The 288,358-nt window shown below is 41.6% G+C and overlaps 1 long non-coding RNA gene across 1 annotated transcript; it reads right to left on the reverse strand.

The window, feature by feature from the left end:
• Positions 1-247: 247 nt before the first annotated feature.
• On the reverse strand, positions 248-213,406 carry LOC135972274 (uncharacterized). Its single transcript, XR_010588700.1, has 3 exons — positions 213,211-213,406; positions 158,161-158,286; positions 248-600 (listed from the first exon to the last, which is right to left on the reverse strand). It is a non-coding gene; the product is annotated as an uncharacterized LOC135972274 (long non-coding RNA).
• Between the last annotated feature and the right edge of the window lie 74,952 nt (positions 213,407-288,358).

Here is a 288,358-nt window from a genome sequence, read left to right on the forward strand (position 1 = left end):
AATAGCCTTTAGAGTATCACCAGACTTCACTGAACAGGAATTTAATGGTTGAAAAGGTCACTTTTAAAACAACTCATTATCTGAACAATTTTATAGAGTTGTCCCCAGACATAAATTCCCACAAAAGGAAACTGGCTCAGCAGAGTTTTAAAAAGCTAGTTCCCTCCATCTTCAGAGGCCAGTTCAGCTAGAGTGTCATGAATACGAGTTCGTGTGTTTCTAACGCATGGGGAGGCAGTAAACAGCAGCCCAGGAGCTGCTGAGGGGAAGGACTTCCACTGCTAGATCACTATGGTCCACTATGAGTGGCTTCCAGCTTATAAGTGACTCTGTCACATGCTCAGCTCACCTTTTCATTCTGCCTTTTTCAGCGGCAAGATTCTGAGAGCTGCTGTTGCCTCAGATTTGGTTCTTTCAGGATGCAAGGAACATGTCGTTTCTCACATGCAGTGTCCTCACCAATCAGCATGCTCCCTGATGACTGCTCTCTCGTTCCTTTTGACGTGCAATGATGTCGGAATGATGCCTTTTTGCTTGAGCTGCTTCTCTGGTCATTTAAGCTTAATGATGTTCCCAGACAGACCAAAGTGATTCTGGGCTCTGATTTGGAATGAGAAGTGAAGGTGGGGAATGGAACACATGAGATATAATCTACAAAGTATGAAGTTCAACTCTTGATATAAACTACATATAATTGAAATCAACATGGAACATTTTGGTTTTGACAAATCAGCATTTTTCTGATGGAAGAATGTTCTGCTGGAAATTTTTCAACCAGGTCTGAGACCAAAGTGATTATACACTTATGTAAATACACTTGTCTCTTCTATTCCTTTTCCCTCTCCCACATTTCTCTGTTTATTCCACTGTGGCATATTGTCTAAATCCTGGATTGAGAGAGCTCCCCGGGCAGGACTGTCTTTGTGTTTTTGGTGATTTGTTTGCATGAGGTTTGTTTATTTTAAAAGAGGGCTTAGTACAATAGTGCCCTGATCCGTGTTTGAGATTCCTAGATGCTACTCCAGTAAGAATACATTAGAACCATAGTGTTTAAACAGCTGAAACCCATTTGACTCTCCTTAGAATATAACCCCGAAACAAAAATTATAGTAATTTATTGAAGTCATTTTCCTCCTCACTAAGAATATTTTTCACTCCAATTTGTCTCACACAAAACTGTGTGCCATTTATGTTTTTTAATGCCAGATGAGATATTAGATAATTTTGTCTGACTCCCTGCATATCACAGGCCATCAGATATCACCAAGTTACCCCTTTACTGAGCCCAATGTCTTTAGTTATACTAAAGCATTTCAGTCCTCAGACTACATTGTTGTGTACCACAGGCAGAGAACAGGAGAGACTAATGTGTTGCCAATGCCCAAGTCATTCTTGTAATGGCAGGAAATTGATTAGGAGAGATCTCTCCAGGTGAGCCTACCATGGTGATCCATGCCCCATGCAGCAAAGAAAAAAAACAAAAACAAAACCCATGGTCCCTGCCAATCTGACATGGAGGAAAATTAATTGTGATCCCAAATCTGGCGTTCAGACAGACCCTGAGCATGTGAGCAAGACACTCCAGCTCAGCATCCAAGGGAATTCTCTTTGTCACATCAGAGCCCTAGTCTATCCCACCCAGTACCTCATCTCCCTCTGTAGCCAATCTCTTGCGCTTCAGAGGAAAGTGAAAAACAAAAACAAAACTCAGAATACATGTGAACAATTGTGCATCTGGGGGGGGGGGGGGAGATCCTTCCTGACCCCTGAAGGCAACTGGCTGAAGGCCAGTGAATGAGATTTGATAATAGTCATTGTCTTAATACCAGCATGCAAGTGTTATGACCATGTTGAGGGTAGTGCAGGCAAACCTTCCCCCATGGGCCATGAAGGAAGGGAATGAACAGGGGGATTGAAAGCATATCCGTCTAAAAGATTTCTAATCTTGTTTTAAAGACACCACACCATGATGGAGAATCCACCCTCTCCCCGCTAAGATGTGCCAATATTTAATTACCCTCACAGCTAGGAAATTGTATCTTATTTCAAAGTTAAATTTGTCTACCTTGAACTTCCAGCCACTGGATTTTGTTATGCCTTTGTCAATGTGACTAAAATACACATGGAAAAGATAAGTACCTATATGCAGTGATCAGAGCTCCTTAAGCTTTACATCGAGATTTATGATAGACTTTCCAGACTAGAGCTTGTGTCCCTTCCACAGAAATAACGTACTGTACTATTTTGTGTTCACATTATGGAGCTGACTGCAAGGAAAGGAACCAAGCTTATGGAGTTGATGGTGGCTTCAGTGTAAGGCTGGATACTTCTAGGTAAGGTTGGCTTGGAAAAGTTCAGGAAAAGTTCAATAAAAAACTAGTGCTGTAATACAGCACAAAATATGGTAATACATCCTTTGTTAGGTCATGATTGATCATGGTCATGACATTATGTTGTTTATTCAGTTAACAGAGGAGATCTATGCTGTAGCATTAACAATTATGAAGTTTTAGACAAAGATTTTCCAAAGTGACCAGCAGTGATTAAAAAAAAAAAGTTGCTTATAAACAAAGAATACACTTCAGATCTAAAAAATTCCTATGAAGATTAGGAGCAAAAAAAGAAAAGAAAAACAAATAAAAAAATACCCTTTTGTGTAAAGCATCCAAAAGCTGTTTAATTTTTTTTATAAACTACAGAACTATAGAAAATGCTTAACTCCGGTATTTTAAAATTGCTCTAAACACTGAATGTTCAAACTCCAAAATTGTTTTTAATGAAATCTCTGTTCCCACTCCACTACAAAAGATACTTTGTGATGACAATTGCCTACCTTTTCCATTTTAGATGCAAAATTGTTCTAGGTTATTCATTTTTGTTCAGTTTCCTGTACGCTAAAGTGAAGTTTATTGTGACTGAAAGCACAAAAAAAACCCAAAAAACACAACACTAAATTTCCTTATATACATATGCTCAATAGCATTCAAAACCACACAGGCCCAGATTTCTCTCCTTTGCCAAGATTCTACTCAACACAACAGAGGGGTGGGGTCTACATGGGAGCTGGATATAAGTCCCCAATTTCCAGGGTGGATCTGCACTACTCAGAGCCCCAGCATAAATGAGGGCAACCTGGGGAATGCTCTACTTTACACCATCAGGCTAAGATCTCTAAGGGATGCTGTCTGAACATAGTATATACTTCCGCAGCACTACCTCTCTGGCCCTGACATGCCCTCTACACTAGCTGAGAGTGGGATGATGACCCAAGAGCTGGATATGCCAACTGTGCACCAGCTGAGAGATCCCTCAATGTATCCTCTGTAACATGATAAGGTTTAATTGATCAATCCTGTCTACATTAATCCACAACAAATTAAGGGGACTTGATGACTGGAGAGATTAGCAAATTGTAATCACCTCCTTGTTTCCTGGCATTGGTCCATACTGGTCTTAGGTTTGAATTAAAGAAAATTAACAGCCAGAATTTCTCTAACATCTGTCTTGAATTATGATAGATGCTGCTAATTAATGTCAACGGTTTGCTTTAAAAAAAAACACTACCATCAACAGGCAGCATTTGGCTAATAAAATTAAGGGAAATAAGAGAAACTGAAAGGGCTATCAAAAAGACTAAGGGATGCTTTCAACAGAAATAATCAATCACCAAAAGTTAGACTAAAGTGGATGATATACTGAAAAGAGATGATCTATTCCAGAAAAGGTATGACTATAGATTTGAAAATTTAAATATTGCCATATACAACATGACCTTTGTACGTAACAACATAGGGACCGATAATCTGGTCTGGCAGGGCCGTGCTCTGAGCGAGAGCACTGAGGTGAGCGGCAGGGGTAGCTTTAGGCAAAGATGAGGCATTGCATGTGCTGAGCCTGCCCCCACTGGCAAACAGAAAAAAATCAGGGCTGCTTTAACTTACACTCAGCTGCCCACACGCCACATGTTGGGTATGGAGCAGAGGTATTGCCTAGAACTGCTACAAAAGCTCTATGCCACCTAAAGATTCTTCTTCATAATCACCACTCCTGTAACCGCACTGGTCGTTGGGGCACCATCACTGATGAGCAATCAACCAATTGTCTCCACCCCTAACAATTGTGTGTCAGGGCTTGAGTCTCCATGAAGTCCATTCCTGTCCACTCTTACGTTGTCAATCCATCTCTTCTTCTGTCTACTTCTTCTTCTCTTCCCCTGTACTGTCCCTGGGAGGATGATCTTGGATAGGCCGGATGATCTTGTTACATGGCCGTACCACTTCAGCTTGCGCTTCTTCATGGTCGTCAGGAGGTCTTCATATGACCCAGCACGTTGGGTGATAATGTTGTGGACCTCTTCATTAGTGACGTGGTTGAAGTAGGAGATGCCCAGGATTTTACGAACATATCTCATCTCTACTACCTGTATTTTCCATTCAAGTTCTGCCATAAGGGTCCATGTCTCACACACATACAGAAAAATGGAGATGATCAGTGCATGCAGCAGTGTCGGTTTGGCAGGGAGATGTTCTTGTTCCTCCAAATTGGCTTTAACTTTGCCATTGCTGCTATTGTTTGCACAGTTCTTCTCAGAATTTCTGCCTTCATCAGTGATGATTGCCCCCAAATACTTGAACTGTTTCACTGTCTCCAGCTCTTGTCCATAGAAAGTGATGTGAGCTGATCCCACCATGGTTGTTTGTCATCAGCTTAGTTTTCTCCGCACTGATTTCCATGCCGTATTTTGCGAAAGTTTCATTCAATAGTTTCACAAGGTTGGCAAGTTCATCTTCGCTGCCTGCCAGGCCATAAATGTCATTGGTGAACCGAAGATTTGAGATTCTTTCCCCCCCCCAATACTGACTGTGCATATGTGATCTTCTAGGGCATCAGTCATTATGTGCTCCAAGTAGATGTTGAATAGTGTGGGCGAAAGAAGGCAACCTTGCTGGACTCCAACAGTAGTGCGAAACCACTCTCCTATTGTGCCATTGATGAGAACGGCACTGCTGGCCTTGGCATACAGTTGTTTAATGGTAAGAATAAGCTTATGACCAAACACTGTACTTCTTCATGGTTGCCCTGGGGAGCTTTATGCCATACTCTGTCAAATGCCTTCTTGAAGTCAACAAAGACATGGTAGATAGCCTGCTGGTGTTGTAAGTACTTCTCACATAGAACACGAAGATTGAAAATCTGTTCTGTGGTACTTCTTCCAGCACAAAAGCCAGCCTGTTCTTCAGCAATGATATTGTCCACTTATAGCTTCAATTTGTTCAATATGACTTTCAACATCACTTTGCTGGGATGGCTGATTAAGCTTATGGTCCAGTAATTTTGACACGATTGCAGGTTGCCTTTCTTTGGCAGAGTGATGTTTAGTGACTGTGTCCATGTGGAGGGCCACTCACAGGTCTGCCAGATCTCGTTGAGTACATCTATTACTGTTTCTCCTCTGAATTTCATCAGTTTGGTTGGGATGTTGTCAATACCTGTAGCCTTTCCGTTCTTGAGTGATTTCACAGCTGTCTCCACTTCTTCACCCAGTATTGCAAAGTCATCCTCCTCTGCTGAATCTGGGCTCTCTAAGACACTAGGAGCTCCATTTGTCTGCAGGTTGCATAGATCAGAGCAGTAGTTTGTCCACCTGTTGATGGTGTTCCTTTCCACTGTAAGACTGTTCCCTTCTTTGCCTTGAATTGTGTTAGCTTTGGCCCATCTTTCCTTTGTCCGATCTTTTACAACGTGGAATGCTCGTTTGCTATTTTTATTATTGATACATTCTTCAATTTTAGAGCATTGTTTTTCAATCCATATCTCCTTGGCCACCTTCATTCTTTTCTTGATCTTTCTGTCAATTGCTCTGTATTTATCAGCTCCCTCAGTGCTGTTCTTGTCTCTCTTATGTTCTCTTCTAATGGCACACACTTGTATTATTTCATTTGTGACCCATAGTTTTGCCCTCTTATGATGTTTCCCAAGGATGTCCATTGCTGCCTCATTTATTACAGCATTGAAATTGTTGGTCATTGTTTCTACATCTCCTTCTAGAGCAAGCAGCAGGGTAAATTTTCCGCCGATCATTGCTTGGAATGACTCTGCAATGTTTTGGTCTCTGAGTCTTCCTAAGTCAAACTTAGTTCTGGTGAACTTTGGCCTGATGATTTTTCTTAGCCACAGCCAAAAATTTAGCATCACAAGGTTGTGATCACTTCCAATATCAGCACCGGGGAAGATCCTTGTTTTAGCTCTGTTAATCACAGAATGAAATCGGTTTTGCACCATGATGTAGTCAATCTGGTTGTGAAGTAGAACAATAGGTGCATGCCACATTGATTGTCTGGATGCTTTATATGCTCCTAATGTGTTTGCAAGAACCAGATTGTTATAGCTGGCAAACTCCAAAGGTCTCAATCCTCTCTCATTGGTTACCGCATTACAGAAAGGGCCACAATAATCTTGTCAATCTGCCTGTGTGTCAGTACCCACTTTAGCATTCCAATCTCCCTGTACAATCAGGATATCTTTCTTGAGTACCTTATCAATGATGTCTTGGAGCTAATTGTAAACATCTTCAATTTGCTCATCATCATAGTCTGTTGTGGGGGTGCAGACTTGTACCACTGTGATATTAAACGATACTGGCTTTAGACGGATGGAAATAAACCTGCCTACTGAATTCTTGAGATCTTTATGCACAAGAAATCCTATGCCGTTGACATGCTTGTCCTCTCCACTGTAATAGAGTACATGGCCTTCTTCTGTTAGTATCTCTCCAAAGTTCTTCCATCTGACCTCAGAGATTCCTAGGAGGTGCTAGGTGTATTGTTCCATTTCGTATGTGAGTTCTTTCAACTTCCCGATTTGTCTCAATGTCCTTCCACGAATCCTCTTTATTGCGGTTACATCAATAGTATACTTGTTGTGTCTGCCCTGGTGGGACATGGATGGCGTGGTCATTATTAACCCTGGCTGTGATCAATCTGGTATGGACATGATTGACTTACTCATCATATGGTGGGTCTTGGGCAAATTTCTAACCTGGCAGAGCCCATCCCTCTCCAGGCAGACCCTTTTAGTCGCCTCTTACAACATGCAGGAGGAGCAGTGGGCCTATTCTGTCCCTGGACCCACAGGAAAAAGATTCTTCTTACCCGAGGGCAATCTCAGAGGATCATCCTTCTGCTGGAATCATGTGTCTAGTTCTGGTGTTTGCAATTCAGAAGGCTGTTGAAAAATTGGTGAGAGTTCAGAGAAGAGCCATGAGAATGATTAAAAGGATTAGAAAATATATCTTATAGTGATAGACTCAAAGAGCTCAATCAATTTGGTTTAGCAAAGAGGATTAAGGGGAGAGCTGATCCCAGTCTATAAGTACCTACATGGGGAACAAATGTTTGATAATAGCCTCTTCAGTCTAGGATAGAAAGATATAACATGATCCAATGACTGAATGTTGAAATTAATCAAATTCAGACTGTAAATCAGGCCAATTTTTTTTGTCAGTGAGGGTAGTTAACCTCTGGAACAACATACCAAGTGTCATGGTGAATTCTCCATCACATCAAACCAAAATTGGATGATTCTTCTAAAAAGATGTGCTTTAGGAATTACTTTGGGGAAGTTCTGTGGCTAGGATTGCCAGGTGTCTGATTTTCGACTGGAACGTCTGGTCAAAAAGGGACCCTGGTGGCGCCGGTCAGCACCGCCGACTGGTCTGTTAAAAGTCCGGTAGGTGGTGCTGCAGGGCTAAGGCAGGCTAGTCCTTAGCTGTCCTGGCACCCGGAAGCGGTCAGCAGGTCTGGCTCCTAGGTGGGGGGAGGGGGCACAGGAGTCTATGCGCTGCTCTCGCCTGCAGGCACTACCTCCAAGCTCTCATTGGCCGGGCACCAAAAGGACACTTGCCTTTTTCTATGAGAGCTCAGATCCAGCTGTTGCCACTTGAGTGCCAATCCCTCAGCTACTACTCTTTCTCAGACACAGATGAAACAACCACTGCAAGACTGCAACAATAACAATGCACTGAAAATACCAAAGGGCAGACTAATAGGTGCATTAATTAATGGCTAGAAGGACAAGTAGCAGTAAATGAAATGGCCACAGTATGTATGTCCAGGTGTGTGAGAGATGTGTAGAAAAGCACCAATAAGGGCTTCAGTCCCTTTCTTGTCAGCAGTAACAAGCTGTGGATAATGAACTCAGCAATCTTAGTGGGGCAAACTGACCCCTACTCTCATCATATTTTAGAACTGGGTGTAGGGTGACCAGATAGTAAGTGTGACAGAATTGGTACAGGAGGTGGCAGGTGGGTAACAGGCGCCTATATAAGAAAAGCCCCAAATATCAGGACTGTCCCTATACATTTGGGACATCTGGTCACCCTAGCTAGCTGCCCGGAATTCAAACTATTGGCATAAATCATTTATTTAAGAAGAACAGGTGCCTTCTATTTGGCCTTGTAAAACAATAGTTTCATCAACACAACTCCCAGTCATCAGGCTAACACATCTCACCAAGGCACAGATGGGCCACCATGGGCCACCTTGTGCAGCAATATTTTTTAAGTCCATCCAGTTCTCCTAGGGCATAGGCAGGATCCCCAGGGTCAACACTGGGTCCTTAAAAAGATAAGTGCCAAAAGTGCATAGTAATGCACCAGGCACTTAAGTTGGGGAATGCACAGCACTGCAAGAGGGATTACAGGAAATCCTACTCGGAGGCTGCCCCCCATCGTGTCTGAATAAACTGTCACAAGGCAATAGCAGCAGGTTGGATGGGGGTCCTCTCCAGATTCTCATCAGTTCCTTGGAATGTAACATTGTGAGAGACAGGTTTATTTCTATACCCTGAGCAAGTCACAGTAGGGGATTAATTTTCATGTGGCACTTACTGGCACGAAAAATTCTCTCAGCACAACAGAATGGCATGGGCCATCCAATTGTTGCATTATCTCATCCAGAAAACCCATAGCTGCTGAGAGTTCGATAGGCTGCTTGTGAATAAAAGGCTTGAGATACGCCATTGTACAGATTCACTCGGGCAGCCTGATTGTGAAAAGATGGAGAAATGCTCCCTGCCAATCTCAACTGACTCACTCAGTAACTGAGGCACAGTTGAATTGAAGGACATGTGGGACAGCTAATATCTTTTTGGGCATTGCTGTAGCAGAGTTGAGCAAAAATTGGAATTTCTATCCTGTGATAAATTTCAATATTTCAACATTTTTTGACCCACATTTACTTTAAAAGTTGAAATATTAAGTATTTTGTGAAACAAAATATTCTGAAAAGTTTTGTATTTGGAAGTGCTCTGGGTGTCCTTCAATCTCTGACTGAAGGAAGTTCATACTGGATGATGGGGGATGGATCACTCAATAATTACCCTGTTCAATTCATTCTCTCAGAGACATCTGGCACCTCCCACTGTCAGAAGACAGGATACGGGCTAGATGGACCATTGGTCTGACCCAGTGTAGTGAGTTGGTGTGGCTCCCCTCCTGCCCAGCAGAGGGAGCACCCTTGCCGGCACCCGAGTGGGCGGAGCCACCGCCGCCTGTTCCCGTCCCCTGGAAGTCAAGGGGTGGGACAGGAAGTATAAAAGCCGGCCGCCGGAGCTCAGTCAGAGCCCAGCCGCCACAGGGGGCAGACGTGCCACCGGGAGCTCGCGGCCGGGAGACCTCTGAGACCCGAGACCGTTGCCCTAACTGGCCGGACCTGCCCCGAGCCCACTACGAGGAGCCCTCCCCGCACCCGGTATTGGGAGGATCCGTCGGGCCTGCCTCATGCCAACTACGAAGGCGAGGAGCCCCCAGAGCCCCTCCGCCCCTGCTATTATCCGGAGGAGCCGCCCGAGCCCCAATGGCCAGATTTCCCCGAGGAACTGCCAGACCTGCCCCCAAGCCCTGGACCAGAGGAACCGATGCTGCTGGACTGGCCCGAACCCGGCATCACCAACGAGGTAGGCCCTGAGGGGGAACACGGAAGTAGCCCGGGGGTAGCTGACCCCGGTCAGGCTGTAGAGACATGTGAGCCAATGTCAGTGTGTTTCGGTCAGGACACCCCACTGACCAGCAGCGACACGAGCCGCTGCTAGGGCCCCGGGCTGGGACGCAGTGGAGTGGATGGGCCTGCGTCCCCCCCTGCCACCCCACTCTTGGGTGGCAGGTTTCCTCTTCACCCAACGCTCAGGTGTAGGAACCTGGGCCTACCTAACTGATTAGTTGCTCAGCCCCTGCACCAAAGGGCCTGAGCTGTGACAGTTTGTTTGTTTGGTAGGCCCAGGCCCTAGATCAGGGCGGGGCACAAACTGTTGTGTTGTTGATCGGCCCCTGCACCAGAGGGCCTGAGCCCCTTAACTGACTGTTGCTCAGCCCTGCCTGAGGGCCTGAGCTCCCTGAACTGTGGGCCGCTCAGCCCTGCACCGAAGGGCCTGGGCATTGACTGTCTGTGCTTGTAGTGAGTCGGTGTGGCTCCCCTCCGCCCAGGAGGGTCGAGCCCGGGCACAAACCTACTACACTCAGTATGGCCATTCTTATGTTCTTATTTAAATAAAGAGCCAGATTCTTGAATGGCCCTAAATTTGATCCTTTACAAGGAAGCATATGTTTAATAATTATGTTAACTAAATACGTGAGATTCTCCCAAACAAGTAGTTTGAAGTCTGAGTGAAGTCTGAGTCAGAGTTGGGGACAATTTTTATGTTATCCTAGCTCGTTTGTGTGTCCTTAGTCTTCGATAAACTTTTCGTCCCTATAAATTTTTTTGGAACAAAAAATTAGTCCTTTATAGGTGACAAGATACGGTAGATTAATTAACACATGAAGATTGATAAGGAAGGACGTATGTGTAGCTCTTCCAGTAGTGCTGCTAGAGGTAGAATTGTGGACCTGCTATAATACTTGCTTTTACTTTAAAAAACCTATTGCAAAAGTAGATTAGCCAGGCCCACTGGGAGATAATTAATTAAAAACTGGATGTTTGCTGACTATGCATGGAAGACTTTGACTATAAAAAGGTAATAAATAAATATTGTAAAATAAATATGCTAGTCTATTGCACTGGTTTATTGTCACATTATGTTCTTATGCGGCTAACAGAGAAGTACAATGTAATATAATGAAGCTAACATTTGGGAGAGTACATCTCTTATTCCAGCATTCCTGACCTTAGTCCCAAGAGCAATTGAAAACACAGCAGCAGTGACAGGTTTGTTTTTTAAATGTTTCCATAATGGGCTTTATCTATATAGACTGTACCTCTGATTTGGAAAAATGTCTGAAAATTGGAGAGTAAATGAAAATGCCTTCAGGCAATGTAACCATTGTGAAATGTAAGTGATATATACAAAGGGTATTTACACACACACACACACACACACACACACACACACACACACACACACACACACAATATATACCTGGCATATGGGGCTGCAGTACCACTCAGGTTTGGTCCAACTGCCCCTCTGTCATGACAGTGGCTGGACCAAAACTGAGTGGCTCTGTGACCCTGTATGTAACACCTGGAGGAGAAAACCAGGCGCCATGAGACAGGAGCTACTGCTGAAGGGCAACTGTAGTGCAGATTTGCTCTCCACCCCACCCCAGCTCCTCCCCTCTGCACCTGACTAGGAGAAGGGGATGTTTTCCCTAGACCCGGGCTCAACGATGGGTTAATCTGGCCCCAAACGTGGCAACCCATTTAGAGTCTTATCAAGACGCATCATTTAGGAACACTTGTCCACTTAAATTATAAGATCTTAAATATCGGGGCTGCCTTTTACTATGTGTTTGTGGCATGACTAGCATGGTGGGGTTGAGGCCTCTAATCACTACTATAATACAAATAATAAATATGCTGAATATAAAAAATCATGGAGCAGGACCTCAAGGAGCAGGTCCTCAAGGAATCCATTTTGAAGTACTCAGAGAAGAGGAAGATGATCGGGAACAATTAGGGTGACCAGATAGCAAGTGTAAAAAATGGGGACAGGGGTGGACAGTAATAGGAGCCCATATAAAAAAAGCCCCAAATATCGGGACTGTCCTTATAAAATCGGGACATCTCATCACCCTAGGAAGAGCCAACATGGATTCACCAAGGGCAAATCATGCCTGTGCAACCTGATTGCCTTTTATGATGAGATAACTGGCTCTGTGGATATGGGGAAAGTGGTGGACGAGATATATCTTGACTTTAGCAAACCTTTTGATATGCAAAAAGAACAGGAGTACTTGTGGCACCTTAGAGACTAACAAATGTATTAGAGCATAAGCTTTTGTGGACTACAGCCCACTTCTTCGGATGCATATAGAGTGGAATAAATATTGAGGAGATATATATGTTCTCTCACAGTATTCTTGCTAACAAGTTAAGGAAGTATGGATTGGATGAATGGACTATAAAGGTGGATAAAAGCTGGCTAAATCGTCAGGCTAAATGGGTAGTGATCAATGGCTCGATGTCTAGTTGGCAGCCAGTATCAAGTAGAGTGTTCCAGGGGTCTGTCCTGGGGCTGGTTTTGTTCAACATCTTCATTAATGATCTGGATGATGGGATGGATTGCACCCTCAGCAAGTTCGCGGATGATACTAAACTGGGGGGAGAGGTAGATACACTGGAGGGTAGGGATAGGGTCCAGAGTGACCTAGACCAATTGGAGGATTGGACCAAAAGAAATCTGATGAGGTTCAACAAGGACAAGTGCAGAGAACTGCACTTAAGATGGAAGAATCACTGCTACAGGCTGGGGACTGACTGGCTAAGCGGCAGTTCTGCAGAAAAGGACCTGGAGATTAAAATGGATGAGAAGCTGAATACGAGTCAACAGTGTGCCCTTGTTGCCAAGAAGTCTAATGGCATATTGGGCTGCATTAGTAGGAGCATTGCCAGCAGATCGAGGGAAGTGATTATTCCCCTCTATTTGGCACTGGTGAGGCCACATCTGGAGTATTGAGTCCAGTATTGGGCCCCCCACTACAGAACAGATGTGGACAATTGTAGAGAGTCCAGGGGAGGGCAACGGAAATGATTAGGGGCCTGGGGCACATGACTTACGAGGAGAGGCTTAGGGAACTGGGCTTGTGTAGCCTGCAGAAGAGAAGAGTGAGGGGCGATTTGATAGCAGCCTTCAACTACCTGAAGGGGGGTTCCAAAGAGGATGGAGCAAGGCTGTTATGAGTGGTGGCAGATGAAGAACAAGGAGCAAGGTCTCAAATTGCAGTGGGGGAGGTCTAGCTTGGATATTAGGAAACACTATTTCACTAGGAAGGTGGAAAATCACTGGAATGAGTTACCTAGGGAGGTGGTGGAATCGCCATCCTTAGAGGTTTTTAAGGTTCGGCTTGACAAAGCCCTGGCCGGGATGACTTAGTAGGTGTTGGTCCTGCTTTGAACAGGGGGGTTGGACTAGATGACCTCTTGAGGTCTCTTCCCACCCTAATCTTCTATGATAACCGAGACCATGTGATATGATATATTTTGGTGAAGGTTAAATTTTCTATAGCATCCAATGGACAGGTAGAATTCAACAGAGAAAAATGGAGTATAATTATGGTTTAATTTATTTTAATTACGGTTGTTTGATTTCTTGTTAAAGTCATGCCAGGTTTTCATTTAATGACTCTTTTTTTTAAACAAACTTATTTTTCCTCGAGAGTTTTCTGCCTCTTTTGGCATATTGAGAGTAACTGCGAGTTTTGCATTTGGGTGATGATGGCCAGATTGACTAATCTGCATTTCCCCCTGAAAAATCAAGTATTTTATTTTAGGATTAGTCCTAACATGGGCCATATCATTTTGGGAATGGGGAAGGCTCGTCACATGTTCAATTTAAATGGAATGCACATACACACACACAATGGAACCACATACTCAAAGAACAGTTTGGGAATGAGGCCGAAGGAATATCTATTTAAGGACCCAGTTCTGGGAGGAGCTAAACTGCTCATGCTATAGCACTTTGGCTCCCATATAAGCCAATGGGAGTTAAGGGCACTCTGCACCTCTCAGAAGGGGAGCAACAACTTGCAGGATCGGGACCTAAATCAGTTATCCAATAAGCACATCAATGATAAAATATCAAAAGGTACAATTTTGTATATATATTAGAGCTACATATGGCTCTCAGACTCCAAGCATGCAAGCAGCTATGTACAAGAGCATCAAGAAAATCTTGTTATTAAAGAACTAAAATTGACAGCAGCAATAACAGTGAGAAAACAGAAGCAGCACAAGGTTTAAAGTGCCAGTTCTGTGGTATTGAAATTGATGGATGAGCCGACAGAATCCAGAACACCTACAAAGCGAAGGACATGAATCTCTGAAACACTACTGAGGGATGAGATATAAGGTCTCGTTGAGTGCCTCATTTACACAGACTCACCTTATGGTTGGAGACTATAACAGAGTTATATGGGAGCTCATACAACATGTGCGCTGCATTTTGAAGAGCAACCATTTTTCCAAGCCACCAAACCTGGAAGGTGAATTTGTTCAATTATTATTATTATCCACCAGCAAAAACAAATTCAGAGACTTTAACAAGAAAATATTTAAATGAAGAAGATAGAGCACTTGTAAACAAAAGTCTGGAGCACCTTCAAGGTAATATTGTATCTTGCTTAAGTTTTAATATCACCTGATGCGCTAGATCAGTGTTTCCCAATCTTTTCAGGTTGGTGATCTTTTATTCAAGGTAAAAAAAAAAAATCACAACTGCCTTACATTTAGTATAAAAGTGTAAAAAGTATCAGTGATAATAATGATAAACCAGCATGAATTAGAATCATAGAAATGGGATGGACCCCGAGATTCCAGTCCCCTGCACTCAAAGCAGGACTAAGTATTATCTAGACTTATTGGTGTGTGTGTGTGTGTTTCGAGAGATTGACAGAATACTTGACCTTGAAGGATAAGAGTGTGAAGGGAGTGGGGGAGTGATGCTTTAGACTGTCATAACATTTTCAATGCTTAACAACTACCCAGATTGCTTTTTGTGACATGCTCCCCCACGTTGTCATGACCTTCCAGTTGAGAAACACTGGTCTAGCTCCTGGGTCTCAAGTGGGGGAGTTATAGCCATCCTCCCAATCTGTTTTTCTGATGTAACATGAGATCATGTGTGGGAAAGAGCAGGACCAATGTAAAATAACTGAATTTATGGTATCGTTTTTGATTCTGTGGTTTGCAATCCAGCTTTAATTTGTGGAAATTTTACTTAACGCAGTCCCTTATAGTACTTTTGAAAGCTACAAGTGCTTATGCAGAAGTTGTGATGGCTGACAGTATTATCTCCCTGGAATACGATTGCTTCAACAAACTCTGATTCTGTCTCTCACATCACAGAATAAGACCGAGTAACCAAGCTTAATAAGATGCCAGTTCTATTCAGATTTACTTGGGCTACCTATCACATCCATGTGAGAGTCACTGAGGTAACCACTGGTGTTGAAACTGCTGTATATGTAATTGCTTTTAGAACACCTTTTAAACAGAGTAAAAATACTGCATTTTCCATTATATAAAATAGGAAACTAAGTCTGTAGTGCTTATTTTTAGGCCGCACTGTGTAGAAGGAGGAGAGGAGTCTCTTTAACAGTAAATTCACCTAGTTTAGGTCAAACTTCTGTTCTCATTTACATACATAAATACACAAAGTCCTGTTTAATTACATGGGAGCTATGCACACTTATCTGAGGACAAAAATGGACTATTGGAAACTCATCCTCCAACATCCTGACTGACCACTCTTAATGGGAAGCTAATGGGTTGAAAGTGATCAGGATATATCTGGAGTTACTAGAAAGAGAGTGACTAGGTAAATGAAATGATACAATGCTAATATGGGACTGACTATACTAATTCTTATATTTGGGCATGCCCAGTATTCCCTACATGTTTCTAGATGCTTTAATAGATTCAATCTGACCTAGATGCTGTTGTGGTTAATAAGAAGCACTGTCTCTTATCTTCCACCAACTAGTCTAATTTTTTGATTCTGAAGTTTTATATCCCAAGCATTAGAAATATTTGCCCATCAAAAATTGGTATTTCTAAAGACAAGTTTTAGATAGGAGGGCCAGGATTGTTTTTCACTGATGTGAGTTCCAGCATATGACTGTCTAGCTTTTGCAAAGTCTCAAAAAACAAGAGATCCTTGCAGTAAAAAGTAAGAAACTTTAGAAGGGTGACTATGACCATCATGAAACACAAGCCCACAAAATTTGCCTGTCTTAATCTCCCTAACAATGCTCCCAACTTGGGCTGTATCTATGCCAACCATTTGTTACTGTCTATTACAAGTGGAGGACAGACAAAAGATCATTTCTCATCCTGATCATTATTGTTCTGGCCTGCCTAGCAAACTGATGGTAGATGGCATAGGACATGTGAAAGACATTCAAACCAAGCACTTCTGTTTTGAACTCCTGATGCCCACAACTCCTCAAGCTTCCTGTATTCCCTCCTGCCAGATTTCATGTTGACTAGTCTGGCAGCAAGGCGACTGAGTTTTCCTCAACTTTCTCAAAACTGATATCATAGAATCATAGAAGATTAGGGAGGGAAGAGACCTCAGGAGGACATCTAGTCCCACCCCCTGCTCAAAGCATGACCAACACCAACTAAATCATCCCAGCCAGGGCTTTGTCAAGCTGGGCCTTAAAAACCTCTAAGGATGGAGATTCCACCACCTCCCTAGGTAACCCATTCCAGTGCTTCACCACCCTCCTAGTGAAATAGTGTTTCCTAATATCCAACCTAACCTCCCCCACTGCAACTTGTGAGACCTTGCTCCTTGTTCTATCATCTGCCACCACTGAGAACAGCCTTGCTCCATCCTCTTTGGAACCCCCCGCCCTCTTCAGGTAGTTGTGAAGGTTGCTATCAAATCGGCCCTCACTCTTCTCTTCTGCAGACTAAACAAGCCCAGTTCCCTCAGGCTCTCCTCGTAAGTCATGTGCCCCAGCCCCCTGATCATTTTTGTTTCCCTCCGCTGGACTCTCTCCAATTTGTCCACATCCTTTCTGTAGTGGGGGAGAGAGGGGGGCAAAACTGATGCAATACGCCAGATGTGGCTTCACCAGTGCGGAATAGAGGGGAATAATCACTTCCCTCGATCTGCTGGCAATGCTCCTACTAACGCAGCCCAATATGCCATTAGACTTCTTGGCAACAAGGGCACACTGCTGACTCATATCCAGCTTCTCATCCACTATAATCCCCAGGTCCTTTTCTGCAGATGTACACAGCCTCTTGCTGATGGATTTACTGATGTGTCTGTGGCTGGGCAAGAACAATAATAAACCCATCATTTATGCATTTGAGAGACTTTTCAATTGCCACTATAAAGTTTTTCAGTCTGATAATGTTAATGTAGTTTGATCCAAGATTAAGGCCAGTTTTTACTTGCAAGTTGCAGAGTATTTCAATATCTCTGGAACTGAAATCATGTAAGAAATGTTAAACAAGGTGGCAAGCTTTAAGATGTCCTCACATCACATTTTATAGAACAACAATCTATTAACAAGAGCTTCTTGAGGACAAAGTGAAAAAGCTCACCCATCATGTGAGCTGAAGAATGATCATGTATGTTTAATAAGAACATCTGCCTCTTATAAATAATTTTCATTCATCCAAAGCCCTTATAAAGGAGGCAAGAATTATTTCCATTTTACAGATGGGGAAAAAGAGGCACAGAGAGACATGAATTGACTCAGGTAAACCAGGAGGGCAGTGAAAGATCTAGGAATAGAACCAAGGTCTCGAGTCCCAGTCCACTGCTGTATCCATTAGGCAACACTGCTCCCTAGCGACACCATTACACCCGTGTATAAGGCTGCCCTTCTTGGAAAGAGTATCATGCTTTTTACAAATTACACAAGATTTTATCCTTCTAGAATGAAATTCATGGATATTTAGTTTTCCATGAATTCTGGAAAGCATATTTGTATCTGTGTCTATACCTTAGTAGACTCCCAGGGCCTATGGTATTAACCTCTATTGAGGTTTTCTTTTTAAAGGCAACACAGCAAGGTGAACTGAGGTGTTCAAGACCTTTTTCAAATCCATATTTTTAAATAAACCAATCAGTCTGTGCTTAAACAGATTTTATATGTGTGTGTGTTTAGAATAGTGTGTAAATCAAAGACAGTAATATTCAAGTTTGCAATTGTAAAAGGCTGTAACAAAGTGCTAGGAAGAGATCATCTTCCTCCTAAAAATCAAATAGAAATGCATACTGTAGTAGTAACAAGCAATCTAATGATAGTCTATTTTACTACAAAGCCTACTCTGTCTAGGCTAGAATGTTGTTATGCTGAAAGGTGCTAATTGCATCCAGCAAGCGGGTCTTATATCCGCAGTCACCTCATCACAGCCAATAAGCACTAAACATTCTCCTTCAAGCTCAACAGAAGGAACAATCAAGTTCCTTTTTATAGTAAAGACAACTAGCTGGGGCCTAAGATTTGCACCAAGGCACTAGGCTGCATGGCAGGTCAGAGTTATGCCTGTGGAGTGTGGGGTTTCCTTGTTGCAAACACAAGGGTTAAGATATCTCTTGCAGGCTGTGTGTGTGTTGGCAAAGAAAGCCAGGAGAAGGAGTTGAGAGTTTGACCCTGAGAGGAAATAGAGGGACAGACCTTCTTGGGCACAGAGCGTGCTGAAGTGCCCCTCTTAGGGATTTCTGAGCAGGGAAAGTACCTGCCGTTATTTGTCTGAACTGCATTCAGGAAAACAGGACTTTGTGTACATTTGTTGTAATTGAAGATTACACCAAGAATATACCTGCCTCTAATAACTGATTTGTCATCCTAATAGAAACAACTCTGCCAACCCCCTGAATACCGACTAGCCACTCAGGCCAAAGGGGAAACAATACTGAACTGTTGCTTGTCTTTCTGACAAAAATAACCAGCGGACTGCAGCCTACAGCTTGTAAGCTTTAATCTCCATCTTAAAACCAAATGTGTTGCAGGAGTAGTAGCAGAATAAATATTGAGATGAGTTTTATAAATAATGGGTTTCCGACGACACATTGTGCTAGCCGTTCCTGCTTCTTCACTTCTGAACTCTGCTTGGAGGATGCTGAACCACTATTAGTCAAAAAGGCACAATCCATATTTGGGCTTGTGGCTGTGTCTGAAATCTCCTCAGAGCTGTAACATGGCTTGCATTTAACTCTCAGTATACTTACAGTGCTCAGAAATCAGGGTAGTAGCCAGCTGTGAGAAAGAAGGGGTTATTCTGTATCATGGTTTTAGCTACTGTGGCATGGCTAATAACCTCCTGTCATCATCAAACAGAAAACTGAGGCACAAACAAGTTTTAAACTTTTGAAAAAAAAAAAAGAGAGTCCCAACAGTCAAACACCTAAATCCATATTGAGGTGCCTATCATGCAGTTGTATCCTGGCCACCCCCAACCAATACTAGAGGTACGCGGTGGGTGAGGTAATATTTTTTTTATTGGACCGACTTCTGTTGGTAAGAGAGAAACGCTTTTGCACTTGCACACAGCTCTTCAAAAGCTGGGCCAATAAAAGATATTACCTCACCTACCTGATCTCTCTAATATCCTGGGACAGACACTGCTACAATAACACTGCACCTACCAATCAATACTATCAGGAGATCAGAATAAATGTTTCTATCTTCTAGAGAAACATAATATGTCAGCAACTCAGCACTCATAGGCAACCTTCCAATAAACTCTATTGTGCATTCAGACCCAAGTCCTGCCCTCTTCCTGTGGCCATGGAGAACCCTGACTTAACAGAACCAGGGTGGAAAGATGCACAGGAACTGTGAATGATGTGGGTCCCTTGAACTCTAGTATGCAAAACTTTTGGAGGTTGGTCGGGGAAGACCCAGGGCAGGTAGATTCAGGATTATATACATCTAATGACCATTCTGCCCCAGGGAAGCAGAATATGTTGGCAGCAAGAGAGTACTGCAGAACCAAGCCTACATTAGCACCAACAAAGCCGCCTGGGATTACAGAAATCAGTAAACATGTATTAAAGAAAACAACTACACTTAAAGACAAATAGGCATCCATACAGCTTGAGTTCCGGCCTTCTATCTCTTGTTTACTAAGGACTACACCATCTGGAACTCTGTACATCACACAAACATCCAGTGGCTGAGTAATATTTTGGTATTAAACCTACCATTTTACACATTTCTGTTTTAATTCTGTGACACAAGGCAGTATTCATTCCTTCCCAGATCCTGTGGTGAACCCCAGCTCACAGTCCAGCAAATCAGGACTTTGTAAACATTTGTAGTCTTTTGGAACTCAGCAAACAACAGAAATCAAAAAATATTTTAATATACCTTGACAGTGTCCTTGTAAGCCTAAAGTAACTTAAAAGTGAATTCCTAGAACTTCACATTGCAGCAAGATCATAATTTCAATACATTTGTGTCATGTAGAAATTTGATTTAAAATGCTATATATAAATCAGACTGATTGATTTCAGTCCTCAGTTTTAACTTCTGCCCTGAATTTTATTGCAGAAATTTCACAGAAAATAGTCACGCTACCCACAGTGGTAAGATAATTATTGATATACCAGAGAACAAGGTAAATGATCATAGACACTGAATGATTATGCAGACTGTCAAGGACTCCAAAAGGATACTGTGAAGTAAATATAGGAGAAGAATCTCCTTACTGATTGGGTTTCCTGAGGCTATTTCTGAAAAGTTGCAGGCCTGGCTATATTTAGCCACAAGGATGAAATTAGAATGGAGATAATTAAATACAGAAAATATAGAAGATGGAGAGGTCATAGAGACTGGTTTCTACGGCATCTGATTTATGCTGTTTTGTATTAACATCAGAGTTTGATTTCGCTCTCCTTTCAATACATTGTATTAGGTTCTCTATTATTACTTATTTTCCTTTTTGTCTTCTATCCCTCGGATTTAATGGAGTGGCATATTGGTGGAGGAGCATGGCTCCAGTGGGATCTCCAGGCATGTACAATGGTTCCTGGAGCTTCAGGGAGTACAAGTCAAGAATGGTCACTGCACTACTATTGAAAAGGGTATAATTTCCAATCCCTTCAACACCTGGACAGCTCAAAAGTGGCCCTTCCAATCTCTCAAAGTTCTTTGCAAAAGCTTTTGCTGACCGCAGTATTAGCCCTGCTGAGTCTTTGAATTCCTCAGCAGATGGAAGCATTGAGGTGATTAAAGCAGATCAAAATAGAAAGGGGAGGCTCACCAATTCTGGTGGTTGCAGGTCATCCTGGGTGTATTAACATTATATGGTGAGGTGAAGTTGCCTCATCTTGTGTGATGAGATAGGGAAGAGAATGGGGAGATAGGGAAGAGAATGGGGAGAAGGGAGTAAATGTATCTGAAAAGAGTCCACATCCCCAAGCAGGCCCACAGGCATCTCAACAAGAGTGAGTGAGTGTGTATAGCAAGTCGCAGAGTGTGGAGTTGTGTAGAGGAAAAGCCCTTAAGCTCCCAACCATTCTATTTTATCCATTCCTGTTATTCTACACATCACACATGGATTCTTAATTCAAAGCATATCAGAACTTTGGATTAATTTACAAAGTAATATTGCTCACATTAATTGTTTTGTTTCACAATCACACTTTCTGTCTTCTTACTTTTGTCTAATATGACCCTTGGTCATAGCGAATCATACTTCACTCCACTTCAGTGGAGCCGGGTGTAGAGTAAGGTACTATACAACATGAGTGTGTCAGACTCTGGGTCTATCTTTGCCTGAGCGAGGATCAGTTCATATTATCCTTAACACTGAATAATATCTTTATGCAGGAATAGTCTCAGTGAAGTCAATGATGGAATACTGTTTAAACCATCATGAGGAAGAGTACATCTACACTGCAAAATGTGTGTGCTCTAAACTTGGGTTAGCTAACTTGAGAGAAATAGCAGTGAAGACATGACATGACAACTTTTGCCTCAGGCTCCGGCTCCAACTCCAGCTGTTAACCTGAGTTAACAGCAGAGTTGTTGTGTCTTCACTGCTATTTTAACCCGTTAAGAAAACTTTTTTTTTTCCAGTGTAGACATACCCTGAGTGTATCACTACTTGACCCATAGAATGTTAGCTGTTGAGGACAGGGACTGTGTGTGATAGGGTGTGCACCCCACATCAGCACTCATAGGGTTAACAAGGGCCTGAGAAGTCAATAAGGTCATCTAGTGTCACATGACAAGAGGAGGGCCAGGGGTGATTGAAAATGAAGCCCAGCTCGGGAAGGACTGGGCCAGCACTATAAAGCCAAGAAGCTGAGAACAGAAAGGGGCTGCAAGGAAAGAAACCTACGGTGTTTTCCTGAGAGGAGAGAGGTCATCATGAGCAAGGGAAAGTAAGCACTCTGGCTTACTGGATCCTGCAATGGAGAAAGGAATCTGACATGAGGCTACAAGGGATGTAATAGCCACAGGGTCCAGTGGCAAACACAGAATGAGAAGGAAAGATAGAGCAGCTTGGTAGGAAGGAGGCCAGGGAAACAGCAATGGGGACTGAGGACATGGATTACTGGTTATAGGGTCTCCTGGCCTAGAACCTGGTGTATTGGGTGGGCCTGGGTTCCCCTACCAGCCAATGACAAAGCACAGGTCCCAAGCTGGGGTTGAATACCACCAAGAGAAAGCATTTGGATATTTGACCTATTGGACTTTGTTACCGCAGAAGGAGTGGACTAAATGGTCACCTGGCCAGAGTGCCAAGTTACCAGATGAACGACTATAGCACAGTGAGCAACAAGCTGCAAGGGTGCACCAGACACAGTGACAGCTGCATTCCCAGATGCAAGGTGCACTAGCAGTGAGTGTTACAGTGCAACCCTATTACACTGTGTCTGTCTTAATTCTGTAGAGAACCGTGCGAAGTTATGGTGGTGGTGGTGCTATATACACACATACACACACATTTCTTATAAATGGTTATTTAAAAGCTATGTCAGTGTAACCTGCACAGAAGACAAATCGTTTTCGATAACTGCCTTTCTTGTCACATGCTTTGCACTTTATCTTATTAAAAGGAAGCAATTTTATTACCATTATCTGTTTTTGTGAATGTTTTATTTAGAAGACAGTAACTTGGTAGCACTGTTAAACAGAAAGGAGGGAGATTATGGAAAGAAAAGGGAGAAAAACAGATTGATATAAAGAGATGTTGTCTTTGACTGAATACACACCACATATCTAGCCATCTGTTTTTGGAAAGGAATATAGGATATATGAAAGGTAGTTCAGTTTGATCTAATTCCAAGTAACAGACTAGATTTGACTGTTAACTGAAGCCTGTTCCAGGGTTGGCACTGCCATCATGCTACAGACAGATTTATCGACACGCTGGATAATTATTCACAATTGGAATAGGGGCAGGAAAAAAAAACACAAAAGAATCCACAGAAATTTTATGTAAACAAAATCAAGCAGCAAATGCTCAAGAGTTAAAGAGGAAATGGCTACATAAATAAAATCATAGCTCTCTACCCCATTTATACAGCTGTGCAAGGAATAAGACAAGTTAGCACAATAAATGGTGCTGCTCATGGTGTGAGGCAAAATATGGTACAGTATTCTCCCACCATGTTATATGTAGATTACAAGACAGACTATGCAAATCAACCCTGGCTGTGGAAAGAGGACATGGATCACCATGAAAATTGCAAAACATGAATACAACCAAGATGCCAGCAACAGAGATATGCAAGTTGCTTCTGAGCAAATTTGCAAAAACAAGTATCATGTGTTGGGCTGGTGTGATGGGTTTCATCTCAGCTTATGGTGGCAGGTCTTTTTCTTGGACTTGATGCACTTGTCTGAGTAGCTGGATATGCACTTCTGCTCATGTGATGCAGACTTTAGTGTCTATGGACAAGATATGGACTTAAATTATGGCAATACTCAACAATGCCTATAGTAGGAGAAGGTTGCTTCCCATAGGAAGTTGCTTGACTCTTCTACTCAGTAAAAGTGCCAGATTGGACTTATATTTTTTGCTCTACAGGGATGGAAAAAGACAATGGCTGAGATTCTCTGTTGTATAAACAGGCTAGGAATACTTGCCAGAGTGTGAGAAAGATGCTACTGGCTGATATGAACAGCTCTACCTTATACTGGGGAATATCACAGCAGTCACCGTATAAATTGCAGCATTTCAGGATGTTTCCAAGTGACAGTGCTAGGCACAAAATAAGACACAAAATGAGATTTCAAAGCAAAACAAAAAAGAAATGTAAACCTTGTAACCCTATTATTTTTTTCTCTCCAGTCTTCAGGTTTTGGGCCCTTCATTTGAATTATTAAATAGAGACACTGTCCTGGTTTCGAAATCTGAAATGTTACTTTTGAACATTCAGCAGTATATTTTAAAACAAAGAAAAGGAAAATAAGCAGTTGTCAGTGTCAAAAGTCAGATGATTAAGCCTTGAAATATTTGGATGATTGTACTGCTCTACAGCCAAAATGCTTCTGAAATAAACGTAGTCAAACTTTACTAATTCTGGGTCACTAAGAACGAAAACGATGCTTAAAATTGTTGATTGGCTCTAGTTTTCAAGATGTGCTATTGGGTCAGTATATACGACCCTTGACTTGGGAATGGCGGAGGATAAGTGAGTTATAAAGGGAAGGGATCTCAATTTAAACCAGAAATGACTAAAATACATCTTTGACTGGATCTATGAATAAATCTATGACTGGGTTTGGACAGTACTTGCTTTTTAGGCAAAACAATGAATGATCCAATCTGAAGCTGGTATTGCGTCATACATGATATGAATTGCATCATGTTATTCCTAGAAGTCATGGATGATGCAATCATAACGAAGCTTACATCACTCTGCTGAACAAATTGCCCTATATCAGCTCTAGAAATCATACAGTGTCGTGCTCTCTTATTTGTCAGTGTTTGATTTTGCAAAGGGACACATTTCTGTTTAGCCAAAGTGAGCAGAGATGCCTCGTACTTGTGTGAACAGTGTAGATAACTTCTGCTATGTTTGTGGTGAAGTGACTTTTGCATCACAAAACCGCAGTATAGCCACTATGGTTAAGAAAGCCTATCACCTTTATTTTGGCTGCAAAATTGGAGATCAGGAGAAGAGGTGGGCCCCACACATATGCTGCAACACTTGTGCAACAAATCTTCGCCAGTGGTTGAACAGGAAAAGGAAATCTATGCCTTTTGCAGTGCCAATGATTTGGAGAGAGCCAACAGATCATACCAGCAATTGTTACTTCTGCATGGTGCCTCCAGTTGGGAAAGGGGTGTCAAAGAATTAAAATGGACTGTGCATTATCCAAACATTCCATCAGCTATACGCCCAGTACCCCACGGAGAAGGACTGCCGGTTCCTGATGCACCAGAATCATTCTCACTTGAGTCAGACGAGGAAGAGGAAGAGGATGCAACTTCTGGTCCTGAACCATCAATGTCACAGGACCCACATTTTCTCCCATCCTCCTCCTCTGAACCACACCTCATAACACAAGGTGAACTGAATGACCTTGTCAGGGATTTGGAACTACGCAAGAGTAAGGCAGAGCTGTTGGGCTCCAGACTACAGCAGTGGAATCTCCTGGCAGGTGATGTTAGGGTTTCCATGTTCCGTGATCGTCAAAAGGATCTTGTCCCATTCTTCTTCATGGAAGGTGATCTTGTAGCCTGCAACAACATCGATGGTGTGATGGCAGCCCTCAACATCGTTCACGATCCAGATGAGTGGAGACTGTTCATTGATTCATCGAAGACGAGTCTTAAAGCTGTTGTACTGCATAATGGCAATGTTTTGCCATCAATTCCAGTTGGTCATGCAGTCCATATGAAGGAAACCTATGACAACATGAAACAATTTTTGAGGTGCATAAACTATGACCAACATCAGTGGCAGCTTTGTGGCGATTTTACGGTTGTTGCTCTCTTGCTTGGTCTGCAGACTGGATATACAAAGTACTGCTGTTTTCTCTGCGAATGGGATAGTTGTGCAAGAGATTCCCACTACATCAAGAAAGATTGGCCACTCCGACAGTCACTGGAGCCTGGGAGGAAAAGTGTTCAGCATCCACCACTTGTTGAATCAAGGAAGATTTTGTTACCACCCTTACACATCAAGCTGGGTCTGATGAAGAACTATGTCAAGGCCATTGACAAAACACAAGCAGCTTTCAAGTACCTCCATGGAAAATTTCCAAGGTTAAGTGAAGCCAAGATAAAGGAAGGTGTCTTTGTTGGTCCTCAGATTTGTGAACTTCTTCGAGATGATGCATTTGACCATGGTGCCAAGGAAAAGACGGCGTGGAAAGGCTTCATGTTAGTGGCAATAAATTTTCTCGGAAACAACAAGGCAGACAACTACAGGTTGTTGGTGGAAAACCTCTTCAAGGTATACAAAAGCCTTGCTTGCAACATGTCAGTAAAGATACATTTTTTGCACCCTTATCTAGATTTTTTTCCACCGAACTGCGGAGCAGTGAGCGACGGGCACGGCGAGCGATTTCACCAGGACATTGCAACAATGGAGAAACGCTATCAGGGCAAATGGAGCCCATCAATGCTTGCAGACTATTGCTGGACAGTGACAAGAGATGCTCCATTTAAATGAATACAAGAGACAAGCCAAGAAGCGCCGAGTAGACACTGAATAGGACTAAACTATGTACATAATAGTTTTTTGCCTTTTGTTTCATAATAAATTTTATTTATATAACCCTTTTGCTGATTTTTAAAGTTTTACATAAACAGGACAGGTGAAATATTATCGTGTAAAGCAACCAGAAACACATGACAAGACCTAGGTTTACAATTTATGATTAAAAAACTCTACTATCTACGCAATATAGATAGACATAAAATGTAATAACTTAAATATCTTAGAAACAGTAGCCAGTTGTTTTAATTGTCATATTTGAATTCAGCACATCAAAATAGATAACAAATAGCACATTTTATCTCTGCAGCAGACGACTTCTCAAAAATTGTAGACCAGTGTTGCATAGATGCAAAAAACTATATTTGTTTTAAAGGCACAGTGTCTTTATCATGCAGATGCTTGTTGACATCTGGGTGCCTCGTTATTTCTTACTCCTTGCAAAGGTCTAACTCCTCTGTAGGGTGATACTCAAGCCTAGATTAACATGAGAAATGTTTTGTTTTAACTTGAATTTGTTTTTGTCCTTCTTTTCTAAACACTTGTCAGTCATTCTCTCTAACATTGGACAGACCTAGTAAAGCAGCAAAGAACTGTTTTGTATCTGTCTTTTGAGAGTAGAAGTTTGCCATCACTTTTTTTCAGAGACTTTCTTTGGGTGGGGTCAAAGGCAACACTTCAATTTCTGTTTAATAGCTGGAAATATGTCAAATATTTCAGTGAGTGAAGGTGAGTGAGGTAATACCTTTTGTTGGACCAACTGCAGTTCGGGAAAGAGACAAACCTCTCTGTGTAAGCTTGTCTTTTTCCAGCAGAAGTTGGTTCAATAAAATATATTACCTCATGCACCTTATCTCTATAATATCCTGGGACTAACATGGCTACCACAACACTGCAGACAGATATGTCAGTAGTGATTCAGATATCATGGTCCCAATTCTCAATAACACTGAGGCCGCCTTATAACTCCCTGGAAGGGTAAACAGCCCTTTATGTGGGAATAAATCATGTCTGCAATCTCTTTAAGGCCCCTTTCAACTGCTCGAGCGAGTAAAGGCCTCTTATTGCAAACAAGATTGAGGTCCTTTAAATATAGAAGTGCTTGCAGCCCTTTAATGTGACAACACAATTATTGCCTATCTTCATCAGCTTAACATTTGTGGACCCCCACAATTCTAATCCATCCAGGTTTCCCCCCTTTCCACAGACAGGGTCATTTCACGTTAAAGGGATTTTTAATGGCAAAATAAAATATTCACCAAAACGCTCAAACCTGCGTGCCTAAAGCTAAGCAGAAGTGGTTGACTTCCAGAGCTGCTGAATACCCACCGACCTCTCAAAAATCCGGCCACTTTCAATTTGGTGCCTAAATAAAGATTTAACTGCCTAACTTTAGGCACAGAAGTTGGAGCACGTTCAATGTTTTATTTTACCATTAAAAAAAACCTTTAACATGGAATGGCCCTATCTATGAAAGGGCGGGGGAGGGGGGAAGAGGGTGGGATCCTGGATGATCACCATGATTTCTCTAACATGTCAATTGATATGTAATAATGCAGTTTTAATTAAGAATGCTGTAGGGCACCATGAAATTCCCCTGGATTTTTTCTCATCAGTGCCATTCATTAGCACATTTTCATTGAATTAGAGCTTCTACCTTCTACTGCCTTTGCAAAAACGGTCACTGAAGGTCAGAATGTTTAGGTTCACACACAGCAGTGCCAGAGAAGTTGCTCTCCTCCCAACACAGCTACCAGTGTTTGGTTAAATTAGAACACTGTCACTGAGTTTATGGCCACAGAGAAAAAAGTCAGGCCCCAGGGTCAGATTTTCAAGAGAGCTCAGTTACTACGGTTCTCAAAGGGAATTACTAGATGCTGCACACTTCTGAAAATGTGTAGCATTTATTTTAAATTGAATGAATTCATAGTTCTATTGAACATTACAGTGAGTCCAGCTCCTATGGCTACAGTTAAATATAAAGAGGGTGGAGATTTGGAGGCTTTAGGAATACATGAAAAAAGAGGACAGTAACCACAAAACACAATTACAAGTAAAATAATCTTGTTTGTATTTTAAGTTACGCTCTCATACCCATTTACACATCCGGAGAGAGTTCATACACTGGTCAATATCCATACTCACATATCCGAACATTTTATAGAATTGGGTGGATTTCATGAGAGAGGGGTGGTTCCTGCTGGGATCGTCCCAATGAGGTCCTCCCACTTTAGCTTAATCATGGAACTTCTTTCATCCTGTTATGACTATGCCTATACCTTATGCATATGCATGAAGGTTTCAACCCTCCTTTCCTTATCTGTACTTCCACACCTTATGAATCTTGGGATGCTCTGTTTTTCATAGGTTGTTCTCTCAGTTCCCCTTATTCTCATTAGCATCTTATTAACATTTAAATCCACCTGTTTCCAAGGTAACCTGTGGTCAAAACAGAACTTTCTGTGACATTACAATCAGGTGTCTTGCACTCTAGATGGGTATATTACAACATATTTCCTGCATCACCACCTACTGGTCCATTTTTCCCAGTAATTTTGTGACTTTATTGGCATAGAGTTATTCTTAGATCACCCCCTTACATCAAGTATCCTTAAGCCTGAAGCCTAGTGAGGCTAAGATTAGAGGCCTGAGCCTGTAGGCTTTGCATTACAGCTTGGCTTTACTTATACCTAATACCCACTCATCACTCCTAAATACTTGTCAATCTTATGCACCTATCCTACTTATATTTATTCATCATACATTGATTATATATATATATATATATATATATATATATATATATATATATATATGACATAACACATGACTTCAACATGAGAATAACACATTTCAATGATAAAGTGAACTAACTGGCTACATTTCCCCCCTTGACGAGAGGAGCATTATGAAAAAAATAAGAACCCCATCACACACAGTTATACCTAGCAAACATTACAATTCAATACAAAATGTATATGTACGCTTAAACTTTAATTATCCTGTATTTATTAGGAACTAGTTGTTTCTTCAGATGTCAACTCAGGTGGTGGAGCTAACTCTTTAATGGACTGCTGATGATGCACAGGAACATATGGTCGTTCTGATACTTGATGTGGGTTTATACTATGCAAATCTTCATAAATACTCTCGTCTTTCTATTTCTGCTCTGAGTGCTGCTGGTGGATTAACTGTGGCTAACTGGTGAATGGAAATAGATTGGATTGAACAGGGTTGGTTCCTGGGCTTTTCTTGACTTCATCTTTCCTCCCATATAACAAAGTAAAAATAATGCTCACAGTGAGGATACTGTGGGAAAAAAATGATCCCTTCCAGCCAACTTCCGTCCCTCCGAGAGCGGTTGATACCACCATCTAGTAACTTATGCCATGTTTGTTCTGCTCGATTCATATCATTACTAATTTCAATTAAATACAACAATAAAAAGGGAAGAATTAGCCCAATTAACATTGACATTGCAAAGTTAGGCACTCCAAAATTAGGAAATGCCAGTGCAACTTTATTTCAGCTTCCATGTGCATATGCACTATGACACCGTTTTTAATTATATAATCACAAAATTTAAGGTTATGCTTTATTTTTCCCCACCTCCCCCTCTTCTCCTCCAGCCCCAGATATTTTTTATGAAAATTTATGTAATGTTTAGAAAGCCATTTTTCATCTAAAAACATTTATGAGAAAGCTTTGATCAACTCTACTGCAAAATAATCTCTATGGTATCCAGACCATTAGAAATAAAAGAACAAGCTCTTCTACCTCCTTCTTCACTAACAAAAGCCCAGTGACTTGTCTCCTATATATATTTCTATCTGCTAACTGATCATATTTTAGATCAAGGACAAACAACTCACCCTCTCCTTTTGGAAGAAGGACACGAACACAGACTCACCCTAGTCATTTGTATTTCAACTGAAACAAAATGGCAGCCTGCTCCTGAAGCACACAGAGAGATATCCCACATTTAACAGTATGGTATGCAGCAAACAGAATGACCTCTGTCTAGCTGAACAGCTACATGCATGTAACAATCTTAAAATTCATTTTACTAGCACTTGTAAATAGCCATTGAAGAGAAATATTCATGGTTATAACATAACCGTTGCAACTGTTCTACTGCTGACTTTACAATTCTTTCATTGCATTATTAACTACAGATTACTGAAGACATATTGCGCAGTGAATAGGCCATGAAGTTTTGTTTCATTTTTATACAACAGGGTTCACCCTGGGGTGCCACCTGGAACTGAGGTACACCTAAGCCCTCTGTCTCAGTAATTTGGGTTCTTTCTTGCACCTGACGTTGTGACAAGCTGGAAAGCCCTCCACGTTTGCGCTCACACCAACACCCACAGGCAGGGACAACACCCAGCTGTGTTCATGAATGCTCTGGCCAACCACTCATGAATCCACAATAGAGAGGCTACAGCCAAAATACTCCAAGCTCCCCAGCCTAAAACCACAGAGCTGTACAGTCTTGCCATAGTCAAAACCCAACCACTATGAATTTATTGCCCAGTCCGCCACTTCTACAAAGGAAAGTGGATGACCAACTCTTGATCATGAGCTGAGATTTATCCCCTTTGCACTTCAAATAACGCACAGTGTTTTGGGTAAAATATAAAATAGATTTATTAACTACAGAAGAATAGGTTTAAGTGATTATAAGTGAAAGCAAACAGATCAAAGTAGATTACCATAAGAAATAAAACAAACGCAAACTGAGCATATAATATTAGATAGGATCTGAATCTGACTAATGATGCAAGCAGTCCACCAAGTTTCCATACACAGGCTAGAAATCCCTTTAGCCTGGGATCAGCACTTCCCCTAGTTCTGTCTTTTTTCTTCGGTACTTTCAGGCGTGTTGCTGTAGGAAGAGTGAGGTCCAATCATGATGTCATTCCCCCCTTTTACATCTTCTTCCAACTTTCTGGAAAGCTCTTTTGCTGTGACCTGGGTCAAACAGTTCCCATTGTGTAGTGCTATCTCTGAGAGGTTTCTATTGTACGCAGTTCCTGGGGTAATCCTTGTGCTTGTGTATATTTCCTCAATAAGCCATTAACATTGTTTGGCCTTTCTATTGTTGTACCTGAAAGGCTGCTGGTGGGTGTTCTCAATCTCACAATGTTTCAGTAGCCCATACATAGCCAAACTCCATAACTTCAAATTCAATGATAGATATTAATGTGTAGCAGATCAAGACGTTAAGAACGATACTTCACAAGGCACACTTTGTACAAAACATATCCTAATTATAGGACAGTGGTGAATATGGGGGGTCACAAATAGTATCACTCAGAAGTGAGGCAAGGTACTATACAAAACACATGACATGGTTCCTCCCCTCAATAATTTACAAGCTTAGTGCATGTAACAGACAGCTACACTTGCATAGAATCCATTCAAGTCAACTAGGTTCTATGCAGGCACTGCAGTGATCTTCACGCACATGCTGTCAATAGTAGGACATGGGACTAAGGGATGGATCCTGCATGACTGAAGTCAGTTGTTGGCTTAAACGGGAGCAGGATCAAGTCCTAAGATTACAAATGACAGTTACTTTGACTGGAAATTCTTTGGAGCAGGGACTGTATTTTGATTCTGTGTTTGTACAGCACCTACCACAACTAGTCCATGACAGGAACTTCTACATGGTACCACAATACAAATAATAATAGTAATAAAAAAGAAGGGTGGCTGAGTGACTGATATTATCAAATATGTAAAACTGTTATATAATGTATCCACAATGTTTAAGAGATAAAGTAGTCATCTGCCCCTCAAACCATGCAGTTAGAGTTGGAAGGAAACCTCCTGTAATTAAACTGGATATACCTTACATGACAGCCAAGACTAACGTATACATCTTACCATGCACATGCAGTAAACAGAAAACTACATTTCATAAGACAGAACTGCAGATCTAGACATACAGGATAAATACAGTACAGTATGTTACTGAGAATTACTGATTCCTAGCATATCCTCCAGTGAAATCATAGATGAAAGTGAAGCAAATGATGAAATGTAGCTCTACTGATATTCTCTTCCTATGTACCAATACTGCTTTAAGCAATTTCTCAAATTTTACATGGATAAAATTTCATTTCAGCAGTGCACAAGAATATTTCACAAAGATCTACTACTGAGTTTCTTGAGATATGATTTATGTTTTTATTCTCCCTTTTATTCAGGAACAGAATTAACAGAAACAAAAAGATGCAGAACGAAACAAATATAGAAGTACACATCAATGCAACATACAAAAAGTGTGCTCCTGCTTTTGTCTTAACCCCTAGCTGTTATATGGTGCTTTTCATCTTTAGACCTCAAAGTGCTTTACTGTAAGGATCACTGCACACATTTTACAGATTGAGAAACTGAGGCACAGAGGTGACATGACTTGCAAAGTCACCCAGGATCACTCAGCAGGCTAATGGCAGAGCGAGGAACATACTCCAGGTCTTAGGACTACAAAGTCCAGTGCTCTTTCCACTATGCTATGCTGTCGCCCATAAATTGGTTATGCAAGTTACTAATGTTAGTTGTGTAGTATAATCTCTCTTTCCCTAGCTCTTTATTTACAGGCAAGTCCAATTGCCAAAATGGAAGTGGAATTTTGGCAATTGACAACTGAAGTATTTTCAGTAAACTAGAAAAAAGTTTTTTTGACTGCCAAACTAAAATAATTTTGGTTTCCAAAAAAGAAATGGTTTTGAAGTTTATAGTATACTGACAAAACCCCACGTTTTAAAGGAAACTGATTTTTTTGGTGAAAATTTCCATTACTCAAAAAGACTTTACAGCAGATTTTCAAGCAGCTCTACTCATTCATTTTTCTAATGTTCATGCTATTAAAGAAGACATTTTTAAAGTGGTCATAGCTTATGCAACCAACTGTTCTGAGTGTAGGTCTAAGCTAACTGGTTTTAAACCAATTTCTAACTAGTAGAGATTGGGATGAGACCTATGTGGGAGCATATTATCCCTGCTGTGGGAGTCTTACACCTTTCTTTGAATCATTTAGTACTACTCACTGACAGAGACAGGATCCTGGACTGGACAGACTTTGTGTCTGACCCAGGCAATTCCTATATTCAAAAATGGCTGTCCAACAGCTGTAGTGTGATTCAACCCTGGATTTAGGATAAACAAGGACATTCCTTTATGGGAATGCCTTGTAACGTCTGCTAGAATTTAATCAACTTTCTACAAGTTTTAACCATCTTGTAGGATTGAAGGGAGAATGATCCCTTTTATAAAATGGCTCAAAATTCCTGACTGGTGTTGATTAATACAGTGATGAGCAGTGATCTGCTTTTTCTGCTCAGTTGTTCATACTATTGTTACTTCATCCTCCTAAAACTGCATGCTCTGTTTCCCTGGTGCATCCACTTGTTGCATCCTGTTAATAATGAATCTGCATGTTTTAGAATATTGTTAACTACCCATTCACTATTCTTGGCTTCATGTGTGCTACATTTTACAAGATTTTTCCAGAAAGGTTGCTCAAGAGAGGATTATCTTTGAATAAATGCATGCAAGAGAGGATAGAATTCAGATCCTTGTTTTTAACAACCAAAAAGTGAAAGCTGAGTATTGGCCAGTTGTGGGCCCATTGTAAGCAATGGGCATTTTGCCATTGACTTCAATGGTATCGATGGGCTTTAGGTGAGAAGTATTATCTTGTGTCTCTTTCTTATATATTTTTATTTGAGTTAATTCATGCTATTACACACAACCTAGTCATTTAATATTTAAAAACATGTAACAGGCCCGATTCTGCTCTGTCTCACTACAATGAGAACAGAGTTTTCCTAAAATACATAAAAAATAGAATCAGTAAATGGACATTGCTTTTTGTCATTAGTTAAATATAAAATGCTAGGCAGAAGACCCCATGGATTTACTTTTGTATTGATATTGTATTGTTTACTGTGGTGACCAGGATCCAAATCCCTTTGACTTCCATCAGAAGTTTTACCTAAGAAAGACTGAGTAAAGGTGAATATAGACTCTAAGAATTTGTTCTAGGAGTATAGTCCATTTGTAGCACTCATTGATATCTTTAATCTTTCTAACTACAAATAAATATTAGGAAAAACCCAGCAGACACAAGAATCAAAGAGTGTACATGCGTGCATATACATACACAAACCTGAGGACTATCAATCCAGCTCCGGGCTCTCACACACAATGCTTAATTACTTGTATATACTTTAGAAAGAGATTTTCACACACAGACTAGGATTAGATGCAATTTCTCATAGAGACTTATATATGTTTATTCTTTAACATACATTATGCCACACGTCCTTGTAATTTTTAACCAGGAAAGTTAAAAAAGCAAACAGGATGTTAGGAACCATTAAAAAAGGGATAGAGAATAAGACAGAGAATATCTTATTGCCCTTATATAAATCCATGGTACGCCCACATCTTGAATACTGCATACAGCTGTGGTCTCCTCATCTCAAAAAAGCTATACTGGCATTAGAAAAGCTTCAGAGAAGGGCAACTAAAATGATTAGTGGTTTGGAACTGGTCCCATATGAAGAGAGATTAAAGAGTCTAGGACTTTTCAGCTTGGAAAAGAGGAGACTAAGGGTGGATATGATAGAGGTTTATAAAATCATGAGTGGTGTGGAGAAAGCGAATAAGGAAAAGTTATTTACTTGTTCCCATAATATAAGGACTAGGGGCCACCAAATGAAAATAATGGACACCAAGTTTAAAACAAATAAAAGGAAGTTCTTCTTCACACAGTGCACCTGTGGAAGTTCTTGCCTGAGGAGGCTGTGAAGGCTAGGACTATAACAGGGTTTAAAAGAGAACTAGATAAATTCATGGAGGTTAAGTCTATTAATGGCTATTAGCCAGGATGGGTAAGGAATGGTGTCCCTAGCCTCTGTTTGTCAGACGGTGGAGATGAATGGCAGGAGAGAGATCACTTGATTATTGCCTGTTAGGTTCACTCCCTCTGGGGCACCTGGCATTGGCCACTATCGACAGACAAGATACTGGGCTGGATGGACTTTAGTCTGACCCAGTAAGGCCATTCTTATGAGAGGATCTGTGATTTCTTTAAAAAAAAAAAATGTTAAGTCAAAGCTCCATCAGCTATGTATGCCTGCTAGACTAGACAGCATTGCAAGGAACATTCCTGTACTCATCAAGACATTACTAATTCTGTGGTTGGATTTTCGAAAGAACTCAAGCTCAATCCCCATTATTTTTGTTTAATCATTATGCAAGAGAAAAGATCTTCAAAAGCCGATAAAGGGAAAATGGAGCAAAGTATAAGCATGAGGCTGCTAGTGGAAGGTTAGTGGATTTACTTGCTCTTCTTTCTGTTGGCAAAATGCACAGACCTTTCTTTCCTTTTTTAAGGCAATGAAGGGAAGAAGTAAGGTGAATCCAGACATCCAATTTTCTTAGATTTACTGGGCATCTCTTTTTCTTAAATAAAGCATTTCTGGTAACTCAAACACAAGTTCAATCTTTCAACTCTAGTTTGAGTATGAGATGCAGGCACATAATACATTTATGTACACTGACAGCTGTAAAAAAATTGTCATTATGAACAGATGCTCCTATCAGACTTCATGGTAGAAAGATGACAGGTTTATTTTTTTTCCTTCTTCCTGGTAAAGCTGTTTTCACACATAAAATGAAAAGGAAAAAGAGAATATCACTCTGAGTTCTTGCTAAGAGGAACTAGGGATTGAAGACTGGCCTACATATATTCCATTGTTGGGATTTATTCCAGCTGAATAATAATGTCACTTTCCTCACTGGAACGCTATTTCTGTAATCTTGTTTTTGTATAAACAGTGGAAGGAAAATAAACTTTAGATGTCACTGTCTGTTGATAAACCTGATTTGTGTAGGAAAAAGTGGGAAAGGGTATGTGAAATGAATGGATGAACCCATTTCTAGCTAAAATTGGGGGTTCTTCCACAGCTTTCAAGCAAAGCAAGAGTGATTGTGGCATGCTCAGCAAGATTAGAGAGGCTACAAAAACAGAAAACCCAATAATAATGGGGGATTTCAACTATCGCCTTATTGGTTGGGAACAAGTCATCTCAGGACCAGATGCAAAAATAAAATTTATAGACACCATTAACAACTGTTTCTTGAGGCAGCTAATCCTGGAACCCACAAGGGGAAAGGCAAATCTTGATATAGTGCTAAGTTGTGCACAGGATCTGGTCCAAGAAGTGAATATAGTTGAAACACTTGGTAATAGCAACCACAATGTAATTAAATTTAAACATCCTTGGGAAAGGGGAGGGGAAATACCAAAGAAACCCACCACAGTATCATTTAACATCAAAAAGGGGAATTACACAAAAGTAAGGAGGCTAGTTAAGCAGAAATTAAAAGCAACAGTCACAAGAATGAAATGCCTGCAATCTGCATGGAAATGTCTTAAAAATGCCATAACAGAGGCTCAAATTATATGTATGCCAACAAATAAATAAAAGTAAACCAATAACAGAGAGAGAATCAAAAATATGCTGCCACCACTAAATGGAGTAAGAGAGGTGATTAGAGGCAAAAAGAAATTCTTTGGAAGTCAAATCCCACTGAGGAAAATAGAAAGGAACAAACTCAGGCAAGTCAAATATAAAAGAATAATTAGACAAACCAACAAAAAAATTGAGGAGCACAAAAGACACAAAAATTAAAAGTAATGTTTTAAAAGTATGTCAGAAGCAAAAAGCCTGCCAAACAATCTGGGGGGGCCACTGGACAATCAAGGTGCTAAAGGAGCACTAAAAGAAGACAAGGCCATTGCAGAGAAACTAAATTAATTCTTTGCATCAGTCTTCACTGAAGAACGTGTGTGTGGAGATTCCCACACCCGAGCAATTCATTTTAGGTTACAAATCTGAGGAATTGACCCAAACTGAGGTGTCAACAGAGGAGGTTTTGAAACACATTGATAAAAACAATAAATAAGAAGTCACCAGGACCAGATGGTATTCACCCAAGAGCTAAAGGAACTCAAATGTGAGACTGCAGAACTACTGACTGTGGTATGTAACCTATCATTTAAATCAGCTTCTGTACCAGCTGAGTGGTGGATAGCTAATATGATGCATTTTTTTAAAAAAAGGCTCCGTACACGATCCTGGCAATTACAGGCTGGTAAGACTCATGCTCATCTAGTCCTGATTTCCTGTACATCACAGGCCACAGAACGTCATCCACCAACTCCTGTAATAAGAACCATAACCTCTGTCTCAGTTACTAGAGTCCTTAAATCATGATTTAAAGACTTCAAGTTACAGAGAATCCACCATTTACATTAATTTAAACTTGTGACTCATGCTCCGTGCTGCAAAACATCTCAGAGTCTCTGCCTGAACCCAAAAATTGTGATCAGTTATACCCTGAGCATGTGGACAAGACCCACTAATCAGACACCCAGGAAAGAATTCTCTGTAGTAACACAGAGCTCTCCCCACCTAGTGTCCCATCACTGGTCATTGGAGCGATTTGCTGCTACCAGTCACAAATCAGCTACATGCAATTGTAGACAGTTTCATCACACCATCCCCTCCACAAACGTATCAAGCTCAGTCTTGAAGCCAGTTAGGCTTTTTGCCCTTAATGCTCCCCTTGGAAGGCTGTTTCAGAACTTTGGTCTATCAGTGGCTATTAGCCAAGATGGTCAGGCATGCAATCCCATGCTCTGGCTGTCCCTAACCCTCTGACTGTCATATACTGGGACTGGACAACAAGGGATGGATGGATCACTAGATAAATTGCCCTGTTCTGTTTATTCCCTTTGACACATCTAGCATTGGTCACGGTTGGAAGACAAGATGCTGAGCTAAATGGACCATTGTTCTGACCCAGTATGGCCATTCTTGCGTTCTTATGACTAAAGTGATATTGCCAATGATGTTGGATGAGCCTCTAAACCTTTAGAGCTGAGACTTCAGTTTGGCTAAACCTCCAAAATTAAAGTCAACTATCTAAAGCTATTAAGTCAGAAAAATTGGACTGGAATGTCATGTAAATGGTGCTCTTGAATTGCCTGGCACTTTCCATCCTAACAGATACCTGTAACAAATAATAATACCTGAAATAGAGCTGGGTGATTTTTTTTTAAATCAATCAATTAGTAAATTCAAAAAACAATGTAGTTTCAGATCAAGTTTTGATTGAATTTGGCAAATAGTTTCAGCCAATTGGAAACAAAAAGACATTTTCTAGTGAAACATTTTGACTTTGCTCCAAAACATTTAGTTTAGAAATTTATGTAGATTTTTTTTTTAAATTAAAAACACACCTACAAATATAACAAAACAAAAAACTAGAAAAAAAATTGTTTCTGGTCAAAATGAAGAGAGTGGCCAAATCAAAATCCATTAAACTGGAAAATCAATGATTCACGCAGCTCTACTTGGAAGTGCCAAAGTGTATGGAAAAACCTTATAGCTACCTGAACATTTCAGAAACTCAACCTTTTTGTCTTCTCCCCAATCTCCACTGCCCCTCCTACTTCATTTCTAGAAATGTGTAAAGGTTCAGAGTTGGGGGCGGGTGAGTAGAAAGTAGGAAAGAGATGCTTTTTGGAGGGGTGTGAAGGAGTGCAGGTGTTTTTTTTTCAATTTGCTTATAAATCAAATGTCAGACTAGGATTTTTAAAATTTTTTTTTAGAGAAACCATTTCACAATATAAACACCCATATATCGTCAGTAAGGACTGACAGCTTTGCTTGGCTTGTGACATATCTTTACATCTCAGCAAATGGCCTTCTCACTTTGTTCTATTACCCCTACCCCCCTTTTTTTCCTTCAACATCAGTGATTTAGAGAATGCTATTAGCTTCAATGGGAGTTGGATCAGGGCCTTAATAAATAACACCCAAGTATGAATACACATATATGCCCTGTTCCTAGGCTACCAAATTTTTCCCAACTAGTAATAATTGAGTTCCAACCAAAAATGTGCTGCTGTTTCTCTCGAACCATCCAACAGTTTTTATGTAATTTTACTCTTTTATAGAAGATATTATTTCTCCCAGTTTAGCAAATTTATCAATTCCAGAGGTTTTATTACACTTGGCAACAAGAAATAACTATACATAATAAAAATCTGAAAACACCATATCTTGAAGTGCATCAGGAACATGTAGAAACCTGTAATTGTAGCTCAGTGATTTGATTACATTGTGTTTATTCAATTACTTTAGCTTACTGTTATACTCCCACTCCAGCACATTGATAAGCATCACATAATTATAGCAATGCAAGCCATGCCACTGTTAGTTAATGGTCCTCCAGCATTACAATTATTTTGCCTTGTTGGGGCTTCTATAATGCACATAGATGAATGCAAAAATTCCTCTGTGTTGAAACTTGACATACATGCTAATGTCAGCCTAGCAGATATTTTTCTGCTTCAAAATTTAAAACAATCGGTTGAGAACCGGAAGCCCATTCAAGTCAATGGCAAGACCTTCATTAATTTCAGTGGACTTTGGCTCATGCTCTAAAGTAAGCCCAAGGTCTAAACTGGCTTCTAAGAGGAAAGATCCGAATGGAGGACCCCACTCCCTTTTCACTTCGGGGGCACTGCAGGAAGCCATCATGGTCCAAAAAACCAGGAGAGGCTAGCCAATGAAACCAGGGGATCCACTGATTCCACACATTTCTACAGCAGTCTCCACTGGCAGAGCTCTTCTGGAACCCGGCTGGATTTTAAAGCTGCCCACTCCTGGCATATGATTGTTTCTCTACAGTCTATCTTCAGCCCTAAGACATATGTGTGGAGTGCGGGGGGAGGATGTAATTTATCTCTCTCTCTGCCACTTCAATTCGTCTGGCCCTATACATACAGTGAAAGCTGCACTAAAAACCACCCGTCTCCAGTGACCACTGTAATGATGCAGAGCTGCTCTGTAATAAGTTATGAGTAGTGTGTGTGTCCTGGATGTTGACTGTACAACTATGTTGGTTTAGTCTGACGGAGGGGTTGTAAGATAAAGGTGCAGAAGTTAAACACCCCTCAGCAAATTTCAGGGTTGAGTGGTACCATGCATAAACCTTCAGCTCTGAGGATTCTGGCTTGACCTGCTGAACTAATGTTGAGAAGCAAGGTAAACGTGCAGGAACCAGGAGGAACGAAGGAACTCTCTCTGGGTAAAGATGTTGGGGAGTGATTTAAACTGCCACAGGCACCCCCTCAGCTGTGACACAGGCATGCCAAAGTCACCGTCACAGGATGGGCTTTAGGTGAGGTAGATGTGTGTAGACTGTGGTACTGAAAGTCCCCCCTCCCGCAACTGCTTTGTTCCTATTGTTACAATTAAAACAGTGCTTTGGTTTGAGAAGGCTGTTCAGTTGCTCTATTCACTACTGGTCACATATTCCCAAAGCGAAGAAACACAGGTATCAAGCCCAGTCAGACCTGCTGGGTAAGCAAAACGGATACATAGTGTACTGTAGCCTAGGGCCTGGTGTAAGATTAGGGGAATTGCGAAACTCCATCCCAGTAGAGGGAGAGGCCCAGGGCCTGACATGTGAGGAGTGTACTAAGAGAAAGCACACAGGGGACAGAGGGACAGTTAGGCCTTTAACCTTGCCAGCCACTTTAAAGGATCAGGTAATAGGCTGATACAAGCAGAGCTGGAACAATGATACACCCACCAGGAGAGAGACCCAACACAAAAGGGTGGATTTGCTTTGAGTAGGATTATCTTTGAATTTACCCCACTACAGAAGGACAGAAGAGACATCTGCCAGAAGAGCTAAGGCATGATAGCTGGATGACATCAGCGGGTGCCTGTCCCTTGAAGGCATCCTGTCCCATGACGTACTGGATTTGGCTTAGGGCGGGCATCATAGGGGCAGATGGCATGTTTGCAGGCTTCAAAGCTGTGCTTAACAGCATAATAATGTTTTAGGGGTTTTTTTAGTTAGTCCTTATGCCTATTCAGTGTCACTTAGGATTATCAGCTTGCAACAACTATCTTGTTACATCCAACTAAGTGGCTGAAAATGCCTCATAAGTTTAATGCATTAATAAGATGTAATTATAAATTATTTGTATAATTATATACAATTATAATTGCTTTATATTGCTTAATTCCCTTTTTCAGACACCGAACCTTAAACATCCAATACTTAATGAGCATGCATCACTATCGTCACTGACTCAGTGTTCTTAATATATCAAGGTTTGTTGGAGAATGAACACTGTAAGGCATATAGCAACTGTTGCTGTAGAATATATTGAATTCACTCTGGGCCTTTTCAAAATGCTGTGATACAAAATGTTGCATGGTCATTGAATTCTCGTTTGTCACAGACAATGTAACTGTTTAACTACTGGTCTACTTGTCAGTAGTAATGGGAATGGGAGGTTATTGTGAACTGTAAGGTCAAGAACAACTCCAGTCTGTTCAGCTTTTAAAAGTTATGAAACTCTTTCTATAAAGATTGCCCAAAAACACAGTACCTACAATCTGCTCCAAGCTATGAATGTTTCAAAAGGTTTTGCTAGAAGCTGCAGATTATGGCAATATTAGTCTGTGTAGATGAACCCTGAAATTGTACTATTTCTAGCTAGGGCAGCCGTGTCATTTAGACAGCTCTACTGTATATTGAGCCTTTTTAGGGCACCGTTCCAGATGGCTGCCTGTTTTTTGTTGATGCTCAGGTATTGCTGAAGACTGTCAATTCTCTGCTATGCCTGAAAGTAATAAACACAGCAGACAGGGCTTTTTTAAAAAAGTATTAAAACCTTCTTGTAGACTGGCTGAAGGATGGCAGCAATGCAATTGGGGCATTCTGCACTGAGACATTAAGCTTCATTTTGTCAAAGGGTCAATGGGTATATATTTTTCATTATGCAAGCTTTAATGAATCAATGACATCCCTATTTATTATTTAACTACCATTTTAAAAATGACCCTAGTGACTATTACTACTGAGTTTGTATATTTATAGTGAGTGAGCATCATTGCACAATTCCCCTTCTGTTTGTCTGTCTTTTTTTAATGTATATATTCACAGGCCTTGATTCTGCAATCAAATCAGCGCGGGTAGACCCTTGTGCCCACAAGTTCTTTTAATTTCAGTGGGGCTTATGTGGGTGCATGGATCTGCTGAGACTGCTCTGACTGCAGGATCATATACAAGAGCCACTTCCTTCAGTATTAACTTCCCAAGTCTGTCTGAATGCATTCATGATTTTTCTCCATTGATTCTGTTGTGGATGGTACCAAAACCCAGCATGTTGTAGATGTGAAATCCTGGCTTGATCCTGCAAGGTGCTGAGCAATTCCTAGAACAGCAGAGTACCTCAACTCCCTTTGACTTCATATGGTCTATACACAACCAAACCTGACATTCTCAATTCGTTGAATAAGTGAACTTCTCTGCTGACCTTAAAAAAAAACCCACACCTCTCCATGTCTTTTTTTCTGAGCCCAGACGTCCATTCACCACTGTGATGCTTCCCAAGGTTACTCAGGATTATGAAGCATCCTGCTAACACCTGCCCTTAGTGTGAGGAAGCCTTGTCTGTACCTGCCACGGGTTAGCTCCCTGACTGTCAGCCACAGGCAACAAGCCCTTCCCTGTCAGCCCACGCAGGTGCCACTGTCCTTCATGCAAGCTAGTAATAGGCACATCCCAACCCCTAAGTGTCCCCCCTCATCCACTGGGCACTCAGAGAATTATCAGAGCCTCTGTTCCCAAAGGAATAATAAACCAGAGCGTACTAGTTAGACCTTAGAACACAGATCTGCTTAACATGCAGCACTTAGATTTGTTTATAGAGAAAGCTCGGATAAATTTATTAGCAGATATTCAGATGATAGCAAACAGAAATATTGGCAACAAATGGTTACATATACAATTAAACCATAACCCATTCTAGAGCCTAAACTCAGCTAACAAGATGCCTCTTGTCTAATAAGGTATTGCTTACCCAAGAATCCTTCTCCTAGTGTTTTGCAAACAGGATGGCTGAGCCCCTCCTTTCAGGAGATCAAGCCCACTGGCAAATTGTCTCCTCCCGATTAAGGATGCCAGGGCATCCTTCTGCACCCCTGGATATATTAGGCCAGTCTTCTGTTCTCCACAGGGTTCCCCCTTCCCCCGCTATTTACCCCTTCCTATTAATTTTCCTTCTGATGTCCCCACAATCTCCTCATTGGCATTTGACTCAGTGTGCTAATAGACTTCTATTATAATGGTCAGCTAGGGAGATAAGTGTCTCCCACCTTCTGTTTGGAGTTGGTCTCAATGCAAGCTATCTCTCGGTGACCTGCCCTTAACTACAAGGCTTTAATGTAATTTCCTATATATATATATATATATATATATATATATATATATAGCCTTACATATTATGTGCACATACATTTCACAGCAATTATGATGACCTGTGTGACACAGGCTTTCAGTAGAGACCTTACAGGGCACTCTGGTGAACTAAAATGTGAACACCAGATCCAGGGGATCCCTGTAACCCTTGTGCATCCTTGTGCTGTCTATTAGCGGTCAACAAGAGGTCCTTGGCTCACACCTACTGTTCAGTGGATGATTCACTTCATTTCAACCATTGATATTACAGCCTGCAGAAGAACTGGCGATGAGGGCATGGTTGGCTTTCACCTTTGATGTCAATGCCATCACTCTGAACTGAGCAGTTTGAAGTGTAGTAGCAAAGGATAGACACGATACAAGGGACAGAGGCCAGGAAAGGGGTAAAAGCAGTACTCAAAGAGCGGAAGGAAAAAAAGAAATAAATAAAGGCTGGTGGCGAAGGAATAGAGTGACAACTGAGGAGAAATGAGAGGGTGGGCTCTAGGATCTTTCAGCAAACATGTAATGTTTATGTGAGATGATGGTAGGTTAGAAAATGTGATTGAGGGGAGAGATAGAGTAGCAATCATGGGAGAAGTGTTATAGAGCAAATGAGCAGTGATCATGCCTATCATGGAGCTGGCAACTGGCTAGTTTTTTCATGAATGTCTTTAAAAGATTTCGTTTCTAGTGAAAATTATCCACTGACAATGTTACCATTTTCTGCCCAGCTCTAGTAATTATAGAAGCATTCTAAGATGAACCCCGAATAGCAAAAGCATCAATGGTGCTTTGCGTCTGATCCTAGAGCATCAGGAAAGTGAGACCACATCTATGAAGTGTTTAAACCTAATACTTTTTTTATTTGTTCTGTTTTTCCCCCAACTTACCACTTTTTCAAGCTTGTCAGCAAAACATATTGTACCTGGACAGCTTTTCTATTATTCCTGCATATCTCCATTGACTTCATTCAGGCTGCATATGTGTATCTGAGGGCAAAACACATCCCACTGCATTCAGCCAAGTGTTAAATATCTAATAGAGACCTTTCTAGTCTCATAGAACTATCTTCTAGGCAATGGATTGAAAGTGGACTGTAAGTTTTGTCAGTGGAAGAGAAGTGAATGGAAGTTCTGGTAGTTTAAGGAGGACCTAGCAGTTAGAACAATTACATGATGTTTGATTTGAGTCTATTCAAATATCCCATTTGGGGGATATTATTTTTGTCTCAGCTTGACACTAACTGAAAAAAGACAGATGAAAGAAGTGTTCCAACCTAATCATACAAGAAAAAATGGAGTGTTGCTTTTAAAGGATAAAGAAAATTTAAGTTATTAAAATCCCTTCTCTATGAAAGGTACCTCACCTTTTAATATCTTGGATACCAATAACTTGCCCATTACTTAAAATCATTACAAGTGGATATAAAGTTATATTAAATTCCTCTTCAACACTGTGAAAGAACTGTTAGATGGACCTCTAATATTCCTCCAGTCCATTAGAAGTGACTGAAATGTTAGGATATACTTTTTCTAATAGACTAGGTTAGAGTCACCAAAAAGATCACAAGTATAGCTGGCATGACCATGGAACCCTTGCTAATGTGAAATGGCCTTCTTCATAAAAAGTAGTCCTACAGGAGTTGTTAGTCAAGAATTGATTCACGTGAGTAAAGATTGGGATTTAATTTGAATCATTGAGTAGATTCTTTTCCTACTATCTCAAGGCAGTATTTCTCACTGAAATAATAAATAATATTATTGGCTCAAGCCAATAGAGTTATGTTTTACCCTTAAAAGTATTATTTGTAATTGATTTTGGAATAGCTTGAGCTGCTTGATTTCTATGATTAGCCAAGCATTTCAACTCGTGCCATCCAAACGTCTCAACCAGAAAAAAATCTCAGAACAACATTCCTGATTAATAGCCAAATATCCATAAATGAATAAATGGAAGAATGAATTAATAAAACTTCTATGGATTTTGTCTTCTGATAAACTTGGAAATATTTTGGAAACTCTTCGGTTGCCTGAAACTAATTTTATTTCACTCCATATGCTTTAAATTAGATTATTTCTTAAGGCAGGGATTTTCAAAAGTGCTTAAGGGAGCTAGAGGGTTTAATCTGTTAAATCAGATTTAAAAAGATACCAACAAGACCAACTGCACATCACAAATTCACAACAAATCTCATCCCAACTGTGATTGGAACTGATATTTCCCTCTTCGGGGATAAGAGTATATGTATTATGCCTGCAACAAAAGAACTGAGAAAAGAAAGAATTGTCTGTGACAAGAAAAGAAAAACGCTGAATAATATGTAGGTTTGTTGAGAATGGATTAAATATTTATGACAGAATCAGTACATGGAAAAAAATAGTAGTGATTACCTTAGTAGGATGGCATAGCTTTTCTGTCACCAGCCATGTTTGATCTGCCTTCAGGCAATTTTAATAGTAATTTAAAAGTACAACGTACTCATCAGTTTATGGCAGGCACTCATTTTAAGACACTACATAAAATGATATGAAGCTCTTAAATCCTCAACCCCAAATACATTAGTGATTTCTGCTTAAGCATTTATAGTGGCATACTTCTCCAATTTGTAAAACATGGGGCTCAGACGTAAACAACTTATCCTGAGCCCCTTTTTACTGTGATGGGTTACTTTCCTATTTATCCTCTGGATACAGAAATATATGCCTCAGTTTATTAAGCAGTTTAATCATCATTGTACCTCTTTTCAAGCACCAGCTAAATTGCTGTAATATACAGATAGGCTGACATGTGGAAGTGATGCATCAAATCTTGCACTTTAGGAAACAGTTACAACAAAGCATTCACAAGGGGCCTATTAGAGTTTTTTTTATGAAAATGTATTACTTAACGTCATTCTTTTGACTGATGATGTCAGCAACCTACTTTAGGCCCATGTGGTATTCCCTTGATGGCAATGGCGCTTTTTGTGGGTGCAAGGTTCAAGCAAAGTGTATATGAATGCAGGATGCGAGCCTTAGTTATAAAAAAAAAAAAAAATCACTTGGTTCTTCCAAAAACAACAAGGAGTCTGGTGGCACCTTAAAGACTAACAGATTTATTTGGGCATAAGCTTCCATGGGTAAAAACCTCACTTCTTCAGATACATAGAATGAAAGTTACGGATGCAGGCATTATATACTGACACATGGAGAGCAGGGAGTTATGTAACTTTCACTCTACGCATCTGAAGAAGTGAGGTTTTTACCCACGAAAGCTTATGCCCAAATAAATCTGTTAGTCTTTAAGGTGCCACCAGACTCCTTGTTGTTTTTGTAGATACAGACTAACATGGCTACCCCCTGATACTTAGTTCTTCCAAGATACTTTGGAAGAGTGAAAAATAATATATTCCAGCTGTTTCCACACTTAGCGATACTCTTGGATTTACATGGATCTTTGATGACTACTGAATTTTCCACGGAATAACCAATAAATGTGTTGCTTGACAAACTCATTGATCATTTGCAGATCTATATTTTGGAGTGGAATAAGGTATGTGCTGAAAATCCAAGCCAATTCATGTTTCCACAAGGAAGCACTTTACTGATTCTAAAATAGAAATAGTTACATCCAGTATTGTTATCTCAGCCTCATTGCTTAAGATGCTTATGAAGATAACGTGATGACAGTAATTTAATCATAACAAATTCCAAAGCCAGTCACATATCAGAAGCCTAATAGAGCCATATTTGTTTTCCATAAGCTTTGCTCCTTTTTGTTCTTCATTTCATTCTCCCTCGCTTTTTGACTATTCTCAAACTATTCCATTAATGCAATCAAAATTACATTATATATAATAATCTTAGGAGGGACAATTATGGGAATGGAAATGAAAAAGCCCCAGAAAAGATGTGGATTACTAGAGAGAAGCTGTAAAGAGAGTAATTTTGGTGATCTATTTAACAGTATCAAAGTGTTTTTCCTCTCACTGAAAGCACTCTCTCTCTCTCTTTTTCTTTAACTCCCATAAATGCTTTTAAGACTTTCTTTGGAAAACCCGTCATTTTCAAAGTACCCTTAAGAGCATGTAATCCCTACATAATTTGAAAAAAAAAATTGCACTTTTCTAAAATAATGGCAATTTTCTAGGTAACTAGTTTATACAATAAGGAAATGCCTCAGACTTACTTTGAAAAGGGTAATGCAGTGCAGATGGACACCATATGCCATACTTTGGAGTATATTACCAGCAAAAATAGAAATACAGAAATTAATGTGCATTAGACAGTAAATCAATACTCTTATCAGGAAAAGAAGAAGAAAGCTTCCTAATATCTGAAGTCTGAATACAGTCAGGAAGAAAGTGCAATATCAGACCAAGGCTTTTAAGCCTTCCCAAAAAACAACTGTAGTAATTAGGGTGTCCTGGTGGTCTCAAAGATGACGTACAGTATGTGAAGACAACAACAACAACAAAAAAAGACCATGAGCTCCTGATGCAAAGCCCCCTGAAATGAATGGAAAGGCTCCCATTGTCTTCAATGTGCTTTGGATCAGGCCCAAATGAAATTTGAACCTGACCTACCACAAGAGCTGGCTGAATAGATTGAACTAAATGAATTGATTAATCCGTTCAATTTCTTTTTATGTTCATGAACCTGAGTAAATTGCAGTTCTCTCAAGATGTATTCACTATCCAAAATTAGTTACTGAACAATTGGTGAACATAATTCTTGGGCTGTAGGTGGTTTGTCAAAAAAGCATCTTGCAGATGGTTTAGGCCTACCAGTCCAGTTTCTGTCACTAGCAAAAGACGAATAATAGAAAAAAAGCAGTCCCAGAGAACGCCAAGGAAGATAGGAAACACAGCAAGAGGGAGAAAAATGGAAAGAAGGCAAGTTCTATGGATCTTCAAAAATGGACAATTGTTTCCATAGTGACTAGTACATCACACACCTATTTAGGTACATCACAACAGTGGATACCTTTTTTTGATTGGCTAGCCCATTACACTCACGGTTGACAAGTTGAATAATCCTTCTTGTCAAAAGCTTAAGTAGGTGTGCATGTGAATTTGGGAAAACATTCTAATTGATACTGACATACATTATTTCTCCCAGTAAACGCACTCAGACAGAGGACCAATATTTGCATCTGAAGCTTGATTCTTCATTACATTATTCCACTTACCCACCATTGTAATGCCACTGTAATAATATGAAACCTGGTGTAATAGGGTAAGGCATTAGAACCCAGGTGTGAGTACTAACTCTAGATTTGATAGCTTTTAAAGGTTTACATGCAAAAATGAAATTGGGGAGAGAAGATGTTGAGATGTACAAAATGTTGAGATGAAACCTTCAGGGCATAATTAGTGACGTGCCATCATCTCCTGATTGTTTCACTGGACGGATATGATGATACATGTGCCAAAATGCATAATATGCAGACCCCATACATGCAGGTGCAAACAAATATCATCTCTACATCAATACCTAATATGTACCAAAAGAGATTAAAGGGCAAATTAAACAACACTGCGTAGACCCACTAAGCATAACTAAAGCTACAGATCTGTAAAAAGTACAATACACATTCCTATGTACTCTAGGATAGATTGGATTTTTCAGAATTCTGTTATGGAGTCGGTGAATGGTACCATGAAGTGGCTCATTAGAATACTGTAAACATACTGCACATATTTTGAGTACCCAAACATCAATGCATTTGGGGAAAAAAAATCACGCTACATTTGACTTATTAAAGCAGAGGTGGGCAAACTACGGCCTGCACACTGAATTCGGCCCCTCGGGGCTTTGGATCTGGCCCGTGGGATTGCCCCCCAGGGCGCCATGGGCCTTGAGCCGCTCTCAAAAGCAGCCGGCACCATGTCCCTGCGGCCCCCGGGTGGCGGCGGCGGGGGAGAAGACAGACAATTCCATGCATTGCCCTTGCCTCCAGGCACCGCCCCCCGCAGCTCCCATTGGCTGGGAACTGGGAACTGCGGCCAATGGGAGCTTCGGGGGAGGTACCTGGAGACGTGGCAAGGACAGAGCACGCGGAGCCCTCCTTCCCTCCTCCCCCGGGGGCCGCAGCGCTTCCTGGAGCAGCGCGGGGCCGGGGACAGGGAAGGTATGCAGGGAGCCTGCCCTGGCCCCGGTGTGCGCTGCTGCCACCCTGGAGCCTCTTTATGTAAGCGGCGCAGGGCCAAAGCTCGCACCCATCCTACACCCCGCCCCCCAACTCCCTGCTCTAAGTCCCCTGCCTGCACCTCACACCCCTCCTGCACCCCAACTCCCTGCCCTCAGCCTCCTGCCACACCTCGCACCCCTCCTGTACCCCAACTCCCTGCCCCGAGCGCCCTGCTGCACCCCTGTGCATCCCAACCCCCTGCCCTGAGCCCCCTGCTGCACCCCGCACCCCCCCTGCACCCCTGCCCTGAGCCTCCTTCTGCACGCTGCACCCTTCCTGCACCCCAACCCCCTTCCCTGAGCCCCCTCATACACTCCACACCCCTCCTCTGCCCCAATCCCTTGCCCTGTGCCCCTTCCTGCACACCACACCCCACACTCCCTCCCACACCCCAACATACAATTTCCCCACCCAGATGTGGCCCTCAGCCCAAAAAGTTTGCCCACCCCTGTATTAAAGAAAGACTACTACTCACTATATTTCAGCAGTGCACAGGCTTCATGAAGCAGATGGATAACAAAATTATGGGAACTTAAAAATGGAAGTTTTAACATTTAAAAACTACCAAAACACTTTTCTGCTCAGGCTTTGGAAAGGTAAGGTAAGAAAAATGGAGGAAGATAATGTTACTGCTCTTGCTGAAGGAGTAAAATATTGTATAGGCTGCCAAGTAAGAGGGGCAACTTACAAGGCACATGGAGGCAAGTTTCTCAAACACACTAAAGGCCACATTTGAAAAGCTTCTGTGACCAAGATTTGGCCCCTACTTAGACATATCATGGTATTTTACCATGTGATAAAGACTGTGTGAAATCCTGGCAATACTGGGTATGTCTACACTTCAATTAGACACTCATGGCTGGCTAGTGCCATCTGACTCAGGCTCATGGGACACAGGCTAAGGGGTTGTTTAACTGTGGTGTAGACATTCAGGCTTGGACTGCAGCCTGAGCTCCGAGACCCTCTTACCTTGCAGAGTCTTAAGGCATGGCTCCAGCCCAAGCCCAAACAGCTACACCACAGTTAAGCAGCCCCTTAGCCCGAGATTTGCGAACCCGAGTCAGCTGGCATGGGCCAACCGTGGGTTTTTAATTGCAGTATAGGCTCACCAATGGAAGTAAATGGAAGTTTTGTTGTTGACTTCAACAGAACTAGGATTTCTCTCTTTACACCAAACTTTATTCTTTTTTATTTATTTAAATACTGACAGATACTCCTGCTAAAAGTCATAGAAAAAGCAACTTTGATTAAGAAAAATTGTGAAAACTTTGTTTAATAAACGTCAATGAGAGTTGGTAAAATATTATATTATATATATAAAAACAAATATTCTTTCACCGTAATTTCCAAAACAATTAGTGTTTCTTTCTATTAATGTTAATTTAGCTAAACTTCTTCATTATCATAATTGGGTATGTTCTAAATTGAAAAATTTCTGTTTCAAAATAGAAATATGTAATGAAATATAGCTCAGATGGCCAATCAAAACAGACAAAGCAAAAATGGAAAAGGAAAAATTACATGTAAAAAAAAATTTAGTTTCCATCAAAGTTTTGAAAAATTAAAGCACCTTAAAAAAAAAAGAAGAAGCATTTTTTGATTTTCAAATATTTAATTAAAAATTAGTATGGAGCTGGGCTGATCTGAGAATAGATCAGGAAGCAAAACCGTGACTCTGAACAATAACCATAATCTGCCTCCCAATTTACCACTGCTGCAGAGGGGACACACTGTACCAGCCCTATACACCTCTACCCTGTTATAACGCCATCCGATATAATATGAATTCGGATATAATATGGTAAAGCAGCGCTCCGGGGGGGAGGGGGCAGGGCTGCGCGCTCCGGTGGATCAAATCAAGTTCGATATAACGCGGTTTCACCTATAACGCGGTAAGATTTTTTGGCTCCTGAGGACAGTGTTATATTGAGGTAGAGGTGTACCTTGTGCAGCACATGTCCGCCAGCAAATTAGCACAGGTAGGGCCGGCTTTAGGCCGATTCGCCCGATTCCCCGGAATCAGGCCCCGTGCCTAAGAGGGTCCCACACCGGCGCCTAAGGGGGCCCCATGCCGGCGCCTTTTTAATTTTTACTCACCCGGCAGCGCTCCGGGTCTTTGGCGGCGGGCCCTTCACTCTCTTTATAAGGGATTTTAACTTATTTGAAGACTTATCAGGTTCCCCCTCAGTCTTCTTTTTTCCAAGACTAACCATGCCCAGTTTTTTAACCTTTCCTCAGAAGTCAGATTTTCCAAACATCTTGTATTTGTTGCTCTCCTCAGGACTCTCTCCAATTTGTCCACATCAGTCTTAAAGCAATTACCTCCCATGTCTTACATACAACAGTCCTTTTAATACACCACAGAACGATATCAATCTTTTTTGCCAGTGCATCAAATTGTTGGTTCAAATTCAGTTTGTGATTTACTATAACCCCAGAGATCCTTTCCTGCAGTCCTATTCCCTATTTTGTATCTGTGCATTTGATTTTTTCTTCTTTCCTAAGTGTAGTATTTTTCATTTGTCTTTCTTGGCACACACATTGCAGTGTGAAGTTTATATATCAGTCTTTTTTGATTCAGCTGATTCTTACGCCAACAGTTGGCTCAAGTTCTCCTAGGGAACTTGGGCCATTTTACACTTGAACTGTAAGGCCTCAGGTCCCCTTTGTTCCCCTTTTTAAAGATAGGCAGTACATATACTTTCTTCCAGTCCTCTGGGGCCTCACCCATCCTCCATGAGTTCTCAAAGGATATGTCTACACTGCAATTAGATACCCACAGCTGGCCAGCTGATTCAGGCTAGCAGGGCTCAGGCTAAGGGATTGTTTAATGGCAGTGTAGACATTCAGCTTCAGGCTGGGACCGGGATCTAAGACCCTGCAAGGTGGGAGAGTCCAAGAGCTCAGGTTGCAGCCCGATCCCCAACATCTTCACCACAATTAAACAGCCCCTTAGCCTGAGCCCTGCAAGCCCGACGCAGCTAGCATGGGCCAGCCACAGTTGTATAATTGAAGTGTAGACATACCCAAAGATAAATTGGTAATGGTGCTATTCTCTTCTACTCTTCCTTAACAATTTGACCATGTTTTCACTTTTTGATCTTCAGGTCACTAAAGAACTCCTGATGCAGTCATGTTAATCTCTTGCTATTCTTCTTGTCTTTTCTTTGCATTGGTATAGTTTACTATTGTGCCTTTAATATTGTCTCTGAGAGAATGCCAGCTGTCCCAAACTCCTTTCTCTCTTGAATTTTTTTCCCCATCGGAATTTACCTACCCATTCTGAATTTGTTAAAGTCAGCTTTCGTGAAGTCCTTTGTCCTTATTCTGCTGCTCTCACTCTTCTTCCCATAGAATCTTGAAATCTACCATTTTCATGATCACTTACCCACAAATGGTGTTCCACCTTCAGATTTGCTACCAATTCCTCCCTGTTAGTTAGAACCAAATCTAAAATGGCGGCCTCCAGGTTATTTCCTTCACCTTCTGAAATGGGAAGTTATCCAACACATTTCAAGACCATATTGGAGATTTTGGGTTTTGCCATATTATTGTCAATGGATGCCTGAGTAGTTAAGGTTCTATTTGTTTTGTAAAAAGGATGTGTTATTTGTCCTAGAAATGCCTCATCCACCTCCTCTTCATGATTTGGTGGTAGTAGACCTCTAACATGGCATCCCCCCCCCTATTTTTTTCACCTTTTATCTTTACCCAGAGACTTAACTGGTCTGCTACTCATCTCCTTCCGGAGCTCAGAACTTCACATCTTTCATTCAGAAATCAGCAATAAGCATTGGAGATAACAACATTAGTTAATAATAAATAATTTCATAGGAGGTAACAAGTTGCTATTAACATGTCTCACTAGAGTGTTCCCATGGAAACAAATGGATAGTAGTGAAACAGTCTAGGATACAGGCTCGACAGAAATTGCATGAGATCTTGTGATGGATATGAAATTCACACAGGTCACTACAATTTAATTTGCAATGTCACCAACCTATTCCTCACCTTCTATATTATTAACCATAGTAATGGGCTCATTCAAATCCCTCATTTTTTTAAAAACTTTCCAACACTGATCATCTCTCTCCACTCTCACTTATGCATCAGCTCATTTATTACTTGAATTGCTTTGTCTTATTTTGATCGGAGGGAAGCTAATCTCATCTTGTCATTTCACAAACCACTCTATACAATAAGAAAGTGCAACAGTAATCAGATCTCAGAAAATTTTGAGTCCTCGAGAATCTACTGGTTTATTTTACATTCGTTACAGCAGTCAGAGAGGGTCTGGGAAAATTCAGCCAAAAGATGAGACGGAAGACCCCCCATGCATACCAGTAAACTAACACACTGAAACATATTTCACAGCCATTGGCCTAAACCTAGGAATTATTTAATAGTAGCATTTGCTGTCATTTTTATCATAACCTCAGCAAAATGTTCACATTCCCAGAAGTGATGTTAAAGATGTAAAACAACATCCAATAACTGAAGGGTTACAATCAACAGGAGAAAAATGATGCACTAGTAACAGAATGTTGAAAGTTTCTAATGTGACTGTTCTCTTCCATAATGTCTTATTCCTCCCATTTTAGTACTACAGTAAAACTAGCCATTATAATATATTGGGATGAATAAAGTAACATCAGTTCAGCACTGAACAGCTGCCAACAGCCTTTATATGAGATAAGGGGATTTAGAGACTTCCTCCCTTTTACTATTTGTGTGTGATCACAGACATTCACATAATGCTATTATACACAGCTGGTGAAGGAAGCCTGCTGTAGTGGTCAAAACAGGTGGCTTGCATTAAGGATTCGTGGGTTCTACTCCTGGCTGTGCCACTCACTTGTGCATGACTTTGGATGAAATCACAAAGGGCCAGTTTGTGCTTGGGCCTGGTATATATGTCAAACCCCAAGTAAGTGCAAGAGGAATCCTCTGGTGGAGTAGAGAGGTTCCCAGACACCTGCTACTGTGCTGCTGTTGTAAGGGACATGTCCATAGAAAATCCTAGATGTGCTTTTCTGAAAGGGGAACCAGTCCTACACACAGCAGCTCCAGATTGGGAGAGCACAAAGGTGGCTACTATAAGGTGGGTGCATAACTGGCTGGATAACCGTACTCAGAGTTGTTATTAATGGTTCCCAATCCTGCTGGAAAGGCATAACGAGTGGGGTTCCGCAGGGGTCTGTTTTGGGACTGGCTCTGTTCAATATCTTCATTAACGACTTAGATATTGGCATAGAAAGTACGCTTATTAAGTTTGCGGATGATACCAAACTGGGAGGGATTGCAACTGCTTTGGAGGACAGGGTCATAATTCAAAATGATCTGGACAAATTGGAGAAATGGTCTGAGGTAAACAGGATGAAGTTTAACAAAGACAAATGCAAAGTGCTCCATTTAGGAAGAAAAAAATCAGTTTCACACATACAGAATGGGAAGAGACAGTCTAAGAAGGAGTACGGCAGAAAGGGATCTAGGAGTCATAGTGGAGCACAAGCTAAATATGAGTCAACAGTGTGATGCTGTTGCAAAAAAAGCAAACATGATTCTGGGATGTATTAACAGGTGTGTTGTGAGCAAGACATGAGAAGTCATTCTTCCGCTCTACTCTGGTTAGGCCTCAGCTGGAGTATTGTGTCCAGTTCTGGGCACCGCATTTCAAGAAAGATGTGGAGAAATTGGAGAGGGTCCAGAGAAGAGCAACAAGAATGATTAAAGGTCTTGAGAACATGACCTATGAAGGAAGGCTGAAAGAATTGGGTTTGTTTAGTTTGGAAAAGAGAAGACTGAGAGGGGACATGATAGCAGTTTTCGGGTATCTAAAAGGGTGTCATAAGGAGGAGGGAGAAAACTTGTTCACCTTAGCCTCTAAGGATAGAACAAGAAGCAATGGGCTTAAACTGCAGTAAGGGAGGTTTAGATTGGACATTAGGAAAAAGTTCTGTCAGGGTGGTTAAACACTGGAATAAATTGCCTAGAGAGGTTGTCGAATCTCCATCTCTGGAGATATTTAAGAGTAGGTTAGATAAATGTCTATCAGGGATGGTCTAGACAGTATTTGGTCCTGCCATGCGGGCAGGGAACTGGACTCGATGACCTCTCGAGGTCCCTTCCAGTCCTAGAATCTATGAATTCTATGCTACCTTTGCACACATTGCACTCCATCCAATCTGCCATGTATGCAGTTCAGCTGGACCCCAAGATCTAGCCAGGGATATCCAAATGTTGCAGGAAATTGAAGTTATGTCCAAGGCAGAAAGGGCTGTTGCAAACCGTCACCTATGAACTACTGGCAAAGAGACAGACCCTTTGAGCTACTATAATATGCAAGACTGGTTCAGATATTTTAACTTGGAAATTTTTGGTCCAGTCAGAAATCAAGAGTGGAGAGCAAGAAGAGACCCCCTAACCCCCCCCCCCCCCCCCCAAAAAGATGGTTGTAACAGGAATGCATCTGGATGAAACAAGAGGTACAGCATCTTGAATACTTGGGAAAGGAAAGAATCTATCAAGACTGAGTAAGGAAGACCCCACTAATCATTTTCCATGGTCAAGGAGAAGGAACCACGTGAAAGTCCCTTCTTGGTCTCAGACTACTACAGAAATGTTGACCCATGTTTTTTTCTTGACTATAGTCTCATTGATCAATCTTACCACTCCTTACGCAAGACTCCTGAACTTAAGGTAGCCTTTCAACATCTGAAACAATGTAGCCATTCACAGCCAGTCCAGTCCAGTCCAATGAGTGGGGTTCAGTGATTAAGGCACTTACAGAGGAGTTGTAACAACACCTATGTTCAAGTCCCTACTCCAACACAGATTTACTTTGTGACCTTAGGAAAGTCACTTAGGTCCAGATTTTCAAAATCATTTAGGTACCTGAAGATGCTAATAGGCACTTTGGAAAATCTCACTGAGTGCCCAACTCCTATTGATGTCAATAAGAGTTAGGCATCTAACCTTGTTAGGTGCTTCTGAAAATCCCATCTCCATCTTTATGTTCCAAAGGACCAGATTTTTTGAAGGTCTTTAGGAGCCTCATGAGACTTAAGATCCTAAGTGCCTTATCTACCTGTGAAAATGAGATATGCTTTTAAAAACTGGGTCCATAGGGCCTCTATTTTTGCAGTCCTGTCAGTTTGGCATACATTATTTACTGGAAAGGCAAAATACACAATCTGAATTCCTATCCCAGTTGTCTGGTGGACATGTACATTTTAAAAATATACTGAAAGTTTATTTGGATTTCATATTTAACAATAAAAAACATTTTGTATGTCCAATACGGCCAAGTTAGTGTTATCAATTCTGTGGCATTTTCTTATTTAAACCATGCAGTTTTAATAGTGCAGTAACATAGTTTTGTTCTGTTTTTCAAATTATTTTGAAAATTGAGTGCTTACTGTGTGATTCCATTTTCCTAAAAGAATTATGGTGTATGCACTTGGTTCTTTTTATAAAGATCACCTGGGGTTCAATTAGAATTTATCAATAAGATTTCTGTGAAATGACTGCAAGTTTCTTCAGCTGAATACAACATGATCAGTCATATTCTCCTATCAGTTTCACCTGTGTACCACCAAAATTACTCCCCTAGAGTCAAAAGAGTTACCTCCTGATATGCACTGGTACAACAAATAACAGAATTTGACTGAATGTGTTTGAAAGGGCCTTTTCCTGGATAACAACAGTGATTTGTAGACAACGATTTCTCCAGCTGATGAGGCAAAGTCAATTGAACCTTCCAGCAGCAGCACAAGCATGTACACTGGTGGATATTAGATTGGAAGCTGGTCCATTGTGTTTCATGGCTCTTAAAAGAATTGTTTAATATTTCTATAATCAGATAAGTCTGTCTTTCATCACATTGTTTCCCCCACCAATTATGCTAGGCTCAAAATCTCATATATCTACTTCTCCTCAGCTGTTCCGTGCGTTCTTTCAGGCCATACCCTATGTAAGCAAAACCCTCCTGACCTAGTCTTTAAAGCCACCACCACCGCCCCACACCCCACTTAAATCCTTCCTGATGACCCATTTCTTCCTTGTTGCCTACAAGAAAATAGTGACTAAGAGCCAGACTGTGGAGATCTTACTCGCGTGAACAGACACATTGACCCCCTTGACATGAATAAGTGCTCTGAAGGGTGAGTAAGAGAATCAGATGGTGGACCCCCATCATCCACTCAGGGCTAGATTCTGTCTGCCTTACTCACACTGATCAGTATATCAATCTCTACTTAGGATTTTTGGTTTCAACAGGATTACTCATGGAGTAAGGCATTAAAGTAAGGGCAACAACATTTGGCCCGCATTTTATTTGGGGCTAGCATTGACTTCAGACACAGCCCTGAGCCCAGCGAGAAGTGGAGGCTGAACCACTCCATGAATCATTGTGGTTCAGATGCCTCTGAGAGAGTCACTCACTCTCTTTACTCCCTGGAAGTAGCTATCCCTATACTCTACCACCAGCAAGTTATCCTCCTTTCCACCCACATTCAGCTGCACTGACCAGTCAATGGGAGAGGAGGAGCCAAGATCACGGCCACTGGCACTGGGGACAGAGTAAGCAGGAATATAGCTTAGTTTTATACATCCAGATCCAATGTCTGGGTAGCCCATACTGTGCGGTAAGAAGGGTTCCTACTTCCCATTACTCCCTTGCGCAGACACATTATCCAAACCACAGGCTAGTCCTTAACTTGCATTAACTACTCCCCAATGCTAAGGGAAGGTGTGAAATGTTAGGAGGGAGGGAGGTAAAAATAATAAAATAGAGGCTGTGGGAGATAAATGTGGGGGCTGAATAGCAGAGGAAGAATATGAATTTAATTAGTGAGCGCCAATGGAGTGTAAGGAAGTTTGGTATCTAAGTCCCATTGCAATTCAATCTCTTCAGTCCCTTTGAAGACTCCAGACCAGATCTTATATTTATCCATATGTCAAACTCTTTCAAGCTGTCTTTTTGTTGTGTGTTTGCACATCACCTAGCACAATGGACTCTGGGTCCATGACTGAGGCTCTTTGGCCCTATTTCACTACAAATAATAAGTAACTGAACGCGAGATCATTGTGATTTTGAATAATTTAACTATCATAGTATTTTAATGCAAATACATAATTTGGATTTAAAGTTATTTTTGCACTCAGTTAGCAATTGGATCTTTCTTGCTTTAGATTTTTTTTTAATATATAGAAGAACACCAAAATAAAAGGACTGCTCCCTAATACAACATGCAATAGTTGTGACTGGGAGACTAATAATGGCGGTCTTTGATTTTGCAGAGCAGAATGAAAAAAATATTAGATGTTTCATTCTTGTGCATGAAAACTTAGCTTATTCCCTTTTTTTGGACTGTGGATAGGGAGATTAATTATTCTTTTCCACATTTAAGCAGATGTTAGTATCATGCGTGCTAAATAAGTTTACACTTGTGTGATATCATAATTGGGATTTAGTGAGCTTTGAACTACCCATGCTTGAATTGAGTTCTGTGAGCTTCAAGCAAAGGTTTTGACAGCGCAAATGTTATAGTGGGGAAAATGTGAGAGAATTACAATATTAGGAGATCCCTGGAAAGATGATACCCTTTCTCTCTCCCCCAGAGCATACCGTGGGGATATACATTATCTCCTGTGTTATCAGCCAGGACGGGAGAATGGGTCACACCACTCTATACTGCAAGCTATTTTCTGTCTGCCACAGTGACTAATCACTCAGGAGTCTAGTGCACTAGCTAGCAATACCCAACAGTCTGGAATCAGCATGTTACAGCCAATCAGCATATCACAGTGGATGCTCACAAAATGAAAAAAAAACATGATACTCAATGGCACAGCAGCTGATGAATAATAATAAACAACAACAATAATAAAAACAAAAAGGCTCATGAGGGTTGGAATTTGCCTCCCCCAGCCCGTGCCTTGCCTCTGCTATACATGTTGTGCAGAGGGAAGGAGGCAAGACTGTGTTGCCATTTTGAAGATGAGACTTGTACTAGGATAGCAAGAATTCTCCCTCCTACCCTCTTGGCTGTCTTCTCAAATCTCCTTTGCCCCTTCGGCTTAATGAAAGTCAATAACAATTTATTTCATTTTAATAAAATGAATCCTAATTAAGGAAAACAAAATCAGTGGGCCAAAATCTGCACTGACGTACACTCCACGCAACTCTATTAAAAACAGGAGGCCATGCACATCAGTGCAACCTTTAGACCAATATTTTTCATGCATGCATCTTAGAACTGGAAAGGAAGCATACAAATCACAGCATAAAGTTATTCCACTTCCATAAAATAGTTTCAAAAACAATTTCTGTTTCTACATGTCATAGCCTAAAAGATCAGATGATAAAAATCTGATGATTGTCAGCTTCACTAAGTAATGTTTGATTAGTGAATAAAACAGCTACATTTGAGAGAGAGCGACAGAGCAAACACCTGACTATTTACTAGAGCTGAGTTAAATTCAAAATCTCTGTCCCACAGGCAATTCTGACCTTTCAAAATTTGTCTTCATACCAAATAGAGACAATAGTTGACATTTTTCATGGAATGGAGATTCTGGAAAGTTTCTATTTGGAAATATAGAAATGTTTTATTCTGCTATTGCAAAATTCCCTACATTCAAATGTTTCACTTCAGTTTATTAAACTGATCCAAACCACTTTGTTTTGAGTCCGTTTGGTAGTCAGCAGCATTTTCCCATAATGGTGCATTATCTTATAGGAGTTGTAGTTCTAGAGACAGATGGAAATGTTGATTTTTTTTTTCAGTCAGCTCTAATTGATATATGTTAGATGCCTTTAAAATGTAAACCTTTTTTAAAACAGTTACCACAGAGTTATCAAACATAATCATGTCATTTTAAGTATAAGGGAAACTAGTAATTCTCAGATACTGCTGTACAGTAACATTTTGAAAATGACAACATCTGAAATAGCAAACACTCACATATAATTATTCAATTAGTAGGAATGCAACAGAGAAAATGTTTGAGTGATTACTAGTTAACACAACCATATAGCATTTTTTTTCAAGTGATAAATGTATTGCTTCATTTGTTGACTCAAGTGCAAAGCCCAAATTAGTTACAGCTGAAGAGAACTTGTATGAAACATTTTAAAATATTACAGACCAATTCTGAGTATTATGTATTATAGTGCATCTAATCCAACCGCTTCTGTGTGCAGGTTTGGTTGTGACAGTAAGTTTAGGGGGCTTATTCAGTTTAATTTTGGAGAAAATGAATTTAAATTTGAATTTAATTTGAAATGAGCTAAAGTTAAATTGCTGGTTGAATAAATAATAATCTCCCCCTCCCCAATTTGGGGATCATTCACAAACTCATCTTGATTACTAAAAAAGAATTAGTCTTTTATAAATATTAAATTGTTTGGACAAAACATTTAGCTTATGTGTTGGTCACACACTCTTCATTTCCACTGTGCTATTCATTACTCACAAAGTGTGACTGGCCCTTGAAGTCACATGGTACTGTTTCTGCCCTAACTAGATGAAACTTTTTTAAAAAAAAAAAGGTAAACAACAAATGACAAGTGAGTGACATTATGCTCCATATTCTTTATGGAAATATGCTTATGATATGGATATGACATAACTGAGATGTACTTTATGTCAGGTGGCTCATGTAAGGTATCATTGGAAAGGTTGTGATTTACTGAATATGTTTATCCAATTTGTATGCATGTATCATTTCTATATCTGAAACTGGGAATATTGACCATGTCTCTGTATTTCAAATGTGCTACATTGGATGAGTCCAAGCAAGGTTATTGGCTTATTGAAGAAATGCACACAGGCATAAGGATTACCCCAGGAACTGTGTGCAATAGAAACCTCTCAGAGATGGCTCCACACAATGGAAATTGTTTGACCCAGATCACAGCAAAAAAGCTTTCCAGTAAGTGGGGGGGGGGGGAAATAAAAGGGACAATGACAACACGAGGGGTATTCACTCTCCCTACAACAACACAGCTGAAAACACCTGAGGAACAAAGACTGAACTGTAAGAAGTGATGATCCCAGTCTAAAATCTTTAGCCTGTGTATGAAAACCTGGGAAAGCCAAGGCAACCTGTGCCTTAAGAATCTGCCAGCCTGTTTATCACTCAGGATGAGAATTTGCTAATTTGTATCCTACCTTTCTAGTGTGTCAAGCTTAATTTATGGCTTTTATTTATTTACTAAGGTAATCCGCTTTGTTCTATTTGCTATCCCTTTAACAACTTAAAATCTATCTTTTGTAGTTAATAAACTTTTTTTATTATTAAACCCAGTTTATATAATGTCTAACTGGGGAGGAGGGTAAGAAGTTGTACACATCTCTCTTCACATTGAGGAAGAGGGTGGATTTTTATGAGCTTGTGCTGTGCAGATTCTTCTATACAGTGCAAGACAGTATTATATTGGGTTTACCTCCCAAAAGGGGTGGGCACGTGAGTGATGGGGGAGTTCTCTCACTCAGAACTAACTTCAGTCTGTGTCTGCAGCGGAGTGTGGCCCTATCTGTGTGTGCGCGTTGCAAGAGGCCAGAAAGCCTAATTCAGCAAAGCAGGGAGGGGGAGCCCAGGCTAGTTGAGCAGGAGAGGCTCAGTTAAACCCCAGTACATTAGGTGGCATCCCAGAAGCAGGATTGGGTGAGGGGGGTCCAACCCATCACAAAGTGATCAAAGAATAGTCTGATTTTTACACAAACATACCACTTCCTATGCAAACGTGTATTCATCAATCAGGAGATTCAGCCCTACTAGAGCACAAGACCTGTGTGGTATTTAAGTCCTCAAAATAGAGTAGTAGAACTCCAAATGGTGCATAGGCCTTGTATTAGCTTTCTGTATAGTGGTGAATTTCATTATCTATGGACACCTGTATTGGCATAGAATCATAGAAGATTAGGATTGGAAGAGACCTCAGGAGGTCATCTAGTCCAACTCCCTGCTCAAAGCAGGACCAACACCAACTAATTCATCCTAGGCAGGGCTTTGTCAAACGGGCCTTAAAAACCAATAAGGATGGAGATTCCACCACCTTCCAAGGTAACCCATTCCAGTGCTTCACCACCCTCCAAGTGAAATAGCGTTTCCTAATATCCAACCTAGACCTCTCCCACTGCAACTTGAGACCATTGCTCCTTGTTCTGTCATCTCACCTGTCACCACTGAGAACAGCCGAGCTCCATCCTCTTTGGAACCCCCTTTCAGGTAGTTAAAGGCTGCTATCAAATCCCCCCTCACTCTTCTCTTCTGCAGACTAAACAATCCCAGTTCTCTCAGCCTCTCCTTGTAGCTCATGTGCCCCAGCCCCCTGATCATCTTCGCTGCCCTCCGCTGGACTCTCTCCGATTTGTCCACATATTTTCTTTAGTGTGGGGCCAAACTGGATGCAATACTCCAGATGTGGCTCACCAGTGTCATCTGCAAACTTGCTGAAGGTGAAATCCATCCCACCATCCAGAGAATTAATGAAGATGTTGAACAAAACCGGCCCCAGGACCAACCCCTGGGGTACTCTGCTTGATACCGGCTGCCAACTAGACATTGAGCCGTTGATCACTAGCCATTGAGCCCGACAATCTAGCCAGCTTTCATCCAATCCATACTTTTTTAACTTGCTAGCAAGAATATTGTGGGAAACCGTATCAAAAGCTTTGCTAAAGTCAAGATATAGCATGTCCACTGCTTTCCCTATATCCACAGAGCCAGTTATCTCATCATAGAAATCAATAGGTTGGTAAGGCATAACTTGCCCTTGGTGAATCCATTTGACTGTTCCTGATCACCTTCCTCTCCTCCAAGTGCTTCAAAATGGTTTCCTTGTGGATGTGCTCCATGATTTTTCCACTGAGGTGAGGCTGACCGGTCTGTAGTTCCCCGGGTTCTCCTTCTTCCCTTTTTAAAAAATGGGCACTATATTTGCCTTTTTCCAATCGTCTGGGACCTTTTTCCCGGTCGCCATGAGTTTTCAAAGATAACGGCCAATGGCTCCGCAATCACATCAGCCAATTCTCTCGGCACCCTCGGATGCATTGGATCTGGACCCTTGGACTTGTGCATGTCCAGCTTTTCTAAATAGTCCTTAACCTTTTCTTTTACCACTGAGGACTACTCACCTCCTCCCTATACTGTGCTGCCCAAGACAGCAGTGTGGGAGCTGACCTTGTCCTCATATTCTGATATCTCTGCTAACTGTGCTATGGCAGTTGCACTACCTCCCACTTTCTTCTCTAACAACCTCACTTCTTGTTTCCTCATGCTCCTTTTTTGCTCTTCTACCTCTCACCCTTTCAAAATGGCCTCAGAAACCCTTCCAGAGTGAGAAACTCCTTTGAATATATGTTTACTCAAATATATATATTCTGAATAAAATTAGCACAAAATGTTCAAAAACATCAAATAAAGAAACTTGGCAGTTTTATTTATAAATATTTTGCTGTATTCTCCTAGCTCTAACCATCATGTTCTTCTGTGGAACCTCAACTACCAATCTTGTCTTTCACTTTCAGACCCAAATGCTGTTCTCAGCCTATATTCGAATGGAAGCTCTGGTACTTTCTATATCCCATACTGGGGACTGTGGCATCAGAAAAAAACAAGCATCCTAAGTTTTCCCTAGACAAATGTGGAGAAATTAAGGATTGTTCTTATAATGCAGGGGTAGGCAACCTATGGCACGCGTGCCAAAGGCGGCACGCGAGTTGATTTTCAGTGGCACTCACTGCGTCCTGGCCACCAGTCCAGGGGCTCTTATTTTAATTTAATTTTAAATGAAGCTTCTTAAACATTTTAAAAACCTTATTTACTTTACATACAACAATAATTTAGTTATATATTATAGATTTGTAAAAAGAGACCTTCTAAAAACATTAAAATGTATGACTGGCACGCAAAACCTTAAATTAGAGTGAATAAATGAAGACTCGGCACACCACTTCTGAGAGGTTGCCGACCCCTGCTATAATGGAATGATAAACTGTATTATACTGTTCAGCTACTAGATGGCACTGTGTGCAAAATACCTTATTTGAAAGAACCTCAGCCATACCTGGCAGAGCATTAAAGGATCTTGTCATGAACACATCTGGCGTGTACAAGCAAGCTCTGTAATTGGTCCATATCTGGTACAGAAGAAGATGATGTGGTGTCAGAAGTAAACTAAGAACAGAAACAGGAGGGAAACAGCAATAAAGGTTGCAGGATGTCATCAACATGCCACTGTTCAATGTCCTAGAGAACTTCAGCTTTGACAAACAAACATTCACAATGGACAGACTGGACGCATAGTTTTGCAAGGTTCTGAATTGCTATCAAGAGAAACTGGAAATTTAAAGGTATTTTCTATAATTTAGACTACGGGGAAGCAAATAGAGCATATCTTTAAATCCTTTGATTTTAATTAAGACAGTCAAAGATTACTATGAAAGGGTGTATGATATATTATTTATACCACAGAGAAATGTGGTTTATTAAAAAGCATGTCAAGAACCAGAGGAATTTGTTGAATGTTTAAGAGCCCCACATACTTTGGCTGAAAAGTGTGATTTTGGGAATGCAAAACATGAAAACACCAAGACAGGCTGGTTATTGGTTTAACAGATACAAACATTTCACAGTAGCTACAGCTGAAGAGATATTTAACCCTATACAGAGAGCTAACCACTCCTACAGAACAAAAAGAAGGAGCATCTCAACAACAACAACAACAACAAAAACCTTCCACAAACCTGAAACAAGCTTGGAAACTGGAAAACAGACACTTAAGTGTCAAGTCATTATCATTAAAACTAGGGCCGTTGATTAATCGCAGTTAACTCATGCAATTAACTCAAAAAAATTTACTCTGATTAAAAAAATTAATCATGATTAATCACACTGTTAAACAATAGAATACCAATTTATTAAATATTTTTTGGATGTTTTTCTACATTTAATATATCTATTTCAATTACAACACAGAACACAAAGTGTACAGTGCTCACTTTAAATTATTATTTTTATTACAAATATTTGCATTGTAAAAATGATAAAATAGTATTTTCAATTCATCTCATACAAGTACTGTAGTGTAATCTCTGTATCAAGAAAGCATAAACTGACAAATGTAGATTTTTTTGTTGCATAACTGCATTCCAAACCAAAACAATGTAAAACTTTAGAGCCTACAAGTCTACTCAGTCCTACTTCTTGGACAAACAAGTTTGTTTACATTTACGGGAGATACTGCTGCCCACTTCTTATTTACAATATCACCTGAAAGTGAGAACAGGCATTCGCATGGCACTTTTGTAGCCAGTGTTGCAAGGTATTTATGTGCCAGATATGCTCAACATTCATATGCCCCCGGATGCTTCGGCCACTATTCAAGAGGACATGCTTCCATGCTGATGATGCTCGTTAAAAAAATAATGTGTTAATTAAATTTGTGACTAAACGCCTTGGGGTAGAATTGTATGTCTCCTGTTCTGTTTTACCCACATTCTGCCATATATTTCATGTTATAGCCATCTTGGATGATGACCCAGCACGTTCGTTTTAAGAACACTTTCACATCAGATTTGGCAAAACGCAAAGAAGGTACCAAAGTGAGATTTCTAAGGATAGATACAGCACTCGACCCAAGATTTAAGAATCTGAAGTGCCTTCCAAAATCTGAAAGGGATGAGGTGTGGAGAATGCTTTCAGATGTCTTAAGAGAGCAACACTCCGATGTGGAAATTACAGAACCCAAACCACCAAAAAAGAAAATCAACCTTCTGCTAGTGGCATCTGACTCAGATGATGAAAATGAACATACGTCGGTCCGCTCTCCTTTGGATCGTTATTGAGCAGAGCCCGTCATCAGCATGGATACATGTATTCTGGAATGGTGGTTGAACCATGAAGGGACATAGGAATCTTTAGTGCATCTGGCATGTAAATATTTTGCGATGCTGGCTACAACAGTGCCATGCGAACACCTGTTCTCACTTTCAGGTGACATTGTAAACAACATATGGGCAGCATTATCTCTTACAAATTGTAACTTAACTTCTTTGAGCGATTGGCTGAAGTAGGACTGAGTGGACTTGTAGGTTCTAAAGTTTTACATTGTTTTATTTTTGAATGCAGTTATTTTTTGACCATAAATGTACATTTGTAAATTCAACTTTCATTATAAAGGGATTGCGCTACAGTACTTGTATTAGGTGGATTAAAATATACTATTTCTTTCGTTTTTTTACAGTACAAATATTTGTAATAAAAATAAATATAAAGTGAGCACTGTATGTTTTGTATACTGTGTTGTAATTGAAATCAATATATTCAAAAATGTATAAAACATCTAAAATATTTAAATAAATGGTATTCTATTATTAACAATGTGATTAATCATGTGATTAATTTTTTAAATCACTGACAGCCCTAATTAAAACCTTTGAGGCAAGGAGAAAGAACTCTCTAGCTAAGAGAGACAAATTCCAGCCTCCCTACATAAGGTGTGGATGCGTGTCCAGCCAGAGGCACATGGTGTATTACATGCATGGAATATGGACATTTTGCAGCTGTTTGCCACACCAAAGCAGTCAAGTAGTCGACTCATATTATAGACTATCAAGAGGCATTGTTTCTGCGATCTGTCACTTGTGATGACAGACCCTGCTTGGAGAATGAAACTGAATATACATGGCAAGACTACTGACTTTAAAATTTACTCAGAAGCTGATGTCACAGCTGATGTCATCTGAAAAGGGACTTATCACCTTCAACCCCTCCCAGAGCTGAAGTCACCTGAAACAGCTCTGACTAGCGCAGGTGGTATTCTGAACTGGATGGGCCAGTTCATCACAGAAACAATCTTACAAAGAAAAAAGCTATTCATTCAGAATGCATGTGATCAAAGGCCAACAGCATTCTCAGCTGCAGTGTGGCAGCCCGGATGGGCCTAGTGAGAAAGGTGGAAGAACTTGATGGAGGCTTTGATGATACTGGACTTTTGGGAAGAGTAAAAATAAACTTGAAACAATGCTCAACCATATAGGGTACAAACACTTCCACCAGACAGACTTGGGAAGAGACTATCTGCAGATTTATGTGAATTCAGAGGACATCATTACTTGGTGGCCATGGACTATTTTTCCAGATATATAGAAATAATGTACTTGAAAGACATAACATGTTGCAATGTTATTGAGAAACCCAAGTGCACTTTTGCTGACTTTACTATTCCATAATGACTACAATTCGCTAAAGCCCATGTTACCCACCAGTGAATCAAGAGGTTGAGAGAGCTGTACAGACAACCAAGAAAATCCTACAGCAGGAATATCCACTCCTTGATCTTCTGAGTTACAAATCAACACCAATAGTGACTACTAGATATAGTCCAACACAACTCCTGAGGGGAAGACAACTCAGAATTACTGTTCCAACTTTAGAAAAGAATCTATTTCCAAAGTAGCCAGACATGAAGAGAGTACCCAAAACATATAAGGCGGCTAAAAGAGCTTATGAACGCTTTTACAACAGATGCCACTAAGCAAACTGCCATGTCTAGAACCTGGTCACCATATTCATGTCAAACTGGATGGTACCAAAGAATGGACAACTCCAACTGTCATAAAAGGATAAGAATTCAGCACCCAAATCATATGTGATTGAGACCAACTGTTGAGAGTTCAGCAGGAACCATTGACTTCTACAGTTAGTTCTTCCGAAAGAACAATCAACAGAGCAAACTACAGATGGCAGATGCAGAACAAGATGACAACTCCAGAATTCCAGATTGATCACAGCCAGTCATTGCAACTAATGGACAGCCAGATGACCAACTTGTTATGCGTTTGGGTCGTGTAATTAGAAAAACAGAACACTTAATGGACTAATGTGTACTGAACTTCAAAGAGTGTAAATATCATAAATGGTAGGAACATAGAACTTAAAGGGAGGGAATGTAATGGAATGCTAAACTTTAATATACTGTCCATCTACATAACTGTTTGTAAAGTACCTTATTTAAATACAGCTCATCCAAAACTAGCAGAGCATTAAAGGATCTTATGATGAACATATACGGGTTTATATAAGCATGCTCTGTGGCCAGTCCATATCTGGTACAGGAACATGACAGTCCCTGTGATCTAGAAATGAGGTCAAGCTAGTTTGTCTTGTTTATGGATGTTATATACCACTTCTTTCTCCACTGACCAGAGATATTGAAAAAACCTCAGACACAAAAGGGCTGAAGAATAAAAGGTGGAATTATCATTCAAACCCATGACAAGATCATACTGAAAATATTTTTTTCAATAAGCACCTGAAACAATTAGTTACAATGCAGAAGTTCAGTGATTTGAAGAAAGTTTTAGTCTATCACTTTCCCTCTGTGCCCCAGATGCTAACCTCTTTCTCTGTATCCATTCTCTTTTTGTTGTTATTGTTGCAGCTTTCTTCTTTTGTGAATTTACATGCTAGATACTCAGTGAGGACTTAGGAAAGCTTATGTTTGCCTCTCGGGCAAAATACTGTGCAGTCTCCAGCTCAAAGTGCTGATGTTTTTCCAGCTACAGAATTAATTTCTGACACAGACTTAACAACTCTGGTATCTTTCTGATTTGACAGTCAACAAAATAAGGTGCCCAAACAAATAGCAAAAGCAAAATCTTTCAACATACTTAATCTTTTCTTCTTCTCACTGTGGGAGAGCGTCTCCCGCCGACATAGCACAGTATAGACACTGCTTTAAGTTGATGGAACTTATGTCGCTGAGGGTTGTGAGAGACTTTTTCATCTTACATGGACTTAAGCGGTAGTGTAGACAAGCCCTTAGAAACAGTTCACCTATCTCTCTGAGCTAGCACATTAACTAATGGGTGCAACCAACTAGTGGGTTCCTTAAACCCTTTTTCTGTCTTTAGTGCACACTGCTAAGGAGAATTACATCATAACTTCATCTCCTCTGGTTTCCTGATGTTTCAGCGTCAAGGTTTGATCCTGCTCAGTTATGCCATGAACTTCAATGGGAACAGGATCTGTTGGCTCCCAGGCGCTATTTTCAGGGGCAATTTTCACAGAGCACCATATCTATCATAGAACACTTTGTTGATTAGCAGGTGATGACTTTGCCCATCTATAATAATTATTTATTTATTTATTTATTTTTAATAAGTTCTTCAAGACAGGGACTTTCTCTTAGTGTGTGTATGCACAGCTCTTAGCAAAAGGGTCTGACTATGATTGGGACCTCCAAGTCCTACTGCAACATAATTAGAAGGGGAAAACAGTCAAGGGATTAAGAGTGGGGGCTTGGGAACATGGTCAGAACAAGGGTCAGGGAAGGTGATTGCACCCACAAAACACAGCCACTGCAATATGGGGCTAATGGAGACCAATCACTGTGAACAGTCAAACCAAACTGGAGAGACCTGTCTTCACAACAGCTCTACAGCTGCTGTACTGAGACCACTACATACTATGCTGTTCAATATAATCTCATTGTTCCTTCCTGTTTCATCTGTCTGCTTGTATCGATTGCTGTCTATTGTTCAGTACTTACATGGTCAGCAATCTGGGTCAGGGACTGTCCTTTTTGTTCTGTGTTTGTACAGAGCCTAGGATAGCAGGGGCCTAGACCATGACTGGCGTTCCAAAGTGCTACTACAATAAAAAATAAATACTAATACAACATTGTTGCTAACACTGTTTTTGAAACATACTGCAAACTGAGTGTTCATATAATCAATCTCCCACTGGTCAGTTGTGAATCTCTATTTAATTCAGATCTAAAAATTCTGAATTGCTGGCTGACAAAAGGTTGCATGAAGGTGCAGGCATGCAACCAGTGGAATTACTCAGATGTGTCAGAGGACTTCTGGATTGGGCTCAAAGCATGGAGTATTATTACTACTCACCGTATTTTTAAACACCAGTCTAGACAGTCATCGAGCATTTCACTGCAACAGTGTTTAACATTTTGGGCAGCTGATTAACATTTTAGTGCAAGCTCAGATGGCCTTTGTTGTTCCTGTTCTGTTACAGATTGCAAACAGCAGGGGAGGGGGAACACCTCACCCATAAATGAACAATTCATTTCTTGGCTGAAAATGTAAAGTGGTGTTCACATAGGAGAGAGGCCGTTAGTTCATATACCGCAAATGCATTCACAGCTGAGATAACATAGCAAAACGGAGTGGTGCTCGGGGGCTAAGTTTGCACATGACTGAACAAATCCAGCCCACCTGCATGCAGATTACGAGCTAAATGAGTGACCCACTTAAGCTGTCAGTCCTCAGTCTGTTCTTTTTATCACAGAGAGGTTCATGTCCCCATAAATTGATTTCAGCACTTTCATTATATATCCTGTTTTTTCAGGCGTTTCTCTTGTCCCCCGTAAATTTGTGCAATAGGCCACTCATGACTCAAGCTCTTAGGTGGCATTTATTAAAATGAACTAAGTTATGCGAATAAAAAATGATAGATCAACCTCAGAAATGGAATGATTTAGCTCACAAATTAAAAAAAATGTTTGGCTGTTTATTCCAACTTCTTTTTCTTTCAACACAAACCAGGAAGGTTACAAGTGCATACCGTATATACGTGATCATAAGCTGGTTCATTTATAAGCCGACCCTCCCAAGATGGATAAGTAAAAATGGAAAAATTTTATAACCCGTTCATAAGCCGACCCTATAATTCAGGGGTCAGCAAACTTTGGCTCCCGGGCCATCAGGATGAGCCATTGGGGGGCCGAGATGGTTTGTTTACCTCGAGCGTCCGCAGGCACGGAGGTAAACCTAAGTAAACAAAGTGTCCTGGCGTGCCAGCTGCTTACCCTGACGGGCCAGGACAGCAACTGGTGGGGAAATTTGTTTGGGGGGGAGAGAAGCTGGGAGTCAGGGGAGTAACCCCTGTGACCACCCCCCACATGACCCCACCCCTAGCCCGGGACCCCCACACTCTCCCCATCCCTTCCCACCTTATCTGGGGGAGTGTAGAGGAGCGGACTCACCCCTGCGGCACCTCCTGCTGGTCATCCAGGGAATTAGCTCACCAGCCTCTGGAGCGCCCTCTGCAGGCCGGTGATCCGCCTTGTCCTCTGACACCCATGTCCCTCCCAGAACCTGGTGCCCCTATTACTGGGATGCTGCTCCCCTGGCAGTACCCCACAGACCTGGGTCTCCCCTCTCTGGGGAACCCCCACCCACTATCCCCACCTTGCCTCAGCACTAGGCCACTGCCAGTCACCAACTAGCCCCCGCTCCCTGGGGCAGATTGCAGTATAGGCCACTCATCACTGGCAAGGGGGGTTTGGACCTGCTGCCTTGAACTAGCCCTGGGCTGCCCTCTGCAATCCCCAGTACCCCTTGGCCTTCTGCTAGGCCGCAGCCTGGGGCTATCCAGGCTGGAGCTCCCCAGCTCCTCAGCCTTTCCCCAGCCCTGCTCCACTACAGGTACCCTGTCTAGCTCCCTGCAGCCAGGCCCTTCTCCCTCGAGGGGAAGGGGGAGAGAGAGAGAGACTGGTGAGTGCCTGGCTCCCAGCCTTCTTATACAGGCTAGTTGTGGCCTGATTGGGGCATGGCCCAGCTGTGGCTACTTCCCCAATCAGCCCAGTAGCTTTTCCCTTTGCCCCAGCCCTCTGCCAGGGCTGTTTTAAACCCTTCCAGGCAGGAGCGGGGCAACCACCCTGCTACAGGGAGCCAGGGGAGGATGTCTCTGGCCTGGCTGCAGCCTGCTCTGGCAGGCCAGACTGGGTGGCGCAGCTGCAGCATGTTCCAGCGGGCTGGGCTGGGTGGCAGGGCCGCAGCGTGCTCCAGCGGGCCAGGTGGCGCGGCCACAGCCTGCTCTGGGGGGCGGGGCCGAGCGGCACGGTTGCAGCCTGCCAGCCCCAGAGCTGCAGCTGCTTCAGAGGCTGGGGGGAGAGCAGCGAGGCCCGAAGCAGAGAGACTCTGGCCCCTCCTCTTCCCTTCTGGCTCTGCTGCCTTTCCTTGTTCCCTCTGTTGGGGGGAGGGGCTGTGTCCCACCTCTCCCTCTGCTAGACACTACTGTCTTACACATAAATAACCCTGATATAGTTTGATTTGAATTTCAGATGCAAGTTCAGGCAGCGATTTTTATGTAAACCCATCACTAATTACAATTATTTTTAGAAAAATATTCAAGATTATATGTCAAGTAGTTTATTCACCTTTGGTGTTCATGAGTGGCTTATCCTGACCAAGATTATAAACTCTTTGGGGCAGAGACTGTATTAAGATAGGTTTGAATTAGAGGATGCATTTGTATTGGCACCACGGGGCCCAGATCCTGGCTGCAGCCTTTGGTCACTACTCCAATATAAATAAGAATAATCAGATGGGATAAAGTTAATGTTTTGAAAAGGTTAAATACAGGACACATGAAATATATTGTCAATCACCAGGGGGCACAATTACAAATAACTCTACAGGTTTTATTTAATTGACAGTGTAGGTAAACCTTGAAGTGTGTGTTGGTAGTTGTGTAGCAATTCTTCACAGAAGCTACTGTGTATCACAAGCAAAACTAGTTCCTTGCTATAATCTCATTGAATCAAGGTGCAGAAATGCTGCCTATAGGCTAAACTGATATGAGCTAATAAATAAACTGCATGGTGTCAGAAGTTCTAAAAGTGCAGAAGCCACCAAAGAAAGGAAAATTGACCAGGATTGTAGAGCAATGTCAATTTACAAAAGCTGAGAATCTATATCCATGTCCTCATATTTCATATGCTGCATCTTTGCCTGTCTTCAAACATTCTGTGCAGTTAGGCTGTGTAATTTTAGTGTATTCCTTTGTCTCCATACCTTAGAGATGACAAAAATATAAATCAAACCCCCATAAAAGAACAGGTTACCTTACAATAACCTTTTGCTAGAGGCATTAAGATGATTATAATCTTTACAAAGATAGCAATACATTTAGGTAGTAAGACTTAACATTATCAAAGGTTGTAAAATATCTGGGGCAGCAGGTTAGCTAACCCCAGAAGCTGCTATAAATGTTGAAGATGTTGTGTAAAAAGTGGATGTATTTGAGATTCAAATTGTCTAAGAGTTTGTTACAGTAAGCGTAATGTGGATCTTTAACCTTGGGTACAGAAAACCTAATTATCTCTTGCAAGAATAGGCTAAATATGAACAAACGCATTGTTCTTGAACTATAAGAGTATGCATTTAGAAAGTTAATCCTCTTACAAAGCAAGCTTAGTCACATTCCTACCTCTGTTGAGGTCTATCATAAGCAATTCATTTGTAATATGCACTTGTAAAGCAAATAATTTATTTCATTAAAATGGAGTTATACATGTATGTTAGAATAAATAGATAATCCTTATACATTGGATAGAATTTTTTTCTCAATGCATCAATAAAGGCCTATATACACTTATGTGTTCAATTATTTAACACAGAGACCCAACTTCTGCCCAAGATGTGCCAGTACAGCTCTTGCTGAACTGGGAGCTGGATGTGCATTGTGCTATTAACTTCTCTCTCAGTGCAGGAAGTGTTTGCAAAAGATCTCTTTATTCGGTGTTCAGTTCCAGCTGGCTGTTCGTAACAGAAGCTTCACAGTGCCCACTCCCTATCTAGGAAGCTCAGCCCTCAAAGACAGTTCCCAATAGGACATGCATATCTGATGGCCAAATTTGAACCACTGTAAGTAAAATACACACAATATATGTGCAGTAACAGACAAGGTAGGTGAGGTAATATCTTATTAGATCAACTTCTGTTGGTGAAAGAGGAGCTTTTGAGCTTACACGGAACTCTTCTTTAGATCTGGGAAACATACTCAGAGTGTCAATGCTAAATACAAAGTGGAACAGATTGCTTAGCATAAAGTATTTAACACATTTCAAGGGACCAGTCAAGGTGCAGTGGCACGTTAACACTCCTCCAAGTCAAGGGAAAGCAGCTAGGGAGGCTGTTAGTGGGTTACAGAGTGTTATAATAAGTCATCAATCCAGTATTTCTATTCAGTCCCTGATTTCTAGCGTCTACCGAAGGTATGAATTTAAGTTCCCAGGCTCATCTTTTGAAAGAGTTGCGCAAATTTCCTTTCAAGATGAGGACGATATAGAGTGATCACTTTTCACAAAGTGTTCACCCAAGGGTAATACAGTGTTTTGTCTTATTTTTCTGTGAGAGTTCATTCAAGAGCACAGTCATGGTCTGGGTTAACCCACATAGTTGTTGGGTTATTGAGTGCACTGGATGAGATACATCATATGTGTATTATCTGTTGTTCTGGCAGTCTTTGGTGCCACTTTGAGTTGGTGTGTCCTGGTCTGTGGGGAGCATGTGCAAATCATGGGACCAACCATGGGTACTAGGATGGCTCCCAAATATGCCAACCTCTTCATGGGCCACCTTGAAGAAGAATTTATGGACAAATGCACAAGAAAACTAATGATATACCCAAAATACATTGATATTTTCATACTCTGCACAGACAAGTTAAAAACGTCCTCAGATTTCAACCAGAGCTTCAACCACCAATACCCATCCATTAGACTCTCTGGAACACTCCCTCACCAGCATCAGTTTCCTGGACACAACAATCAGTTTCATCACTGGAACCCTACAGACAACTATATACAAGAAACCCACGGATCACCACACCTAATTCTTAGATCCAGTGACACCTGAAACACAGCAGTAAATCTCATCTAGAGCCAGGCACTCATCCCACAGAATATGCTCCAAAGAGAAAGTCCAAGATATACACCTTAACTCACTCAAACAAGGATACTCCACCAGAGAAGTCGATCACACCATGGAATGGGCCACACAAATACTCTAAGAGAACCTGCTTCAATATGGAAATAAACGTTCCTCTGGCCCCACACCCCTAGTGGTCACCTACCACCCCATGCTGGAACCCATATGGGGTTATCAATAAACAAAACCCATACTCAATGGGGACCCCATCCTGAAAGAAATGTTTCCTGAAGGCCCTTTTCTGGCCTTCAAACAGCTCCCCAAGCTTATCATGAGAAGCAAACTTTCCACAGACCAGGACACACTAACCCTGCCAGAAAAAGATGCAAAACCTGCAGACATATCTCCACAGGTACAATGATCAACAATCCCCACAACACACCTTTCAAGATAAATGGGTCCTACACATGCCTATCACAACGTGTGGTGAACCTCATGCAGTCCACTAAATGCCACAACAACTATAAGAGTGAAACCGGACAAATCACTACCCTCTCAAACGAACTCACACAAGAAAATGATAAAAGACAAAAAAAAAACCCACCCTGTCACCTGTGGGCGAACACTTTTCACAAAGCGATCACTCTATATCTGACCATTCATCCTCATCCTTAAAGGAAACCGTCACAACACTTTCAAAACATGAGCAGGGGAGCTTAAATTCATAACTTTGCTAGACAATAAAAATCATGGACTGAATAGAGACATAGACTGATGGCTTATTTTAACAGTTTGTAACCCATTAACAACCTCCATCCCCCAGCTGCTTGCCCCTCCTTTCCTTCCTATGACTGGAAGTGGGCTAATGGGCCACTTCACCTTGAAATGTATTAACTTCCTTATGCTAAACAATCTGTTCCACCTTGTATTTAGCAGTGACACTCTGAGTACGTTTCCCAGATCCCTGGTCCCTCCCCCTCACCCACTGCTCACTCCTTTCAGCACATCTGATGTCCAGAGGGCTTCTCTCCACCCCCTGGGTGATCAGCAAGGTAGGAGCTGGCATGGGGCTGTGGGAGGGAAGGAGAGAGCCTTGCGCGCTGGAGAGCGGAATCTCCTCTGAAAGCTGGGTGTGTGAGGGGGGCCCCTGGCCAGAGCTTCCATCATCGCCCCATGCAGATTAACATACAGGCCAGCAGGGCACGTCCCAGAGCCCTCCTGCCCCTGGCCATTATGGAACCCCCAGAAAAATGGGCACCCAAGCAGACAGCCCAAGCCGCAGGGTGGAAGAAGCCCCGAGCTCGCCTAGGTACCCTGGCAGAAGCCGCACCAGGCGGAGGGAGGGTTCTGGGGGTCCACGGGCGGAGATGGTGGCTGTGCCCCCTTGACACACTGGGGTCAGCGGCGTCAGCTGGGAACTGCTTTCAGTGGAGCCCCCGTCTTCCCCTCCCCATCCCTCAATATCCCCCCTTAGGTAACTTGCGTAGTGCCCCATAAATCCTAAGGACATCCCTGGCAATAACTTCATTAATATTAATTTATCAGAGCCACATTGGGTGTGGGGTACAGTTTCCCGTAAACTTAGCTCTTTCCTATCCCTTAGTCCTATCACTGCAAACCTCAAGTTCAAGCCGCAGAAGGGTTTACACATCTATGCTAAGATGGACAGGCACAGGAAGTCAGACGCTAATACCCTGATTCTGCAAACATGTGCTTAACCTTAGTTAGCCGAGTAATCCCACTGAAGTCAGTGAGCCTACACATCTTCTTAAAGTTAAGCACATATGTGTTTGCAGGCGTGAAACCTTACTCCAATGCCTACAAGTAGAGCGAGGTGAATGATGATTGTTTTGGTTCACTGGCAAGACTGAATAACTGAAGAAAATAGTTGCAGATCAAACAAAAAAAGGAAATATTTTGGTGAATAAAAAAATAAATATAATTTTGGGTTGAACTAAACAGTTTCATTGTTCCAAAACACTTCATTTAAAATAGTCAAAAATCAAAATGAGTTTTTAATTTTTTTAAAATAAAGTTAAAGGAAATTTTAAAACAAATAAAGTCATTTTCAACTCCCTTAACGCACAAAAATCAAAGTATTCCATTGAGAAAACAAGTTGGTTCAAATGTTGGGAATTTTATAGTTTTAAACCTAAGCAACTTGGCCATGTCAACACAAATTCGTAGTGTGTTTCAGTGTTGCCAAATCTGCATTACTCACTGAAAAGTGTTTAATGTGAAAAACTGCACCCAACTGTAGCTCCATAATTCTCATTTCAAGTATCTCAACATGCGCGCGCGAGCACACACACACACAATCAGGAAAAAAAAGTCTCTTTTGAAAGTGAGAGACAAAACCCCTCAGGCTTTACAAAGGAATCAACTATCTTTCTGAAAGAGAGAGAGAGAAAGAGGTCACTAAACAGACAGAGCAGGAAAAATGGCAGTTGATTTGAAAGAAGGAACCAGCCTCATCTATATACAGAATAGAAGAACATTATTTCAAGCTACTGCAACAATGGTCCCTCACCCAAGTAACACTTGAGAAATATATTTGGAAAAGCTCTAGATACAGCTCTAAGTGACTCCACTTCCGCTTTAAAAGTCAGCTAAATGGTTACTCATGATTTGCACATTTTCTTGACATAATTCAATAGAACCTTCAATTTTAGACAAGCGGATGCCAGAGCATCAATTTTAGTTTCATGACATGCTTTCAGTTGTTTATATTATGGAAAGAGGGTTTTCCATTAAATCTCTCCCCCCCCATGAGTTACCGCTTTCCAAAGAATCCTCCCCATCTGCACATCCATGCCCAACCCTGTGCTCACCATCATACACTCTAGTCTAGAATGACTCAGTGCAAAGGGATGTAATAGTTTGACACATCAGAGTCCGCTGCTCCCTTTCCAGATCTGCCCATGTCTGTCCTGACAATACTTTTTTTGTTGTTGTTGCTCCTGCTGCCTTTTAGAACTGCAGCTGAATGAAGAGAGAATGTCTCGGTTTAGACTACCATCTTTGAAGTGACAAGTGAGAACCTCTGGAGATGTAGGGAAGCAAACACAGTATAACCAATTTACCTCCCACTCCATGCCATGAGGTCCAAGGACTATGATTCTGATTTTATCTCCCATTCAAGACATGGTACCCCCACTGACCTAGTGACCCCTAGCACAATTTGCACACTCTGGGTCACATTCTGTCCTTGCTTATACAGGCAGCCCTTGGGCTTATGACACAATTGGTTCCTGAAAATTGAGTTGTAAGTTGAAACATCGTAACGCAGAACCGTAATCCACTCCATTGCAGGACTGAGTGTCAAAGTTAAAACCAATTGTCGTAAGTTGAATCAGGGTGTCAATTCAGAAAAGTCATAAATGCCATTCGTCGTAAGTCGTAAAGTTGAGTACTGCCTGTACCTATACTGTTGTGCAAGGGGCTATATTTCTAAATTGCCAAAGCAAATAAAAAGGTTTATACAGTTGTTTATAAAAATAAGCAAGTGTTGGAGAAAGAAGGAATTATTCCAGCTGGATGTGTTTAAGCTAAAGCTGTCCATATATTAACTCTCTGGATACATGTTTGGAGTTGGTTTTTCATTGTCCTGGCCCCAAAGAGATATCATGCCCAGACATAGTGAATCAGATGATATCACCCCCTGCATCAGGTTTGGCTAAATCACAACCACCACCTAAAATGTGAACCTCCTTTCCCATGTGCTATTTCTGGGGTCCTTTGTTCTCAGTTTTTACTCATTTTTATCAAACATTTCCCAGGTTTTACAAAGCCATTATTTGGTCTTTTTTAAAACAAACAAAAAACGATTTTCACATGAACTTTGGAAGTACTGGAACTTCCAGAGTGGGGAGCTGGGTCAGGAGTACCAACCCGAAAGGCTCAAGCATAGGTGTATGTAACTGTTAATTCCACACCCACCACATACACAATACATGGCAAATAACTATCTGCACTATTAGAAAGGCAACCCTGCATATCCATGCTATTAACATTCAAAGTAAATACAAGTTAGAGAACTACTTTTCAGGCAAAAATGGGTCTAAAAACCAGAACTGTATCCAGCTTCTTTTCAAAATAATTATTTTTAAAGTAAACAAAACAAACAGAAGAGAATTATATTTACCCTGATATTTACCCAAAAAAACCCTTAATTTTTGCACCAATTTTCACCCACTTTTATTTTTTGTGATAAATTCCTGGGAAATTTTAAACAAAATAAAAACTGAAAATGAAGGGCCTTAGCTATTTTTCTTCCTCCACCTCTAATATAGCCTCCTTTTTTATGCCTTCTGTCTAGCAATCATCTGGCTCAACTAGCCAAGATTACTTTGACTTTTGCATTGGTGTAAGTGACTGCACAAGGAGCAGGACAAAAGGGGGGGGGGGAAATCAAGCCCAATGTCTTAACATTGGCAGTAAAAGTTTGTCATGTTTTGGATTCGTAGACAAGTTCCTATCCTGTGCTCGTGATTTTCCCAGGAACTAGGTTGGAAGGAAGAAAGAAGCTGCATTTTCTGTCTGCACTAGTGCTTGCTCTCCCATTGCGCATACCTATCTTCTTTTGTTTTGAAAAGAGTAACCTGATTTTAACAGCAACTCAGGACAAAGCTAACTCTCATTCTCCCCTCCCTCAAAAACATTTAATAATATTTAACATTTTCAACCAAAGTTTCCCTCCCCCCGACAGAAGACCCTATACAAAGAAGAAATAAGAGAAATTGTTCAAATCAAAAGCTGAGTTAGCCTTCTACGTTTCAAATAATGTAAGTGGTTCTTCTTTTGCTGTATGTTTTATTAATTGGTTTTTTAAAATGGTATTGGTTACAGTGGCAGTAAGCTAGCAAAAAATCATATTCAAAACCTAGAACGACACTTAAATGTTTAAAGTTGTAGCAGTTAAACAAGGTTTTTAGAACACAGTTGGGGCCTAAGACTTGCCATCTCAGGAGCACAACAGGGTTAAGCTATTGAAATCAAGTCAGTAAACAGTTTATAAGCATATGTTTAGAGAGATTAGTGTCTCCTTAATTGTCAATGTCAATGGCTTGGCAGACTTATACAAGGCTCTTGTAGAATGATAGTACTTGTGAGATGACTAAGTATGATGGCAAAAAGGCTATGAATGATTTCTTTGGTCTTATAAATTATGTAGAGGAGACTGGCAACTGAGAAACAGAAGTTCCTAAAAAAGCAACAAACATTATTGCATGATACAACCGTCTTGTATTTGAAAGCAAAACAGGGGATTAAGGCTTACAAAATGCCAATCACTACTTACTTTGAAACCCTCACCCCCAGGGCTGACAGCTGGTATAACAGCTGCAACTGAATTCTTCCTAAACTGGTTTTTCATAGGGCATTGGTGTAAACCATGACACATTTGGATAGCAAAATAGAGATGGTTGAGAACTACGCACTCTCTTTCCCACTGTCTGTAAGAAAGACTGGGTAAAACACTTGATATGTAGGCCACTAGAAAAGATACGGGCTATCCAGGAGTTAATCTGACACAGCATTGCTTAATTTCAACAAGCTAAAAATCATTTCTCACACTGCATCTGTATTCTACATGTACATGTTGTGGTGGATGTGACATACCAGGATACAGTCCAGACCAGTGAGGGGCTGTGTCACCCCTGCTCTGCAATCTTGGGTACCTTACAATGCCATGGCGGTAGTACCTTCCACCTGGGCCACTCACAAACAGCCTTCCAGCATGCAAGTCTGTATATCTCGGCAGCCTGCCAGCTACACTTGGTTACACTCTGGCTCTCACCAGCCTTGGCTACTGCTGTAGGGTGACCACAAAACACTCAACTACCTGGATTTTTCCCAAAAATATATGTCTTGTACTGCCAGCTCTCTCTTGGACAGTCCAAATATATTATGTCCGTTATTCCTTTAAGGGAATAATATACACATGTCTTGCCACGCTAATAAATGGAGTTACCCAGACACTAACTTAAAACAAATTGGATTAGATGAAACAATAAAACAAGTTTATTAACTACAAAGAGAGATGTTAAGCGAGCACAAGAAATGATGCATAAAAGTCAGAAATGGTTACAAGACCAATAAAAAATAGAACACTTTCTAGTGCCTAGTTTAACAAGCTATATCAGATTCAATGACAAGTTTCTCACCACATGCTTCCAACAACATTAATGACCAAACTTTCAGGTCAGGAGCCCTCCCCCCCTCCTGCAGAGTCCAACAGCTGTTTCCCCTTGCCTTTACCTAGACCTGAATTTAGCCTTATTACTATTAACTATTCCTTACAGCAGCACCTAGGGACACCTTTTGAAACAGGCATTGTATAAAGAAAAAGCACAAAGAAATCCCATGTCCTAGGGAAGTCAATCTAAGATTTAGAAAGAACACAGCAGATGAACACACAAACAAATGTATGATTGGAATCATGGTGGATGGAAGACAAGATAACAGCAAAGACAATATGTGCATTTGCCAAGTTAGTAATCACAGTGATCTCAATAGTCACATGTGGCCAGAGTCTAATGAATGCTGGTTACCCATTTTATAGCGTTAATTGAATAATTTGCATATCGGGGACAGATTCTGCCTCAGATTGTCTCTCCGGGGAAGATATTTGTACAAATAAAATCTCTTGATACCAAGGACGGCTCTAGCTTTTTTGCCACCTCAAGCACGGCAGGCAGGCTGCCTTCGGCGGCATGCCTGCGGGAGGTCCGCCGGTCCCACGGCTTCGGCGTATCCGCCGCCGAATTGCCACCGAATCCGCGGGACCAGCGGACCTGCCGCAGGCAAGCCGCCAAAGGCGGCCTCACTGCCGCCTTCACAGGGACCAGCAGGGCACCCACCGCGACTTGCCGCCCCAGGCACGCGCTTGGAGCGCTGGGGCCTGGAGCCGCCGCTGCTTGATACTATAATTTGTTTTGTTTTAAAGTATAAGTGAGAGGTTTTTTCCCAGCAAATTGGGGGAAAAAAAAGATTTGGGAACAAACTTAACTCTTATTTAAAAGACTGTGGGCATTGACAAATTAAAACTGTACAATGAAGAATGATGTGTACTTCTTTGTGTAGTATAAATAAATAAGTAAATAATTATACATCTTTGCAAAGAATTCTGGCTTATTGAGAAAACTCTCAAACCTTCAACTCAGTGTATGATTACAGTAAAGAATATTGTGTATAAGCAAAGATGGATAGTGTGAATCACAAGATGTGGTGTTTACTATTATCTGGATAACAACTAAAAGCGTCCAAAATTGCGAGGTGGACTGATTAAGTAGTTCCAGGGAAATTGTGTATTGTAGTGATTGATTCAAGTGCTAAGGGGAAATCTTGCATCTTGGTAGAATGTTTAAAATTTGTAGAAAATTGGAGAATTCGTTAGCATTTTTATTAGGGCTGTCAAGTGATTAAAAAAAATTAATCACATGATTAATCATGCTCGTAAACAATAATAGAATACTATTTAAATATTTTTGGATGTTTTCTACATTTTCAAATATATTGATTTCAGTTACAACACAGAATACAAAGTGTACAGTGCTCACTTTATTTTTGATTACATATATTTGCACTGTAAAAAACAAAAGAAATATTTTTCAATTCCTCCCCATTACAAGTACTGTAGTGGAATCTCTATCATGAAAGTTGAAATTACATATGTACAAAAAATTGTCTGAGCCAATCAAATGTGTTCACATTTCTGGGAGATAATGCTGCCCGCTTCTTGTTTACAATGTCACTTGAAAGTGAGAACAGGCGTTCGCATGGCACTGTTGTAGCCGGCATCGCAAGATATTTATGTGCCAGATGCGCTAAAGATTCATATGTCTCTTCATGCTTCAACCACCGTTCCAGAGGACATGTCCATGCTGATGATGGGTTCTGCTTGATAACGACTGAACCAGCAGACGGTTGATTTTCTTTTTCGGTGGTTCAGGTTCTGTAGCTTTCACATCTGAGTGTGGCTCTTTTAAGACTTCTGAAAGCGTGCTCCACACCTCGTCCCTCTTAGATTTTGGAAGGTACTTCAGATTCTTAAACCTTGCTGTAGCTATCTTTAGAAATTTCACATTGGTAACTTCTTTGCATTTTGTCAAATCTGCAGGGAAAGTGTTCTTAAAATGAACAACATGTGCTGGGTCATCATCAAAGACTGCTATAACATGAAATATATGGCAGAATATGGGTAAAACAGAGAATGGGAGATTGAACTCCTGGGGGAGAATTGTATCACAAATTTAATTTACACATTTTTTTTTAAGGAGCATCATGAGCATGGAAGCATGTCCTCTGGAATGGTGGTCGAAGCATGCTAAACATTTGTATGCCACTTCATATCTGGCATGTAAATATCTTGCAATACTGGCTACAAAGGTGCCATGTGAATGCCTGTTCTCATTTTCAGGTGACATTGTAAACAAGAAGCAGGCAGCATTATCTCCTGCAAACGTGAACACACTTGTTTGTCTGAGCGATTAGCTGAACAAGAAGTCGGACTGAGTGGACTTGTAGGCTCTGAAGTTTTAAATTGTTTTGTTTTTGGTGCAGTTACATAACAGAAAAAAATCTACATTTGTAAGTTGCACTTTCAACATAAAGAGAATGCACTACAGTACTTGTATGAATTGAAAATATACTACTATTTATTATTTTTACAGTACAACTATTTGTAATAAAAATAATAAAATAAAGTGAGCACCGTACACTTGTATTCTGTGTTGTAATTGAAATCAATATATTTGAAAATGTAGAAAATCATCCAAAATATTTAATACATTTCAATTGGTATTCTACTGTTTAATAATGTGATTAAAGCTGCGATTATTTTTTTTAAACGCATGAGTTAACAGCAATTAATCGACAACCCTAATTTTTAATCAACATTGTACATAAAGTGTCTGTAAAATTACTGCAGACTTCCACATGCTTTTCTGTCTCCAAGAACTTCATATGAAAATTCAAACTTTTTGACTTCCTATTGACTTGAGTGCCCTTGAGATCAGGTCTTGAAGCCAGACCCTAATCACTGCAGTAGGCCACATAGACATTTAGCCCAGTTTCTGAGGACCGGTCTACACATTATTAGCAGTATAACTATGTTAGTTAGGGATGTGTGCTTTTGCTTGACATATTTTATCCTGCTAAACACCCTAGTACAGGGGTCGGCAACGTTTGGCGCGCGGCTCGCCAGGGTAAGCATCCTGGCGGGCCGGGCCAGTTTTATTTATCCGCTGACGCGGCAGGTTCGGCCGATCGCGGCCCCCACTGGCCGCGGTTCACCATTCTGGGCCAATGGGGGCGGCGAGAAGCCGCGGCCAGCACATCGCTCGCCCGCGCCGCTTTTCGCTGCCTTCATTGGCCCGGGACGGCGAACCGCGGCCAGTGGGGGCCATGATCGGCCGAACCTGCCGCGTCAGCAGGTAAATAAAACTGGCCCGGCCCGCCAGGGTGCTTACTCTGGCGAGCCACGTGCCGAACGTTGCCGACTCCTGCCCTAGTACAATTGCATGTACACTGGTATAAATGTGCCTTTATACCCGTATAGCTTATTTACGTTCCTGAAGCAGAAAAAGAAGCTCCTTTATACCACTATAACTGCATCCATACTAGAGGTAGGGCTACCACTTTAACTATGCTGGCATAGTTAAAACAGCAAATTATTTGCTCGTAGATAAGGCCTTAGATTCATTTTCTGTTTCCAAAGGGCCAGTTCCTGAGACTCTCTCAAGTTAAGAGGAGCAACTGGTGCTCATCACCTCTCATTTGTCCATAAGTCTTTTAGGGATGACCTGCCCTTGCAATGCACTGCACTGGAACTAGGTATACACATTGTTGGTTTTCACTATTTTTGTAATTGAGGACCTGGTCCTGCTCCCACGTACCTATTTAATTCCAGTGTTTAATTTGACTCCAGTGGAGCGATTCACACTGTGAAAAGCAAGCACATGAATAGGTCTCTGCAGGATCAGGACCTAAGGTAATGTGTTATTATGGACACTGGCATCTCTTAGCACAGTTAGTTTTAGTTTCTGGTATAACACGATTCAGTTGCAAAATAAGGGATCACCCCCAAGACACCACCAATAGAATTTGTAAAAAGTAACCTCATCAAGAGCCTAGAGCAAAGTACTCACCCTCTAACATTACAGCAGCTGGCAGTGGCAGATGTTTTTAGCAGCTTAGTGAAAGTAACAATAAAAGGGCTGTAGCTCAATTGAAAGCCTGTGCTTTCTTTCATTGGCTTAACTGCATGCAGATGTACTGAAGGGAAATCTTAAAATTTACAGCTAAAAATCAAAACACCAGATGGCCTCGTAATTGGATCTTCCCATTTTCCCAAAGCACACCAGCCCCTTTGACTGACGACATCAGGTGCTACAAATAGATAGATACATATCTGTAGTCAGTGCTGGTCCATGAGTGTGATACCCGAGTGAAAGCTCCCCAAATTGCTTGAAACATTGGAGACTGTCAAATATGATTGCAAGCTGACCTACATTTTGTCTAGGTAAATTTAGGAGAGCTATTGAACTGAATTATTTAAAGCAATTACAAAAAAAGGGGACTTTACACCTGTAAGTATTAATTCTGAGTTGATAAGCTTCAGATTGAAAATGTTGAAGAGAATGTGTGGTTTTGTACTTTTGCATGCCTTTAAGGAAAAGTTAGTTTAAAACAAAGGAAAGATTTACTTCTGAAGACCCTGTAAAAATGTTCCATCTGCTTGTAAACCATTCTTTAAAAAAAAAAAAATCCAAATATTTCCTTTTATCTTGCTTAAAATAATTTGTGCATCTCTTTTTATGTCTATTATTCAATAGTCCAGTAAAGTTATTGCAAATAACATTTGTTCCATGCTCAACTAAATACAAGAAAGCACAGCATGACTGAATTTCTATGGTAGATGTATATTAAACATATTGAGACAAATTCAACACAACTAATGTGAGCTAAACATTCTTACACTATCAAAGGCACATTCTCCCTTCTGGAGAGTTATCTGTCTGGCGTTCTCTTGTTGGGGAGCAGCTTTCATTTGTGCAGGGAAACCATAGGAGCTCTTCTGAAAGAAGCCAAAGAGGGATTATATATCCCCCTTTCCAACTCAGATATCCCACTTTTCAAGCATAAAATTGATCAGCACAGCCTAAATGAAGTATGATCCTGTTTGTGCCACTACAACCTCTGATCTACCAGCAGAGAGTGTCAGTTTGCAGAGGCCTTTATTTGAGCTTACCTGGACTAACCCACAAATAATTCTAGGGCACCAATTTTGAGCATCAGCAAGAATTGTAAATATAGCAGCTTTCTATTATAAAAATATTTTGTAGAACAGGCATTATAATGTCATTTCATTGACGGACATTTGCCTTTTAGCAATGTAAAAAAATAAAAATAAATAAGAATCTGGTCTTCCTGACAGCTCAATGTACTAACATTTTTCATTGCTAGACTTTCTGGTGTCTGACAGATCTCGATGTTCAGATGACGCTTACTGATTAACTTAAAAAAAAAACACTTTGCAAAGCTAGATGTTATCGTAATGATTAGCCTCTCCATATGCATTCCACAATTTCTGAAATTGTGATTTAACTCTTCTTAGTTTGTGTTCGCCCATGCAGGAAATGTGTGCACGCTCATATTTACACACACAACATTTCTTAAATATTTTTCTTTTTCTAGATCCAGAGAAGAGGAGACAATACATACCACGACATATCAACATTATATGGGATTCCTTGTTAGGAAGTAAGGAAGCTAACATGAGAATTCAACAGGAAATGAGACTGTAAACTGGTAGCACATCTGTAAGCAGAGAACGTGCCAAACAGTAGGCTAGCACCAGGAATCTTATCCCATCTAGCAGAAGTGTGATATCACAGAAATCAAGATATAAAACTGGAAGTGTGTATATTATTCATTGTGAACCAGTTATCCAAAATTTTGGATCGGATCAGTTAACAACCTCATGCTTTTGAATATATGGTTGTTTGAAAGAATTTGCCAGATTTTGAATGAAAAAAATGTGCAGTGGACGTGATATAGCTTGATTTTAGCAAAGCTTTTGATACGGTCTCCCACAGTATTCTTGCCAGCAAGTTAAAAAAAGTATGGATTGGATGAATGGACTATAAGGTGGATAGAAAGCTGGCTAGATCGTCGGGCTCAAGCGAAGCGCCCCAGGGGTTGGTCCTGGGGCAGGTTTTGTTCAACATCCTCAATTATCTGGATGATGGGATGGGGTTGAGAAAACATTACTATTAAAGTTGTGTGATGATCTGGCTCTCAGTCTCATGACGATATTGTCATGGTATATAATCTTCTCTTAAGTCTCTACAGTTGGCTACAAAAAAAGTAGTTTTGTTCTTCTTGCTGATATGACAACTTACAATATTCCAAAACTTAATTATGAGGACATCTCATATTGGGCCACAGTGATAACCTTACTTAAACTGATTGGCATTTTACTCCACATGTAGTCCCATGAACTGAATGCTAATCAGCGTTAATAATGGTATGAGGTTGATGGATTTCCACTCCATACGGCTAAATGCAGTGCCTTGCATAAGAAATAATGGTATGGGAACCTGCCCCTACATATTTTGCTTTAAAAAACAGTAGCATTTTTTTAAGTTAAATTTAAAGAGAAACACATTTAAACTTGCTTTTGTAGTATACTCTTTTCAATTTGATCACAGACCCCATTGTAAAAACTCTGGATTGAAATATATCAAAATGAGCTACGCAAAGTAACTTGGCTTCAGTAACTCAGACAGAGGTTAGGGGTCTATTGCAGGAGTGACTGGGTGAGGTTCTGTGGCATGCAATTTGCAGAAGGTCTGACTAGATGATCTTGACCTTAAATTCTATACGTGCTAAAGGTAAAGATTAATGTAAGCAAAATCTGAACTTATGCTTAGTTCACAAACATACTAGGATATTTTTATTTCCATTTGGACAGGGCCGGCTCCAGGCACCAGCTTACCAAGCAGGTGCTTGGGGCGGCCACTTCGAAGAGGGGCGGCACGTCCAGCTGTTCGGCGGCAATTCGGCGGACGGTCCCTCACTCCTGCTCAGAGCGAAGGACCTCCCGCCGAATTGCCGCCGCAGATCGCGATCGCGGCTTTTTTGTTTGGTTGGTTGGTTTTTTGTTTGGCTGCTTGGGGCGGCCAAAACCCTGGAGCCAGCCCTGCATTTGGAACAAACATTACATTGAAGACACCATTATATTAGGTGCACCTTTTAAGTTCATGAGCTGTTATATGCAGCTCAGTGGATTGAATTAACTCTGGGCTGGAATTTTTAAAAAAAATTAAGTCAATGGGAGAGAGCTACGTTGGTCGGAGTCATTCTGAGTTTCAAAGCAACTAATATAGTTAAAAATCCTGGGGGGGAGGGAAATGTGCGTGCCCAGTGGAAGTGCAGAATTCTGTGCATGTCTTCACAGGATCAGAGGTTAAATGAGATCATTAAAAAAGAAAAAAAAAATGATTTTTAACAAACGTCAGACTGTCAGTACGATATTCTGTGCTGCACCAGTCCTTTTAATAGTCACGTTTGTGGATAACGTTTCTGCTATTCCCCCAGATATAGTAAACATTTCCTTTATGACTCCGTGCAGTGCTGACAATGCGGAAAGGACTTAAAATAGTAAATAATCCCACTTAGCATGAGAAAGGAAGAACAGTGTTGTGGACAGTCTTCCTATGTAACCTTGGGCAAGCCACATCTCTCTGTAGCTTTGTTCCCCAGCTATAAAATGGGGTTAATGCTACTTCCTTTTTCCATTCCTTGTCTCTCTCCATGTTATTAAATAATATATATGAGTTGTAATGGTCTTAATATTAACCCAAATCCTTTGTGTATAAGCCAGAGTGTATTGTATCTATAAAAATCGAGTGCTCTGTATTCACCAAGCTTTGATTCAACTGCAGAAGGTGACCAAATGATGAAATATATGTAGTCAATAATGGAACATGTATAGTCTTTCACTGACCCTGTTGATCTGTGGAGAATTATGTCCACGGATCCAGAGAGGGACCCTTGGAAACTAACCAAGGATGCCTGTTATTACAGATGCGTGCTGTAATGAACAAGGCAGTGTGATAGATAAGGGGTATTATAAGCAGATATGTCCTGTGATTGATAAGGGATATTTATTATTGCAGGTTTTCTGTGGTTTATGAAATAATGACCCACTGAAAAATGTTTTTAACTCATTAGGAATTGCTTATTCCACAGACGTTCTTAGTAATAATGACTGGGTTAGAAATCCATTTAGTTTATCCATCCGGTAAACTACATACCATAAAAGAAGTTCCATAAGTAGTTAGGTTAAATTGAGATACTGGAGACAGAACACACAGGGGTCAGTTGTAGAAAAATAGCTTGTCTTCCCCACAAGGCAATTTCTTTGTCCCACATCCTATAAAAGGAAAGAGTTTTGGGGAATTCAAGTTGGAAGTGGACCAGCTGCCATAGCTTTACCAGAAACCTCTGTAATTTGGTGAAGTACAGTTTTGTGCATTGTTCATCTTTTACTAATAATTAGGGCTGTCAATCACAGTTATCTCATGCAATTAACTCAAAAAATTAATTGTGATTAATCACAGTTTTAATCGCACTGTTAAACAATAGAATCCCAATTGAAATTTATTACATATTTTTGGAGGTTTTTCTACATTTTCAAATATATTGACTTCAATGACAACACAGAATACAAAGTGTACAGTGCTCACTTTATATTATTTTTTTCTTACAAATACTGCCACTGTAAAAATGATAAAAGAAATAGTATTTTTCAAATGACCTCATACAAGTACTGTCATGCAATCTCTGTTATGAAAGCGCAACTTAACTGCACTCAAAAACAAAACAGCATATGTAACAACAACAACAACAAAATCTATATTTGTAAAACTGTAGAACCTATAAGTCCACTCAGACTTACTTCTTGTTCAGCCAACTGCTAAGACAAACAAGTTTGTTAACATTTACCGGAGATAATGCTGCCCGCTTCTTATTTACAATGTCACCTGAAAGTGAGAACAAACGTTCGCATGGCACTTTTGTAGCCGGCATTGCAAGTATGTTAAACATCCATACACTCCTTTGTGCTTCGGCCACCATTCTAGAGGACATGCTTCCATGTTGATGACACTCGTTAAAAAAATAACGTGTTAATTAAATTTGTGACTGAACTCCTTGGGGGAGAACTGTATGCCTCCTGCTCTGGTTTACCCACATTCTGCCATATATTCCATGTTATAGCAGTCTTGGATGATGAATCAGCACATGTTGTTCATTTTAAGAACACTTTCACTGCAAATTTGACAAAATCGGAAGTGCCTTCCAAAATCTGAGAGGGACGAGGCGAGGAGCATGCTTTCAGATATCTTAAAAGAGTAAGACTCCAAAGTGGAAACTACAGAAACCCAAATGACCAAAGAAGAAAATCAATCTTCTGCTAGTCGCATCTGACTCAGATGATAAAAATGAACATGTGTCAGTCCGCTCTGCTTTGGATCGTTATCGAGCAGAGCCCACTGTCAGCATGGACGCATGTCTTCTGGAATGATGGTTGAAGCATGAAGGGACATATGAATTTTTAGTGCATCTGGCATGTAAATATCTTGCGACGCCGGCTATAACAGTGCCATATGAACGCCTGTTCTCACTTTCAGGTGACATTGTAAAAAAGAAGCGGGCAGCATTATTTCCTGCAAATATTAACAAACTTGTTTGTCTGAGTGATTGGCAGAACAAGAAGTAGGACGGAGTGGACTCTGAAATTTTACATTGTTTTGTTTTTGAATGCAGGTTTTTTGGTACATAATTCTACATTTGTAAGTTCAACTTTCATGATAAAGAGATGGCACTACAGTACTTGTAATGGGGGAACTTAAAAATACTATTTTTTTTTACAGTGCAAATATTTGTAATAAAAAATAAATATAAAGTCAGCACGGTACATTTTGTATTCTGTGTTGTAATTGAAAGCAATATATTTGAAAATGTAGAAAACATCCAAAAATGTTGAAAAGCTGTTGTATAAACAGGAGGCCAAATTTAACTTTAGTATCTAAATCTGCAACGGTGGGAGTTTTGGGGTACAATCCTGCCCGCATGAAAGTTCTCTCACCTTTCCCCGTGGAGATTTCTCCCCTCCCCGCCCCCTCCCATGTCACAGGTTCTTACGTTTTCGGTGTGATGGGTTGAAAGACGTCCACTTGCCTACATCTTTCTTCCAGTGGGAGTAAAAGTACCTAAATCTGTACGAGACAGAATCTGATTTGATGATTTATGGACTTAGATTCATCACCAGATCCCTAATTATCACGTTTTCCATTTCCTCAAACTAAACGTAACTGCAATATGTGGGCAATTATAGACTTTAAAGCTCTAGTCTGAGCTACCATATCAGACTGTAAGACACACTGGTCCAGCACAAAAGCTTCCTACCAGGGCTGGCTCCAGGGTTTTTGCCACCCCAAGCGGCGGGAAAAAAAAAAAAGCCGCAATTGCGATTGGCTCCACCGTGCCGCTTTCTTCTTCGGCGGCAATTCGGCGGCAGGTCCTTCCCTCTGAGAGGGACCGAAGGACCCGCTGCCGAATTGCCGCCGAAGAGCCCAACGTGCCGCCCCTTCCCCTTGGCTGCCCCAAGCACCTGCTTGCTGGGCTGGTACCTGGAGCCGGACCTGCTTCCTACAGAGTTCAGGGACTGGCTCCCCACCGTAGGGAATAGATCAAAAAAATTGGTGGCACACTCTCTCATGTATGACTTCTTCAGAGCAACATCCTACAGAGTCATTGTAGGTCCATAAGTGATTTCAAGGCCTCCTCTGTGACTTTGTGATGGCCCTGGGGGCTTTAAACCCCTGTGCCTCCAACTTTAGACCACTGCAGTCTGAAGCTTGGTCCATTACTGTTTTATACTACATGTGTTCCTGATCCTGCAATGCCAATACCAGTACTAATAAGGATGATTATTCTCATGGTCTTTTTTACATGCTCCATGAAGGAGATTTTCTATTGGTATTCTGTTAGCCATTACAAGCTAGAGCTAAAATAAGTGTCTGGCACTCGAGTAATTATTTGAAATCCTATGTATAATTTATTAAACAAATCCATCATGCCTGCTTTCTAAAAATATTAGTGCAAGATGAAATACGTTTTGACAGCTGCCAATCCAGAATGTCAAAGTGTTAGATTGTCAGCCTAAAAGATAATAACAGTCTTTCCCAGCTCTTTTGCAAGAGAATAAAATATAATTTCTAGTTGTATTTAATTTCCTAATATCTAGTCATATAATAAAGATCACTTAATCACAGACTCTTCGGGGGCACGAGGAGGTGACATTCTGGCCCCTTTGAAGTTAATGGCTAAGCTCTCATTGACTTCAATAAGACCAGGATTTCACCCTAGGATTCCAGCTATTCATCATGGGGAAAGTTTAAAATAATATATCTGGAGAAAATACACAGATATTCACTTGGAGAAAGAAATGATGAAAAAACCTAGAGGTTGTAGTGGACAACAGATTAGACACAAGTTAGAAAGTAAAGGTGGTTGGCATTTTTCAAATGAAAAATATTGCATTAAAAATTGCCTGTTTTCAAAAATGGCAGTTTTCATAAAACTGCTCATTCCCCCCAACACAAGTTTTCCTTCTTTTCAAGATCTCCTTCCCTTCCCCAAAAAGGCAAAGTGGAAAAAAAAAGGGGAAATACCCCCCCACACACAACAATTAAAATGTGGAAGTTTCAAGAACAGCTTCACATAAGTGACAAATTTCTCCTTTTTGAAACCTGTGAAATAAAGATTTTTTTTTTTAATTTGGTCATGAAAACTCATTGCCATTTTTCATGAACTCTGTATGGAACATGATATAGCAGCACATAAATAAGAAGCCGATGTGATTTAGAGATACTTATGGTAAAGAATCATGTCCTGCACAGTTCCTCTTAATATGGGTTTGGTAGGATGATGCCTACAGCATTATGTTATGTTCTGGCTACACATCATTTGTCAGATATTGAAAAACTGGAGGGGAGTCATAGAGTAGCAAAACATTGATGAGGTTGCAGGAAGGAATGACTCAAGGTAGCTGAAATGGTAGCAGTCTTTGTTCCAATCCTGAAGGTTCAAGCCCTGATGATGTTGCATGATGGGAGGATTCTTGATTACCATGTACAAGTACCTCACTGTGAGAAAATACCAGATATTAAAGGGTTTTCTTTAATTTAACAGAGAAAGGCATAACAAGAAGCAATGGCTTGATGTTAAAGACAGACAAATTCAAGATAGCAATAAGGCATAACTTTTTAACAGTGATGGTGGTCAACAACTGGAACAAACTCCAAAGGGAAGTGGTAGATTCTATGCCTAGCAAAAATCTTCACATCAAAATGGGAGGCCTTTATGGCAGACACATTTCTGTCAAACACAAGTTAACAGGCTCAGTACAGGAGTAACTGGATGAAATTCTAGGACCCGTGTTATGCAGTGTGTCAGAGTAAATGGTTCTGGTTTGAAAGAGTGTGAATCTATGAGAAGAGGGAAGATGAAAAGACCTAGATATGTATAGCTTCGCTATGAAAAGGGGACATGAGACTACAAAAATGTCAAAAGTGTAAACACCAAGCAGGGAGAGAAGTGTGTTTCTCCCCCCCCCCTCTTTTATTAAGTGAGCAGGATTGGAGCCACAACTAGCTAAGACTTTATATATTTATTGTGTTGTTTTGGTTATATGAGCTTTCTGAACCACTAACTACTGAGAGGCAACTCTTCTGCCATCACTAGATATTTCTGAGCCAATGAGGTGACTAATCAGCTCAGCACTGCAGAGCCATGTCCTCATGCTTTAGGGCATAAGCCAATCCGTAACTAATGGGGGTTAGCAAGAATTTTTCCCTGGGAGAGAGTTTCTCGCACATTGGGTCAATTTTTTTCCTAATGGAACCATGATCTATCAGAAAATATTGATTCAGTTGAACTGAAATGTTTTGATGGACAAGCAACAAGGCAGGCTGGCCAGTCTGCTTCCCTGCCAACCAGCCAGTCTGACCTCCCCAGGCTGCCCCGCTGCTTGGAAGCCCGCCTGGAAAGCGGTTTGGGAGCTGGAGCTCCCCAGGCTGCCTGGAAGCCAACTGGTGAGGCTTTTGCTCTCCAGGCATCTGCCTCCCTGATTCTCAAGCGGGGAAGACAGAAATCTTAGTTCTCCTAAAATGTGATTTCTCAAGACATTCTCCCAAGGAAATCTTTTTGTCTTTTTTCATGAGTTGGGATGAAATTCTCTTTCAAAATTAAAAAAAAAAAATTATGGGAGGGAACTGACTTTTCCAGCCAGCTCTAATGTCTTGACTTTCCTCTGAACTACCTGGTATTGGCGACTTTTGGAGATGGGATCCTGCACTAGAAAGCACACTGGTTTGATTCAAAAGGGCAGAGCCTATATTCTGGTAACTGGCCACTCAGCCAGGAACCCTTGCAAGATTTTCTTGGGTGACCTTGGCATGTGTTTTCCAGCCTCCCACTGTTGGGGAAAAGGGTGATTATGACAGATTACAGGCCTGATTTTCAGGCCAGCATAGGCCAAGTCTCCATTTTTATATTATCAATTATGCAAAGATGAATAAAAGTAGGTCAAGTTACTTGCCGGCATCCTTTTATGTCATTAAGGGTGCATCTACTCTTGGAGGAAAGGTTGCAATTCCCAGCTCACTTAGACATACCAGTACTAGTTCCCATCAAGTTAGTGCACTAAAAATAGTAAGAGCAGCAAGCAATGACATGAGCTAGTCACCCTACGTACAAACCCAGGGCGTCCATGCCCCATAGTAGTGATGTACTACCATGGTACTGGCTCTTCACCGCAAGTAGGTAGATTAGAATATTAACTGTCATTTCCTTACCTTTAAATGATTAACCATGCAACCTTCATATGCTTTTAATGTAGCTGTTTTGATGGAATTAATAAATGCATCCTGGTAATAGGAGTTTATGAATAAGGAATTAATATTGTTATAAAGGGAAATTAAAAAACTGAACTGTGATATTTTTAAGGAAGTGAGACAGCTGCTATTATAACTTTTATGAAAGTAGTAGTAGATTTGCTTCTTCAATCAACCTTTCATGGATTTGTAAGTTATTTTTAAGACTAACGCAAAAATAAAAAAATATGGGGATATATATACACATATAAAGATGATATTACAGAGGGGAAAAGTGGTTTCAAGCCAATATTTATCATGTTCCTTTTTTCCTTGCAAAGCTGGTGTTTCTTGGGTTTTTTAAGAGTTGTAAAATATCTCTGTGGCTGTAACGTGTGATAAATGAGCTGCCACATGAAGAGGCACATGGGCCAGAATCATATAAGCTTTGCTGAACAAGATTTGGCTTAATATTTTAAGGTATTTCCACACAATCTCCTCAGAATCAAGTTACCGATATCAAAGGCATTTAAATGCATTCTGATCATTTCATTAGAGCGGATTTAGCTACCGTAATCGTGATGTTTTGTCTAAATCTTGGGTATTCAGCCATTTGTAAAAGACTTCCTTTTCCAGAAAGAGACGGTAGGAGAGAAACAGGAATTACAAGTGAAGCATTAAAAATTGGAACATAGTCAGCAAGTGTAACAGACTTTGCTGTAAGAACCCTGCTGTGCAATATTAGTAAATAAATCAGAGCAGAAACAACATGAGCAGCCTGAGAAAGCTCCTACCAATAAAATAAATAAATAAGACATTTTCTCAGGATCCATTCTGCAAAAGAAAAGAGGCTCTGCCACGGTGCTTGATTCGCCACTTCTGCCAAGGCAGCTTCTTTCCCCAAAGGAAAGATTTGCTCCAGAACAAGGACAGGAACTACAGGGCTTCAGTTTGTTACTAGGGTTCCATTACAGCCATATTGATGGAGATTTATTATGTGCTGAATGAATCAAGGGAGTCCGCTGATCCTTTGACAACACCCCATCTTTGGCCACCACAGGCCTCTGACAGCTGAGCACCTCCTTGGAACCATGCTGACCCCCCTCAGTGGCCATGCCAGGCCCAGGAAGCTGCTATGCTAAATCAGGCATTTTACTGGTGGCAGTGCACTGGGAAAGTGAAATAAAATTGAGGTGCCCTCCCTACATCCTGGGCTGTCTGTTGGCAGATTCTGGTATTTAGGCTGATATTTTCTGAACTGTTTAAGGGACTTTAGACATTAATTCCCAGTAAAATTAATGTGAAATTGACATCCAAAGCTCTTACTCTGCTTGAAAATATAAACCTTAGGAGGATAGCCAATGCACCTTGCAGAAAACTGGGAATATCCAGTTAAGTCTATCTCTAGATAAATAGTGTGCAACACACAGATAAATAGTGGTGTCTGGAACAGCACTAACAGACATGTAAGTACAGCTAGTTAAAATATATGTAGGTATCAATTCTTCACTGGAAATTAAAAACATTTTCATTTGACAATTTTGCCATTCACAAAAAAAAGTTTGTCATAAAAACCAATCACTTCCACATTTTTCAGTTCTCAAAAAAAACTTGTTTTCAGTCAAAAATTGGGGTTTTGGAAACAAACTAAAAATCAGTTTTGAATAAATTTTCACTGAAAAAAATATACAGGCTTATGAAAATTGGAAAATTCAGCTGATTTTTTTCTGCAAAATTTTGTTTTTAACAAGTCATTTTTGTTCCAATTACATTTCAATTAAAAATATTTCAACCAGCTCTACACTTAAGCTTTCCTTTATTAACTGGCTTCAAAATATGTATATATTGTCCTGAATCTGAGATAAGGTCAAACTTGGATCTCTAAAGTCAGGCAGCAAAATCTACATGCAGGGAGCATAAGTCCTGTCTGGGATATCAGACTACTTACTTAGGTACCTAAATTTCTGAACCCCTGTTTAGAAACATTGGTCTGAGTGGACACGCGTTTTATTTGATGTTCTATCTTCTCACATTATACTATTGTTGCACAAGCACTTTGGATATGCCCACAAATGCAAAGTAAACTTCTTTATTAACAGATTTTTCAAAAATTAATAAAATCTCTACAAAAAGTTTATTCAATCCCACCCTCCTCAAATGCAACAGTTACAATCCAGACTCTGATGACTCAGGACAATATCCTTTTAAGAGGCCACACACAAAAGCTAATCATGTCATCTCACTACCTGAACATGGGCAGGTATTTAGGACAGAACGGTTCTATACGGCGCCTTAGTAAAAAAGGCATTGTGGTATCAGATATTCATTGTAACGGAATTTTGCAGACCTAACTTTGTCTTGAATCAGAGTAGCAGCCGTGTTAGTCTGTATCCGCAAAAAGAACAGGAGTACTTGTGGCACCTTAGAGACTAACAAATTTATTAGAGCATAAGCTTTCGTGGACTACAGCCCACTTCTTCGGTATGCATCCGAAGAAGTGGGCTGTAGTCCACGAAAGCTTATGCTCTAATAAATTTGTTAGTCTCTAAGGTGCCACAAGTACTGTTCTTTTTGTCTTGAATGACACCTTCAGTGATAACCGTACAAGCCTACACAAGCCCGTGGGTGCATAGTTGCACTGAGGGCAGAATTTGGCCTGGTAGTGATGCATGCCATGGAAACAATCCAATGCCTACGGTGAGTTTGTGGGGTGGCAATTAGAAAACGCATGGAGTAGGCTGGGTGCAATAGGGGAAGCTGGCTGCACCCTACAAAGGGTTGTAGTAATGGGCATGCTTCTCCTGTATGCCTCCCACAGAAATGTGGAGGAAGGCTCCACCCCGTCCCCTGCATCCCTATACTGAGCTGTGCCAATGGCACAATCTAGCCCTTAGGTTTCTACTTTACATCAGCTGCACCGTCTCACTGCAGATGACTGAAGAAAAAAAAAGAACAGCTAATATCAAAGCAAGGTCAGAGAGCTTGCTGGAAAAGGGGCTCGCAAGCTTCCGTTACTGAACACTTTCGGACACTGCGATTTCAGAGGCCTCTGTAGGAAAGCTGAATAGCTATTGTTAACTTTCCTTATGTTGTACAGGGTGTCATTGTTACAGTAGCCTTAACAAGCCAATATGATACTAAATCTGAAATCTCTGCAGTTACTAATACCCCCTGCAGATTCCATACTGTGAAAATAGCTGGATTAATAATGGTGGAGTCTACACAATAGATCTTTTTTTTAAAATGTAAATGTGAGCAAAAAATCTGGTGCTACTTAACATTGGTAGCTGATTTTAAAAAAACCTCAAGTATTTTAAGGCTTATCTGTTTTGATACAAGGGATTCAGATTCTCTAGCAGCACTTGAACTTTCATCATTACACGGAACAGTCACAATTCAGTATTCAGTAATCAAGACAGAGCATGTGAAAACTGCACAATCCACAGTTATGCAAGCTGAAACATGGCTATCCTAGAGTAATTTTTCTTTCAATGTGTATCTACATAAATAATCATTTCAAACACTGCTGCTCCCCTGTTAAACAAACACAGCTTAGTAATAACGTGTGGGTTCTATATACATTTTAAAAATGATACATAAATGGACAATATTAAATAATCCCAAAAGCTTGACTAGTATCGTAACATAAGCTTCCTCTGTTCTACCATAACAGCGTACTCTGCAAGTGCTTGAAATGCTACAGCTTCTCCCTTTAACTACTGCCACATCCACTTTTCCCATCTGAGTCTTGTTTAAGATGCTTTCAGCTCTGTAGGTTGTAAAAGTGAATATAGTCTGATTTAAAAAATAAAAATAAAAAATAAAAAAGAGGCAATTGCTCATGAACTATTGTGTATGCCTAATGCATGCGCAGCTACAATGACTGCATGCACATGTTAGGGTGGGAAATATTCATATATATAAATCATGATTTTAAGAAATAATCTGATTTTTTTTTGGTTTACATGGTGCTAGTTCTTTACTTCCTTTTCATTGATAGTCTTAAATTGCCAAAATGGATGTTTTATACTTGTTTCTTGAGGACCTGGTCCTGCACCACTGAATTCAGTGGGAATTTACCCAGTTAGTTTAATGGGCACAAGATCACACCTTTAGTTTAACTATTAGCAGAATTTCAGTTTTTAATCTAATCTAGTGGTTTTTTCCCCTACTTTCTCTATTCTACTCTATGTTGAAAAAAGACAAGCTTAAGGCCTCATTAACATTCTTACTATGGGAATGCCACACACACAAAATTGATAAGAAAACAAGATGTGCTATATTTGCAATGAATACCACCGCCAGATACCGAACTTTCACAAATCAAGATAGCCGAAATACTTTGACCAGGCTATACTCCTATGTCAGCGTTCGCAATTTGAATCAATGAGAATTGTACTCCTATTTCACTTAGATGGCTTTGCAAATCCCACTGGCATAAATATGAGCTTAACTTTAGGCTCTGATTTTTGAAACTTTTGGCCGGTGTGTATAAAAAACATTTACCATCACTGGTAGGGTGTTGAAAGTCTTAATAGGTTCTCATTAAACAATGAAAATTTGATTGGAAGTGATAAAACCTTTATGCTAAGAGAAAGCATTTAAATAAAAATACAATATTAGCCCCTTGATGATGTAAATTCTTATGCACAGGCTGAAGTCTAAGCACATGAGTAGTGCAATTGAAATCAATAGGATTAGTCATGTATTTGCTTAAGTGTTCGCAAGATGAGGCCTTCGTTTTCAATATTTTCATTTTTACCTATAGTAGTTTTGTAAAATTTTAATAAGATACTCTACCAGTAGTGGCATTTTTAAAATTTTATTTAAAAAATCCCAGCATTTAAAAAATTAATTCATTATAAATTTAAATCTAAAATTCCAATACCAAATTTTTTTAAATTAGTTTTACAATCCCCAACCTGTTGAAATCACGCACCCCCGCCCCCGAATTAAGTAACTGAAGTTGCTCTACACTGACAAATGGGAATATACCTACGTAAATATTCCTGGTGTTTGCATACACAAATGTATTGTGCACAATTTGCACACACATCACTGAAATAATATTGGGTCATGTACTTGTAGTCTCAAAAGGGTGATGTAAAAATGGAATTCTCTTACTTGATGGATACCAAGATGGAGTCTTATGTACTTGCTTTTCTGGTAAAAAACAAAACAAAACAAAATCACAAAGAAACTTCCGGACCCATTAAAGTCAATGGGATTTGTGACACAGACTTCAAGGAAGCCAGGATTCCACCCCAAATTTTACATCTGTTACTGCAAAACCAATATGGCTATGAAAGAGAAAACATTTATTTTCTGCCTCAAGTTCCAATTAAAGATACTATATAAACAAGGACTACAGAAAGTAAATTATTAATTTTCATACAAGAAAAATAAAAAGAGATGCATCTGGATTCATGCCCCAGGCAACCCCATTCCCGTAGCATTTGAGATACTGTCATAGACTCACCATGCTATTACATCCGAAGAAGTGACGTTTTTACCCACGAAAGCTTATGCTCAAATAAATCTGTTAGTCTTTAAGGTGCCACCAGACTCCGTGTTGTTCATGCTATTACAGAATGCCGTCTCCTTGGAGATCTGGCTCTTCCTGAGCAATTGACACTCAGAGCTTCTCCCTTGCAGTCTCTTCTCCCAGGCCTGCTTTAGGAGTGTCCTTGTTTCTCCCCCACTGCCCTCTCCTTTCAGGGAAAGTACACGAACCTTCCTCTTGCAGACCTTTGCACCCCCTACCCCAGAGCCCACCCCCACAGCCAGAGCCCTCACTCCCACCATGCCGCAACCCCCTGCCTGAGCCCTGATCCCCTTCCCACCCTCTGAACCCCTTGGTCCCAGCCCGGAGCCCCCTCATGCACCCCAAATCCCTCATCCCCATCCCCACAACAGAGCCTGCGCACCCAGCTGGAGCCCTCACCCCCTCCTGCATCCCAGCCCGGAGCCCCCTCCTGCACCCTGAACTCCTCGTATCTGGCCCCACCCCAGAGCCCGCACCCCCAGCCAGAGCCCTCACCCCCTCCTGCACCCCAACCCCCTGAGCCATCCCAGTTAAAATGAGGGAGGGAAGAAGGGAGGGTGGGGAGAGTGAGCAACAGTGTGTGTGTGGGGGGGGGTGTGGAGTGAGCAGGGGCGGGGCCTGGGAGGAGGGGCAGGACACAGGCATTCGGTTTTGTGCTCATAGAAAGTTGGCAACCCTACTGACCAGCCCAGTGTGCCCCAACTATTGTTATAATCGCGATCTAAAAAGGTGCCATGTAATGTGTCACTGGAAAACTCATAATGCTCTGGCTGTTACAATCCTTGTGTAATGGAAGTGCAAGCAACTGATGCAAAGTTATGGACATGAATTGAAACTGTAATTCTTAAAATGTGTTTGCTAGTCAAACAGGAGTTATCCCACCCTAAATAAAGTTACTTTCTAAATACTTTGAAGACAATGAGAATTTATTTACAATGGGTGGAGGGGAAGATAGTGGGGGCTACACCCGTGCAGAGCAGAGAAACTTTATCTCAGTTTTAAAGTCAGGGGTCTAAATCTCAAATAAGCAATTGAATCACCTGCTAGTGTATTAGTGTATCATATCAAGTCTTTAATGAATGCCAGTAACATACTGGTGATTAATAGCATTGTAAAATATACATATATATTAACACTGTAGAAGGAATTATGAATTCTCATGGATACTATGTTCTAAAGTGAGCAGCCAAACAAAGGAACATTTTCTGCCAAGAGAGGAGGAAAAGTCCCAGGTATTTATGTGAGGTTGGGAAGCACTGCATGAGGTCATCCTGCCTCTTGAAACAAATTCATTGAACTCTGCAAGATACAAGCAAAGACAGAAGCCATCTTTGGCACCCATCACTAGACAGACACAAGGCAACAGAGCCATTTGAAGCTGAGGAGAATGAGTCCTTCAACCAAGGGGTTGAAGTCTTTGGGAATTGAAGACAGGTGACAAATTTGCTTAGGCAAAGATTTAATCTAACAAGGATGAGATTTAGAAGCATATTTTCTTGTAACTATATCTTCATTCCTTATACTTGAATATACTATAACCTTGTGTATATTTTGTTAATAAAAATGTTTCCTTTTTCACCATAAAAACTACTGTGTTGTGTTTAAAAGGAAGATTTTTTTTTACCCCCAGTTAAATTAATAAGCTCTGATATGTTTTTTCTCTTTACAGAAAGAACAAACATTATTATTTCTCTGAACCGTCTAGGAGAGGACTGGACACTGCATGGTCCACAGTTTTGGGGGAATTAGGAACTAGAAGTAGGTTGGGATCATCTTATTTATTGTAACGAAGGTTGGTGGAGGCCAGAGTGTGACTGGTATGTTGTTGGCAGCCTGCGGGGGTAGGATCTGTAACTATAAACAGACATGCAGGGTGTGATCTGGTAGGCTGGTTGTGAGCACCTGAGATTGGGAGCTTTGGCAGCAAAGCGTTGTGAAGCATCCAGGATTACAGGGTATGTAGTGACAACCCCTCACTGGTTTGCGCTCCATGCCCCCACTGGACTGTGGTAACATCCTATCACAGCCACATTTAGAACTTTCAGATTTAGAAAAAGGCTGTCATATTTATTGCTCAAGGTCTTGTTAGAAATTCACATCTGAACTACTGTGGAATTATTAAATAACTCTGGATGAAAGAACCCTGCTATCCCTGTAAAATCTACCCTTTAAAGCTATCACATTGAGGAGCATGTCGTAACCAAAGCTGCATGCCTTAAGACATTTTTTATTAGTACAACCACAGTGACTTAACATTTACTCCAGAGGATAAGCAAACAGATGAGATTCACTTTTTCCATCTTGCGTAAAATGCTTCTTGGGGCAGGATTATGCTTGAGCTTTGTACATGGTCTGGGGGCTTTGATAAATCGACAGCATTACAGAAAACAGAAGTGTGAAGATTTACCAGAGGAGGATGGGGATGTGTGCGTCTTGGCAGCCGCTGCAACCCTATGGTAAAACAAGACTGAGGGATACAGAATAGGTCTAATTGGAACCTCAGATAACATTGGCCATCCTACTTCTTTCTCTATTAGAGGGAGCAAGGTCTAGTGGGGGGGCAGGTAAGTGGGAGACACAACTCCTGGCTCTTTTCTCACTATTACCATATTATGCATTGTGAGCTCATGCAAGTTAACTAACTTTTCTGTTCTTCAGTTTACTCATTTGTTAATTGGGACAATGCCCTCTTTATGGGGGTTTGAGAGATTTTGATCACTGATATTTGTGAAGTGCTTTAACAACTTCAGAGGAAAGAAGCCTTTTAATTTCTAAGTTCAAAATAGCACTCAGCTCCTACTGAGGGAAAGGCACAAACTATACATGAAATTTAAGATCATGTAGGAAGTGAAATATCTCAAGTTACAAACGTGGGGTAAGCTTTAAAGCTTATTAACCCCACATCCACTAAACTCTAACCAATCAGTGACACCAACACTATCACACCTGGACTCTTGAGAATACAGCACAACCACTCAAACTGTGAGCAGGGGTGAAGGATATGTACCTTCCAATGTAATGAAACCTCTACTTCTAACTTTATCCTTTGAAAGTTTATTCCAGGATTCCAGAAAGTAAGCTAGGGAATCATTCACAATCCCTGTTTCGCAACTACTGCTCTCCAGTCCTATTATTGAGTGGGGTGGAGAAATTGACAGAGACATTTCCTAAAGTGTTTAATGTATTCATTTCCTCAGACAAACCAATTTATTCATAACCCAACTTCCCAGCCACGCTAACCTTCCTCAGGGCTCTGCATTACTGACACAGTTTAATTACTGTTTAAATAGAACAATTTGGTGCTCACACATGATTTTTCCTCAGCATTATTGGGTTCCCTGTGTGTGTTGCTATCAGCCCTGGACTGATTTGTAGCCATCAGTAGTTCAGTAATGACTTGCCTATCAGGCATTAAAGCCCACTTTTGTTTTAATATCTTCAGCATATGAACAAACATGTTATTCTAACATAGAACTCTGATAGGGCCTGCTGGCCTTTGGGGATAAAATGGAGGACCATGCTGAAATACGAGCATCACACTGTGACGGGGTTCACTCAGAGTGGCACCCTCTGCTGGCCATATCGGGGATTAGCTCTCTCAGACAGCAAGCCCTCTCCTGGTGGTACCTCTCCTGTCACTTTCTCTGCCTGCAGACCACCTCTAAGTACCGCAGTGTCCTTTTCATGACTTGGCCCATCAGTCATGCCAACATGCATGCATTTCCCTCTTTTGAGGGGGAGGGAGAAGGAAGTATCTCCCCGTTCTATAGTTCGGCCACTTCACCAGTGGTGAGTAGGGGAAACCTGGTCCCGCCCATTATTCCAGGTCCCAACTCAAGGACCTGGAATAATGGATAGTAGCCTCCTGCTGCCTCTCCTAAACTCCTTCACCAGTGCTGCTTTAATTCCCTGGGCCATTTCCTTGCAGCCCTAGCACCTTCTTCACCCTCTTCTCAGGGTCTTCAGCCAGTAAGTCCCAGCAGCCAGCATGTCCCTCTTGCTCCCCCAATCCCTGCCAGAAACTGCTCTGTTCAAGGTGCTACCTTCCTATACTCCCTAGGTACACAGTCCTCTCTCCTTAGGCTCCCTGCAGCAAGTGACCCCGTTCTTCCCTGCAGCTCCCTTTTATGTGAACCCATTGGGTCCTGATTGGTTGCTCCGGGCAGCTTCTCGCTGTTTGTCTGCTTCCTGCTCAGCGTCCCTAGGCTGCTTGGAGGACTCACCCTCATTGCTCCTCTCAGACAGGGTGTGGCAGGCCCATGAGGCCTCCATTAACCTCTTCCTCTTCAGGGTGGGATGAACATCCCATCACATGCACCTAAAACTGCTCCCTGCAAAGACACCTTACAACATGCCCCTGTTCCACAGGATTTTACCTCTGTATTGGGCCCTGTGGCCCAGAGTCCTCACAGTAAGACCTCCAGCTCCAAGAAGGGCAATAGCTTCTAGGATACCTAATTGGCAGAGAAATGAGAACAAGCTTCCAATAGGGTTACCATACGTCCTCTTTTTCCCGGACATGTCCGGCTTTTCAGCAATCAAACCCCCGTCCGGGGGGAATTGCTGAAAAGCCACACATGTCCGGGAAAATGGCCGGCACTTCCTCTCCCCCTGTGGCTCTGCTCCACTCCTCCTCTCTCCGATTTACAGAGCCAAGCTGCCCGAGCAAGCGCTACTGGCTTCAGGCAGCACCCCCCCCCCCCGCCTCCAGACCCCGAGCCCCCAGCCAGGCACTTCTCCTACCCGGCTCCAGCTGAGCTGCTCCCACGGTGCAGGGTCCGGAGGCAGGGGGGGGGGGGGCTGCCTGAAGCCGGTAACGCTGGCTCCTGCAGCTCTGCTCTGTAAGTCTGAGGGGGCGGAGCCGAGCAGCTCAGTTGGAGCTGGGGAAGGGACGTGTCCAGCCAGCTCTGGGTCCTGAGGTAGGGGAGGGCTGCCAGAAGCCAGCAGCTCGGCTCTTACAGTCTGAGCTGGCAGGAGCAGCTCAGCTGGAGCCCAGGTAGGAGAAGTGCCTGAAGCCGGTAGCACTAGGGCAGCTTGGCTCTTAAACAGAGCCGAAGAGTCAGGGAGCAGCAGCAGTCGCCAGAGCCTGCTCTAAGGTAAGCCAGGGATGCCAGCAAAGCTGGGAGTACCATGCGCCGCTGATTGCACAGGTGGGGGGCAGCGCTGGGGGAGCTGCTCCGGGGAGTCGCCAAAAAGCACTGGTGGGGGAGGAGGGGAGGGCAGTGTGAAAAAGGCAGGAGTGTGCAGAGGGATCAGAGCTCTGGCTGCGATGGGCATCGGGCTGCCTTGCCTGCAAGTGGATCAGAGCTCCTGGGGCTGGGGTGTGCTGTATGGCACTCAGCTCCCCATTTGTGATGAGACACAGCAGTGTGGTGGATCACTGCGAAATACCTGCCCAATCAGAGCTGCGGGGGCAGGGCTTGCAGGGGCTGGCTCCGACAGCTCCCATTGGAGCTTTTCCCAGCCAATGGGAGCCTCTGAGCTTGGCTTGTGGCGGGCCCAGCACGTGGAGACCCTGGCTGCCCCTGATCCTAGGAGCAAACACAATGCCAAAACGAAAATACAAAGTTCACTACATATAAAGAATTACGTTTTAGAATTAAAGAATTAAATAGCTCAAAATGTCCGGGATTTTACCGGGCAGGGAGGAGAACTGGGTGCTCCAAGGCATCTGGGGAGCTGGGAAACAGAACAGTGTGAGCTGCGTGTCCTGACCGCTCCCAAAAACTGAGCGCCGGGGCAGATCCTCCACTGAGCAGCTTCATTAAAGTCATGGGAGTCTATACTAGTGGAGTGCCTGACTTTAGAATTGGTGCAGCTGTTTCGTGTGGCTGGGAGGGAGGAGGGGGAATGTGGGGTGCTCAGGGGAGGGGGCAGAGACTTTGGGGAAGGGGTTGGAATGGGGGCAGGGAAGGGGCAGAGTTGGGCGGGGCCGGGGGTGGGGAAAGGGGTGGGACCGGGGGAGGGGAAGGGGCGGAGTTGGGGCGGGGCCGGGGCCCCATGGAGTGTCCTCTTTTTTCAATGTTCAAATATGGTAACCCTAGCTTCCAATCACATCCACTTATTTAAGCCCTCTCATGTCAGAGACAAGCCCAAATGGGAGAGACTTTCTTTTGTGCGACCAGCTTGGGATGGAGTTCTGTTGGCTCAAAGTGTTTTACCCCTGCACACTTCAATGCCAATTAAGTAATTTTTACAATCAGTAAATAATAGTGAGCCAAATCAGGAGGGCCTTCGTCAGTCCTTACATGACTAGCCCAATCCACATTTAGGCACCTAAATAAGCACTCTGATATCAGGGGTGCTGAACAACCACAGTTGTCCCTTTGATAGTTAAGTGTCCAAATAACATTCCCTCAAAATCTCCTCAGGAAAAATTTATGATTTGCCTAAACAGATATTGGTCTCTCACTGGAGCATCTGCCTTCAGCAGCTTGGCATTTTCCTTGACTAAGCAGGGTGAGGAAGGCCCCTATCCTTACCAGTCTCTAGAACCTTCAATAACTGTAAGCTGATCCTTAACCACATGAGCGAGGGTAAAAGTACCCGCTACACTAGTATTCACAGTCTCCCTGAGGAATAGTACCTCAGAATTCTACAGTTACCATTTCTGCCTAATAGTTTGTGATTACATTAGCTCAAATCACAGTCTGCACCATTCAGATAGAGCATCCGCAGACCAAAAAGCATTCACCAATCATATAAACATACAGAAACTTTGTGAAACACGGCTTTGATGAGACATGTGAGAATATTTACTGGTTTTGAGCCACATGAGTTAACACCCCCTGTCCAGCAAAAACACACACAAAAAAACAAAACAGAAAAACCCACCTTGAAACTCATCTGAAAAGGCATACTCCATTGACAATGATATTTCATCTAGTTTTCACATTGAAAACCTCTTGGTTTCACATTATTTCGTAATTCAAAATCCATAAGCAGACCTCGACTCTAAACTGGGTCTGCTACCTCATTCAAAAGATCCATGCACCTTATGGAACCTTTCAATGAAGAGAACTGGATCTGACATTCTAGTCTGAGATGAAATTCAAAATCAGCTCAGTTGTGCTGGTATCAAGTTTTGTTGTGATCACATAGTTATATTTATTAGACTTTTCAGAGGCTAATGTTTATTAGACTGACTTAATGATGCTTGGAACCTTATCATAATACTATTAACATACAGACAAACCAAAACAGAGTTTGTTCTATGGCTTGAGATTTTATGTTGGCCTTTTTAAGTCAGCATGACACCTGATTCTTTTCCAGAGATCTAAATATCTGAAAACTGACACAATACATTGGGCAATAGATTCAAAATTTTATTGCCATTTCCTAATTATTCAAAGAACAGAATTCAGCTTGATCATACATTTTATTCAATATACTACAGATTTAACCTCCATTCTAAAATGATGTCTAAAGAGACAATGAAAACGCAATTGCTCTTAGAAATATTCCTGAGAAAACGATCTGTCACCAGTTCATCCATGGGATTTTAGTATTCAGTACTATTTGTGCAGCCTTTTAGATATGTCACATTCACACCTAGGCATGAGATTTCTGAGGAAGATGAGGTAATCACTCACAAAGTAACAAGGCAGATGAGAGGGGCAGATGCCAAAGTGGCATAAGCAGACAATTGTATGCCTGCTTGCTCCAAACAAGCATAACTTCATGTCACCAATTAATGGTACTGTCTTCAAGGAAGGTGGTCCTACTTACAAAAGCACATAATTTGGCCCATATAGGTTTGAGCTCCGGTCTAGTATGTGTACACAGGTATAAACTACACATAGACCACAAAGTACCATTTTTAATGGTTTGGTGTCAACGTTTCCTATGGGATGCTGCATGGCTAGGGTGCTCTGATTCACCACCATACCTTTTGTTAACAATGTTAGTGATCTCAGTCTACAGGTGCTGTGTCAGGATCATATATTGCCTGACCCAACACCGGTACATTGATAGATCATGGGCTAGCTGTGGGCCAGACAAAAGCAACAGACTGGACAGTTTGTATACACATTTCAAATTGCTAGATACATCTACCCATCCCACTGCTCATCTGTTTGTAGTGAGGCCATCATCATGGAATCTGGCCTCTCCTAAACACCATCCATAGAGCTCTTTTCCCCACCTCCATCAAATTTGTGTACAGAAAGTTTTAAGTTACATCCTTTGACTTTGCATTTGGCCTGCCTAGTAAGACAGTGGAGTTAATGCATCGTAATAGTTTTTACTTTTGGCAATTTTTTGTCCTTTGATTTGCTGTGATTATATAAAACCAGATAGGAGTGAACATTATACCCTAAATTAATGTACTTCACAAGTGCCCATAGCAAATGTAACAATTTTATAAAACAAAGCAAATGTTAGCATTGCCAAGAACCTAATGATAGATTACTGCATATATTAACTAACACTAGCGTTAAAACATAGCAAAATTGCAGATTGACCCAACTGCATTAAACTCAATGGTGCTGTGCAAGCCATTAAGCACTTAATGTAATTATAATTTGATTTGACATTGTCAATACATAAAAGGTAAATGATTGCCTTTTCCTAGTCTAAAATAAAAAATAAATTAAGATATCTTAAATAACCTTAACATGATGAATTCATTTTAAATTAAGTCCCAGAATTGGAAGTTCTAAACCCTCAGATTTAATCTTGCCTCATTAGACAAGAACAATAATCCTTCAACCAAAGATATGCTTTTACCAAAGCCTCATTGAGCTTTCTTAGGTTAAATTTCCATTTGTTTAACAAGAGGCTTAGTGAAATGAAAAAAAATGCACAATTCTGTATTTACAAGATGAACTCAGCTTGTAAGTAATGGTAGTACCAAGATTTGAGCTCTTTGTGCAAAATTACGCAGGCATTTTGCCATGTTAAATATGAATACTGCATTTAATACCTATAAACACACTGATACAGGGAAGGGCAGCTCTCAGGAGCGGAATGGATTAAAAAACAGCCTTTCATCACAAGAGACCCAAATTCTACTTGTAATGTATATCACAAGTGAAAGAGTTTGCTTCTCTTCTCCTATCCCTTAACATCACTTCACAATCTTTAGTACAATTTGGCATAATTAGCTTTCTTGCTTAAGCAGGGCAGGACTGGAATAATCGGGGTAATGCAGGTCAGGATTGAGGTGAATTAGTAGATCTGTGCAAAATTTTACATATGATGCTTAATTTCATAGTTTAAAAACCAGATGGGACCACTGAGATCATTTTAAACACAGCGCTATTACTCAATTTCATGAGCAACAAATTCACTCAAATTATAAAATGGCTTTATTAATTATATGTTAATGATCACTTAACTAGTGGAACTCATTGCCACAAGACACATAGAAGAACATAACTTGTTGAGCAAAAGTCAACATGCTTTCTGTAAAGGGAAATCGTGTCTTACCTAATCTGTTAGTGTTCTTTGAAATGGTCAACAAACATGTGGACAAGGGGGATCCAGTGGGCATAGTATATTTAGATTTCCAGAAAGCCTTTGATAAGGTCCCTCACCAAAGGCGCTTAAGTAAATTAAGTTGTCATGGGATAAAAGGGAAGGTCCTTTCATGGATTGAGAACTGGTTAAAAGACAGGGAACAAAGGGTAGGAATAAATGGTAAATTCTCAGAATGGAGAGGGGTAACTAATGGTGTTCCCCCAGGGTCAGTCCTAGGACCAATCCTATTCAACTTATTCATAAATGATCTGGAGAAAGGGGTAAAAGGTGAGGTGGCAAAGTTTGCAGACGATACTAAACTGCTCAAGATAGTTAAGACCAAAGCAGACTGTGAAGAACTTCAAAAAGATCTCACACAACTAAATGATTGGGCAACAAAATGGCAAATTAAATTTAATGTGGATAAATGTAAAGTAATGCACATTGGAAAAAATAACCCCAACTATACATACAATATGATGGGGGCTAATTTAGCTACAACAATTCAGGAAAAAGATCTTGGAGTCATCGTGGATAGTTCTCTGAAGACGTCCATGCAGTGTGCAGAGGCAGTCAAAAAAGCAAACAGGATGTTAGGAATCAATAAAAAGGGGATAGAGAATAAGACGGAGAATATATTATTGCCCTTATATAAATCGATGGTATGCCCACACATTAAATACTGCGTACAGATGTGGTCTCCTCATCTCAATAAAAGATATACTGGCACTACAAAAGGGTCAGAGAAGGACAACTAAAATGATTAGGGGTTTGGAACGGGTCTCATATGAGGAGAGATTAAAGAGTCTAGGACTTTTCAGCTTGGAAAAGAGGAGACTAAGGGGGGATATGATAGAGGTATATAAAATCATGAGTGAGGTGGAGAAAGTGAATAAGGAAAAGTTATTTACTTATTCCCATAATACAAGAACTAGGGGTCACCAAATGAAATTAATGGGCAGCAGGTTTAAAACAAATAAAAGGAAGTTCTTCTTCACACAGCACATAGTCAACTTGTGGAACTCCTTGTCTGAGGAGGTTGTGAAGGCTAGGACTATAACAGCATTTAAAATAGAACTGGATAAATTCATGGAAGTTAAGTCCATTAATGGCTATTAGCCAGGATGGGTAAGGAATGGTGTCCCTAGACTCTGTTTATTAGAGGGTGGAGATGGATGGCAGGAGAGAGATCACTTGATCATTGCCTGTTAGGTTCACTTCCTCTGGGGCACCTGGCATTGGCCACTGTCAGTAAACAGGATACTAGATGGACCTTTGGTCTGACCCAGAACGGATGTTCTTATGTTTATAACATTAATAAGGAAAAAAAGCAAGATAAGAATTTTAAAAATCAACGTTCATAAGCCACATATGCTTATGGAAAAGCCCTATGAAATTTAATAGGAATTAAACCAATAGGGACCTACAAAATTTAACAAGGTTCTATGGAAATTATTTAAAAAAAATAGAATTTAATAGACTATGATCTTGCTATAGATTTATTTTGAGTCATCCTATAGAATTCTGTAGCGGGAACATACCTCTCTACTACATTCTATACGATAAGTCAAAAAGGTTATGGGAAAAATTATGTTCTATTCAATTTTACAGGACTTTTTCATAAAGTAAATAAGAATAGTACATATAGTTACACTGTACAAGATAGCATTAATTTTCTGTCTCAGCATATAAAAAGCCATGCTTTCTCAATACATTGCAAAACATCAAAAAGATCTTTTGGCTATATGGTTTGTATTTTAAACCCCACTTTCCCACTATGAATTGCACGAACTGGTTTAGAGAAAACAAAAAAAAAACAAGTTTAGTAACTACAAAGGATAGATTTTAAGTGATTATCAGGGATAGCAAACAGATCAAAGCAGATTACTGAGTAAATAAAGCAAACACACAAACTAAGCTTAATACACTACAGAAACGGGCTACAAGTAGTAATTTCTCACCCTAAATGTTGTTTTAAGTAGGTTGCCGTGTTTCTTGAAGACAAACTGCTCTTGCTTGCAGTTTAGAACTCCAGGTATTCCTTTCACAGGCCAGATACCTTCTAGCCTGGGTCCAGCCCTTTTTTCCCCAGATCAGTCTTAGGTGTTTTCAGCATTCATCTTGAGTGGGGGTCCAGTGAAGAATGAACCCTGATTTACTTATGTCCCTGCCTTAAATAGGATTTACATATGGCGAGAATCCTTTGTTTCCCAGTTTGATCCCCACCTCCTCTTAGTGGAAAAATACTAGTAGTCCAAGATGGAGTCCAGTACCAAGTGACATGATCACATGACCCTACAGTATCAAAGCAGCCATAAATCCTCAGGAAGACTTCCCAGGAAGGTGGGAGATTAGCATCTTCAAAGTTCTATTGTTTTCCCTAATGGCCCATTGACTAACCAGATGCAACCTGTCTGGTGGGCGTTCCCCAGGTGCAAACACTTTTGTAATTGACACATAGTCCATATTCCTAACTTTAGATACAGAAATGATACATGCATACAAATAGCATAATCATATTCAGTAAATCACAAACTTCCCAATGATACCTCACAAGGCCCATCTTGCATAAAATAAATCTTAGCTATGCCATATTCATATCATAACAATATCTCCATGAAGTATATGGGGCGTAGTGTCACAGGCAGTCTGAATTTTGATGAACTGGTAAACATACACAGAGACCCCAGCCCCACAAGCACTTATAGTGTGCAATGTCTGCTGGAAACATCATAAAGACCCAGACCTTGATCCTCCCAACATTTATACATCTGTTTTACATTTATATATGAGTTGCCCTGTCCAGCTCAATGGGACTATTCACATTCATAAAGTTAAGCATGTGTGTAAGTGCTAGCAGGACCAGGGCCTGAGATCTAGATGTATCACTCCCAGGAAACACGGAGACATACAGTGTGAATATCTAAGGGCAGAGATCTCAAAGAGTAAGAGTCAAAAGATTTCACAGGTTTCTCATAAGGGGTTAAAAGTTTATCAGAAATATTTTACATAAAAGTAGAATAGTTTATGTGTCTTAAGGAAAGGCCTGTGTTGGCTCACAATGCAGTGGAGTTCTTTGAAAGTGATAGAGTAAGTCACACGGCTACAATGCCAGGCAGCTTCCTGAATGTTTACTGCTTCTCGTAGGGAAACATCTTTTCCATAGAAAAACAGTGACCTCAAAAAGAAGAGTAGGCTTCAACCTTTTAAAGGGTGAGAGAAACACCTATACCATTCATGAGACTAAATGCACACTCCAAGCCAAAAACCTGATTCATTTATAGTACACAAAGTATATAAATAATTAAAAAAAAAATAATCTACATTCCATATGCTCAAAAGAAACCTCTATGATACCTCAGACAAGACAGGCAAATTAAATTACTAGACTATTACGAGGGGGAGGAAGATGCATGTTTTATTCCATCCATTAAAACTGAAATGAGTAATAACATTGCTACAGATGAAAAAAAATAATAATTGTTTTTGAAACTGTTACAAAAACTTGTACACCACACAAGTGACTAAAGCTTCCGTGGAGGAGATTGATTTGCTTTTACTAAAACAAAAATTGTGATACCTCAGTGAAGATAGAATTGGTCTCATTAAATTATGTTTAACAAGAGAAACATATACAGCTATTATATCATTAAGTATAGGCAATGTGCCAAGGGTTATGGCTTGCAACTGGAGACTTTTAAAGTCTTCCTGTATCACTTCACTGCTCCATTATTTAACATGTTTAATAACATTTCTTATTGATTTAGGGAGGCCTGTGACCATAACCAGCTTGGGTTGTGATTGCATCAGTTCTCACCAGCTTAGGACAGTTGGGGCTGGTCAATACTTGGGATGGGAGATTTCCATGTGTTGCAGGAAAAGGTATTGAGGTACAGGTATGTTAGGTAGCACGATCTTCTCTGAGTCAGTTGTGAACTAATGACTACATGTGCAGCTAGATGTTTATGCAATGTGGGAAGTATTGGTCTTTCAGACAAAATATAAACTGTAGATCCTGACCCCTATGGTCCTATTAAAGTCCCACAGTATTCTTGTTCTGCAGATGTAGAGGTAACAACTTGGCCAAATCTCAAAATGAGCAATAGTATTCTGCTGAATTAAGTGACACCCCAGTTTCAACAGAGAACTTTGCTCCCTTCCCTCTGCCCCATGACATGTACAGGAATGTTCTTTTGCATAGATAAACAGCTTCTGGGATCCACCAAGGAGATTTCCTCCACTTCTGAATTGCAGTAGTCATCTCCATGTATAGTTTTACATTGTTTTGCTAAGTTTGTAAAACACTTTGGGACAGTTCAAAATGAAAGCTATTATGTGAATGTAAGAATTATGGACCCATGCAGAAGGAAGGCTCCAGTATTTTCTCCAGAGATTATAAACTGCTGAGTAGCTGAGGTCGAAGGCATTTAGTTACTGTACTACAGGGAAATAAGCCCCGGAAAAAAATATAGACTTTTTTTGATGAGCATCATGACTACAGATCTGGTTTGCACCACATAGCATATTGGTAATATAACACACAGAAACAGATACACATATACACACTCAGTGTGTGTGTGTGTGTGTGTGTGTGTGTGGTAGTGACATCTGTAATAAATATAGTTGAACATGGCTCTGCAATGTATCAGGCACCTTTGACTGTTTTGTCTACTTTCCCCCGGTTAATGCATTTCTGCTAGGGCTATTTTCCAAATCATCATCGCCAAATGTTGATGTTTAATGGCTGCTACTGTACTAGTATGTTTTGCCATTCACTACTGCTGTTGGGTTTGAACAAACCTTTCCGAGGGAGTTGGCTTTATACAGATTCTCTTTCTGGGGCTTTGTCTTTCATTATTGTTCTTCTATCACATTAGCCTTTGGTAGAGTACATCTTCTCATCCTAGACAGTCAGGGGCTCAGCTACTTTGAAGGGGCTCTACCAGAATTTTGTAATTGTTTTGGGGCTCTCTTTTCTGGTACAAATCCTCCATCTACTCTGAACTGATCCTGCTCTTATTGAAGTCCTGGCATAAGTTCACCCCTATGATTATTTAGAAGAACTTGGTTGTGACAGGACACCTGCCCCGAGAAGGTTAAAACCAGCCTAGAAAGGCTGAGCCGCAGGCAGCCAAAGGAGGGGCTTCAGGGGAAACAGCCAATTAGGGTAGTGGCTGCGGACAATTATGAAGGCTGGACCAGCCAATCAGGGCACAACCGGGCCCTACAATAGGAAGCTGCAAACAAGATGGAGGGGGTCTGCTGCACACAGCCCTAGGGAGAAGACTGGCTTCCTAGAGAGCTCCTGGTGGGCTGCCAGGACTTACAGGCTCAAGAACCTGGGAAAAGGAGATGGAGCCAGAGGCAGGAGCAGAAGGAACTGAGGCTGCAGGGAAGTGGCCCAGGGAATAGAGACAGTGAGCTGGAAGGAAGAGGCAGCAGGAAGCTGCTGTTTGCAGGGTCCCTGGGCCAGGGCCCGGAGTAGTGGGTGGGCCTGGGCTCCCTCCGCAACTAGCTGCTGAAGTAGTGGGTCGGCTGGGGACTGCCAATCTGCTGCGAGGAGTGGCTGGACTCCTGTTGGAGGAGTTCCCCGGAAGAGGGGAAACCGAATGGTGACACGGCTGGAGGGCCGTGTCACAAAGCAGATGCCAAGAGAAAGGAGCTGTAACAGGTCTGCAGGCAGAGGCAAAGACGGGAGCACCACCACCACCTGAGGTCACACCTGCTGGGACTGAGCTAATTCCCAAAACACTCAGCAGGAGGCACCAGTGTGGTGAGTGACCCCGTGACATTGGTATATACCCTAGCAGAGATCCCTGCAGCAGAAACTCCAGCAGGGGGAAAGAGAGCCGCAGTGGAAAGCAGATGCGACCTGCACTCTGATCTGGGACTGTCCAAGAAGTGGGTGGGACTAGAAACGACCGGTGGCGATGTATTAATTCTAAAGCTGGCAAGAAATGGCTTTCCTGTCCTGTTAAGATTTTTGAGATTTTAAACATTTTTCTTGTTCTCCATGGGGGAAAAGCCCGTGACCTTTCAATTTTTTCCACAACCCCTTCCCCAACACAACAACAAAACACAAGGAGAGAGAGAACAGGAGTACTTGTGGCACCTCAGAGACTAACAAATTTATTAGAGCATAAGTTTTCGTGGACTACAGCCCAGTCCACGAAAGCTTATGCTCTAATAAATTTGTTAGTCTTTAAGGTGCTACAAGTACTCCTGTTCTTTTTGCAGATACAGACTAACACGGCTGCTACTCTGAAAGGAGAGAGAGAGTATGCACATATCCGAGATTTGCCAAAAGCACAATAGACAGGGCACTCACCTGGGAAGTGGGAGATCCAGATTCAAGAGTCCTTGCTCTGAACCAGTGAAAACAGGGACTTGACTCTGGGTTTCCCCCTATCCCCACAGAATGCCCTAGCCACAGGGCTATTGAGTCAGTCTCTCTCACAGTCCTTTGTGTTGGAGCTATTCCACTTTGTATAAGTAATTACATATTAATTGGGCAAACAGGAGACTGATTTGGGATGTGGAGAATCAAGTTCAAGTCCCTGCATCTTCCATGTCCCAGCTGAGTTCCCTAACCCAGCAGGCTAGAGAGCCTCTCTCCCTCTCCCTGACCCAGTGAATATATATTTAAACCAAATGGAACAGCTTCAGCAAGAGAGAGAGCCTCAGCCCAGACTACCCTATAGCTGAGTGGTTAGGGCAGTCACCTGGGAAATGCAGCATCAAGCTTTCATTCTGAAAGAGCTAAAACAAAGACTTGAAGCTGGGTCTCCCGCTTCCAACGTGAGTGCCCCAACCTGGGTCTCTCTTTTTCTGGATTTGATCTGAAATCCCATCCTGGCTCAGAGAAGTCCTCCCCAACCGAAGTTTTGTCAAAACTGATTTGTTCCCACACAGTTTCCGTTTCAGATAATTGAATTCAGAGAATTCTGAAACTTTGAAAAACAAACTTTGTCAAAATCATCTCTAATTCATCATTTTCCCAGCCTCCCCTCTCAACAGCACTCCTATGAAATTGACTTAAAGCTGGTCTATCTCAGCAGAAAACCAGAGGGAGGGCAGCTGGCATTTCATCCCTTGCCCTCTATGCAGGTGAGTCCACACCAGCTGAAGGGGGCCTCTCTCTCTAACAAATTTAAAAAGCAGTCTATAGTGGAGGTATTGCTACTCACTTCAAAGTGAGCAAGATTGGACTTTCATGGCATTAAATGTACTTTTTCCTGTTTTATTCAGGTAGATGAGTAAAGGTATAGGGGTTTGTCCATTCAGATCTCTTTGCAGGATTTGGACCTATGTAAGTGATTTTGCTATGAATCATGCTGTTTTGTTTTCCTGAACCTCAAGGCATCATCTTTGTTCATTTCAGTTTTCATACATCTTCAGTTTCAGAAATAAATTCACTAATGAATCCTTAGAGTTTAAGCCCACCATGCAAGTTTCAGGTCTCAAAACTCCACCAAGGTTAACTGGGAAAGCTTCTGAAGAATAATTAACAGAATCATCACTCTGCTCCATCAATTCAAGCATCTCCGAATACCTGCTTAAAAATCATCTAGCAACTCATAGAAGCTAAACATTCTCACATGAGCCCCTTGCTTGAGAATTTCTCTCCCTGATTTTAATTCACACTCCATCAGAGACCCTCTTCAATTCTCAAATGCAAAAGCTTGCATGGATTTGAAGATAATCTTTTTATTAGCAAATCCCTTTAACAAACATACTCCTCCAATAAGAAAAGAATGGCAAATAGAAGGAAGTGATGATATATTGGGAATCAAATTAATTAACACCACAAAAACATAATCCCTTAATCACTAAGACTCCCCTTGAGTTTTACTCACTTATTAAAGTATACAAACTGATTTTAGACCAGATGTGAAATCCATATGCTGAAGAGAAAATACATACAATTAAAAGAGCTTTTTCCCCCCAGTTTATGTTAAAAATGAAAGCCTTGACTCAAACCTGCAAAACATCTGAGAGGACACACACTAAACAATCACACCTGATTTATTCTGCCTACCTAAACTTAACTTTGCCCCTAAATTTTGCAAAAAAACATATGCAAAGATCAAAGATACAAAGTGCCAAGAGATTTTTAAAATCCTGTTTAGTCCCAATAAGATTTTAGGCTTTGATTTTCAAAAGTAACCAAATTTTTGGGCCCGCACCTTAGAAGATTGATTTTTTTTTTAAAGAGGGTGGATGTGTTCACTTTTTGAAAAATCAAGCCTTTTATGTCTCAAGTTGGGCACCCAAAAAACTAAGGCACCCAAATCCACTAGTCGCTTTTGAAAATCTTGGTTTTATTGCTTATCACACTATTTTAGGGAAACCCAGTTCTCAATTTCTTCTAGTGGTAGATGAAATTCTCTAAGGGTTTGGCGAAGCTCAGTTTAGTTCAAACATGTATCCTAAATTTAAGATTAACAGTCCGTTTTTATCTGAAACTTAACCCCCCATTTTATACTTCCTTTTTTCCTTACCCCCTGAATGTGGCTCCCATAGAGTCAGATCTTAAATTCAAAAGGAACCATGACATTACCTAGTCTAACTTCCAATATAAACATGTGGGGGAATAGGCCCGGCTGGCCTCCCTTGCACCAATCAGAACATCAGTGAAGACTCGTCATATAGGCCCGCCCTGCAGGCCACAAGCCTGAACCAAACTAAGTGTCATGTTCTCTGCCAGTCTCGGTCAAGGGTCATGACCAGAGGAGGGAAGGGGGGCCAAGGAGGGAAAGAATAAAAATCCCCAGCAGCAGCACTTATGAAATATGTTCATGGCTGTTGAAATATAATAACCGCTTGTGTGAAGCAATAAGTGATTTCTAGCTAAATGCAAACATCTCCTGTAGTTCCAGCTAAATGCAAAACTAGCCATTAGATACCTTCTTTGGGTGTCCTGTCAACTCCTCCCCGGTACACTAACTATAATACCCCGGAAGGTACTATGCGCCCTGCCAAGAATGTACCCTAATTGGTGCCAAGTTTTGACCGCATCAGGCTTCTCGAGAAGCCCCCCACCCAATAGGCACCCAATTCTCGGAAGAATAATAAGTAAGTTACCGGGAAAGGGAGCAGACCCCAACTCTTTTACTTTTGTAAATGACGTACTATGTTTGCGGTTTGTAAGAATAAAAGCAGCCTGCAAGCTGTGATCGGGGGTGTAGTTTCTGACTGCAACCCCCAACGCGTTGGTATGTATTGCAATAAACTGGCCTCAGGCTTGAGTCTGTGAACTAAAATCAATGTGTGGGTGACTTTTTCCACGACAAACACAAGTCAGAGAATCTCAACCAGTTGCACTTGCATTACATTATTAAATTGTGCCTTACTTTTCATTTGAATTAGTCTGGTTTTACCTTTCAGCCAGTGCTTCTTATTATACCTTTCTCTGCTAGATTAAAGAACTCTTTAGAGTACCTGGTATTTTCTCCCCATGAAGGTACTTGCACACTGTAATCAAGTAACCTCTCAATCTTGTTTTTGATAAACTGAGCAGATTGAGCTCTAAGCGTGCACTGTAAGGCATTTTCTCCAGCTCTCAAATAATTTGTGCACCTGTTCTCTCCAATCTCTCCAGTTTTTTGATGTATTTTAAAATCCGGACACAGAACTGGATGCAATAGTTTAATATCAGTCTCACCAATGGGATATACAGAGGTAAAGTCATCTCCTTACTCCTACTCACTGCCAATCTTTTAATGTATCCAAGAATTGGATTGGGTTATTTTTCTAGCCAAAATATACTCATGACTACCCTATCATCATTATTTACCACTCTGTCAATCTTAGTGTCATCTGCAAATTATAAGCACTTATTTCATATTTATTTCCAGATACCTGATGAAAATATGGAATAGCATCAGGCCCAGTACTGATCCCTGCAGAACCTCACTAGAAACATCTCCCATCAATGAGGACTCCCCATTGACAACTACTTTTTGAGAGAGATCGGTCAGTAAATAGTTCTTAATACATTTAAGATCTGCTCTATTAATATTGTATGGTGGCATTTTTTAAAAATCAAGATATCATGCAGTACTAAGTCAAATGCCTTACAAAAGTCTAAGCCCTAGCCTATGCTACAAACGTATGTTTGTATAACTACATCCCTCGGGTGTGGAAAATGCACACCCCTGAATGATAGTTGTACCAACCAAACTCCCAGTGTAGACAGTGCTATGTCGACACATGGGCTTCTCCTGTGAACATAACTGCAGCCTCTCAGGGAGGTGGAGTACTTACACCAATAGAAGTCACTCTCCTGGCAGCATAGGTAACATCTTCACTGAGTGTCACAGTGCCATAAGTGTAGACAAGCCATAAGTATATTAAAATCAACTTATAGCATAGAATCATAGAATATCAGAGTTGGAAGGGACCTCAAGAGGTCATCTAGTCCAACCCCCTGCTCAAAGCAGGACCAATTCCCAGCTAAATCATCCCAGCCAGGGCTTTGTCAAGCCGGGCCTTAAAAACCTCCAAGGAAGGAGACTCCACCACCTCCCTAGGTAACGCATTCCAGTGTTTCACCACCCTCCTAGTGAAATAGTTTTTCCTGATATCCAACCTGGACCTCCCCCACTGCAACTTGAGACCATTGCTCCTTGTTCTGTCATCTGCCACCACTGAGAACAGCCGAGCTCCATCCTCTTTGGAACCCCCCTTCAGGTAGTTGAAGGCTGCTATCAAATCCCCCCTCATTCTTCTCTTCTGGAGACTAAACAATCCCAGTTCCCTCAGCCTCTCCTCATAAGTCATGTGCTCCAGACCCCTAATAATTTTTGTTGCCCTCCGCTGGACTCTTTCCAATTTTTCCACATCCTTCTTGTAGTGTGGGGCCCAAAACTGGACACAGTATTCCAGATGAGGCCTCACCAATGTCGAATAAAGGGGAACGATCACGTTCCTCGATCTGCTGGCAATGCCCCTACTTATACAGCCCAAAATGCCGTTAGCCTTCTTGGCAACAAGAGCACACTGTTGACTCATATCCAGCTTCTCATCCACTGTGACCCCTAGGTCCTTTTCTGCAGAACTGCTACCTAGCCATTCGGTCCCTAGTCTGTAGCAGTGCATGGGATTCTTCCGTCCTAAGTGCAGGACTCTGCACTTGTCCTTGTTGAATCTCATCAGGTTTTTTCGGCCCAATCCTCTAATTTGTCTAGGTCCCTCTGTATCCGATCCCTACCCTCTAGTTTATCTACCACGCCTCCTAATTTAGTGTCATCTGCAAACTTGCTGAGAGTGCAGTCCACACCGTCCTCCAGATCATTAATAAAGATATTAAACAAAACTGGCCCCAGGACCGACCCTTGGGGCACTCCGCTTGAAACCGGCTGCCAATTAGACATGGAGCCATTGATCACTACCCGTTGAGCCCGACGATCTAGCCAGCTTTCTATCCACCTTACAGTCCATTCATCCAGCCCATACTACTTTAACTTGGCGGCAAACCAAACCAGCAAAAAATGAAGTGAGGTTTGTCTGATAAAAAGCTATTCTCAATAATAGTGTTTGCTTCCCATTCTTCCTCACTTCCACTGGCAGATCCCTCTAGCTCCATTCCTCTTTTGACAGGTTGTGTTGGTCTTCCACTCAGGCCCTTCACCACCACCATCTTGGCTCCCATCACTTTGAAGCATCCATAATGGAATAGTTAAAGTTTATACAGCTATATTCTTGGGAAGGGGGGCTCAGATTTGTACATGCTGCAAACCAAAGGTCTAGGAGAGTTTTGTGCGCCATGTTCCTGGCAATCACACATTTCTGTAGCAACTTAATTTTCAAAAAAGTACTATTAGGAATTTTCAAACCTCAGTTCCTAAGTTCGCCCTCGTGAATGTCAGCAGAGTTATTTAGGTGCCTAAATCTGGATTTAGGTGCCAACTTTAGGCACCCAAGTTTAAATGTTTTGGTCCACTCATTATCCCATTTAAAATTTTGCAGTGAAGAACCTGGATGCCTGCAGAGCAAAGAGGAGCTAACAGCACCATGTGACATGGCAACTCTCTCTGAACTACTAATGAGTGATCCATGGACCATGGTATGGGAATAGCTACACTATTCTACCTTTAGTCACATATATTATTGATCAAATGAGGACATTTTCTTCCTAAGTAACAATTGCATTAGCCCTTCATGCAAAATATATATATTTTTTAAATTTAAATCTGCCTGTCTGCTATTCCTTTCATTCCATTTATGAACAAAATCATTGCTCCTGTCACGGACAAAGGGAATTTGATAAGGGTTCTTTTCCTATCAGACTCTCATAGAATCTTTGCTGCAGAAATGATGAGCAACTGATTAACAACAGGCACAACCACTTCCCGTAATATCAAGAGTCTCCCCACTCTCCCCCATAGACATTGCTCAGGAAAAACTCAAGAGGGGAAATTAAAATCTCACATGTACCACAGGGAAATTCACTACATATACCAAGTAAATATACACTGTTCAAAACAAAACAAAAAAATCACTTTCCCAGATAAGCCTCTTGAGAGATGATCTATTCAGTCTTTGAGTTCTCAGGCAGCAGACTGAGTAGCATTAAAGCAACTTCAAGAACCTCTGACGTTTTAAACCGAGTAAGAAATATCTGACCCAGAATTTCATAGCATTAGAGGGGTAAGGGGGAAGAGTCAAGAAGATATTATTTCCCCTATGTGATTTATTAACTGATTAAATTAAGTGCTGTGGGCCTCCATAGCTTTCATTTACTTCACTTGCAGTTTTAGGTGCTCAGCACTTCTGTAAATCTTACTCATGGTCTTTATAAAGTAAGCTATGAGTTTGCAGAGTTTTATATGTTTGCAGTTTGTAAGGGACTAAACGTGAATCAGATACACACTTGAGCAATCACGTTAGGCAGGTCTCTAGTGGTGTGTATTTAAATAACTGTAGGATACATAAAGGGGATTTATCATTAAGTCTTCACTTAGGCATAACTTTGAAGTCAATAGGGATCCTGAGTGAGGACAGCAGGATCAGGCCCCTAACTGCACTGCAAAACACAATAGAGGAAAAAAGTTTGTGTAAACAAAACATTGTTTTATACTCAATATCTAGGTAGATACCAGAATTGTAATGGAGAACTAACAGATTAAGGCGGAATCCTGCAAAGATATGAGAACTTGAATAATTTTACTCACGTTAGTAGTCTCTTAGAAGGCAATGGAGCTACTCATCTAAGCCAAGTTACTCACCTATTTCAGTTCTTCCAGATTCAGGCCCCAAAGCTGTGGGCACAACTTTCATAACTTGGGTGCCTAAATCCATAATTAGTAAAGCCGAGCTGTTGCAGTATACCATGGGAGTCCCATTAGACACCAAACTGCCATGCATCATGGGGCATGTAGCCCATCAAGGGAGCAAGCCCATTGGAGAGAATAGGGGCATGAGAGACCTGGAACTACAACTCCCAGCTAAGCAGCCTGGTCATTCAGGCAGACAGATTAATTTGCTGATAAACATCTCTTTTAGGTTTTCCCAAATGAAAATTCTGCCCCCAAATAAATAAAAATAAATCTTTTCCCACAGGAAAAAAAAAAAAGTTCTCCCTGAAACTCCATTTTCCAACAGGAAAACATTTATTTAAAATTTTTTAAATCACCCCAAATTTAGACATCAAAGAACTAGTGGGGGGGAGGGATAGTTCAGTGGTTTGAGCATTGGCCTGCTAAACCCAGGGTTGTGAGTTCAATCCTTGAGGGGGCCACTTGGGGATCTGGGGCAAAAATTAGTACTTGGTCCTGCTAGTGAAGGCAGGGGGCTGGACTCGATGACCTTTCACGGTCCCTTCCAGTTCTAGGAGATGGGATATCTCCATTCATTATTATTATAGTCTGAGGCACTTAAAGGTTTTAGGTGCCTGGAATGCGTAACTGGCATCCAAGCTTGAAAACAGCCTTGTCAGGCTAATTTAACTCATCTTGCTACAAAACATAACACTTTGCATGTCTGCTGGTGTGTGTGTGTAAAAACATTTCTGCTGTTTAAAACTTTCAGCCTTTTTATTTTATACTTCTGACACATTATCAGGAAATTAATTAGCATGAGACTAATTCTCATCTCACATTCTTTTGAAGTCAGTGGAATTGAAGCTGTGTAAAAAGGAAGTCACTTTGGATTTACAGTGGTGTACGTAAAATTAGAATCAGGCCTTCTGGAGCACTGTTCTGCACTGACTTACATTCTCTGCAAAACTACTGACTTCCATGGAACTGGGTATGGTGTAAATCAGTACAGATAGTGATTCAACATCCCTTTTCTGATCAGTAGCAAACATCACCTGCTACCAGTTACAAAAGTATTTGCCATATCTCCCCACAATTAATAGATAGGTGTATACTACAGTTGTCAAAATCTTTACTTTGCTGTGTTTGTTGTGTGTCATAGATAACCGTAAGAATCTGAAAAAGATTAAACCCACTTAACTTCAATTTGCCAATAATTTGATTTTTTTTCCCTAGAAAATACAGAGAAACAATGTGAATACAGCTATTACAGAGCTCATAGATAAACTGGAAATCATAACTGTGACTGTTTCTCTTTGAAAAGGACTGAACTTTATTTATCACCGGTAGTGACTCAGTATTTTTAGTCTTAAAATAATAAAATTTGGTAGATCTTTCAGAATACCATGTGTATTTTGTTTGGGAGGGAGATAGGGGAACAGCTGTAAACATTATGCTAGATAACATTCTCACCACTGAAAAGTTAATCAGGATAGTGATCTGTATTGCATTGTTGGATTGGGCTTTTTCTGATTTATAAGTAAGCTTCTTTCTAAACTTGTTCAAGCTATTGTCATAAGCCAGCAGATGGCACCTAAGTCGAGCAGCCAACTCTTGGAGAATCAATGGCTTAGAGGGGGAAGAAGCCAGAGGACTCCAGACAGGTGGGCAGAACAAGGGAGCGAGGGATGGACCTTGGTAAGAGTGGGTGGGGGCTCAGTGGAAAGGAAAGACTGTTACTCTGGATGTGGGTGTGAGAGCGCTTGGGGAACAGGACTGTGGTGGACACTGCTAGACTGGGACTACTGGTGAGCACTTTGGACTGAGGCTTCCATGTGTCCCGAGGGAAGGTGAAGGCCAAGTATCTGAGGAGCAGCATCCACCAGGCCAGAGGTCCAGACTGAGCAGCCACGAAGCAGCATACCCCACCAGGCTAGCGCATCTCAGCTCTACATGCACCTCCGGTGGGATTAGAGAGCTCAGGTAAGGGATTTGGAAGGTAACGGTTTTGGGCACCTCTATAGGTGGGGGACAGGATTGTGCTATCTTTTCCCCCACACTCTTTCACTGTTGCATTTGCTTAAGGCCCCCAGTCCCATTTCTGCCCATTGGTCTGTACCCATTCCCTTGGCTAATATCCTTTGGTATAAATGCTCACAAACTCCTCAGATGTAATTTGATTTGCCTGTCAGAAACTGCCAGATCCACATAAGCAAAGTGTGTTTGTTTGGGGCGGGAGGAAAGGGCACATGCCACATAAAGAGAAATAACTGGATTGCAGTCTTAGGTTCTCTACCAGCATCTGTGTCTCGGAGCAGAGAAGACAGGGGTAGGAATGGCACAATATTTTGTTATTACATGTACTTTTAAGGTAATAATTCTCATGCCATCTAGGTTATTAACCTGTTTTGTTGGTCTGGTTTGGGCATCCTCTTTCAAAGATTATAATATTGGACATCTTTTAAACATAATTCTCTCCTCCTCTACACTCCTGCTTTAATTGCAGATTCTCAGTCTTACTTTGTGGATCCCCTTTTTAACACTTTTGATTCCTTCCTTCCATTAGTGGGAGCCCTTTTGACATATTTTCAGAGTTTAAAAAAAATTGGAGTTTTGAAAAGGAATTATATTTCTACAGCCATCTTTCAAAGTTTCTCAGGTTCCCAAGAGCCATCCCAGAGGTAAAATATTCAGAGGATAGATGATGTTTGTGGTATCAGAATATATGAAGCAATTAACAGCTTTTGCAGGTGATTAGACACCAGTGTGAAACAGGGGCCTCTGATAACTGCAGAAGCTGTTAATTGGGAGCATATTCTAATGCCATAAACATTTCTTCCTATCACATAAGGACATCAAATAGACAAGCTAAGAATTATGTAACCCATATTAAAACAGAAGAGAGAACACTAAACTTCCTGGAGCCATCTTCAGGAAGGCAACATACACTCTCTCCACCACAAGACAATCAACAATATAATCCAGTCCTCTCTAATATCACTAACCTCCTCACCACTGGATCAGCCAATCACACCTAAAACGAAATGATGATCAAGTAACTAGACTATTATCAATATGTACGACTATGGGAAGACCAAATCAAAAACAAGCATAATGGCTCCAGGTGCTAACAATGTGCAGATTGCACAGCTAAGGCAGACTCACCAAATGGAGAATCAGCAACCATAAATTAGAGGCTGGAAGTGGGAGACAAAACACAGCGGAAACCCAGAGAAGGAGGAGTAATCTGCTATGATAGGTCTGACTGTAGACTATGAGAAGGGGAGCAGGATAAACTTAGAATATAGATACATATCGGGGTGAGCATACGGACAAGGTGAGGACAAAGCTTCAATTTGATGCTGTAAGAGAACAGAAGCAAGTGAAGGGATTCAACATGGGAATGACACTTCTTGAGACCCTCCAAGTGGCTGAGTGTGGAACTGCAATCCTTGTCTAACCTCTGTTGCCCCCTGCAAGCTGCCATCTGACCTTGGCCCTCTGTCCGAGTCACAAAGTCCAACAGAACCCCTTCTGGGGTAGGAAAGAATCCAGTAAATGAACTGTCACACTGCCTTGCCTTCTGCTCTGGCTCTGGGCTCTTTCAATCTAGAAGTTTGTTCAGGTTCTCAAATAAGCCCTGCCCCCTTCTTGGGGTTTATGCCACTGCGGCCAGGCCTGCTCACTACTCCAGGTTCCAACCCAGGGACCCTATAACTGACAGCTACACACTGCCCGATTTAAGTTATTTACTGTATCTTCCCTGGGCCTGTTTCTACCTGGCCTGTTTTAGCTTCACCCTTAGCTCAGGGTTGAGGTTCTTAGGCCCTCTCTCTCCCTGCCAACCCAGGAACAAATTCAGGTTATCCCTTGAGCTCTTGTGGCCAGCACCCTTGTTGGGACTTGAAGAGCAAGGAAGGATCTGACCTGCTAAGTCCCTGCAGGTCCTTTATCTTAGCCTGATGGGCTCTGATTGGCTGCTTTTGAAAGGCTTCCGCAGGCCTGGAGGACCTACTTTCGCTGTGGCATGGTGTAATAGGACCACATAGCCACTCGTAGGGAGCTGCAAAGGCCAGATACACCCCATCACACATGGGGAGTACCACAGAGATTTCCTCCCTCCCTATTTGGTAGTTTACCCTGGAAGGGGGCAATTCAGGCCAGTAGCTGCAGTGTTTAAAAATCATCACTTGTTTCTAGCCACTAACCTCCTACTTGCTACAAACAATTTTTCCCACAACAACCGGAAAAGATTCAGGTTGATTTACAAGGCTTGGTTTTGTAGTACATTTTTGAGACTCTAAGCACTTTCTTTCATCTTGAGCCAGACCACCCCATGTTTATTCTCTCAGATATATCCCACTGTTCACACCTCAGCTGCACCATTCTCACTGTGACCATGCAGGGCCTTCAACACATGCTTTTGCTTTGTAGGAGGTGAACAGCTACTGTATTGGGATGGGGGCATGTTAGGATGGAACAATGACTCCAATTCCCACATGTGTAGGGGAGATAGCCAGATACCAACTGTGATTCAGTTTTTGGCCTGGGAGGTGGCTTGAGGGTAGGTCAGGGGAGACATGAGGACGTATACAACGAGTCTGATGGCACACCCAATGGCCACAGATAACGATTATGGGATTTGGAGTTGTATACTTCAGTCCAACCTTTGAGCTAGGGAACTAGCCACACAGTGGCTACTTGTTGGCTGGGTGGATTCCATCTCCCCTGCACCTCAACTATTTTTTTTTACTTACTTACATGCACACACACACACACACACACACACACACACACACACACACACACACACACACACACCATTTAATCAGGCTGCTGAGAGAAGGAGGGAATGTGTTTCCCCCAAACTGCAAAACAAGCCTTTTGAGTCCCAGTGCTGCTTTATTAAAGAATGAGAATAATATTAGGGATAACTATTGCCAGGTTGGTTTTCCATACAGAGATGATAGATTATAACAACATTTTATTTTCTAGAGCAGATTAAATAATAAATCATTTAAGACCTTCAGGAGAGTAGCAGAATGTGTGGGTTATTTATTTCTGATAGTGAGTTGATATTGTATCAAAATTAAAGGTACGATCTGGAAGGATTCAAATGTAGAAAATCCCAGGCCTGGTCTACACACAGATTTTATAGCAGTATAACTGTTTCAGTTAGGGATGTGATTTTTATTTATTTTAAAACCAGAATTAAACACCAGTATGACTTCTACTGTGGATGCAGCTATACCAGTATAAAAGAACCTGCAGCAATATAGCTTATTCCTTTCCCCTCAGGAAAACTGAGTTCAGATTGGGTGGTATGTGTTGTATCATTTTTACTATATTGGCATATAATTGAAGCAATACAAAATTTGAAAGTAGACCAATGTCAGAATGCAACACTACTATTAAAAAAAAAATCCCAATTGTTTTCTATTTTTTTTCTCCTGAATTCCTTGGCAATGACAATTTAGAAATACAAGTAAAAACATCCTAAAAAAACTATTTGACAAAGAAAAAGTTGCTTTCCATAGAATTTTGTCCCCCCCGCCCCCTTTTTTTATCTGCCAAATTCTTGGCAGGTAATTAGCAGCTCAGGTAACTGAGAAGAAGGCAATTTCCTTGTCTTCACACATGCCAGTGAGCAGTTGTACTTCCAAGCTAACACATCTAACACATCCCTTGAAATCTGGATTTTTTCCACAAGATTTAAAAAAGATAGACAGGAAGGAAAAGCTCCCAGTTAACATAGGGTTACCATACGTCCGGATTTCCCCGGACATGTCCGGCTTTTTGGTCCCCAAATCCCTGTCCGGGGGGAATTGCCAAAAAGCCGAACATGTCCGGGGAAATAGGGAGGCTAGGATCTCCGAATCTGTGTGTGTGGGTTGCCCGCTGTGACATCATCTCGGTGCGACACTCGGCTCCTGCCCAGGGCATGCTGGGGGCTGTAGTCCGGCCGGGCCTCACGCTCCAGGGAGAGCCAGGAGAGGGGAGCGGCCGCAAACTACAACTCCCAGCGGCCCCTGCGACGCGACCAACCTACCACTGTGAGGCAGACCCTGCGCCCGCCGGAGCCCGGGAGGGGAAGTGCCCGGCCGGGGGGGCAGGGGCCGGAGGCATGGGGGCTGCCCGAAGCCCAAGTGCTACCGGCTTCATGGTTTGCCGGGCAGCCTCCAGACCCTGCACCCCCGGCCGGGCACTTCCCCTCCCAGGCTCCAGCTGCTCTGCTCCGGCGGCACAGGGTCCAGAGATATGGGGGCTGCCCGAAGCCGATAGCGCTCGGGCAGCTCGGCTCTTAAACAGAGCCGAAGAGTCAGGGGAGGAGCAGAGCAACTGGAGCCCGGGAGGGGAAGTGCCCGGCCGGGGGCGCAGGGTCTGGAGGCATAGGGGCTGCCCAAAGACCGAGCGCTACCGGCTTCACGGGTTTGCCGGGCAGCCTCCAGACCCTGCGCCCCCAGCTGGGCTCTTCCCCTCCCGGGCTCCAGCTGCGCTGGGGAAGCGCCGGCCGGGGGCGCAGGGTCTGGGGGCTGCCCAGCAAACTGTGAAGCCGGTAGCACTTGGGCAGCCCTTTTCGCGTGGCTGGGAGGGAGGAGGGGGAGTTAGGGCAGGGACTTTGGGGGAATGGGCGGAGTAGGGGCGGGGCCGGGGGTGGGAAAGGAGCGGGGCCAGGGCCCGTGGAGTGTCCTCTTTTTTTATTTTTTAAATATGGTAACCCTAGTTAACAAAAAGCTATATTCAGTTTTGTTTTGAGATGTTTTTGTTTGCAAATATGTTATTTCCCCTCCCACAACTGCATGTTTTCAAGAAGGTATCAGTTTCCTGGACAGCTCTTTGTCACTAAACATGAAAGAGTGACTCAACATCTGATGTGTCCCTTGTGGCTAAGTGTGGAATTGCAAGGGCTTTTCCTCAGTAGCCCTGCCAGCCAGCCATTCAGTGTGCCGATGGTCCCTTTTGTCTTGTGATTCAGCCAGGTCAGCCTTTCTGGGGGAAGCAGTGTTTAATTCACCCGTCCCCTGACCTCCCATCAGTTCAGTGGCCCACATCCAGGCCCAATAGTCCTTCCAGTCCATTGTGCGTCTTCATGCTGGTTGCCTTGGTGAGGCTGTAGGGGAACCCAGTCCTTCTCCCTACCATGGGTTCCAGCCCAGGGACCCTGTAAACAAACAGGTAAGGTCTGTCTTGTCTGACATCGTGTTTCTTCCCTCAACTACTTCCCATCATGACCTGGATGAGGGCAGTCTGACCTATTGGTCAGAGCAAGAGTCGGGCATCAGGCCGGGTCAGATACCAGGAGACCAGAGTCTAAGATAGCCCAGAGAGCAAACCGGGAATCAGGCAGGGTCAGGTTGCCAGAGATCAGCGGCAGGAGCAGCTATTGCAGGGGAAGCAGTCGTGAGCAGGGAGTACCTGGTTGTATGGACAGCTCCTGTTCCTGTGCTTGGGTTAATAGAGGTTGGGCACCAATCAGGACCCAGGATTGGAGTCCTCTCTTAGCATTCAGATCCTACTGTAGTGGCTCTTAGCAAGTCACTGGGTGGCAGGTTGTGATTACCTAGCTCCGAAGAACCCTGTGGACCATGGGTCCCTGACACTTCTTACATCAGCCCTCCTTCTCTTCAAGAAGCTTTCAGGGGTAAAGTCCCTGGTTCCAGTTCCCAAAATAACACTGGAAAGAAAACTAAAGCAAAGAGTGGCACCTGACCTTCTGTCCCACAAGCTGTCTATAGTATTGGTCTGCATTCACAGGCAGCATAAGGCAGTTTGGTCATCTACTGTGGCCCTCTCTTGGAGCTGAGAATGACAGGTCTGTCCACCCTCCCCTCCCCCCCCAATCTGGGCTTCTCCCTTTTAAGACTGCTCTTCCAATTCTGGTGTGCTTCATCCATTTGGCAGGATGGGCAGCGAGAGCCTATTGCTGCTCTTTAACATCTACTTGTCTAATGCAGGGTTCATCTATCCCTTACATCGAGGGTAACATGTTATGTCATGGTTTAGTCTGTATCGTACTATTTACAGCAAAGATATAGATTATGGTTACCAAATGACTAGAGGATAGCTAATGCAATGCCAATTTTTAAAAAGGGCTCCAGAAGTGATCCTAGCAATTACAGGATGGTAAGCCTGACTTTAGTACCAGGCAAACTGGTTGAAATTATAGTAAAGAACAAAATTGTCAGGCACACAGATGAACATAACTTGTTGGGGAAGAGAGTCAACATGTTTTTTGGAAAGGGAAATCATGCCTCACCAATCTACTAGTATTATTTGAGGGGGTCAACAAGCATGTGGATAAGGGGGATCCAGTGGATATAGTGTTCTTAAATTTTCAGAAAGCCTTTGACAAGGTTCCTCACCAAAGGCTCTTGAGCAAAGTAAGCTATCATGGGATAAGAGGGAAGGTCCTCTCATGGATTGGTAACTGGTTAAAAGATAGGAAACAAAGGGTAGGAATAAATGTTTTCAGAATGGAGAGAGCTAAATAGTGGTGTCCCCCAGTGGTTTGTACTAGGACCAGTTCTTTTCAACATATTCATAAATGATCTGGAAAAAGGGATAAACAGTGAGGTGCCAATATTGGCAAATGATACAAAACTACTCTAGATAGTTAAGTCCCAAGCAGACTGCGAAGAGCTACAAAATGATCTCACAAAGCGGGATGACTGGGCAACAAAATGGCAGATGAAATTTAATGTTGATAAATGCAAAGTAATGCACACTGGAAAACAAAATCCCAACTATAAATATAAAATGATGGGGGTCTAAATTAGCTGTAACCACTCAAGAAAGAGACCTTGGAGTCATTGTGGATAGTTCTCTGAAAACATCCACTCAATGTGCAGCGACAGTCAAAAAAGCTAACAGAATGTTGGGAATCATTAAGAAAGAGATAGAAAATATTATATTGCCTCCATAAATCAATGGTATGCCCACATCTTGAATACTGCATGCAGATGTGGTTGTCCCATCTCAAAAAAGATATATTGGAATTGGAAAAGGTTCAGAAAAGGGCAAACTTGATTAGGGGTATGGAACGGTTGCCATATGAGGAGAGATTAATAAGACGGGGACTTTTCAGCTTGGAAAAGAGATGACTAAGGGGGGGGGGATATGATAGAGTTCTATAAAATCATGACTGGTGTGGAGAAAGTAAATAAGGAAGTGTTATTTACTCCTTCTTATAACACAAGAACTAGGGATCACCAAATGAAGTTAATAGGCAGCAGGTTTAAAACAAACAAAAGGAAGTATTTTTCACACACAGCACAGTTAACCTGTGGAACTCCTAGCCAGAGGATGTTGTGAAGTCAAAGCCTATAACAGGGTTCAAACAAGAACTAGATAAGATCATGGAGGACAGGTCCATCAATGGCTATTTGCCAGGATGGTCAGGAATGGTGCCCCTAGCCTGTTTGCTAGAAGCTGGGAATGGATCATTTGATGATTACCTGTTCTGTTCTTTCCCTCTGGGGCACCTGGCATTGGCCACTGTTGGAAGACAGGATACTGGGCTAGATGGACCTTTGGTCTGACCCTGTATTGCCATTCCTAGTCAAAGAAGACTTAAGAAGTAAGAAACACAAATTTAATTCATTTTCTATGATAAAACTATGATAGTTGGGTGCCTGTTTCCCTTAGGCCAGTCTCCATCTTTTCAAGCTGGCAAGCCCTTGTTCAAAGTAAAAAAAAAAAAAAAAAGGTCTGAAACCCCTTAGTCTTACTATAAAAGATTAAAAACATATCCATGATCATGATAATCCAATATACTTTGTGTGTGTTTCGAGAAGTTGACAGAGAATACTTGACCTTGAAGGGCAAGGGTATATGGAGAGTGAGGGAGAAAGATTTTCTTTGCTTTAGATCCATAATACAATTTTCCTCGCCTTGTGACCCCTCTGATTGCCTTCCATGACCCTATTGTGGGGGGCGGGGGAGTATCACAACCCACTGGATGAGAAAATCTGCCTTAAGCTCTTTTCACATTGCAACCATGTCATTTTAAAAATCTAAATTAGGAAATATTATCAAATTGATTCCACTTTTTAATAGGGAGAAGTCTGAAACTGTGCTTTGAGTTTCTGATACATTATGCTGGTCAGTGAACATGGTACATGCCAATTTTCCTTAATATTATTATTATTAATAGCTATAAAAAGGATATGTCTCTATTCCATAAGGGTGTTCAGTCCTGACTCCTTCATGGCCACAAATCTTTCTAGTATTATAAAAACAGTAGATCTATTTTTTTAAATCAATATTAAATTAAACAGTGACATGGTTTTAGACCTTTTTACACAATTGGAGCTTTCTGGCTGGCTGCTAACATTACAACACCTGTGATACAATGTAGTGTTTTTTTAGCTGTGTCACTCCAAGGATATTAGAGAGACAAGGGGAGTGACGCAATATCTTTTATTGGACCAACTTCTGTTAGTGAGAGAAAGAGAGGGAGACACACAGATCATGATCAAAACAAGTTAATACATTTCCTTAACTTTCATATAAGCCTCCCACTTTAAAATAGAGTATGACTACCTATATATAGGTGACCAGATGTCCCATTTTTAAAAGGTCCCTGGTTTTTGGGACCTTTTCTTATATAGGCACCTATTACCCCCCACCCCCTGTCCCGTTTTTTCAAAGTTGCTATCTGTCACTCTATATATCTAGCTACTGTAAAGTTATTGTGTAAAGTCTGTCACTATGCTATCTAAGCCCTGATGCAAGTGATATATTTGATAGCAATTATTACATTCTTTAGCTGGTAGCATCACCTCCCCATTCCCTACCTGTTCCATAGGCAAAATTCTATGATCTGCATTAGGCAGATGGTCAGACTAGATTATGACAACAGTCCCTTCTGACCTTAATAAAATAAATCTATGGTGGCAGGGAGCAAGCCCTCTTTCCCTAGAGACAATCTATGGAAAAGCAGGAATGTGAAGCTTGCAGAGGTTCCAAGGTTTTAGACAAAATATTCATTCCTAAGCCACAGTCTCTACGCAAAAGAATAAATGGACACACATCAGATGTCAAGAACTAGAACATTCAAAAAACAGTCGGAGAACACTTCAACCTCCCTGGACACTCAATTACAGACCAAAAAGTCACAATCCTTCAACCAAAAAAAAGCCTTCAAAAACAGACTCCAACGAGAAACTGCAGAACTGGAATTAATTTGCAATCTGGACACCATTAAATTAGGCTTGAATAAAGACTGGGAGTGGATGGGTCATTACACAAACTAAAAACTATTTCCCCAGGCTAATTTTTCCCCTACTGTTACTCACACCTTCTTGCCAACTGTTGGAAATGGGCCATCCCGATTATCATTACAAAAATTTATTTTTCTCCTGCTGCTAATAGTCCACCTTAATCGATTAGTCTCATTAGAGGTGGTATGGCAACCCCCATTTTTTCATGTTCTTCCTACTGTATTTTCCACTGCATGCATCTGATCAAGTGGGTTTTAGCCCATGAAAGCTTATGCCCAAGTAAATGTGTTAGTCTCTCAGGTGCCACAAGTACTCCTGTTCTTTTTGCTGATACAGACTAACACGGCTACCACTCTGAAACCTATCTACAATAGGTTACTCTAAATATTTCAATGTAAAATTAACTTACCAACTAAATAAGATCTGCATAAGATGTTTTGCCATTTTGTATCCTATATCACCTATTAAGTATAATGTACACTTACGAGGTTAGTATATTTAATTCACAGAGAAATAGATGTCCTGGATTTTTCTATGATTTCACTATGCTGTTAAAATCATATTACTGAAGTCAAAAAGCTTGGCTAAATATCACTAGCTCACAAAACATTATCTGTCCCCATAGGATCGTCTGCACCAGTTAAGATGAGAGTATTTCAAAGCAGACATCGCTTATAATTTAATATCAGAAAGTGAAGGCAGAAAGAGATAGGCAGTATTACAAGAAACAGATTTCAAGGTGATAAATAGCTTTATACTTTTATCACAGGAAATCCAGTCTCTTCATTTGCTTTGTGAAGGCTGATTTAAAAATATATATATATATATATATACATTTTTTCACTAGCTCCACTCTGAACTCAGCTGGGGTTACAGATCTAGAATTAACAATGCTCTAAATAGGGTTGTCAATTTCATTTCAATTCTTCTCATGCATCTTAATGCAGTATCGGGTTTCCTGTAGAAGACCACATTTCAATCCTTTTGACAAAACCCCTTATAAAGAGATATTATGTTCAGGAAAAAGAGTGTACTTGAATAATTTAAGAGCTACATATAGGCCTATGAAATATTAAAAGGGACTATAGTGTACTATGAGGAGTTTCACTAAGATGCTGGCTTGACATCAGTCTCACACTTGCACAATGTGCTGTTTGGCATCAACAATAGCAACAGCAATGGATGAAGTCACAGGATGATGGAGTGAACACAATGGAAAGGCAGAAAGGTGCTTCCCTTGGTTAGCAGACATCACCTCGTTATATAACCTATATTGGACTAAACACCTGATTTAAGACATGGTAGGCACTAAAAGATATTTTTTTTTGTATATTCTCTACACTGCAGCTGATTAAAGACAAATATCCAGAATCAGCACAAAGAGTTGTACGTCTCTTGCATACAAGGTCATCAAAACATGCTTTTAAAATTTATTTGTTTTTTAAAGAAGCAGAAGAAAAAACATCACTGAAATGGAGAACCAATAGAAACTGCAGTGCTTTAAGAGAGTTTGAGCCTTTATTCCATGGGAACATGCTTGCATAAACAAAAATCATGCAGTACTTATTAATGACCAAAAGCCTAATTCACGCAATACAAAAATTAAAATCTTAATAATAAAGCAGCACCAAAATGAACTAGATGTTTTCCAAACATATAATGAGTCTACCACAAAGAGCTTACAATCTGTACAGATAAAATACAGACAAAGGGTCGGGGAAAATAAGCAAAATAGTCAAGATCATACTTGAGACGCATCTTGTTAATGCCCCTTTTATTATGGAGTAGGGGTCCATAGACTGGATATTGAATAAGTATATTAGCAAAACAACACTGGTATAGCCTGGGCAGAGGGCAAATGCCTAGACCACCTAGATCTTGCTGATATTATGCTACTAAGCAATACTCCTTTAAAGTTACAAATAAAGACAGGCAACTTGGCAAAAATACCAAGCCAAGAAGGGCTCAAAATTAGTTATGCTAAAACAAATATCCATGAAACCCAAATGTCAAGTAATAACATCACATTTAAAATTCAAAAATATCAAGAAAGTAGAACAGTTCTTCTACCTGGGCAGCACCGTATTGGCCAATGGAAAACTCAAGAGAGAAGTAAGGTTAAGGATAAGGAAGGTATTCAACAACATTTATTAAACTCAACAACGTACCAAAATCAAAAATATACAGCACCAGAACAAAAACTGAATTTTCAGTTCAAATATAATCTTGGTGCTACCATATGGCTGAGAAGGCTGAAAAGCTACTAAAATGTTAGACAGAAAACCAGGGGCCTTTGCAAACAAGTACCTACAAAAGATTCTGGGCATGGGCTGGAAGGAGTTCATCACCAACATAGAAATAAGAGAAATCCCAAACCAACAGCTCATTTTATCCAGAATCAGAAGGAAGTTCTGCATACATTTGGGGCACGTACTCCAGATGCCAACACACAGGCTCCCACATGAAGCTGTCCAGTGGAAAACAACTGATGTGAGGAAACAAGAGTGCCAAAGAGAAAGTGTAAGAAGAACCCTTAAAGCAGGATGGACAGAATAGTCAGCCTCAACAGAATGGAGCAAAGGGAAGCAGCAGCAGCAAATAACAGAGAAATGGAAGAGCCTGGTTTTCACTCTGTGTGCCAACATTGGCATGGGCTGGATGTAAATTTCAAAAGGAGTGGGGGAAATGGAAGGAGGGGGTCGTACTAAGAGAAAAGGGCCATTGAAAGGGCAGGCAAGGAGTGGAGATGGAAAGAGAAGATTGGAGAAGAACATGGAGGGCAGGGGGAGAGAGGGAGAGAGAACAGGAGAAGGTTGGAGGAAACAACCAGTCTGAAGAGAGATGTACACAGTTCAGACTGAAATGTGCAGACTGCTGATGTCAGTGGGCTCCAAGAGATGTGAATGTGTGTCATTGCCTACCCAATCTTTTCCACTGATTCAGCCAAGCTCCTTAGGTGGAAGGGGGAGGTAGTATTTGCTCCTTAGAGTGGGCTCAATCCCAATCTTTTGCTTTGTCTTCCCCAGCAAACATGACAGAAGGAGGAGGGGCCAGCTGGGTCTGGTACTCTGGAGAGAGAATCTTCAGAATTCTGGAGAGAGAATCTTCAGAATTCTGGAGAGAGAATCTTCCCCCCAACACACACACACACACACCCACACACACACGTGGATTTGGTGGAGGTGGGAAGAACAGGATGGCTGCTATCGCTGATGGAAGTACCTACTCCTTGAGCTTATTTGCTATGGACGGGTATCTTCTTAACTTATCGAGGAATAACTAGGGGATGAATCAGATTTGCAGAATTTGTCAAGGACGATGATCCACGAGGCAGATGGAACTGGCTTGACTCCCAGGTAAGAGGTTGAAATTCCAGGGTCGGATGGGTTCAAAAATACCTTTTCATTTGTAAAGCAGGCCCCATTGATACGGAAATCAGTGAAAGGCAATAAACAAGGAATTCTCCAATGCCATTTTTACACCATCAAATTTCAAAGTAAAATCACTATCTATAGCATTCTCTCCCAGGCACCACTACTTTAGGGTCACCCAATTATGTGACTTCTTTACAGGAAGGAGCATATTGGCTGCAAAACCTAAATACAGCTTTGATGAGCTTCAGCCCTTTCTCTCAAATGCTATACAGAGGACTCTTGTAATTGCTGTAGCTTTAAGGTTAAAAAAAAAAACACACCTGGAAAACCATTTTATAAAGGAACAGGAAAAATTCTCACACATGCCCCATATTCTGAGATAGCTTAAAAGCATCTTACAGTTGAAACCAAGATAATGAAAAGGACTTCAGTTTTCATCAATGGCCTGTAAACAAGCAGTTTCTTTTGAAGAGTAAAGTAAGAACCACTGAAAGTCCACATAATTAAAACAAATACAAGTTGAAATAACAAGGGGTCTTTTTCTCCAAAGTGCAAGGCACATACAAATGTTTAGAGTGAGTATAAAATGCTACCAGTTCAGAATACCTGTGGCTTACACCCAACTTAGACAAGGGGAAATAATTACCCAGAGTCCAAGGCAGTGGAGAATCAGACCCAAAGTTTGATATAATTTTATGTTAGTTAAATAAAGACCAGTGGAGAAGTTCAGAGCAGAAGACAAAACAAAGAATGCTTAATCAGTTACCTAGGTAGCTAATGTATGTTTGTTGAAGGATCTCATTTTTTTTCTTGGCCTTCTGTAAAAAGAGTCTAGGACTGATTCTGCTTTTTACTCAAAGCTTCCAATGACCTTTGTGTTACTAGCCAGGTAAGTCAATGGGGATTTTTCATGAGTTCCAAGTGTTTTATTGTAGTGAGACACATCAGTGTATCAGTTAAATAGCAGATCTGTCCTCCATCGGGAAAATACATCACACTCAGACTTAGAGATTGAATAGACATTTTTCATCTTTGATTGCTATGGAGCATGATCATACAATGGTCTTTATGGTAGTCTGACAGTGCCTTGACTATTCCAGGTTTAGTTATAAGTGAAGAGAACACAAAAGGGGTTAGCTCTTCAGACCTATTACCTGGCATTGACAGGAACTGGAATGGGGAGATCCACTGTTCTCTCTCAGTATAATTCTCATCCTGGTAATAAGAAGAGAATTTGAAAGAAAACAAAAATCATCATTCACATGGCACTCTGACAAGTCAAGTTGGCTGACAGCAGATGAATGAGTAACAGAGGAAAGAAACCGTTCTGAAGGGCCTGTTCAGCTTCGTCTATTCACTGGTGAGAAAATTCACTAACGAAAGAAAAAAGATTTGCACATTTCATTGCAAGTGCAGGATGTTGTTATGCTGCCTCTGAAACAGACAGGGTGTTTGAACTGTTCTCTCTGATGCACCTTGGAACTGGGTTGAACTTTCATGGGCTATTGAGTTGGTTTGTGGGTTTTTCCCCTCCCAGCATGATCCGTCTCCTATATTTTATAAGGTTGTTATAACTACAGACCCTACAATACCCTATGCCTACAAGGGGACAGATCCTCTGCTGCTGTAAATTGGCATAGTTCTGTTGCATGCCAATGTTCACCAGTTGAGGACCCGGCCGAGGCAGAATGCTTTTTCCTCTGTAACCTTTATGGGGTTTTTTGAAACAGCCTTTGAATAACGAATACTAATTTTATATAGGGAGGAGGATAGCTCAGTGGTTTGAGCATTGGCCTGCTAAACCCAATCTGGGGCAAAAATCTGTCTGGGGATTGGTCCTGCTTTGAGCAGTGGGTTGGACTAGATGACCTTCCAACCCTGATATTTTATGATCTACTGATTATATATAAACCTCAGTCTGTTCGTCCTTCAGTGTTCATTTTTACTCTAATTGGAACTTATGTATCACCTTCCAAAGATCTGTCTCTGAAGGGATGTATTGAGCATCTTTCATATTTAGCTCTGCAGTCTAAAGACCCATTCATCTTAGTTGATTTGAATATTAATTTCACTATAATCTTAGACCTCTCTACCTTGCTGTGCTTGATTTTCTTCCCCCATCTTTCCTTCCTTTTCTTCATTCCTTAAATCTCAGCCTGAATATCTCCGAGCTTATTCATTATAAGGGTCACAGCCTTGGATCTACAGTAGTTATTTCATCACAGTTGTTATTTTCTGAATGTTTCTTTTACTGATTATTCCTCTGCTTCACCATCCTTTAACTCTTCCCTTTGTCATGAAATTCTGCTCTCATCATCTTTCGAGCTCAGCAGCAGAGTGCTAAATTCTGAATTAAGCATTTGCTTGCTTACTTTGAAGGACGAGGCTTCCGATTTTTAAATTTACTGTGAGTCACTTTACTAGAGACAAAGAGGCACCTTTTAAAATTCAGAAAACATCTCTCTTCTGTGCCCAGCCACAACTGCTGACTTTGCCAGGAAAACTATGGCTGTTACTCCCCAAGAAAAATTATGCATGACCAGAGGCAGGGCATTTTCCATCACAAACCATCTCTAGAATGTACAAAAGAACACAAGAACAGCCATACTGGATCAGACCAATGGTCCATCTAGCCCACTAGCCTATCTTCTGGCAGGGGCCAATGCCAGGTGCTTCAGAAGAAATGAACACAATAGGCAGTCATTGAGTGGTCCACCACTGTGGTGCACTCACAGTTCCCGGGAAACAAAGGCTAGGGACACTCAGAGCATGGTGTTGCATCTCTGACCATCCTGGCTAATAGGCATTGATGGACCTATGAACGTATGTTTCTTTTTTGAACCCTGTATAGTTTTGTCCTTCACAATATCCACTGGCAAAGAGTTCCACAGGTTGACTGTGCATTGTGTAAAGAAATGCTTCATTTTGTTTGGTTTAAAAACATGTTGCCTCTTGTTTTAAACTTGCTACCTACCACTGAAAAATTATCTGGGCCTGAGGATGAGTGGAATGTGATACAAGACATGTTTTCCTACTCCTTACACAAACTGAAGCATTGGAATCTCTTGTCATATAACCAACCAGTTAGGTTTCCCTCACTTGCGAGAGTTGAAGCAGAGAGTCTTGTAGGACATGCTCCCTTTTGGGGGAAATGTTGTTCATCCTTGTATCAAAACCTTGTAGTGTCCACTAATTCTGACACAGGCATCTCTTAAATACCGCAAATAGTAATTTTCAAACCTGGATGCTTAAAAGTACACTCCCTAAATTCATATTTCAGCACCTAAATAAAAGTTACTTGATGTTCAAAGGTGTTGAACAGCTGCAGCTCCCATTGATTACTGCACAGTTTGTGGTGCTCAGCATTTCTGAAAATTACCCAACATACACTACCAGAATAATTCAAATGGAAAGCGTAGTGATTAGACTTAAACATAGAAAAGGATGCAGGGATAGATGGTCCAGGGATGAGGAACTCGTATTTGGAAACTGAGCTGTAAAAGGTGTTTTGAAAAACAGAAATCAATCTGGTTACCAAAAGCAACGCATTCGGTTCTGAATCAACTTAAGACACACTGAGTTGATGTACAACAAGAAAGAGAGGGAAACAGCCCTTCTGTGGAGACCACGGAGTCCACCTTTTGCAGGCGTAAGACAGAAACTTCAAAAGAAACCTGAGAAATATAAGAGCATGGTGAGTCAAAGAAGGAGAAAGGTGATACAAACATAATCCAGAGTTTTTGGTGCAACACATGCTGCCTACCAAAGAGTCAGAGGGCAAAAAGGATACACAGTCCAAACATGTCCTCCCCCCCCCACACACACAGTCCTCCCCCCCCATGACATTGCTTGTTTTCTCTAATGACATGAAGGGGACCTCTATCAAGCACAAATAGCTTAGCTTAAGACCAGTTACTAGATATAAATTTCTTTTGTTTTAATCTGATTTTTTCCTCTACTCTTAGTAAGTCTTGTATGCAAGTAGATCATTGGTCTTTTGAGGTGCTTTGAGATATAGTCACTTTGGTGCATCCTTGAAGGTAGAAAATGGTACCTTATCCTAAAGCATTAACGTGAGGCAACCCCCTAAGAGATGCCAGCTAGAATCCAACTAAGGTCAGTAGAGGAACAGGGTACGTGGTCTGATCATGAGTGTGGCAGGAAAAGTTAAAGGAGTGTAAATCTCACTTCAAGTACTGATCTTCCATTCTCTCTCATTGCAATACAATATCCAAGAGTATGAAGACATTTTGTGATTTGCCCCTATTCTATTCTGGGTTTCAACATCTACGCTATATGGGCTCCTGTCTGTATTTTTAAACATTATCTACTTTATGATGCAGACATATGACCCAGGTTTTCACCTGTCTTTCTGGTAATTTAGCTTCTGCCACAGATAATACAGACAGACACTGTATTGCAGGGAATAAATGAATGTAAAAAAATGCTTCGAATTGAATTCTCACATACATAAAATGCTTTTTTGGACCCAAATGCTGGTTGCGTTCTATGTCTTCTGTTTCACTGCCTGTTAATGGATGCATTATTTATTGGCTTCATCATTTAGAAGGGTAGTGTTACTTTAGCTTCTGGGCTGAAATACAGGCTTGTTCATTCTGTGTCTAAACGTTCCATTTACCATCCTAAGTACATTGCCAGTGTAAAACAAAAAAGTATTAACCACATTGGTAAAATAATGGCTAGGTTGGCAGCCTGATTTAACTTTGGCATTGATGATGGTTCTTCTGCTTTGCTGCTATGACTAGCTGTTATACCAATCCTCTAGATTTTTGCCTCAAGAAATTTCACAGGAAGGCCTGGCAAATGAAAAGAAGTCCAATTTTATGCACAACTCACCCATTTTGCTGTCTGATATTTTTTAATAAGCCAGTGGCAGTATACTTACAAATATAGAATCACTGAAGGATCTATATGTAAGATACCATAAACACACACAAAAAGATACCATGATCAGCGTTGGGGATCAAACCCTGACCTCCAGCATCAAAAGCAGGGCCGGCTCCAGGCACCAGCCCATCAAGCTTGTGCTTGGGGCGGCACCTGGAGGGGGACGGCGCGGCACTCCGGCCCCCGGGGAGAGCGGGGCCACGGCCGGGCTCGCCCCCCTTCCCCCGGTGCTCTGGCCGCCGTCCCCCCGGCGCCCTCCCCCCGGCCGCCGGGGGGAGAGCGGCGAGCCCTGGCTGGGGCTCGCCGCCCTCTCACCGCCCTGCCCCCTGCGCTCTGGCCGCCGGGGGGAGAGCCGAGCCCCCGCCGGGGCTCACCGCCCTCCTCCCAGGGCTCCGGCCGCCCTCCTCCCCCACAGCGGGGGGGTGGGGGTGGGGGGGCGGGGGGCGGCCAGCGGCTTTTTTTGCCTGGGGCGGCAAAAAAACCAGAGCCGGCCCTGATCAAAAGCACATGTCTAGATCATCTGAGCTAAAGGAATAATTGTATTTGAATGTTGAATAAGCAGCAGGAACTTATCCTCATTTTGGCCTACCACTAGAGCTCTGAATTATATCTTTATTCATAACCTTCAAGATCATCAGGGCTCCAAGCAGATCTCTTGAATTGGATTCACTCCCAGTGCCTTCATAGCGATCCCGCAGGGTTCACACTGCCCTTTGCACTGGTTTGGCCAGACTAATAAGCAGACTGAACTTTTGCCTCCCCCTCCAGTCAAACTGAACTTTGATACCGGTGATTGGCCTGCACACATTCCTGTTTTGATGGTGGTGTCTTTCTCTGCCAGACAATGCTGCTGCTGCTGCTGTCTACTTTGGGTCTCCCTGCTAGTGGTAATCTGTTTATTACAGAGGGTACAGAATGCCTGGATGATTACTGGATGGCCTGTGATATGCAGGAGGTCAAACTACATAATCACAGTAGTCCATTCTAGCCTTATAATTAGGGCTGTTGATTAATTGCTGTTAACTCACACGATTAACTCAAAAAAAATTAATCGCAATTAATCACAGTTTTAATGGCCCCGTTAAGCAATAGAATACCAATTGGAATTTATGAAATATTTTGGATGTTTTGCTACATTTTCATATATATTGTATTCTGTGTTCTAACTGAAATCAAAGAGTATATAATTTTTTTTACAAATATTTGCACTGTAAAAATGATAAAAGAAATAGTATTTTTCAATTCACCTCATACAGGTACTGTAGTGCAACCTCTTTGTTGTGAAAGTGCAACTTACAAATGTACTTTTTTTGTTACATAACAGCATTCAAAAACAAAACAATGTAAAACTTTAGAGCCTACAAGTCCACTGAGTCCTACTTCTTCTTCAACTAATCGCTCAGACAAACACGTTTGCTAACATTTGCAGGAGAAAATGCCGCCCTCTTCTTATTTACAGTGTCACCAGAAAGTGAGAACGGGCATTTGCATGCCACTTTTGTAGTTGCAAGTAGCAAGGTATTTATGTGCCAGACATGCTAAACATTTGTGTGCCCCTTCATGCTTCAGCCACCATTCCAGAGGACATGCTTCCATGCTGATTATGCTCGTTAAAAAAATAATGCGTTGATTAAATTTGTGACTGAACTCCTTGGGGGAGAATTATATGTTCCCTGCTCTGTTTTACCTGCATTCTGCAATATATTTCATGTTATAGCAGTCTTTTTTCATGATGACCCAGCACATGTTCATTTTAAGAACACTGTCACTGCAGACTTCACAAAACGCACAGATGGTACCAATATGAGATTTCTAAACATAGCTACAGCATTTGACTCAAGATTTAAGAATCTGAAGTGCCTTCCAAAATCTGAGAGGGATGAGGCGTGCAGCATGCTTTCAGAAGTCTTAAAAGAGCAACACTCCAATCCGGACACTACAGATCCTGAACCACCAAAAAAGAAAATCATCCTTCTCTTGGTGGCATCTGATTCAGATGATGAAAATGAACATGCGTCGGTCTGCACTGCTTTCGATTGTTATCGAGCAGAACCCATCATCAGCATGGACGCATGTCCCCTGGAATGGTGGTTGAAGCATGAAGGGACATATGAATCTTTACCACATTTGGCACATAAATATCTTGCAACACCAGTTACTACAGTGCCATTGTGAACAAGTTTCAGAGTAGCAGCCATGTTAGTCTGTATCCGCAAAAAGAAGAACAGGAGTACTTGTGGCACCTTAGAGACTAACAAATTTATTAGAGCATAAGCTTTCGTGGACTACAGCCCACTTATGCATATGCATCCGAAGAAGTGGGCTGTAGTCCACGAAAGCTTATGCGCTAATAAATTTGTTAGTCTCTAAGGTGCCACAAGTACTCCTGTTCTTCTTATTGTGAACAAGAAGTGGGCAGCGTTATCTTCTGCAAATGTTAGCAAATGTTTGTCTGAGCAATTGGTTGAAGAAGAAGTAGGACTGAGTGGACTTGTAGGCTCTAAAAATCTACATTGTTTTGTTTTTGAATGCGGGGTTTTTCGGTATGTAATTCTACATTTGTAAGTTCAACTTTCAGGATAAAGAGATTGCACTATAATACTTGTATGAGGTGAACTGAAAAATACTATTGCATTTGTTCTTTTACAGTACGAGTCCTTGTAATCAAAAATAAATATGAAGTGAGCACTGTATACTTGGTATTCTGTGTTGTAATTGAAATCAGTATATTTGAAAATGTAGAAAACATCCAAAATATTTATATAAATGGTATTCTATTATTAACAGCGTGATTAATTGAGATTAATTATTTTAGTTGCTTGACAGCCCTACTTATAATCTACAAATGCCCAATAGTCTCATGGTTGGAGGCTTCAGAGGCATAATGGGCAATTCCTAGAATAGGTTATGAAATGTTTTTAAATGCAAGAATAGGGTATAGCACTGCTGGTTGCTGCTACCCATTGGGAGAAGCATTAAAACTTCTGCTAGCATAGGGAGTGGAAGGGGAGTCCTAGGCACGTTCCTCCAAAAATATCTGCAGGGAGGATGGTCACAGTGGAATGATTAATTTATTAACCAGTTTGGTTTTGAAGAATAGTAGCTGAAGCAGCACTCAATAGGATTTTGTTATTTAGATTAATTGGGGGAAACTCTTTCCCTCCTACCCTGTTGTAGATCATCCGATTTGATTGATCGCTACATGAAGATTCATGTAACAGTGAGCTTCCCGAATGAGTCACATGCAGCATAGCTAAATTCCCCACCATACAAGTTGTTCTCTCTGCAATTTGGTGCCAAGGCAGGTCAATGAACTCATAATTGGCTCTAATTAACACTCCCACTAGCTGTGAAGTTCTTTGTATGCTGCTGAGTGGCACTCACAGAGGTGCAAAATTCTTCCCTGCCTTTGAAAGCATCAAAGAAATGAAAATTAAATCATTTCCGATCTAATCAGCCAGGAGTCAGGATAATGGAAATAAGGAAGAAACCCACCTACATCCAAGGCACACTACAAGCAGTGATCAGTAACACTGAATTCCATTGTAATGGCATCCAATACACGTACTGGAAAATATTTAACCGTTATTTATAACTAGGCTAATGTCTCTAATCCTTATAGTGTTGGAATTTTCTAGTCTGACAATTCCATATGCACTCAGGATGATATTATCTAATTCACTCTCTCAAGCATATTTTACTTTGCACTTACTTTATATAAGTGCCTGTCCTCAAAGTAGCCCAAAGCACTATACAAACATTCACTAAAGTTCATACTGCCTCTGGGAGCCAGGTTAAAGCCAGATCTAAGCTACAGACCTGCGAGCATAGCTATATCGGTCAAGGATGTGAAGGGGCACAATCTCTGACAGGCATAGCTGCGCTGGCTGAAGTCCCTAGTATAAATGCAGCTATACTGGCAAACCTACACTCCTACCACCACAGCTAGTTTCATTTGGTGAGGCGAGGGGGTTGTTATACTGAGTCAAAGTACAGCTTTGCTAGTATTAATGTGTCCACACTATGAGTGCTTTGCTAGCATAATGTACTGATATTCCTATTGTGGTAAACACACTCCTAGTGTAGACATGACCTAAGTATTTTATACCCATTTTTACAGATGGGTAAATACAGGTACAGAAAAAGTCAACGGAATTGCAACGGGTCACACAATGAGTCAGCACTAGAACAGAGAAAAGAACTCAGGAAACTGGATTTCCAGGTTCCTGTTGTAACCTCTTGATACATGCTCTATGTTATATTACTCTATTAGAAGTCTTTCAACCACAGTTGCCAACTTTCACATGGTAAATAAGCATCCAACTTTTACAATAAGCCAAAAATCAAGCTAATCCCATTTCAAAACAAGGCCAAAACAAGCCAATCCCTAAGAACCCCAACACTCTATGTGACTAGATCCCCCTGATGTGCCGTCTGGGACTGTGGTGGGCCCATTGTGCACCCCTGACTCAAAAATCTAGTCAACAAGCAACTCACAAGCCAACTAAGCCAAAAACAAGCCCAATGTCTGCATTTTTCCCCCTGGGTTTGGCATGTCTGCTTTCAACATATGAATAAAATACAGGACTTTCAAAAAGCCTTTGATAACATCTCTCAAGGCAACTGAAGAAACCAAGTAGTTATGGTGAGAGGAAGAGTACTGTCACGGATCAGATAAGAGTAAGAAAACAAATACTAACAACAAATATTGAATTTTCATCATGGTAAAAGTTCAACAGTGAAGTGCCACAGGTATCAGTAATAGGCCTGTAGCAGTTTATTATATTTTTTAGTAATCTATACAAGGGAATAAACAGTGAGGTAGCAAGCTTTGTAGGACACAAAATTTAGTTTAGTCAAGCCTGGACAAGATTGTGAAGAAAAACAAAGCTAGGTGAATGGAAAACAACGGCACATGAAATGTATTCTTCATAAATGCAAAATTGCATATAATAAAGGGAAAACAGTGAACTGCTGATACACCTGATTGGGTTCTAAATTAACCATCTTCTCAGGAAAAAGACCTTGGCATCATGGTTGACAGCTCTATGAAGACCTCAATGTACAGCACACTTCAGACTCTTTGTTAGAATAGAAAAGGAATGGGATTGATCATGTATATTTTTATTATATACATCAGAGCTACCCCTTGTCCTGGAACATTGTGTTCAATTCTCACCACCCTATCTCAGAAAGATATAGCAGAAATAAGGGTTCAGAGTTCAGTAATGAGAATGATGAGAAACAGGGAGAAAAAAACTCCACCTGAAGAAAAACTGAGACAAATAAGAGGAGATGATAAAGGTGGGCAAAATGACAATTGTTGTAAATAAAGTAGGTCATCCTCTCTTATAATATAAGAACAAAGGGCTAGCCAATGAAATTCGAAAGGCCGCAAATTTAAAACCAATACCTTTTTCCACACACTGCACAATTAGTCTGTGGAACTCATTACCACAAGGTATCGTTGATCACAAGAATTTGACAGGATTCAAAAATGGATTCAACATTTGTGCGACTAGTGAGACCATTAATGGTAAGAATGGGAGGAATAATAAAAATGCCTCCAGAACAAAGAGGGAGGGATGTAAATCCTAAAGGCCACAAGTGAAACACTAAGTAGAGGAGTTAGGAAGAAATTTGCCCTATGGGCTGATTTTCCCTTAACTGCCTATTGCAGCATTTCTTGCAACTTTCTCTGAAGCATCTAATACTGGTCGGTGCCTGGCCTGATCTGGTGTGACATTTCCTGTGTTCCTATTTGTATTGCCATAAGCTTGGGATGACTGTACTATTTATGATTCTGAGGAGAGCAACAAGCAATGCAGGGACTTCTCAGTTACATTTTATAGTAATAAACATTTTCAAAGCACAGCATACTATTAGCAGTTTGTTGATGCCAAGTACAGTTTTGTTTGCTGTTTGTCGTTCTTTTAGTCCCTCTCCTCCCCCTACCACCTCTTTTGAAAAACCAGATAAAGAAATATTGCTTTCTTTCGCCTCAAATATGAAGGGTTTTTTTGTTTTAAAATTTACCACTAATTTGGGATGATCTTTGCCACTTACGACTAATACAATTTGTACTGGTAAGACCTTTATATCATAGCATTATATCTCACAAATGTATAGCTGTAGAGGCTGGTTTTCAGATGTTCTGGGTGCTCAGTTCCCCCAGTTTCAGTGGGAGATGTCTGTGCTCCCTACTTCTCAAAAGTCAGGTCCCTAGTGTGCCCATACATTGTTATTGCAATGTTCCATAGCAGATCAAGATACAGCTGTGGCAACGATTCAGATCATGAAGACAAAAAAAAAAAAAGCAACCAAAAAAACAAAACAAACAACAAAAAAGACACACCACAGTCCCAGGAATAAGACAGCATTTGCTATGTCCTCCTGAAAAATACAAGATCCCCATCTCCTGGTACTCACTGCCATCTTCAAACAACTGCAAACAGTTCTTCCAGGAGCTGGGAATATGGCAGAAGTCTATCACGGTGCTAGCCTACAAAAAAGATAAGTGAGACAACCCCAGTAACTGAAGACCCATCTCTCTCTGCTCCACCACCTACAAACTATATACCTGCTGCATTGTGGCTAGGATTACAGAGGATCATTCCTAAAGTGCAATTTTTCCTGAGTAAGGACTGAATAAGGACTTCAGGGTTTGGTCCACCGGAAGTAAATAACCTGAAAAAAAGGGGTGTGGAAACAAAGGCTGAAGGAAGTAAATATGTGGACTCTAGGAGGCCCTTGCAACCAGTGGCAGAGCTGTTTGATGGGGCTGAGGGTGGAGATTTTCTCTCTCCCCCTTTGTATTTCTCTCTCTGATCTTCTGGCAGGTACTCCGAATGAATTTTGCAAGGAGAGAAGAGCATCCAAAAAAGGACATTTCCTTTTTTATTTCCAGTAACTATTACACTTGCTTGTTTCTTGACTTCTTTGAACAGGAAATTGTACAATTTCCAATTTGTACAGGCCCACAGCTGTGCTTGTGAAGAACCTTTGATAGAGGATTTGTTAAAGGAAGGTATATATTCCACTCAAGAGCTCTGAAACGTTTTGCGTGAAAGGCACTTTACTAAGTGTTTTGCCTTGACTTTCTGTACCTTCCAAGCCTTTTTTTTAAATGTTCTGCATCACCGGCTGAGGATCCCACACAAGCCTCCATTCTTGAAATGTTCATTATTTATTTATCTGTCAGGTATGCAGTAGTTCAGTTTGCTCTGGGTCTGAGTGAGCCCAGCATTAATGGCTCCATTGTTATGTAAGTGTATAGTTCCCTGTCACAAATCACAAATTTGGTATTAAAACTAAGTTGAAAATTGTTATTTCCACATACAGTAGATTATCCATGATATTAACATATGTAATTACTGTATTTGTTTCTATATATGTTAATATCATGGATGATCTACTGTATGATATATCAAACATACATATCAGGTGGACTCATTTACTGGACATAATGGTCTGATTCTATACTGCTGTTTACCTCATATAGTCATCTGTACCTGTGCAAAATGCTTGTAAAACGCTACTGTTTTTATCTGGCAAAGTTTCAAGCCTTCTTTGAACAAGTGCATTGGCTATACACAAGGCAAAAAAGAGAAAGATCAGGCCTGATTTGTCATCCCAATTTGATAAATTATTAATTACTTGTTTTATTGTAGTGTCAGTAGGTCCCAACCTTTATTGGAACCACGCTCTGTATGTATTGTACATCCATCTACATAGTAAGAGACAGTCCCCCCGTCCTGAAGAGTTTACAATCTAATAAACAAGACAAAGGATAGAAGACAAAGTATTTCTATCCCTATTTTATAGATGGGGAAATTGAGGCATGGGTAGATTAAGCGATTTGTTCAAGGTCAAACAAGAAGTCTCCGGCAGAGCCAGGAACTGAATCCACTGAAATGTACCTTAATCAAAAGACTATTCCACCTTGCGATCATACTTTTGAAAGGGCAAGAGCCAAGATGAAATTGAAGCAATATAACCATCAATGCCAGCAGAAAGAGGATATAAAGTAGTAGAAAGATGAAGGAATAATCTTTAGTTGGTGAATTGCCAATCACACCCTACAGTTTTCTTTACTGTATTCATTATCTGAAAATATTCACAATAGACCCAGTCCAATTCTCACTTCATACAATTTGTAAAAGACTATTGACTGCCACAGGAGTTGGATTTGGCCCAAATCATTTCTACAAATAATTCTTAATCTATTAGATTGTTCACAGGCCATCTGCTGAGTGTGTTAGAGATCCTATTTTGGGAAGTGTTCCACTTCCCCACCCCCTGTAGTCAAAATAGCACCTGCCTGAACTAAACACATAAAATCAAGTGGTCCATTGTATCTCCTTCAGTACATACCCTGTGCTCAAGGATTGTGGTTAATGTGGGGCTGGGGAGGGGCAGGGAGCGGAGCATATTATCCCCAAATACTCTGATTTTCAAATGATCAAACTCAAGTTTGAAAAGTACATGGGCGTGGAAATGAATACCCTGATGCCTTATGTCACACAATACAAGTCTTCATGAAATTCAGGTCTAACAGGAACAAATTTATCTCCTCTGCCCCCTTAACAGTAATACTTTGCATTGTCTATAGTGTCTTCTGCCCAAAGATTTCAAATTGCTTTACACAGATGAATGAAATTAAGCCTCACAACACCCTCCCCAGGCAGGCAGGTATAATCCCTTTTTACAGTTGGAGAAACAAAGGTATACACAAAGCACCTTGCTCAAATTCAAAGGAAATCTGTGATGCAGCTGGGAACAGAATACAGAGCTTCTGAATTCCTGTCATGTTCTGGGGCCACAATACCATTCCTTCCACTCTGACAGGAACACTCAGCTCCAGTACACACAAAGATGGGGCCAGCAGAACTCTGTGGAAACACTTGTCCTGTTTTTTCAGCATACTCAGATTTCCATTGCATAAAATTACATATTCTTTAATAAGGGGGGTAGTGAATCACTAATGCCCTCAGTGTTCCAGATTTTGTTTCTGCCTCTGGAGGATTCTGTGGTGGGTTCTGACATTTGCAACTCAGGGCTTGTCTTCACTATCAGGGTAAGTCGATCTAAGTTACACTACTCCAGCTGCGTGAACAACATAGCTGGAGTCGATGTAGCTTAGGTCAATTTACCCTGGTGTCTTCACTGCACTGCATCTATGGGAGACACTCTCTGGACGACTTACCTTAGGCCTGGTCAAAAATTGGGGGGGTGGGGAGAAATCGATCTAAGGTACACAACTTCAGCTGTGTGAATAACGTAGCTGAAGTCGATGTACTGAGATCTACTCACCACGGTGTCTTCACCACGGTGAGTTGACTGCTGCCGCTCCCCCATTGACTCTGCCACCGCCTCTCGTGGCAGTGGAGTAGAGGAGCCGACGGGAGAGTGCTCAGGGATCGATTTATCACGTCTACACTAGACGCGATAAATTGACCCCTGCTGGATCGATCGCTGCCTGCCAATCCGGCGGGTAGCGTAGACATACCCTTACTCTTCTTGGGGAGCTGGAGTACTGGAGTCGACCGGAGAGCGTGCTGCCATCAATTTAGTGGGTCTGAGAATTCTGGAATGATACAGGCCCAGAGCATAGAATTACTAGGCAGGATTATACACACTAGCAGCTGATGCCCTTTCTAAAAAAAAAAAAATCACTGTTTTACTTCCATTTTGTTTTCTTCCAAGAAACTTTCTAAATCTTTTCTGTTCTTTTCCCTGCTCACTGACTTTCGCTAGAAATTGATTTCCTTATAAAAATCATTTGGGTATAGTCATGGTTCTCCCAAGCAATCACAAACCATGCCAGTGCTCCAAGGATATACTTTATTGCTCTGAATTTACTGTAACTACACCCAAGACAACATTATGATTAAATCAATTTCTGGCAAGGAAAGAGAAACATCATGGACTACTAGTGCCGGTCATCTGGAGAAGGAACACATACTGCTAGCTAGTTACTGAAAAAAATACAGAGACTACTTGTTGAAACAACTTTCTAATCTTCAGTTTTATGGTCAATGAAAGCTCTTAAAAGTGAAGGCCAGTTCTGGGTATTAACTTTAACTCACTTTTGTGTTGTACAGACATCTGTCTTTTGGAGGGAAAATATATACTTTCTAAAAATAGACACCAAGTTGTGATGTTTGGATCATTTCCCTGCCTGAAGAGCGTTCATACTGCTGGAATGGCCTCCTATAATAAGAGCAATGCCACTATCATAGCAAAGAAACAAAAGACTCACCTTATTCAGGCCCTTATTCTACACACACATATTCATGTACTTGGCTTCGCACACGTGAGGAGGCTCACTGAAGTCCATGGGACTAGTCACATACATAAAGCCAAACCAATGTGTCCATTTGCAAGAAGGGCCTAAATTCTCACTAAGTGCAAGTTTCTGTAAGAGCATCTTCTACGGGCAGCTGGAGAAACACACAAAAAGAACCGATTGAAAGAAATCCTCCATTGATCACTACCCAGAGAAGGATAACTTATGGGACTTAACACAGAGGACATTCATTCAAAGAGCGGACCAGGATAGACAGGGGCTGCAGAAGCTTGTTCGTGCACCAAGAAGTGATGTCTGATGGTGCGGGAAGACTTCAGATTCACATAAATGTTTCTTAGATATTTTAACAGATGAACTGAAATAAGTCACCTCTCCCCGCAAAGGCTTCTAAAAAACAAAGGCCAGCTGGATCCAACAATACTATAGAAAAAGAGCCCTGCTTACTTTATTCTTCAGTTTTATTTTATTTTTTTTATAGTTCTTTGACTGTCTGCCACCTTGGTAGGTGTAGTTCTTACAAGAGTTATAAATGGAAACAATACAAAAGCTACCCAAAATGGATACAGCCAAAAGTCTACTGCCACCGTTGTGGCAAAACATGTTTTCAGGCAAACTGCTCCGATACCGAAAAACAAAAACCACAAATTAACTGAAAGCTAAACAATCGAACATGCTGTAAAAATGGACTCTAAGCTGCCAAAGCCAGGTTCTGGCAACCAAGCAAATGGAATTCATTCTAAATGAAAGACCCTCTTCTCAGAGAAAGCCCTGTCATTGCTTCTGGAAAGTTTAACTTTAGGAACCTGCAAAATGAGCATCACTCTCTTTTGGCCATTGCAACACAGTCCTGGACAAGCAGTGGTGTCAGAGATATCCAATTCTCAGTATAGTCAGGGCTTTAAAAAGATTGTCCCACCATGCCCTCAGTTTTCATTCTCGGATGACAACAGCCGGATTCTATACTCCCTGAAGCCTCCAGTTAACTGTAAGTAGAACACATTATATAACTTAGCCTGAAAATGACTGAAGTTGGGATGATCATTCCAAGATCCACATTGGAGAGGAACAGCCATAAAAAATCACACCCTCTCCCCTCAAATATACTCAACTGAGACTAAAAGAAAGTACCATAAAGTTTAAAAAAGTAAAACAAAAACTGTTTGGTGTTTGCACTAGAACCGTTCATGGGAACCTCCCTCCCCAGTAGATGCAGGTACTGTGGGCCAAATTCTGATGTAAACAGCAGTGCAGCAAATCTGGAGTAACTTCACCAGCTACCAGCTATGGATTTGCTCTCTTTCAACTGAAATCAGAATCAGGCCCTGTGTTTTTAAGGTACAAGCAGACTAATTAACCCAGCCACAGATTTAAACATTTTGATAGATAATGCATTTACCATAAAGTGCTACAAAAAATGGTATTTTCAGGAGTGTTACCAGGGTGTGATTATTAGTGCTACAGTATGGGATGTGAGAGGCTTTACTACAGTACTCTATCCTGTATATGAAATAAACTACCATGTGAGTTGTCACTTCAGGACCATGGACAGTATTGTGTGACATGTACAAAGTTCTATGTAGGGAACAGTACAGAGCCACCCAAAGGAAAACCCGGGAGATGGGGAGCGGTATGCGTACTCTGCACCATGCACTAGGAAGATATGGATTGCTTCCCTCATGTACCAGCTCCAGTCTGCAGGCTGGTCTGGAAGGGGGTAGAACTGGGTCCATGGCCTTGCCTCCTGGGCAAAGAGAGAAAAGCAGTCCCTGCTCAGAGAGACTGTTACAAGTTCTCTGCCTTTGCATGAGCCACACAAAGAGGTTGAAGCTTCTTAAGCCCCTATATCCTACATAATGGCCAAGCACAATCTAGTACTGTTTGTGTTACACCGTAAACTTGCCTGTCTTTTCAGGGAGCTTACCACACTTTTCTGTCCTTTAGCAGTGTGCTTGGCTACACATCTTAAATACCATACTAAGGAGCTAATATATAATGCAGTTAAAATAGGACTGAGCTATTACAGCCAGTTAACTATAATAGTGATAAGTCACATTATAATGTACTACATCTGAAATTAAGAGAAGATGATCTTTTTGTTTGGCTATCCAAGATGTGTTTGCAGTCTTCGCTGTCAACCCTCATTACACGAGCCATCCATTCCTCTGTGGTCTGCCAGAATGCAAAGAAGCTTATTCCCATCATCTGCTGATGACCATGTGAATTCATTTGGATTAATATTGAACAGATACAGAGCACAATATTCATACCTGGAAGCCAGATAATGCATGAAAATAAGGCAAAGGGACAGAGACCAGGTTAAGTAAATCTATCACTGCATTTAGGATACCTGTTTCTAAGTGCGTAAAACTTTTCCTGGGTTCAAACGGTTACAGATTCAAAAGGTAGGTCAGGTTCCCTGAAATATTTGAGTATCTTTGGCTGTTTATTCATGGCTTTAATCCCCAATCCAGGGGGAAAAGTAGCTGCTGTTCACCCCCAGGAATTCTGTTTTGGTGGTTTGTCCAAACCTGAAACGGGGGGTGAAACTGTGTGGGTGTGCATACATGCTCCTGAGACCCAAAAGACTTTTGTACTCTTCTACCGATGCCTTACACAGAATAGCTTCCGCCTTCAGCGACATGTCAGTATTGCCTATCAGTAGCACCATTGCATTGGAGCCCAAGAATTGTGGGTTTGATTCATCATAAGAGAGGTGGTTCATGGAGCACTAACTGTGGTTCTGGGCAGCAAAGTTTTTCTGTTTTTTTTAAATACACCCTTAAATGGAAGTTGTGTTTTTGCTAGATGAGCAGTGTTTTGAGACAATTCAAGATGGAAGATCTCAAAGGGTGAGAGCTACCCTATGCTCTCTCTCTCTCATGGATATTTTATACTGGATGGTTTGTTGTATTCTATAATCTACAGTAAAATTCATATACATTGAAAGCACATGTTTTGCTTTCTGTGTATAGAAAACACTACAGTGGCTATTGTCCTTTTGATAATCTGTTAACCAGTAGTTCCTTCTCCCTCTATTGAGCGGCCATCTAATTGGAAGTTTAAAATAATCCTGTGGATGGCTGGACAATGAAAGAAAGAGTAACTCTGCTTTCTGGCCAGCATCTGTTCTCTTAATAACAGTTTTCTAAATGTCCAAAACTGTGAGCAAACTATTGCTGAATCCAAGTTCATTGCTCAATTTGTCTACCCAGCCACTGCACCACCAGTTTCTAATAAAAGAACTTTGCAAACTCACTGGTGTCATTCGAATACAATGCAGTTTTGCATAGGTTACACCAATAGATACATGTCCAGCTATGAAAGGAATCTGATAAAATGGATCAATTATTGATTTGACAAGTTGTGAAAAGGGTACTGTCAAGTAATTAGATATAAAGTGCACGGTTTTATAACTAAAGAAATCAATCCAAATGAGAACAGATTCAGGGGGGTGGGGAAGCTAAATCTTCCACTGCACTGTTGCTAACATATGTCCCAATCCTCCAATGTGCGCCACATTAATAGACCCCAATGCCCCCATGGAGACTCCTTATCTATTCTGGAGCCCTGTGCAGGTGCAGGGGTCTGCCCATGCAGAGCTCACTGCGGGACGAGAGCCCTAGCTACAACAGTGTTCTGCTAGTGCATGAGAATTGCCACACAGCTTCACTTTCTAAGATGCGTGAGATGCAAGCAAACAGCAGAAGTAGTAAAAGGAAAATAAGATATCATTATTTCAATTATAGTCTAAGACGGTATTAGTAACCCAGTTAATATATTATGTGATTTATACCTTGCTATTGTTTTTTAACAACAATTTCCTTGTAATAAAATAATTTTTAAATGAAGATATTATCACATGTATAGGGGAATGCCAGTCAATAACTGAAATAGTATATAAAGGCTAACGGAGGAAAAAGGAGAACTTTTAATTTTAATTGACAATACTGTGCTTTTCTCAGCAGCTGTGGATAGTCGAAAAACAAGTAGAACAGAGAAAGACATGCCAAAAGACTATAAATATGCAATTCCAAATCTAGTTAGTGCTTTTTTCCATTCAATTCCTACATATACTTAAAAACCTCACAACATGCAGTCGCTTAGTACCAAATTCCTTCAAGTAGCAATGATTAAACATTTCTAATCACACCAGTTCATTAAAAGATACAATTAAGACAAGGAACACTTTACAACTCCTATTGTTTCAGTTCTCATGTAGGAAAGTAAGTTACATTGTTGATTTCTCCTGTCCCACCCACGGCCAATTCAGATTGCACTTACCCAGACAGTGAACTTGACAGCAATTTCAAATGCCACAAGTGGAAATAGAAAGTTGAAGTCACCCACCAAACACTCCACAAAGACACCACACTGTCCAATTCTCACTCTATGAGGTTTCTTTGATACCTGCAAAGAGATTTGGGTCATGTTCAGATAGGTGAAAATAAGCAGCACATTTACTTTCCACTTAGTCACAGACAGAATTAATATTGATTTCTGTGTTCTTTTACCAAGTGTTAGGGCTTAGAGCTAAGCTTCTGAAACACAGAAAGCCAGCCTTACTAGATGAATGGATAAGTACGTCTAATCTCTACATTACAGAAAGCTACTATGCTTATTAAAATATTTATTGTTTAAAACTGTTAGGTTCCATCAGTTGATGACTATGTTGTGATTCTGTCATTTCTGAAAGGCAAAGTTAGAGATGTGAACAGAAAATGACTTATTTTTATTATTACTACACACAGAGTTTTAATAGAGTCCACAGGGAAATCTTCCAAAAAAGGAATTCAGTACCCTGCAAAAAAAGCAATGCACTCATTAAGCTGATCTCTCACAAATTAACAAGTTTTGATCTTTACAGTAACATAGGACTGCACCGCTCTGCATAAGCAAATCCATGTGGAATTGCCCAACTACCAGCTCTTGAACTTATTTAGGCAATTTAACAAAAGAAAAAAGGTTGTCTGTTCATTAAAATAACTTTTGAACTGTTCTTACCATGTTAGTGTCTTCATGACAGAAGCCTTCAACTTATTTATTTTTTCCTTTTGAATGTGAATGCCCAACACTGTATTTTCTAAGTTTTGTGAACAGCAAGTAATTTTTAATAGGGTATTTTGTGTAATTCACAATCAACTCCAAGTAACTGGAAAATTTGGAGGGTTCATGCTACTTAAAGTGGGTGTGCAAGAGTTAGAATTTTTTAACAAAGCAGAGGGGCAAGTACACGTACATGTAATTTGCGAGTGTACAAGTGGAGAAATGCTGAAATTCTGTCCTTGTATTTTTCTAATCAATTTGTGGACAGATCTAGCAATCTTTTTCTTCCTGTAAAGATGGTTCTCCAAAACCATGGAAACAACAACAACAACTGGGAGAGAGAGTGTGCATGTGCTAATAAATGGCAGTCTGGCGCTAATATGCTGCCAGGCTGTCTACTGTGTTGTCTGCCAAGTGCCTGCTCCCGAGAACAGAGGTTGGTAGCCTTTGGCTCGCTCTCTTGGAACTGAAATGGCCTCCAGAGGAAACAAAGAACAAAGCAGTCAGTGGGTCCTTTCTGTGTAAATGAGACAATTTCTGGCAGGTTTTTGCTATGGTGTACATAATGAATGAGGTACATATTATTGATAATCTCCAGGCACCAGCTAAGGAAGCAGGTGCTTGGGGCAGCCAACACAAAGGGGGGGCACTCGGTCCGCTATTGGGGCGGCACATCCAGGTCTTTGGCGGGAATTCGGCGGCGGGTCCCTCAGTCCCTCTCTTCCTCTTTGAGAGGGAGTGAAGGACCCGCCGGCCAAAGTGCCGCCGAAGAATGGAGCAGCGCGATTGAGCTGCCGCCGAAGTGCTGCCAATCGGCTTTTTTTTTCTCCCTTCTTCACCGCTTGGGGCAGCAGAAAACCTGGAGCTGGCCCTGCCTCCACCTTATCCCCGGCTGTTTGTGCTTCTTCCCTATGATTGGCCACGTATTCTGGAAGACTGCATGATTAATTTTGTAATGAAAAACAGCCCTCTCGCATTCTGTGTGGAGATGCAAGTATGCCTGTTGGTGACTACAGCACCTGCTAATAAGGCATTCCGAGCAGATGCTCGAGGGAGGATGACCTAGGTGCACAGCTGCATCAACCAGAGCCAACTAAACATCCCTCTTCAGCTGCCAGTACAACAGAGGTTCTTACTCAGCAGTGAAATCATTGGGCCCCGTAGGTGCAGTTGAGGCTCTACTAGTGGTGCTGCTGATGCATCTGCTGGGCCAACTCAGAAATGGGAACACTTGTCCTGACACATTGCACAACTATGAGAAAAATGGAGTGGACCCTGAGTCACGCTGCTGCTCACGCAGCCTTTTCTGCGTACTATGACAGTGCTTGCAGTATTTTCCTAGGGGCTTACAGAGGCTGTTCTATCAACCGATATACTAGACTGGTCACATAGTTTGGGACTGTTGGTGTTAATGGAAAAATACGCCCACACTCATAATTTTAGCCTTTTTTAAAATGACCAGGTATTATAGTCTGTACCTTTGCTGTTTGCCTATGCAGAGTAATACACACAGAAACCATTGTCCATGCAGACTTTCTTATTGCACTAGTATCAGCCTTCCCAAACACGAGATGGTATATGGACATTCTCGAAGTATGAGGAGTTCTTCCTCTTTACCCATTATCACCCATGTTAAGGTGCTCTACAGGATGTCCCTCATGCTCTTCCCCTTTTGGAGTCCCTGCCAACATTGTACCATTATCATCACGGAGTCTCTCCAAAGAATAATTTTAAATGTGTCGCCCACAGATCAACCCCCTCTCTTCCCACGGTTACACTGAACTAATGCACTGTGACAACAGACTATACCATTTCCTCTGTACTCCTAAGGAGTCCCACAGTTTTGATCACCAATTTGCCCAGTCACATTGTGAAAAAAATGTATGTGCATTTGATTACTGAGGCCTCTCTCACTGGCAAACCTGTGAGGAAGTGACAATGAAACCATGCTGGTGCCCATATTAGGATTATCCCCTTGCATTTGCATGGGACCAAAGGGTGTTTTTGGACAGGCTCCTTTCTCTCTCCAGTGTTGCTATGGCTACCTCTCTTGTTCATACTGTGTCCTAATGACTAGACTAGTAAAGGTGTTTAATGGACACTAGTTGACAGAGACATCAGGAGGACAGACTTGATCCCCCACAGCTGGACAAACAGGCTATTATAAACATCTAATTCCACTCTTTGTAGCTGAGATTCAGACATACATGGATGACAGAAAAAAAAAAATCAGGAAGGCAGTAAACTCCTTAAGTGCACTTAGTGACTATCTACTGGTCCGTCTTAGAGTTTTACACAATATACACAACACATTGCTTTGTATGGGGATGAGACACTACCTATTCACAGTCTGTTCAAGGACATTCCACAATGACAACAAGAGGCAAAATTCACAAAATCCCTGGTTATAAATAATGCTCCTAGCTCTAGTATTTACTAGAAAAAGGCCCGTGCAGTGGAGTTCACATCCAAATAATTATGGCAAGTTGCAGTGGTTAAAGGGATGAATACACTGACCTGTCAAAGATTAAACAAATAGTTTCTGGTCACTGCTGCAATCTGGGACTCCAGGATTAGAGGGGAGAGTCTGGGAGCAGTTGATGCACCAGGCCATATCATCTTAAAAGCCTTTCATTTGGTAAGGCAAGAGTTTAAGTCCTCATGAGGACATTGCTCAGAAGCTTTGAGAATACCTATTGTAGATTGGAGAGGTGCAGGAGTGCCATTTATAGTATGCTCCTTTTATGCAGAGGAAAAAAAAATGCTTATTTGCTTTGGAAAATAAGGGCCTTTGTTGGCAATTCTGGCTCTAAAGAAACATAGCTGGATGATTCCTATGGGGAAAAACCGTGTTGCTAGCCCAGATAAGCAACGGTAAAGAGTAAGAAAAAACAGGGGAGAAATGATGAATGGTGATCAAAGCTCTAACTCCTTTAAGTGAATTTCCTTTGAGAACTAAAGGGAAGTGAGTAGAAAATGACTTTAAAGAAATCTCTACTTCACATTTCAGTTTAATCATTTCTTTTCAGTTTTATTTCTTTTTGATTTTCATGCAAAGACTGGGTGGGAATCTGAGAAATCAGTAGTGAAATCATAAGTGTCAGAAGGGGAAAGTGGAGATCTCTTTTAAAGCCTAATGATGAATTTTTAAGAAGTTAAGTAGAAACATAATTTGAGGGCAGTTTGCAAAGTATAATCTTTTGATGGAATTGTCTCTTTTCTTGATACGGGCAAAATGTGGCTTTTGTCTGAAAGTAAAACTAAAACGGATATTTATCCCTGTGCAGTGAGCTTTCTGAATAAGGCTTGTGAGGACGCTCTCTCAGTCTCTCTCATTTACGCTATTGCAGTTTTGAAAGTTTCACTCAAATCAAAAGCAGCTTGTCAGTTTCTAGCAAACAGACAATACTACCAAAACCAGGCTAAACTTCTATTGCTCCCTCTCTCTTATTTGACCCAAAGACTGAAGTTACTAGAGGTCTATTGCATCTTTCTCTGCTACAATTAACATCTGCATGGTAAGGAACTAGGGCTGTCAAGCGATTAAAAAAAGTAATCACGATTAATCATGCTGTTAAACAATAATAGAATACCATTATTTAATACCATTTATTTAAATACTTTTGGATGTTTTCTACATTTTCAGGACCGATCTGAAGACCTCACTCAATGATCCAATCGGTAGTGGCAACAGGTGGTGTGTACAAAGGGCAGGGACATAACGCGAGTTTATGACCCGCATTTACTGGGAATTCCTTGTTCATGGGGAATAGTTGCAATCCCCGATCCCCATCATGAATGGGGTTCAACGGATTACCCACACCTGTCGATGTAGGGTAGATACACGCTGAGCCAGTCAGTGTAGAGCAAGTGCAGCCCCGGACATCTAAGGGCATCACAGACCTGTTATTGTTCAATCTCATGTGACTGAATGCCTCTTGTCCCTCTACATTTTCAAATATATTGATTTCAATTATAACACAGAATACAAAGTGTACGGTGCTCACTTAATATTTATTTTTGATTACATATATTTGCACTGTAAAAAAAATACTATTTTTCAGTTCCCCCCATTACAAGTAATGTAGTGCAATGCTAAGCATTTGTATTCCCCTTCATATCTGGCACATAAATACATTGCAATGCCGGCTATAAACGTGCCATGCGAACGCTTGTTCTCACTTTCAGGTGACATGATAAATAAGAAGGGGGAAGCATTATCCCCCGTAAATGTAAACAAACTTTTAGTCTTAGCGACTGGCTGAACAATAAATAGGACTGAGTGGACTTGTAGGCACTGAAGTTTACATTGTTTTGGTTTTGAGTGCAGTTATGTAACAAAAAAAAACCTTCATTTGTAAGTTACACTTTCACAACAAAGAAATTGCACTATAGTACTTGTATCAAGTGAATTGAAAAATACTATTTCTTTTGTTTATCATTTTTACAGTGCATATATTGGTAATAAAAATAATAATATAAAGTGAGCACTGTGCACATTGTATTGTGTTGTAATTGAAATCAATATTGAAAATGTAGAAAAACTATCCAAAATATTTAATAAATTTCATTACGGGGTCAGGGCCCCAAAAAGTATGAAAATAATGGAAATGTTTTAAGATGATATATAGTATATAAAAAGCAGCAGACAATACTCCTTTAAGGCCATTTAAATTAAAATGTTTATATTTTTAAATGTCTCTGACAGCTCTAGTAAAACTATATCTTAATATGGAATAGACTATGAAGTGCACCTTGATATAAAAGCAGCTTGGACAAAGAGCTGTCATCAAATTTCTCACAATCATTTTTCTTTTCCCCTTGATCATCTGATGACAAAACAGCAATGTAGTCAGCTGCCTGTGTGGGAATCTCCTAGGTTCAAAGCCATCCTTGTCCCTCCTTCTTCACCCACATGAGCTTATGAGAGTTCTTTCCTCTTAATCTTGCCAGGATTCTGTTTGATCTGCTAATCATTATCACCAGGGTACAGAAAACATATTCTGCTACTCTTTAAAATTTGCTAAATATGCATGCTGAAGTGACGTGAGACAAACGCAGGAGGGAAAAACAGAGCCAGATGAATCAGAAGGCACACAGTGTACATTTCTAACAAAGACTTTAAAGGGTAAAAACAGTCCTTTAATGTGTGGCCAATTACACCATTGATGTGATTATGGTGATGTTTAAGTATTATAGCAAAGGACCTAAGCTGTGGTAGCTGTAGTCACCAATTACCGGTTTTACAATATAAAGTTTTCTTAAGTTAACAAACTTCCACTAGTTTATATTACATTCTTTGTAAGTTAATACTTCTCTGAAGGACTATGGGCCTGATCCAAAGCCCACTGCACTCAACAGAAAGACTCCCAGTGGTTTTGATTAGCTTTGATTAGGCCCTATGGTTAGAGGCAGGAAGACACTATTTTAGCACGATAATGCTTTGTACTGGAAGTCTCAATTACTTTTCAGAACAAATTTATTTGCATACACACACAAGTGAAAGAGATTATCTGTGGTTGAGATAAGCAACAAAGGCCTTAGCTAAATGGTTATCCAAGTATCAGAACCTTCTACAAACTGGGCCTGGAAATCTCATGGGAACAGGCTCTCTCAGAAAATGTGACATTCTAGTTTCTGTTCCTGCTTGGAAAAACTGTAAGGGCAGCCTCTTTTTGTATTTTCTTGCTTCTGATGTCAGTGCCAGACAAATCAGGATTAGGGGGGAGGAGAAACATTTATCTGAATACTTCAGAAAGTCAAAAAAGGTTCAGTTCAAGTTCACATCTAACAAGGGAGGTTTGGTATGTGCGGGGCTCTTAAGTTATCTGATCCTCTCATACGTAAAAGCAATAAAATGTACTAAAAATGGTGGTAGAACCAAGCTTACATGGGCTACCATGAAAATAGCCATGTGTACTCAGGTAAGCTGGTCTATGTATTGTGGTACTTGGAAAAGCATGAGTTGGGTGAATCAAGTGCTGGATAAATGACCCCCAAATAGAGTTATCAACTTTGAAATGCCAAAAAACCTGCACCCATCCCCACCAAAATCAAACATGCTGCAACCCTAACCCCTCCCCCCAACAACAGCCACTTATTGCAGTGGTTGTCAACCAGGGGTGTGTACACCCCTGGCAATACTCAGAGGTCTTCCTGGGGGTACATCAACTCATCTCAATATTTGCCTAGTTTTACAACAGGCAACATAAAAAGCACTTGTGAAGTCAGTACAAATTGAAATTTCGTACAGACAATGACCTCTTTATACTGCTTTATATATTATACACTGAAATGTAAGTGCAATATTTATATTCCAATTGATTATATGGTAAAAATGAGACAGTAAGAAGCAATTTTTCAGTAAGAGTGTGCTGTGACACTTTTGTATTTTTAGGTCTGGTTTTGTAAGCAAGTAGTTTTTAAATGAAGTATGTGACATTCTATACTTTGGGGGAGCGTCCTGTAACCCCCATATTCCTCATCTGTATATAACTGATGTTGCATATAAAGCAGGCTGTGTGAGGTATCAAGGGGAAGGTTATCATCTGCGGAAAGTCATTTCTCTATCCATATATGTATATCATTAATGCATATGAAGTTATGAGAATTGTGTTGAATGGGTGTCACTAAAACATGCTGTAAGTGGGGGAATCAGCCAGTTATTAGCTCCCCGGAGGCAACAGCAAGGAAAGTAACCAACAATTGTGCAGGGTGACAAATAATCCATCAACAGCCATTGTCCAACAAGGGAGCTACAATTCAATGAATGACTCACCTGCATGAGGCCGCACCAGGGGAATTGCTTAACCTTGCCTGGAGACTCAGCAGTGCCCACCCAGACATGCCTGGACTTGTGTTTTCCAAGAACATGGACTGAGGATATAAACCTGAACACAGGGGCCCAGGCTTGGCCTTTCTCCTTCACCCACCCTTGCAAGCAACAAGTACAGTCTGAAGACTCCAACTGAGGGGACTGGCCCAGATTTCAAGAGTGAAATCTGTATACTATGGACTGCAATATCCAATGGAGTGAGAAAAACTGCTTAATCTAGATGTTGCCCAGTCTAATAGGGTTAAGAGTTTAGACTGTATGGTTATATTTTATTTTATTTTGGTAACTAATTCAGGACTTTTTGCCTATCACTTAAAATGTATCTTTTGTAGTCAGTCACTTTGTTTAACTGTTTATCTTTACCAGTGAGTTTGTATGAAGTGTGTGGCAAATCTGCTCAGGTTTTGCAAAGGCTGGTGTATATCCACTTTCCATTGATGCAGTGGTCAACCAATTAATAAATTTGCACTGCTCATCTTGAGCACTGCAAGACAGTATAGTCCTGAGGTACAGTGCTGGTAGCTGGGGCGGGGGATTTGGCTCTGGTGCCTTTCTCTGTGTGATGCATGAGTGGCTCTGGGAGCATTCATGCAATGTAGCTGGGTGTGGGGCTCCACATGCTGTTGTGCTGAGTGATCACAGCTCCTAGAGGGGTTTGCTGCTTGTCACTAGCAAGGCATTGTGAGAGACAGCCCAGGCTGGGAGTGTTCAGGGGGGCACAGCGGCCCCACAGTCCCAGGCTACACCCCAGGGAATCCGTCACATGGTAAAACTTGGGGGTACACAAGAAAAACCAGACTCCTGAAGGAGTACAGTAGTCTGAAAAGGTTCAGAGCCACTGACATAGTATCTAGAGAGACAACACATATAGAGAAGATTGATCACATCTCATGAGACTCAAATCCTCTCTCTCACAGACACGCATGGTGCGCTTGTGTGTTGGTGGGCAGACAGCTGCTGTATTTTTCAACAGCTTTGATCTGTTATTGCTTAAACCGTTGAAGTGGAACACTGCAGCATCTTTAGCTGGACACAGGCTTTTAACATTAGATATCCCAAGGCATCGTGACGATAATGCAAATCTTTAGGCCCACATAAAAAAAAAAAAAGCAGATTAAATTATTTTTCTGGCAACTGGCAAATCCATTAAAAAAAAATGGTCAGGCTGGTCAAATACCAGCCAGGTGGTAACCCTACCCCCAAAACAACTGTCTGCAATTCGATCAAGAGTTGGCTGATCAACATTCAGCACCACCAGTCTGGCATGAAGGAGAAACAGCAGAGAAACAGGATTTTATTTTTAGGTGAAAATAAGGACAAAGTTTATGATATGGCCTGCAGGTCCTTACTTCAGGCATCTTTCTAGGGATTCAGGTCTCCCCATCAGGTGAAAAAGAAATACAGTGCTGCTCAAATATTTCTAATTCATCTGCAGAATGTTAGTGGGGGATAAATAAGTTTAAGCAGCGCATGAGAGAGACTAGCACTCTCCACCATCCTTCATTGCATATGCTCCCATGAGTGCATCTTTGTGTGACAGAAGCAGACAGATCAGCCCCAGCAAATGTTTGGCTTTACACATCTGGCAAGTAAGTTTAGTTCACATTACTTGCTCTGAAGAGTCATTCTGATAGTTCATTGCTGTAAGCTGGACCTGGATTTTTGTTTCCCCTAGAATTGAAGTAGCTTGTTGGGATACAGTGGAATGAAATACTGACTCAATGAGACTAAACCACACTTAAATAGCATCGCTAACATATATAGGTTTCTAGGAATGGTAATAATAGAGCAGACTATTTTTTTTCTACTAGTCCTCTTCCAGAAGGAAGTCAGTATCTTATGCTTTACAGGATATCAAAAACAGAACAAAAAAACCAAACCAAAGCACACACAGATATGTGCCTTGCTATTGGTACAAAGCTTTTACTGTGGCAAAGAGGGTGGGGGAAGAAGAGTGAATTGCTTCTTTATCCCTGTGAATTGTATATTATCACTGAAACCTCCCTCCTCCCCCCATCTTCCCCACTTAATTCAACTTCTTTTGTTCTATATTCAGTGCTCTATAGTCTGTACAAAGATTTTTTAAAACTAAATTGTACATTTGTCACTGTTTAGTTACATTAAGTGTCTGAGAGTTCTTGTATGATGGTGAAGGCATGAGAAGCATCTGTTTCTACCTATGCCGATAGTCTCAGAATGACACCAATTCCTACCCACCCTTCCTTTCTTACGGTCCTAACATTTCCAGTAATATGACACTGGCCTTTATGCCAGGCTATTCAATTCCCTCATGTAGATGGTTTCACAATGAACCTCCTGGGAGATTGATTAATAAAACCAAATTCAAATCAACTGAAATCTTCCACCCTGAGTCCCAAGCATTGGTGAAGAGATCTTAGGCCATATCTTCATTACCACTTATGTCAGTAAAACTTATGTCACTCAGAGTTGTGAATATTCTACCCCTGAGCAACATAAATTATGACAGCATACATGGTAGTGTGCACCGCACTATGTCACCGGGAGAACTTCTCCCCCTGACACTCTTTGAGGGTGGTTTAATTATGCCAATGGTAGAGAGCTCTCTCCTATCAGCATAGAGCAGCTAGATGAGAGCTTTTACAGCACTGTAGGTGCACCAGTACCGCTGTGGTGCTGTAAGCATTCTAATGTAGACATAACCTAAGTCCTGCACCCCGCACACTTGCATTCCATACCTCTCCCCCCCGTCTCTGAGCTCTGGAGAGCGATCGTTTTCAGAAACTGAACTGGGCCTCTCCAGAACTGGAAGCAAGAGCCTCCACAGCTTGAGCTAAAGAAATAGGTGTGGTAGCTGGCACAGAGGGATGCAGAACACACACTGAACAGTGGATTGCATTCACACTGTGTCATCGTTTACAACTGCCAGAGTGAGAGTGAAGTGGATACAACATGTGACAATCAGAATGCTGTCAAGTATCAGAGGGGTAGCCGTGTTAGTCTGAATTTGTAAAAAGCAACAGAGGGTCCTGTGGTACCTTTAAGACTAACAGAAGTATTGGGAGCATAAGCTTTCGTGGGTAAGAACCTCATCTGAAGAAGTGAGGTTCTTATCCACGAAAGCTTATGCTCCCAATACTTCTGTTAATCAGAATGGTAGCATTTTACACCCATTTTGCAGAAGTGACTATTTAAAGTGCAAGACAGTGGGGACCAAAAAAAAATCAGACCCATTGTCTTCTGCTGAGATCTAGACCAATGAGGGACTATGAAATTTGCTTCTTTTCAGAGCATGCCAGAACCTGAGTTCCCTGGCTTTTAGAGCACAGAAGAGCCTTATCTGTTGATCAAGTATGTAAAGCTATGAGTCACTACAGAGAGATTAAGATGAGACGGGACCACCAGATAATCTAGTCTGATTTCCTGCATACCACAGGCCACCAACATGACCCAGCACCTGCACACTAAACCCAACAACTGAAATTAGTTGCAAATATTACAGCCCACAGGAAACTAAACTCTTATGTGCCACATACAGAGAATAGGTGAGACCAAAGAGCATCAAACCTTGAGGCCCCTGCAATAGCAAGGATTTGATTAAATGAGAAACCCAAAGAATCCTGATAAGTCATCCGCACTCCAGGTTGCAAAGGGAAGTGAAAAACTACACATGGTCATGGACAATTACAAAATTCCTTCCCAACCCCACATATGGCAGTCAGTCAGACCTGAGTATGGGAGTAAGAGCCAGCCAGCCAAGCAGGTCAAAGAAAGAATTTCAAGTGCCACCACAGAGTGCTGGCCCACTCAGTCCAGTGCCCCATCTCCAGCTATGGCCATCTCTGAGGCTTCAGAGGAAGGAGACCCCACAACTACCCAGAATACATTGAGAGGACAGGCGGAATTCCTTCCTAGCTGCTGGAGGTGACTAACTGAAGCCCTGAAACACGAGCCTTTAGGAACATAAAATATAACCCAGAAGGAACCTCCAAGGCTGCAGAACTCTGTCCCTCCCTCCCTCTAATCACAAGCAAGCCTGTCATGCAATCCTACGCATAAATTTGTTCAGCCCTTTCTTAAAACTAATTAAGCCTATTGTCAATCTGTTTCAGAACCACACTCCTCCGATGGTTAGAAACCTTCTAACTTCCAGCCTGAATTTGTTCGTGCCCAGTTTATACTCATTTGACCTTGCTAACATTGTCCTCTATGTTAAATAGCTCTTCACCCTTCCTGGTGTTTACCAACCCTGATGTATTTATAGAGAACAATCATATCCCTGCTCAGCCTTCTTTTCACTAGGCTAAACAAGTCAAGCTGTTCCAATCTCCTCTCATAAAATAGAATCACAGAAGATTAGGATTGGAAGAGAGTTCAGGAGGTCACCTAGTCCAACGCCCTGCTCAAAGCAGGACCAACCCCAACTAAATGATTCCAGACAGGGCTTTGTCAAGCTGGGCCTTGAAAACCTCTAAGGATGGAGATAGTCCCTCCTGTGACATTGCACCCCATAGTGCTTTATGGAAATATGCTTATGAATGTATATATGACATAACTGGAATATGTCTTATGCTACATATGCCATGTAACATATCTCTGCACATGTTATGATCTACTGAATATATTCATCCTATTTGTATGCATGTATCATTTTTTTATTTGAAGTTATGAATATTGGCTGTGTACTTGTTTGTTTTTAAGTAGCCTTGGTAGGGCATTTGGTCAGCTTCTTAAGAAAAGAATTTGCAAGTTAAGTGCACAATCAAAAAACACTTAATGGACAATGGGACCTTGGAAGACTCCAATCCACATAAGAAGTCTAGTTGGGGATTTCCAGGGTACCATGTGAGCAACGGCTGCACCTGTAAAGTTCTGAGTCATGCATGGACATGTGACTTGCCCATGACACTCCAAAACTCCACCTTACAGCTGGATTCTGCACAGGAGAGAGGAAGGGGTCTCCACCCACAAGAAAAAGTCTATTTAAGCCCCTGGGGAGACCCCTCAATTTTGTCTTCAGCTGGCCCAAGAGATAGCCTCTCCACACCCAAAGGATACCTGAAATAAACTGTAACAAAGGACAGTAACCACAGGGGTCTGAGTGATTGCTGGACCCAGACTAGAACAAGACTAGTATGTAAAAGAAGCATACTGGAACATCTCTGAGGACGAGATTTCATCTGTAATCACTTTCTTACTTTATTAGCTTTAGACTTGCGTGTTTTATTTTATTTTGCTTGGTAATTCACTTTGTTCTCTCTGTTATTACTTGGAACCACTTAAATCCTACTTTTTGTATTTAATAAAATCACTTTTTACTTATTAATTAACCCAAAGTATGTATTAATACCTGGGGGGTGGGGGGAGGGGGCAAACAGCTGTGCATCTCTCTCTATCAGTGTTATAGAGGGCGAACAATTTATGAGTCTACCCTGTATAAGCTGGGCATCTGAGTGCTGGAGACAGGAACACTTCTTAAGCTGTTTTCAGTTTAGCCTGCAGCTTTTGAGGGACGTGGTTCAGACCTGGGGCTCTGGTTGTAGCAGGCAAGCGTGTCTGGCACTACCAGGCAGGGTTCTGAAGTCCCAAGCTGTCAGGGAAAACGGGTTCAGAGGTAGTCTCAGAGGTGGTTTCTGTGATCCAACCCGTCACACCGCCATTTCCCTGATAATCTTTGTAGCTCTTCTCTGCATTTGTGCCAATCTCAATTAACCTTTTTTTGCACATGGGTGACCATAATTGTACACAGTATTCAAAATAAAGTTTTACCAGTGCTTTTTACAATGGCATTAATACATCTCTCGCTCTACCAGAAACGCCTCATTGAATATATCCTAGGATGTCATTTGCCTTTTTCACAGCTGCATCATATTTGTGGCTCATACTCATCCAGTTGTCCAGTGACTCTCACCTCCTCTGTTGTTTTCAACTGATGAACTCTCAGCTTGCAGCAAAAATTATAGTAATTAGATCATGAGTGCATGACCTTGCCCTTTGCACTATTGAATTTCATCCCAGTCCTGTCAATCCAGTCTTGCAGGTCATCCAGATCTTCCTGTACAATATCTTGATCCTCCTCTGTATTGACACTGCCTCCCAACTTTGGATCATCAGCAAATTTCGTTAGCACTCTCCAACTTTGTCTGTCAAGGTCATTCATAGAAATACTGAAGATTGGTCCCAAGACCATTCCTTGAGGAATTCCACTAGTAAACTCCCTCTAGTCCAACACTTCACCTTTCAGCACAACCTGTTGCCTTCTCCCCTTTAACCAATTCCCTCTCCACCTTAGGAATTTTTTTAGTAATTGCCATTTTCTCCAATTTAACTAATAATTTCACATCTAGTACCATGTCAAATGCTTTACTCAAGTCCAATTGTATTAGATCTACTGCATTTCCTTTATCTTATCAAAAATCAGTTATTTTCTCAAGGAAGGAAATCAGGTTAGTCTGGTACGATTTACCTTAGGTAAACCCATATTGCATTACACTCCCTTTTCCATTTACCTCCACAAACTGAAGTATTCTGTACCTCAAAATTTGTTCTAAAGCTTTGCATAGGACTGAAATCAGACTAGGAGGTCTGTAATTGCCTGGATCACTTTTTCCCACCCTTTTATAAATATAGGTATGATGTTATTTATTCTCCAGTCAAATACCATCAAATAGCAAAGATTTATAATAAATCCATCTATCAGACAAGGAATTTCCTGTGCCAATTCTTTCAATCTTCTGGGATGGAAATTAGCTGGTTTCCCTGATTTGAGTGCTTGTATGTGAGTTTTTCTTCTATCTCCGATGTGGAAATTTCCATATCTATGCACTCATTCCTGTCAGCCATCCTGCCTTCATGCCCACATCCCATACTGTCATCCTTATTGAAAACCAAGGCAAATGTATTCATTTAGTTTTTGGGACATATCTAGATTACATTTAATCTCCTCCCCATCCACACTGCATTGTTTATTTCCTATAACCAGATCTTCTAGGATGTCCTTACTGCTTACCAAAACCAAGTCTAAAATTCCATCACCTGTTATTGGTTCAATGACGCGTTGATGAAGAAAATGTATCTATCATATCCAGGCGTAACTGGACTCTACCAGAATTAGTAGCATTTATTTTCAATCTATAACTGGGGTGATTCAAGTCTTCCATTATAAAAAATTCCCAACAGTATTTCTCTCTCTATTAGAGAAATCTCTATCCATATCCATGGGAAGTTTTCATGATACTATGATAACTGGGGCAGAGGATGTTTCAACCAGAGGGGGGGGGGGGGGCATGGATCAACGTTCACGTCACACTCTCGGTCAGTACCGGTCCCAAGCTGGGGAAATAAATGATCCAACAAGTGGACCAAATTTGCTGATAAATCCTGGTTACATGCCACCGGAGGCATGTTACACATATGGTAAGAAAATGACCAGGGGGATGCTTTTTCTCTCTGTACTGTGGACTGTACAACATAAGGTGTTGCTTTATTTTTAATTCATGTCACAGGTCCAGATCCTATGGGACAATATTTTTAGAACATATTCCTAAAAATCATTAAGAAAAAAAACTCCATTGTAGACTATACCTTAGGGTGTACATATTTAATCTGAACGTTTTGTGCATCCTCTTCCCATTTCTTGAGGTATTTTCAATTATTCACACTAAAATACAATTTTCTATCAGCAAGATTTTTATACCTATAGCACAGTGGAAGTATTCAGGGAACTATGACTGCCATTAGAGTATGTCCTGAGGATTATACCAGCATATTACGCAGTCACAAACTTCAATACTAATGTCATTTAACCTTTGGCAATATTAGTCTAGAGAGGAATCTTAACACTTTACATGAAGGATGGTACATTCACTTTTAGAAGCGATGGACTGCGATATCAATGTTGGAGTAAATGATGTAGGTGAGGCTACAGTACAGAGTCAAAAGCTGTAAACCTGTCTCTGTACTGTAGCAATGATCCTCATATACTTTCAGACTTAACTATATCCAAAAAGGAATTCTCTCCCACATCATCATTATATGACTTCAATGGGAGCTTTGCTTTTTTTAGGAATAGACCCAAAATATGTTACACTGAAGAATTTCACCAAATTTTCACAAAAGAAAACACTTAAGAGCTTTGATTTTTAAGTTTGAGCTGAGACCAGAGTGCGACACAGAGGCCAATTAGTCCTTCACTACTCAGTTAGCAATTCTTTTCAGGCCTGACATACTCACTACACCTAACACACTGTTGTCACAATCTGTATTGTATACAAACTGGTAACATGCTGGCTCCGAAAATCATTGTGTGGTGCAAGTACAGGATGTGCACAAAGTTATAAATCTGTGCTGGAATTAAGTCTTAATGTGTGTTTGGCAAGCAACGCATAAAAACCAGTCTGCCCTAGCCAAAACAATGTGTATTTGCGTGTCTGACTAGTCTGGTCATCAGGCAGAGATAACGGAAATAAAATTTACACATAGGTAAACAGTTATCAAGCAGGGGAGAAGACAGCATGGCATCTATACCCCACCTGGCATGTAGCAGCCAAGTATCTGGGCTTACATTTCAAAGAATATATTTCAAAAAGATTTGCTGAACTATAAAAAGAAGGCAGAACCCCATAGCTGTCCATCACTTGGGGGATTCAAGAGGCTGGAGCTCTTGAAATCACAGAGTGTTGAGTCCTTCAACAAAGCGGGTTGGCGTCTCTGAACTAAGTTTATGTAAGAAACTTACTTAGGTGAAGATTGTAGCTTGCTGAAATTAAGTTTTAGTCTTAGAAATGTATTTTTACTTTTGTTTGCTTGTAAACATTTTTATCTTTGTTCCTTGAAACCTCTCTTTTTGATTGAATAAACTTGCTTTACCTTTTATCTAAGGCAGCTCAGTGCTTTGGTTGAACTGAAGTGATTGTTAACTCCAGTCAAGATAACGAGCTGCTGTTTCTGTTTCTTTAAAGGAGCAGCAAACTTAACTTCTATCAGTGTTCCAGGAGAGGGCTGGATGGCTGCAGGGAGACAATTTGGGGAAATTCAGGACTGGGAGAAGTGTTGGGGCTGCTCTGCAAACAAAAACTGGTGGTGAAAGCCAGAGTGTAACCTATACGCTTGTATGCTGGCTGTGGGTGTCCGGACTATGAGTCATAACAACATAGCATTTAAGGCACACAGAACTGCAGGTCAGGCACTGACACAATCCTTCACTGGCCTGCGTTCAACCCCAAAATGTCACGCATGGAAGCAGAAAAAAAAAATAGAGGTCTGAAGCCTGAAACCAACCCTGGAATATAAATCACAGTTCTCTCTCACACACACACACACGCCAACAGAAAGAAGCAACATAAATGTTGCTTAAGTTGAATTATACCCTCTTCTGCTCCCCAGTGGAAGGAAAGGAAGGGCCAGAGTTGGAACCAAGGCCTCTGCCTCACAAAACAATGCAGTGGATGCCATCTTTGCTCAGTGCTGCAGCTGAGCTGGGGCCACAGAGTTGGCAGCTAAGACCCACAGCTGAAAAACAGAGGAGCAGAGCAACAGCTTCTCTAAGGCTTCCCTGATCCACTCTCTTTCCAGTCCAAAGAGTTCCTTTTCCCTCCCAGGGCCCTATCCGAGCTGAGCAGCAACATCACCACCAGCAGACAGACCGGCATTCAATGCACTCTCTCCGTTCCAGGGCATTACTGAGTGGGGCCAGTGAGTGAGTGCCTCCTTTGCCCTGCAAAGATACATGATATCACTTCTACTGGCCCCATATCTCCACTAATCTGAAAACCCCACGCTGGATTGCCCACCCACGAGTGGAGATTGGTAAATTGATAAGCACTACATTTTTGCCACGTTTGACACAAAATCTCTCATTATATAAATCACAGAAAATGCTGCATAGGGATCATTAATACATAATCACACACACGTTATAAGTGTAGGAAAATCTTCTCATGCCATTCCATGGTAGTACTGTCCTGTGTTGAGATCTTAAATTCATTACAAACCAAATTAACGCAGACTTTGGAGTCCTTATCTAACTGAACATAAGCTCCAGACTAAGTGAAATCAAATCATAGCATGTGATTCTAAAAAAACTATTACATAACATTGTCTTTTCTATTTTCTTCATATTAGTTCCCTCTTGTTGCTGAACGCTACACAAGCCAGATTTTCTCTGAAAATATTTAAGAGAAGAGAAGAAAGGGAGAGTTGGTGGGAACCATCTGTATTTATCCCAAGTGTCACACCCCAATGGCCCCCCTCCCTCAGGGAGTCCCCGGGGAAGGCAGATCAGCATTGTATGTGGCTAACGCTGTTGCAAGTATCACAAAGCATTTTGGGGAGGATCAAAGGTGTGCGAGTGGGGAATGGAAGATTCCTTTGCAGGAATACGAAAGACCAAGGAGAAGGGGGTGGGAAGTAGAAAAAGAAGAGAGCGGAGAATGGATTAACTCCACATTCCAGCTAGCACCAATAGAAGGAACAACAGTGTCTCCAGAGCCAGGATGTTTTGGGAACCCGAACCGCAAGCCTGCATGGACTGGTATACAGACCATGGGGAACAAAGGTTCCTGAAGGAGACACCCCCAAGAGACCCCAGGACTTAAAACCCTCTGATTTGCTTCAGCCCTCAGGAGAACACAGTGGATTCCTGGATGACCTGTGCACACAGGATAGACCTCCCGTCCACCCTTCCCCCCGCACCTCCTCTTCCTACGCTACACCCAGCCCTGGCCAGCCCCGGATAGTGAGTGTGTAAGTATAAAAGCGGGTTAGGGCACTAATGCTTTCTTCCTTCCTTTGAGTGACGTGGAAGCATTTCCAGCCCTCTCTGCTGTTATTTTATTATTTTATTAATAAAGCTTTAAAATTCAGACACGTGGTGTGCCTCGTCATCTCCTCCCCAAAAAGATCCTGTGGTCCCAGCCTGATCAACTGTGGGCCCAGGCAGATTGATAACGAAAATCTGTCACACAAGGAGACCTGAGTCTTCTAGGAAAGGAAAAGAGCAGAAGAAGGAGTTGTGACATTCACTGTTCCAATGCCCATTGAAGTCAATGGAAATCTTGACAATGAGTAAAATGAGCCCCACAGGCCTCACCATGGAGTTTTAACTTGGATACTATGGTGATGGGATTGTCTAGACAATCCCAAAATACATTTTATTCAGCTACAGCTGCACAGTAATTTAAATTAATTTTCTTAGTACTGAGAAAGTCCCTTTGTTTCACTGTAATAATGTTTTTTAAGAACTGTCTATTTTAATGTTACCTTTGTTTCTGGTGGATCTTCTCCTTTCCCCCTCTTCTCCCCCCCCCCCGACTTACAAAAACAAACAAACAAAACCACCACGACCACCAGTTAATTTTGTTCTGGCCATCATTACTATTTGTTTCTCCTAGTTATTTCTGCTAGAAAACCATAGGATACTAAGCTGAAATTCAATTTAAGTTCTCCTGAAAACTAAAATTAAACACCCAATTTTTTTCATCAATAGAGAAGTCATTTTCTGCAACAAGTCAAGCCATCAGCAAGTTTGTTTCAACAAGTGAAAATAAATGAATACAAGTGCTATAAAACAACTGTACAGTATAGAGGAGTAAAGAAATATGTCCTATGGGCACTGAGCAGTGTTTTCTGAATATTCTTTGGTGCATTTCTTTGCCTGCCTTCGGTTTTTCTACGGAGCCCATCACCAAAGAATCTAAAGTTTGGACACCCTGACAATGAAAACACAATAATGCCAATGTCTCTGGAATACAGGGCTGTTTATAAATTATGAATTTACAAAAATTACTACAAGTTTGTGAGTGTCAATTTTCTTTACATATGGATACCAAACAAAAACTGTGATTTGGGGCAAATAACTAAGGATTTTTAAACCCAAGAAGGGACATTTATGATCACCTAGCCTGCCTAAGACAAGCAATAGAAATTCAGCCAGTGATTTCTACATCAAGCCAAACCACACATGGTTTACGTAGAAGATATCTGAGAATCAGCCAATCTTAAAGACCTAGAGTGACAGAAAATGCAATCATCAGCTTGGTAAACTATTTCAAATGATCAATTACTCATTAAAAAAAAAGTACTTTGTTTTATTTTGAAGTTCTTTAGTTCCAACGTCCAGCCACTGAATTTTGCTTGACCTTTGTCTGCTAGATTAAATAGCTATGAAGTACCAGTTAACATCTCTCCGCGTCTATCGGATATGATCAGGCCACCTATTACCCATCTCATTCCTAAGCTATACATATGAGCTGCTTAAGGGCTTGTCTACATGGTGGGGTGATCAGCTCTATTGGGGTGTGACTTCTAATGCACAGTCATATGTCGCACATTTATTGGTCTGTGTAGAGCCTACTGGTGCACACTGATCGTTCCCTAGTTTGTTTACAAGTTTTGTATACATGTACCAATTAATGCACAATATGGTAGTGCACTTTAGAAATCTCACTCTTGTAGAGCTCATTGCCCCACCATGTAGACATGCCCTAAGTCTCTTGCTGTAAGGTATGTTTTCCAGACCTGGAACCATCTCTGATCTTGAACATCCTTTTAAAGTCGTGGACATCAAATATAGAAACAGCATTCCACTAATGATCTCACAAGTGTCTTGTACAGAGGTAATACCAATTCTTCTTCCTGCTCTCTCTCTCAATATTCATTTGTCTATATATCCAAGGACCACATTGGCCCTTTTAGCTACAGCAGTGCACTGAGAACTTGTGTTCAACTGGTTACCAACCATTGTCCCCATGTCTTTTTCAAAATCAGTGCTTTCCAGGACATAGTCTTCCATCCTTAAAGTATGGGATACATTCTTTGCTCCTAGATTAAAGTCTTTGCATTTGGCTGTATTATTTCCACGTTTGATTACGTCCACCTTACCAAGTGACCAAATGGCTTTGTATAAAAGTGACCTGTCCTTGTCATTATTTACCTCTCCACCAATCTAAGTTATCTGCAAAACTGTTCAGAAATGGTTTACAATTAATTTCTTCTGAGGTCTCAGCCCAAAGCTATTACACAGTTTAGCAATTAACTCATACCCAAAAGTCTCCATTAGAAATCCCCTCTCCTTATTGATAAAATGTAGCCATTAACAGGAAATTAAAATCGTACTTTTAGCCAATTTTTAATCCATTCAGTATGTGCCATGTTGATTTTACATAGTGGTAGTTTAAAAAAAAAATCAGAATGCCATATGATACCAAATCAAATGCCTTACAGAAGAGTAAGTAGATCATATTGCATCATAGAAATGAAGGGCTAGAAGGGGACTCAAGAGGCAGGACTTAATACACATAGACCACTCCTGACAGGCAAGGCAGGTCCAAGTAGACCATCCCAAGTAGACAGGTGTTGGTCTAATCTCTTTTTTTAAAATCTCCAATCATAGGGATTCGACCACCTCTCCTGGAAGCCTATTCCAATCCTTAACCATCCTTATAATTAGAAAGCTTTTCCCTAATATCTAACCTAAGTCTCCTTGCTGCATAGTAAGCCAACTACTTCTTGTCCTACCTTCAGTGGACATGGAGAACAATTGATTACACTGGTCTACAATTTTTGAGAAGTCGTCTGCTTCAGAGATAAAATATGCTATTTTTTATGTATTTTGATGTGCTGAATTCAAATATGACAATTAAAACAACTGATTGGCTACTGTTTCTAAGATATTTAAGTTTTTACATTTTATGTCTATGTATATTGTGTAGATAGTAGAGTTTTAAACCTAGGTCTTTTCATGTGTTTATGGTTGCTTTACATGATAATATTTCACCTGTATTGTTTATGTAACACTTTAAAAATCAGCAAAAGGGTTATATAAATCAAATTTATTATGAAACAAAAGGCAAAAAACTATTATGTACATAGTTTAGTCCTATTCAGTGTCTACTTGGCGCTTCTTGGCTTGTCTCTTGTATTCATTAAATGGAGCATCTCTTGTCACTGTCCAGCACTAGTCTGCAAGCATTGATGGGCTCCATTTACCCTGATAGTGTTTCTCCATTGTTGCAATGTCCTGGTGAAATCGCTCGCCATGCTCGTCGCTCACTGCTCCGCAGTTCGGTGGAAAAAAATCTAGATGAGAGTGCAAAAAAATGTATCTTTAGTGACATGTTGTAACCAAGGCTTTTGTATGCCTTGAGGAGGTTTTCCACCAACAACTTGTCGTTGTCTGCCTTGTTGTTTCCGAGAAAATGTATTGCCACTAACTGGAAGGCTTTCCATGCCGTCTTTTCCTTGCCACGCAGTGCATGGTCAAATGCATCATCTCGAAGAAGTTCACGAATCTGAGGACCAACAAAGACACCTTCCTTTATCTTAGCTTCACTTAACCTTGGAAATTTTCCACGGAGGTACTTGAAAGCTGCTTGTGTTTTGTCAATGGCCTTGACAAAGTTCTTCATCAGACCCAGCTTGATGTGTAAGGGTGATAACAAAATCTTCCTTGATTCAACAAGTGGTGGATGCTGAACACTTTTCCTCCCAGGCTCCAATGACTGTCGGAGTGGCCAATCTTTCTTGATATACTGGGAATCTCTTGCACGACTATCCCATTCGCAGAGAAAACAGCAGTACTTTGTGTATCCAGTCTGCAGACCAAGCGAGAGAGCAACAACCTTCAAATCACCACAAAGCTGCCACTGATGTTGGTCATAGTTTATGCACCTCAAAAGTTGTTTCGTGTTGTCATAGGTTTCCTTCATAGGGTCTGCATGACCAACTGGAATTGATGGCAAAACATTGCCATTATGCAGTAAAACAGCTTTAAGACTCGTCTTCGATGAATCAATGAACAGTCTCCACTCACCTGGACCGTGAACGATGTTGAGGGCTGCCATCACACCATCGATGTTGTTGCAGGCTACAAGATCACCTTCCATGAAGAAGAATGGGACAAGATCCTTTTGACGGTCACGGAACATGGAAACCCTAACATCACCTGCCAGGAGATTCCACTGCTGTAGTCTGGAGCCCAACAGCTCTGCCTTACTCTTGCGTAGTTCCAAATCCCTGACAAGGTCATTCAGTTCACCTTGTGTTATGAGGTGTGGTTCAGAGGAGGAGGATGGGAGAAAATGTGGGTCCTGTGACATTGATGGTTCAGGACCAGAAGTTTCATCCTCTTCCTCGTCTGACTCAAATGAGAATGATTCTGGTGCATCAGGAACAGTCAGTCCTTCTCCGTGGGGTACTGGGCGTATAGCTGATGGAATGTTTGGATAATGCACAGTCCACTTTTTTCTTCTTTGACACACCTTTCCCAACTGGAGGCACCATGCAGAAGTAACAATTGCTGCTATGATCTGTTGGCTCTCTCCAAATCATTGGCACTGCAAAAGGCATAGATTTCCTTTTCCTGTTCAACCACTGGCGAAAATTTGTTGCACAAGTGTTGCAGCATATGTGTGGGGCCCACCTCTTGTCCTGATCTCCAATTTTGCAGCCAAAATAAAGGTGATAGGCTTTCTTAACCATAGTGGTTATACTGCGCTTTTGTGATGCAAAAGTCACTTCACCACAAACATAGCAGAAGTTATCTACACTGTTCACACAAGTACGAGGCATCTCTGCTCACTTTGGCTAAACAGAAATGTGTCCCTTTGCAAAATCAAACACTGACAAATAAGAGAGCATGACACTGTATGATTTCTAGAGCTGATATAGCGCAATTTGTTCAGCAGAGTGATGTAAGCTTCGTTATGATTGCATCATCCATGACTTCTAGGAATAACATGATGCAATTCATATCATGTATGACGCAATACCAGCTTCAGATTGCATCATTCATTGTTTTGCCTAAAAAGCAAGTACTGTCCAAACCCAGTCATAGATTTATTCATAGATCCAGTCAAAGATGTATTTTAGCCATTTCTGGTTTAAATTGAGATCCCTTCCCTTTATAACTCACTTATCCTTCGCCATTCCCAAGTCAAGGGTCGTATATACTGACCCAATAGCATATCTTGAAAACTAGAGCTAATCAACAATTTTAAGCATCATTTTCGTTCTCAGTGATCCAGAATTAGTAAAGTTTGATTACATTTATTTCAGAAGCATTTTGGCTATAGAGCAGTGTTACCATCATCTTTGAAACACCCTTTAACATATTTGAAGACTTATCAGGTCCCCCTCAGTTTTCTTTTCTAAGTAATAAAACATGCCCAATTTTTTTTTTAGCATTTCCTAATTGGTCAGGTTTTTTAGAGCACTTATTTTTGCTTGTTTTCCTCTAGACTCTCTCCAGTTTGATCACATCTTTCTTCCAGTGTGGCCAGGGGCGGCTCTAGGCACCAGCAAAGAAAGCACGTGCTTGGGGCAACCCATTTGCAGGGGCGGCAGGGATCCAGCATGGGAGCTGAGAACCAACAGGGCGCCCTGGGAGCTGTAGTTCCTTGGTTAGCTCCCTGCCTATAGAGCCAGCCCTGGAGCAGGGAAAGAACTACATTTCCCAGCATTCCCTTGGCCATTACCAACAGGAAAGAGGGGGAGGGAGTGAGGTAGCTGAGACCTCATGCTGCAGCCTGCCCTGAATGGAGAGCTGCACTCTGAAGGGTAGGGATACCATACTTTAACATTTAAAAAATAGGACACTCCACAGGGAGGGAGGGTAGCCCCACCCTGCCATCATCCACCTCCTCCGACTGCCCCCCACAGAAACCCCAACCCATCCAACCCCCCTGCTCCCTGTCCCCTGATCACCCCCTCCTGGGACCCCTGCCCCTAACTGCCCCTTGGGACCCCATCTAAGCCTCCCTTCTCCTTGTCCCCAACTGCCCCCTCCTGAGACCCCCCCAACTTCTCCCCAGGACCCCAACCCCTACCTGTCCCCTGACAAACCCCCGGGACTCCCATGCCTATCCAACTGCTGCCTGTCCCCTGACTGCCCCCCCGAACCCCCTGACCCATCTAACCCCCCCTTCTCCCTGCCCCTGACTGCCCCCCCGAACCTCCGCCCCATCTAACCCCCAGCCCCTTTACTGTGCCACTCAGACCAGCGTGTCTGGCTCCACACAGCACCACACACACTGCTGCATACATGCTGCCGTGCTCCCCCGCGGAGCCACAGCCATAGCCCCCTTCCTTCCCCCCCCCCCCCCAAAAAGCACCTGCCTTCCAGATTTGAACACCTCAAAATTCAGGAGCGCTCAAGCTCAGTTTGGGCAGCTGTTACTTCATTTCTCCCAAATCAAATATACTGATCCACTGTAACTTGCTGTAGAAAAAGTAGGATAAAATTGAGCAAGAAACGCTTCCCAGTGGTTATTAGGACTGGAATTGCTATTTTCAACAGCCATTGCCTTTTTGTTTGTTTGTTTGTTTGTTTGTTTGTTTAAAAGGAAGACAGTGATATTGCATTGGCAAATTCCCCATAGAAAGAAAGAGTGGAACAAAAGAATAATAAAGGCACCTCAACTTTTCCTCAGTTATGTAGGACAGTCTTATAATATGCATCCAGATATCCTCCAATCACACAAGCTGAAAATTGTTCCACTTTACTGCAGTTCTGTAACCATATGGGAACCAATCCTGTCTGTGTTCTGTGCACATCTAAAATTCCTGCTGAATGACCTGCCATGGGAGTGAGTTACCAGTAACCCAGGGCTGCGGCGGAAGGAGGGTGCAGGTGGGGGAGGGGGAAGAGAGCCCAGGGCTGCGGCGGCAGGAGGTGTGTGTGTGGGGCAATGGTGGGGGGGAATGAGGGAGCCCAGAGCTGGAGCGGCAGAGGGTGTGGGTGGGTGACAGAGCCGGCTCTGGCTTTTTTGCCGCCCGAGGCAAAAAAGCCTCCGGCCGCCCCTCCCGCCCCCAGCGCGGCAGGGGAGGGCGGCCGGAGCCCCGGGGGGAGGGCGGCGAGCCCGCCATGGCTCGCTGTCCCCGGCGGCCAGAGCGCTGGGGGGAGGGCAGCAAGCCCCGGCCGGGGCTCCGCTCTCCCCGGCGGCCAGAGCGCCGGGGGGGGAGGGCGGCGAGCCCCGGCTGTGGCCCCGCTCTCCCCGGTGGCCGGAGCACTGCGCCGCCCCCCTCCAGGTGCCGCCCCAAGCACAAGCTTGGTGGGCTGGTGCCTGGAGCCGGCCCTGGTGGGTGAGTAAGGAGAGCCCAGGGCTGGGGCAGCAGCGGGGTGCGGCGAGGAGCCCAGGGCTGGGACGGGGGGCAGCCAAAATTTTTTTTGCTTGGGGTGGCAAGAAACCTAGAGCTGGCCCTGAGTGTGGCACCCAGGACTGGACAAAATACTCCTGATGAGTCGTCACCAGTGCCAAGTAAAGCAGGACCATTACCTCCAGCATCTTACATAAGACACTTCCGTTAATACCTCCTTGAATGATATGCACTTTTTCACAAGCGCATCATATTGTTGACCCACATTCACTTTGTGATCACTAACCCTTGATCCTGTTCAACATCACTATCTCATAGCCAGTTATTCCCTATTTTTGTAGTTGTGCATTTGATTATTCCTTCCTAAGTATAGTACTTTGCACCTGTGTCTTTACTGAATTTCATACCAATTCTCTAATTTGCCAAGGTCATTTTGAATTTTAAGCCTGTCCTCCAAAATGCTTGTAACTCCTCCAACTTCAAGTCATCTACACATTTTAGAAGTACACAACAGTTACATTTACCAACCAAATTTGTGATTTCAAAGAACAAAATTAGGTTTGCTCGATATGACCAATTCATCAAAAAGCCTCTGGATACATCCTTTTCACCCTGCTCATCACATCACTGCCTTGTAAAAAGGATAACTAAGAGTAGAGTCAGAAATTTTCCATCCATAGAAGATATTGCTGACCTTCAATTTATTCAATCTAATCCAACATACATAATGTCATGTCAGTGGGACCTTCACTCAGAAGAGCACTTTGCTAGTTCTTAGACATTACATTTATGTTATAGACATTACTGAAGCCTTAAGGTTCCATTTGTCTAGCAGAGGATTTCCTTCCCTCCAAAGAGAACTCCACTGACTAACACTGAGTTCCTGTTTTACAAAATAAACAAACACTCCCTTTTCTGCAGGACAGGTAGAATTTTAGGGTTCCATGATGATATAAGCCCTTTCTTGTGCACCTGGATGTGGCTGCCAGTCCCAAGCCTGAATAGGTGAGGAGGGTTAAACTCAAGGCTAACCACCTAGCTTTCTTTAAAACAACAACACAATACACCACACCTAGCTGGTTATAGAAATGGAACCAGGCAACCAATCCAGTAAAAATGGCTATCAACCCTCCGGCTGCATGAAGGTTTCTGGTGAGAGCCAGGACCTTGTAAGGTCTGATGCTGGCAAGATTATTAGGGAGATGAACAACTATGAACTTGAAATTCTGGGTATCAATGAGAGCAGATTGACAGATGTGGATAAGAAGCGCTTCAAGCACACACTCAGAGGGAGTAGTGCTTATTAGGCCAAACTTTGTGGAAGAATCATTCATCAAATGGGAACCTATCAACCAACACATCATATATGATGGACTCCAAAGAGGTCAATCATACAGTGCTATGTTCCGACAAAGGAACATAGCAACAAGGATAAAGATAAGTGTGATTGACAGAATGCCAAAACATGTCTTACTCCTTGTGATAGGCAATTTTAACACTGCAGTAGGAATTTGACAACCAAGGATTGGAAAGAGCAATAGGGAAGCGTGGGTTAGGAAACATCAACCAAAATGGCAAAAGATTTATTGGACTGTCTTTGCTGTACAACCTAGTTATTTTAAGCATCCTGATCCCTCAAAGACATATACAAAGAAACACGGAATTTGCCAGATGGTCAAAAAACAACCAACCGATCAACCACATCTACCATCAGTTAGAGATTCAGGTCATCTGTCCAAGATACAAGGGCATATCAAGCAGCAGATGTCAGCTGTGACTGACCACCATCTTCGCATTGCTAAACTGGAATTAAAACGGAGAGATTTTTTTTTCTGGCTGCTTTCTGGTTAATAATGAAAAAACTGAAAATGAAAGACTATTGTGAGAAATTCTATCTTAACTAAGGAATAGTACTGCCAAACACAGAGGAAGGCGAGAGATAGATTGGACCTAAAGAATGCTGCACAGAGGTTAGAGAGAATGTGATTCAAGATGCAGCAGTCACAGCTGGATATCATCATAAACAGAGCAAGAATGGGATAAACCAAGAGACAGGGTATCTCACTAAGGAATGGAAAGCACTAAAAGGAAAACTCCTGAATGATAAGACCAACAAAATAGTGCAAAAAGACAATGGGGGAATACAAGAAAGCAGACAAAGCAGTGAAAAACAATTCAGGAAGAGATAAATGCAGATATGTTGAAGACCTAGCAGATGAAGCTAAAACTACTGCTATGACCGGAAACCCACAGTTATTTACTAAATGACTACAATCCTATGTGGAAATTTCAAAAACCATAACTGGGCCAGTAAAACTGTTTACAATTCAGACAGAACAGAAAAAAAACAGGAGATGGGCAGAGCATTCCAAAGAAGTCCTTAGCAGACTCACACTCCCAGCACCTGCAGGGAGTTTCAGGTGAAGGTGGTTGGGGCTCCGCGGAGGGGTCTGCATATGGGAATCTCAACAGGGGCATCTGGGTTCTGGGGGAGTTGGGCTTGGTGGGAGTGGGGATCTGGGTGCAGCTAGTTGGGGGTCAGTGTGGTGCAGAGGGAATGGGGCTTGTCAGTGTGGGGGTTTGAGTGCAGGGACCTCAGTGCAGAGGTATTCTGGGTGCAAGGGTGGGGATCCAGAGGCAGGGAGTCTGGGTGAAGGGGGGCTCCAGATGCAGGGGTTGCGGTTCCGTGGTCTGGGGTTCGGGTATGGAGGGCTATGGTGGTTCTGGGTGTATGGGGTGAGGTTTTGCAGCGTTGAGGTTCAGTGGGGCGGGGTTTGGGTGTGGATGGCTGGGGAGGGGGGTTCTGGGTGTACAGAATGAGGCTTGGCAGGGGTGTCTGGGTATGGGAGGTCCGGATGAATGGGTATTGGGTGGATGGGTGAGCTGCTCCCCATATAGTGACCCCTCCCCACACAGCTGAGTAGTGATGGGGGCAGGGGAGGATGCTGAGCTTCCTGGAGCTGAGGGACATTTCTGGGGGTGAGAATGACACAGCCCCAGCCACTCCTTGGCAGGGGAAGATGAAGTCCTGTCCTTTCCTACCTCCAGCCCAGCTGGGACTAGCAGCTGAACCCAGCTCAGGGTAGGAGCCACTGGCTGGGGTGTCCCCAGCCCCCTGGTGATTTACCTCTCTGCTGGCTGCCTGAAATAATGTGCCTGCACTACTGGTGGGGGGTGGTGCGTGATTGCTCTTGCAGATTCCCTTTGCTTCGCTATCAGAAAGTCATTTTTCTGTGGGAAAACAAAGAAATCTGTGGGGGACATGAATTCTGCGCATGCACAGTGGCACAAAATTCTTCCAGAAGTAACAAGGTTCAGTAAACAGATTATTCCAATAATGATTTTGATGAAAAACTCAATTGGATGCATTGCAGAAAGTCTTGTTCCTATTCTCACATCTTGACAATGCTGAATTATTTTTGAAAAAAAAAAAAAAAAGTTTGAAAAAGGTATTTTTCCAAAAAAACAGCCCCAAATCCTTTTTAAAATACACCCAAATACAAACCCAAGGAGTAAAGCAGGCTTACACTCAGATGGTTAGCCTGTGCTGCTGCATGTGCCACCATCTTCATGGCAGAGTCGACTTATTAGGATTGGCAATAAGTCAATCTTTTATAAGATTTTATCTGTTTTACATTAGAAGTGCAGTATAATTTAATCAAATTCTTTGCATGGCATCTTGAGTGCCTCATCCCTGTTTCTACACATGCAACATGAGAAGGCTACTCAAAAAATAGTAAGTCATAAAACTTTAGTTGCTTCAGTAACACTTGGAAGCTGTTTTAAATTAATTTAATTTCTGCTGTAACATTACGAAAAATATCTCATTTAAGAGACTCTTATCTCTGACAGTTAACAATTGTCCATCAATTGTAACGTAGTCAGATATGCTCGGTTAGGTTTGTAGCATAAATTAGGAATCATTGCCATTAATGCACATTTAATTGCAGTACCTTCTGAAACCAGACACCGTATTAAAAATGAATCATGACAAATGTTTTCTATAAGTATTCTTGATCAAGAAAGAGTTGGTTTTTCCACTATTTAAACTTCATTTCATTCCTTGACATGACAAGTAAAGCAGGTCATTTATTCTCTGCTCCTCTGGTTATGGGAAGAGAGACAATCGCAGCTTCACAGGAGCGATATAAGCCATCTAAACATCTTTCCTTTTACCAGTTCCTCCTCAGCAGCAGTCATAGTGTTTCCCATTGCACCAAGGGAAAAAAAATCAGACCCCTGCCACAAGGAAGTTAAATTTTAAGTTGAAGGTGCTTTAGGAAGGAATTGAATTTCCAAATGTTTCTTTTCAGAGGATTCTAGCCTTAAAATTTCATCTTATATATAAAAAGAAGAACAGGAGGACTTGTGGCACCTTAGAGACTAACAAATTTATTAGAGCATAAGCTTTCGTGGACTACAGCCCACTTCTTCGGATGCTCCTGTTCTTCTTTTTGCGGATACAGACTAACACGGCTGCTACTCTGAAACCTTTCATCTTATATATGTCACTGTTAAAAGGCTCAGTCTTTTTTCTTATTGAGGTATTTTGGATTGTCTCTTCTGCACTGTAAATCAGATGAACCATCCCTTCAAAAAGAGAATTTGACTCAGTGGACAGTTCATTGTGGGTCAGGATGGGAGTCAGGGTCAGGAGATCTTTTGGTTCTATCTCTGGCTCTCAGTGATGTGAAACAACCTGAAGCAAGTCATTTCACATCTCAGTTGCCCAACTATCAGAAGAGGACAGTGTTGCTCCTTTCTTTCCTCCACCCTTTGTCTTGTCTATAGAACTGGTCAAAATTGTGTTCTCAAATCATTTTATTGACCACCCCCCTAGAAAAAAAAGGGTTTTCAACTAAATTGAAACTTTGTGACAATTTTCTGGTTTTTGGTAGGAACTTTCCAATTTTTTAAATGGGTGGGGAGGGGACCAATGTTCCTCCCCATCCTTTCTCTCCGTTTTCCAGTGGAAAAAGGGGGAAGGGAGAACAAGCAGTGTGTGTGTGCGGGGGCGGGGATAATTATTTTTTTAGCTATGGGTTTTATTTTATGGTTTTGTTTTTTAAACCTGAAATTCCACAAAATGATGGCCCTCCACTTGTCATGTGACCTCCCTCCATGGATTGTCAGTAATGGGGATTGGACCCGGGACTTCTGGATCCAGAAGAATGATCTCTACTGACTGAAATAATTCAGGTCTATTAGCTCAAAACCAGCAGCAGACTCACATCTGTGTGGTCCAGCCACTAGACTGAGACAGAGAGCCACCCTTGTGTAAACATGGGTCACTTTAGAACTAATGTAGCTCCTGAAAAGGAGCTGTTTTGATAAGAGAACTGCTTCTCAACTGGGCAGAGATGGGCAGAAACAAAATAAACACAAAAAATCCTGTCAATAATGTTTAACTATGCAGAAAACATTAAAAATAAATGGAAGATTTGGCTCATGCATTTAGGATTTAAGAGCAATTCTGCACTGAAGTCAATGTGAGTTTTGCCACTAACTAAGCAGGAGCAGGCTGTCAACCTGTGAATAGAATGTTAAGAGATGGAAATAGGTTACATAATGAGTCACGCATCCAGAGCTCTGTAGAAAAAGCATACATCATTGGGCAGACCAATAGGGAGGGAAGGCGAATCACTTTTTTCCCTGGGATGGGGAGCATGTATACTGTTCTAGCTTGCACAAAAATGTAAAGCAATGCTCATAGATGGCAAACATGGTTTTAACTCAGGAAATGGAAGAGTGTGTTTGAAAAGATGGTAAATCTTAACTCTAACTCGAGGCAAACAAGAAGAGTTGTGATTTGAATAGAATTTTAGCCTGCCACCCTTCCCTAGCAGAAATGATGATGTCCCAGCCATGTGATCCTGTGGAAATTTCAGTCTTGGTGTGTGAAATTGATCCTTTCAAACAACTGTAATGCTGAATTAAGGATGGCATGATAACAGCCTTAACTTGGATACCCCTTGCTCTTGAATTATTTAAGTCAGACTCTTCAGGACGCTATTCTCAATGAGCGGATCATCAATACTGTGTCTCTGTACACAAGACGCATTGATAACAAGGGCTCAATCCTGGAGTCCCTCTACTTAGGTTTAATTCCCAGTAAAATCAATAGGAGTTTTGCCTCAGTAAGAAGTGCAGAACTGAGTATTATTGTAATAGTCCCTACTACTGTTTGACTTTTAATCATTATATTATGTCAGATAACAGGCTCAACTGGAATTTATTATGGAAGATTAACCCAGCACAAGACAGACAGACAAATGTTATACATACCAAACTAGTCTGAGGAGCAGACAGCAGGATTGGATGGTTCCAACTAGGATTGCATGGTATCTGATTTACATAACTGATGAGCTAAAGACACCTGTTCAGCAATCCATTATTTTATCAATCACAAAAGATATCTTTAACCAAGTCCATTATGACAAAACCATCTGCTAGAGTAATTCCTGATATGCTAAAAGCCTTTCTTGATAGAGCACTATCTTATTGATCACAAGAAACACCTGCGCCTCGCCAGTTATCTGTCTTAGAGTAAGAGGACTCGCAATCCACTGTTAACATGCTAAGGTCCAGCTAAAATTCAGCTTATTGATAACACACTAGGGTCAGGTAAAGTTCAGCTTTAATACAAAGAACGATAAATACAAGGCATGGTAGGATTTTGGCTCACCTACAAAGAATCAAAGGTTGATGGTAGTTTGGTTCATTTGCTAACATAGAATCATAGGGCTAGAAGAAACTGCAAGGGTCATCTAGTCTATCCCTCTGCCAAGATGCAGGATTTGTTGTGTTGCAACCATCCAAGACAGATGGCTATCCAGCCTCCGGTGTTGCTAATAAGAGTGGTAGGTCTGGTGATGGAGCCCTAGCTTGTGAATATATACTGTAATCATCATAGGAGATTTTCTATTCTGTTACTGGAATGTCCTAGTTTGTTGCTAGGCACAAAGACAATTAACACTTAGAGACAAGACCCAGAAGGTTCTAACAAATAGATCTTTATTACAGCCTCTCAGAGGCCACCTAGCTTGCATGCCAACTGAGACCAATCAGTGCTGCCCCCTGTTGTGTGCCACTAGCAGTTTTCTTAAAGGCACAACCCACAATTGTTTATATCAACAGGACTCCATTGATTTACGCCAATTGCTCCTGGGGGAATTGTGCACCCAAAAAATAAAATTTCTGCACACAATATTTTAAAATTCGGAGCTGGCTAGACTGCTATTTTTAGTGCGCTAACTTGAGCGGAGCTAGTACATGTCTGTCTACCCAATCTGGGAAGTACATTCCCAACTGTAGCGTATATGTACCCTCAAAACTTTGCAACTTCATTAAACCAGTGCAAATCCACAGATTGGCTTGATTAGAACAGCTCCTGATTCACAATGGTGTAAGCAAGAGCAGAATCAGGCCCCACTACTGTGAAAATTTAATCTTCACAGAAGAAAACCTGTGCAGCTTCCATTCCCCCAGACTATTGTAGACAGGTGAAATCCTTGACTGAGAACAGTTAGAGAAAACTCACAGGAGTATATAAATTACAGCAGGAATGCTTCTAATGACTCATATGATCGGTCACACTGCCTCTAAGGGTTTGATTCAGGAGGAGGACCCTTAGGGGGAATCAGAAGGCAGTGTCCCACAGGGGCAAATTGAGATAGATATACTGCAGAAATCCCCTTTTAGCCCTAGTAGTGATTTCAGACTAGCAATCACAGAGGAAAGAAATCAAGATAAAGGCATGAGAGAAAGACCATTTTGATCCCCGTAAGATCATTTAAAGAGCCAAACTCATACATTCTACCTTTAATGGCAAGAATTACACCATCTTTAACCTTTTAAAACAGTGGCCTTATTAAAATATAACTTTTACTGAAAGCTCCTATCCTAATAGGAATCACTGTGTGCCTTCTCTGTTGAGCTACAGCTGTAAGCCAGGCATGATTTTAAATAACATGATAATAGAAGATCCATTCTAGAGCCTGAGCCCAGAGACATGTACTCACCCGCCGAAAATCACAAACCTTGTCAAGATATCACAGGAAATTCATTTCATTCATTCCAAATGAAAAAGCTGAGACTGAAAGTTTCATAGTTCAGATATGTGAGCACGGATCCAACCGCCAGGCATCTCAAATAAACTGACCTCCAACAGCCCAGGTTATTTGAGATAAACACTAACAAGGCAAAAAAAGAAGAGAGGGGTAACAATATCTCAAACACTCAAATTCCTGCTGTACGTTCTCCATTGATTGTTTATATGGAAGAATAAACTATATAGTGACTGCAGTCTCCCAAAACACTCGTGAAAGGGAGGATTTACGTGCTGGCAATTTCCATTTGGGATAAAAATGGCCAACAAACTCCATGTAACTTGAAAGCTTCTCTCTCAACAACTGAAGTTGGTCCCTGTGGCAAATGGCCGATGCTATTGTGGTGGGTCCCATGCTTTTCCTTGGTGTGATGGTCAGGGCACCCCCTCACCCCGTATTCTTGGGCATCGACGGCTCCGCCAGTGCCCTGTTGGGGGAGAGAAGGTGAGTGGGGAAGGGATCTGGATCCACCCCCTACTCCAGGTCCCAGCCCCTTCAACTTTGCAGTCTTCTTACCCTCTTCCCCCTTGGGCAGGGTTTCTCTCAGTCTTCTGTGCTGGGGAAGTCCCTCTGCTCTGCTTGGGCAGGGTTTCCCTTCCCCTGTTACTCTGATCCTCCAGTCAATAACAGTACTCCTCCAAACTAAGAGTTAAGAGTAACAAGAAGGGTTTCTTCAGGTATGTTAGCAACAAGAAGAAAGTCGAGGAAAGTGTGGGCCCCTTACTGAATGAGGGAGGCAACCTAGTGACAGAGGATGTGGAAAAAAGCTAATGTACACAATGCTTTTTTTGCCTCTGTCTTCACAAAGGTCAGCTCCCAGATTACCGCACTGGGCAGCACACCAGGGGGAGGAGGTGACCAGCCCTCTGAGGAGAAAGAAGTGGTTCAGGACTATTTAGAAAAGCTGGACAAACTCAAATCCATGGAGCCGGATGTGCTGCATCCGAGGGTGCTAATGGAGTTGGCGGATGTGATTGCAGAGCCATTGGCCATTATCTTTGAAAACTCATGGTAATCGGGGGAGGTCCCGGATGAATGGAAAAAGGGTAATGTAGTGCCCATCTTTAAAAAAGGGAAGAAGGAGGTCCGGGGAACTACCGGCCAGTCAGCCTCACCTCAGTCTCTGGAAAAATCATGGACAAGGTCCTCAAGGAATCAATTCTGAAGCACTTAGAGGAGAGGAAAGTGTTCAGGAACAGTCAGCATGGATTCACCAAGGGCAAGTCAGGCCTGACTAACATAATTGCCTTCTATGATGAGATAACTGGCTCTGTGGATGAGGGGGAAGCAGTGGACATCTTATTCCTTGACTTTCGCAAAGCTTTTGATACAGTCTCCCACAGTATTCCTGCCAGCAAGTTAAAGAAGTATGGATTGGATGAATGGACTATAAGGTGGATAGAAAGCTGGCTAGATCATCGGGCTCAAGGGGTAGTGATCAATGGCTCCATGTCTAGTTGGCAGCCGGTATCAAGTGGAGTGCCCCAGGGGTCGTTCCTGGGGCCAGTTTTGTTCAATATCTTAGAATCATAGAATATCAGGGTTGGAAGGGACCTCAGGAGGTCATCTAGTCCAACCCCCTGCTTAAAGCAGGACCAATTCCCAACTAAATCATCCCAGCCAGGGCTTTGTCAAGCCGGGCCTTAAAAACCTCCAAGGAAGGAGATTCCACCACCTCCCTAGGTAACGCATTCCAGTGCTTCACCACCCTCCTAGTGAAAAAGTTGTTCCTAATATCCAACCTAACCTCCCCCACTGCAACTTGAGACCATTGCTCCTTGTTCTGTCTTCTGCCACCACTGAGAACAGCAGAGCTCCATCTTCTTTGGAACCTCCCTTCAGGTAGTTGAAAGCAGCTATCAAATCCCCCCCCCTCATTCTTCTCTTCTGGAGACTAAACAATCCCAGTTCCCTCAGCCGTTCCTCATAAGTCATGTGCTCCAGACCCCTAAATATTGGGAGTGATTCTGATCTCCATGTTTTACATCTGTTTAGTTCCATTGGTAGGACAAAGATGAGGTCCGGGCTGAGGACGTCCCAGAATGTGTGGTAGAACTCCATGGTCAGCCCGTTGATGGCCAGATGGTTGTTGGTGGGCATCAGACGCAGGGTTTCTGAGAACTCCGCCACAGTGAGAGGCAGCTCCAGCCGCCGGCACTGACCATCGGGAGCCTGGCCCAGAATATTCAGTGGGAATCGACATCAGTCAGATCTGGGGAGAAGAGGCAGTCGTAGAAGGGCCTGGCCCTCCCCCACATCTCCACTAGATCTGTGAGGGTGGTGCCATCCCTTGTCAGGAAGCAGGTGCTGTGCTTCTTGCCCCCGCCCCTCTGTTTCTCCAGGGCATAGAAGAAGCAGGAGTCACGATCCATCTCCCAAAGGAAGTGAATATGGGATCAAACAAAGGTGCCCGAGTTCATTGGTCGTCAAGGGCCCAGAACGCCTCCCACTTCCCCTGGCATGCTCCGCAGAGGGATGGATCCCCAGGGCTGGTGGCCAGATGCCTCTCCGGTTCCAAGACCTCCTGCTCCAGCTGCTCTATTGCCACATCCCTCTGCTGGCTTCACCCTCCCCCAGGCATGGTCACAGCAGCAGAGCCTTGCATGGAACATCCCCACCTCGCTCCACCACTGCACTGAAGGAAAAGCATGTCTCTGTCCACACCAGGCTAGTCAGAACTCCCAGAGGGATGCCATGAAGCCCACATCATCCAGCAAGCTGTTACTGAAATGCCAACAGACTGACCCCGGCTAATCTGAGGTGAGAGAGGCAGTCACGGCCACCAAATGATGGTCAGAGAATGGGGCTGGTTGGATGTCAGAAGTGGTCACCCAAGAGGTGGAACCGAGACAGAGTTGCAGTCTAACAGGGAATGGTGCGACTGAGCCAATGGGTGAAGGTGGAATTGTCGTGCCAGATGTCCCCCAGGAAGTGATGGTCTGTGATCTCCCTGAGGATATCCCTAGCGGCTTATCCACTTAGGGTTCCATGCATCTAGGGTATTGTTAAAATCCCTTCCCAAGACCAGGCACTCACAAGGATCCAAGGAGGACGGCTGATGCCTGCTGAAAGAAGCACATCCGCTCCACAGAAGGCCCAGGTGTAGCTGCATATTAACACTTACAGCAATTGGAGTTTTAAAAAGCAGAATCTCTTTTCTTTTATTTTGATCCTGTAGCTTTTAGTTTTGACTCCTTAAAGCAGGAGGAGACTGTCGCTGTACCATCCAGAATCAACCGTTTTAACAGAAAGGGTTAAAAGCAGCAGGTGTGTATTAGCACTAGAGTAAAGCTGTTCCTAGCTGTCTTATTTTGTTTAACCGATCAGATGGCACTGCCAAAGTTATTACATGCCTCCCCTCCGCACGTCAATATTTAAGTGGACATATTTTTTTCTTCAGACAGGAATAAATTTAAAGGTGACAAAGGCTTTAGGATCTCGGCATCTCCTCTATATTAATGGAATCTCTAAAATGTATTTAAAGGGATGATTAGTGGCTTACTTGAGGACAGTGTAGGGGACAGAGATCTATATATCTTAGGTATGTTTATGGCCCCATTATCATAGTATGTGAGTTCATCAAATCATTAACACATTTGTCCTCACACTGTCCTGTGGGAGTCACATTATACCCCTGGGAGCTGAGGCACAGAGGCTAAATGACATGCCCAAGGTCAAACAGGATGTCTGTGATGAGCAGGGACTTGAACCTCAGTCTCCAGCTGGTGCTCTCACCACTGGACGATCCTACTTCTACAGATATGTCGGGTCTGATTTCGTCTTTGACTTGTGTTTGGTGCAGATCGGGCTGGGGTATCTGCACTGAAGCTAATGGAGTTTAATACTGTTGTAAAAGTGATTTAAATAAAAGGAGAATCCAACTTGTAACGCAGAGGGCCACAGCACTGCTTCACTCTTCATGTGTCTTAACAGTCTGAAATCTCATTCGCACCTTAACACTACTGTATAACTGCCCCTGGAAGGGCAGTACAGTTTCCTATTGGTCATCCTGTCTGGGAGAGGCAGATCTCGGAGTTTTGACTGGAAATACCGGCCAGAATGTTCCCTGGAAATGTGTGCCAATTACTTATGATAAATAATCTGTCCCAACTTGTATTTAGCTGTGGCTTTCCCAGACCTGAAGAAGAGCACAGTGTGGGCTCAAACTTCTGTCTCTCTCTCAAACAGAAGTTGGTCCAATAAAAGATATTTCCTAACCCACCTTCTCTCTCTTATATCCTGGGACTGACATGGCTACAACAACACTGCATGCAGGAAACTCAGCATACAAGTGTCACAGTAACTTCTGCTCCCATATTTTGTTTAGAGTTAGTGAATGGACACCATCTCTGGGCTGGTCGGTGTGTAAGAGAGCATTATAATTCGTAGGTGCTGTACATACCTGTCAGGTTTTTTCCCCTTAAGTTTTGACTGATATGAATGTAAGGTCGGTACAGAGATGTGCGGATGAATGTCAGTTCTGATGACCTTTTATGGTGTTGCTTGCGTGCCCTTTACTTCATAAACTAATTGGTCTTGTCTTTGATTTTTATTTGGTAAAGAATAATTGTCTGCTTCAGTGTTGTAACAGTTCTCACGCTTGCAGAGTTGTTATAATATTATAAATAAAGCTGCCTAGTGGATCTTTGTCTCTGCTTCTTGTTAATTCTACATTTAAAAGCAAGAAGTAAAAGTTAGGAAAGGTATACATAAGGCTTACAGGTTGGGGACATTAACTTTTGCATAGCTCATTCAGGACATGACATGGATATTCATAAAAAACGTAAAGGTCAAATGTTCAGATTCAAGTGCTCAGCTTTACTCAAAAAAATTTTGCACTTAGCCATTGTGTGCACAGTTTGTTTTTGCTCATTCTAATCAGCTACTTAAATTGCACAACTAAGTGTCTGCATGCACGTTTACTTTGTGAGCATAAATGCAAAAGTATGCAGTGGGTGCATAAGCAAATGTTATAGCTGCATCCTGTACTTTTGCCAAAAAAAGGTTTTGTGCAAAACTGTACAGTGTACAAGTTTCCATGGGCAGTGGTAAATCATAGCACATATAGGAAGACCGAAAGATAGCAACTATCTAAAGAAAAAAGCTTAAAAAATAAGACTTTTGTCCACCGCTCCCCTTCTTCTCTACATTAAAAAGTACATATTAACAGAAGAATCCCACAGCTAAATTTGTGGGCAATTTTTTTTTATTGTTTGGGTTTTAATTATATGTAGGCTTTCTTGTCACATCTGTAGGGTTTCTTTTTCTCTGTGAATTTGCATTTAGAATGCTTGTTGCAAAACTACAGCGAGAAACTCAGGTTTTGCAAGAACAATTAAATTTTGCAGTGGGCTGCAAGAATACAGGCCCTATTGGGAATAGGCAGAAGTTTTTCCTAATTGAACTGGAAATTATATTGTATTGTAGAAGAGGTTTTTGTTTTGTTTTTTGTTCAGGAAACGAAAATCCCCTCCAATTTTGAATTTTTTTTTTTATATATAAAAGCATTTCCATGACCATGAAGCTCAGATGGAGTTACCTGTGAACTAGGAAGACTATGTCAGCCACATGGAACAGTGATTTTGCTCTTGTTGAAGAGCTAGATGAAATCGCTGTACACCAGCTCCGTTCACTGATCTTTTATTACAACAGAATTGGGGTGAGGTTACATTAGTGAGAGAGCGCCATCAGTTCAGGTGTAATACAACCACAGTTGAGAGATTTGATCATGGAAGTATTCTATATCTAAAATGTAGTTATGAAGCAGAAGGCTCTTGGAGGGAGGGATAGCTCAGTGGTTTGCGCATTGGCCTGCTAAACCCAGGGTTGAGACTTCAATCCTTGAACGGGCCATTTAGGGATCTGAGGCAAAAATCAGTACTTGGTCCTGCTAGTGAAGGCAGGGGACTGGACTTGATGACCTTTCGGGGTCCCTTCCAGCTCTACAAGATAGGTATATCTCCATATATATATATATATAATATTAACTTTGGCCAAGGCAGCCACATATCAAATGCTCTAATTAGATTCCCTCAACATTAGGGGCAAGTAGCAATGGCCTCATTTTAAGAAATGAAAAAAAAAATTAAAAAAATCACTTGATCCATGATCCAAATGCCAAACTATAATAGGCATTCGAGTTTTATCTCTCCAGGTGCTTATACCACTCATTAACATGGTACTTGAGTGCACATACTAACATGGGGGGAGTTAGGGTACATGCCTAGAAATGGTTATACAAGGATTGCATTGCCCAGCCAATTCAAGGAAGTTATACCATTAGGTTGGACAAATAGAGAAATTGGCTCACGTTCACATAAGTAGTCGAACAATGAATCAAACGCAGGAAAAAACGTTTGTAATATCTGTTATAGTGACCCTAGTAAAAGCATTTTTCCATGAGCTAGTTTCTGGTCCCTACTAACTTTCCATTAGGCAGGTTTGCCCTCTTCTGAGAATTTCCCCCCAGAATCCTTTTTTAGGGCTGGCCTTTTAAATTTGATAGAGCTGCACACCTAAAGTGACCATTTTACAAATAGTAGCTACTTGCTGCATTTTTTCTGACTTCTTTCTGGTAAGAACTCCAAGCTCCTGTCACGGCTTCCCTTCCTTATTCCAGAAAAGATGGTATATTCCAACAATTCCTAAAAATGATACTAACAGTTAAATATTTAAGGTAACTAATGATTTGAATCTATCCCCTTTGGATTACAGTAGAAAATCTTTGGCTAACTCACGCTTCCCCACCAATCATCCCCACAACATGGCTGTCTTTTCCTTTTCTCTTAGCAAAGAGAAGTAGAAGAGTGCAGTAGGGAGCTTCCACAAGAGACTAAGAAGCAAACTGAAGTTATTTGATCATATGCTGTTAAATTATTATCCTATATGATTGATTAAAACTCAACTGTTTTTATCAAAATGAACAAACTGCACCTTCTGGTGCATAGTCCTTGCTTTTGGATGTTTGTTCATTTGCCCATTCACAATAATCAATAGCTGACAACAGATCTGTAACTAGTGAAATTCTGCTATGCTTTTAATTAATCTCTCTCTTTATAATATGAGAGAGAGAGAGAGAAAACTTACATGGCTCCATTACTCTAATATGAGTGGCTGACAACCTAGGATTTATTGATCCTCACAACACCTTTGTGAGGCAGGGCAGTGCTATTATCCCATTTTACAGATGGAGAGCTGTGGCCCAGAGAGCCTTTTTAAATACTGGCACAACATTAGCTTTCTTCTGCAACATGCTCAGTATTCCAATACTTACTGAAAATCAACAATTTTGGATGCAAGTCATCTGGACTTGCTGATTTTAAAAATATTTAACTTTACTAGCTGCTTTTTAACATATTAGTGAAATGGAAAGAGTGGTGTCGTCATCATCATTGGATGAGACTACATCCTTTGTTTTTACCCAATACAGTACAGAACTATTAATTGAACATTTCCGCCTTCTCTACATTATTGATAATTCTACCCTTTCCAGCTAGTAATGGACCAATAGCATATTAGAATTCTTTTTGTTCCTATATACTTCAAAAACACTTTCTTATTGTCCTTAATTCTGATGGACATAGATGTTGCCTTGTGTCCCTCTGCTTCCCTTATCAATTTTCTACAATTCCTAATTTACTTCCCCTTTGCTATGTTTTTTAAAATATTTTTTTTTTAAATAAAGCTGTCTTCATTTTCCTTCTAAACCAGGTTGGGTTTTTTTTAATCAATACAACTTTCTTCCTCAATTGTGGCTTTTGGGGGTTTTTAGTGAAGTGTTCTTAAAAAATTCCCTCTTATGATTCAGATTTTTCTGATTAAGCTCTTCCCTCCAAGCTGATTTGGCTCATAATTGTTTTCAGTTTTGTGAAACTGGCCATTTTTAAAGCACCAAGCGCATATATTGATGGTCTGGAATTTATTCTCTTTGCACATTATAAATGTGATCAAGTCATGGTCACTTGTATCTAAGCTACTATTTAATTTTTAGTTCCATGATCAGTTCTTCTTTATCTTTCAGGTTGAGGGCTACTATACAATTCCCCTGTGTTGACTGACTGCAACACTTTTTGAGTTAGGAAATTGTCTTCTATAATAATTGGAAATCCCAATGATGTTTTAGCACTGGCAGTGTTAGACCTCCAGTATATGTCACTCACTCTGAAATCTCCCATGAGCACCTGGCTTTCCCCCCCCCTTTACATTATAGATAAATGCATAAGGAGCTGACCATCTTGTTCCCTAGTGTGATTTGGTGGTCTGTAGCAGCCAACAACTGATGTCCTAACTGATAAAGCATAAAATGGGCTATTGACCCATAAACATTCAGGACCCTTTCCTTCTGAGCAGGAAACCTTCCTCATCAGAACAGGAGGAGGAAGAGAGCTGGAAGCTTGCAGCATAATAAGCATAGTACTTCTGTGCATAAGGTTAACTGTGGGCATGGACACCAAGAAACATCATTTCAATTTTAGAATTATGTCCCTGTCCTGTTCCCTTTACGTTCTGCTTATTGTGAAGTCTAAAAGACTGTGTATAGATGTCAGTTTTAATGACCTTTTATTATACTGCAGTACTAATACACCCTTTTCTTTGTAAATGAATTGGTCTTGTTCTCTTTGATATGTATATATTTTAAAAGAATAATTACCTGCAATTGTATTGTAGCAGTTCTTTCCACTGCAGGGCCATTATTGGTGTACTAATTTAAATGAAACTGCCTGGCTGAGCCTTTGTTCATACCCACGTTTCTTTTTAAAATTTAATGTGAGCCTTCAGAAGAAAAATAGGAGGTCTAGTATTTATATAAAAAAAGATCAAGGAAAGTTTCTCATGTTGGACATAAAGTGCAAGAATTCAGCAGTTGAAAAGTGAACCCTTTTTTTGGTAGGCACCAAATTAATGACTAGTAGAGAAGGAAAATGTATTGATTAGTTCATAGAATGGGTTTTCTAATTATTTTGGAAGAGCAAAGGAATTATTATTAGTACATAAGGAATTTTTAATCTATGAAAAACTTATATCACGTGAATCTCTTGTGGCCAGGTATGAGTTGTAACTATTATTCATTTGCTTCTTTCATCAAGGTAACTGAAATAGTATGGTGAGTACTTGAAGTGAGCTGAAGAGGAGGGGGGTGGAAGAATTTTTTTAAGGTCAGGATTCTTCTCAAGAAAGAAGTGCAAAGTTTTTTGCACAAGAAGGTCTCCCTGACACAACACAAACAAAACCCCATACACACAATTTATGTGGTGGGTTTTTTTTTAAAGCACAAGATGTAGCGTAATGTTAGATTTTGGGGCAGAGAGAAATATTGGGAGTCAGGTAATATGTTTATGTTGGCCAAGCAGTGTCTCATACAAACACTGAGATTTCTAGCAGAGAAGACTGCCAGTGTTTAAAATTTTTAATGGCAGTTAACTGAATTTTGAACATGGTGTTTTCTAAAAAGGGATAGGAGAATGGGGCCTGAAAGTGGAGAGATGAACTTTCCCTGGTTCTAGAACCAATCTCAAATTGAACATTTTAAATATTTGAAATGTCTGAGTAAGATTCCCTCTCTCCCCCCCACCCACTGCAAGATTCCAGGCTACATCTGCAGCTGGAGATGGAAATGTGGTTTCCACAAGACTTCTCACTCAGTTCTACACATAGAAAATACAAGGCTATGGTTCTCAGTCTGTGGCCCATGGATTATTGATGATCTGGGGAGCATTTGCTGGGAAGTCATATAATGTTGGCTCAGTTGCCTTGCTTCCAGCTATTCTGCAGACATCCAGATGCTCTTCATTGCAAGGAAGAGGACTAATGTCTGTACAAGCAGCTGGAAAAGGAGTAGTAAGCCGAGCTGCCACGGCTGAAGGTCATGACTATGTTGCAAAACAAAGAATGGTAATAGATGGTGGTCTCAATGTAACAGTTCATTACAAAATAGTTTTCTAAGATTATGTTCCCATGTAGATAATGGCTGTAGTGTCACAGAGATCCTTGACAAAGCAGTGGATGTTGCACAAGAACCTATTAAGATATTGCTCAAACTGTGAAAACAAACCCCTTGGTTAGATTAAAAATCTGAATAGAAACTGAACTCTGAACCTTTTGGAAGTTTGCCCATTGTTCTTTATGATATGCATGAATGAGGGCTCCACTGCCTCTGCGGGCATATCTGATTGCATTTATGCATAGATTTGTAAGGCGCCTTGCATGGCAGGATCTTGTTTCTGATTGAGTCCTCTAGATGCGAGTGTCTCATAAGCATTAATGCTGTGGTGCACATTGCATTTTTCTTGTGTCTTTTTCCAAGATTGTTCTCAGTTTTCTTAACTGACTCTCTTATTGTATATGGTGGTGTTGTAGCTGTGTCAGCCCCAGGATATTAGGGAGAAGGTGGGTGAGGTAATATCTTTTTATGGGATGGTGATACAGCAGGAGAGTGATAGATGGGAGGTATATAAACCCCATGATGATGAGGGCCTTCTTCCCTGTGGACTAAGGAAAGGTTGCTACAGGTTAATTAGAGCACCTGAAGCCAATTAAGGCCCTGTGGGAGACCTAATAAAAAACTCTGCATCAGTCAGAGAGGAGGAGGGAAGGAAAGCTGACTGTAGTTTGGAGGAGTACTGTTACTGACCAGAGGATCAGAGTACCAGAGGAAGGGAAACCCTGCCCAGGTAGAGTCGAGGGACTCCCCCAGCACAGAGGGCAGAGAAACCCTGCCCAAGGGGAAAGAGGGTAAGAAGACTGTGAAATTGAAGGGGCTGGGATCCGGAGTAGAGGGCAGACCCAGATCCCTTCCCTGATCACCTTCTCTCCCCCCACTATTAGTAGCCTAATCAGCCTACTGCAGGGGTTGCAACGACCCCACATGGATACACTAGATGGGTAAAAATGAATGGCATTGAGACCATAGCTTTGGTGGATTCTGGGAATGCTGTCACACTGGTCTCGGGGAAGATAGTGGAGCAAGACCAACTGACCCAGGCCAAAAATACAGGAGTAACGTGTGTCCATGGCACCATAAATTTCTACCCCACGATCCCAGTGCAGATTGAGATCCAAGGGAATATTACCAAGGTGACCTACAAGAAGGATGTGGAAATATTGGAAAGAGTCCAGTGGAGGGCAACAAAAATGATTAGGGGTCTGGAGCCCATGACTTATGAGGAGAGGCTGAGGGGGTCCCAAAGAGGATGGGTATGAGCCAGTGTGGTGGATATAATATGTGTAACTATTTTTCCCTCTTCATTTCACTGGGAGGTGGCCAGAACACACCCAACCACTCCAGTCTGTCCTTCACTACTGTGCGGATAATCTTTCTGTGCCAAATTTCAGTCTCATTGACGATTTTAAATAAAAGTCAGCTCATACATATCTGTCTTCCATCAAGGAAAAAAAAAAGATTTACTCCAGGCATTCTCTCCCTACTCTACAGGTCATGTCAAAAAGAGTCATTGATTTATTGTCAACATATCCAACTTCATGCTGATAGCATCTGTAAACACTTTCATCCTTTCCTAACATGTCTATCCAGGAAATAATGAGCTATTCTTACCAATCTCTAGGTGCCTTAGTGTGGGGTGCAACACTTCCCTCATGTTGAGCATTTACAACAGTGTTGGGAACTCACTCTGTTGCAAGAGGATTTCCAGGACGAATGATCAGTCCTTTCATTATTAACAGAGGAGTGGGTGATAAGTTCAGTCCCATTACCTGGGTTCAGCGAATTTCTCTCATACTCCTACACTGCTGAGCATGACATGCTAAATTATTCTTGCCTGATCTAATATTTCCATGGAAACATTTTTAATTCCACATTAGGGGTACAATTTTTAGATGTGCCTAACCAACTTAGGAACTTAAGACCCAGGTTTCAAAGTAGGCACTTACTAGGCTAAGTCTCAATGACTTTCAAGGGGATTTAAACCTCCTAGTATAGACTGGGTCTTTGTGGACAGAATATGGTCAAACTGGCAAAACCTTCGAAGTGTAGATGCAGTTATACCAGTATAAATATTTTAATACTGATCTAGCTTATGCAGGTTCCTCCAACTGACATACGCTATATTAGTATAAATGCTTCAAAACTTGCGGTTTTCCTGGCATATCTATGGTGGAAACAAAAAAACCAAAACCACTCCGCAACTGACATAGCTATGCCAGCAATATTTCTAGTGTAGGCTTCCCCTTAGGCTCCTCAGTGCCTAGGAATAGATTTATAAAAGTATTTAGGTGGCTATTGGTATTTACAGAAGAGCCTGAGCAGTTATGGGCCTAAAATCCCATCACAAGTCAGAGATGTTAGGTCCCTAACCTGCTGAGGCATTTATATAAGTCCCACAAGGTAACTAAATGCCTTTGTAAATCTGTCCCTAAGTCACTTTTGAAAATATGATTTAGGGGGGAAAAATAAAAAAATGCATAGTCCCTTTTTCATCCCAAGCCAGTCACATGACATTTAAATATTCTGAGCTGGTATTACTCAAGTGCAGAGAGTATTCATGATTTCGGCTTATGACTGGAGAAATTACACACTTGCTGCTGTTGACTAGAACGCCAGCATCGAGTAGTACGGTACACTTACATGTGAGGATACAGATGGTTGACTACCCCAATGTTTAGTTTCAGTTTATGTATCATTTCAGAGATCCTACTATTCAGGAACTATTTGGGATTCATATTTGGCTATGTTTATAACGGAAATATTGCTAAAAACAGTGATGAACAAGAGATCAAGTGGGCAACAGTACCACAGGATAGGAGAGAAGTTTATTTTTGGTATTGTGTTGTGTGACTGCAAAGTAAGTCACTTGATGGAGAGGCCAAGTCCAGTCGCTGCTTGAAGAGAATGCCCTCAGTAGATTCATACTAATCCCCCATCCTGCCTTGGGCACGCATTTCTGAATACCCAAAGGATTACAGGGTACTACTGGGAAACATCAGGTTTAGATAGAGAATTCATACCACTCTGTAGCCTACAAGTGGTTGCTTATATTGGGGGGGGGAGGGTCACTTTTCTGAAAGATGCCTGAGATCTGCGTGAAAAAAGAGACGCATCCTCTTTTGTGCATGTAGTTGGATGTCTACACTGAGTATTTGTTGTACACTCAGACTTGGATCTAGTCAGTGGCCTGATTTCCAGAACATTGCCAATTCCTCCCATTGTGTCAGGAAGCTTTAGCAGAGGATCTAGAGTATCAGAGCAGATCAACAGTTAAAAGTCTCTTGGAACCCTTCGAAAGATTTGTTTTCATGGTCTTTACAGGGAAAAGGTTACAGGTTCTAGTGAACAGTTACTTTCCCATTGACTCCAATAAAACTACTCATTTTGGGAATAGGTACTCCCATGTGCACAGGGGTCACAATCTAGTGCACAGAATTAAATAAAGATAACCTTTTACTGAATTTTCAAGCCAACATCTGGAATTCTTCATCAGGAATATAATTTTCTATTGAATTCTTTAGGCTTTCAGGATTTTGGCAAAGGTAATTTGTCAGGGGTTAGAGAAGGGAATATTGCTCTTCTTTAGCTTGTCAAAAGACAATGTATGTAGAGGCCATTTTCAGTTAGGAAAAAATATTAAATGTTAACTTACTTGAGAATTTATTGTAGCTGAAACCTTGTTGTGTGATCCTCAGCAATTTGCATCTCACAATGTCAACCAAATAAAAGAAACTCACCTTTTCAAAATGTATGCATATTAGTAAATAAATGGTTGTTTGTAACCACCATAATCTAGAAGTTAATGAGCAAGAACATAATTACCGCAGCAAATGAGCAGTTTGTTAGGGCATTAACACAACAGGTATGATTCACCCATTAATAAACCATTCATTAGCTGCTTGTAATTACTCAAGTCTTGGAAATTAATGCTGTTCATTTCAGCTGATTATTCTGAAACAGAATAGAACTTTCACAAATACATAATTGTTAAATGGAGTAACCTCAAGTGTAAAAAACTTTAAATATGGTACAAATGACTAGCACCATTTAACTTTGTTCCCATTGGGTGAATGTCAAAATGTATGGCTTAAATTGCTCAAACAGGCAGAGAGAAAGGATGGTGGAAGGAAACAGATTGCAGTATTGGAGTGGGACACAGGTGTTCTGGGTTCAATTCTGTGTGCCACCATCAGCTCCCTGTGTGACCTTGAATAGTGACTTCCCTCTCCCTGTGCCTCAGTTCTCCATCTATAAAATGGGGACAATACTGCCACCTTTATCAGTCTTTCTTTAGGCTTCAAGCTCCACAGGGCAGGGATTGCCTCTATTTTTTGTAGTACAGTAGTGCCTGGAGCTGTCAGCACAATGGTGTCACAATCTTGTCAAGGCACATAGTGAATGATAGTCCGTGCCTCAAATACATAGTGAAAGAGTCCACGTCCCAAACAGCTTGCAATCCAATAAATCATCAGATATATATTTTCAAGTTCATTGAAACAGCATCCAGGAGCTGTAAAACTACAGCTGTCCTGCAGAAAGGATCTTCTTACACAAACTCATTTTTCAGAGAATACTCTGACAGACAGGATATCCATGCAGGGCAGGTGAGACTGCGTTGGGCAAGACCATGCTGATGGGGATATAAATCTATCTACAATTCTTTCTGGGTGAACAGTATTTTCCCCCCATGCTTTCCCATCTACCTGTCCTATTCTGTCACCTACATTTCCTTACTGGAAACACAAGTCTGTCTCTCAAAGAGCAAAACATATAAAAGGGTAAGATTATCTCTAATGGCATTTAGAGGCACTGAGCATAGAAACAGCAAAAGAAACACCATCCTGTCTGCTTTCAAAAAGCTGAGGCTATGCTTTCTGATTAACACATTTGTATGCAAACTCAGACATACCAGTTCCCGCTGCTTACTCCACTAACAGGCCCTCAATTCCTGGTCTTCCTAGTATTGACATGACCACTTGGAAGGTGCCTTTTTTGGAAGTAAGAATCTGAAAGTTCCAAGCTGGGTGGTGTTTAGATACCTTGTGGACCCAATGTAAATCCTAGTTTCTCACTCTAAACAAGAATGTGGATAAGAGGTAGGAGGGGCTATACAATCTAATTTTAATAAATCTACTTATCTGATTCTAGAGTGCCCATCACCAGAGTAAGTAGCAATCATAGAATAGGTACAGTTGGCGGAGGGAAAATGGTGCATTTTTCAGTGAATCAGGTACAGATTCCAGACTTGATTTGTTAAAAATTAAAGGCATTTATATGGGCTGAGGTTGATGGAGTTAAAAAAAATGCATAAGAAAAGCTGGCTGAATGTATGCTTCTGATGGGTGAATAAAATTGCCTGTATAATGTAAGTCTAGTTATTTCTGGTATTTCAGAGATGTTGTCTCAGAATAAGAGGGACAAGCATAACAGAAACATAAATAACCTTTTTAACCCCCATCCCCCTTCAAGAATAGTGCATTTTAACAGTGCCCTCCCCCCCTTTTTATTTATTTATTTAGCCAGAGAAGACTGCAAGTGACTGACAGCTGAGATTTCAAGGCAAGCTTGTATCAGAGACAACATCAAACAGCACCGGCATTACAGCCTAGCAAATAGTTACCTCATTGTCATGCAGAGCTTAATTAAAAGATTAGACTTAGAAAAAGCCATCCAAGGTGTGTGCACAAAAAGGCCAGCTCTGTGTGAAATTGCCTTTCTTGGCACATATGACTCTCTGAGCATGGAGCCGGTGCCATTCTGAATGCCAGCAGGCAGCTGTACTGGGACTTATTTCAGAACGGAACAAAAGATGTATTTTTCACCTGCAGTGCCTTTGCTTGATAATATTGCAATTTCATTCTCATTTTAGAGTGATGACTAAATTTAAACTCCCCAACCATAATTAGGAAGACTTAGAGTAATGATAGCAGCTAGGCACTGTAGCTTTTTCCAGGCTGAAGGAGGCGATGTTCCCCACAGAGCTGAAAATGAAACAGGGTATCCCAGTGAAAAAGGTGAAGGTTTTACAATTCTAACTTATTTTAACACAAAATAAGAAAAAAGGCATTTTAGTTTTAGCCAACCACCAATGATTTTAGTAGGTTAAGGAATGGAATCATCCTTTTTAGGTGAAAATCTTAGGGACAAGTTTTCGAAAGCTTGCATGGGGGACAAGACCTGATGTGTGCAGTCACTCGAGCTGGTCCAAAAATAGGGTTCTTTCCTACTTCCCCCCCTCCGAGTCCCCCTCCATTGGAGGGTGGGGGAGGGGAGTAAAAAACCCTAAAATACTTCAGTGTGGAAATCCTACCACAGTGGCTTGTGAGAGCTGTGCTTCAGATGCCTCATGCTCCCATCCTCTTCTGTAGAGTAGGCTCTCAATACCCTATGGCCTTTCCTCTTGGAGAGAGGAGGCTGCACATCATTGGAGTCCCTGGCCATTATGCATCATGAGAGATCTAGTCTCACCAGGGAGCAGGACAGATAGAAGAGAATTAGGGCACAAGGCTCCCAAGTTACCACTTCTATGACACACTATGGCAGCATCTCCAAATCAAAATATTTTAGTTAGGAGTGTTTTGTGTGAGGAGAGAGGGAAGTGTCAAGAATTTTCTGCAGGAAACAAACATTTTTCCAAAAAATTTGGAAACTCAGATTTCCATCAAAAACAGATTTGACAGAAAAATCTTCAACCAGACCTAGCAATCACTCTTGGGTGCAAGAAGGAGGTACATATATGTAACATTTTAAAAAGGGGTGACAGAACATGTTTCAGCGTGTGTGCATGCTAGAGCAGGGGTCGGCAACCTTTCAGAAGCGGTGCGCCGAGTCTTCATTTATTCACTCTAATTTAAGATTTTGGGTGCCAGTAATACATTTTAACGTTTTTAGAAGGTCTCTTTCTATAAGTCTAGAATATATAACTAAACTATTGTTGTATGTAAAGCTTCATTTAAAATTAAATTAAAATGCAGAGCCCCCCGGACTGGTGGCCAGGACCCGGGCAGTCAGAGTGCCACTGAAAATCAGCTTGTGTGCCGCCTTTGGCACGCGTGCCATAGGTTGCCTATCCCTGTGCTAAAGGATGGGTGGACAGAAGTGAGAAAGGCAGGGAATGTGGCCCCAGTGGATAGGTGTACACTGCCTAGCTTGGAACTGCCTAGGTTGCTCTTAACCTGATGCAGGCAGGTTTGGGCACTATGGCTCTAAAAAGGAAGCAGCTGTGGCTGGAGCAAGGAGCATGTGGGAGAAGGTGCTAGGTGGGCTTTGTCGAAAGGGTGTGAGGAAAGAGGGATGGGGAAGACAAGGGAAGGGAGAGCAAGCAGACACCTGGAGCGTAGTTACCAGTGAACAGACACGTTGGCTCTGAGGAGAGGCAACAAAAGTGGGAGGACCGACCTTTGAGACACTACTAGAGTTAGCCAGGCAGCTACATCCACGTAGCTTTTGCCAGGTATATTTCATAATAAGCAGGGTTGAACTCATAAAAGCAATTAGCATATATTAATGCATATTAGCATAAGTTAAATTGTGTGCTGCTTGGGGCCACAACACAGGAGAATCAGATGGCGGAGCAAACAGGTGCACCTCCAGAAGTTTTTCCATAGTACACACCATCTATCCCTGTGGAGCCATCCCCACTGCAGCTGCTGGCTCCAGCATTTCTCTTGCCGAGTCCCTGCTAGGCTCAGCCTATGCCTTCCAATCCAGCCTACGTAGGACCAGCATCACTCCCCAGCCGTGAGAGGGGACATGGGCTTCTGAAGAGGCGCTAGGCTGGGCAGGTCCCCAGGTGAGCCCTGGTGCAGGAGCCAACCCCCAGCGGTGGTGAGAAGCAGCACTAACATGATGGGGGATGGCAAGGCCAAAAGTGAGTGAGTGGCATTGCAACCTGGCACATGTGGGTCACAGTGCCACTCTAGTTGGGCCCTGTGGCCCCTCTGTCATGATGCCAAAGCAACCCTGTGCAGCGTTGTGACCCCTGTGCACTAGCTCACAATGCCACTCACTCAGCTTTGGACACACCCCCCATCACGATGGACAGCCGGCAGGGCCAAGCCTGAGTGGCCCTGTGACCCACATGCACCAGGTTGCAACACCAGACATTCAATTTTGGCCCTCATAACAGAGGGCAGTGGGACACCCAGTGCTGCTTCTCCTCACCGCTGCTATCAGGCTGGGTCCTTGCTGCTGCCAAGGTTACGCACCATGCTTAACAGGTGTATGGCTGCAGGCGCCACTGGTGCAGATGCTTTAATAGCTGCTAGAATCTTCTCAGCAGTGTCAGGACTGATAAGCGTTAAAGCTTGTAAGTGTAGCTACTTTGACCCTGATTTGGCAAAGCACTAAAGCACATGCTTAACTTTAAGCACAGGAGTATTCCCATTGCCTTTGAGGATAAATGTATCCCCATTAAAGTTAAGCATGGCCTGAAGTGCTTTGCTGAATTGGGGCCACTCCATGACTCAAAATAACCACCACCGCCCCCGTCTTCCTAATAGCAAGCATAGTACAGGATACCAAGTTTTTGAAATCTACAGCATCATAAAACTAGTTTAATTTATATATATATATTTTGTGGCAGAGCACCAGCTTTGCCTCTGCGTGGGGGATCCTGCACTTCTAGGCGGGTAGGGTTTGCCTCAGAGGTTTGCTGTGACCCTCAATTCAGCCTCCCCGCCCCCAGAAGCAAGGGTTACAGCTTACTGAGCCACCTTCATCATCCGCCAGTCAACAGGTTTGGTGTAAGAACCCTCTTTAGTCCCTGTCTTCCTTCTCAGGGAGTGTTTGTGTACAGGTGTGTGTGTGTGTGTGGGGGGGGGGTTGGGGGGAACCCTGGCCCATCCTCTCCCAGGGACCCTAATTGGCAGCGGCAACAGTTACTTTTCCTATACTACCAGAGCTATAGCCCTTCGTGGGCTACTTCCCCAAACGGCCCCTCCTAGCACCCTCCTTGGTACTTGACCACGCTTGCTCTCCTGGCTCTTTTACGGCACACCTCCTTATTCCCAGCTCCTACCAGCCGGCCTCTCTGAAGGGGCTTCCTTTTAAACTAGTTCTAGATGGGCTTCAGGTGATCTGATTAGCCTGTTCCCCTTGATTGCTTCTAATCCATTCTTAATTGGTTCCAGGTGTCTTATGGAGTCTGCCTGACTTAATTGCTTCTAGCACCTTCCTGACTGCTCTGGGGTAGCCCCTGCCCTGGTCACCCAGGAAACTATTCATCCAGTGTGTTTTCCTTCCACCAGCCTCCTGCACCCAACCGATCTGGGTCTGTCAATATATCTACACAAACACACACTAGAGAGAAAGTTATCAGCACAAATGTACAAGTAACAGTTAAATATTGCAGGAATTGTATAATTGAGTTAATATTAATAGTTTAATGTCAATTTGATAATTAGTAATTTAAGATTTAATACAACCATCTTTTATTGCCACATGTGCATTGATACTTGCAATATTTTATCCCTGTTAATATAGCTTATCTAGTACTTAAATCTCATATTGAAGGTAGGGGGTGCTCTTTTACATAAAAGTAAATTAAAAAGCTAAAGCTACATTGTGCTCTGGCTATACCGTGAAAGTCTGTTTACAACAGAGGGGTAATCTATATAGGTTTAGATGGTATAGGTTACCCAGTAAAAGAATGAGATTATTTTGACAGTGACATAACAATAAAATTTGGCACTTTTAGTTGCTTTCATCCAGGGACGTCAAAGTGTTTTGTAACAATGGCAAATATCATCCCCATTTGAGAGATGTGTACACCTGGCCCTGAGAAATTTAAGCATATGCTTAAGTGTTTTGATGAGACATTAGAATGAGTCACCCGAGGTCACACAGCAAATTTGTGGGACAGCCAGAACTAGAACCCAGGTCTGTGCTGTAACAGCCTAACAACTTGTATAGAGATTAGATTACAAATATAACTATTTTAGTAGCATAGTCATTGGACCTCATGATGCGTTTTCATGGCAAACACAATAAATGCTCATCTCCCAGTTATGAAATTAACCTTATACATATCATGCTTCTGCCATACCAGCGTATCCTTTTCTGTCATTAACGTTTTCTTTTCAAGTTTATGCTCAAGATCTAAGATGCAGATACCAGTGTTCAATAGGCTATCAAACTGGTCCTTGCATCTTAACAACGCTACAGATTGTGCATATACCACAGATGATACCAAGCAATAAGATTGTAAGTCACTCATAGATTTGTAGAGCTTTTGTGCAGAAGGAACTATTAGATCATCCAATTTGACCTCCTGTATGTCACAGAAAGTTAAGTTCTACCCAGTTACTCCTGGATTGAGCCCAATACTTTGTGTCTGGCTAAACCACATCTTTGAGAAAGACATCCAGTCTTGATTTGAAGACATCAAGGGATGGAGAATTCACCACTTCCCTGGGTGATCCATTTCACTAGTTAATCACCCTCACCATTAAAAAAATTGTGCCTGATTTGCAATTTGAATTTGTCTGGCTTGAGGTTCCAGCCATTGATTCTTGGTATGCCCTTTTTTGCTAGTTTAAAGAGTCCTTTAGCACCTGCTATTTTCTCCCTGTGAATGTACTTGGGCACAGTAATTAAGTTATATCTCAATCTTTTTGAGATGCTAACCAGATTGAGCTCTTTAGGTCTCTCACTATAATGCTTACTCCAGTCCTCTAATAATTTTTGGTCATTCTTTTCTGGACCTGTTCCATTTCCCTCCCCTCCTCCAACATCCTTCTTAAAACATGGACACCACAACTGGATGCAGTTCCAATAGCAGTCTCACCAATGCTATAAACAAAGGTAAAATCACTCCTTCACTCCCACCTATGGCTTATGGAAAACTGTATTAAAATGGTAGAGCTACAATTTTAAAGACTCATGGGTTTCCTGGGCTCTGTAGGGAAAGCACATGAGCAGCCAGCATAGACTAAGGTGGGGTCATTTGTCTCTCTCTAGTTTAGGAAGTAGCCTGCTTTGTGTTTCGCTGTTTGAGTTCTTGTGTAGTACTCTGAATTCTAAGAAATAAAGTAGTGTTACATTGCAACCTTCCAGCAACAGTATTTATGTTTTTGCCTATCCTTTCTGTATGCATGCCATGAACATAACACTAGCCACAAAGGGAGCACAGGGGAAGCCCAGCCAATTACACAAGGCAGGGTGCCGCACTGTAGATGAGCTTTGCTTTGCTTTCTCCCAATTGGGTTATCAAATTGTTCCCTGTAAAGGACCTGGGCCAGGAGAGGTCCAAACAAAGTCATCAAAATACGTATGTTTCCCTTAATAAAGTCTCATGAACAGAGGATTTATAAAAACAGTTCAAAGAACTTTACCTTAGGATCCTTGTTCAGGATGCCACAGCTCAAAGTCCTTAAACAAAGTTTCTGAGGTGAGTCTTCTGAAGCTTGAGAGAAAGAAACCACCACCACCCCTTGCAGTTCGGATAGCTTCTAGTCTTATCTCCCTTGCTCAGCTTCCAGTTCCTGTTCAAAGAGGTCAGCCCTAGGGTAGAGCAGGGAGCCTCCTTGATTATAGCCAGGCTGTTCTGCTGCGAGTTCCTGGCTGACCCTTAAAGGGGTAGTCCACTCCTTTTCTGTGGGCTTTGAGGTGTTCCCTCATAAATGCAGTAGCTTGCCAAGCACAGTGAGAAAAAAGAAAAATACTGCCAAACGTGCAGTCCTACAGATACATCAGCACAATGCTACTGGTCTTCACAGATAGGAACCACAGGTCTTTCCTCTGAGGGAGCTGGGACATAAAGAGACAACTTCTACTTCTTATTTCGACTTAATACGCTGAAAGAGTGGCTACATTTCATGCTGGCTGATACTACTGAAAATAGGGATTAAGTCTGAAGACAGTTTTCACTCCCATGTAAAACTAAAGTCATGTCCTGTAGTTCTGAAGCCTGCAATCCAATTGGTCATTTGGAACTCTGTGATTTGTACATAATAAGCAATTATTAGCACTGTTACAAACGCAATGCTTGGTAGGGTTGCCAACTTTCTATTTGCAGAAACCAAAGACCCTTGTCCTACTCCCTGTCCCACCCCTTTTCTGAGGCCATGACCCCACTCAGTCGCTCACTCTTGCCCACCCTCACTCACTCGTTCATTTTCACCGGGCTGGGGCAGGGGGTTGGGGGGCAGGTGGGGGGAGTGGCAGTGAGGGCTCCGGGTACAGGCTTGAAGTGGGGACAGAGAGAAGGTATTTGGGGTGCAGGAGGGGGCTCCAGGTTGAGGCAGGGGGTTGGGGTGTGGGAGGAGGTGCTGGGGGTGTGGGCTCCAGGGTGGGGACAGGTTTTGGGGTACAAGAGGGGCTCTGGGCTGGGGCAGGGTTTTGGAAATACAGGGGGGTGAGGGCTCTGGGCTAGGGATGAGGGATTCAGGGTACAGGAGAGGAATTGGTGCTGCAGCAGGGTGCTGGGGTGCAGGGGGAGGTGAGGACTCTGGGGTGGGGCCAGGGTTTGGGGTGCAAGAGGGGCTCTGGGCTGGGGCAGGGTTTTAGGGTACAAGGGGGTGAAGGCTCTGGGCTAGGGCAGGGATGAGGGGTTTAGGGTGCAGGAGGGGTGCAGGGTGAGGGTTCCAGCCAGCGCTTACCTCAGGCGGTTCCCAGAAAGCTGCTGGCATCTCCCTCCAGTTTTTACATGGGGCCACTAGCCCCATGCCCAGGCTTTCACTCCCCAGCCCAGGGCTTGGGTCCTGGCCATCGGCCCTGCTCCCTAGCCATGCACCCGGGGCCCCTTGCCTGGGACTCCACTCCCAGCCCTGCACCCAGGGCCCCATGCCTGGGGCTTCACTCCCTGGCCCTGCGCCCTGCTGGCCCCGCTCCATGGCCACTGGCCCCATGCCTGTGACTCCACACCTGGCCTCACCGCTCCTGGGGATCTGGTCCCAGGGTCCCGGCCACTGTCTCCATGGCTGGGACTCTGTTCATGGCCCCATATGTGGGGTCCTGGCTGCAGGCCCCATGTGTAGGGCTCCACTCCTGGTCCCGGGCCCACCCCTAGCCTGTTACATGAGCTTTTATTCATTTTTTGGCCAAGTATCCCCAAGCATGGAAGGGAGGCCTGAAATACAGTGGAACCAACGTGATTGCATGCAGGGGCCAGATAAGGAGATTGCGCACCCTCCCTGCAAGCTATGAACCTGAGTTGCTTGGTGGTCAATGCAGCAGGACTTCCTTATCGCTTATCTCATTTGGTGTCTCGCTTATCCCCTCTGCTCCACCAACGCCAGCTGTGCTTATCAAGTTGTCAATTTCTTGACTACTCATCTCAGCAATACTTGATGTAAGGGTGGCAGAACTGGGGCCCAAATAATTTCTGCTCCTATCTGTTCAGTTTACAAGTCAAAATGAGATCTTCCTACCTGACAGGACAGCAAACTCAACCCAATATCTGAAAACCACTCTGTGTTTCTTATACTTTCTATATCACCACCAATGGTAGAGATTCTGGAATCAGAATTTAGCTGGAAATTATTCTGATGAGGAAGGAAAGCGATTAGAATGTACTCATTCACCTGAATTTATATTGGTTCTGGCAGCATTAAAAACAAGCTTTTGTCAGGCAACTATGCAAATATGACTCGCAAGACACTTATAGGAATAAATATGGAGCATAAACAATGTGTCATTTTTTTACAGTGGCTTTACTGATCATAACAGTTGAAACACATAGGTGAGAAATTATTGAAAAATAAAGTGTACATGCTAATTCTGTTCCTATTGAAGGCAGTAGGAGTTCTGCCAGTGATATAAATTATATTTTATTTGCTGATATTATCTATTATAATATTGTTAGAGATGGAAAGAAGGAGCAGGAGGACCCAGAGGCAGATTGAATAAACAGACTTCTTTATTGCGGTACTTGTTTCCGTTGACCCAATTGTCAAGGAGGTCCCGAGTTAATCACATCACACTCTTTTTTCTAAGTTAATGTGTAAATACCCATATTTACTACAACGCCCCCCAAACTCTTATTTAATAATATGAACGCCCACATAATGAATATTAATAGCTACATACTGAATATAATTATACCAGCCCCTGTTTACTGTTTACAGCATTAAGCATAATATATAGACATTTTTACCTTGAAGATACATTTCTTTGCAGTAATTGTAGCCACAAGTTCCCTTAATCGGTAGTTCACAGGGGAGGGAGGAAGGGACCATGACCCTGAGCTCGTTTATGTAGCTGGGAGAGGAAGGGAGGGGGGAAGATAACACTTCTTCACACAAAGGGCATCCTTCAGACAACCTTTCAGAGTAGCTGCCGTGTTAGTCTGTATCCGCAAAAAGAACAGGAGTACTTGTGGCACCTTAGAGACTAACAAATTTATTAGAGCATAAGCTTTCGTGGACTACAGCCCACTTCTTCGGATCTGAAGAAGTGGGCTGTAGTCCACGAAAGCTTATGCTCTAATAAATTTGTTAGTCTCTAAGGTGCCACAAGTACTTCTGTTCTTTCTTCAGACAACCATATTCCTTATGCAGCTACAACGCTTATCTATCCTTAACAAGCAAAAGGGAAGGGAAAAAGATGGCAACTTTATCTATCGAGCGAAGAAATAGTGCTTGCTTGTGCCTTACTCCCTATTACCATGATAGCAGTTACCCAGGTCTTTACTTAACCCTTACATAACCCAACAAATATGTGACAAATAGTTAAACTGGAAGAAGGGTAGGAGCAACCCACCCATCTATCAATAAGGTTTTTTTTTCTCTGAACTAACTAAAGGGCAAAATCATCATAGGCAGCAGGATTAGGCCCTTAGGCAATCCTGAAATGGGATCCCTGTGGAGCCTCAGTGACTTACTTCAGTGCACACAGGTCCCCTCATATGTTGCTGATTGCAAGACAGGGGCCTTCATTTGTAACTGTTCATCTTATTTGGAAAATAGAGACCAAAAGGCCAACATTTACAAAATCTGGTGCCTACATCAATGGGAGGTGCTGGCCGCTCAGCATTTTTGAAAAGTAGAGTACTTTTTGATGGGCTTGTCCATTGACTCTTTTGGAGTCAATGGACAAGCACCTCATTGATTTCTGTGGTGCAGGGTTGGGTCATTACATATCCAATACAGATGTATGAGCCTTAATTTAGGCAACTATTTTTGAAAATCTTAGCATTTGTTTTTTCTTTTAATAGATTCAGTGGTTCTATCACTGTACTACTTGCATCTGAAAAAGAGATGAGATTTAATTCAACAGGACTTAATGCCCCCAAAAGAAAGCTGTAATAGCAAGGAGAAGGAAGCATTTTACCAGTGCTGTGATAGCTGTAGTTATAGCACCATGAATCAACTCTTGTTCCTAGAACTTTTAAAAGGCGAAGTTCCAATAAACAAAACAACAAAAAACGATGAGGTGAGAGTTTAAATAGTTCGGAGAGCATTTTAAATCATCCAGGTAACTTCCACCTTTATATACAGTCACTTTCAAGAAGCATATGGTAGATGAGCTTAAGTGTATGACATACCTGTTTTTAAATAGCTAAAAGCCTGGTATGAATATTAAATGGAGTTCTCTCTGTTGTCAACATTAAAAAAACCCACAAACATGAAGGCACACAGACACACACACACACACACAAAAATTGTTTTAGTCTCCTTCAGAAATTTTGGATTGAAGACACTGCAAGTTTTTCCCTTTAGGTATAAAAAGGAAAATGAAGTATGAAAAACTAGTTGAAGTTAATTTCACACAGAGACATGGGATGCATTTGTAAAACAAGCATTATACATGTTGCATCACAATGGCAGGATACATGAAAAACGCAATAGAAATGTTAGTCATGGCTGTTTGATCACCACAAGAAAAAACATTTCTTGGAGCTAGGCATGATGTGGGGAAGGACTGTGCAAGCTCCCTGCATTCTTGCTAATACACTGCAATTTCGATCTGCAATACGTATTTCTTTATATTATGTACCTGACACCTCTTCAGAATAGACTGACCCAAAAGTGTGGTGTGATGGGCAAAATGTGGAAGCTCATTCTTAAAACAACCTTTATCCATCTAGGTACTTCTATGATCCTCGTCACTGTAATATCTGAATGTCTTTCAGGCATTGCTGACTTTATCCTCCCTACACCCCTGTGAAGTAGGGAATCATTATTATCCCCAGTTTACAGAGTGGGAATTGATGCATTAATAGTTTAAGTGACTTTCTTGAAAGACACTCAAGATATCTATGGCAGAGTTGGGAATTGGACGACGCATCCCAAATTCTAGGTCAATGACTTAATCCACCCGCATGACCTTCCTTTGAGGATAGAGAGTCACTAGTACCTATGCCAAGAAGCACAAACTCAAGATTCCACTTGTGATCCCAACCAGATCTGAGCTCCAGTCACCAAAGGTAAAAGAAAGGTGTGTAGAGCTGCACCTAATCTTTGTTTCATAACCTGAAACAATATAAAATGTACTGTTCCAGATCCTGAGCAATTGTGTGGGAGTTGTGATTTGAAAGACCAGTTTTCCTGAGGGATGCCTGTATGGTCATACCTTCTGGGTGATCTTTTGGGGTATGTCTCCACTGAAATGATGGGATACCATTACGGCTCATGTATACATATGGGAGCCAGTTTTAATGTACTTAGTTCTGGTACCGGAGAAGTGAAGCCACAGCAGCATGGGATGTACAAGCCCACCTGGAACTCTGGGTAATTACTTGGGTGGTTAGTGTGCCCCGAAGCCTATGCTGCCACAGCTTCACTGCTCTGGTTCCTGAGCTAGCTAGATTAAAATTACCTCAGGTATGTCTACTCATGCTGCAATCACACCTATCATTGCAGTGTAGACATACCCTTTATTCTTCAAGCAAAGGAATTCTCATTGAAAGAGTGGTTCCACTAGCATATAGTGTAGTTACATGACAGCTAGCTGGGAGGGGGAGAGACTTCAAGAGCAAACTGTATTTACATGAACACACCTACTCTGCTTAGAAATCCAGCAGATAGACCAGTGTTATGCAAAGTAATCAACTTTGGCTGATGTTGAGTTACAAATCACTTTACTACTGAATGCAGGGGTAGTGAAATGCTGTTACCAATATTGATGTCATTATTGTAAGAATACAGGGAAGCAGGACTGTGCTTAACCTGTCCCAAATGAGGGGATCACCCTCAGCTGAAAGGACCTTGTTAAGCCAGGGCTCGAATGCCAGAGCCCTGTGAAAGTAAGAGGGACAGGTGTCCCAGCCAGAAGGTGTAAACGCTCCCCAAGGGTCCTTCCCACTGTTCAAAGAAAGAGCTAAATAGGCTTCATTAGGAGCCTCTATGTTATTTTAAATGCTCAATCAGAGCTGAAATCAGTTGTGGTGGGGCAGTTTCTGCCCTGCCTGCAAAGAGCTGAAAATTGCTAAGAGACTAATGTATAGAGGGCCAGTGGAGAGAAGCAGTGGCTGGCAGGACGGCCAGACAAAGCAAGTGCTCAGATGGTGAAGCAAGCCAGGTGCCTTCTTCCCCGGGTGGATGTGCCTCTGAACCATGGGTCCTCTATGGTCAAGGACAACCACCGTGAATGGAGTATGGTGAGGGAGCATAGAGGGACACAGACAATGAACTTGTAGTTGTAGAACTCAAGAACATGAGGCAGAAGGCACTTCCCCACCCACTCTGGTGTGGGTGTCCTGCTCATAGTTTTATGATTATGAATCCCGCTTGTGGTATTTTCCCTAATTAATGTCAGATGACTTTTCTCCTTTCATTAAAAGTTTCTTTTCTACACTCAGACTCTGTTTATCAGAGGTGGTGTGTAGTTTTCCCAGGTTACTGGGTGGGGGCTCGAGCCGGATCTGTGTTTTATAGATGGAAAGGAACCCGTAGATATTGAACCCAGCCCTGGTTGCTGCTGGCTCCACCTGGTAGAAGGGTTACATAGGAAAGTGTTTTTCTCCTTAAAACAGACAAGAGTGTAACCTATAGTCATACAGGTTTCAGAGTAGCATCTGTGTTAGTCTGTACCCACAAAAAGAACAGGAGTACTTGTGGCACCGTAGAGACTAACAAATGTATTTGAGCATAAGCTTTCATGGGCTACAGCCCACTTCTTCGGATGCATAGAATGGAACATATAGTAAGAAGATATATATACATACAGAAAACATGAAAAGGTGGAAGTTGCCATACCAACTCTAAGAGGCTAATTCATTAAGATGAGCTATTATCAGCTCTAAGATACAACCACATTTGCTCCAATCCCTCAGACAGAGACAAGCACCTACAAGATCTCTATCAAGCATTCTTAAAACTACAATACCCACCTGCTGAAGTGAAAAGACAGATTGACAGAGCCAGAAGAGTACCCAGAAGTCACCTACTACAGGACAGGCCCAACAAAGAAAATAACAGAATGCCACTAGCCATCACCTTCAGCCCCCAACTAAAACCTCTCCAGTGCAAAGATCTACAACCTATCCTGAAAGACAATCCCTCACTCTCATAGATCTTGGGGGACAGACCAGTCCTTGCTTACAGACAGCCCCCCCCCAACCGGAAGCAAATACTCACCAGCAACCACAAACCACAGAACAAAAACACTAACCCAGGAACCTATCCTTGCAACAAAGCCCGATGTCAACGCTGGCCACATATCTATTCAAGTGACACCATCATAGTACCTAATGACATCAGCCACACCATCAGGGCTCATTCACCTGCACATCTACCAATGTGACATATGCCATCATGTGCCAGCAATGCCCCTCTGCCATGTATACTGGCCAAACCGGACAGTCTCTACGCAAAAGAATAAATGGACACAAATCTGATATCAGGAATCAACATTCAAAAACCAGTAGGAGAACACTTCAACCTCTCTGGTCACTCAGTAACAGACTTAAAGGTGGCAAGTTTCCAACAGAAAAGCTTCAAAAACAGACTCCAACAAGAAACTGCTGAACTAGAATTAATTTGCAAACTAGATACCATTAACTTGGGCTTGAATAGAGACTGGGAGTGGCTGAGTCATTACACAAATTGAATCTATTTCCCCATGTTAAGTATCCTCACACCTTCTTGTCAACTGTCTGGAATGTGCCATCTTCGTTATCACTACAAAAGTTTTTTTCTCCTGCTGATAATAGCTCATCTTAATGAATTAGCCTCTTAGAGTTGGTATGGCAACTTCCACCTTTTCATGTTGTCTGTATGTATATATATCTTCTTACTATATGTTCCATTTTATGCATCTGATGAAGTGGGCTGTAGCCCACGAAAGCTTATGCTCAAATACATTTGTTAGTCTCTACGGTGCCACAAGTACTCCTGTTCTTTTTATAGTCATACACTAACTCACGCAAGCAGTTCCTGATCAACCACCTAATGAAAAAAAAATAGTTATTTGTGTGTTAGGGTGGGATGGGTTATACTGTCAAAATAATGACTAATATTCTTATTTTGCCCAAATTGTATTATCTTTGTGACAAACTAGGTCTGTATCTAATTGGGCAAAGTATGGCATCTCAAATACAAAAGCACTAACCATTTTCTCTTTACTGAAAATGTACTACAGTATCATGCACACCTATAACGTTTCTGAAGGGAATAGTTGCTCATTGCTTCTCTTTACAAACAAATTGATTTAAAACTAAACAGATCCGTTCAAATAGTTTTGGTAATGACTGAATAATATGAAACAAATCTGGATAAGTGGGTGAAACTCAATATCGGCCTGTACCTCTCCTCCCTGTGTACATTTGGAAGCTTCATTATATGATAAATTAGATAGCTACAAACAGCAAATGTCCATCCAGAAAATAGGCGTGAAACTGGAAATGTCAGGCATACACGTCAAATCTCTGCTTCTGCAAAAACATACAGTGACAGATAGTTCCACTGAAGTCTCAATGGGTCTGACCCTATGCCAGTTAACGCCAGGTGAAGCTCTGATCTACAGGCAGGGAATGCTGACAAAGTTGGGCATTCTACTATGTTATAAAATGGCAAGAATGAAAAATGGGAGCTGATTGGTTTAAGCCATGAAAATAACATCCAGCATTGGGATTTCTAACACCTCTTTACCAACAAGATCACCGTTAAATACAAAACAAACACACAGTGTTAATATTTTATTTTCTTATTGAAATACATGGTACCAAATATTTGCATAAAAAGAAAATATCCTTCTCTCTGTAATTTTTAAAATATACTTATTCATTCCCCTTTCCTTCTCTGTGCTAGGATGCTCTACTCTTCTGTATTCTGTAGTGTCCCTCTTTGTAGGGAAAAGAAGGGACTCTATTGTAATGACTATAATGTGGATTCTTACTGAGGCTACTAAACATTTGCCACTAGAAGAAACGTTGATGTTCCCTCTGTCTCAGTAGCTTCTTAACTAAACTGAACATCTTGTGTTACCTAGTGTCATCATAGAGGCTCTCCTCAAAAGAGCTGGCCAGAAAATGGAATCTCCTTCCTGGCTAACAACCAAAAAAAAAAAAAAAAAAAGTAAAAATCAAAACTTTGAAATTTTTCATGGGATGAAAAATCTTGAAAAATTCTATTCCAGGAGTACCACCATGGATTTTTTCTTCTTGCTCTTTCCTGCCTGACTTTTTGCCCTGATACCTCCCCGTGCTACCCGACACCACAGGAAGCTGGAAGCTTCAGGAGTTGGCCAGTCCTGGGAAGGAGCTGCCCACAGATTTGGAGAGCCCAGGCTGGCCGGCCTTGGGTGTCTGTCAAACCTTTCAACAGAATTAACACATTCTGGCACAACATTTTGATTCTCTTGAAGCAGCTTTTTCTGAAGGAAAATGTTTACCTACTCTGCTCCTTAATTCTTGGCCTATATGAAAATATGTATAGTGTGTCTTTAAATCCGTAGTGCCGAGAAAGATATTAGGCAGAATCTCTACATTGAGGCAGAGGGAGATACAGATTAGTTTTAGGAATAATGCTGTTTCCTTTTTGTTCCTAATAAAGGTCCTGGTCCAGTGTTAGAAGAAATTGGCTCTTTCTGAGATTCTGTAGCATCATCACATGAATCCTGGACGAATGAGCCAAGGAAAGATCCGCTGGCTACACTATGTGTTCCATCCTTCTCTGCTCCTCCTGTTCCTTTCTGTCAATCTCTGTAGGGTAGTGATCTGCATAGGTCTTGAAAAAAATACCCAGCCAAGTGGCTCGGGAAGATAAGCTGTTCACCCGATTGCTAACAGCAGCTTAAATTGACCTTCAAGTGGAAAGTTTCTACCACTAGTTCCCACTCAGGGAATTTTGATCATTTTACTTATAATTATTATTGGGGGCTAACTTTCAGACAGGACTACCTAACTTAGGGCTCTCAGTTTCACAGTAGAGTGCTCAAACAGCTATTACTTAGGTAACCCTATACTCATTGTATGCATCTACATGTCAATTGGAAGTACCCAAATACAGGCTTGGGCATGCTAGCTTATGTGCCCACTTGTGAAAACTTGGTTCTGTAGCAGCTCAAACACCCACCTCCATCATTTTTAAATGTTTAAATATTAACAGCACCTCCATCTGAAGAGAGAGATTCTTTGACAAAATCTCTGCCAACGTGTCTATCATTGCATGGTAAGACCGTGATATTACTGGCACTGTAAGAACTTGGAGCCAAAAAGGGCTTATTAAAGGTTAAGAAGCAGCATGTCTCTTCCCCTGCCCTTTGCTTATTAGTGCAGTTTTTTTGTTTTCATTTTAAATTGTCCACCAATACCTTTTTCATGGTTTTAATAATATCCGCTGCATGAATAAATAATGAATTGCTCCTGCAAACTTATGCTGAACTAGGATAGTGACCATAAACATTGGGTGGCAGCTATTTTACTACATGCTAATAGCAGTATTTAAGCTCACAGAAGGGCAGCACAGCAAGTTTCCCCACTCCACTCCAGCTACCAGTGGTTGGCGTGTTCTCAACAGCCTCTCACCAGTCAGGAAGCATTTTTGATCCCCAGAAAATTCTGGGAATTATTCTCAGAATAACTCCAGTCTGGGACAGCTGGGGAAAAAACAGGGAGTTAACAAAAGATATGAAAGAAATTTCTCTCCAAGCTGGAAATGAACCTATTTCCATAAGTATTTAAGGCCCCACAGTTTGGATTATGGTGCTATGGAGAGCCCTGTGCACCAAAGAGCTATGCTATCACTCCCCCATGTGGACATGCACTCACAGGTTCTTAGTTTATATTAACATTGTCCTCTTCAAATAGGACTATATTAACGCAAAGCAGGAACCTTTAAGATCAGAGCCGGCTCTGGCTTTTTGGCCGCCCCAAGCAAAAAAAAAACGGGGCGGCCAGAACGGAAAAGCAAAAAATAGATAAAGAAATAAATAAAATTAAAAAAAACCTGCAGCGCGGCCGGAGCGCGGGTGCAGGGGGACCGGCTGGAGGGGGGGGGAAAAGGGAGGGAGTGGGCAGGAGAGAGAGAGAAGGGGGCGGCCAGGGCTACAGTAGGGGCGCTGCCACACAGCCCCTCCCGCTGCGCCCCCTCCTGCCGCCTGCCGCGAGGGCTCTGCTCCGGTCGGCGGGGAGGGAAGGAAGAGGACTGCCCTGCAGGGCGCTCTGGTTCTCCGTGCCGCTGCCCCCTACAGGGCGGCCGGAGCGGAACAAAAACAAACAAACAAAAAACGGCCGTGCCGCCCTAGGATTGGGCAGAATGCCGCCTCGAACAATCTGCCGCCCCAAGCACCAGCTTGCTCAGCTGGTGCCTGGAGCGGCCCTGTTTAAGATCATGCCTCAGCATCCACATGGAGACATTACAGTGCAGCACTTCAGTGTGCACTGTTATTCACACCCCGGTAGTGCAAACTGCAGGGCAGTGCAGATGTGCCCTAATACTGCCCTTTCTAATCATTAGGCCCATAGTGACTCTTCGTATCCCAGTAGGAAGGCAGCGTTACTAAGAAAGTTATCTGACCTCAGAAAAGACAGTGCCAAGTGCTATGACCACTTTTACAGTGATGACAGTAACTTTCTAAAAACGATGAAAGTGTATATAGTTACGCACTCTGTACAATTCTCCCTTTTAAAAAGTATCAAACACAGTATCACAGCCTTCCAGAAAGATGGAGAAGCCTGCCTTACAGGCAATTCTTCTACACATTCTATTTAGCATAGCAATACTCGACGCATGCCTCCATAGATGCTGCAGCAATTTGAGACCATGTGTTCAAATCTTACACATTTCTGATGCAATACTTACTTCCACAGGTGTAAATCAGGAGAGACTCTGTTGAAGTCCATGGAGTTACCCTGATATGAAACTAGTGAGAGAGGAAAATCAAACCCCATGTGGTTCTTCAGTGTCCTCTGAGCTCTTCCTAGTCTCAGGCAGCATGATCAGAGCACTGATCACCACAGCACACTACTTGATGCCTGACAGTTGCAAGGAACCGCATGGGGGTGTGAATTCAACACAGGGAGTTGGCAGGGTCTTTCTTGCTTCTCCTGGGAAACAGAGGGATCGGGAGGGGCTGAAAAAGCTCCTATGCAGCCAGAAAGAACAGGGAGGGAAAGAAGGTCAGGCAGACAAAGGATAAATGGAGTCAAAGAACCAGAGTACAGTGTCTTGACAATTGGGTTGATGTTTACATCATGGCATTCTCATCTCTATTTCAGTAGCACCAACAAGTCCCAAACACCATGCATCAGGACATGTTTTGCAATGACATGTGGCAATGTCACTAAATCATCACCACGCTCAGAAGGCAGAACATCATGCTGCCATTATTTTGTGGCTTTCTGTGATTCCATTTCATGGCACAATAGCTCTACAATCTGCAGGCCTGAATGTCACTGATTTTAGACTGATAGCAGGAATGAAAAAACTTAATCCCACACCATACAAGGGAACTCAGCAGCATCCTTTGTAAATTTCTCAAGTCATTTGGTAAGAGGCAGTAAAACCCCACAAATGTCATTGCTAATGAAATACTAATTTAAAAAGATAAGACTTTTAATTTTAAATATGTCAAATTGAGGAAGAAGTGGGGAATGAATTATATCCATGGAATTCCAGCCACTGGGGTCTATAATTTGTTTAAAGTCTAAGCTCTTTCTACTTTGTGATGAAACTTTAGCTGAAGATGACAAGCCAGCCCCACAGCAGTGCAGATTTGTCATGTTTAATCAAGGTTGGTGAGTTAAGGTGAATACAGAGCCCATAAAATGCCTTAAATGCAGCAGAATTTTGAAACCAAACCAATATTTTATTGTGGAGACAAGGTAACATCATCAGCACAGGTAAAATATTAGAATATATTTTAGTGGGAGTTTAAAAGTCCCACCAGGAGCCTTCTGAATCCATTGTAACTGATGAATAGACTGTTGCTGGATGTCTTCCAAATAGAGGGAGAATTATAATCATGCACACTAACTGTGACAAAGGTGCGGATAAGCAATTCAACAACCTTCTGGGAGAGGGATAGTAAAGCAATTTAGCAACAGTCTGGAGGTGGTATGTGTCAGCCTTGGCGACTGAGCTGGTATGATCATTAAAAAAGAAGTAACTAGGCTGGAATCCATGAAACAGTTTGATGTGGTTTACCCCTATGGATTGAACTAACCTAACGCCATATGTCTGGCTCAGGTTTCACTGCTCACATTTGTTGGTAACTACAAATCCTTTCTTCCAAGGCAAGTTAGTCAAAAGGTTAATGCTGGACATGTGCATATACAGCATCGATATGAGAGAGAAAGAGAGAGACAGACAGAACATCTTATTAAATGAACCACCTAATATAGCATCGATCAATATTAGAGAAGGGATGAATTACTCTACTAGAAGTGAAACAGCAAAGAGTCTTATCCTGGACTTGTGATAATACATGGTGGAAAAGTCAACTATCCATGAAAGAATCTACCTCTGCCAATCCAGTCTGAAACCATTTTCTAGTTATCCTTAGATATCATTCACTGACATTCCTGACATGGACAGTGGTAATCAGTGACAAGATAGAAAGCTGTAAATAGAGCAAGTCGGAACATTTTCATTTAAATGACATTTTGTTTAATAGAAAGTGAACCATTCTGTAGAGATGGGTTGATTTAGATAAAAAACTTTGTTGGAAACGCTTTCTGAGTGGGAGAGAGGGAGAGAGAGAGAGAGAATACTGATCATATGAAAAGAATAAAATTTATAGCCAGTTATGGGCACTGTTGACAGCGATTAGAAAACAGTGAAACTTTCCATCCTCATCAACAGCAGTCATTGCAAAGGGTGATGTTTCTTTAAATATTATTTTTAAATATTAGCAAGTCATTTTTAGGCATCTGACATTCTGTTTAGGCAGAAGAGATTACTTGTCTTACAGCTAGAAATCACATTTATTGTATTAGGGTCTTCAAAAAAGTAAATTAACTATTTTATTGAACTGATGATTATAAATGGAGCAAGGAGTTTTCACTTTTAACTAATCAATGAAACTTTCAAAAACAAGTAGGTGTCATTTGCTTTACTGTTCTCTTACACTGAGAGGCAAAGAACGCCACAAAGTATAGTGAGCCTCATCCTTCACCTTCACTATTTTTATAATGGCTGTGTCACCTCAGGTATAATACCTCATGACACTCAGTTAACAAGTATATGCTATGCGGCGATGATGACCATGTGATAAATAGGAGAACCAAGTGCTAAACAGAGCTATGTGTTGTGAATTTACCCTGCGTGTTTAACTACCTCACCTGCTCTCTCCAACCAATCCATCTCCCTTGGGACTTTCTTCCTAATGTTCCAAACCCTTTCCACAGCTTCAAGTAGTTGCTATTAAAGCAACCTTCCAGTAGAATTTTTCCCCCCCAAAATTACCCCTGTGGGGTCAATGACAGCTTTTCTATACTTAACAATGTTATCAATTTAAATGACATGTGGTAATGTATTCCAACTATGCAGAGCTAGAAATAGAAGCTTTATCCCACTGGCGAGTGCAGATTTCCAGCACTCACTTTTAGCCATGGAAAGGCCCCCAAGATAATGCATTTTAATGAGTGGTAATTTTCGGTACAGAAATAAAACTATTTTAGCTCACTTTTAATGTTGGTTTGTCCCTCTGAATATTCTACATTAGGATTAATAGTAAATAAGGCCCAATCAATCCATCATAACTTTGACACTGATGAGTAAGGCACCCATTTCAAACTCAGGACAAAAAAAAAAGACCTAAAGGGAGGGGTTTTCAATGCACTCAATGTTAGCTTAACTCTTCTCCCATAGCAGTGTTTTTGAAACCTCCAATTTCCTAAACCACACCACTGTGAATTTCTCTCACAAACACATCTATATGTATAAATAACATAGCTGCAAACTCGGATTCTTTTCTTCTTCCTCTTCCCCCGTCCTTTTTTTAAACTGGAAATGCCTGTTTTAGGGTTGCCAATCCTCCAGGATTGTCCTGGAGTCTCCAGGATTAAAGATTAATCGATAATTAAAGATTATGCCATGTTATAAAACCTCCAAAAATACATCCAAACAAAATTGGCAACCCTAGCCTATTTACAAAGAAGTTCAACATTTAAGAAGGTTGTAATATTACCAATGTACATTCACTAGTCTATTAGAAGAGTAGTTTTTGGCAGAAGCACAGTGTAATTGATTCAAAAATATAATCTTTAATGTAACCCAGTCAATCTACCAGTTGGTCCTAAATTGCCTCATGAATCCCAGTTGCTGCTTCTTTTTCCAACACCTCTATTGATTATAGTAATGTCTGTTATTTTCCTACAGGCAAAAATTCCTCATCTGATAACTCTCTTAATCATGAACTAATGAGCTCTTTGATCATGGTTTTAGTTTTTGGTTGTCATTGTTGGTTTTGTTCCAGGATGACAGTTCTAGAGTAACATCTATGCAAGTTACCTCACAGGGGCCTGTCATCTGATATCAGCTCAGCAAACTAAAGATGCTGACAGGAATTAAAGCCTGGGGGAGCATAGGGGAGGGCACCTTCCCTTCCTCTTAACTGGGGAGGTTGAGTTCCACTTCCTCTCTGCCTGGGTGTGACCGAACTTCTCTCCTCCCATCTCTTTATGGGCTTGTAGAATGAGGACTCACCAGGCAGGAGCAGATGTTGAACCTGTTGCTTGGCTAAGGAGTTTATGAGGCTCCAAGCCTCCTAATCAGTAGGCAGAGCAGCACTGACATCTGGTGGAAAAAGAACTGTGCAAGCCTGGAGTCCTGGATCTGCCTACTTTCTCCTACAAGACGTTCTCTCCCTCTCCTGCTGCCTCCTCTCCCGAGGGAGAGTTTGCACCCTCCCTGCTCTCCCTCTCATCCAGTGGAAAAGAGACCTGCCAGAATCCAAGGAGACAGAATGGCCCTGCTATTTACTATACCACTGTGGTGTGGTGTAAGTAAGATAAAGGTGAGGCATATGAGTGAGAGCACAATGCAACATTCCCCTACACAGCTCCACACTCCTGTGTGGCTAGTTATGGGCTTGCTTAGACAAGTGGAATCCTCTCAGCAACATTTATTTCCTTGTCCCCACTCTCTTCCCTGGGCTGCATCAGATGACACTACATAATGTGTCATTTTGCCACATGGTGTCAACCCCATGGCAGCATGCAGCCACCAGCATGGGTGAGCTCTCACTCTTGTAACTTTAACCGCTACCCACAGCTTATTTGGAGAAATTTCCCTGGAACATATTCTCAACTAGGCAAAGTCCTGCATTACAACATAACATCACTATTCTCCTCTCTCCTGTGGCTACTAAATGTGTGATTCTCCCTGTCCTGCCAAAGAGGATAGAACGAGACTAAGGGTTTGGGGTGGAGAAACCAAACTGTATTGTAACTACTAAAACTCTTTGTATCACTGAACTCAAGATATTTGGATGAATGTAGCCTTGAATGAGGAGTCAAAAGATGCTTCTGACATGCACCCTTTTAAGTCAAATTGCATCACAGCTTTCAGTAGATTAATTCCCTTAGACCTCCACTTTCGGTTAAAGTCACTGTGTCCCCCACCTTCCATAATCTCCCCCTTTCCCCTCCCCCTGCAGTCTATCCTATTAATGTTTTTTGCAAAGCTTTTCCCTCTAAATAGAAATGAGTTAAATAATTTAAAAACATCTCTTCACCTAGACGATACCTGAGTGACTATTATATTGGCCTAATACATTCTCCAATTTGTCCTTTGGTAGCCGGATTCTATGGGCTGGATCACATGATAAAAATCTGTTATTTCAAACAGTGAGTTTAATCCTTCAGTCATTTCATGCAAGGCTTTTGAGTCAGCTCCTCTATTCTTTTTTTTTTATTCCCCCCTCAGGCATCCTGGCCAGTGTGGTGCATAACATCTGCAGAAACTGCATGAAACTGAAAACCTACTAACTTTATTCAATGTAAATCAAATGCCAAACCCTTATTAAAGAAGCTTTAAGGGCTAGATCATCAACCGGTGTTAATTGGTGACGCTCAACCAAGGTCTATGGAGCTACACTGAACTATACTGGTTTAGTTATTAAATATATTAAATAAGCACAGAAACAGGACTTGATTCTCTTCTCAGTTACATGGCGTAAATCACAAATTACTCCTTTGAAGTCAATAGTTACAGGAGCATGAAATAGAGTTATGGGAGAAGAAAATCCGGCCTGTGTGTTTTACATTGGGCTAGATCCACAATTCCGCCCATATTTAGGTAGTGTCTTAAAAGCTGTAGTACAGCCCAATGTGTATATATAAAGGTACAATACAGGATCTAAACACTCCTGATACTGAAGTCCATTTTAAAATGGAGATCTGCTATGCACAATACTATGCATAAGATATCTATTTTCGATATACCCATCCATATTAAAAAGCAACATGCAGTTCGGCAATAGTGACAGTATTAGTCTAAAACATATCTGCTATGCAACTAATTGGAGCTGCCCAGTAGTAATTTTAAACACACATTAAAGAACAAATTAAGACTGCATTTTAAGTAGCAGCAATTGATTGGAGCCATAAAAAATGAGTTGGTAGTGGACAAACACCCTTGTAGGTAGCATTACTAGAGTCCAAGGAGCAATTAGGGCTAGGAAGAGAATGACCCCACTTTAATAACTCCCTAGAGTTACTTCTTGCCCCAGATCAAGATTGAATAATATGGAGAAGCTTGCTTTACCTACAATACACTTAATCTATGGATAAATAACACAGCAATCTCTTGGGCTCTCAATCCCACACAATTCATCAGCATAATAGTACACTAAAAGAACATTAGATACACCTGAGTTGCTTGTTCTGTGGGCTCAGAACTGCACTTGCGAATAGAGCTGGGTGAGATTTCACCAAATTATTTCAGTACAAAAAAAAAAAAAAAATCCCCAAACCTTTCAGTGTTTCATTTTGTGTGAAAATGAAACATTTCAATTTTGTATTAGAAATTACTACTCATTTTGAAATTTCCTTTCATTTTATTTTTAAAACATTAAAAAGGCTCAAAATCAAAATGAAATTTTTGTTCTGGTTGACCCAAAACTATTTTTTGTCTTTTTTAATTAGCCAAAAATTCAAATAAATTTGTTTTCAGCTTGACCTGAAACATGTATTTTTAATGTATATAAGAACTGGCAGTAAACCAACACAATCTGTTATTCACGTAGCTCTACTTATAAATACTAACATTTTCCATAGATGATATCTAAGAGCACAAAAATTACCAGATAGCTCACTGGGAGCCATTAAAGATTAGGAACCTGACTTTCTTCTCACTTACACCTCTGAGCATCAAGAATAACTTCTCCCGGGGAATACCAAGAGAGCACAGCAGGTGTGGCTGTACCATCACATGCTGCCTCCTCTCTGTCTCACAAAACAGCAACTGCTCTTCAAACAGACCCCAGACTGAGGTAGACACAATGGTGCAGAGCCCAGACAACAGAAGCACAAAAGTTACACAGCTCCATTCCCACACTCTTCCCATCAGATTCTTGGATTTGAGATCTCTGCGACTGGTGGCAAAGCATTATCAGCAGAGAGACACCACAGATGGCACCTGCTGCTTTTGGAAGTCTTTCAGAGACTGGATTTGGTGAGCTTTGGGAAACAGAGCAAGACTTATCTGTTTAGGGATTGCCAGTGAAGCTGGATGAGAGAATATTTTAATTTCTGTGCTTTTTGTATTTTTTTAATAAGTGTGAGGGGCCCAGATGCCAACCCAGTATGTGACATTTACACAGCCTTAAATAAATAAACTTACTTCAGTTACGTATTGACACCTGCACGTTGTTATGACTTACCGAAAAGCACTATGGGCCAGATTCTATGCCCAAAGCTAGACACAGAGGCTCCTACCCACCCAGAAATCTCTGTTGCCTGCACATTCCCCTTCACTCAGAGAACCTGTGATGGGATCTCCAGAAGATCAGGATCAAGGGGGTGGAAAGGACTGTGCAAGATGTACGGTTGGGGGATGTGTATCATCAACAGCACAGAGATTCCCAGGGAAAGGTCGTCCAGGTCCTGGCTCTATTATCTATTCCACAGAGCCCTTCTGTCGTGGGGAAAGCTGGTTGTGGCCATAGAATGTCCTGATAGCCTGACTCCAATGGAGAATGATTGCCAGCCCCTACCCACAAATCTCAAACCAAACAGAGCTCTGTCACAGGAGAGAAACTGCACCTTTATTCTCACAGTTCGAGTAAATAATGAACAATGAAATGACTGACAAATCCGTCAAAGTCTCAATGATCTCATAGGATTTCATCATATGTACCGAAATAAAGGGCTGATTAGTAAGAAGTACTTCCTAGGTTATTGATTAGAGATAGAAGTAAATGATTTGTTAACAAACAGTCTTTCAGAAGAGCCAATACTTCAGAGGAATAAGTTGGACTAAACAATAATTAATAGCTGGCATCGAAAGGGGGTGTGAAGATTAAAAAAAACCCCACATTTTCAGCTAATTAACATTTTAATCTCAACATCCGTAACAGTAAAGTTTGCCTGCAACTAATTTGGTTTTTGGTTACACCAGTCATGATTTGCTTCAAGGAAAGAAAAAAAAGAGCTGGTTCACTTTACGCTAGTATTAATGAGCCTGGGGGCACTGGATTGATTGTTAAGTGTGAAAAACAAAAAACCCTCCTATTTTATTTTTTTAATCTAGCGAAATTTTGCACAGATGACTGGCCCTGCCACGTCCCTGATCCTCACTTTCATTCAGCATTGAGGTTGTATTCATGAAAATATCCCTGTCTATTTACAAACACAACTATTGCACATAGATGCATCTGACTGAATGCTTAGAATGCACAATTTGAAAGTTAGCCTTCTAGTAGTCCCTCACAATAACCATCACACTTAACAAGGTTACATCCTCAGAAAGGACATACTGGCCTCAGAATAGATTCTGCCATAGTCCACATAGAGTCCCATTAACTTTACTGGGGTTTTAGCCACAGTGCTCCACATGGGTGTTGTAATTCTAGTGTATTTTGAAAAGCATTAAGTTCTAGTTCAAGATCTAACAATTACTCCTTCTATGGACCAGAGCAAGTAATTATCCTTGTCCCCCACCCACCCACAATCTGTAGAATTGGCATAATGATTTGCCCCCCTCACTTATTTACTACCCTTTGTAAAGTCTTTTGAAGTTATATAAACACTAACTGTTACCATCTCAGGTACATTTATAGGCACTTTAAATATATATTCCAGCTATCCAAGTGTCCTGTAAATAATTCAAAATCCATTATTGTTGGGCAAAAATGGATAAATAATGTAGCAATTTTTCCAATTAAAAAAAGTTTTTTAAAAGATTTTTTTCTGACCAGTTCTGTATTCAAAGCTTTGTAAACAAAGGCCTGTTTTAGGACAGTTAGCTAGTGTATACACCGTTACACTGGATCTTGCAAAGTCCAAACCACTCTTGCCTTGATCTAGTCTTTCATATTAAAAACTAAGAAAATACATTGTTTTATTACAAACCCCAGCACGTCTCCGAGCTTAACCAAATGGCAGTCTTCATCTCAACAGAATATGTTGGTTGTTGGGAGGATGATCACAAAGCATTACATATATTCAGCACATAATTCTGGACATTGACTTGAAAGTATTTTGCATATTGTATCATTATTAACACACAATATGTAGGACATAGCATTATGAACAGAATGGAATCAGAGTGCAGTTTGTTATTTTCCTAAAAGTAAATAGCATCTGTGGGATGTCTGAAATACATAGTGCACAATGGAGATAAAGAGAACAATTGAAAAGTGCTTTTAGGAATTTTTTTAAAAATCTGTAATCATTTTTAAATGAATGTTTACAATTTTACTGGTTTCAGAGTAGCAGCCATGTTAGTCTGTATCCGCAAAAAGAACAGGAGTACTTGTGGCACCTTAGAGACTAACAAATTTATTAGAGCATAAGCTTTTGTGGGCTACAGCCCACTTCTTCGGATGCATAGAATGGAACATATATTGAGGAGATATATATACACACATACAGAGAGCATGATTATCACTTCAAAAGTTCTTTTTCACTTACTTAATTGGCCTCTCAGAGTTGGTAAGACAACTCCCACCTGTTCATGCTCTCTGTATGTGTGTATATATATCTCCTCAATATATGTTCCATTCTATGCATCCGAAGAAGTGGGCAGTAGTCCACGAAAGCTTATGCTCTAATAAATTTGTTAGTCTCTAAGGTGCCACAAGTACTCCTGTTCTTTTTACAATTTTACTGAGTTAGAAATGGCTGGACGGGAGTTTACGGAAGCTAATTAATCAACTCTGGTAATTTTTGAGGGCCCATTGTTTTGAAAATTGATCTTAATTGCTCTTTATTAACTCATTCTGCCTCCTTATTTTGAATAGTGCCACTGAAAATCAATTGGACTATAAATTAAATATGTGTAAGGGAGTAGAAAATTATAGAACAGATGTCACACATTATATGCTATTAGGAGATGCTTTTCCTTCTTTCTCCTGGAACCCTCCCCAAAATCCGAACATTTCTTGAGCCGACCTGGTTGTCCCTTTTATTCCCAGTAACAATCTCCTTGCTTCTGTTGATTCAGTCTATTGTATAATATGGTCTGTAATATTAATATGCAATATACTGTTCCACTGGTATCCAGGGGTATAATTTTGGCCCCATTGAATTCAAATGGTAAACCCCCCATCGATTCCAACAGCATCAAGATTCCACCCTAGATTTGCCTAGCTAAATAATCATCACCATATATGGAGTACTTATCACTGAATGCCTGGCACTGAGTAACTCTATGGAAGACTAAGTCTCCTGGAATCCCAATGTGTACATCAGAATGAAGGCTACTTGGTGTTCCTCCTTTCTCAGGCGCTCAGCTACTACAGTGATGAGCATGATACAAGAACAATATGAGAGACTAGATTAGACTAGACTAGGAGGAGCCAGAAAAAGAAAACTCAAAAGCAACTGAACAACAGGACGAAGGGTGAAATTGTTCCCCTGTAAGTGAAGTGGATTTTAAACAGCCTCAGATATAATCCTGATAGCATCTTAAGATGCTTAGGTTATACTTAGGAAGTACTCTCATATACAAATCTTTGCAAAATGTATTGCCTATACATGCTGTTCACAATGATATTATGAAGGGTGCAAAGTCAAATGGTCAAAAGTTAGTAAATGCAAGAATTATGCATTCATATGCAGAATTCATATGCAACTTTAATTCAGTGCCCTTGTGCGTATGCATTATGATCCACTTATAAAATATATAATAACATACTATTTTCCTCAGGTCTGTTTTGTGCACCAAATGAAACAGGGGTCCTGTGGAAAAAATAGCATTTGAACATGTAATTAAAGATTGCATCATACTGCATACTCACAAGAGGGCCAGCCCCACTCTCCTCACTTGGATCCACATCAGCTCACAGTCTCCCCACTACCTGTTCGGTCCCAGTTGGTCACCCTCTTCCATTTCCCTCCTTGTTCCAGTCTCTTTGCCCAGCCAGGCCCAGTATCTGCACCCACTCCATCTCCAAGTCCCAGTGTTCTTCTCCCTCCCCACCAGCCTCCAGTCCCAATCCTCCTCCTTCCCCACCAGACTACTTGTCCCAATCTACTTCCATGCCCTTGGTCTGGCTCTTTTTCCATCTGCATTTGAATTATACAGTTTCCTCCTCCATGTTGGCTGGGCCCAGCGAGGTGGTCATTGAGATCACAGGGGAGATAATCTCTTCTCAGTTCCAGTACCCAGATCCAGCATTGTCCCCAGCAGTCACTACAGGGAAAGTCTTGCTCAGCCCTGGGGTGGAGCATGCTCAGTGTGCATGGAATCAACAGCAAATGCTAATATCTTGGAAGTCTACTGAGCGTGTGCAAACTCCATTTTTGCAAAGGCTTATAACTTGGCTAAATGTAGACATTTTTAAGGGGATGGAAAAGGGCACATCCTTGACACAAAGGCCACCCTCTCTGGCAAATTTCAAGTCTCTGATCCAAAACATGGTGACGCCAAAGTTTCTCAAAGAAAAAGTCACCAGAATGTAACACGAGCAAAGCAACATTTTCCCCTACTTGTTCTCAGAAATGGCAGAACTGTTATAGCTGAAATTAAACTCAGCCTGAGGCAGACACCCAGCCTGGAAAATTTCAGCCCCCACAGTTAGAGTTTGGAAAAGTTATATACATTTGAAAACAAGCTCTTATGATAGGAAATGTTGGGCTATCTTAATAGGTGGTGCTACCAGTCCTGTGTATGATGCTGCCTGCTAATTTAACAAAATGCTGAGCACAAAATTGCTTTTAATAAGTAGCTGTTAAAAATGCAAAATATCAATATAAATTATATTACATCAGGCCTTTTGCCTATGATTTTCAAAAATAAGTACTTAAACGTGGATTCTTAAATTTATATTTTAAGAACCCATTTAAAAAAAAATCTTGGTATCTCAATATAACTAGATTGGGGATATTACCTATATACAATATGATTTAAACTTCTATGATCAGGTATCTAAAAGGGTGTCATGAGGAGGAGGGAGAGAACTTGTTCACCTTAGCCTCTAAGGATAGAACCAGAAACAATGGGTTTAAACTGCAGCAAGGGAGGTCTAGGTTGGACATTAGGAAAAAGTTCCTAACTGTCAGGGTGGTTAAACACTGGAACAAATTGCCTAGGGAGGTTGTGGAATCTCCGTCTCTGGAGATATTTAAGAGTAGGTTAGATAAATGTCTATCAGGGATGGTCTAGACAGTATTTGGTCCTGCCATGCGGGCAGGGGACTGGACTCGATGACCTCTCGAGGTCCCTTCCAGTCCTATAATCTATGATTCTATGATTCTATGATTCAACAGATTATAATTGAGACTTCCAAACTTGGAACATGTAAGGGCATTTCAGGCACAGCATATTTCAACGTATTGAATTTGTTCCTTTACCACAAGTGCTAGCAGAGTACTGCTTTAAAGCAAATGTTAAGAATGCTTATCCTTGAAATGTAGCCTGGGTAATAAAAATAAAGAATCTATTGTGAAGCAAAAAGAAAAATAATTCCGATTATTTCCTCTTCAGACAATTTACATTTGCTTTGGCTTTCACAATGAATATAACGCATTTCCTAGATGTCTTAGCGCTTTTAATATATTGCCTTTGGAAATGTAATAATGTGTAACATTAATAAGACATTGAAAAGAGATATGTATGCAATATAAAAAAGAAAAACTGAGTATAAGGGTTTTTTTTATTTAGCATTATACTGTGCCATGTTAACACTTTAACACTGAATGCCCTTCCTGAGATTGGTAGATGACTACATTGCAATGATGAGTGTTCCTGCATTGCCATTTGGTAAATCTTGGCAGTCGTCACAGTAGCCTATGCCAGGGCTTGTATAGTGTAGGATGTAATCTACTAAAATAGAAACACTTAAAAGTGTAACTGTTCAACTGTTCAACAGAGATGGTAACAGTTATGAACAGCAAACATCTGGTCCCATCTCTTCTTTAGCAGAGTTCCATTTATCCAAAAGAGAAAGTTTATACAGTACATGCCAGGTCACACTTGGGACTTGTCAGATAAACACTTGAAAGCTCTGTCCAAGCTCATTTGGTCTTAGTCTAGTCTCTCTTCCTCACAATTTTAACAGATTTATTTTTAACAGTTTTGGAAACCCCTGAGACTGACAGACTATAACAGCAAACTGGAATTTTCTTTCAAACTCCACACACATCTAGCCCCAAATCAATAATGATGCCAAAATGTCCCCGACTTTCTCTTTAGTCCCCCATTGTTTTAAATCCCGTTTTTACAGCCACGTGTGTATTTGCAATGAGTATGTTGTTTTGATAGTGCAATAATGCCTCCACGGTTTTATGACTTTTCATTTATAGAGTTTAGTCTTAATTGTGTACTGCATCGTCAGAGCAGCATCTGTCTGATGAGCCACCGCTACATTAGTAAGACTTACATACAGGAGATGGGCAATTTAGTTATGAATTCAGTGCACATAATTGTACAGATTTTTCTGAGCATGTAAAAATGAGACGGAACTGGAAAAATACCCACTTTTTGTTCTAGCAGTCACAATTTGGTTTGGGCATATAACCCATCTCTTGTAAATAGACAGGGATATTTTCATGAATACAACCTCAATGCTGAATGAAAGTGAGGATCAGGGATGTGGCAGGGCCAGTCATCTGTGCAAAATATCATTAGATTAAAAAAATAAAATAGGAGGGTTTTTTGTTTTTCACTTTTTAAAACCCAAACCACATTTCGGAGTAATTGTATTTTCCCCCAAAGCCTCTGACTAGCATGTCAGTTCATCGTGTTTCACAATGAGTGAATAATGTATTCAGCTCATTTACCCTCTTTGAGGGCTCGATTCTTGACTCAGTTTGTCTTCCAGCCCGAAGGGAGTTGGAATCCCTCATTATACTTTTATGTGGTCTATTTTACCTACTTTCTAGGGGTTAAATCCTGGCTCCACTGAAGTAAATGGCAAAACTGCCAGTGACATCAGTGGAGCCAGGAGTTTAGTCTATTAGTGTAGACATAAGTGGGGTACTTGCTGGCTTCCTTCCTTCCTAGAGTAGGTGAGCAGGAAAGAACAATGAATGTGCAGAGCCTGCACTCTACTCTCAGTACTCACTGGCCACAGTAGCTGGACCAGGGCAAGGAAGGTAATAGTCTTCTGTTATTTGGGCCAGTAGTAAATTACAACAAATCTAACACACACATCTTGCAGGAGAGGAATTATGACACAGAGATATGTATGTGACAATGCTTCCTGGGGCTACTCCCAGGGTTGGTGCATTTTATGCATCCTACTAGCTCCTGCACATATGTAACATCATACCCCAACTCTTTAAGCTTGTGGAAATCCCCAAGCAAATAATAATTTCCTTGAATGAATTTATCCTTTGAATATATTCAATATTTTTTGGGATGCTAAATCTCATGGAGATTAGCAAACATTTTCACAAGTACCTGGTAACTGTCTGAATGATAAAATCTAACTCTGTGATTCATGGTGAACTAAACTTGTCACATATATTCACCAGAATAATTGCCAGTTGATATTTTTTACTATTTGGCAAGCTATATGCATTGATCATGAACAAATGTTCAATACTTGACATTGAAACTGCTTTGGTTAGTTGTGATGGGTAACGTAATTTTGCTTCTCTTCCCTTAGTGGATAAGAGGAGCAAGGCATTGTTGCTAGAGTAATTGGGTTGCTGTAAAATCTAAGTGGCTGGGGTGCACGGTTTTACTTTCTTTTATTGCATTCAGAAGACATAATAATCCACATGTCAGCAGATCCATAGTTTCAAAAGATGCCATCACAACCTTACCTGATATGTTTAATTTCCTCTATGCCAGTGTACTGGGAGACCCATCCTTTGCACGTTATACCATACTGTATAAAAATATACCACTCCTGATGCAATTGTTGTACCAAATAAATCTTGATCACTTACAATTTTGTAGAAACATTTAAAAAAGAGAGTAAAAATATATACGTTTTATTATGCCACCTTTACATGTCAGAGTTTATGATATTTTGTTCATTTGAGTTTATTTCCAGTGTCTGCTACAATATCCACCTAATCCATTCATTAAATGCTAATTCTAATTTAATAAAAGTTATTCTGATAATAGTAGGTATATAGACAGTGGAGCTTCTTTCCTCTACTGTTTCTCCAGAGATGTTCTGAATGGCTCAGCAATAATTGAAGTTGTACTCTACCTCTAGTTCACAGAAAGCCACAGACCTTTAGGAACAAGGGTCATACCAATATTTATTCCCAGCAATTTCGCAGACATGACTGAGCTGAATCTCTGTGAGCCTAGTGGGCATATTAATATACACCGTACCCAATACTTTAGAAGTCCTAAAGGAAAATGTTATCTTATTCCTCATATCCTGAATTATTTTCCTTCCACAATGGCCAATTTTCTAAAGAAAAATGAATAATTGAAATACCTGTTTAGTATTAAAAATAAAGCTTTCCAGGAAAACAATATGCTGAGGGGCCAATCATGCAAACCATGCTTGGGCAAATTGAATTTGACCCCCATGGGAGTTTTGCTTCAATAAGCACTGTGAATTCAAATCCTTTTTCAGTTAATAATCTCTGGCAAAATACCAATATGTTTTCTAAAGTTATTTTATTACAGAAAGGACAACATAACACTTTGAAGTACCAAACAGTGTTTGGTCAGAATATGGTATAGCATGGACTCATTTAAGACTCATTACTACAAGGTGCAGTGCCCAGACCCTGCAAAACACTTACAATATCTTAACTGGAAGTAATTGAGACTGGTCACATGCTTAAATTTAGGCCTGTACTTCAGTGCTTTGCTGGATTAGGGCCAGAATACACAGTACCTTGCATTATTGAGCCCTGTTGTTACAACTGGGCCTACAAATTTACCCTAATAGTGAGCTCAATTGTCAAAAGTACATGAAAGTTCATAAGATGTCACAATGACTTGTAAGAACAAAGCTTGGTGTGAAAGGTACGAAAGGGAAACAGAAAGACTGATTTAGTCCAAACAAAAATATCCACTGATAACACTCAAGGACTTTTGGTAAGACCATGCTTTGTAAACAAGAAAAGAGTGGAACCAGAAATCTGTGAATCAAAATAGGTGTGTTGGAAACTAGGCCTAAATGGTGGACAAAATAATGAAGGGATGAGCTATTCTTCCCTTTGTGGGTCCTTAAAGAAAGACTTTAAGGAGAAAAATTGGCTACTGGAGTGAGCTTCACCATCATAGATGCCACCCCCACTGTCTCCTAGGACCCTGGCCTTTGACATTTGGATCCTGAGAGATGTTCTGACCACAATGGGTCAGAGAGGGACACAGATAGCATTGCCACCTCTTCTGGCTCCAGCTGAATCCCAACCCTAACTGGGATGAAATGAGATCAGACTTAACAACAACAAATCCAGCCCTCTGTGACACTCTGTACCTCAAAATAGCACCTTGGAACTCCCATATTCACCACTGTCATACAATTATGATATATTTTGTACAAAGCATGCTTTGTGAGATATCATTTTAAAAGTCTTGCTCTGTTGAATTGTATGTGCTATCATTATAAGTGAAGTTATGAAGTACTGATATATATTTTACTGAAATATATTCTGAGATTGGGAACACCCACAACCAGCCTCTCGGTTACAACAAAGGAGTAGCCATCCATAGCCAGACAGTGTTAATGGCTCATTAACACACAATCCACTATCGCAGAGACTTCTCTGAGAAGACACATACACCATGGGGGTGGGCTAAGGCACGTCACAGCAAATATGGAAGAAAGTATAAAAGAGAGACAGCAATACCACCACTTGGTCCCCGTCCCCCACCCCTGCCATCTCAACACCTGGAAGCACATCTGGAAGACAAAGAGCTTTGAACTGGGGAAATTTGGTCCCAGGCTGGAAGGTAGTCACAGCCTGTACAGAGGAACTGTAACCTGCTTGTACTATCTGTCAGGGTGAAAAAAGTGGTTTGATTCAACTCTGGCTTAGACTAAAATTTAGGATTTAGAATGCGTATTTACATTTTAATTTTCATAAGGTAATTATCTCTGACCTTTATGTCTACCACTTCTAATCACTTAAAATCTATCTTTCTGTAGTTAGTAAATCTGTTTTATATTTCACCTAAAACAGTGCTTGGGAAATCTCAGCTCATACAACAAAGGCTAGTGTATGCCCATTCTAGACTGAGCGAGTCGCAAAGTTGGTAATGAGTTTACACTGGCCAGGCTTCTGACCAATGCAAGATGGTACAGTTCTGGGGTGCAAAATTGGCTGAAGCCTCCCTATTGATGGTTCACGAGTGGCTGGGGGATCACTGGATATGTGGATGTCTGTGTAAGTGCAGTAGCTGTCAGAGGCTTGTAACTTGACATCAGCAACACTCTGTGAGAGGCAGCCGAGGTTGCTGGGTTCGGAGGGCTCAGGGGTCCCAAATCCAGGTTGCACCCGGGGACCCATCACAACATCTCAAATAAATTCTTCTCTTTTCTCTTAGAGAAGAGCCAGTTACTTACCTGTAACTGCAGGTTCTTCAGGTGTGCTCCCTATTTGTATTCCAAATGTGGGTGCACATGTGCGCCATGCACCAGAGCCAGAAGTTTTCAATAGCAGTGTCCATTGACCCAGGCGTCGTACATTGCCTTGTACTCCAAGTGAGATTATAAGAGGTTGTGCAGGGTGATGCTCCTTTAGTCACTTTCTTACCGCTGAGTAGCGCAGTCTGCAGCAGAGGGGACAGTGGGCTGATATTGGAATACAGATAGGGGCCACACATCTTGAAGAACTTCCAGTTAAAGGTAAGTAGCCTCCTCTTCTTCTTTGAGTGATGCATTCCAAACACAGGTGAACATCAAGCAGTGATCAGCTTGGAGGCAAGTGCAAGGATGCAAGAGGTATTGCCTTCTGCAGGACTGCACAGCCCATGACCATGTCTTCTGCCACTCCCTAAGTGATGGCATAATGAGCGGTGAAGGTATGCATGGAGCGCCAGGTTGCCACCTGGCATATGTGATGCCAGAGAACGTCCACCAAGGAGGCAGAGGTGGCAGAATGTGCCCGCGTGGAGTGGGCCAGGCAGCAGGGTGTTAGATTGCTCATAGCGCTCTGTGATGCATATAGAGACTCACTTTGATATACGCTGTGAAGAGAGGGCTTGGCCCTGAGACCTCACCACAATGGCGATGAAAAGTTGTGGAGAGGCACGAAAGGGGCAGATTCTGTCAGGGTAGAATGCAAATGCATGGCCAATGTCCAGTAAGTGCAGTGTCCTGTCTGCCAGAGTGGGGTGCAGCTTATGATGGAAGAGTGGGAGATAGATGAACTGGTTGAGGTAAAATGCTGCAATGCCCGTGAGAGCACTTACAGCCCTCTTGTTTGGACTTGTCCTATGCCAGTGGTACCATCGGATCTGGGCAGGAGGCGGTGGGTGGGGCACCATCAGTACCATTGGTCCAGGATCAGACCCCCCATGCAGCTGGAGAGCCTCCTCCATGAGGATCTTCCAGACTTGTAAAAGATGAGCCTCACAGATCCATGGGGGAAAGGACGTGAAGATCTCACATTGTGCAGTGAGATGCGCCTCCTCCAAGCAGTACAAGCAGCGGCATTGCTCATCGGTCACTGAGAACGAGCGAGGGCAGGATGCACGGTTTTTGAACCCGGGAACAAGGGGCATAGTCCCCCAATAAAGTCGGGGCAGGCCCTGAGTGGGCAAGACCGACTACACTAACCAACTATGAACTAGCTACACAACTAAGAAAGGTAAAGTAGCTAACTATATACAATGGACAAAGCGTTCTCATAGTCAGACTATGAGTACAGAGTAAAGAGGATTTCAACGCCAACCATATGGTGGGAAGAGGCAACTGAAGGAGCATCGCCCCTCAGAGCCTCTTATAACCTCATCTGAAGCACGAGGTAACGTACCACACATGTACGGGTCAACAGACACTGCTACTGAAAACTTCTGCCTCTGGTACATGGCGCACATGCACATCCAGGTTTGGAATACATATAGGTAGTGATGAGCTCCCAAAATCTTAAGAACCGGTTCCCTACTGGGTCCTCAGTGGCACTTAGGCACATGGGGCTTGTACTCACCGCACGGTTCCCTACCGGGTCTTCGGCTGCACTTTGGCGACGGGCGGGGGGGTCTTCACTCACTCCGGGTGAAGTACCTGCTGCCGAAATGCCACTGAAAACCCGGAGCGAGTGAGGACACCCCACCGCCACTGAAGTGCCACCGAGGACCCAGTAGGGAACCGTGCGGTGAGTACAAGCCCCACGTGCCTGTTTCCCCCCCATCCGACCCCAACACATGTCCTGCCCCCGACTGCCCCCCTCAGAGCCCGCAACCCATCAATCCCCCCCTGCTTCTTGTCCCCTGACCAACCCCTACCAAGACCCCCCACCCTAACTGCCCCCCAGGACCCCACCCCCTACCCAACTCGCCCCGCTACCTGTCCCCCGTCTGCCCGAACCCCATCCGCCACCACCCCGACAGACCTCCGAAACTCTCATGCCTACCCAACCCATCCGTTTCCCATCCCCTGACTGCCCCCCCAGAGCCTCTGCCCCCTCTAACTGCTCCCTGGCCCTTATCCAACCCCTCCTTCCAGCCCCGGCCTGGCCCCCTTACCATGCTGCTCTGTAAGGATGCCACGCAGCTGCTGGAGCTCACAGCCCGACCCATGCTGCTCAAAGCAGCAGGAGCTGCAGAACTGCCCAGAGCACTGGCGCCGGAGGCGCGGTGCACTGGGGCTCTGTGAGGGGGGGGGAAGTGGGGGAGGGGCCAGGGAAGCCTCCCCAGCTGAGAGCTCTGGCGGTCCAGGCAGGACGGTCCCGCGGGCTGGATGTGCCCGCAGCCTGGAGTTTGCTCATCCGCCCGCCCCTTTAGGAATCAGTTCTACACCGGCTTCTAAACTTAACAACTGGTTCTTGCGAACCAGTGCGAACCGGCTCCAGCTCACCACTGCATATAGGACCATCACTCGAAGAACAGTTATTACCCACCTTTGATACCATCTAACACACTCTCAAACAAGAGGGTTTTTCCCTCTAAAAACCATTTCCAGCTAAAGGGAAATGTAACAAAGGATGTTATTATAATGAATTCTTATTCAATACATTTCAAAACCTTTAACTGTTTTTCTTTATCTTTAATAACAGGGTAAAATGATTTCTGATGTTTGACAGACTGAGTTCTCTGTATACTGAATCCCAGAGCTTGTTTAACACCATTTAATGTTGGACAGTGACTGGGTTATGTTAACATCATTGAGCCCGCATATTCCATCTAAATTAATACAACAGACCTTCGGGCTTGATCCAAAACCCATTGAAGTAAATGGATCTGGCCCTAGGTTTGTTGCTCTACAACGGATGTGACCTTTAGCTAAAGGATAGGCTGAGATCTTTGTAAATTCATAATAGGATTGAAATGTGCACTAGGTTTAGCACCATTTAAAAATAGTTTATATTAACATTATACTAAAGTGTTCACCGTAATCATTTTTCGGGTTAAATCTTTGGGTATCATATTTAGCACTGTTTACAATACAGAAACTAATTAGCTATCTAACTTTTTAATGTAATAAATGTAAAACCTAGTTAATCTTGTTTGGATGCATTTTTCTTCCATCCGATATTACCATCTCCAATTTATATTTCTGTCAGTCTTGCATTATGAAATAATGTCCTTCAATCCAAGGGGAAAAAAATAATAATGGAGATATCCTATCTCCTAGAACTGGAAGGGATCTTGAAGGTTATCTAGTCCAGCCCCCTGCCTTCACTAGCAGGACCAAGTAGTGATTTTGCCCCAGACTCCTAAGTGGCCCCCTCAAGGATATTGAACTCACAACCCTTGGTTTAGCAGGCCAATGCTCAAACCACTGAGCTATCCCTCTGCATAAGGAGCTGAGATGCTGAGTATATTCTTATTTCTTCATATAAATCGAGCGTTGACTCCGTGCTGCAGCTTTTGTGGGCATTGCCAAGCAACATAGGAGCAAATAGCCTGTATCCCAAAGAACCACTGTGACCAGGGTATCCTGTTATCACTTTGCCAAGCAGTAGCAGAACTTGCGGCCCTGCAAGCCACTTTTGTGTTCGGGGCAGACATTGGTGATGTGGAATCATGTATTTTCTTAGTGTACCTTGTTTACTTACAAAGTGTTCACACATATAGCTTCCTTAAAACACTGCATACAGGCACTCCTTTTGCAAAACCTCAAGTAAGGAACCTCTGATATCCCCAGAAACAACTGTCTTGTATCGCAGTCCCACTCTAACTAGTCTCCCTGCTTCACAGTGCCCTTTTCCTGACCCAGTCCCCAGAAATCCTGAGTCCATGTCAGCACTCCAAGATCACATGGCCTGGGCATGTACTCTGCAACACAGAAGAAACCTCAGTGAGTCAAATGCAAGACAAAGGAAAGTGCTTTAACCCACACTGTATGCATAATCAATCTGGGTTCAATTACTGATTGAAGTAACGGATGAATTAGTTGGTGTTGGTCCTGCTTCGAGCAGGGGGTTGGACTAGATGACCTCGTGAGGTCTCTTCCAACCCTAATATTCTCTGATTCTACTGCGTGGCGTCTAACTCTTTTGGCCGTTTCATCCTGGGTGCTTATACACGGACAATGTACAGTGTACTAACCATTAGCACCTTTTTCCATAACAATATTATGAACTAGAGAAAATGGGTGTGAACCCAATTCTGGATTCAAACGCCCTTGAACTTTAGGATAAGTGAAATCAAATCTTTAAATTCTGTTTAGAACACAAAAACCGCAAAATATTTGATCAACCATGATACAGTGAGAATGTGATTACAAAGCTGCTCTGAAAAAGCAGTGTTCTCTTCAAAAGATCCTCTCCCTGGTTGTGTTCAGACTTGCTGCCATGAGTGACAGATCTGAGTGTTTACTAATTTATACCCATTAGTCCTGAAGAACCAAACACAGCTAAGAGAGAGGGAGCTGGATTCTGTACTTATGCATCAACTGAGTTGTTAACTATATTACCGTAGCAGAAGCTTTTTGCCCTTTAAGGATACTATGAGGACAATGTTCTCATTCTTGTGTCTCAGATTCCAAGGGTGAAACAAGATGGGAATCCCCTAGCTGTAAGCAGGGCCGGCTCCAGGGTTTTGGCCGCCCTAAGCAGCCAAAAAAGCTGCGATCGCGATCTGCGGCAGCAATTCGGCGGAAAGTCCTTCGCTCCGAGCAGGAGTGAGGGACCATCCACCGAATTGCCGCCGAATAGCTGGACCTGCCGCCCCTCTTCGGAGTGGCCGCCCCAAGCACCTGCTTGCCAAGCTCATGCCTGGAGCCAGCCCTGGCTGTAAGATCTGTATCCATCCAGGTCACCATTTCAGGACTGCACTTAATCATACACTCAAGGGCCATCCTGAATAGATTTTCTGAATTGGGGCCAATGTAGCTGTAACAGCTGCTAGTGTGCAAGATCTCTCCTCTCCTTGCAGACACTGCTCCTCACTAACTGTCACTCCCCATGGTGCCCAGAACCTCCCGCTTAGTTCCTGAAGCCTATGAGAACAAGTGATGCCAACAAAAGCCAACACATGTAAACATTTGATAAATTAACACCAAGGTTTGGGATAATTGAAATCCCAGGGAAATACATCAATTCAAGTAGCATCCTTCCATCCCCACTGATATCTGGGAGGGTTAAAATATTAGAGCTAGAAGAGTTCAGCCCTGTCTTGTGGATGAATGAGAAGTGAAGAGTGAAACTGAGGTGTGACGAGATCTTCAGAGAAATAGAACTACAGATAAGTAATATTCCCTAATCAGTGAGGATGTGAGTTGGAGAGAATCCATCTTCACTTTCTAATCTCACGCTGACTTCACAGTGTTGGTAGTTGGGGGAGGGGGAAGAGTCCTTTTGTTTGTCAAATTGAACAAATTTTATGTAAGAGACAGCAAGAGACAAAAAAGCATGCTGACATCTTTGGTTGCTTTTCAGTGCAACTATAAACCATACTTCAAAACAAAAAAGAAAAAACAACAACCATGCAGTTAAAATAATAAATATCTATCTTATCACAGTTTTGCACTTAACATTTGCTTTTTACAGACTTTGGTTTTTATTTCCTTTTTTTTTTAAATCAGAAAATGAGAAATACAATAGTGAGATTAAATGAATTAACAATCATTACCAGTTTAGACTAGTTCCAGAAATCATGCACACCACAAAAATGTTTTCAGGACATTGTCATTTGCATTAAATAATTTAATGATGCAGTTTCACTGATAACTTCCTTGGCACAGTTAGTAATGGACATAATGTCAGTACAAATCAGTTCTAACAAGGTGCTGTCTGATAAGACTTGAGAATAAAGGAACACTGTTCCTGGGCTGTTAGTCCTGGGGTGTTTAAACTGCATTAAAACCATCCTTCATATCTTCATATCACAGTAGAACAATAGCCTACCATGAAATTCTAGTCATGTCCACAGCATCTTTGGGTGTCGACTCAATCTAGACAAATTCTTCATCATGCAAGTCTGGTTTTAGATACAACCAAAGAAGGTGAAATAAAGCTTATAATTCCCCCCCCCCCCGCATGAATTTTATCCTTTAGGATAAAAAAATTACACATTTAAGTAATCCACTTCTGCATTTCAATATTAATAACTTCTGCAGTTACTCAAATAATTATTTTGACAAACTGTTTATAACCTGAATATTGCAGAATGGTAGATGCTGTCTCATAAGGATTGGGAACTTTGGGCAGGAGACCACAGGCTCTCTGACAAATAAAACTGATGCACAGAACTGCAAAAATGTTTTCTGTTTCAGGATTTCGAGTAAACCTAGGCACAATTGTGCTTTTGCACCAAATTCTTTCAATAGTTGCAATCTCTCTCATAGCCCATAAAGTTCTAATGAAAAAATGAAATGCTGAGTTTCACTTTCCTTGCTGCATTTCTCCATTGCACTGCACTCAGGTCAGATTGCCCATCCAGGAACATGATTTGGATGGCAACAAGATGGCTGAGGCTAAACCCAGACAAGTCCAAGATAATGTAACCTGGCTGGGGGATAGGAAGGAATAACGTAGATGACATTGGTTTTATCAATAAGGTGTATTCCCACTTCCGGTTATTCAGGTTCACAAGCTAGTGGGCTTGCTTTTGGATCCCTAAATCACTTCAATTATTTTTGAATGGCCTCGATATTGTAAGCTTTTCTTTTTGGATGTAAGACTTCACACCAGCTATTTTTGCTTTTGTCACCAGAATGGATTGTTGCAGTGTCCTCCACATGGAGTCACCTGAAAAATACGGTTAATACAAAATGCAGCGGCTCTCTTGCTTCTTGGTACTTCTCTCAGGGAGCAATACATCTATGCACCATGAGCTTCACTGGCTTCCAGTTCATTTCCAGGTATAGTGTAAGGTGTTGTGTTCAGCCTTTGACGCTCTAAAAATGGTTCAGGTCCTGGGTACGTCAGACTGCCCCCCACCCTGTGATACCGGGTGGAAATTTCAGAGGATTTCAGAGGAAATCAGCTGAGGCACTTGACTTAGAATCATAGAATATCAGGGTTGGAAGGGACCTCAGGAGATCATCTAGTTTAACCCCCTGCTCAAAGCAGGACCAATCCCCAGACAGATTTTTGGCCCAGATCCCTAAATGGCCCCCTCAAGGATTGAGCTGACAACCCTGGGTTTAGCAGGCCAATGCTCAAACCACTGAGCTATCCCTCCTGTTCATTGGTGCCTGCTTTAATCAGGAAGAGTCTGGAGGCAGGGCTTTCATGGAAGGGACTTTAGCCCTTGTGCTCCACTAAACCATGAGGAGAAGACAGATACTCCACTGATGTAAATAAGCATTGACGTCAAATTTGCTGCACTGATTTACACCAACTGATGGTCTTGCCTCACCATTGTTGACCTGCAAGTCATGCTACAAAGCTCATCTTTTCTCTCAGGATTATTTTTTGACTGGGATGTACTGGATGAAGGCATAAAAGTAGTGTGGTAGGGCTGAGAGGATTGAATGTTTCAGACATTGATTTTTATCTCTTTGCTCTATTACTTAGTTTTGCATATGCTCAAAAGGTCGCATTGTAGAATAAATTGCAACGAATACATAAATGGATATTTAGAACAATATAGTACTTAAAACATAAATGTAATAGACTAAGCTCATCTTTATTGTACCCCCATTAATTTTAATGGTGTTACAGAAGGGATGAATTTGGCCCACTATATTTAATGTATTTTTAAATGCTGCCAATTTGATACAATGTGTTGAGTGGTATTTAATTAGCTCAATTCTGTGCACATGTACAATGAAGAATATTTAATCAAATATTCCATATTGGAAATATATTTTTGTCTCTATGGGTTCTTCTCACAGTGATGCATAAGTGGCTTATTAAATGCTTACAACGTCTCGACATTTTTACAGCTGTTTTCCTTTCACAATGGAAAGTAACCCTGGCTTTACTAGATTTTGGAGTTCACGTGAGTAAACTCCCACTAAGTACACCAATACTTCTTTACAATCTGTTTTAAATACATTTATTGCCAGTCTCAAGGCTCAGAACTAAATAGACTGGTGGCTAGATGGAATACAGTGTTTGCATACTTTGCCTCTTATCATCTGCAGACACAGTGCAGAGATTACCTGCAAATGGGAAAGGAAGGACAGGGGAAAAAAATGCAATTGCTGTTGTGTAGTATTTGAGCAGACAGTTGCAATTACCTTTCTAATGAGTTTGGACAGAGCCTGAGAAGAGATAGGTGGTGTGTACTGTATAGGGTGGAATGGAATTCTCATAGACAGTCATTCTGAACTCCTTTGAGCCTCTTTTATTATTGCAGGAAATTTTTCTTTTTCTATTTGCATCAAAATGCTTACTCCAATGACCTGTTCTTGTTCAGCCTGGATCTAATTTTAATGCACCTTCTTCCCAAATTCAAAGGTCTGTACGAACTGGCTTGTATTGTCCACACAGTTTCCCGGTAATTTTATGACAAGAGTGATTAGAATTCTGGGGGGGAAATACGTTTTGAATATAATTGCATTTTCACATGAGTACTTTGTCACTCATTGCTCTATTATTCACCACTTTCTGTATGGAAAAAAATGAATAGATATGCTGAGCTTGTTGTAAAGAAGTATGAGGTTGTAGGATAAATCTGGATTTGTGAGTTGCTGTGAAAAATACTTATGGAAACAATAAGATGAAATATGAACTGTAAATGATTTTTGAATTAGTGCAGATATATGAGTAAGTAAAATGTGTTACTAATAATATGATGCTTTATTCAGTACATGCAGGTCAAAGCAAAAGTGATACTTATTCCCTCTCCTCCCCATTTGCAAGGTGCTGAATTGAAAATGCTTGGTGGACAGATAACAGTAACAGATTATTACAAAAATAAGTATTTCTTTTGTCTTTATAAAAGAACTGTATTTCCCATTTGTTTTTATAATCCACTGCCATTGGGAAGAGCAATAGAAACATAGATAGACAGATTGTTCAGGACAGACCTCAATTTATTTTTTACATATATATAGAGAGATTATCTTATATGTATAAAGTCAAGATATACATCTTTACAGCACTGTGATGTCAGAGTGCTACTTATCATCTTTAGCTTTAAGTTGTTCTATGTTAGTTTAGACCATACTTCTTTGTATCTATAGACTAGAAGATGATAAACTATCATCAAGATATAGGAATTTGAGGATGAATATGATTGCCTATACAGAGATTTAAGTCAATATGACCATGTACTTTTGAGTTCAAAGCACCCAACACAATTTCCCCATCAAAGTGAAAAATACATCATAAGCCCTCCAATGGCTAATGGATTTGCAGTTCCAGTGCTTCTGGGGTTTTCATTATAACACAAAACCTAGTTAGAACGTGTAGGTTCTTGGAAGCCATGTGGGAAGGCAGCTGTTTTTTCTTGGTAGGGCTGTAGCAAAACATCAGTATTTCTGATTGATCTATTCATTAGAAGCAGATAGGCGTGGCTACCCTGATAACCTAGTGCCACAGCCTTGATTAGCCACTGTAAATTGTTTTTATTTGAGTGAGCTTATTATTGGATGCAACAGTATTCTGCTAAAATAATGAGGCCATTTATGGTTAAGAAGAAATTAACATGCTAACGAGATGTTTTCTTACACCCCTCTCACACCAGATATGTGTATGTACCTACATGCACACAGTTCAGGTTTCAAAGATTTCTGCACTGGCTTTTAAGCATCAAACATGGGAGTAGTCCCTATGTCCAATTTCACAGTAGGAGGAGAAACCCCCTTACAGAATCAAAGAGTAATTTGTGTTAGGGAACCAGGTAGTGAAAATGTGATGGCATAGGGTTGTTTGTATTACTACAATGACACTTTGCATGATTATTGACTGGAAAATCTGGAATAGATTCAGAAATAAGAAACAGATCAACAATTTTTATGAATATATTAAGATATCAGAATGTTTCTGTAGGCATGGAAGAACCTATTCCAACTTTATTTGGCATCATCTGCCCAATAGCTTTGATAAGGTATTCTGTGTATGATTATAGTTATATGTTAGTATAATACTACACAAACACAAAATAAAAAAAATGTAAATGCATTGTTGCTTCCCTTTAGGTTTCTTTAGCAGTCTTTGCTAGGAAAAGACTAGCACTGTGAACAGAACACCATATTCCTGCCCATTATAACTAAACAGAAAAGTAATTACTTAATTATATTTTCATATTCATAGTTTATAAAAGCAAAAGCCACCTCTGGGTCAGGTATTTCCTGTCAATCACTGGATAAAGAACACAGCAGTGTAAATAATTCACAGCAAATAATTTGCTCAATGATCTTAGTCTCTTGTGCTCCTCATGAATATGTCATTCCAATGTAACTGTGATAAAGCTTTATACTTAGACATTCGGGATTAGACTAGATCCAAAGCCCACTGACATCATTAAAAACACTACCAGGGACTTCGGATCAGACCAACACTGTGCACGTAGTCTGGAGATTCACAGCAGTTAGATGAGTAAATTGGGTGATACAGGACAGTTGGTAATTATTTGGGGCCTTAACGCTTCTAGACTTAAAAAAACCACGTATCACAAGTTCACAGTTTAAACATTAAGGGTAGTGTGTCTGGCACCACTGGTGCACAAGAAAGTGGGGAAGAGAAGGAACAAGGAGTCTCCATCCCCAATGGGGCACAGGAGTGGAGGCCAGCCACAACGTGACTGCAGACATCAGGGTTTGGACCAAGTGAATAAAGACAGTTTAATTACTTTTCTAAAACAGGTGCTATGGAATAAGGGAAAGGCCATCGTTCACTGCAGAACTGCTGAACTGGAGGGATTTGGGGTGAGTGCACTCTGCACAAAGTTTGCAGATTTCCCACTAAATCAGACAAGGTTGTCCTTTTGGCTCCTGCTACAGCACTAGGCTTTCATCACCCTGGCACCAGCTGCAAATTCAAGTCATAATCCAGCTCGATTATCAAATTCTGACTGCATGACACAAACCATTGGAATCCTTCCAAGAAGCAGGTATACACTAACTTAGACAAGTTGAGTGTCTTCAAGTTGCCAGGGCCTGATGAAATACATCCTAGAATACTCAAGGAGGTGACTGAAGAGATATCTGAGCCATTAACCATTATCTTTGAAAAGTCATGGATGGGAGAGATTCCAGAGGACTGGAAAAGTGCAAAGATAATGCCAATCTATAAAAAGGAAAATAAGGACAACCCAGGAAAATACAGACCAGTCATCTTAAATTCAGTATGCAGAAAGATAAGATAATGGGGTAAATAATTAAGCAATCAAGTTGCAAAGACCTAGAAGCTAATAAGGTGATAAGCAACAGTCAGCATGCATTTGCTGAGAAAAAAATCATGTCAAACCAACCTAGCAGCTTTCTTTGACAGGGTAACAAGCCTTGTGGATAGGGGGAAGCAGTAGATGTGGTATATCTTAACTTTAGTGAGGCTTTTGATTCTGTCTTGCATGACCTTCTCATGAACAAGAGAAATACAACCTAGATAGAGCTACTATAATGTGGGTGCATAACCGGTTGGAAAACCATTTCCAGAGAATAATTATCAGTGGTTCACAGTTATGCTGGAAGGGCATATCAAGTGGGATCTGGCAGGGATCAGTTCTGGGTCTGGTTCTGTTCAATATCTTCATCAGTGATTTACATAATGGCATAAACACAGGAAGTACACTTATAAAGTTTGTGGATGATACCAAGCTGGGAGGGGTTGAAAATGCTTTGAAGGTTAGGATTAAAATTCAAAATGATCTGTACAAACCGGAGAAATGGTCTGAAGTATATAGGATGAAATTCAATAAGGACAAATACAAAGTACTCCACTTAGGAAGGAACAATCAGTTGCACACACAAAATTGAAAATGACTGCCTAGGAAGAAATACCGCAGAAAAAGATCTGGGGGTCATAGTGGATCACAAGCTAACTATGAGTCAACAATGTAACACTGTTGCAAAAAAAAAGCAAACATCATTCTGGGATGCATTAGCAGGAATGCTTTAAGCAAGACATGAGAAGTAGTTCTTCCAGGCTGATTAGGCCTCAATTGGAGTATTGCGTCTAGTTCTGGGTGCTGCATTTCTGGAAAGAGGTGGACAAATTGGAGAAAGTCCAGAGAAGAGCAACAAAAGTGATCAAAGGTCTGGAGAAAATCACCTATGAGGGAAGACTTAAAAAACTGATTTTGTTTAGTCCGGAGAAGAGAAGACCGAGAGGGGACATGATAACCGTTTTCAAGTACATAAAAGGTTGTTATAAGCAGGAGGGAGAAAAATCGTACTTCTTAACTTCTAAGGATAGGATAAGCAGCAATGGGCTTAAATTGCAGGAAGGGCGTATTAGGTTGGACATTAGAAAAAACTTCCTAACTGTCAGGGTGGTTAAGCACTGGAATAAATTGCTTAGGGAAGTTGTGGAATCTCCATCATTGGAAGTTTGTAAGAGCAGGTTAGATAAACACCTGTCGGGGTGGTCTAGATAATACTTAGTCCTGCCATGAGTGCAGGGGACTGACCTAGATGACCGCTCGAGGTCCCTTCCAGTCCTGTGATTCTCTATTATTAATAAGTGCCTTTGTATCACTAATATCAGCCCAAAACAGGGCTGGGTTTTGAGCCCTGCTCAATTCTCCCCCCAGTTCAATCAGAGCTTCCACACAACAAATCTTAGCTAAGAAGGGAGAATAGGTTCCACTAGTGAAATATGGCTATGAATGCATGTTCCACACCTGCTGCCTACCAAGTCCTACTGGAGTAACCATCTATGGCACAGGTGATGGAGGACCTGTAATGGTATAGATGCACTGAGGTGGAAGGTAGCCCATAGCAGACAAATCTCACCCATTGCATCCCCTCCTACTCATAGATTTTAGAACATACATCTGTGCACATCATCACCAGAATTTGCCCCATATGTATTTTTATTCTCTGCCAGAGTAAGTATATTAAACGTTCCAGAGAAGTCTGACCATTCGTAAGCATTTCCTGTGTAGACTATTGCTCCTCCAGATTTCCACTGAAAAGCAAATAAATAAATAAAAAGGCTTGCAATGAAGTATATTTTTTCCAGTATTTACTCTCTTCTTGGCTATTTATTCTTGCTCAGTAACATAACCTAACTTTCTGGAGTGATAAGGACAGGTATTCCCAATGGGTTTTAAAAAAACAAACCAACAAAAAAGCACAGAAATGTCCTCTGTATGGGTCATATATCAGACACATCAATTTACACAGAGGAAGGGGTAAATGAAGGGATTGTTCCTCCAGGAGGTGTTTGTAATTTTTGATAACATTGGTATAAGATGATTCAAAAATGAAAGAGCAAACAGGTGTCTATGTTCGTAATGATAGTACTCGATTCTGAAATGAAACACAGCAGGTAGAGAAATCCTTCTTAGTTTTCAAATGGTAGTACAAAATTCTGTGCACTACGCAGTTTCTAATGCTCTTTTGCTGATAAACATGTTGTACCAGTATTGAAAAAATGAACTAGAAGGGGATTAGTATTGGACTATAACACATAACCTTATTTTGAACATCTTCTGAGAGCTAATGACTTAATACCCCTTCCCACTTCTTTCCCCAAATCTTCAGCAGCTGCTACTACAAAAGTCTTTTAGATGGTAAGATTGCATCAAATGACCACTTACCTCCTATCAAATCCTAAAACAATGATTTGCCAAGTGTTCTATGATTATTCAAACTGCCTATTATCCACAAGTTATATGCTCATTACTACAAATGTTTATATATGACATGCACAAGTGCAGTATGTGGACACACACGGTGTCACTTATAGTAAGGCACTAACATTTCAGAAGCTAATAACCCAGGACTCAGAAGAGGAAGTACTGGCCAGTGAACTAAATAATAGAGAAATGGGGATAATTGTTATCACAGTGCCTAGGGGAAAAAATCTTACCCTGCTTTCTAAATGTATTCAGGCTAGGGGATTAGGTGATTATATTTAGTGATAGTAAATTCGTGAGACAAGGGCCTGCCACAAGCAATGTCTTGACCTGCAGCAAATCCGACAGAGACAGTTGATTAGGATGTGAGGCCTCTTCAGGGTATGTGAAAAGTAAGCAGTAGATGAACATCACCCAGTTGGCACACAATGCACAGCACAGCTGCAATATACTCTCATCTGGTTCTTTTGTAGTTAGTCTGAGTTGCAGCTCATTTCATTAGTGGTAACTCAAGATATACTCAGTCATGGCAAGATATGCATCACAGAGGAAAGAAGCATTGCCTTGCAACCTACAAGGATGAAAGACATTGTCACTCCCCACTGCTGCTATCAGGAAATCCAGGAGCACAAATTAATCTAGAAGGATGAAGAGATTGTGGAATCCTCTGACAGGGAATGATGGACAACCTTGATAAAGTGGATGGCCATAGAGTTCACTAGCTCCTCTCTATCCTTCCCCAATCAGTCATCACCACCTCTATCATGAGTTTATCATGACTTTAAGCCAAATGGTCTTCATCTATGTAAGATGATGAAGAGCAAAGAAAGAAGAGTTACAGAAGATAGTGTAATTAATCAGCGATAAAACAATGTGCGGTAAATTGCTCATAATTAATTAAATGTTCAATTTTGTCTCAATGAATTGTTTGAAAACAGAGAAATTCTCAAATTCATTATCTGAAAGTTTGTCACGAAAGCCATAATGGAATGTATTTCCCTATGTGAATCATTTACAAATGGGCTGTGGAGAATATTTGAATTTCAAAATGCATGCTGTGTTGATAAATCATGCAGGGCCGGCTTTAAGCACCGCTGTCTTCGGCGGCAGCTCAATCATTGCCGCGGAGGAAGGACCCTCCGCTGAAATGCCGAAGACAGCGGCAATGATTGAGCTGCCACCACCGACAGTGCCGGGACTTCGACGGCAGCTCAATTGGCTGCCGGTGCCTTCGGCGGCACTTCGGTGGAAGGTCCTTCCTCTGCGGCAGCGACTGAGCTGCCGCCAAAGACAGTGGCGGGACTTCGGCAGCAGCTCCTTCGGGATGTTGCGGGGCCCGATTTTGGGGAATCGGCTGAATCATCCTAAAGCCGGTCCTGAAATCATGCTATTGTTTATTTTCCTTGACTGGGATACTTATTTGTATTATGGTAGCATCTGAGGCTACAACTCGGAGAGAAGCCCCTTTGCGCTACATATTTTATATACAATACAAACACACAATGGGTTCCTCTTCCAGAGAGCTTGCAATCTATATAGACATGATGAAGGATGGGAATGGAAAGAGAAGCATACAGCGGTTTAGTGACTTGCCCATGGTTGCAGAGAAGGTCAGTGGCAGAAACAAGACCAGATCACAGGTCTCCTGACTCCTACTCCAGGACTCGCTCATTCAACCTTGGTAAAAAGAATAGGAGTACTTGTGGCACCTTAGAGACTAACAAATTTATTAGAGCATAAGCTTTCGTGGACTACAGCCCACTTCTTTGGATGCATATAGAGTGAAACATATATTGAAGAGATATATATACAACCTTGGTGACTCTCAAATCAAAAATATTGAATATGCAATTCAAGATTTGTTTTTAGAAAATCAGAGAGCACTAGTGCTTAATTAACGTTTCATGAGTATTCATATTAGTAAAGTTTAGATGAAATTTAAAAGGTTAGGGCAGAACTAACTTGAAAAGGTCATGAGCATTTGGAATTTGAACAAATATTTTTTGAAAAATGTTTTCCTTTTTTTTTTGCTCAACTCCATAAATAACCATGTCTGGAACAGATGATTGATACGGCATACAACACAGAATGAATGCCCTTTTACTTTAAAAGAGGGAGAGAAATTGCTCTAAAAGGTCTGAATGTATCTGTATTTCTCTTATTCATCCAAAATTTTAAGCAGTCAGCTAACAGCACTAACTAGAAGTATGAAATTGACATTAAAATTATGCTAAGATGTATATTTAAAAAAGAGAGAAATGAGATGAAGAAAAGTAAAACACTGGGCCAGATTCTCAGCGACTGTAAATTGCTCCATTCACTTGAGTTGAGCAATGCTGATTTACACCAGCTGAGAATCTGGCCCAAAGTTACAACAAAAGTTGGAACTAGGGAAAGTAAACAAAGAGGTTGGTATTTCTGTTAGTTTGGCAAATTGCAGCTAGCTAGCAATAGTGCTCCATGTAAATGTGTCATAACTGTCCCCTAAACGCTGAGGAAAAAGGAAAAGAGTCCACATGTTTTTTTATGTCTCCTTTTTCCATGTCCATCTGGCATCCTCCTTCCAACTCCATGCTTATTTGGAAACAATGTAAAACAAGGAGAAACCAGCAGGGACCAAAGTATTAAGGTATCAATAATTATTTCAGTGATTTTGCGTTCAGTTTACTCTGTTACTTTGATTGCTTCTGTGCTAAGCTGCTGTTCTTAAAACTTTTATGTAAATTACCAGTTGAGGTAGAGATGACAGATGGTGCTTCCACCTGCTCCCTGTTCCCTTAGTAACATTAACAACATAACACAGCTCCAAAAAATCCCAGTTTATACCAAAGGATCATTGTGATTGGCCATTCAGCATTCACAGGGCAAGGATAATTCTGAAGACTCACAGTATAGTAGTTCCAACACTCTCAGGGAGTTTGCAATGATAAAGACATCCCACCTAAAAATAAGGGAACTTTAGGGAATAATAAGATAAAAATGTACCCACTTCCGTCTTGTAATGCTCCAGGAGTGTAATTTAAACCATATAATGCACACTGTTAACAACCAGATCCCTTTACTTAATAATTAACCAGAGATATTGTGCAAAAATATATTTGCTTTCCATGCTTAGCTTTGTAAACTAGGTTTCCTCTTTTAAGTGTGTTTATATTTTCTGATTTCCAGTGTAGGCTAAATACAGTTAGTTTTGGAGGGGAGGGGGAGTAAAAATCAGTTTTTCAAATATTGTCTTCTTTGAAGCCTGAGGATGAGGTGTATAAGAACATAAGAATGGCCATACTGGGTCAGACCAAAGGTCCATCCAGCCCAGTGTCCTGTCTACTGACAGTGGCCAATGCCAGGTGCTCCAGAGGGAGTGAACCTAACAGGCAATGATCAAGTGATCTCACTCCTGCCATCCATCTCCACCCTCTGACAAACAGAGGCTAGGGACACCATTCCTTACCCATCCTGGCTAATAGCCATTAATGGACTTAACCTCCATGAATTTATCTAGTTCTCTTTTAAACCCTGGTATAGTCCTAGCCTTCACAGCCTCCTCAGGCAAGGACTTCCACAGGTTGACTGCGCGGTGTGAAGAACTTCCTTTTATTTGTTTTAAACCCTGCTGCCCATTAATTTCATGTGGTGGCCCCAGTTCTTATATTATGGGAACAAGTAAATAACTTTTCCTTATTCACTTTTTCCACATCACTCATGATTTTATATACCTCTATCATATCCCCCCTTAGTCTCCTCTTTTCCAAGCTGAAAAGTCCTAGCTTCTTTAATCTCTCCTCATATGGGACCCGTTCCAAACCCCTAATCATTTTAGTTGCCCTTCTCTGAATCTTTTCTAATGACAGTATATTTTTTTTGAGATGAGGAGACCACATCTGTATGCAGTATTCAAGATGTGGGCGTACCATGCATTTATATAAGGGCAATAAGATATTATCCGTCTTATTCTCTATCCCCTTTTTAATGATTCCTAACATTCTGTTTGCTTTTTTGACTGCTGCTGCACACTGCGTGGACATCTTCAGAGAACTATCCACGATGACTCCAAGATCTCTTTCCTGATTAGTTGTAGCTAAATTAGCCCCCATCATATTGTATGTATAGTTGGGGTTATTTTTTCCAATGTGCATTACTTTACATTTATCTACATTAAATGTCATTTGCCATTTTGTTGCCCAATCACTTAGTTTTGTGAGATCTTTTTGAAGTTCTTCACAGTCTGCTTTGGTCTTAACTATCTTGAGCAGTTTAGTATCGTCTGCAAACTTTGCCACCTCACCTTTTACCCCTTTCTCCAGATCACTTATGAATAAGTTGAATAGGATTGCTCCTAGGACTGACTCTTGGGGAACACCACTAGTTACCCCTCTCCATTCTGAGAATTTACCATTAATTTCTACCCTTTGTTCCCGGTCTTTTAACCAGTTCTCAATCCATGAAAGGATTTTCCCTTTTATCCCATGACAGCTTAATTTACGTAAGAGCCTTTGGTGAGGAAGCTTGTCAAAGGCTTTCTGGAAATCTAAGTACACTATGTCCACTAGATCCCCCTTGTCCACATGTTTACTGACCCCGTCAAAGAACTCTAATAGATTAGTAAGACATGATTTCCCTTTACAGAAACCATGTTGACTTTTGCCCAACAATTTATGTTCTTCTATGTGTCTGACAATTTTATTTTTTACTATTGTTTCAACTAATTTGCCTGGTACTGACATTAGATTAACCGGTCTGTAATTGCCGGGATCACCTCTAGAGCCCTTTTTAAATATTGGCATTATATTAGCTATCTTCCAGTCATATAGTACAGAAGCTGATTTAAAGAACAGGTTACAAACCATAGTTAATAATTCTGCAATTTCACATTTGAGTTTTTTCAGAACACTTGGGTGAATGCCATCTGGTCCCTGTGACTTGTTACTGTTAAGTTTATCAATTAATTCCAAAATCTCCTCTAATGACACTTCAATCTGTGACAATTTCTCAGATTTGTCACCTACAAAGGACGGCTCAGGTTTGGGAATCCCCCTAACATCCTCAGCCGTGAAGACTGAAGCAAAAAATTCATTTAGTTTCTCCGCAATGACTTTATCATCTTCAAGTGCTCCTTTTGTATCTCGATCGTCCAGAGGCCTCACTGTTTGTTTAGCAGGCTTCCTGCTTCTGATGTACTTTAAAAACATTTTGTTATTACTTTTTGAGTTTTTGGCTAGCTGTTCTTCAAACTCCTTTTTGGCTTTTCTTATTACATTTTTACAAGCGAACAAATTATCTTTCCATTCTTCTGGCCCTCTCCACAATTTTCAAGACAGCAGTTAAATTTGGGGCATTTTTGGTATGTTTTATAATAACTTCTTCTGACCATCTCAAACCTTTCTACCTTCTCCAAGTGAAAGGTGCACTTTTTTCCGACCTTTCCTTCTCTAACAAATATAGCAGAATGGACATTTAATAAAATAACAAACCATCCAAAAACAAGACACTACATTATACTACACAATTCTCCCCCTGAGAAGACAAATGTGACTAACATCCTTTAATTCACTATTGGTAGGCATTTTGATCCTACAGTGATGAAGGTAGTATAAGAACTTATATAGAATACTAAAAATTTTTTTTTGCTTTATTTTTTTTTCACTTTTAAATCTTTAGTGAGACACTCTGTGTACAATACAGAAACAAGCCCTGAATGAAAAATCTGCCCAGATCTTTTGCTGTTTACACTGTGAATGAGTTGTTATGCAACGAGAGAGAAATGGTATCAGATTCTCTTTTTAATGTAATAATAACATAGGTAAAATACATAGGACTGAATTCATTTTTCCAAACACAAATATGTATTTCAAATGAAATAAAAAGTCTGCCATTGAAAAGCCAGTATTTGCCACAGTAGCAGTATGACCGCCTTAAAAAAAATTACTTTTACCATTGAGTAAGGTATGCCGGAACAAACAAGTAACCACTCTAGGTATAATGGGCAATATCATTACTACTCGCAATACTTTTTCTTACAGTAAATAGTTAAGGACATCCATTATATGGAAGTAGCATCAGAGATACTGCAGTATTCACCTATGCATAGAAGAGCAGATAACTATAGTAATTATTGGTAAATGCTGACTTTTTGAATAAGGGCTATTGTAAATAGATGTGGTCAATGTCTTGTATCTTTAGATCTTTCCTGAATTGTGATTGCCAAGCTCTAATTGAGAGACATGGCATGTGAGGTAATATCTTTTATTGGATCAGCTTCTGTCGATGAGAAAGACAAACTTTCAAGCTTACACAGAGCTCTTCTTCAGGTTTGGGAAAGGTACTATGAGTGGCATAGCTAAATACAAAACTGATTTTTAGTATGTAGCAAAGTTATGAATGTAAGCTCCCAGGCTCATTTTTTTTTATAAGTGTTGTGCAGGTTTCTTTTGAGGATAAGGACTGAGAAGTCAGATATAGAATGATCGCTTTGTGAAAAATGTTCCCCCACCGGTGATGGGATGAATTTGTCTTTTATTTTCCTGTGTGAGTTCATTCATGTGTGTAATGACTGTCTGGTTTCACCCACACAGTTGTTATTGTGGCATTTAGTGCACTGGATGAAGTACACCACGTTATGATAGGTATGTGTAGGATCCATTGGATCTTGAAAGGTGTGTTGATTATGTTGTGGAGGTGTTACTTATTGTAGTAGTGAGTGGATATATGTCTGTCATGAAGATATGTTTGCATCTATTGTTATGGCACTGTTTGGTACTGCTTTGAGTTGGTGTGTCCTGGTCCATGGGGTGCTTGCTTCTGACAATTAACTTGGAGAGATTGTGGAGTTGCTTGAATGCCAGAAAAGGGCCTTCAGGAAAGGTTTCTTTCAGGATGGGGTACCCATCAAATAGGAGTTGTACTTGTTTGATGCTATCCTGTATGGATTCCAATGTGGGGTAGTAGGTGAAAACTATGGGTGTGTGGTCAGAGGCTGTTTTATTTCTGTACTGAAGCAGGGGGTTTGGGATGGCTTATTCCATGATGTGATCTACTTCTCTGGTGGAATGGTCCTTGTTTGGTGAAGGTGGTTTTGGGTGCTTTAAAGTGCATATCCTAGACTTTCTTCTTGGAACATATTCTGTGGTATCTGAGTGCCTGGCTAAAAATAACTGATTTCTTGGTGTGTTTAGGGTGGTTACTGGATCTATGAAGGTAGGTATTGTGATCCATGGGTTTCTTGTATATAGTTGTCTCTAGGTTTCCCTTATTGAAGCTGATCATGGTTTCCAAGAAGTTGACGTTAGTGTGGGAGTGTTCCAGAGAGAGTTTAATAGACAGGTGGTGAGTGTTGAACTTGTGATGAAAATCTATGAGGGAGTTTAAGATGTCTGGCCAGAGGATGAAAATATCATTGATGTATCTCAGGTATATCGTTGGTTCTGTGGTGCATTTTTCAGGAAATTCTTCTTTAAGTTGACCCATGAGAAGGTTGGCATATTGGGGAGCCATCTTAGTACCAATGGTAGTTCTCATGGTTTGGCCAAAGTGTTTGTTGTTGAATGTAAAATTGCTTTAGGTTAAGATTAAATGGATGAGCTTGGTGATGTGTTTGGGGTGGATATCTGAGGGTTGCCCATTGTCTTGTAAATATCTGAGGCAGGCAGCTATGTGGGTGTATAGGGAAGTGACACCCATGATAAGAAGGATGGTATTTCTGAGGGAGGTTGTTAATGTTGCAGAGTACATGGAGGATGTTGGTTGTGTCCTGGAGGAAGGTAGCCCTTTGTGCGGGGAGTGGTTTGAGGATGGTTCATAGGAATCCTGATATTCCTTCAATAAGAGTGCTGTGGCCAGATTGGGTCTGCCTGAGTTCCCTTGTGTATTTTGTGCATCTTTGTGTGTATTGGGAAGCATGGATTGTCTCTCTAATATCCTGGGACCAACACAGCTGCAACAACACTCCGTAAAAACTCTAGTTGACACCAGTAGGAGTCTTGCCAGAATATGATGTACAGGGTTTGCCCTACAGTGGTAGGAACTTTGTCATCTGATAAATCCTGTACTGTTCACAGATTCCAAGGCCAGAAGAGATAATTGAGATCATCTAGTCTGACCTCCTGCATAACACAGGCCAGAGAACCTCCCACAAATAATTCCTAGGGCAGATTAAAAAAAAAAATCAAATCAAATATCAATTAAAAATTGCCAGTGATGGGGGAATCAACCATTACCCTTGGCAAATTGTTCCAATGATTAGTTACTCCCACTGTTCAAAATTTACACTTTATTTCCAGTCTGAATTTATCTAGCTTCAACTTCCAGCCAGTCAGTTGTGTTATACCTTTTTCAGCTAGACTGAGGAGTCCATTATCAAATATGTTCCCCATGTAGGAATGTATAGATCAATCAAGTCACCCCTTTAACTTTCTCTATATTAAGCTGAAAATATCAAGCTGCCTCAGTCTATCTTTATAAGGCATGTTTTCTAATCATTTAATCACTCTTGTGGTTCTTCTTTGAAACCCTTTCCATTTATCATCATCCTTCTTGAAATGAGGACACCAGAACTGGATACAGTATTCCAGCAGCAGTCACACCAGTGCCAAATATAGAGGTAAAATAACCTCTCTATTCCTATTTAAGATTTCCCTGTTTATGCATCCAAGGATCACATGAGCCCTTTTGGCCAAAGCATTACACTGGGACCTCATGTTCAGCTGATTGTCCTTCATGACCCCCAAATCTTTTTCAGAGTTATTACTTCCTTGGATAGAGTCCCTTGTCCTGTATGTATGGCCTACATTCTTTGTTCCTAGATGTATACATTTACATTTAGCCATATTAAAACACAAAGTGTTTTCCTGTACTCAGTTTACCAAGTAAGCCAGATCACTCTGTATCAGTGACCTATCCTCTTCATTATCTACCACTCCAATTTGCGTCATCTGCAAACTACCAGTGATGATTTTATCCTACAGTCTAAGGCCCAAATCCCAGATGTATGATCTCTGTAATACACCTGGTCTGGAATTTTCTGTAGAAATAATTTTGGTGGAAAACTCAATTTCTGCAAATTCTTCTGGAAAATTTTGTTTTTGCTGAAGGTTTTTCCAATTTTCCATTGGGAAAATTGACCCAAATGAGAATATTTTAGTTTGTTGAACGGACCTGAAACTTTTCATCCCAATCTGGGAAAACACAAAAAACACTCTTGAAATATTGGAATTTCCTACAGGATAGAAATTCTAATTTTCACTCAGTCCTACTCAATCCTCTTAGGCAAGAACAAAGATGGTGACATTAGGGAATCAGTGTGCACGCCTCTGTGTAGTCTTGGGTGAAAACTTTAGATGATGGCCATTAGTTCATAGACTACCACCCTCCATTACCAACAAGAGCTGGAGATGGAAAGTGGGCAGAAGACACAGCAACCTTACTTCCACTAAAAGATACTTTTTTGGTTTTTCATTGCAAAAGATTCAGCCTGCACCTCATTTTTATATCCTGCAGGTACTTCACAGGAAGTTCACACTGCAGAACTTCTCTTGTAGCCTCTCTCAGTGCAGGGGGACCATGATCCATAGAGCACCACTCAAGGGAAGGAGGTGAAGAACTCATTTGCATAGATTTCTTACTCGCCCAGTGACGTATGTGGGTCCGGACTTGGAACAGGCACAGAATCATTGTGCCATCTCTACTTATGCATTTGGTCTGACTCCCTCTGGGATCAGTTGGGCCTGTGTGGAGTTGGCACACACTCTAACAAGGGTACTCCATGCATTTAGCAGTGTACACAACCTATTACAAAACCCAGGCAGCAAATCAAACACAGACCAGCCCCTTTGCTACATCTACCAAAATCCTAAATAGAACTGACCAAGGGAAATGTGTATCTAATTCCACTATGGAATCACAACATATACGGATTGTTTTAAAAAACAAAGGGGCAAAGAAAACCTCATTGAAAAGGGCCCCTCTTCAGCAAAGCACATGCCTAAGTGTATTGGTAAACTGGGGCCTAAATATGTGAAAGCATGGCATACAGAAGGTTCTCCTTTGAAGTTCCATCCACTGTTCCTCCAAATGCTGTGTATAAATTAAATTTAATTAGCAAAATATATTAGCTTGCCCATTATGAGCTGCCTGAAAAGTTAGCTTTCCTCTCTTTGTCAGTCTCTCAACTTTCTTCCTAGTGGACAAACCTCTTCCAAAGCTATCCTTGGGAACCTTTCGTTTTGGTGCATAGGAAAAGCACCATGAAATGATTTGGAAATTCTCTCTTCGGGAATTTCCCTAGAAGTAAGAATGCCCAAAAATAAGCCATAGTAATTGTTTACAGGTGTTTGTCAGCCCACAAATTCCTTCAAGCTTTATTTTCAAGTGATGGATTTTTTTGGTGTGGGGGTGTCATAAATTCCTCTTGCTCCCTTTTCCTGCTACCACTACCATAATAAGCACTCTTGAGCAGTGAGAGATTGAGGTAATAAAAGATTTTTTTTTGTACACCAAGCAGGTTCTAAGAAATAGCATAATGTATACAGTGTGGTTCATCCTGGCAATCTCCAAGTACAGGTATTTTGGTATTTCTTAAGGTTAAGAGATGAAACATAGTAAAATTACATCAGTCACGAGAGAGCAGAAAATGTTTTATGACTCAGACATTGCAAGATGCTTTTATAAGGTTAAGCACAGCTTGCTGTCATTAAAGAGGGTTTTTTTTCTAAGTTCAGAGTTGCAGCTTAGTTGTTATCTATAAAGAGATGGCAAGATGACAGGGACAATATGATTTGCTGGAAAGAGATTTTTATCTTCCAGGATCTAACATCTCTGAGAAGAGAGGCCATGACAGTGAGTAAGAAGGACAATGAAACTCTGGGAAGGTTTGTTCTTTTATATAATTGACAGTGGAAGAATCAAACCCATCATTCCCTACAAAGAGATGGTTCATTTCTTAAATAATGGGTTTTCCTTTAATAAAACTCCATTGTCAGCTCCTTACAACTCTATCACCACTTCTGAGTGCTATTATATCACAAGACATTATAGGTCTACAATACTTACTTGATTCTTAGTCTAACAAGCATATTGGCTAGAGTTGGTTGGATTTTTCCACCAAGAAAAAAGTGTCAACTTTTGTCAAATAATGGAAACCAAAAAAAATTCAGTTTTCAGCAACTGAGACATTCAGGTTTTGCATTTTTGGCCTTCTGTGGGAAAATTTTTTTTTCAAGGAGAACAAACACTTTCTGTGAAAGTTTGTGTTCACAGAACAAAAAAAATTTGTTCATACATAATCAATTAATGCTAAATAGATTTAAATTGTAAGATTATAGAAGTACAAGATTGACCAGTGGGTATTAGGTATGTAAGTAAAGCCTGGTTGGAATGCAAGTCCTACAGGCTCAGGCCTGTAAGATGTTAACTTAGCCATACTGTGCTTTAGAATGCTTGACATGAGTGGGTGACCTAGGAATAACCCTATCCCAGTAAAATTACAAAATTACTGTAAAAGATGTGCCAATAGGTGATGTTACAGGAAATACGTTGTAATGTACCCATCTAGACTGCAAGCCACCTGATTGTAATATCATGAGATGCAGGTTATTGTGGACACATGCTGTGCATTGATGCTAATGAGAATAGGGGGAACTAAGAAAAAAAACCTATGACAAATGGGGCTCCGGAAGTACAAATAAGGAAAGGAAGATTGAAACCCCCATGCATATGGTCAGGTATGGTCAGAACAAAAACATAAAAGAGGTTCCCTGGTTAGGTAGAAGTGGGAAGAGGACCCATGGAAGACCTCACTGGATGAGGCCAGCAGTAACCACTGTTCTCTCAATGACCACCGGTTCAGAGATCAACCCAACTCTTTAAAATCTTTGGGTGTGAGAGTAGGAGAGGATATAGCATTGGCCAGTGCATGGATTCTCTCATGCTGTGTCAATGGGTATGTGAGTGTACCTTATAACTTAGAATACAAAAAAAGATTTTTTATTTTTTTTTACATTTATAACGGCTTTTTGGTTACTGTCCTCATTCTGTGTGTTTTCCTGGAGCAGAGGTGAAAGTAAGCCGGTATGGTCCGGTACGCCGTGCCGAACTGGACCGGCTTCTCCGGTAGTAATTTAAAGGGCCCAGGGCTCCAGCTGCTGCGGGGAGCCCTGGGCCCTTTAAATCACCACCGGAGCCCTGCCGCTGCTACCCTGGGGCAGTGGTGGCAGGGCTCCAGCGGTGATTTAAGGGGCCCGGGGCTCCGGCCGCTGCAAGGAACACCTGGCCCTTTAAAGCGCTGCCCGAGCCCTGCTGCCGGAGCTCCAGCAGTGCTTTAAAGGGTCCGGGGCTCCCTGCAGTGGCAGGAGCACCAGGCCCTTTAAATCCCCATCTGAGCTCAGCTGCCAGAGCCCCAGGGCCCCGGCAGCCGGGCTCCGGTGGGGATTTAAAGGGCCAGGGGCTCCCCACAGCGTCCAGAGCCTCTGGCCCTTTATATCGCTGCCGGAGCCCCAGGGCTCCTGCAGGCGGGCTTGGGCAGGGATTTAAAGGGTCCAGTGCTCCTGCTATTGCAGGGAGCCCCGGGCCCTTTAAATTCCCACCCAAGCCCGGCAGCAGGAGGGGTAGCAGCGGCAGGGCTCCTGCGGTGATTTAAAGGGCCTGAAGCTCCATGGTGGACAGAGCCCCGGGCCCTTTAATTCACCCCTGAGCCCTGGGGCTCCCAGCCACCTCTGCAGCTGGTAGCTCCAGGGTGATTTAAAGGCCCTGGGGCTTCCAGCCACAGCCCGAGCCCCAGGGTCTTTAATTCATGAAAGGCCCCGCCTCTTTCTGGTTGAGGCCACGCCCCCGGTCAGGACTCTGGTGTACCGGTTAGTCCTTTAAATTACTTTCACCCCTTGTCCTAGAGCCTCCAAATTTCCACCCTATTTATCTTTAAACTGTAGCCGGATTTACTGTAATTTACTACAGAACTATCAGTTCAGTCACAGAGTTGACACATTAAAATATGGCAATAGTACTTGATAGCTGAGAAAATGAGCATGGGCTAAAATGGTTGCTGTAAGGGAGAATCACAGGAAGGATCCCACCATTTTCACCTTCATTAGAGGGCCCATTCCATACTGAAGTAAATATTTTTGTTTGGGAAAGGAGGACTGCATGAGAGTCCCTTTAAAGCCCTTCACCCCTATTCCTTCAGCATGACAATTGTCACAGGAACCCATGAGAAACTCCCTGTCGTTCCCCCTCCTTTGGTCTGAGAACACTACTTTCAAAGAATGTCCTTTCCCAACCAACCTGAGGAGTGACTAATTGAGCCTGGGATCCAAGCTACCATTAGGTAGCTGCTTTGGCCTTATTAGAGAATGTCTTTCATTTCTAAATAGCTAGATTTTGAAGACTCACAGGTAGAGCTGGTCAAAGTTTTGCATATTTCTGTTTTTTTGTTGAAATGTCAAGTTATTGGGGGGAGGAGGGAGGAATTCATTAATTCCCTTGACATGTTTTTAACCCTACGCTAGTGAGTTTTCTCCCAATGCAGTACACCCTACAAAGCTACAGTAGTTTCTGAGATTATGAAAGTTTCTTCAGGGATTTGGATGCTTACCAAAAGTCATCCAGACACCTTTTATATTAAAGTTACTGTATTCACACTGCATACAAGGTCAACTAGTGCTGAAATGGGGGAGGGGGGAAGAACAGACAAACTTTTAAGTTTTAATTTGTTTTGGAACAGGGTGAAATATTTCTACTCTTGCCTACAGAATGTAGTTGCAGATCTTTCCCTGGAAAGCATGTTTTATTAACTCTTCAAAGTGGGAAGTAGGAGATAAAGGTCAAAGAATAACTTATGTTTGCAGTCAAGTGACCCAGATAAAACATTCCCCTGCCTTGCTATATTTTTCAAAATGTTAAGAAAATGTCATGAGTCATTCTTCAAAATCCTTCCAATTAGATCATTAATTTAAGTTTGTCATGTTGACAGGCCAGTAGGCCTATGGACATCAGATGGCTCTTAAAGGATAGATGGTGGATGACTGTTATTAACCAGCCAATAAAAAGAATGAAGAAATGGTATTTAAGACAAGTTAACTGGCAAGTAATTTGTAGGTAAGGGATAACTCATTTTGCTAAGTTCAGAACCTATGTAAAAATGATGGTGCAACTCTGGCATGCCTGGCATTAGACCATCCATTGCCTCAGTTTCTATTCAAACAGCCAGAGAACTTAAAACAAAAGACAACACAATTTAGCCAAACCAACAAATATCCTTCCCTTATGGCATAAACAAAAATACAACTAAACAAAAAGTTCCATAAACTTCACCCACTAAAAATGGAAGCTCCCTATCTGGGTTTAGAATTCCAAGCAGCCCTGCACCATACAGACCCACACCCTTCATACAGCCCACCTCCAGACCTTCTCCCTAGCCCATTGCAGGCTTCCTGGGGCAGCCTCCCAGGACCTTTGCTTGGAGAAACCATGATAGCCACTGTTGTTCCAAATGGTTCTCTTCTCACCACAGAGACCAGATGATATCTCTTCCCTGTTCTTTTCCCTACTGAAGGGAAAGCTGCTTCTTATATATCCTGCCCCCTTTCCCAACATCCCTTCGTCAATAGTTCCCTGACACCTGGGAACCACATGTCCCAGAATACATTAATGCTCTGGGCCAGAATTCAGAACAGGGATGGCCAATGAGACTTAGTTCTGACTTGGCTGAGGGGTGTCCCTGGTTGCAAATGCTACGATAGTGGTTGAAGGTGGTAGGCAGTTAGAGGCAGAAAGCCAGAAGGAGGAGTTGTGAACATGACTCAGAAGGTGCAGAGAGAGAAAGTTCCTGCTGGAGTGGCAGACATGGGAATTCCTGAGCAAGGAAGCTATCTGCTATTGTGTGTTTCTTCTGTGATCAGGGAAACAAGACTTTGCATTCTTTTTCTTTTTTTGGGGTGACTAAACAGGATAAAAAAAATACCAGACTCATATCAATTGCTCATCCTAATGGAATCAAGCTTGCGCCCTGCAAGGCCCCAATGATTGGCAGATAGCTTGAGCCAAAGGGGGGAAAATATGAGGCACCAATATAAAAATATGTATATGTAACCTCTACCACCATTCCATTGAAAGTGTAGCAGGTTTTGTGATATTCCTTTACAAATTTGAAGATAAATTCATCTTTCACCATTGTTTTGAACTTCATATGTCCCTTATAGAATTTCTCCCATTCCTATTGGATTTAAGGGAGGTCCCATTGCATCCTAACAAACAGTGTCTGGCTGGACGGGGGCTGCAATTTACCCTAACAAAGACCTCTAAACACACCCAACGTATCTAGGAATGGAACTGTCAAGTTTAAATGTATGGCTGATTCATTTCACTTTCTCACAGTATCTCCCCTGGTAGGCAAGTCATCATACAAATGGGAGCTAGCGAGAGAGATCTAGCAGTGCGCCAACAGATGTGCTGCAGCAGACCATGCTGCCATTATTTTGAGAGTTCTTGCCCCCATGCTACTGGTTCATGTGGCAGCAAAGAAGCTGTTAATGAAAGGCCAGAGAAAGAACAAAAATCCTGCCAGCAGCAAAGCAAATGTCGCCTTTAGAAAAGTCAGAAACTCTCAAGTTCAGCCATATCGTTTTGAGTTGGCCTGCAAACCAGCTTTCCAGCCCAGACTTAACTAGCCTCTGTCCATGTGGGATCACACCTCTATGCAAAGAAATGGTCTTAAATTTAGGGAAGGTCTGATAGCTGATTCTTTGCCCCCTTAACTTCGCTGACTCTAGATAGTATCAGAGGGGTAGCCGTGTTAGTCTGGATCTGTAAAAAGCAACAAAGAGTCCTGTGGCACCTTACAGACTAACAGATGTATTGGAACATAAGCTTTCGTGGGTGAATACCCACTTTGTCAAATGAATGAGATGAAGTGGGTATTTACCCACAAAAGCTTATGCTCCAATACGTCTGTTACTCTATAAGGTGCCACAGGATTCTTTGTCGCTTTTGACTCTAGATAGTTAAACACACACAACCCTGTCCCCCGCCCCGCCATCTTAAAAGAAAGTTATTTAGTTTGCAAAAAGAACAGGAGTACTTGTGGCACCTTAGAGACTAACAAATTTATTAGAGCATAAGCTTTCGTGGGCTACTGCCTACTTCTTCGGCTGCAGTAGCCCACGAAAGCTTATGCTCTAATAAATTTGTTAGTCTCTAAGGTGCCACAAGTACTCCTGTTCTTTTTGCGGATACAGACTAACACGGCTGCTACTCTGAAACCTGTTACTTTGCAAAGTTGAACAGTGAAAAGTTAGAAACACAAGATTTACAGTTGCCTACGTAAACTTAATTCTGTCTCCTTCTGCATTCTTCCTGAGCACTGACTGATACAGTGGTCTTGTGGAAGAAGTGCTATGTGCAGATGTAATGAAACACTTGATCATAATGCATATATCCAAGAAGGCCAAATTAAGGTTGCCTGAGCAACCTTAAACCTGACATTTCCTAACTTTTAAGATCCAACTCTCATTGCAGAATCACAGAAGGGGGAGGAAGGATGGTCTTGAGTGCTGGACTGGGTCTCAAGAAGCTCTGGACGCAGTCCCTTGCTTGGCCACAAACTTTCTCTCTGATTTTGAACTAGTCACTTACATTTATACTGTTCTTCAGTTCCCCCTATCCGTGCAACAAAGTAATACTTTCCTACCTCACGGAGGGTTTGTGAGGATAAACCACATTAATGATTGGGAGATGCTGAGGCCCATACAGGTAGTTAGGTAACAAATTGCAGATTCCTTTCTCACAGATATGAAAATGTTCTGTTAAGCATAAAATAATAGTTCTTCATTTTGATGTTTTGACTTTGCAGTGCAGAATAAATACTCTCATGTTAAACTGAACAATGCTTTGTATATTTTGCCAGTATTCAGACCTTTCTCTCTACCGTAGTTGGGGTCAGACCAGACTGAATTAAGAGAACGACAGCAGTATGAATCTTAACTCAGTAGCCAGGGGAAAATCAATATGTGCCAAAGGGAAAATGCCATCATTTATATTGTTTAGTATGAATAGGATGGCACTGTTGCACATGCTTAATCTCATATACTACCTCCTCTAAGTACTTTTTGAATGCAATAGCAAGCCAGGATGGATTGAAAATGTCATTAAATCAGTATGTTTTCAGTATATACACATCAGAAAGCTTTTGGTAAAAGGAATATTCTTTTCTCCTGTCTGAACAATTGGTGTAAAATAGCAATACATCAGCTATTTAGCTAGTTATACATGTTTTTGATATAAAATATGACTGCAATAAATGGCAAACTGAAAAGATTGATGGACATCTCTGTGTACAGAAGACAGATCATTTAGAGAGGAAAATGCAAGTCTTTCAGCAACTATAAAAACACAGAATTGATTGCTATACGGTGTGGCATTTTTGTTTAATACAACTTCTGAAGCATTCATTTCTTGGTCGTTCTGATAGAAGCAGATCAATGGGTATTTTGAGGTTCTGTGGCAGTGTAAAAAGTGTATCATGAACTGCATTTTCAGCAGCAATTTGGAACCATAAGTCAGGAATAAAAGCCACCACATTTTATATAAACTTATGCAAATATATATGCAAGCTACCATGAGCTTCAAGAAAAATATCTTCAGAGATTTAGTTAGATAATGGCACAAAATTTCAATACATTTTCTGAGTGGAACAAGTGAATGAATTTAATTTCAAATAAAAGAAATCATTTTATGCCAAATATGGATTGCTTTTTTCCAAAATGTTACTTATTGCACATGTCAAGTCTTATCCTGTGAAGTGCCGAAAACCCTCTGCTCCCATTAATACCAATGGAAAGAAGGGTTATCAGAACATTGCAGATGGCACTCAGCACCTTGTAGAATTAAGGCCACCACCTCCTTTCTTTCGCAGCTATTCAGAAAAGACATCCCATGATGTTAGACATTATTGGTGTAATGCTTTGCTGAATAACCTCCAGAGCCACTGGGAGGACAATATGCATCCCCCCAGTGCCCACTGTTCCCTAGCCTGGTCCACATGAACATAAGAACAGCCAGACTGGGTCAGACCAAAGGTCCATCTAGTCCCATATCCTGTCTTCCGACAGGGGCCAATGCCAGTTGCCCCAAAGGGAATGAACAGACAGGTTATCATCAAGTGATCCCTCCCCTGTCGCCCATTCCCAGCTTCTGGCAAACAGAGGCTAGGGACACCATCCCTGCCCAGCTTGGCTAATACCCATTGATGGACCTATCCTCCATGAACTTAGCTAGTTCTTTTTTGAACCCTGTTACAGTCTTGGCCTTGAAGCCCTTAGTGAGGGGCTTAGGGCATGCTGCCCAGAGGTGGCTAAGCCCCTTCCATATGGGATGAGAGATCTACACCTGGAGTGTCCCTGCATGGGGAGAAATACAGAGAGGTTCGCATGGGAGAAATTTCCTTTTGGTATTTTAGCATGTGAGGAAGCTGCCATGGAGTTTGTTATTGTTGTGTGGGGTTTTTTGTTTGCTTGAGGAGCTACTTTTCAAAAGTGAGAAACTTCAGTCTGAGTCACCTCTTCAGAAGAGAGGTTTGAGGTAGCTGTAGTGAAGCTTAACATTCTATATGGGACTGGGAAGAACAGAAAAAAGACTAGACTGTCTGGAGGAAAGATCACAAGTGGTTCTTCCAAAATCTGTGGGAACAATTCCGATCATCTACAAGACTGAAGATAGGCTCAAAAAAAGGAGTTTGTGATTCAGGTTCAAATCCAAATCAGGACTAGAGTTCCAATTTGGGTTCACATTAAATTACACCAAAATCTTACAGATTGTTTTTGTGATACAGAATGCATTGTTGTAGTTCGAGCATAGGGCTAAACAGAGAGAGCCAGGAATTCCTGTGTTCTAATCCTGGCTCTGAGGCTAGCTTCTGGCTTTGGATAAATCACTTAGAATCAATTATGGACGTCCTGAGCAAGTATATTACAGAAAGAAAAAAGTACGAGTCCCCATCCATTCATGCCACAATCATTTGACTACAGAGTGCTGGGGAATTAAGGGTGGTGAGACCAGCTAAAACTTCTGGCGGCACTAGCAGCCCCAGAGTGTGGTGTATCTGGGCAGATTGGAGCCATAACCCCGCTCACCTTTGTGCCAGCAAAGCTGTCTAGTGGAAATAGCTACACTTTTTCAAAAACATAGCAAGATCTGACTTTCAGTGTGTTCCCCTAGTCCCAGTGGAGATATTAAAGGCACAATATGCCTCTAGGAATGGATGCCGCAATTGCAGTTCTTTCCCTTCTCCCGGAGCACCACTGCCTTTTAGGAGGCAAACTTTTTATATTAGTATCTCTGCCTCAGTCTCCCTACAATGTAAGAGGGAAATAATCATATTTACCCACCTCACAGAGTTGGTGTAAGCCTTAGCTAGTTAACATCTGTAAGATGCTTTGAAGTGATGTGCCAAGTATATTTCTTTTGCAACTTTAATCAAGGGTGGCATTTCATGTCCGAATATTTTTTTCAATCACTTGAACCATAAAAAATATTTTAAGTCCATAATTTCTTCTGACTTGCATCACCACTGAAGGTGCCACAATAATTTATACATTAAAAACCTCGATTAAAATGACAGGTACAGGATCCAAAAACCAGTTACCACAACAACACCTGAGATGTTCAAAGACTTGGAAGCCTGGGGTATATTTCATTATCATGTCCACAAGGCAGAACGGATTATCAGGTGAACATGTGTTTTGCGGATGTACATGAATAACACTGTCAATAACAATGCCAATGTCCCATTTTCATGGCACCAAAGCCTCATTAAAGAAACCCACAACATTTTAAAATGTGGAAAAGGGGATCTTTCAGCAGGCTTTTCTATGTAAGCTTTTATTTCCCCCCAAATCCTCCCTGCCACCTTTTCTAAGGCAGCTCATGGAAAAATTTGGAGAGAAAAGGAAATATATATACATGGTATTCACTGATCTGTAAAAGGCCTTTGACCCAGTTCCAACAGAAATCATCTGGTAATTGAGGGAGAAAATGGTACCAGAATTTTGTGTGAGGCTTGTTTAAGCCACATATATAGGTGGAACATCAATAGTCAGAAAATCTAGTGGTGAAACAGATGAATAATTGATGAAGGTGAGAGTGCATCAGGGATCAGCACGGAGCCATTTCTCATTTATCCTCACCCTGGATACCCTTGAAAGGAACACACAGGAGGTGGCACCTTGGCTCAGGCTGTTTGCAGATAATAGTCTACAAGAGGATCTTGATAAATGGGGAGATGCGTTGGAGAGGTATGGGCTCAAAATTAGTTGATGAAAAACAGACTATATGGTATGTAATTTCAACAATGTGAACAGCAAAGAGTTACCTTTGAAATGAGATGGGTACAAAATACCAAAAAACACAAAGTTTCAAATATCCGGATTCCAGAAACGGGAAATGGAGGATGAAATTAGATCTAGGATAATAAATGCCTGGCTCAAATGGAGAGAGATAAGTGGTGTAGTATGTGACAGGAAGACACCAGTAAGATTAAAAGGAAAGGTGTATAAAATGGGGTTCTGTCCAGTTTTAATTTCTGGCACTGAATTTTGGGCAGCAAAGAAGAAACATGCGCAAATAATCTGTTCCACAGAAATGCAAATATTGAGATGTCTGAAAGGTGTAAGCAGGAAAGACCATGTGAGGAATGTGGATGTTAGCGATGTGCTCAAAGTATCACCCATAAAGAAACAAAATGAGAGTGCGTAGGCTCAGATGGTCTGGTCATGTAAAGCACAGTCCTGACAACTGTGTGGTTAATAAAGTCCCAACAGATCAAAATTCAAGGAAAGTAGAAGCGGAGGGAGGTCATAAAGGAAGACGTATTAGCATGTGGTATGATAGAGGATATGGCATTGAATAGAACTCTGAGGAAGAGGATTCAGAGCAGACCTTTCTTTATGGGATCAATACAAGGAAGAAGACAACTTATTTTCCCTCTCTCCTGCCAAACTGTCTCTTTTCCACGGAGCTTTGCTTTCTTACTTTATGACAGTTCATATGCGTAGAGACAAAACAGAATGGAAGCCCATAAAATGAAAGAATATCAACATAGTGTAGAAAGTATCATAGAACACTATAATTTATAAGGGCATCCAACTCAATGAGATGTGAACAGTGTCTTTCCGGTTTAAGATTTTTTTAAAATTGGATTTGAATCAATCCTGTGTACAGTTTCTTTTTTGTTTTTAAGTTTTTCTATAGCGACACACTCAAAATGAATGACCTAGGCCTCTCTTTTAAAGTCTCTAGCTTCAAAATATGTTAAGAAAATATTGACCCAGGTAGAGCCATAGCAGAGCCGTGGAACACCTTTTCACACCGGCAGTGCAAGTAGAGTGGTCTGGTCTGGTACGCTGTACCAGCAAGATGTTTATAGCTGGTATGACATACCGGAAAGAGGAGCAAGAGAATGTGGGGCTGCTGGGGCCCCATGCTGGCAGCTCCTCCGGTGCAGCTGTACTGCCACCAGCCCTTCCATGCAGGGTCTCCTCTCCTCCATCTGTACAGCAGCCCCGCCAGAGGACAGGGCTGCGGGGGCAGGGCTAGAGACAGTAGAGCAGTTGTGCCAGTGCCCCCACATTCTGCTCCTTTCGCTGCTGCGGTTCCCAGGAGAGCCTTGTTGTTCAGGGCTCTCCCGGGAACTGCAACGAGGAAAGGAGCAGAACCTCCAACCCCACCCTCAGCCCTTCCACGCAGGGTCTCCTCCATCTGTACAGCAACCCTGCCAGAGGACAGGACTGGGGAGGTGGGGCTGAGGGCGGTACAGCCACGGAAGGAGCTGCCAGCATTCTGCTCCTTTCCCTGCTGCAGTTCCTGGGAGAGCTGCCAGAGGAGCTGCCAGTGTGGGGCCCCAGCGGCCCCACGTTCTGCTCCTTTCACTGCTGCAGTTCCGAAGGTGCAACGGGAGGAGGACAGAACCCCTCTATCCCCAGGTAAAGGGGATGGATCATGGGAGGGGATGGGTAGAATGTGGGGGCTGGGGGCAGGGCGGAGTCATGTGGAGGGTCACTTGTGTCCTGTGACTCCTCCCTCCCCGTACCAGGAAGAAATAGAATCCACTTGCACCACTGTTTCACACTGTAGGAGAATAGCAGATGTAAGCTTTGTCAGTCTACAACACATTTCCAACCAGTTCTCCCACACCAAACAATTACCTCACCATTACTGAATGCATTGGCTGTGTGCAGCAGACAAGTCCTTTCTATATTGTTAAATATAGCTGATCCAATCTGCTTATTGTTTACAATGAGATGTCCATGGATAGCCTCTCCTTTGAGGGACTGAACACCCTCCAGCTTCAGTAACTTCATTGGAATTGAGTTCTTAGCAGCACCTTGAAGGACTGGGTGGTATGTCAATGGACTGGCCTTCAACAGCAGAGTTTGCAAAGCCAAAAGGTTCTAAACTACAGAACAACATTCAGTAATGGTTTCAAATGACAAATAAGGAAGCACACCAAGATTCTCCCTCAGTCAAATCTTAGAGATTAACTAACCCAAGGAGGCAAGAGATAGATCTCAAAGGGTGTGTAGGGCAGGGAGGAGTGAGAGCATTAAACACTTGAAAAAAGTTACTATGAGAGCGAAGCCTAAAATAGCAGTTAACACTTACCACTTGGAAGAGAGCCAGAGGGAGCAAGCATCAGACAGCTGCAAAATGACCGCTTTAGGCCTGCAGCTGCTGGTGTCTGCCAACTTTAAAGGGTCAGCACCTTGAAAGGCATGATGGGAAAATAGCCAACCCTACCATGGGGATTTTTTTAGGAGCAGGGAGTCACAAACACCTAGGTTGTGAAAATCTTATCTCCACTATCAAGCAATTGTATGAACAGTTATATTGAAGTCAATGGATTTTTGGTTTATGTAGCAGTGAAGAGGGACATCTGACTCCTGAGTTTACAGGGTCCCTCCCTTTGTTCCCATGGCCTACCCTGGGGAATTACTTAGGCTGATATTCTGTGCTGCACGGCTAGGAGCATCAGCAAAGAAGTCTCAGTCCTAGCAGAGGAAGGGCAAAAGCGGTTTTACTTTTGCACCTTCCTTATTATGCTCTTCTGGGGGATGATGAGGCAGCCCCTTGCATAATTTCAGAAGTCCCAAAGGCTGTCCTAAATTACAGCAGCTTCCCCAGACTCCCCTCTGGGGAGCAGCAGTGCCAAGAAAGCTCAGAATACATGTTACTGTCACCACTGTTCCCAGCCCCACCTCCTATGCTGCAGTATGGTATTTCCATACCAGCTAAATTTCACCTACAGATAACTGCTTCTTCTTACAAAATAACATACTTTTAATGTAGATTATTGTCTATGTTGACATTTCTTTCTCAGGTACCTTTGCAAGTAATTAATGGAACCCGGCTCCTATACTACAGCAACACACTGTCTGTAGCTCCATCCCTGACCCTGCTATGTGAGCACTTGTGCTTTCTGCTTGAAAATCGCTATTATAAAAAGTTTCAATTACAGCGGAAGGAAACATTTCCATTTTTGAAAACTTTGCAAAAATTGACATTTTGAATTTTCAAAATTAAAATTAAAAAGATAGGAAAAATATTCAACACAATTTTAACCCACTTTTGAGCTGCTCAACATTTCACAAAACAGTTTGACAAAGTTTCAGAATTAAATACATATTTCCAGTGTTGCAATTCTTCCCCCTCCCGCCCTGATTTTAAAACCGGCTCTAGTTTCAGTGGCTATCAGTGAATACGTGCACTGGCAGAAAACTGGAACTTCTCGATTTTGCGCCTTGCTTTTATACATATAAAACTTTGAAGGGTAGATTCCTTCTAAGGAATAATGTTTGTCTAGCATGAGAGACTATTAGATTTCAAGGCATGTTTGCACTCTTTCTAGATCCACCAGTACTCGTACAGTTAGTTAGGGCTGTTTCTTGGATGAGCTGAGGGTATAGATATTTTACACTAATTACACATGGAAAGGCATCTGTTTTTATTAGCAATTGCAACAAAAATAAACTGTTCATTTATGTTATGTCTATTGACTTTCCTGATTTTTCAGGGTACAAGGTTAATTAAATAATTACAAAAGACCCAATCCTGCAAATAGGTACACTAACATGGAGACCTGTGTCCCCACGGTCTATGCTACAGCAGCAAGTATTTGCAGGATAGGCATTGTAGTTACATGGCAGTGGATGAGCAGTGAGTCACTGATAGCTGGATGCAGTGAGAATGAGCATGGTATGGTTTTCTCTTTTCACTGTTGCAATTACTTTGTCATTTTCTTTCATTGACTTCTTGAGCAGAATTTTCAGATGCACATCAACAAAAGTAAATATGAACCATAGCTAGTGTATGGCCAAGCTGAAGAGTGGAAACCTCCTGATCCCATAGGTTCTGATGTTAATGGTTAAAAGCATCAGAATTGCTTTCAGATTGTTATAAAAAAAATGTTGAACAGAAAGTGCTTTAAAATAATGCCCAGTGGAATCCAGAGAAGCATTTTTGCAGACTCAGTGGAGTATGTACAAAGGCAGGAACTTCTCATAAAACAACTGCTGTGGTAACTCTCTCTTACTGGATATACTGGGGTGAAATCCTGGCTCTACTACAGTCAATGGGTAGACTCCCATTGAATTCAAGTGGGCGGGGATTCCACCTCTGGCCTTTTAGGCCTGATCCAGTTTCCAATGAAATCAAAGATAGCCTTTCAATTGATTTCAGTGGGAGCTGGACCAGGTGCTTAAAGAGCTTTTAATGAGTGCTGGATTCAGCCTTTAATCTACAAAACATTAGACATTTGATATACCACTCTGAGGACAAATAACTAATGCACTAATAACAAAACCAACTCTCGCAGATGGAAAGGGCCAGAAGCAATGTGAAAACACATCAAGATTTAACAGCTCTGAAACGGCAGGGCCCCACTAGGTTCAATATACTGTACCCTTCAAGACTGAGGGCCTGCTGCTGCTGCACCACAGAAGTCGATGGAAGCTTTGCCATTGACTTCAGTGGGCTCAGGATCGAGGGTCATGGATGCCAATCATTCATTTCATTTCTTTCTTTCAAAACATGGGTGCACCAGGGACTTTCACTCAGCACATTAATGAAATGAGAAGTGACCACCACGTATCCGGATGTAGACCCTAACTGGAACTGAGCAGTGGCTAGAGTTCATGCAGAGCGTTAGCACAAGTCCTATGTGCCTTTTACATCCCACTTAAACCTCAACATAGGATATGAATAAATCCAAATATAAAAACTGTGATCAGATTTCTCCAGTACACCCTTCAAAACCAAACAGTTTTCTCTGTAATGGGCCAAACAGCTTCTCTTTTTAAAGAGTCCTTTATTAAAATGAGTAAAAAGACCAACCCCAGGCCTGTAAGAACTGAGTGGTGCATAGTCCTTAAAATAGCCACTTTGTAGGTTTGAACGCCACACATACAGGGCCATATCATCGGTTAGTGTAAATATCAACATGGCTCCACTGCAGTCAATAGAGATATGCTGATTTACAGCTGTTGAGGCTCTGGCCCAAAGAATATAAGGAAAGGAATTCACTATTCTGTGCCATTGTACCCAGAGAAGGAATTTTTTTTTTTTAAGTCTTGCTATTTTTTTAATCTATACACCAAATCCATGCATGTACCATTAGGGGTCTTCTGATTTTCTTTCCCTTGTGATTTATAACGCAGCCCAAGAAAAAGAGTATGAAGAAATTCCTCCTCAAGAGAAGTAGTAGAATCACTTTCAAGAGAGATATCCAAGTGACCCTAGCATTCAGTGGAGAATTTTCACAACTTGTTGTTTTCAAACAGGAGATCTTCACAGCGTCCTTAAAGATTTCTCAGTACGGAACTGTGACTTTAATGTTTGGATTTCTACTGTATTAGAATTCTCTACTTAATATAAAATTGAAAACGGTGCTAGGTAATTTACAGATAACAAAAGGACACAAAGTCCCTACTCCAGACTTCTGAAGGCAATGACAAAGAAATTGAATATGGTATAAAAAGCACGAGAAAACCAGTGAATGGATGTAGGGCCTGATCTACCTTCCACTGAAGACAGTAGGAATATTTCTATTATTATTGGTATTACAGTAGCACCTAGGAGCCTTTGTCGTGCACCAGGATAGCAGTGTGCTAGGTGCTGTAGAAATACAGAATACCACACAATCCATCCTTGCCCCAAAGAGCTTATTGCCTTTGGATGAGTAGAAAGGGCCAGACAGATTTCCAGGAAAAAAGCCAATTTTTTCAGCACCCTTTGGAGCCCCTTGAAGAACGAAGGAACAGTCTGAACCCAAAGAGAAAGGCTGCAGTAGTTTCTGAGAGAGATGATCAGGGCCTTGACAAAAAAGTTTTGGCAATGGGAATGAAGAGGAGCTAATGGCTTATAGTGACACTGCAGAGAGAAAAAGCCACCAGGATTTAGTGTCAATATTGAGCTAGGGCAGTAGGGATGGGGAGGAAAGACAAGTCGAAGATTATTAGTAATGACTTCAGTCAGGCCTACACTCAAAAATTAAGACGGACCAGCTTCATCGCTCAAGCCGATGCAACACCTCCACCTCTTGAGCAACACAGTTGAGCCGACTTAATCCCCAGTTTAGGCAGCACTAGGTGGATGGAGGAACTCCTCCGTCGACTTAGCTACCACCTCTCGGGGAGGTGGATTAATTTAACCCCTCCCGTTGTTGTAGTGAGTGTCTACACTGAAGCACTATGCAGGACAGCTGCAGCTGTAGCATTTTAAGTTAGACAAGCCCTTAGGGCCAGGTGCTGCCACTGATGCTCATCTGACCCTTAATAAAAATCTCCAGTTCCACAACATCTGCAGGGCGGTTGTTTTTTTGTTTTTTGTTTTTTACGTATTTGCTGTTGAGCTAAGCAATTTTCAGTGTTACACATTGTTTGATACAAGCCCTGGATGATCTGCGCTGCCCCCATTGTTACACAGCTACATCCTTTCTCAGGAGGTTGAGTCCTTTGATTACCTTCTTGCTCATAGCATGCAAGCGTTTGCTTAGCCATATGCAGGATGGAGGGGAAGCCCATAGTGCATCAGGAATTTGAACTAACCAAAGAGACATGATAGTTAAAGGATTGAGAAGTATCAGAGACATGGACATGGGCAGTCATGCCTAGTGGCTGGAGCAAGAATTGGCAATGAGGGTCAGAAGTGGAGTCAGAGGCCAGATACCAGAGCCACAGCTCTGAGGCAAAGTTACAAATCGGAGCAGAGGGTCACCTGGAACGGGGTAAAGGCAGGCAAAGAGCTGGAACAAGGCTAGGAACAAGCAGGCACAACAACTATTACAGCCATTGGCAAATGCTGTGAGCAATCAGAACCCGCTGCTGCTGGGTGTAACAGCAGGTTTGCCAATCCCCTCAGCCAGTTGGGCAGTTTCACCAAATAGGCGACTTATTTGGGGCCCAGCTGTGTTCGTTAGACTGCGTGGGGGTTAAGCTACCAGCTAAGAAGGCTAGGTGTGGATCCTTATTCCTGACAATAAGAAACAAACCTCTGCTAATTTATCATTACTTTTGCTTTAACGATTCTGAACTGGGTGGGTTATCACACCAATCCCTATATGTCTAGCAGTGCCTGATTTGGTAGCATACTATTCTTTCTCTCTTTTGTTCCCCCATTAATTATATCAGGATTAACTTTAATCCCAAGGCACTAATGAGACTTGATTACTTTTCTCAAATACAGCATTTCTCCTTCTTTAATTGCAGGAAAATGTAAGCAGCATATCTGTCCTCATTACTTTGAGCTAGGGCAGTAGGGATGGGGAGGAAAGACAAGTAGAAGATGATTAGTAATGACTTCAGTCAGACCTACATTATTAAATGCCCCCAAAATGTCATTGACACAAAGTTCAGGTTGTCCAGTAGTGCCTCATGCTCCGTCATAATGTGAAGTTTGACTAAACTTAAAACTCAGAAAACCAGACAGTACAATGTTAAGGTATAAGCCCGCCTCACTCCCTAAGGCTGGGGGAGCGGGGAGGGTTGTCACTGCTGCCCCATTTCCCCCTTTTGTGAGATGCATCCATCTCCAGCAGCTGGCAGCTGCCAACAGATGGGGCTGTGAGTGGGAGGCCCAGCCAGGACAAGGGGAGCAGGAGACAGAAAGGGGCAGCTGCTTTAGACAGGAAGGGAGAATGTGGATCTTACAGATCCTCCATCTCATATCCTTTTCCACGCCTCCTGCCACCCACCCCATATTCTCCCTCACACCCTTTCCTTGGAGCCCCTTCAACCTCTCTTCCTTCCTCTATCTCCATTTATCCCCTCACTGCAGCTTCACATCTGTCCCAATCCCCCTCCCCACACTGTTTCAACCCTCACAACCCCATTATCTCTCTACATCCCCTTTCACAGCTTGAATCCCTCCCACCCTTCCCCCCCACCATTTTCCCTAGGTCTACACCAAAAAGATCTGTTTAAGACTCTGAAATTTTTAGGAGCGGTTTATGTTAGGGAGACTGTGTATGGGGAATTGCTTGACCAAATGACCCAGCAAATTCCTTTCCTTTGATTACACTCAGTTCCATTGCTTAGGAAACATGATTACACTATCCCAGTTGCTAGAGGCCTTCATCTTCCCCCCTTATTAATCAGACCGCCCAGAAACCCTGTTGTTTCAATACAGCACATGCACATTTCACTCTTTTAGGAATGTCACTTTGGCATGTGCTGAACTAGAGTTACAAACTTTACCCTTAATAATGTCATCAATGTAACCTCCCCACCAAAAAAGGGGGCAGCGGGTGCCATGCACTAGCCGAGATTAATGCAGAACAGCTGAGGTAACTTTAGGTTCCAAAGCCATAGTTTGAGCCCCTGGTGTGCTCCAAAATGTTAGAATGGGTGATTTTATAAATTGCTGGGGTGGGGGCGGGAGGAGAGAAGTTGCATGCAGAGACTGTATTTCAGGAACCATTGCTCAAATAACTCCAAATTTAGTCCACTAATCCTAACCCACAACTCAGGCCACACAGCAAATTTCAAGACAACCCAAGCCACCATGTGGTTGTTAGAGCACTCGGAATAGTGATCCTTTAATCTGAACCGTAACTACAGCAGAGGTGCTGCTTCACTATGATACTGATGAAACTGTTGAAGAGATTCTTGGCTGTTGCTAATGTTGAACCACAAAAAAATAAAAATTTGTGGGGGGGGGGGAGCGGAATCCTATGAGCAAATTGTTCCTAAGCCCTTGCCTAAGCATGAGCACTTCTGCGTACATTTTTACCTGTAACAGATCTTGCAATCAGAAACTCATGTGTAAGCTGTCCCAGAGACAGGCCACAATCACTTTGGGCTTGTCTACACAATGCTTCAAAGTGCATTGGAAAGGTGCCATTTGTAAATCTTTTTTCCCTATGGCATCCCGAGATTGATAGGAGGGCAGCATCACATTTCACTATTCTGTATTTTTTTTATTTTTTTATTTTTTTGGTAGAATCCAAATGAAACAATCGACTGCCATGGAGTAATGTGTACTATTTTTCATTATGAATCCCAAAAGATCAGTAACAAATTTAACCAAAACAAAATACGCCATGTCAGGTAAGAGTTACTCTAAAAGCTTTCTTATCAGGTAAACCAGGAGTGGGCAAACTACGTCCTGGGGGCCGCATCCAGCCCTTCAGACAGACATTTTAATCCAGTCCCCCGCTCCACGCAGCCCCTGGAAGCAGCGGCATGTCCCTCCCCTGGCTCCTACACATAAGGGCAGCTAAGGGGCTTCACACACTGCCCCCACCCCAAGTGCCGCCCCCGCATCTCCCATTGGCCAGGAATCATGGCCAATGAGAGCTGCCGGGGTGGCTCCTGCAGATGGGGCAGCATGCAGAGATGCCTGGCCACACCTCTGCATAGGAGCTGGAGGGTGGACGTGCTACTTCTTCCACACCCCAACTCCCTGACCCAGCCCTGATCTCCCTCCTGCCCTCTGAACTTCTTGGTGCCAGCCTGGAGCACTCTCCTGCACCCCAAACCCTCATCCCCAGCCCCACCCCAGAGCCCGCACCCACAGCTGGAGCCCTAGCCCCCCCCCCCTATGCCCTGCCTTAGCCCAGAGCCCCTTCCTACGCACTCAACTCCTCATTTCTGGATACACCACAGAGCCCGCACCCCGAGACAGAGTCCTCCCGCCCTCCTGCACCCCAAACCCTAGTTTTGTGAGCATTCATGGCCCGCCATACAATTTCAATACCCAGATGTGGCCCTTGGACCAAAAAGTTTGCCCACCCCTGAGGTAAACCCTTTCCTCCGACATTCTTTGCCTTCATTTTTTGGAGGTTTTCTTCCAGCTGATGTGCCCATCATAAGAAACATTTTATATTGCAAAAGAACCTGGAGTGATCTTTGAGATCTGGGATTTCTTAGGGCTTATCTTCATGGAGGGGTAAGGTGCTCGACAGGGGTGTAATTTCTAAAGTGCATTAATGGGTTGCACTTTAATTGGTGCATGTAGACTGCTGGTGCACTTTAATGTAGTGCTGTTTGCAACAGTACTATGTTAAAGTGCACTAGGGAACCTTTAGTGCACACCAACAGGGTCTACACAGACTAATTAATGTGCAACATGTTACTGTGCTTTGGAAATCACACCCCCCATAGTGCACATTACCCCGCCCATGTAGACAGATCATAAGACACTTTAGAGAGAACAAGCCCGACTTGTTTTTGTTTTAAATCAGGGCTCAGAGTATCTGGAAGTGACGGTAGCAGAGGTTTGCGCGAGGGCAGATGGGACAGATCCTCAGCTGGTGTCACTATCAACAGCCATAGCTACACTGACGTTAATGAAGCTATGAACATTTACACCACGTGAGGATCTGCCCCAATGTGTGTATCTTTCTTCATGATTGGGACAGAGATGATTTATTTATTTATTTTAGTTTAGCATATGAAAGTCCACAGGATACCACTTACTTCACTGGCCAAAAATGATGCATTGACACCAGCTGTAGATGATAGGGAGACATCAGATGGTCAGGATTCAAAAGTGGCATTACTAGGAATACTGGCCTGAGCCAATTATGTTGAGGCAGGTCTTTTGTAGATTTGAAACTAACTGTGGGCACTAATCCATAGACGGAAGCTACTTCTTTAATATTCATGAACAAAATTCTGAACTGCCATAATCAGGTGCAGCTCTACTGAAGCCCGTGGAAAGCCCACAGAAGATATTCAAGTGGATGTAATTTATGCCAGTTTACACCAGCTGATGATCTTGTCCTCAATTTCTAAATCTGTATAAAACTAGAGGAGCAAATGAAAATTCGTAAGTAGATGAAATCTTTGTATGCACCATTTTATTTCTTCGGGTTTCTTAAATGTAATTACTACTATAATGAGTATGACAAAGAAAAGTATAAAACAAATCAGAAATAAATAAACCTGTGCCTTAAGCTTTGAAATTTTGTTCTGACAACTATCAGATTTTGCACAGAAACATACAACATTTAAGTGACCATTTAGCAAAATGGTAGGGACATGAAAAAATATTCACTATTTTCCCACAGCTCTAACAACAGCCATTCATCTCACTGCATTCAGAACTAAATGAAAATCTCCTCTCATCAAGTTAGCTTTCCCATTATAAATTATTTTCACCCCCACACTCCTCACACACACTTAAAATGGTGTGGGTGTTGTGCAAACTTACTAGTTACTCAAGTTTACCCTTTGGGTTGGGAAGGAAGAAAGAGAGGGAGAGAAATTGTTTTGTTACTCTTTTTAAATGTTTGCATGCATTCAAGTACATGGATGGGTGTGCTAAATAGATTTCAGTTGTTTAACATTTCTTCCTTAACCTCTAGTTTATAGGTCCTTCCAAAGATGTAGCATATCTTATTTCATTACCATCCTCTATTCTAATTTATTACCTCCAAGGCTTGCATTACATGGTTAAAAAGGGAAGCCCTGTAGGGTCATATTTGATATATGTGTTCCCGCGTTTCATATCCAGATCAACCAACCCCTGCTAAATACTTGTGCAACGCCATATTTTGGATTTCCTTTTGGCAGAATGTCACAGCCAACATGATTGTTTTGTGGTCAGAGAAACAAGATGAGAAATAATATATAGACATATACACCCTCCCCTCCACCTGTAACTTCAAGAAGTCACAATAGGTATTATTATAAGGAAGATGCATTCTTTCTTGACAGATGTGGTCCTTGATACAATTTATTATGCATTTGTTATGTGAAAACTGCATTGCTGCTTTGGTGTACAGCTACCCCCCCCC

Source organism: Chrysemys picta, chromosome 6 (genome assembly GCF_011386835.1).
Source record: "Chrysemys picta bellii isolate R12L10 chromosome 6, ASM1138683v2, whole genome shotgun sequence".
NCBI classification, from domain to species: domain Eukaryota; kingdom Metazoa; phylum Chordata; order Testudines; family Emydidae; genus Chrysemys; species Chrysemys picta.